Raw genomic sequence first — 250,839 nt, forward strand, 5'->3', positions numbered from 1 at the left:
TCCCCTGGCTTTCAAATGGAGCTGAGGGCTCTCAGCACTTCACAGGATTAGGCCCTTTGAAGACAGAAGTGACATTGCCTAGTTGGGCATGTGTTCCAATCCCAGCTGTCTCGAAGGAGAACACTACTGTCAGTTAGTAAATGCTGTTCACCACTGAAGCTGTTGGGTTACATTTTGCTCCTTATCTGAGACAGTGGCTCTAGACAGGTCAATCTCGCTTTCTTGTTCCCATGCACTAGCCCAGTGCTGTAGGATTTGGGATGAATTCACAACTCAGCAGAGGAACGTTTAAATTTGATTAAAAAATCTAATGAAACCATTTCTGTGCATGACATTTTCTGTGCAGAGTGTGTGTGTGTCCGCACCGTTCTCCACACAGTCCTCAATGTTAGACCTAAACTGCTCAGCCTTGTGTCCCTTTGATGCATGGGATGTTGGCATAGGCCATCGCAGTGGCTAAGGCCCAGGAGGCACAAAACTCAGTCTGGAATTTATCTGTGAGATCTCATAGGCTGAAAGCTTTAGTTATTTAGATTTTTCGCACATAAAGTGACAGAGCAGGTGTGACACGGATGCAAGTTTCCTTTTTTAAATGTGTTTCACAAAGGACAGTGGTGAGTGGACATCAGCATGGCTTTCTGTGTATCCCATTCCCCACCCTCACCCCTTACTCCCAATGAACGTTAGAAACACAACTTGGTGATGGTTAGGGATCTTTGAATCTTTCTTTAAAATTGGGCGTACCAAAATTAAAAGGGACACCAGTTTAGGCACCATGTTTAGATTTTGTTAAATAAAAAAGGTGTTTACTGACTATATATTGTTTGTACATAGCCCCATAGCTGTTCAGAGCTTTTACAGACAAACATACGGATTGATGGCCCTTTACGGTCCCCGTGCTAAGACATTTTCAACCGTCCTGATCATAAAAAGTATTTTTGCAGGGCCTGGCCCCGCTGAGGTTATAACTTTAACAATGGTTCTTGCAAGCCCCTAGTACACCCCTCCAGCACCTCACTGGGAGAAAAGCTGTTGATACATAACTCAAAGGGGAGAGAGAGAGAGAGAGAGAGAGAGAGAGACTAATACATTGTTAATATCAAGTAGATCTAGTCGGGATATGACCAGGGATTGGTTGCTGTAAACAGGAAAGAGCAGAAGTCTCATAAACTATAAACACCATGAAGACAATTTTAAATGCAACCCTTACACTATTGTTAGGCAAATGCAGGTGAACAAATACAGTAACTGAATATTATGACACTTGGAAGGAAGCTTTGAATTCCACTGATGCAGCACTCTGCAGTAATGGAGACTGTTCTGCCCTTGATCAGGGTCTTTGGGATTTTTGCGAGAAGTTTTTTTTTCCCACTCTACTGCACCAGGAAACCCCCCAGAATCTCTAAAGCCCAGCTCTCTGTAGCTTTCTCCATATTTTCACTACTTTAACTTGGTTTGTGTTTTGGTACCAGGTGTTACAGATTTTGTCTGTTTTCTTAATTATTATTCATGGTTTTTAATTCTGCATCTGTCACCCACAGATGGATCTAGATCCCAGCAAGCAAAAGGTTATGTGATTAATCTTATTATGAAGTCACAGCAGAAACTCTGTAGTTAAAGTTGACGGTTCCGTATGCAAGTCCTAGTTTTGGCCTCGTTTCAGCCTGGACCTTCTCCTGCTTTGTGCCAGCCCAGAGAAGGGATGTTTTTGAAAAGTTTGCAGTTAATTGTATAAGCTACTTTGAGCTACAGAATTTCAAAAAAATTGCTTTTACTTTTAGAAAAGTTAAACCAACCTTTTTGAAATGCACTCAACTACAGAGTCTGTATGCCAATCTTACAGTATGAATGAAGTCATGAATAGGATAAGTTTCAAAGCAAATTAGCTTCCAGATTTTAGGATTTTCAGGGTGAACTTCCTTATTGGAAGGAGCTCCATCAGACTGCCTGATGAAACTTTCAAGCTTTAACTGCTGTGTGGATGAGAACTCTAGTAAGTGCAAAACTGTAGCTATGCTCCCCAGAAGCTTATAACTTCTGTGAAGAGTAAAATGGGATTCTTGCAACTGTAAGAGCTGTGGTGGACTGGCAGTCTAGGACCCCAAGTGGGGAAGAAAGGAAGCTGAAAATTACAGTACAGATCATGTGATTACTTGGGTTGGTTGTGAGGATGTCTTGGTAGTTTAACCATTTATATTCACACAATTTAAAAAAAAATCCCTGTTCTATATCCATTTTAAAAAATCATCTGTCATGTTGGGACCACCATTGTTAGAGTGGGGTTTTTTATATACTGCTGCTCTTTCACCTCCAACTTTTCCCACTCCAGGTTCTATCTCATGTTTTCCTTCCATTTCTCAACCATTCACTCACTGCTTCAGCCCTTGCTAAATGCAAACCATTAGCTATCGCCTTCTCCCACAACAGCTCTCAGGTCCAAAAGTGCAGTCCTTCTCCTGTATAAAGGAATTGATCACAAAGTTCTGAGTGTAGGGACTAAGCTAATCCCCTCCCTTGCTGCTCCTGGCAGTTGCAACTACTGAGGTCTCTCCTCTGAGAAGAAATAAGGGCTGTTTTACAGAGTCCCTCTCCTGGGAGCTGCTACTGTGCGGCTCCTGGGTGGGAGGGAGGCAGTTGTTCTCCCCAAATCCTAAATCTGCAGGGGACTCAGCTAGTTAATCCCCTACTACTTCTGGTTGCTGCTGGCCTGTTCTTGATTTGAACTAGCATCTTAGAATTTCTAATTCAGGACTGCCCTGGAGTCTCCGGGAATTAAAGATTAATCTTTAATTAAGATCATGTCATGTGATGACATCTTCAGGAATTCGTCCAACCAAAGTTGGCAACGATACTCAGAAGTGAAAGGCTCTATAGCCCAGTCCCCTGAGCTGTCCAATCTCTTTATCTCTTTGTTCGTTTCTGTTATTCATGTACACATGACACTACCAGCCAAACAATCAGAAAAGATTCATGTCAAGAAATAGCATGAAAACTACAGCTTTCAAAGGGGGAACTGAAAAGATAATTCACCAAGAGACGAGAAAAGAAATTCAGAAAAGATTGACAATGGATATGTAACAATGTTATCTTAGTTAACACTGCATCCATTTCAAGCTCAGTACAATGGAGTAATGTTGGATTGAGTGTACAGCTCACAGAGATTAATGGTACTGCCTTATGGAGGGAATTATTCTGAATCACTGCTAATTATTTCTGGTAACCTTCTTCTGGCTCCTACAGACTGTTAAAGGAGGATCATCTTTCCACTTTTAGCTTTGAGATCAGAAGCATAGTGTGGAACTGTTAATTATTGTTTATTTGGGCAATGTTCTTTCCTTTTGAATAATTCCAGAGAAAAATGTTCGTGAAGATAATTTTAGGGCTAAAAATATAAATTAATAGAACACTATAGTTTAATGAAAAAAGTAATCTTAATCTTGAAAAGCCAGGAATTCCACAGTTAAGGATCCAACACTCACCTTAACTCTCTCCTCTGTCCTAAGTCACCGTCCACAAACAGGCTAGAGACCTAAACTAGTTGCCACACAAAGCTTATGGTATGTCCAGCCTGTTGAGTACATACACACCACACTACTATAGCTTATCTTCCATTGCATATGGATATAACCAGCATCCTCCCTCCTAACTGATATCCGTTACAGAGTGACTCCATCATTCATCTGGAGGGTGTCCAGCTGGATTACATGCAGACACTAAGGGTCCAGTGTGGGGAGGCCCCTGAATTTTTCTGTCTATTGGCATTTTTAAAATGTCCATGACTAGTATCTGAGCTCTGGCAGTAGGTGGGTCTCAGCAGATTGCTGCCAGTACAGCATGCAGATCCAGACTAAAATAGCAGGAGGAGCAAGATAGGCACTAGGGGTGGGATTCACAAGGGGAAACTTAGAGTGCATGTTGCAGCACCCAACTTTTAGGAGCTGTGCTGCCAACTGGAATTCACAACCAAGTTAGGCACCAAGGCTCCCTATACAAAGAAGAGAGAGGCACCTAAAAAGGGAGTTGCAGAAGCCCGCACATTGAAATTCACAGATTCCAAGGCCAGAAGGGACCATTGTGATCATCTAGTCCAGGGGTGGGCATACTTTTTGGCCCAAGGGCCACATCGGGGTGGGGAGATTGCTTGCAGGGCCATGAATGTAGGGCTAGGGCAGGGGGTTGGGGTACAGGAGGGGGTGTGGAAGGGGGTGCAATGTACAGGAAGGGCTCAGGGCAAGAGGTTGGGGCACAGGACGGATGCGGGATGTACGAGGGGGCTCAGGGAAGGGGGTTGGGATGCAGGAGGAGGTGCACCGTGCAGGAGGGGGCTCAGGACAGTGGTTCAGGAAGGGGTGCAGAGTGCGGGAGGGAGCTGAGGGCAGGGGGTTGGGGTGCAGGAGGGGTGCAGGGTGCAGCAGGGGGCTTAGGGCTGGGGGGTGGGGTGCAGTAGGGGTGCGGGGTGCAGCAGGGGCTCAGGGCAGAGGGTTGTGGTGCAGCAGGGGGCAGTAGGGGTTCAGGGTGTGGGTTCTGGCCTGGCGGCACTTACCTGGAGCAGCTCCGGGGTGGCAGCAGTGCGCACCAAGGCCAGGGCAGTCTCCCTGCCTGCCCTGCCATGGCCCTAGCCCCGGGCCTGGCCCCACACCGCTCTGGGAAGCAGCTAGCACCCACGTCCTCCCTGGAGGAGGGGGAGCAGAGGGCTCCGCGCGCCTGTGGGTCCCACCCCCAAAGCACCCATTGGCTGCAGTTTTCTGTTCCCGGCCAATGGGAGCTTCGGGGGAGGTACCCACAGGCAAGAGCAGCATACAGAGCTCTCGGCTCCCCCTCCCCCAGGGGCCGCAGAAGGTGGCAAAATCCGCGGGCCGGATCCAAAGTGAGTGAGGGGTGCAGACTCTGGGATAGAGTTTGGGTGCGGGCTCTGGGCTGGGGCAGTGGGTTGGGGTACCGGAGGGGGTGAGGGCTCTGGCCGGGTGACACTTACCTCGGGCGGCTCCCGAAAGTGACTGGCACATTGTTCTGGCAGCGATTCCTAGGCAGTGGGGGGCAGGAGGTCTCTGCGCACTGCCCCTGTCCGCAGGCACCACCCCCACACTTCCCATTGGCTGCAGTTCCTGGCCAATGGGAGCAGCGGAGTCAGTGCTTGGGGCGGGGGCAGTGTCCGGAGACCCCCTGCACCTCCACCCCGTGGGCCTCGGGGACGAGAAACGCTGCCCTAGAGCATAGCTTTTAGAGAAACATCCAATCTTGATTTAAAAATTGCGAGGCACGGAGAATCCACCTGACCAATGGTGAATTACTCTGACTGTTAAAAATGTACATTTTATTTCCAGTCTGAATTTGTCTAGCTTCAACTTCCAGTCGTGTTATACCTTTCTCTACTAGATTGAAGAGCCCATTATTAAATATTTGTTCCCCACGTAGATACTTATGGAATGTAATGAAGTCATCCTGTAACCTTTTCTTTGTTAGACTCAAAGAACTCACTCTGATTAGTTTATCACTATAAGGCAGGTTTTCTAATCCTTTTATCATTTTAGTGGCTTTTCTCTGAACCCTCTCCAATTTATCAACATCCTTCTTGAATTGTAGGCACCAGAACTGGACATAGTATGCCAGGGGCCATTGCACCAGTGAGTGCCTAAGCTAACCAATAGGAAGTGCTGAGGAGAAGGTTGTGTCCTGAACTGCCCCTCAAAGGGAGTTAGGTCCCTAAATCCATGCCAGAGGAGGGTTCTGCCCTCCACTTGGGATTCACAGCTGTGAACGCTCTCAAAGGACCTAAGCCAGGTCAACCCTGTTTCAAGAAAAGCAGAGGAGGGGTGCCCCTGTTACCCATTGGTTGGAGCACTCACCCAGGAGGTGGGAGACACAAGTGTGTGGGCATGCAGCTGCTCCTTTAACATGCCATTTTGTAGGAGTCTCTGCAAACACCTTTATGGAAGTTATACTAACCAACCCCAGAGCTTGGTGTGTTTTTTAAATTCCATCTTGTAATTCCATCTTGTGTACATTCAAATCCCTGCCCCACCTCAGGCAGAGTGGGGATTTAAACCCCAGTTTCTCAGCTCCCAAGTGAGTGCCCCTAACCACTGGGCCATGGACTAGTCTTTCTCATGGGGTTCTGTTGAAGCTGTATGAAATACTTAAATCATCATTAGAGCAGGGAACCTGACTCGCCCGCCTACCTCCTAGGTGAGTGCCTAACCGCTCTCATATTCTCTCGCTCTCTCTCACACACACACACACACTCACTCACACACATAGTCTGTCTATTATAAAGAGACAGGACACTTGAGACTAGATTATGCCCTGGGCTGAATTAGAGCACCCATCCACTTGGCTGAAGACGTTTGGTGTCACTTCATGCAGTGAATGAAGTAAAGATGAATTTTTGATTAAATCTGTGATAAATCAGAAGAGAGTGTGAACTCCTTAGACAGGAATATTGACTTTGAGTTAGGTCAAAACAAGGTGCTTTTGAAAATCTCATCCATGAAGATTAATCTGGCCTCTCAATCTTACAGTTGGGTTCCTCCGGGTTAGGGTTGAGGCACATCAATCAGAAGCGGACTATTGTTTTGTGATGCCCTTGGCCAGAGCAAGTGGAGGCTCCTCCCCACCCCTTCTGCCAGGGAGTAGGGTCAGGGCACGGGGGCTCGCCCTGCTCCACCCACCCGGTGCTTCTGCCATGGAGCGGGGTTGGAGTGCAGGGTATGGGGGCTTCACATGCTCCCCAAAAGGAGCACTGGACAAGCAGAATGGGTCAGGGCTTGGGGGTGCCCATTTTTCCAGGGCCTGCCTCACTGGCCACGGCTCCTGGGCATGGGCCCTGTTGGCCAGTGGCGAATCCGCCACTGCATTGAGTGTAGCACCTGTTCTGTGAATAAATAAAGGACTTCATGGCTGTGGATCTCCAACTGACATTTTCACCAGCAGGGAGCTTACACAAGCAATTTACAAGATGGAATTTAAAAAAGACACCAAACCCTGGTGTTGGTTGGAGTAACTTCCATACAGATGCTTGCACAGGCTCATACACAATGGCATATGAAAAGAACACATGTATGCACACACACACTAGAACAGCATGAGAGTGTGCTTTTAGCTAATGAAGGTATTGAAAATAGTGTAGAATCTGCATGATTTTTTTAAAAAATCCCCTATTTTTCCTTACGAAGCAACTAAGACACACTCAGGGGGAAATTATATATATCTTGCCAAACCAATATTATAATGCAGTAACCAATGTTTAGGAACATTTCCACATGTGTAATTTAGAACTGATTAAAGAAGGAAGGCAAGGAAGGAAGGCAAGCTCTTTTGGTCACTGCCACCAGAGCAGATGCTGTTCATGATAGCTGACTCTTCTCTCTGTTTCCAGCACATCCTTCAGGACACTGATAGTGTATGTTGTGGGGTGCAGAGTCTCTAAGGTGCCACAAGTACTCCTTTTCTTTTTGCGAATACAGACTAACACGGCTGCTACTCTGAAACAGGTCAAGGACTGACTGTTTGAGGGGGAGAGAGAGGGAAATGCAGTTGATGTTAGTGTCAAGAAAGCAGAGGACTCCCATTAGTCTTGTTACTCACTGGAATGAATTCGGGGGGCTGACCCCTTTTACGCTAGTGTACCTCAGTGATTTCACTGGAGTCTCACTGGTACGAGATCAGAATCATGCACAGAATCTTCTCCCTGTGACCGTTGTAATTCTCCCTCAGCAGCACCTTGATCGTCTCCTTAATCTTATAAGCACGCCTGGAAACAAGCCACAGTTCAGGGAGCGATCAAGAATTTCACTTATCAGAAGCAGCATGTCAATTACTGAGCATAAGTGGAGGAGAAGGAAGAAACCACATGGTGGCAGCATCCTCAGAGAAAAGCATCACATCATTACCAACCAAGATCTCTATTTATCCCTGTAGTACAGTTCACACTGCAGTGGCACTGTGTGTGATTCCAGCATCATGGGGGGCAGTGTAGACCTTTTTTTGAGATTTTGCCTTAACTAGGAAAAGGGGTTGAGTTTAGGCTGGGCTTAGCTAACATGTATTAAATAAATCTGATCGAAACTTGTCAAGGTTCCTTCCCCACTCTGAACTCTAGGGTACAGATGTGGGGACCTGCATGAAAACCTCCTAAGCTTACTTTTACCAGCTTAGGTTAAAACTTCCCCAAGGTACAAACTATTTTACCTTTTGCCCTTGGACTTCCACTGTCACCACCAAACGTCTCACTGGGTTTATTTTTGAGAAAGTGTTGTTTGGAAACATCTTTCCCCCCAAAATCCTCACCAAAACCTTGCATCCCCCTGCCTGGGGAAGGCTTGATAAAAATCCTCACCAATTTGCATAGGTGACCATAGACCCAAACCCTTGGATCTTAAGAACAAAGAAAAAAACATTCAATTTCTTACAAGAAGAATTTTAATATAAGAAAAGGTAAAAAGAATCACCTCTGTAAAATCAGGATGGTAAATACCTTACAGGGTAATTAGATTCAAAACATAAAGAATCTCTCTAGGCAAAACCTTAAGTTACAAAAAGACACAAAGACAGGAATATCCATTCTATTCAGCACAGCTTAATTTTCTCAGCCATTTAAAGAAATCATAATCTAATGCATATCTAGCTAGATTACTTACTAAATTCTAAAAAAGAAAAGAAGTACTTGTGGCACCTTAGAGACTAACAAATTTATTTGAGCATAAGCTTTCGTGAGCTACAGCTCACTTCATCGGTGGAAAATACAGTGGGGAGATTTATATACACACAGAGAGAACATGAAACAACAGGTTTTATCATATACACTGTAAGGAGAGTGATCACTTAGATGAGCTATTACCAGCAGGAGGGGGGGAGGAGGAGGAAAACCTTTTATGGTGATAATCAAGGGGGGCCATTTCCAGCAGTTAACAAGAACGTCTGAGGAACAGTGGGGGGTGGGGTGGGGGGGAGAAATAACATGGGGAAATAGTTTTACTTTGTGTAATGACCCATCCACTCCCAGTCTCTATTCAAGCCTAAGTTAATTGTATCCAGTTTGCAAATTAATTCCAATTCAGCAGTCTCTTGCTGGAGTCTGTTTTTGAAGCTTTTTTGTTGAAGGACAGCCACTCTCAGGTCTGTAATCGAGTGACCAGAGAGATTGAAGTGTTCTCCGACTGGTTTTTGAATGTTATAATTCTTGACGTCTGATTTGTGTCCATTTATTCTTTTACATAGAGACTGTCCAGTTTGACCAATGTACATGGCAGAGGGGCATTGCTGGCACATGATGGCATATATCATATTGGTAGATGTGCAGGTGAACGAGCCTCTGATAGTGTGGCTGATGTGATTAGGCCCTATGATGGTGTCCCCTGAATAGATATGTGGACAGAGTTGGCAACAGGCTTTGTTGCAAGGATAGGTTCCTGGGTTAGTGGTTCTGTTGTGTAGTGTGTGGTTGCTGGCGAGTATTTGCTTCAGATTGGGGGGCTGTCTGTAAGCAAGGACTGGCCTGTCTCCCAAGATCTGTGAGAGTGATTGGTCATCATTCAGGATAGGTTGTAGATCCTTGATGATGCGTTGGAGAGGTTTTAGTTGGGGGCTGAAGGTGATGGCTAGTGGCGTTGTGTTATTTTCTTTGTTGGGCCTGTCCTGTAGTAGGTGAGTTCTGGGTACTCTTCTGGCTCTGTCAATCTGTTTCTTCACTTCAGCAGGTGGGTATTGTAGTTGTAAGAATGCATGATAGAGATCTTGTAGGTGTTTGTCTCTGTCTGAGGGGTTGGAGCAAATGCGGTTATATCGTAGAGGTTGGCTGTAGACAATGGATCGTATGGTGTGATCTGGATGAAAGCCCGGAAACAAGCACAGACTAGTGGGACTGCACAGTGTTGCAGGTATGGGATGATTCCCAGTGGCTGCAAAACTTTCGCATGCATAAGGCCACTTTCCTTGAACTTTGTGAGTTGCTTTCCCCTTCCCTGAAGCGCAGGAATACCAAGATGCGAGCTGCCCTGACAGTTTAGAAGTGAGTGGCGAAAGCCCTGTGGAAGCTTGCAAAGCCTGACTGCTACTGGTCAGTCGGGAATCAATTTGGAGTGGGCAAATCAACTGTGGGGGGTGCTGTGATCTAAGTAGCCAATGCAATCACTGACATTCTGTTATCAAGGGTAGTGACTCTGGGAAATGTGCAGGTCATAGTTGATGGCTTTGCTGCAACGGGGTTCCCTAACTGTGGTGGGGCAATAGATGGAATGTATATCCCTATCTTGGCACCGGACCACCTTGCCAACCAGTACATAAACCACAAGGGGTACTTCTCAATGGTGCTGCAAGCACTGATGGATCACAAGGGACATTTCACCGACGTCAAAGTGGGATGGCTGGGAAAGGTGCATGATGCTCGCATCTTTAGGAACTCAGGGCTGTTCGAACAGCTGCAAGAAGAGACTTACTTCCCAGACCAGAAAATTACTACTGAGGATGTTGAAATGCCAATAGTTATCCTTGGGGATCCAACCTATCTCTTGCTGCCATGGCTCTGAAGCCGTACACAGGCAGCCTGGACAGTACTAAGGAGCAGTTCGACTATAGGCTGAGCAAGTGCAGAATGGTGGTAGAATGTGCCTTTGGACGTTTAAAAGCTCACTGGTGCTGTTTGCTGACTAGGTTAGAGCTCACTGAAACCAATATTGCCATTGTTATTGCTGCTTGCTGTGTGCTCCACAATATCTGTCAGAGTAAGGGGGAGACGTTTATGTCGGGGTGGGAGGTTGAGGCAAATCACCTGGCAGCTGATTTTGAGCAGCCAGACACCAGGGTGATTAGAAGAGCACAGCTAGGCACGCTGCACATCAGAGAGGCTTTGAAAACCAGTTTCATGACTGGCCAGGCTACGGTGTGACAGTTGTGTGTATTTCTGCTTGATGCAAACCTGCCCCCTTTGTTGATTTTAATTCCCTGTAAGCCAGCCACCATCCCAACTTTGATCACAGCTGGCAAAAGAAATAAAGTCACTATTGTTTTGAAACCATGCGTTCTTTCTTTATTAATTAAAAAAAAAAAGTGAGCTAACTGACAAGGTAGCCTGGGTGGGGTGGGAGAGGGAAGGACAAGGCCACATTGCTTATTGTAGCCACACTACAAATCAAAGCTGTTTGAATGACAGCCTTCTGTTGCTTGGGCCATCCTCTGGAGTGGAGTGGCTGGGTGCCTGGAGCCTCCTCCCAACCCCTGCATTCTTGGGCGTCTAAGGGAGGGGGATATGGAACTTGGGGAGGAGGGCAGGCAGTTATACAGAGGATGCAGTGGCGGTCTGTGCTCTTGTTGCCTTTCCTGCAGCTCCACCAGATGCTTGAGCATGTCCGTTTGCTCCCCCGTTAGCCTCAGCATTGCATCCTGGCTCTGCTCTTCGCACTCACTTAATGCTTTCCTGGCCATGAATGCCTCCATGCATTCAGCTGTGCCCTATCACTGCAGGAGGACTGCATGAGCTCAGAAAACATGTCGTTGCGAGTGCAGTTTTTTTCGCCTTCTAATCTGCAATAACCTCCGGGATGGAGATAATAGGGGGAGCATAGAAACATTTGCACCTGTGGAGGGATAAAAAAGGAGAGTAAAATTTAAGATGATACATTTCTGAGAACAAAAGGGAGACTCTTTCACAGTGAATCAAGCAATTCACAGCAGACAGCATACGTGCTTTAGGTACAAGGTCGCATTTTGCCTTTTATATTCAGTGCCTGCCGGTATGGTGACACATCACACATAGCTGGGCAATAGAATTCAGTTTCCAGGCAAGTCAAAGGGTACGCAGGTTTGGCTTTTAACGCCTTCGTAACATGTGGACATGTTTTCAAACTGCAGCGCCCTCCTTTCCCATAGCAAGCAATGCTGGTTGGGTTTGCCATTTAAAAGGAGGGGCTGTGGTTTTCAGGTGGATGTGTAGCACAGCCCTCCCCCATCCCACCACGTGGCTATTCTCAGGGATGATCCCGTTTAGCCAAGCACAAACAGCCCAGCATGAAGGGGGTCCTTTCACTGTTCCCTGACAAAAATTCGCCTATTTCAACCAGGTGACCATGAATTATACCACTCTCCTGAGGCTAACACAGAAAGATAAAGACTGAATGTTGCTTGAATGTGTCCAAAACCCAGGACCATTTGCTGCCATGCTTTGTGCTGCAGTGATTCCAGACTACTTGCTACTGGCTTGGCGTGGTAAAGTGTCCTACCATGGAGGACGAAACAAGGCAGCCCTCCCCAGAAACCTTCTGCAAAGGCTTTCAGAGTATCTCCAGGAGAGCTTCCCTGAGATGTCCCTGGAGGATTCCCGCTCCATCCCCAGATATGTTAACAGATTTTTCCAGTAACTGTACTGGCTGCGAATGCATCCCAGTTCTTCAGGGCAAATCAAACATTAAACACAATTGCTTTTAAACCCTGTATTATAATTATAAATGTGCACTCACCAAGGTGCCTTCTCCGGCTTCAGGGTCGGGGATCCCGTTTTGGGAGGGTATTGGCTCCAGGGTGATGAAAAGGTCCTGGCTGCCGGGGAGAACAGATTCTCCACCTGCCTGCTGCGCATTCTCCTCCTCCTCTTCCTCATCCACAAAATCCTCCTCTCTGTTGCGTGAGACTCCCCGCTTGCAGGTGTCCACGGACAGTGGTGGAGTAGTGGTCAGGTCCCTCCCTAGAATGCCATGCAGCTGATCATAGAAGCCGCATGAATGGGGCTCTGACCCAGAGCAATCGTTTGTCTTTTGGTAGGCTTGCCTGAGCTCCTTGACTTTCATGCGGCACTGCTTTGTGTCCCTCGTGTAGCCTCTCTCCACCAGCACCATTGATTTTAGAGCTACTCCCCTTGCTGGGGAGAAGTACAGCAGTCAATTTTAAGAGCCCTTTAGGTTGACAGAATGGGGTTGGTTGTGTAGACGCATTACTTATAAAATCTACCTAACACGGCTAAATTCGACCTAACCTCATACTGTAGACCAGGACTTAGGCTCCTACTTCATCCTAAAGAAACAGCCATCAGAGTTTATGGACAATTATTATTTGAATGCTTAGTGATGTGCTAGGTGCTTCACAAAGCAGGAAGACACATGGTCCCTCTTCTGAAGTGTTTACAAATTAAACTCACCATGACAGACCAGTGCTCACCATAACTGCACCAAAAAGGAAATAGGAAAAGGGCAAAAGTGACAATAAGATCAAATGATTATGCAGCAAGGTTTATATACTTCTTGATCTGATTTTTCGTTTTATTATATTCCCTTCCTCTACTTGTTTTTTGCAGGCAGAAGGGAGTTTATAGGAGGGATTTGAATAATAGGAGCCAGTTTGGGATTGTGGGATTAGCTGATGTTTCTAAAATGATTAGTTATCATTGTCAACAATTGAAATGGCTATTTAGGTTTCCATTAACCTTTAGAGATTAATGGGGCAGCTCACACCTCTCAGAGCTGTTTTTCAGGTTGTCTGCAGATTCAGGACGACACTACTGTCTCAGTTACACTCCCAAAGATTCTCTTTGCAACCATGAGGCTGGAAACATATGATCTTTAAATGAGAGGTGAGATTCTAGAGCACAGTTCTGCAGCAAGGAGCGAATTGATTGCAAATTCTGTGACCACAGAATCTCAGAATACAAAGAGTCTTGGCTGTAACTCCCATTCAGTGGGAATTATTCAGCCGGTGGTGAGAGCATTATGCCCATGAAGATTAATCACAACTGAGGATATGGTTTCCCAGCTCTATTGTACACAATGAAGCCTGAGACTCTCAACTCGCAATACTGCTATATCCTTCACTGGAGCAGAACTTCATTAAAATACAAGCTCATGGACCCATATCCTCAAAGGTATTCAGAGTCTAATTCCAATTGATTTCCCTTTGGGCCAGCAAGAGAGATTGAAAATGACTCTCTAGTCTAGTGATTAGGGCACTCAGGCTCTAGGGTCCAATCCCCCTGCTCCATGACTCTAATTATTTGTATAGAGTGGAACAGCTTCAAGAGGAGAAACTGAGGACACCCCACAGCAGACTGTCCTATTGCTCTCCTCATCAAGCAGGGGGAAATTGAACCTGGGTTTCCCACAACCTAGGTGAATGCTTTAACTATTGGGCTATAAGTTTATAAAAGGAGGGCACCTCCTCTGGCCAGGGTGGGACCTGATCTGGTAGGCAGCTTCTGAGCACACCTGCTGGATCAGGTCCCAGATGAGAGACAGGTGGCTGAATGCCTGTCTCCCCGTGGTTTGTGACTTGCTCTGAGGTTAGGCAGGAGGTAGGTGTCTAGATGTCTAGAGGGAAGCAGCAGTGTGCATGCAGTGCAGAGGACCTCTTGCCCTGAAAACTTATGTGCTGAGTGAGTTTAGACACCTATAGGCTTCAGTGGGAGTTTTATGGATCACAGTGGAGCCTAAAGCTGGAAATGAGGGTCCTAAACTCAGATGTGGGTACCTGAGTGCCTTTGTGAATCCTGAATTTGTTGACTGATAATATCACTCACTGAGTCCTTCGGCGGTTATCACATCGCATCTGCTGCAGGCCCTGTGCGACAGATATTACAACCCCATGCAGTATCTTTGGAGAGCACTCTAATAAATCCATGAATGGATTCTGCACAATTGTGTTCTACTCCATGGGGGACGGTTATTACAGCTCCTCCAGGAACAAAGTGTGTGTGGTGGTTACCTGTTGGGATTGTAAAAGACTCCAGAGAAGCACGACCCCCTTGGGGTGCTTGCATTTGCTGGCTCAGCCTGGGTTTTCCAGAGGCTCAGACAAAGAAAGCATAGGCGGCGAGCTATGTGGGCCCGCGGTGTCCGTGCTCCACCAATATTAAGGAAGGTGGGCCTGGCTCCTCCAATGTTTGGGCTTGTATTTTCAGAGCCGTCCCATCCATAGGATGGACTGGGGCAACTGCCCCAGGCCCCGTGCTTTGGAGGGCCCTGTGCTTCAGGGGGACATGGGGTCCAGGGTGGCCTGGTGCCAGCAGCAGCGAGCAACCTGGCCCCAGCCCAGCCCACCCTTCCCCCAAGCCCCTGCCCTGCCCTGCCTCTTCTCACCCCTGCTCTGCCCTCTCTCTGCCCCCATTCTACCCCTTCCCCCAAGCCCTGGCCCTGCTTCTTTCTGGCTTCTGCCCCCTCCCCCAAGCCAGCAGAGCAGGGCAGGACGGGCTGGGTCTGGGTCACTCACTGCTGCTGCTGGGGCCAGGTTGCTCACTGCTGCCGGGGTCAGGTGCCCCGCTACTCCCCCAGGCTGCCCTAGAGCATTCCCCAAAGCACAGGGCCCGGGGCGGTTGCCCCAGTCTGTCCTATGTATAGACGGCTCTGCTTGGACCTGTTCTCAGCACCACCAAAAATTATACAAACCTGGCACCCATGAAAGAAAGAGCTTTTGGTATTAAAAGACTGAATTTGAACGGACTCAGGGCCTTCCTTCTTATTCAGCAAACAGACAGAGCCTTCTGTCCGGACCCGGGGGAGGGGCAGGTTCTTGTAGAAGGTTTGGAAAGACTTTGGCCTACTAGGGGCCCATAAAACTAGTGAGTGACTATTAGTATGTTTAGTGCATGTTTAATTCTGTTTTATTTTGGGGGTTTTTCTAGGTTTTTTTCTGTAATGCTTTTACCTTATGAATAAATGTGCTTATTTAGAAAGAGCTAAGTGGTCACTTGTAACTGCTGGCAATGCACTGACCATAGTGCAAGGAGAGAAAACAACATACAGGCACTGGCCATTAGGCAGACTGACTTGCTGGGGATATCACAGTGTGAGATAGGGGGCTGTACAGCCTTTAATTCCCTGGTCAGAAGGGGTTGGCACAAGGGTCCCTGCCCAGAGACAGGTGATGGCTGGAGACCTGAGACCTGACTGGGGACTATTGCAGTGGACCACTGAGGGGCAATACACATGTAATTACCCTGAAATGGTGACAGTCCTGATGGAATCTTCATCTTCTTCATGTCATTCACTGAAATAATCTATGCTGGAGACTGTCTGGTGAATCTCATGATGTGATCAAGGAAGAGTAATAAATGGGACCTGGGTGTGTTCATTTCAGGTTTTTTATTGCTGCTGCTCTCCTGCCTACAACTGGAGAGAGTCCCTTTAATAAAAGGAACTCATTAGTAACCAATAATGTGTGTTGGCAACACAATCAGATTTCCAGACTTTGTGCAAAGTGCAGTTGTTTCCAAAGATAACTCTATAGTGATCTCAAACCAGCTGCAGCTTTAGCTGGATGGCCTGAACCCTGCTGTCGGTAATACCATCTCTGGAATGTACAACTCAGTACATTATTGTGCAGTTGTTAATTCTCAATAAAAGCAGGTCTAGTTGTCCACTGTCTTTTTCCTGTCTGTAATCACTCACAGCTGTATAAAACAACCAAATTAGAATGCTCTACTCACTTATACAGCTGGTAGCATTTTACATTCACTTAGCACAGGTATAGATGGCTATATAAGGCAGTGGAGAGTCAGGCCCAACTTGTGGGATTTAAAAAAAAAACTAATTGGTATTTTAATAACAAACAAGGTACTAGATTTTATTGGCAGATGGCAAATTGACAGATGGCAAACTGCTAGGGCATACTAGCAAAATATGAGTGGTGATACTGCAACTGCATATGGCCTTTGTAGATCTTCTCTTGCATATGGAATACAGTGCAGGGTATCTTTCCCAGGAGGAGATTATTGCCATGGAAAGGGTATTAGTGTTATTAAGATGATACTGTCAATTCAGGAAGTTGGGTTTATTCTGGGAGGAAAATAGGAGACATGGGGATGACCTAATGGAAGGTTCTGCGATTATGAAAGAGATGGATAAGGCAGAGAGGTCACCTTATGGAGAGGATCAGAATCAGGAGATGTGAAAGTGATGGATGAGGAGTGTAGAGGTACTCTGATGGAGTCATTCAATTTAAGTGATAATAGGCATAAGAAACCAATTACTGGGGATGCTGACTGAAGAATCTAAATTATTTATTTCTGGGGAGAAGATAAGCAGTATGCTGGGAAAAAGCAGGAAAGTTCAATCAACCTAAATTAAACCAGGGCAGGTGTATTGGGTTGGATGGCATTCTCTAGTTCCAAACATTCCTCCCTGTCAGTATTGGGGTGGCAGGCATTTCTCTAGAGATGCTCAAATTCATTAATCCCTCTGAGGAATAAACATTCCTGTCTCATCTGTGTCTGGAAGAGTTCACCTTACAATCCATAAAGGTTACTCCAGAAGGGCTCCGAGAGTGGGGGTTATTAGTCTTCTTTGGCAGCCAATTATCTAGTACCTTCCACGGAGGCTTAAGAATGTTCTTCCATATTATAAAAACAGTGTGAATAGCACAATCCCTGGTAAGATCCCTAAACTCATTTCTGATCATCAGTCTGCTACCTGAAACTGCAATTGCTGGACCTAGCAATAAGAAAATCTGTCAAAGATGGTCCAGCAATTGATATTCAACAGGGCACAGCAACACCACCCAAGGCTTTAGTACACCGACTGAAGAAGAATATTGGATCCAGCTGAAACTGAAAGAGGAATGTAGGAAGGCAGAGTGTAATTGCCCACAGTGGAATCTGACCAGCAGGGGGAGACTGAATCCCTCCTCTGGCGAAAGGGACAATGGAACTCATAAGACCACAAGTTCTCAAGACCTTGGCTTCACGTCTCGCCAGAAAGCCAGCACGTCCAGCCGCGTAGCACCCATCCCCTATCGTCATGCTGGCCATGTGCTCAGGCAGCGCTGACTCAGAGAGAGAGGAGTGTGAGTCACTGACAGCACAATTGCTTGCCAAAGGCACGTAGGGCAGAGGCATTCCGCCTGTAACCACTGGTCAGCTGCAGGTCGCTGTAGAAGCCTATTTGACGTTAGGTTAGTTCTCGTCTCTTCTTTTCAGCTGGACCCACAGGCCAGGGGAGACAGAGTCCTCTGCTCCACAGACCCTTCGTTTGTGATGGTTCCAGGTAAATGTCTTGACGTATGTTTGAAATGGATCCCAGGCACCTTCTCTCCAGCCGATTGTTACCTGATGTTGTGCAAATCATAGGGTACGCCCTTGTACCCATAAATGCAAAACTACCCCCCCACTCCCACTCCTGCGGTTGATAATTAACCCTTAGCTCTCGTGTCCCCTAAAACACCAGCACTAAAATAAACCCTTATACAGTCCTCCCACTCCAGGAGCTCCAGAGGGGCCGCTGGGGAGGAGATCATCTGAACTCGGGGTGGAAACGCCCCATGAGCGCGTTCGGTCCATTCCCGCCACATGAGTCCAGTGCTGGCCTGGCACCGTGCGGGGTCGCTCCCGGCGTGCGTCTGATCACAGCTGTGCGCTGGAGAGCGAAGGGCATTAGGACCCTGAGGAGCTCGCTCTCTTTTTCTGCTCTGCAGGACTGAGCCGCGAGAGCAGAGCTAAAACAAACAGCTGTGGCTGTAAGAGCCGGCGGAACGGAGAGAGGGCGAATCCTGTCACCAGCACCCTCCTCCCTCACACAGAGCCCTGACTCGTCCCTCGTCTGATCCCTGGGAAACCTCTTCTCCACTTTATCTGGCTCCCAGGCTCCACGGGGGCTTTCGGGATGAGGCGGATCAGGGCTAATGCCATTGCAATCCTGACTGTAGCCTGGATCCTGGGCACTTTCTATTACTTATGGCAGGACAACAAGCCTCATTCAGCAGCCTCCAGCAGATCCCCTAGCAGCAGCGGCAGGAATGGGCAGAGATCAGCTGCGAGGCTGGAGAGCCACAGGGAAGATGGGACCATCCCCCTCATTGTAAGTGAGACACGCTCGCCGAGCCGATTACATTTTAATTCTTCAGCAGCGATTGTTGCGGGGAAATTGCATTGCGTGTTGGCGCTGCTGCCGGGTGAGGTGTTGGCAGGACCATTAATCTAGTTTGTCAGAGATTGGTGGGGGCTGGTGAATGAATGGGGGGGGCGGGGATACATTAGAGGAGGTGTTAGCTGTGCAGGGGTTTCTTTATATTTATTTTAGCATTCTGGCTTGTAACCATGACAGCACTTGCAACTGGGGAGCACTACCCAAAGGCTTGGAGAAATAGACTAGCCCTGAACGTAAAGTCGTGACCACGGGATGGCCAGGGTCTGTTTCTCTGGCTGGGAGCTGGATTTCCTTTTTGGCTAAGAAAGGCGTGAATGAAACAGCTGTGAAGGCTTGTTGGGTGGCGTTCAAGCTGCGTGTTTTAAATGAGGCCAGAAAGATTTGCATTTGAAGAAAACAGTTTCTTAGGTCCTGGGCTCCATGATCCTTGCTCTGGAAGGATTGTGAGGGTCAGGGCCTGGGGGAATAATGTTGCAACACCCACGCTGCCATGTGGCGCGTTTGGTGGTCTCGGCTGCATCATCCATTAATTGTTGTACGTCCTAATGTGAGAGCACAGCACAGCGTGCGAGCTTGGAAGTTAAAACTGAATTAAGCCAGAGGAAGCTCTCTACTGCTAGACTCATATTTCGGTTGAGCTCAGAGCGAGACAGGAGGGGTAGGGAGCCCTGGTTTATCCCTGCTTACATCCAGACTGGCTCCCTCCCCTCATTTGATTTCTAATTTGAGGCACTGTATCAAAAAGATACTGCCCTCCACTTTTCCTGGGGATGTCCAGGGGTTTGGCAGGGGGGTCAAATAGAGCTGCTTCTCTCCCTATATTAGCAGAGATGATAAGAACCATTCAGCTCTATCAGATGGAGAAGGTTTTTCCTCTTTCAGGCTATAAGGTAATAATAAAAAGCCACTATTTACTGTAAGAAAAATACAAGTAACCAAATAAAAAACTCATTGAGCCCATTCTCACTGGAAACCTGGGCAAGACCACTCAGAAATTGGAAGATGTGTCATTGTTTATGTTTGTCTATGAATCATCTGGTTACACAGACATGGAAAGGAACAGAAACATCATGGTCTAATAGTTAGAGCAGGAGCCTGAACACCAGGATTCTTGTCTTTTTTCTTAGTGACTTACTTTGTAACTTTGGCCAATATCTCAGTTTTTCTATCTGCAAAATAGGGCTGTGTGACCATCACATGGGGGTCATGATATTTAATTTATTAATGTTTATAAAACACTATGAGATCCTACAATGAGAGATGCTTTAACAAGTGGTGGGTGTGTGGGAGAGAGGGAGAGGGAGAGAGAAAAAAGCAGGAGGGGGGGCACACTACAAACACATAAGAATAGCCATACTGGGTCAGACCAAAGATCCATCTAGCCCAGGATCCTGCCTTCTGACAGTTGCCAATGCCAGGTGCCTCTGAGGGAATGAACAGAACAGACAATCATCAAGTGATCCATCCCCTGTCACTCTCTTCCAGCTTCTGGCAAACAGAGGCTAGGGACACCATCCCTGCCCATCCTGGCTAATAGTCATTGATGGACCTATCCTCCATGAACTTATCTAGTTCTTTTTTGATCCCTGTTATAGTCCTGGCCTTCACAACATCCTCTGGCAAAGAGTTTCCCAGGTTGACTTCCATATATTGCCTTACAACCCAGGAACTCTACAGGAAAGGTCATGTGGTGAAGGCATAGAGCTAGGAGTCAGGAGACTTGGGGTCTGTTCCTAGGTGGGCCACAGAAATCGCAATTTCTGGTGTGCTCTTGGACAAGTCACTTTGCCTGTTTCATAGTTTCTCCATCTGTAAAATGAGGGAAATCATATGAACTTAGCTACCTCTCTGAAGGGTTGTGTGACTTCATGCCTTCATGTTTGCAAAGCCCCTTGAAATCCTCAGATGGAAGATGCTGTAGAAGTACCAAGTCTTATTATATTACTAATGTGTGGTATGTAAGTGCACGTGCTCATACACGTACACAAATGGTGTGATGATAAGCTTTAGTCATTTTTGAGTCATTATTATTAAAATATGGCATTATTGGTGGAGTACCATAGACATTATCATTAAAAAAAAATAGGGATGGGTCAGCCTGACCTGGGCTTCTGTCCTAAGCAATTAATAGAGAGGGATAATGCCGCTCTCTGCCTCCGCATTCCTCTCTGTAATTGCGGGTCACAGGATTTGCTACCATACTGGTCTACCTACTCCAGATTCCTGTCTCCAGTAATGGCCAATAGGTAAGGGGAGAAAGGAAGGTGAAACCCCCCTGTAATGCACCTGACTGACTGTGCAGTGCTGTACATGGAATACTCCTTCCTGACCCCTGCAATGATCAGTTTATACAAGGAAGCAGGAGAATGGAAGCAGTTGGATCTTCTGAGTGACCACGTTTCTCAAATATATTATATACACAATGTACTTTCCAAAATGTTCTGTCTGCTGCTGTGAGAGTCAAGCCAATCAAATGCCGTATTCTTGCTGATGTGACCCCTTGCAGTGGCATTACAGTTGATTTGGCACCACAGTGAGAGAGTAACAGGACTTTACTGTGATGGAATGTGAATAACAAGCAGTCAGCCCCATTTGTAGCAGTCTCATTGGATTGCTAGAGACAGTTCTGGGAGGAGGTGAGGCAGAGAAATAAGCAGGGAGCCAGTCTGGGGTGGGAAGGGGAAAATTTGTGGGCAGAGAAGCTGGAGAGCAGGATGGTTGACATGCATTCCTGCAGGCTCTGTCCTAGGCTCACTTGGCATAGGTTCTGATTTTTCAAGGTATATAAAATGTGCCTTTGTAGTTGGTTTTATGTGGGAACAGAAGCTATTAATATATAGAGAAAGGGGTGCTCTTGGGTCTGTAGTGCCATCAGGTCTGGTCTCCTTAGGAGTTAATTACTTTGCATAATAAATGTCAACACTATTTGTTTACTAGGTATCTATTGGCTGTTAACTTTTCCAAAGTTCCAGGGTGTTTGGATCTGCAGTTTTGGTTTGGCCCATAATAGAATTGTTAAGATAAGCCACACAGTTTGGCTCCAGATCCAGATGTATCTGTGGTTTTTGTGGTTGGCATCTGGAGATTTGTTTGGGGCTTGTACTAAGATTGTTTTGCAGTTTTAAAACCCTCTTTTTACTGCCTTTGTCTGCAAATCTCTTCTTTGACCCAGTGAGTCTAGAAGTTCTGCTCTGTGCCATTGCAAATCCCAGGTGAATGACATGTTTAAAAAATGGAAATGCCTTTGGGGGTTTTACAGGACTCTTTTTATCCCCTCTTGAGATGGAAAATAAAAATCTCTCCAGGTAAAACCTACAGTGAACTAAATGGAGAATGAGCAGGTAGTAAGACCACTAAATAACTGCCTGACTTCTGATGGCCAATGTGAGCCTGAATTTCAAACTTGGGTGTCTACAATTTTGAGTCTGCTATGGAAATCTGTATATCAACCCTAATCATAAAAAAGAAAAGGAGTACTTGTGGCACGTTAGACTAACAAATTGTCATTGTTAAATTTGTTAATCTCTAAGGTGCCACAAGTACTCCTTTTCTTTTTTGTGAATACAGACTAACACGGCTGCTACTCTGAAATCTTAATCATGAGTGAGAGGTTAGGTGTAACAGTGATGGGTCTCCAAGAAGTGCCTTAGATTCAATAACATTGGACACTCAAATCCCTGTTCTAGGCACAGAAGTTTTAAAAATTTGGCCACTCTGGGACAAAGGTCATCCTCGGTTTCATCCCACTGAAATCAACAGATTTAAAAAAATAAAATGAAAATACTGACTAGGTCAGCTTTGGAAATCATCTGCAAAGCTGTGTCCCCTTTGAAATAAACATGTAGATGAACTAGTAATCTGCTATAGGCTATGTCTACACTACGCAGCTTTTAGCGACATAGCTGTGCCGCTACAGCTGTGAGTGCCGCTAAAAGGTGCGCAGTGTAGCGGCTGTTTGTCGGTTGTCCTGCCGACAAAAAACTTCCACCCACAAGAAGCGACCAACAGAGCACTGTTCACACAGACGCTTATCATGGACAAAACTTTTCGGGGGGGGGGGGCGTTTTAACACCTCTGAATAACAAAAGTTTTCTTTCACTTGCCATTGTAGACATAGCCATAGTTGTAGGCAAAGCTCAACTCCTGTGTGTTTGGCTCTCCAAATTCCCTCTCCAAAGACCACAAATGATCTGCAAATTGCTGGTGGTTGTTCCTCTAGGATGGGGGAACCAAAATACAGCCCAAGAGCCAAAGGCAAATACTCGGGGCTGAATTGCTGTTATTTAGTATTAAATACAGCCCACAGAATCCAATGGGGCAAGCTCACTCCCATGCAGTTATCACAAAGTTATCGGCACCACTGTGTAGTGATGAGGTGTGTGTAAATGAAACAGCTGCATGAAGAGGATCATGGCATTCATAGAGAGGCTGTAGAGGGGCCCCTGCACCAATCCCAAACAGGCTAGCACAGAGTGGTTATTGGGGTAACTGTGGGAATCCATCCTTACCTGATGTCAGTGGACCAGAAGAACAGTGGATGATACTGACTCGTAGGCTGAAAGAGCAGCAGTGAAAGGAGTGAGGTGCAGCCCTGCTGCCTGGGTATAGGTTGGGGGTAAATTCCAATCCTCCTTGGAGTAACCCACCCACAGCTTGATTAACCCAGACTAGTATGGGGAGGATTAAAAGTTCACCCAAAATATAGTCTCATTTTTTAATAAACTGCAGGCTGAGAACAAATCAGAATATGATCAGCTGAGCCGCAGGACATGGTTGCTGGTGAATTGAGCCAACAAGCACTCCCTGCTCATCTCTCAAGGAAGGCGCAAATACCAGTCCTGGGTATTTATTTTTGATGTTTAACAACGTGGTACTTTTTTTTTTTTTTTTTTTTTTTAGGAGTAGCCCTGGGGCTCCTGCACGTTGCTCACATGGCTCTCTCTGTTGCAGTGTTTGGGCTTTTCTGAAAAACAGCATTCCAATAAATGTGCCCTCCTTTCTCTTTCTCCCCAGTGGGATGTTGCCTTCAGCTCCACATAGGTTTCCTTTACACAGCTTTAAAATGGGTGATCAAAGGGTTCTTGGCAATACTTACACACTGAATTTCGATGGGTTAATCATTCGCCTCTTTTCTTCCAACTCTGTTAGCACAGATGTGATGGATACTTGCTTCCCTTCTCAAAAGACTGAGAAAGCTGCCCAGTACATTTATTCCATGTAAAATCTGTGGTCCTAAATGTGAGCCCATTGAGGAGAGTAAAGACACTGTTGTCACGCAGCGAATGATGCCTGCATGTCAGGTACATGGCTGAGGCACAGTTTTGAAAATGGAGTCCCACTGCTGTCTCTCCATGTGGTGGTGATCATGCAAAAGGCATAGTAATAATTTGCATTTCCCCAATAATCAAAGGTTGTAATTTTTAATTCCACCTTTAATTCCCCAGCTTGTATAAAGTTTCTGGAGTATTACAAGAACAGCTGAACTAGACTGACTAGAGAATTACTAAAAAGAAAAGGAGTACTTATGGCACCTTAGAGACTAAATTTGTTAGTCTCTAAGGTGCCACAAGTCCTCCTCTTCTTTTTGCGGATACAGACTAACACGGCTGCTACTCTGAAACCTAGAGAATTACTGAAGATTGAGATAGGAAAGACTTGTTGGGTGATCTTGTCCAGTGATGCTGGAATGACTTATATAGGTGCTGAGAGCCTTTGAACCAAACAGTGAACCCTCTATATTATGGAAACCACTTCAAGCCATCGGTGCGGCAGTACCCCTGGTTCCAGCATCTATGATCTTGTCTGTTCTGCAGGGCTGGTACAGGATTGTTCCCTATGGTTTACTCTCCCATATTCTTGTCCTGTCCAGTTTTATACATCCCAAGTAATGTCCCTCACATCCCTTAGGAGACTATTCTACAACTGATAGATCTCACTGTCTAATATTCTGCCTACATTTCCTTCTATAAAATCCCATTACTCTTTGGTGTGGTAGAAAGAGAGCCTAAGACATAAGGCCTTGTATCCATTTCCATTTTGTATCAATTTTGATCAGCCTAAATAATACATCTCCCCTGTTGGTGTTTGTTAACAAATCCTTTACCCATCTCTTCTTCCATCTGAAGATTTCAAAATACTTTGCAAAGATTAGTGGATTAAGCTTCACCACCCACTGTGAGATAGGGAACAGTATTATCCCCATTTTACAGATGAGGAAAGTGAGGCATAGCTTAAGTGACTTGACTGAGGTCACATGGTGAGTCGGTGGAAAAGTTGTGTAAAGGACACAGATCTTCTTATTCCCAGTCCTGCGTTTTAGCTGCAAGATCATTCTCTCCCTTCAGATCCTGATAGATTTAACTGTAATTTAGCCACGCTACCAATAATCAGTTCTATTTATTTTTTAACACATTATTGGGGAAATAGAGTGTGTGTGCATTTCAAAAAGCTCCCTACTAGATCTGATACCCTCAAACTCATTACACTTCACATCTGAATCAGCTGTTTCCAGCTCCTGAGCTCCCTGACGGTCCTGTGAAATGGTTATGTCCCCCTCTTCCCATTTGCTGCTGTCAAAACCAGATATGATATTTCACTCACAACAGAGATAAACTGCATCTTTCATGGTTCAATAGGCGATCTCTTTTATTCTGCAGAGGTTTCTATCCCACTGGGCTCCCTAGGGTTGTGTGCCTGCCAGGAGGCAGTTCTTGTCAGTTTCAGTGCTGTAGCTATGGGAATACAAGTGGCTTCCAAATAAATAAATAAAATAACTGCAAGAGAAAGAACTCCCTGTAGTAGCACTTTGCCATGCTCATGATATACAGGTTTTATTTTACATCCTGCTGTGCTCCTAAGGAGGTAGAACCTAATAATTAAAGATATATCACAGCTCATAAAAGCGTCCTCTTGAGCTGGGGGAAATCTAGTTTCTGTAGAATTTTACTCTTCCTAGCTAGTTTGTGACTGACCATCCCACAGTTAATAATTTGCCTTGTTGTTCCAGTTTAAGAATTTAACCAAGTTTCTTCTTCTACCACTCTGGGTAGATACAAATTGATTTGCATCTGTACATGATCATAAAGTGGCAGTCCCCGCTAGCCTGTTTGAAAAGGCTGCTTATTGAATTTGCATTTTTGTATAAGATGTGCTGTACAAAGTAAGTGATCAGACTCTGGATTCGGAGAGAGTCCAAAGCAGTTCAGGCTTTTGGGCAAACCTTTGAACGCCTCATAATATTCAGTGTATTGTGAACTATTAATGTTTTTCTTAAAATGACTTTTTCCCCCACAGGAAATTTCTCCTCCTGGATCACTAAAGGAAGGAGGAATGTTGCAGAGTTCTTGGGCTCTTCCTCATGCTAGAATGCAGGACTGTCTTGCAGGAGGAGTTGTTTGGTTAGTACCTGCATGTCTTCACAGATTCTGCATTCTAGAACCTGGCCTGCTTTGATGGAGACCTATGGTTCAGATCTCAAATTCTTCCCTTCTTATAGCTGGTTCACCAGAAGTCATAGGACTTTATGAGAACCATCCCTAGAGTCCAAATCCTGGGTGAACGTAAACTGATCTGTCCATACTGTTGCTAACGCTGCTGCCCACAATTCTGCTAGCGTCCTTCACAGAATTCCTATATCATAGAATCATAGAATCATAGAATATCAGGGTTGGAAGGGACCCCAGAAGGTCATCTAGTCCAACCCCCTGCTCAAAGCAGGACCAAGTCCCAGTTAAATCATCCCAGCTAGGGCTTTGTCAAGCCTGACCTTAAAAACCTCTAAGGAAGGAGATTCTACCACCTCCCTAGGTAACGCATTCCAGTGTTTCACCACCCTCTTAGTGAAAAAGTTTTTCCTAATATCCAATCTAAACCTCCCCCATTGCAACTTGAGACCATTACTCCTCGTTCTGTCATCTGCTACCATTGAGAACAGTCTAGAGCCATCCTCTTTGAAACCCCCTTTCAGGTAGTTGAAAGCAGCTATCAAATCCCCCCTCATTCTTCTCTTCTGCAGACTAAACAATCCCAGCTCCCTCAGCCTCTCCTCATAAGTCATGTGCTCTAGACCCCTAATCATTTTCGTTGCCCTTCGTTGTACTCTTTCCAATTTATCCACATCCTTCCTGTAGTGTGGGGCCCAAAACTGGACACAGTACTCCAGATGAGGCCTCACCAGTGTCGAATAGAGGGGAACGATCACGTCCCTCGATCTGCTCGCTATGCCCCTACTTATACATCCCAAAATGCCATTGGCCTTCTTGGCAACAAGGGCACACTGCTGACTCATATCCAGCTTCTCGTCCACTGTCACCCCTAAGTCCTTTTCCGCAGAACTGCTGCCGAGCCATTCGGTCCCTAGTCTGTAGCGGTGCATTGGATTCTTCCATCCTAAGTGCAGGACCCTGCATTTATCCTTATTGAACCTCATTAGATTTCTTTTGGCCCAATCCTCCAATTTGTCTAGGTCCTTCTGTATCCTATCCCTCCCCTCCAGCGTATCTACCACTCCTCCCAGTTTAGTATCATCCGCAAATTTGCTGAGAGTGCAATCCACACCATCCTCCAGATCATTTGTGAAGATATTGAACAAAACGGGCCCCAGGACCGACCCCTGGGGCACTCCACTTGACACCGGCTGCCAACTAGACATGGAGCCATTGATCACTACCCGTTGAGCCCGACAATCTAGCCAGCTTTCTACCCACCTTATAGTGCATTCATCCAGCCCATACTTCCTTAACTTGCTGACAAGAATGCTGTGGGAGACCGTGTCAAAAGCTTTGCTAAAGTCAAGAAACAATACATCCACTGCTTTCCCTTCATCATCTGGATATGAGGAAGGGGGTTCTTCCCTGGATACCAGTAGGATCAAAAGAGCATTTTCCCCTTCTTTGGGTTTGCTCCAGTGGTATAGTTGAGGATAAGCATGTGTAAACAGAGTTTACCGACTTCTTGTTTGGGGAATATGGCATTTATCACAGCCACGTCTGGAGTACCAAAAAATTTAGTTCATCTTCACCCACTTTTTTTTTTTTAACCTCTACACCGCTTGTCTATCCTGTTTAATACTTGGTTGGGAGACCCCTCTGGAAAAGCAAAATGCTAATGGGAAACACTCATGGAAAATCCAGATGCCACATGAAGTTGCGTTGGTGATTAAGTAGGTTTTGCTCTTCCCTTGCATACTGGATGGGACCAATGGCCAGCGCGGGAAGAGGTATTGTGCTGCTGATGGAGGTATTGTCACATTCTGGGGTGCAATCCAGACTCATGAGAGGTTGTGTCACCCTCTGCCCTATAGCCCTGAGTGTCTCCAAATGCTATGCTGCCAAAGCTCTCTTGTCTGGACGCTTCCAGCTAGCATACAAGCCTGCACTGAGTGTCGGTGAATTAAGCAGCCCTGGTTCAGTGCTCTGACTCCAGCAGCCTGCCTACAATACCACAGTCCCACCTGGCAAAATGGATCCCACTGCCCCCCATGACAAAGTTCCTCCTCTACCTTGGTGGGTCTTGTGCTTATTGGCAGATTTGCTTGCTTTGGAGCTTCACAGCAGCCCTCAGTTTGGCCATTTTCATGAACCCACAGTCCAGTTCAACTCCTCCTGTGTCTTACCAGGAGTTGGGAGGATTTGGGGGGAACCCAGGCCCACCCTCTACTCCAGGTTCCAGCCCAGGGCCCTGTGGAATGCAGCTGTCTAGAGTGCCTCCTGGAACAGCTGTGTGACAGCTACAACTCACCGGACTACTTCCCCATGGCCTCCTTCCAACACCTTCTTTATTCTCACCATAGGACCTTCCTCCTGGTGTCTGATACTGCTTGTACTCCTCTGTCCTCCAACAGTATGCGTTCTCGCTCTCAGCTCCTTCCATGCACATCACAAACTGAAGTGAGCTTCTTTTTAAACCCAGGTGCCCTGATTTGCCTGCCTTAATTGCTTCTAGCAGCTTCTTGATTGGCTTCAGGTGTTCTAATCAGCCTGTCTGTCTTAATTGTCTCCGGAAGGTTCCTGATTGTTCTGGAACCTTCCCTGTTACCTTACCCAGGGAAAAGAGACCTACTTAACCGGGGGCCTTTTATTACTCTCTTGTAGCTATCTGGCCTGACTCTGTCACATATTCCCCCCCAACCCCCCGCTCAACACTACGGGGTTGGGCAACTTGGGATGTCAGGCAGTGTACTCGTGACAAGAAATCTGCATTGCCATGGTGGCTTCCAGCCCGGTGTTGTATGGTGAATTGGAAAAGTTGTAGGGACAGGAACCATCTGGTCACCCTTGCATTCTTCTCTTTATTTCGCTGCATCCACTGGAGGTGCGCATGGTCGGTCACAAGGGTAAACCATCGCCCCAGAAGATAATAACGTAGTGTTTCCATGGCCCATTTCACAGCGAGGCACTCTTTCAACCACGGCATACTTCTGCTCTCTCGGGAGGAGTTTCCTGCTGAGGTAGAGGATTGGGTGTTCTTCATCTCTGACCATCTGTGATAGGACAGCTCCTAATCCTACTTCAGATGCATCTGTCTGTAAAATGAATTGTTGAAGTCTGGGGCTATAAGTATGGGGTTACTGCAGAGGGCTGTCTGTAGATCCATGAATGCTTTCTCTGCGGCATCTGTCCACTTCACCATGTCTGGATCCCGGGCTTTTATCAGGTCTGTCAGGGGACTCGCTCTGGTAGCAAAATGGGGAATAAATTGTCGGTAGTACCCCACCACATGCAGGAATGCCCAGACTTGCTTTTTCCAATTCGGCCGGGGCCAATTTTGGATAGCCTCTAGTTTGTTTAGTTGGGACTTGACCATGCCCTTTCCTACAATGTAGCCAAGGTATTTAGCCTTGGCTAGCCCTATAGCTCACTTGGCTGGGTTGGCTGTGATGCCAGCCCGTCTTAGCGTGTCCAGAACCGCTTCCACCTTTCCTAAGTGGGTTTCCCAGTCAGGGGTGTGAATAATCACATCATCCAGGTATGCCGCTGCATAACTGGTATGGGGCCATAGGAGCTTGTCTGTAAGACGCTGGAAGGTGGCAGGTGCCCCATGCAGTCCAAAAGGAAGAACAGTACATTGAAACAGACCCTCTGGTGCAACCCGGTATAAGAGATTCTTCTTCATTATGAATTAGGGCCCTGGTCCCTGGGTTTTCCCTTCCACGGGGACCCCATCTATTTTGGTCACCTCTTTCCTAATGTTGTTGTACCTTGGGTCTTCAGCCTGATCCCGTCCAAAATTTCCTCTCCCCGAGGAATCTGCCCGAGATCTAGGGGGCCAGTCTCTGTTGCCTCTACTGGTTTAGAGGCGTTGGGGTGTGGGTCAGACTCGGGTGCTTCTCCCTTCTGGGTGGCCTCCTTTTCAGCTGCTCGGGTCCGCCTACCTACGAGAGCGACCCTCTGACTTTGGGCCAGTATTCGGGTTCCCAAGACCTTAGCTGCTCTTTCCCTTTTCATCTTTCTACCTTGTCTGGGAGTGGAGAACAAATCTGGGAATATTTCAGAGAACATTGGGGGTTGACAGTTTTCTGTGGATGCCTCACTAACTTCAGAGCTTCCCCCTTTCTCCAATTCCCCTACCGGGAGTAAGTCTCCAAACCCTGGGAAGTCCCTCTCTATGAGCACTGGGTATGGGAGTTTAGGGACTACCCCTGCTGCTACCTCAGAAGTGTTCCCCTGAATCTCGATTTTTACTGGGATGGTGGGGTAATAACCAACTGTCCCATGGACACATGTTATCCCTGTACGCTTAGCCCACAGCAGCTGACTATGCTTCACGAGCTTCCCTGAGACAAGCGTGATAGCACTCCCCAAATCAACCAGTGCCGTGGTCTCTACCCCATTTAGCTTTACTGGTCTGGTGTACATATGTGGGGTTAGTGAGACCCCCACAAGGTGGATTAGGGAGCATGGGTCTGCCCAGTTCCCCAGGTTACACTGCAAAGGCTCCTTGGCATTGGGACACACTGCAGCTATGTGTCCCCACTCCCCGCAGGCGTAACATTTGTATGGAGCCCTAGGCATTCCCTGGTCTCTTGGTTTGGGCAGTCTAACATCACGATCCTCTTCCCCCTCAGTGCTCTGAGTCTTTGTGGCTTCTGGTGGGCCGTCAGCCCCTCTCTTTTTCCACCTGGGCTCTCCTGGCGGCCCAGTCACCCGAGCTCTAGGGCTTGGTGCTGCTAATTTAACCCGGGATGCTTCTTACTTAACTGGTTGGGTCAGCTCCTTCGCCTTTCTACCAGTGCGACAACCTCGTTGTAGGTGGAGGGTTCATTCTGGCTTACCCAGGCATGAAGGTCTGGTGGTAATCCTCTCATGTACCGGTCGATGACCAGAACCTCTAGTATTTCCTCCGGACTCTGGGACTCAGTTCGTAATCACTTTCGTGTGAGATGGATGAGGTCATATAATTGGGACCGTGGAATTTTGTTTGGAGTGGTACCACCACTCATGATATCGCTGGGCCTGCACTGTGGTCGTTACCCCAGATCTGGCCAGGATCTCTGTTTTCAGCTGGGGGTAATCTGCCACAGCCTCTTTTTGCCTACTAAGGCAAATCATAGTAGGTCTTCTGGGCCTCCCCACACAGGAATGGAGCGAGGATGCCAGACCACTGTTCTCGGGGCCAAGCTGCCTGCAGGGCTGTCCTCTCAAAGGCCAGAAGGTATGGCTCTACATCATCCTCCTGCATCATTTTCTGCAGCCAATTGCTAGCCCACATGATCGGCGTCCCATCATGGCCACAATTCAGCTCTGTAAGGACCTTTACCTGGTTTACCAGTTCCCACAACATAGCCCAGTCTTAAGCAGCCTGGTCCATCAGCAGGTGATTAGTGTCTTGCTGCAGCTGCACTGCCTCCTGTTGGGCAGCTGCCTGGACACGGGTAGCCTCCTGCTGGGCAGCCGTGGCTTGTATCAGTGCCTGCATTACATCCTCCATTGTGGTAAAAAAAAAACCCAACCTTCTCCCATTTTTTTTGTTTTTTTTGTTTTTTTTTCCAAACATCCTCCTTCTTCCGCTGTGCTGTGCACACCAAATCCCACTTCTGACACCAGTTGTGACAAAGTTCCTCCTCTACCTTGGTGGGTCTTGTGCTTATTGGCGGATTTGCTCACCTTGGAGCTTCACGGCAGCCCTCAGTTTGAGGGATTGGCCCTGCTTTAAGCAGGGGGTTGGACTAGGTGACCTCCTGAGGTCCCTTCCAACTCTGATATTCTATGATTCTAAAAGAACATCACAGCTTATTAAATTAACTGGGGTAAATACACCCTTCCCTTCAAGTACAGCACTGACTTGGTTTATTGTAAAAAACAAAACAAAACAAAAAAAACCCAAAGAAACAAGTTTATTAACAAAAAGACATGGGTTAAGTGATACCAAGTAGAAGAACTAAAGTTAGAAAGGATTAAAAACAGATAAAATCAAATACACTTTTTAATGGCTAAGACCTGACTTAAACAAGCTATAGTCTGTGTTCAAGGTAGTTTCCTTACCAGTCTTCTATTCCCAGAACTTTGACTCCCTTGGCTGAAGGACCCATTTTTCTAAGCTTGCAAAGCTTAGTCCAGTGATGTTGGTGAGATGTGAAAATGTGTCCCTGAGCAGGGCTAGTCAATAATGTTTCCATGGCATCTTTTGCAAGAGTAGAGGTACTAGACATTTCTGCAGAATGCTAAATCTATCTGTGTAATTAAATTCTCCTTGTGGTTTCAACTGGATAAAGTATACTACATTTTCTGTCCTTCAGATCTATAAATGTTGCATTTCATCCCAAAGATAGCTGGCTGCTGTTCAGAGGTGGTTGAAAATTGTTACCTCATGGGAAGGCCCATGAAGTCTGTGGTTTATTGTAAGCAGATATTCACTCCAGGGGACAAGGCCTCTAACACTTAAGGTTTGTTGTATGTATTCCTGTTGTGGCAAGGCCCACGATGCTTGTGGTTTCTGCAGTCCTTTGGATGTTTCTCACAAACCACAGATGAGTGGGCTATGCCAGCTCCTTAGAATAAGAATGGTTGATAAATGCGTCTCTGGGAGTGTTACTGCACAAGAAAGATTCTGTAAGAGTTTGACAACTTTATATTTTATTTACATTGCTTACATTTTGGAACTGTGGGAATGCTATTTGCCTAAATGGCAGCAAATGATTTCTTATTTAATTTGTTCCAGTGGTACACATGGGACTTAAAAAAATTAAAGTAAAATAAACAAAACAAACCCATCACAATAATTTTAAAAATCCTGTCAGCTGTGTCTGAGGGCTTCCCTCAGTACCTTAATTCTGAATTCAAGTGGCTAGGTGGTTCTACAAATATTCTGTTCTTGGAGAGCACGCTGCTCTGCCTGTGGCATGATTTTTTGGTGAGGCCAAAGGTGAGGTGCTCCTTAAATTAATCCCACATTCTACTTATTATTTATATTTTGGCAGTGCCTAGGAGCATGAGCCAAGGACCAGGACCCCTTCATGCTAAGTGCTGTATGAATACAGAACAGAAAGATAATCCCTGCTCTGACCCTTTCCACCAAAGTGGGTGGGAGCATATGGGGTAGGGAACACATCCATCACTTGCTCCAAAGTTTAGGTACTTGTGCTTCAGTAATACACAGCCACTTCCCAAGTGAGGCTCTCCCGATGGCATTTGCCTCAGTCTGCAAAATGGCCCCTATCAGAGATCATAGTACTAAAACCTGGTAATAAACCTGCAAACATGGAGTCGGGGAGCTTTCCAGTTTGCCCTACAATCCTGATTGGATGGATCATAGGCGAAGGGGAGGATTCTCAAATCCTTGGCTCTTTTAAAGGAGCCTGCAATAGCGTAGTCATTACATGTAATCTTGTAATACCAGAACTGCTTGCAGGCACTGTAAAGTGAAGCCTGGATCCTGTCTCTTGATGCTCTCCTGAGGAGAATACGAACTGCCATATGCCTGAAGATGAAGTCAGGACAGAAAAAAAAATCACTCTTTCCATTTTAACTGAGCTGCATTGTGGTTGTCAGTGTTGAGGAGCTTTCCAGCTCTGAAATATGACTTAATTATCCTTGCTGGAAAAACACAGCCCAGCAGAAAGGGAGTAAAAGAAACAGAGTCAATTGTGCTGAGGATGAAAAAATATTCTGGCCATTTGTTTACTGTTCTTATTTGTGTCTTTGTCTTTCTCTATGGAACTGAGCTGCCGTACCAGATAGGAAGTAATTCAGTGGTTGGAACTAGCATCTACCCTCTTAATTGATAAAATAACTTTCTAAAGGAGAGGCTGAATCGGCCTGTTTCTGTTTGTCCTGGGAACTGCTGCAAAATACCTTCACACCATAGGAGCCTCTCTAGATCTCATCTTCTAAGAAGTTCTACATGTCCCAGGGTCTAGTTGGTTCTAATTTGGTAATCCTTTCCCTCTTCTCTGACTGGCTTTATTCTCTTGCACTTTCCTTCCTTTCACTGCTTCAAATATATCTTCCATTTTTTTTCCTCCTTCCTCCTCGTTGGCTTTCATGCCATGAAGTATGATAAGGTGTGAGTTGATCATTCTTAACCTGTACCTCAGTTAGGTAGAAATGCAGGATGGTTTTGTGGTTAAGGCCCAGGACTGGGAATCAGGAGACCTTTCTTCTGTTCCTGGTTGAACCGCAGACTTGGTCTGTGACAATGGGTAATGCCTCAATTTCCCCATCTGTAAAATGGAGCTGTTGTGAGGCTTAGTTCATGAATGTTTTTTAAGTGCTTTGAGATCTTCAGGTGAAAGGAGCTTTACAGGGCTGGCTAATAGGTGAACCTGTGTTGGATGGCATGAGAGCGACTCCAGCTATATGTGCTGTCATCTTAGATGCTGTTTATCTGAACATTTCCAGTGCATGCTCCAGCAGGGTTAGAGCTGGTGAGCATTTTTCCATCAGGATGTTTTTGCATTGGAAAATGCTGTTTCATTGAAATCAAAACTTTCCTTGGTAACATGTTTATTTTGACTAAATTTCCTTTTGAAAAACAAGAGCTGGAAAAGTATTTTGAAAACATTTCAACCTTCTCAGAATGGAACACTTTGATTTTTTTGTTTAGAAATGACTTTTTGTTTCAATATTTATTTTATATTATAAATTGTAATTTAAAAAGAGACAAAGTCGGAAAGCAATGTTTCAGTTTTCTCAAAATGGAACATTGCGATTGACCTGAAATGAATTGTTTTAAAAAAAAATTCATTTCATGAGAATTTTTTTTTTGTTCTGATTTGAATGAAAACAAATTTTGAAATGCCAGAATTTCCTCTTGAACAGAAATTCCAAATTTCAAGCAGCTCTTATCAGGTTATTGGTGTGTTCACATCCCAAACTACTACATCATCTACTATGATTGTTGTAAGCCTGAGCGACCATAATATTGGAAGTGCTGCAAATCAGAATGGAGGTGCACTAGCAAAGCTGGGGGTGGGGGCAGCAGATGGTGTCTCAGCAGCAGAATAGCAGAGGCTGCTGCAGGTCAGGAATGAAGTGCTTTGACAGAGCTGTGTGAAAAGCCAAGGACTGCATTCAAGAGGGCTGACAGTAGAGGATTGACTGGTAAAGCTTACACACTGCCTGCTGGTCTCTACCATTCAATACTATAGATCACACTTTCACTTTTGTGAGCACCTTTTTTGTTTTTTGGTGTTTTTTTTTTGTTTTTTTTAATCCAAAAAAGGAAAAGAGGGATTAGAGCCTGGCCATTCCCCACTGATGCTCACGAGGCCAGATTGTGCTTGTACTTGTATGCTGTTATTTAGACTGTGAGATGTGTGTGCGCGCGCATGTATGTGTATACATAAAAATGAGAGAGAGAGAGAGAGAGAGAGAGAGAGAGAGGTCTTCAGGGCCCCATTTATGCAGAGAAATTGCCTATGGTGTGAAATATGGTTTCAGAGCATGGGGAATTTTCCAGTGCTGATTGAACCTAGCCGTTCGATAGGCAGCTGTGTGTTCCCTTTGGAATTGCCTTCTCTTGACTGCTTATAGAGGGGTCCTTTCTGCTCTGACTTCTGCCGTGTTCTTTTGAATTGGGTAATGCAAATCTGGCAGATGTGTCTGTTTCTTAGCTACGTTCTACTTTCTGACTTGAAAGAAAAGAGGATAGGGCTCGCTGTCTGCAGGGAAATGCTTCTAGTCAACCTGAAGAGGCAATGTTAGACTTTCCTGGTGTGTTGTGGAAGGGCTCTTGGTTATAAGATTTGACTCTCTGGATACTTGGCCTCCAAAAAGTCTCTGAGCTGTTTGGGTTAAAGCCGTACTTTCTCATTTAATTATATGAGGGCCAATAGTGACCGCTCTGTTAGGGCTGCCTGAAATTTTCCATTACCAGCCTCTTGTTTTCAATCTCTTATAAATTCCCAAATTTGTCACCTTTTGAGCTGAACATTTCCAGTCTTGTCTCTCTGTGCAGGTGACTATATTTTTAAATAATAATAAATAATTAATAAGTTAATAATAAAAATATTATTTTGGGGCACTGGAAAAATGGGTGAATATATTTTCCTTACTGTTAAAGCAATACAAATTAAACCTTTTTTTTTGAACAGGCCTTGTGTCGAAACAGCTGTGGGTTGAAGCTTGGCCGGGGAAAGAGCTCTTATTGAGAAGAGGTGGTTTTGAGTGTTCCCATAAAAGTTCTTTTGGATAGACTAAGTTATGAATCATTGAAAATTGCACTTTGTCCATGTGCAGAATGTTCTGAATGGAGTTTTCTCACTCACCTCAAAGTGCCTGGCTAACTTAAGTGCATGGTGAAAAATCTAGTGAATGGCACAATGAATGCGGTAAAGCTTGCGCATTTTGTAAAGAGACGGGTGCATGGCTCCTAAGGCTTAGCTTACAGGAGAGGGGCTCTCTGCAAAGTGAATGGGATGGGGTGTTCCAGCCAACTAATTCCGTATAATAGAGTTTCTTTTTTACATCTGTTTTTCTTAAGAAATTACCATCTTTACAATTCTCTAATGAAAAGCACTCCAATTAGGAACATTGAAGTTATACGTGTAACCTTGTCTAACTCATGGCATACCTATATAGCACAACAACATGGTAATTAATTACATGATCACATACTATTTCTCAAACAATATAATACAGGCTTTTATATTGTCTTAGACTATGTCTTTGCTGCAGAGTTAATTCAAGTGATCTGCATTTGAGTTACGTCTCTTACATTAGCCTAGCTTGCATCAGAGTGGTCACATTGAAATAACACTTGAGTTGCCAGGGCTGCCCTGGTGCTGCACTCACTTGTGTGGCAGGCAGTAATACTTTGAGGGCCATATCCCATGGTTCTTTGCGCTGCAGTAAATTGATTTGCTCGAGGAATTCTTTCCAAGTGCATTATGGGAGAAGCTGCTTGTCTCTTCTGGGAACATGGCGGGGAATTGTACTCCAGGGGCGCTAGTCTGTGTTCACTCTGCAGTGCAGTTGTTTTAGCATCTGCTGAGTTGTGTTAACTGAAGCTTTAGGCTATACCCCCCCTGTACAAGCCACCACACTTGAGTTAAGGGTTTTTGTGTGTGGATGGGACTCAAGTTAGGGGCATCAATGAAATTATAACTTGAGTTAACTTTGCAAAAAACAATCCCCTGGATGCACGTGTGTTGCATCTGACAGTACTGTGTATACTAGAGATAGTCCATTTAAAGTAATTGTAAATGAAAATAACCAATAAACCATATTTACACTACATACTACAGATTAAACACAACCACATAGAGTAGTAGTGAAAACTTGCTGGTCTACTTAGGTCACCTAAGCTTGTCATTAAACTAGTTTTGTAGCTAACTTCCTCATGCTACAAACTGCATCCAAAGAGAGCTGTGCAGTTAGCTGAAAAGGAAACCTGTAGGCTGGAATGAGTGGCTGTGCTTGGGGGCGTGCCTGCTGGGAGATAGCTCTGCTGAAACGGCTTCCTCCTTTTCCCCTCTGGTAAAGTCATCAAGGCAGCAGATATTAAGAGCTCTCCACCATAGAACTTGCTGGGACAACATGCTGATTGGACATCTTTTGAGACATAGGATATCCCTGGATTCCTTTCGATGAATCCTCTTACCATTTTGAATCTTTGTGTCTTAGTTAATGGGGATTTAGTCCTCTCAATTTATCCCAACTCATCTCAGTTTCCTCCTTTTCTTCTGAAAGAATTATATTGTCATATTAAGCTTTAAAGGGGATTGGATTGTTGTATATCTTTCCTCTCTTCTAAATGTATGCTAGGAGACCTTATGAATTAGGGGCAGGAATGGATAAAAAGATCATATAACTGTCTCCTGAAGGAGAAGAGGGCAATTAGATTCTCTAACCTTTGCATTCTCCTTGCAGCTACTGCATTGGATACTCTTTGAGCTGCTAACCAGTGACAACACCATGTCAAATTTCCTATAAGTCATCCTCCACAATTGCATTACACAGGGAGGGATTCCTTGCAGTCAACTGGGGGAGAATTCTTCAGCACAGGCACTGAATGGGGCTACTGTAGGCAGCCCAGTGCAACCACCTCACCAGCCTGAGGATAAAAATGTGCTAGGGACATGATTGTGTGTTGGAATGGCTTTCCCAAACTGCATGCTCTTACAGAGATTCTGGGATGCAGATCTTCTCATAAGAGTCTGACATAATGTAGAGTAGCCACCCCATGTGTGTCAATCTGACCCCTCACCAGCCCAGACTCCAGAGGGCACAAAGGTAACCTAAACCACCCTTGTGCCTTCCATCTCCCGGGCTTCTCTCATGCGTGCTACAACTCCTAGAGACACAGCACACAATCTTACTTAGTGTTTATAGCTCAGTTTCTTCCGTTTGGTTCAGTGGAATTTTAACATTGAATCATTTCATTTAAAATGTAGAGATTTTAATTAAAAAGAAAACCTGTGGCAGAATCTTCACCCGTATTGGAAAACAGAATTCCAGGACTGCAGAATGACAGTTTAAAAACTCCCTAACTAGTGTAACAGCAAAATTGAGCTCTTGGAACATAATGCTACCATGTGTAATATTCATTTATTAGGTGCACCAGCATATCCTGAAATTGAGTCTTGTGACAGATTAAGTGTTTGGAATCCACATTACATCATCAATTTTCTTATCTTGCTCTCCTGTAATACTTCAGAATTCCACTAAATTATGTCTCTCTCTGCTATGCCTAACTCTCCAAAGTGGTATAGAGCTTTCGTTGTGGCTTTTATAATTCTCTGTAACAAGGACAGAATTCGCAAAAAGAAAAGCAGTACTTGTGGCACCTTAGAGACTAACAAATTTATTAGAGCATAAGCTTTCGTGAGCTACAGCTCACTCACGAAAGCTTATGCTCTAATAAATTTGTTAGTCTCTAAGGTGCCACAAGTACTGCTTTTCTTTTTGCGAATACAGACTAACATGGCTGCTACTCTGAAAGGACAGAATTATGAAGCGTGGAAGCAGAAGGGTATTTTGAAATATCCGAGCAAAAGATTCACATCTTTCCAGACCTGACTAAGGCAGCTGAGTCTCCGAGGAAAAGATTTTTAAAACTTGGATCAGAATTTTCTTTTATCTAAAGGTATCAATTGTTTAATATTTTTCTTCCAGGTAAACTCCAGGTCATCATCACTGGAAACGTTAGTATCATATAAAAAAAAAGTTTGGATTGATGGTGTGAAAAATAAATCTTAGAAACAAAAATTACAAAATAGATGATCTGTAAGCAAATATATATATATATATATATATATATATAATATATATATATAATATATATATATATATATATATACATATTTCCCACATACTTGTGTGGCTTATTTGTGTATAGTCTTCATGTTCAGTTGTATTTTTTGTGTATCTGGGAATCTCACTTGGATTCCTTTTTAATAGAGATTATTTTAAGCATCGAGACTGGGGACCCCCTTGTACTAGGCGCTGTATGTGCAAAAGAGAGCCTCCGTGCCCCCCCCGCCCACCAATTTACAATCTACATGGATAAAGCAGAGAAAGAGTAGGGGAAAGAAAGTATTCATCTCCTCACCTTACAGATGAGGAGTTGAGGTTAAGTGGCTTGCCTGAGTTCGCACTGGAATTCAGTGCTGTTGCAGAACCAGATGAGCAATAGGACTCAACTTGCCTGAGGCTCAGTCCAGTGCCTGGATTGCAAAGCTATCCTTCCTTTCTAAGGCCATGGCTAGGCTAGGAAAATAGGTCATGCTTAAAAACATGTTATCTAATACGTTTTAATTAACATTTTAAAATATTTCCTGTTCAAGAGGAATCTCCGTTGGCCTGCTACCACTGGAATCTGTTCCATTGGAGCTGGAATAGACCAGAAAATCTTGCCTCATGTATGCCATTGGCCTACAAGTATTATCTCAGGCATCCGTGGTTGTGTCATGGCTTACTGAAGGAGAATGTGAATGTCAGCTTCTCTACAATGCCAAAGGGAATGTTTTATCCACATTGCTGCATGGACAAATTTCTATCTGAAAGGGTCACGTGGCCACTAATCAGAAAGCAATAGTTTGTGTCAAAAATTTGAAAATAGGGGGCTGTCGCTTCTGATTTCTTTATCACGTTAACTGGAACTAATTGGCATTTAACAGAGTATTACAGAGTAGACACCTGTGGCTGGCCCATGCCAGCTGACTTGAGCTGGGGCTGTGGGATTGTTTCACTGCAGTGTAGATACCCGGCCTTGGGCTGGAGCCTGAGCTCTAGGACCCTCCCACACATCGCAGAGTCCTAGAGCCTGGAGCCCAGCCTGAGCCCAGATGACATATAGCAATGGAACAGCCCCGCAGCCCAAGCCCTGCAAACCTGAGTCAGCTGGCACGGGCCAGCCGCGGGTGTCTACTTGCTGTGTAGACATACTCTTACTGTCACAGGATGTATCAGTTGAAGTTCAATCTGTAATTTTATTGTTATCTGATCATGGTAGATTATTATTAGCACTGTGCAGTGTTTAATGGAGGAATAATTCCAGAAGGCAATAAGTTTTAGGTGCTTCAGTATTTGCTTATTGCTAACATAATGATGCTTTGCACTTACATATTTGCATGAAGATTTCAGAAAATGCTTTACAAAGATGGTAAATATCATTCTATTTTACAGTTGAGAAACCAGGGGCACAGAAAGGTTAAGGAACTGATTTACAAAGGTGACGAGCACTTGCAGATGCCATTGATTTCATTTTCACATCTGTCATGCAAATCATTTGATTGACATCTCTCAGCTGGAATTTAGGCATACTTTTGGTTATCCATAGTTCTATGAAAAACTTCTTTAACTTGCTGGCAAGAATACTATGGGAAACTGTATCAAAAGCTTTGCTAAAGTCAAGGAATAACATGTCCACTGCTTTCCCCTCATCCACAGAGCCAGTTATCTTGTCATAGAAGGCAATTAGATTAGTCAGGCATGACTTGCCCTTGGTGAATCCATGCTGACTGTTCCTGATCACTTTTCTCTCCTCTAAGTGCTTCAGAATTGATTCTTTGAGGACCTGCTCCATGATTTTTCCAGGGACTGAGGTGAGGCTGACTGGCCTGTAGTTGCCCAGATCCTCCTCCTTCCCTTTTTTAAAGATGGGCACTACATTATCCTTTTTCCAGTCATCCGGGATAGCCCCAATAGCCATGAGTTGGCAGCCAGTATCAAGCGGAGTGTCCCAAGGGTCGGTCCTGGGGCCAGTTTTGTTCAATATCTCCATTAATGATCTGGAGGATGGTGTGTATTGCACCCGCAGCAAGTTTGCAGATGACACTAAACTGGGAGGAGTGGTAGATATGCTGGAGGGTAGGGATATGACACAGAAGGACCTAGACAAATTAGAGGACTGGGCCAAAAGAAATCTGATGAGGTTGAACAAGGACAAGTGCAGAGTCCTGCACTTAAGACAGAAGAATCCCATGCATGGCTACGGACTAGGGACCGAATGGCTAGGCAGCAGTTCTGCAGAAAAGGACCTGGGGTTACAGTGGATGAGAAACTGGATATAAGTCAACAGTGTGCCCTTGTTGCCAAGAAGGCTAACAGCATTTTGGGCTTTATAAGTAGGGGCATTGTCAGCAAATAGAGGGACGTGATCGCTCCCCTCTATTCGACACTGGTGAGGCCTCATCTGGAATACTGTGTCCAGTTTTGGGCCCTACACTATAAGAAGGATGTGGAAAAATTGGAAAGTGTCCAGCAGAGGGCAACAAAAATTATTAGGGGACTGGAATACATGACTTATGAGGAGAGGCTGAGGGAACTGGAATTGTTTTGTCTGCAGAAGAGAAGAATGAGGGGGGATTTGATAGCTGCTTTCAACTACCTGAAGGGGAGTTCCAAAGAGGATGGATCTAGACTATTCTCAGTGGTAGCAGATGACAGAACAAGGAGTAAGGGTCTCAAGTTGCAGTGGAGGAGGTTTAGGTTGGATATTAGGAAAAACTTTTTCACTAGGAGGGTGGTGAAACACTGGAATGCGTTACCTAGGGAGGTGGTGGAATCTCCTTCCTTAGAGGTTTTCAAGGTCAGGCTTGACAAAGCCCTGGCTGGGATGATTTACTTGGGGATTGGTCCTGCTTTGAGCAAGGGGTTGGACTAGATGACCTCCTGAGGTCCCTTCCAACGCTGATATTCTATGAAATAATATATCCCACATGTGGCATGAAGGATTTCAGTGTTTCATATAAAAGGATGCCATTTCTCCAGATTTGATGGCTTTTGGATCTGGCATTCCAAATCCATTGCCTCTACTGTATGTGTTACAAGGTGAAAGCTCTTCACTCTTGACTGGAACAAGATGAGCAATAGTAAGTCATTACTATGTTTCACTGACATCTACATAAAAAGACAAAGGTGTCAATGAGAGGCCTATTTACATAAATGTACGACTGTATTTATCTTTGAACTAGTTTCCAGATTAGAGTAAAATTCCTCACGTGAGACATATACCATTTGCACTGAGTTTTTAATTAGAAAAAATGCAGCACATACACAGTTCTTTCTCTCTCTTTCTTTAATACGGTGTGGGATAGGGATTTTGTATATCAGCAGAAGTGTGTATTTCACCCTGTTGTTGTTGACTACTTAGCTGTATTGTGGCAGAGCCTAGGGGCCCCAGTGAGGGATAGGGGCTCCAAGTGATCTCTCTGTGCTGACACCATTCATTTTTCATTATTTAATGAATGTACTCAATAGCTGTCTTTGAAATGGGACAGTTCCACGAGACTGTTCTTTGTTGAGAAGATTTTTAAAATTTGCACATTGAAAAACTTCTTGATCCCAAAAGTTAAAAATGTAAACTGTGGGGAGCAGAGGGATCTTAACAATAACTCTTTAATAAAACAGATTTGCCACTTCCCCAAGCCTTGCCCAAGGGGGGAAAAATACACTACCAAAGGAAAATCTTCCTCAAATTTAGTAGTTTAGATTTGGTGCTAAGGTACCTATCAAATTTAATTGTATTGGACAATGGCTTTCAGTATTATGACACCCTAAACATAGAGCTGTTCACCAGAGTTTAAAAAGTCCAATTTTTTTTACCACTTTATAGCAAAAGAAGAAGAAGGAAAGAGATTAAATGTAGCTTACTAGACTCATCTAGTTGAAACTTAGTGCACAGCACTGAGCAGTAATTGATTAGACTTCTAATTTGAAAAGTTATTACCATTTTAAAGAGTAGTGTAATAATGGCTCACTGACGCCAGGGAACTTAAAACAGGACTCCACATGGCTACCGGAGCTGTCGGGTCAGATTGTCAGAAGCACTCAGCATTGGCCTAACTCTGCTTCCATTGAAGTCGGTGGGAGTGCTATCCACTGCACTCACCAGCGGCGGGAAGTGCAGCAACCTGGCCCCAGCCGCGCTGCCGGTGAGTGCTGGGGGGTGGTTCCCCTTTGTCCCCCAAACCAGCTCCCTGCCCTGCGGAGACCTGGGGCCAGCCCCCTCACCCCAGTGGAAGCCTGGGGCTCCCTCCGACACCCCATGGGGGGCTGCATAGGGCCCCAGAATAGCTAGGGATGGCCCTGCACATAGGTTAGGAGAGCAGCAGAAAAGGGGAACATGATTGGTGTCAGCAGAACAAAGGGCAATGGAAAAGAGAGGAAGCGGCGTGCACCAGAGCGAGGGGAAATGGAGAAGGGTAGCCTGGGGGACAGCAGAATGGGAGGCATTTCTCCCCTCCTACGGTCCTTAAGAGGCTCATTCGCACCCCAAACAGCTACCGCCTGCAAGCTTTGGAATGCTTGTTGGAGTCTTACAACTATTCTGCAAGCCTTTGTTGGCTTGTCAGGGGCCTTAACCCCCCCTGGAGCCTCGTGGACAAACTCAAGATAGGGCTGCTGGATGCTGAAGGGGTGGTATATAAGAAGTACAGAGATCATTTGTCCACTACTCCCACAACGGTGTTTCAGTACTGGCTTTGTTGTTGGCATGAATATGGGGACAAATCCCTTTGGCCTTGAGTCCTCCGAGCTGGACTGGGGCCATCACCAGAGTTGATTATTATCAGCCTGAGCTTGTGTGCTAGGGAATGGATATGTGATACATATTACTAATGGAGAGGGAGAGACCACCTCGCCCTTACAGTGACAGAATGTTTCACCATATGCTTTAATTCAAGTTGAAGTAGTAATTGAAAAGTGTATCCTAAGAGGAGTTTTTCCTCTCCTGTGTTGGGATTAAAGGTTTGAGAGCAATTTTCTCTTACCTAAGAAAAAAGTTAAGAGATGGTAAGAGTCAAAGTCCCTTCTCCACCAGTCTTGATATTCAGTAGGTCTTGGCTTTCAGCTCTTGGGAAGATAACTTGAGCATAAGTTATTCAACTCCAGTGGATATGTAATTGTTACCTGTTTGAGTTGGGAATATTTCTTCAGCTCTTTATTCCCCAGGAGAATGGCTCTATTACAATTTATACCACTTGGAGAAATGAAATGGGAATTCCCAATAACTCTTGTTCTCAATAATGTGTAGTTATACCAACGCTGCATTCAGCCACCTGCCTTCCCAAGAGAGGAGTGGATTGTCGTGTGGTTTTTACATCGCTTGAAAAGGAACTGCCATTTGGGTTCTGGTGCATTCTCTCTCTGCTCTGGAGTGGCCTAAGTGTGGCTTTGGCTGCGGGTTCTAATTTTGTAGCTTGCAAGTCAAGGGGCATGGACATAGGATTGTGGTGGATCTAGACATACCTTGTGAGGACAGGAGATACAGGTCAGTAATTAGAAGTAAATAGGAACTTATTTATACTGAATAGTCATTTGTTATGAGGCAGGGGAGCACCACAATTTCTTTTTAATTATAGGACATTAAAGGACAAGGCTGTCCTTAGAAAACTGGACAAGCCAAACCTCTCCTATCTTAAAGGTAGAGTGTATCAATTAATTAAAACAAATCTGCATGGGTTTTATATTTGCAGGGTCTCTTGTGCTGAAGGACCCAGGTGAATTTGAAGAGGGATGTTGCACAAAGCTGTATCCTGGCCCTTCCCACAACTGAGAGTGGAATGAGAGTTCTGATTGTTAATCAGCATTGCCTCTCCAGTTAAGAGGAGAGAGCTGCAGCTCTGATGTCAGCCTTGTTCAACATCCCCGATAATGTTCTCCAAAGTTCTGGTCAAGGTCCTCCAGCTAAGAGAAGAGTTTTAAAAAGAATTAAGGCGACTGTGTGGTGAAAAAGGAGCAAAAAACCAGCACTGTTTTTGCTTCACTCTGAGAATTAGCCAGTTCTACAAGGTTGTCTGTGGTTACTGGTTGGGGTGGTCATGCTTCTGGAAGATGTGACCTGTCAGGACTTACGGGAGAAGCTGGTTTTGACAAGCACCCGCTTTGGACACCCCTGCCTGCCTGGTCTATATGTGATGTGCCCTGCTTTCCCTGCCACTGGGTACTCCCAGATGGAGATATCTAATTGGGGACCTATTGCCCCGGATTAATTCCTCTCATGCCAGTCAAATCCAGCCACTGTGCTGGCTCCGAGCATTGCGTTGGCTTGTGGAGGGGAAGAGTCTATAGCTTGCCCAGCCCCATGAGAGTGCCCAGCAAAGGATGAACTTAAATTGCTAAGAAGTAAAGGGACGAGAAGGGCTCTCTTGCCTCTTGGTTTAAAATTCTTTCCTTGGTCTAGGTGAATGCTTTGTTCTGGGAAGAGGTGGAATTGGGGTGTGTAATGTGCACAGATGGACGGTGGGATGATGTTTCACTGCTTCCCGTGACAGAACATATCAGTCATTTGGGGATTGGTTCTGGTACATTGTTTTTTACGTTATTGCTGAGGAAAGCTCTTAAAGCCACAGCTCTGGTGGGTGATGAAAGACCCTCATAAGCTCGTTTTTTTTAAAAGACATTATCAATTTTAAGATTTGGAACTGCTCTGGAATGGTAACTGTCCTGAGATGGGTTTTCACTCAGTGTCAAGTGGAGGATTTGGAGCCAAGAGGCTGCTTTTCAGCTTCAAGATCTCAGTTCAGTTCCAAATGCTGAATGGATAGCCTTGGATGAAATGACCTTGTTGTTTGAATAACTACTATGAAGACTCACAGTCCCATACCACAGCCTTCAATATGCAATGGGCAGGGTGCAAATAGAGGAGTGCCATTTATGACAAACAGGGCAATCTCCTGGATGAACCTTATTGAATTAAGTTTACTATCTTTGGAGTCTATTGTATTAAATGAATGGTTTACATAACCTTGTGGGCCAGGGAAGTTATATATTTCCATGGGATTGGTAAATACAGCTCCTCAAGGAACTGACAACAGTGTGAGGTGATTAGTCAAAGTCACCCAGGTTGTAACATCTCCAGGGAAGCACCACCTCATGGAGAAATTCACATAAACTAGTTCAAACTGGATTCTATAGTGACCAACAGACCCAGAAAGCATTTTTGAATCAATAGCCTGGCAGTAAACTAACTGACTGGCCTCCTTTCTGATGCAGCAAATAGACAGGACCATTAGTCCAGGAGGGCCCCAATTTTTAGGGATGGGTTGGAAGGACTTTGGCCTGCTGAGGCCCCATAGGACTATGTGCTTGTTCTTGTTCTGAGCAAAAAGTGTTACAAATTTGAAAGCACAAGAAAATCTCTTTGTGGGGTTTGAAGGCCTGCTGACCTGCCAGAGCCCATGGTGGAGTTGGGATGATCTCTGGTAAGCTCATTAGCATGCATATTCTTTTATAGTTTTTAATATGTTTTCTCTGTATTGCTTTTACTTTAAGATTAAAATGTGCTTGCTTAGAAAGAGCTGTGTGGTAGATTAACTATGGTGTTTACATTGTTAACCATCTCTGAAGAGAAGGCAAAAGAAGCCTGCTTAGGCAGCCTGTCTTGGCTAGTATATCACAATGAAGGCAGAGATCTGTTCAGCCTGGAAATACCCTGCTCAGAAGGGAGAGAGATGCAGGTCTCCATCCTTGAGAGGCAATGGCTGGGGAGCCGGAAGCCTGAAGTGGGTGCCCTTGCTGGACCATCAAAAGGGAAATACCCATATAGTTGCCCTGTAGTGCGACACCAGTCATGAGCATCAGAGATGGAGAAGACTGAATGGCCACAGGTTCTTCTACCCTGACCTCAGTTGCAGCTCTATTGTGTATGTCTCTGCTGCTCGCCAGGGAACACAGCCAGGCAGAACTCTGAGTTTAGCTGGTGCTGCAATGCTTAGGAAGGTTGTAGGCAGGGCCTGTCCAGCACTTTTCTACCCTATCTTCACTGTCACCATTGCATGTGGCACAGTTCTATCTGGGTGGTGCATGGAGGCTTCAGCTGCAGGGGAAGGGGTGAAGCTCAGAGTACAAAGCAGAGAAACATTATAGCATCACCATCATAGCAGGAGGCTTAATTAGTGGTGTTTCCCTCAGGACAACATTTATACCTCTTTTAACTTAGGTCTGAGTTGGTAGTAGGGTTGCTAGGCTTCTGGTTTTTGGCCAGAATGCCCAGTCTGAAAGGGACCCTGGTGGCTCCAGTCAGCACTGTCATTAAAAGGGAGTGCCGTGGGGCTAAGGCAGACTCCCTGCCTTCCCTGGCTCTGCGAGGCTCCTGGAAGCAGCCAGCATGTCCCTGCGGCCCTTAGGCACAGGGGCGATCGGGGAAGCTCCGCATGCTGTCCCTGCCCCGAGCATCGGTTCTGCAGCTCCCATTGGCCGGGAACCTCAGCCAATGGGATCTGTGGGGGCGGTTCTTGCAGGCACGGAGCTGCCTGGCTGCCCCTGCGCCTAGGAGCTGGGCTGCACATGCCGGTTGCTTCCAGAAGCCTTAGCCCTGCTGTACTGCTGACTGGGAGTGCATGAGATAAGCACCACTTGGCTGGAGCCTGCACCCCAACCTCCTACCCCAGCCCTGAGCTCCCTCCTGCACCCAAAACCGCTCATCCCCTGCCCCATCCCAGAGCCCACACCCCTAACAGGAGTCCACATCCCCTCCTGCACCCCAACCCTCAGCCCAGAGCCACCTCCTGAACCCTGAACTCCTCATTTCTGGCCCCACCCAGGAGCCCACACTCCCAGCCGGAGCCCTCAACCCCCTGCCCCAGCCCAGTGAAAGTGAACGAGGGTGGGGGAGAGTGAACAATGGAGGAAGGGGGGATGGAGTGAGTGGGGCCTCGGGGAAGGGGCAGGATAGGGGTTGGAGTAAAGGTGTTTGGTTTTGTGCAATTAGAATAAAAGTTTTGTAAATGCGGCCACCAGGGGCTTTTCTTGCAGACACAGCCTCCTTGTTGGTGATTGTGGAGAGGAGGGCAAAGCAGCGTTCCCTCCCCCTGGGGCCACCAGCAGGTTAGGCCCTGCCCCCTCTGGAGCTAGCTTGTATGAGTTCCCCATCTTCCTGGGGGTGATGGGTCTCAGGCTTCCCACTTCAGCCCTGGGGTGGCGGGTGGCATGCTCCGACTGTGCAGTGGCAGGCTCTGAGCTTTGGGCTCCAGTACTGGCCCTGGGCTTACCACCTCCCTTGTCACCGCTGGCCCCTGCTGCCTCCCTAGCCACTTCCCCATCCATGGCTTAATTTGTCCCCTGGCTTGCTAGGAATGAGTAAGTCTGCTGAGAAAAGTGACATTTGTATGTTTTGTTAATATCACTTTTCACAGCAAACGTACAAATGTCACTTTTCATAGAAGCATATTTACTAGCTAGCAAGTCTGAAAAGAAAACGCAACCAAAAAAGCAAAAGAAACAATGACAAAAAAAGACGAACATGCAAAGCACCTGAATTGTGTTTCTATTCTGCTTAGGTCCAGTAAAGAAATAGAGACAGCTGTATGTTATTTTTATTATTGAGTCTGCAAAAAAACCCTACATAAATAAATTACTTTGATGTGGATATATATATGTGCATGTTTATTTGTCTTTCCCAAAGTTAATTAAGTATTTTAGGAAAAATTGTCATACCGGCCACCAGCAAGAGTTCCTGGCTGTACACTGAGGCTACCAACGGTTTGTTTTTGGTGAGAACCCTGACTAGCCTAACCTCTAAAGAGCAAAGGACTTGCCTACATAAAAGACTTCACCCACTTCATCTCTTGTGTCTTTTTCTTACCTATCTTGAGATGGAATCATGCGATATTTTAATATCCAAAAAATTTTGAAGGAGAAATTAGTTAAGGACATTGAAGTCAATGGTAAATGGGACAAAATACAACATGGTTTTACAAAAGGTAGATCGTGCCAAACCAACCTAATCTCCTTTTTTGAAAAAGTAACAGATTTTTTAGATAAAGGAAATGCAGTGGATCTAATTTACCTAGATTTCAGTAAGGCATTTGATACCGTGCCACATGGGGAATTATTAGTTAAATTGGAGAAGATGGGGATCAATATGAACATCAGAAGGTGGATAAGGAATTGGTTAAAGGGGAGACTGCAACGGGTCCTACTGAAAGGCGAACTGTCAGGTTGGAGGGAGGTTACCAGTGGAGTTCCTCAGGGATCGGTTTTGGGACCAATCTTATTTAATCTTTTTGTTACTGACCTTGGCACAAAAAGTGGGAGTGTGCTAATAAAGTTTGCAGATGATACAAAGCTGGGAGGTATTGCCAATTCGGAGAAGGATCGGGATATTATACAGGAGGATCTGGATGACCTTGTAAACTGGAGTAATAGTAATAGGATGAAATTTAATAGTGAGAAGTGTAAGGTTATGCATTTAGGGATTAATAACAAGAATTTTAGTTATAAGTTGGGGACGCATCAATTAGAAGTAACGGAAGAGGAGAAGGACCTTGGAGTATTGGTTGATCATAGGATGACTATGAGCTGCCAATGTGATATGGCTGTGAAAAAAGCTAATGCGGTTTTGGGATGCATCAGGAGAGGCATTTCCAGTAGGGATAAGGAGGTTTTAGTACCGTTATACAAGGCACTGGTGAGACCTCACCTAGAATACTGTGTGCAGTTCTGGTCTCCCATGTTTAAAAAGGATGAATTCAAACTGGAGCAGGTACAGAGAAGGGCTACTAGGATGATCCGAGGAATGGAAAACTTGTCTTATGAAAGGAGACTTAAGGAGCTTGGCTTGTTTAGCCTAACTAAAAGAAGGTTGAGGGGAGATATGATTGCTCTCTATAAATATATCAGAGGGATAAATATAGGAGAGAGAGAGGAATTATTTAAGCTCAGCACCAATGTGGACACAAGAACAAATGGGTATAAACTGGCCACCAGGAAGTTTTGACTTGAAATCAGACGAAGGTTTTTAACCATCAGAGGAGTGAAGTTTTGGAATAACCTTCCAAGGGAAGCAGTGGGGGCAAAAGATCTATCTGGTTTTAAGATTCTACTCGATAAGTTTATGGAGGAGATGGTATGATGGGATAATGGGATTTTGGTAAGTAATTGATCTTTAAATATTCAGGGTAAATAGGCCAAATCCCCTGAGATGGGATATTAGATGGATGGGATCTGATTTACTATAGAAAACTCTTTCCTGGGTATCTGGCTGGTGAATCTTGCCCATGTGCTCAGGGTTTGGCTGATTGCCATGTTTGGGGTCGGGAGGGAGTTTTCCTCCAGGGCAGATTGGAGAGGCCCTGGAGGTTTTTTTTGCCTTCCTCTGTAGCATGGGGCATGGTTGACTGGAGGGAGGCTTCTCTGCTCCTTGAAGTTTTGAACCATGATTTGAGGACTTCAATAGCTCAGACATGGGTGAGGTTTTTCATAGGAGTGGTGGGTGACATTCTGTGGCCTGCGCTGTGCAGGAGGTCGGACTAGATGATCAGAGTGGTCCCTTCTGACCTTAGTATCTATGAATCTATGATATTTCTACTCCTAGACTGGGACATAGCTATAGCACCAGGTGTATACCAGTCTCTTATCACCCTGCAGGTCTAACTGGGTTTCACACATCTGCATTTTCTTCCCTTCAGTGGCCTGTGACCAGTGATATACTGACCAACAGCCTTATTCAAACAAAGAATGTTTTCATTTAGCAGTTGGAACAAAGCATTAGAGAAAAAAGGATTTTAAAACAATAAACACCCTTCCCCCCATATTTAGTCGCATCTAAACTTATACTTCACTACAAACAAAGCTAGATGGGCTGTCCTGTTAGGTTACAAGAAGTGCAGAACAGAACCAACTTTTATTTGCAGTGCTCTAGCCATGTTGATCCCAGGATGGTAGAAAGACAAGGTGGGGGAGGTAATATCTTTTATTGGACCAACTTCTGTTGGTGGAAGACACAAACTTTTGAGCCATGGAAAAAGTGAGTGACTCTAGAGCCAGGTGGTTGGGTCTCTCCCCTCAGACATACGAGATTGAAGTCCATGCTCCAGTGACTAGTTATTTATAAAAAGTGGAATGGCTTCAACAAGAGGGACTGAGAGCCTCTTTCCAGGGAATCTCATAGTCTGGTTCTTAGGGCACTCACCTGCACTGTGGAAGACCCAAGTTCAGAGCCCTTCTTGACCTGATAGGGGAGGGGGCCAAGGGAGAGTGAAACCCTGCTTTCTACATACCAGGTGCATGCTCTAACCACTGGGCTCAAAGATCTAAGCATGGCTGCTTCTCCTCTGCCTGTCCTGTGAAGGGCATGTAAATTCCTCTCCAAAAATTTTGCCCAAAACTATTCGACAAATTTGTGTCAAATCTGCAGATAGTTCTGGGTTGACCAAAACTACATTTTTTAGGGGAACAAATAAACTCTTTTTCAGAAGGCCAGGAGAACGGTAAGTAGGCCTCACCTACCTCCCCAAGCCTCATGTTGAATGCAGCACCATGGCATGCAGAGAGGCTGCTCTCAGAGACCTCTGTGTTTGGGGAATCGGGACCAGGATTTGGCCTAGGATGTGCCAAACGGGAACATAGATTTAAAGAAGGGAAGGGTGCTGGGGAAGGAAGAGTGATTGTGCCTGGGGGGGATGGAGTTCCTGTTGAATATACTTTCTACCTTCAGCTTTGGCTCACCCCCTTCTTGTTTTGGGTCACCTAGTGCATCACGCAGGGGCCAATGCAGGGTTGTTCTCTAGTGCTATTTCCAATCTAGAATCCTATGTCTCAGGCAATGGAGCTTCCTTGAAGAGATTATCTCACAGTCCAGTGAATTTCACTGTCAGGAACATTTTCCTGAGCTTTAGCCAAAATCATCCTTTGCTCCATTTAATCTCATTAATTTGAGGATGCTCTTCTGTGTTGACGAGCAGGAGACTCAATAGGAGCAAACTGAACTGTTTGTTGGTTTGCTAACCTACCCCAGTGCTGCTGCTTGGATAAATGAGGTGTCTTTGGTTTCCCTCGCTCACATGAGCACACAGCTGTTGACCAGAACTGGGCTGGGTGTGAGATGTGAGAAGGAAGAGAATTGAATGAAAAGTTGGTATACCAGTGTATTTAGAGAGAGAGAGAAAGAGAGAAGTTGGTTAAAATAAAGAGACTAGCAGGAGGATTTGCTATTGAATAAGTTTATATTTTATTAGTGCTTTCCATCTGAAGATCTCAAAGGGCGCAATTTAAGGAAACATCTCCTTTCAGGGCGGCATGTGCTGAGGTGTTTTCCTGAATGGGGCCAAAGTGCTGAGCAAACATTAACGATTTAAGCCCTCGCACCCCAGCCTCAGGGGCAGGTCAATATTCCTGCTCCTAGAGGTGGAGAAAATTATCCAAGGTGAAACCAGGAATGCTGTAGCAGAACTGGGAATGCAGCTCAGATCTGCCTTCTAGTTCTGTACCTATGCCACAAGACCATCCTTCCTGTAACAAAGGGCTCCTTTCTGACTGGAATTTGAATGCCTTCTTGACTTCTTTGGGTGAACCAGGTGGCATCTTCAAGCCTTTTAATCCTCAGCTATGAGGAAAAAGGTTTAAAAAGCCCTGTTGGCACCATGCCAGCAGAACATGTATCTTCTAGGAATCCCGTGGCTATGTTGGTAAAGTTATAAACTTTAGTGAGACCCGAAATGTGAAGCTCGTAGTAGAAACAAACTCAGTGGGTTACGCTGGTGAAGCATGTATCTTCCATAAGGCCCCAAATATGGTTTTGTTTATGCTGAATGTGCCCTCAGAACCACAGCTGAAGCTTTAGGGAAGTTATAAATTTTGGTATTTTAACCTGCCCAGCTTGTAATCCACATGACTGCTAGTAATAAAATAAAGACCTCACTGTAATTTATAAGTAAAATTAATTTGGCTAACTTTATGTGATCACAACAAATGATTTTTCTTCACTTTAATAAAATCTAAGGAAATTCCCAGACAAAAAACTTGAAGGTAGTTATGTTTAAGAATATATTGTCATTTATAGCAACAACATATTATGTTTAACACCCTCCACCGCAAAAAGCGTTAGAAACGCAGGAAATTCGTATATAAACTCACACCAACCATACACGATAAAAAACTTAGAGGAAACTTAGATTACAGTATATATTGTTATATTACACTGATGTTTTAACGGCAATCACTTCCTGGATCCTTTCATCTGCTTCCCCATATGTATTTAAATAAAACAAGAAATTTATTTATAAATCTTGTTCCCCAAGTGATGATTCACAGAGACCTGGTTTCACTGCTGGAGTGTTGCTACTGTATTGAGTGATGCATATAACAGATTAAAAACACTGCAGGTCAAAGGGCTGCTTCCTCCTTAGCTACAGAGAGGACATAGCTACTGACATAACTAATGAAATGGGATTGGTTTGGGTGGTGTGGGCTATGTGCCATACAACTTGTTGTCCATTAAAAGCTGCTGTCATTCTGTTCTCATCAGCTGTTTAAAATAGTTCTTTGGCCAGAATGTTCTGCTGGGATCTGACAGACAGGGTAAAAGGTGTGCTGGTGTGTGCTTTTGTGATAAAGATAATTGTCTACTAGGAACCTGACTGAGCCCAACAACCCCTCCACACTGGCCACTGGATGATGACAGCTTTGGCTCACTATCACCTTGGAGATAGTTTTGAACTTGCTGCCTAGTGTGTAAGGCATTATAGCCATTGTCAGTCCCCTTTTCCCACTTCTCCCCCAACCTATCTTTTAAATCTATCTGTTTCAGAATCTGTGGAGTGCTGACAGTGTAGAGCGGACTCAGTCCTGAAAAGGTGACATAGCTGGCAGACCTGCCCTGCAATACTGACCCACAGAATGTTGCTGCACCTGGCAGAGAAGCCTCCTGTAATGCTGGGAGGGGGAGTCCCTAGAATGTTGATGAACCTTGGAGGGGTAACCTCCCACATCTTCCAAAACATGGGCAGTAGAATAAAGGGCTGTCTGTTCAGTGTTTTGGTCTTTTAAAAAAAAAATTGATAAGGCTTCCCAATGGCTTGACAGGGAACTTGGTGCCCAGGTATGCAGCAATAACACTGTATGGGGTCCTATGATCTTTACTTTAGTTTCCAAATATACCTTCCCAAAGATTCATAGACTTTAAGGCCAGAAGAGACCATAATGATCATCTAGTCTGACCTCCTGCACATCCAGGCCACAGAACCTTACCCACCCACTCCTGTAATAGGCCCATAATCTCTGGCTGAGTTACTGAAGTCCTCGCATCCTGATTTAAAGACTTTAAGTTACAGAGAATCCATTATTTACTCTAGTTTAAACCAGTAAGTAACCTGTGCCCCATGCTGCAGAGGAAGGTGAAAACCCCAGGGTCTCTCCCAATCTGACCTGGGGGAGAAATTCCTTCCCAACCCCCAAAATAGTGATCAGTTGGACTCTGAGCATGTCAGCAAGACCTACCAGCCAGACACCTGGGAAAGAATTCTCTGTAGTAACTCAGAGCCCTCCCCATCTAGTGTCCTGTCTCTGGCCATTGGGGATATTTACTACTAGGAGTCACAGATTGCCTACAATGGCACGTGGCCCATCTCATCATACCATCTCTGTGATGGGTTGCCCCCCCTTCTGGGGTGCCATCTGCTGTACTGGGGTACCACTGAGCCCGCCTGTTCCTCCAGCCTGGGCTCCCTCACTCTGTCATGCTAAACCAGGCTCTCAAGCCTCCTCTAGCATACATACAAGTAGCGACACACCCAGCTGCAGAAAGACACAGACACCGAAATCAGTACTGCATGGGAAGGCTTTCCGCTAAGGAATTGCCCAGCATTCAAGTGCACTCCCCCTCTGGAGAGTAAACCCAAAATTGTATTGTCTTGCGCTGCACAGAGAACTGTACAGCATAAGCTAATTGAAATTTGCCCTCTCCCTCAATGTGGAGAGAGATACGCACAACTTTTTTTGCCACCCCCAGTTATGAATGACACAAACTGGGTTTAAAACAAAACAAGTTTATTAAGTACAAGAAGTAGCTTTTAAGTGATTATAAGGGATAGCCAACAGATCAAAGCAGATTACCTTAGTAAATTAACAAAAACTGCAAACTGAGCTTAACACACTAGATAGGTAGGATATACATTAACAAATTCTCACCCTGAGTGATAAATAAGCTGGCAGATTCTTAAGGCACAGGTTGCCTTGGCTTTCCCAGGTTTTCATACACAGGCTAAAGACCCTTTTAGCCTGGGACCATCACTTCCCACAGTTCAATCCTTGCCCATGGTGTTTTCAGATGTGTTGTTGCAGGGAGAGTGAGGTCCCATCATGATGTCATAGTCCCCCTTTTATATCTTCTTCCCACTTGCTGGAAAGTTCTTTTGCTGTGACCTTGGTCAAACAGTTCCCACTGTATAGTGCTATCTCTGAGAGGTTTCTATTGTACACAGTTCCTGGGGTAATCCTGTGTTTCTGTGAATTTCCTCAATAAGCCATTAACATTGTTTGGCCTTTTTACTATTGTACCTGAAAGGCTGCTTGTGGGTGTTTTCAGCCTCACAACATGTTTCAGTCACACATACATAGCCAAACTTCATAACGTCACACACAACAATAACGCATACTATCCAACGAGATATTAATGTGTAGAAGATCAAGACTTTTAGAATGATACTTCACAAGACATACTTTGTACAAAACATATCCTAGTTACATGACAGTGTGAATATTGGGGTGTCAGGGTGTCATAATCCCCTTTATAAATTTATCAAGCTCAGTCTTAAAACAAGTCAGGTTTTTTGCCCCCACTGCTCCCCTTGGAAGGCTGTTCCAGAACTTCACTTCTCTGATGGTCAGAAACCTACATTTAATTTCAAGCCTAAACTTGCTGCTGGTCAGTTTATATCCATTTGTTCTTGTGTCAACATTGGCACTTAACTATAAATAATTCCTCTTTCTCCCTGGCATTTATCCCTCTGATGTATTTATAGAGAGCAATCAGAGCTCCCCTCAGCCTTTGTTTGGTTAGGCTAAACAAGCCAACCTCCTTGAGCTGGGTCTGGTAAGGTAGATTTTCCATTCCTCTGATCAGCCAGTAGCCTGTTCTCTCCGCCTGTTCCAGTTTGAATTCATCTTTCTTAAACGTGGGAGAACAGAACTGTACACAGTACTCCAGATGAAGTGTGACCAGTACTTTTGTATAAGGGTAATAACACTTCCTTATCTCCACTGGAAATACTTCTCCTGATGCATCCTAGGATTGCATTAGCCTTTTTCACAGCCGTATCACCTTGGCAGATCATAGGCTGTATCTATACTAGAGAGTTTACAGCAGCACAGCTGTATTCATGCAGGTGCAGCACTGTAAGATATCTAGTGTAGCCAGAGAGCTCTCCCATCGACATATTTAAGCCACCCCCAACAAGCTTTGCCCGCCGACACAGCGCTGTCCACACTGGCACTTTTGTCGATGTACTTATGTTGCTAAGTGACATATAGTATACCAACATAAGTGGTAGTGTAGACATATCCTTATTCATCCTGTGATTGACCAATACACCCAGGTTTTTTTCCTCCTCTGTCACTTCTAACTGATAAGTCCCCAGTTTATGGCAAAAATTCTTGTTGTAAGTCCCTTAATGCATGACCTCGTACTTTACACTTTTAAATTTCATCGCATTTATATTACTCCAGTTTTCAAGGTCCTCCAGATCTTCTTTTATGATATTATGGTCCTCCTCCTCTGGAAATACCTCCCAGCTTTGTGTCATCTGCAAATTTTATTAGCACACTCCCATGTTTTGTGCCAAGGTCATGAATCAAAATATTAAATAAGATTGGTCCCAAGACTGATCACCCTGAGGAACTCCACTAGTATCCTCCCTCCAGCCTCACAGTTCACCTTTCAGTATGACCACTGCAGTCTCCCCTTTGACCAGTTCCTTATCCATCTTTCAGTTCTCGTATTAACCCCCATCTACTCCAATGTAACTAATAATTTCCCACATGGAACTATATCAAATGCTTACTCATCCAGCTTGGTCTGCAACCCTTCCCTATGAATTTTTTCCCCTTGCTTGGGATGCAGACTTCAGACAGCTTCTGCAACTTTGACTTAAAGTAATTCAAAGCCTCCTCCACATTCAGATCCTCAAGTTCTTCAGTCCAGTCCATTTCCCTAACTAAGTCCCTTAGTTTTTGAAAGTTTGCCTTTTTGAAATCAAGAACCCTTGTTGTAGACCTATTTTTGTTTATCCTTCCATTTAGTTTAAACTGCATTTGTTCATGATTACTCAAACCAAGGCTGTCCTGCACAACCAGTTCTTCTGAGAGGTCCTTGCTACTTCCAATACTAAATATAAAATGGCATCACCTCTTGTTGGTTCAGTGACTATTTGGTGAAGAAATATGTCAGCTGACATATCCAGGAATATCTGGGCCCTACCATTATTAGTAGCACTTGTTCTCCAATCTATATCAGGAAATTAAAGTCTCCTATAATCACAGAATTCCAAATAGTATTCATTTCATTAAAATGTTAAAAAGGTCTCTATCCATATCCAAATTGGATCCTTGGGGTCTGTAGCAGATCCCAAGAACTATCCCAGTGGAGCCCCTGTTACCTTTCTTCCACAAAATGATTTTGACCCAAATAATTCTGTTTTACCCATTCCATCACTTTTAATTTCTTTGCAGTCTACTTCATCATTAACATGCAATGCTACTCCACCACCTTTACCTTTTATTTCTGTCTTTTCTGAACAGCACATATCGTTCAGTATCTGTACTCCAGTCATGACTACTATTTCACTATGTTTCTGCTATCCCTATAATATCTTGTTTCACTTTCTGAACCAATTCCTCCTTTTTGTTACCCAGGTTTCTTGTATTGGTATATAGACATCTTAGTTGTTTCTGTTTGGCTTTGCCCAGATTTCTCACTCAATTAGGTACAATCATTCTACTTCTGATATCGTCTACCTGACTGTTAATGACAGGTTTCAGAGTAGCAACCATGTTAGTCTGTATTCGCAAAAAGAAAAGGAGTACTTGTGGCACCTTAGAGACTAACAAATTTATTAGAGCATCAGCTTTCGTGAGCTACAGCTCATTTCATCGGATGCATTCCACCAAATGCATCCGATGAAGTGAGCTGTAGCTCACGAAAGCTGATGCTCTAATAAATTTGTTAGTCTCTAAGGTGCCACAAGTACTCCTTTTCTTTTTTCTGACTGTTAATGTCACTGGTATTAGCCTTGTCTTTCCTCTTGGTGCCAATTCTCCTACCCTCTGTTGTTCCTTTCTCTATTGCTGTTTCCTCTTATTTGATTTTCCTCCTGCTCATTGTTAGAATCAGGCATGGAGATTACATAAGCATCTCCCAACCATCTCCCCTGAATTCCTAGTTTAAAGCTTTTTAATCAGTTGTGGCCATCTGCATCCCAGAAGTCTATTTCCCTTCCTACTCAAGTGGAGTCCATCTCATGAGAACAGTCCTCTGTCTGTGAATGCCTCCCAGTTGTCAAACATCCCAAAGCTCTCCTTTACCTGAGCCATCTGTTGATCATCATAATCTTGTCTCCCCTTCATTCTTCTCCTCTAGGGACAGGTAGAATCCCACTGAAGATCACTTGAGCCTCCATTTCTTTATCCGTCTTTCCCAGCCTGGCATAGTCTCCCTTGATGCATTCCAGTGGGAATCTAGCTGTATTATTTGTTCCCACATGAAGGACACTCAATGGATTCTTTCCAGCTTCCATTAGGATCCTGTTCAGCCTTGAGTCCACATCCCATATCTTAGTTCCCAGCAGACAGCACAGAACCCTTTTATTCTCTGAATCTACTCTCGTGACAGGCCTGTCTGTTGTTGTTACAGGGAGTCCCCAATCGTGCAGACCTGCCTCTTCCTGGTGTTGGTGTAATTCTCCAGCTTTGCCCCTTCTGTTCTTTCTGGTTGCAATTCCTCTTGTCTTCTGTTCTCACTTGCAATCTTCTGCAATTCATCCTCTATCCTCCTGGGGCTCTGGTGATCTCCATTGACACTTTCGCTCTTCTTGTAAGACTGCTGCTCTTCTCTTCTTCCTTGCCTTCCCACCTCCATCACTCCTGCCTCTCCCTTTCTTTTTCCAACTCAGCAAAACTGTTCCTCAGTTTTTTCTCCTTCGCTAGTCAGTCTTTTCCTCTGCCTGGTTCTTGTAGTCACATGCTTCCACTGGCCACTTTCCTCACCCACCAGTCTACCCTCACAATTCTCCAGCCAAGCTTGCATCTGCGAGTCTTGAGTTTTCCCTTCCACCTTCTCTCGCCTTCTCTCCATCATATGCTCGACTCCCCTTTGAAACTCAACCATAGTTTCTAGCTGCTTCTCCAAATCTCGGATCTTCTCTTCCGTCAGCTCTATCAAGCCTCACGTCATACACATGAACGACTTTTCAGGACCCACGCCAGGATAATGTATGTGCCACAGCATCCACAATCAGTCATCTTCATTGTCTCTTCCATTCCTTGGGTCACTACTGTGGCTGCCTCTGTAGGTGTCCTCACCTTCCCGCCTAAGTTCCTGTCAAGGAGAGAGAAAAAACACACACAGAAAACAGAAACACAGAACCCCACATAGCCCCTCCTCTAAACTCCCCTTACAAACGCCCACTCAAACTCCCCTGTTCCCATCTCTGTTTACTGGTTCCTAGGGTTGCCAATTCTGGTCGGATGTATTCCTGGAGGTTTCACCACATGACATAATATTTAATTGAATATTAATCTTTGGAGACCCCAGGACAATCTTGGAGGGTTGGCAACCCTACCTGTGCCACTGCTCCCATGGACCTTCTTGTCTTGCCCCGAAGGAAGTCCCCAATTTCTCACTCATGCTCTCTCAGTGCCTGTCTGTCTGGTGGTGCAGCAGGTACGCATACAGCAGCTTGACTCTCAGCTACTATTGTTCAGGTGTTTTTTCCTTTTGAATAAAGCTCTGTAGACCGTCACAAGAGGCCTGTCTTTTCCCCATGCCCCTGCCTGTGAATGCTATTTCATCTATTGACAAAAAGTAGCTGATGTGGAGGAGGATGGGATTGACTCATTTCTAACCCTTGGCTGGCAGGCAACACCATCCTGGAAATATTTACCTTACCAGCTGTAGGAACTCCCCTGGCTATTCTGAAGAAATAGCTCTCTGCATAAAGCTACTGGAAGGAGTGTTTTCTGCTTCCCCAGTTCACTTGCTGGTGCTGAGAGCATATGTGGTCCACCACTCTGGGTGAAAGAAGCTGCAGTGCTTTTTTTTTTTTTAGGACCCCCAAAGTGGGGAGAATTTCCCTTGGGTCTGGGGGGTTTGAGGGTGTGGTGTCTGCTGGGGATGGACAAGGTTACAGCCACATACTCTACACATGTATTTGTCCATGAGGGCCTTGTTGAGTTGTTTACGTTTCTAATACAGCCATTGGAGTAACAATACTGGGTTATATATGCAGGTCCCAAACTATTCTGAGGCAGTGCTCTGTGCTGACTGTACTGGCAGGAGTTCACAATGACTAACCAGGGTCTCCCAACTCATGCAGCTGTTAAATAGCATAAGTGCGCTTTCACTACTAGGTCCCTTGGGAGACTGCACTGGTGGGGACCAAACTTTCATGGCTTCTTTCTTTCTTTCTTTCTTCTGTTAAACTGACCACATGTTACAATCACCTCACTTTCCAGAACTTGCAAGCCAGACACCATTTTTCAGACTTCAGTCTAGCATCCTTCCAGTCCATCTTGCCCAGCAATTATGCATTTTGATGGGTATAAAACATGTTTATCCTGTAGGTTTGTACAAAACTCAATTAACAATACAGCAAATCTAAAATTGGGCCAATGTCAGTTAGAGGGCTCCTAACTAATTTTGGACATTGCCATATGGTGATGCGACATCCTAGTGCTGTCTTCCTGATACAAGAGAGACACTGAGTAAGAGAAGATGTTTTCTAGGGAACGAGGAGTCGTACTCCTGGGTTCTATTCCTAACTTGGCTGTGAATTAACCTTTTGGCCTTCGCAAGTCACTTAGGACCTGATTTATAAGGGTGCAGAGCACCTACAGCTCCCATTGACTTCACCTGGAATTGTGGGTGCTCAGCACTTCTGAAAATCAAGCCCTTAACCAATCTGTTTCTCAGTGACCAACTCTGCAAAGTGGGGATAACAACCATGACCTACCTCAGAGAAGGCACTACTGATTAAAACTTGTAAAGCACTTTAAAATGTGTGGATTAAAGGTGGCTATAGATGGGCATATTTTTGGTTATTATTATTCCTGGACTATGATAGAGGAACAGATGCAGCACCTCAGCATGTGAGATTTTGTTTGTTGTTTCAGCTCTCCAGGATAATGAGTCTGCTTGTGCTAGCCAGCAATTTGCTCAACACCTGCCATCAAGTTTCAAGGCTTCTTGGGTGGGAACTGTATAAACGAGGTTAATGCTTGTGATTATAAAATTGCTATTACATTGCTTTCTCCACAGTGCATGGGCTGTGTCCATTCAGGTCACCACACTTTGGGAGTTTCAAATGCAGCTGTTTTTATGAGCAGTCCATTGTGCTGTGCAAATATAGTTTTGCTGAGGAAGATCTCTTGTTGCTTCTGAAGAGAAAAATGTGGTCTGAGCAGAGCACTGGGAACCAGGAAATTAGGGCAGGGGTTTTAAAAATGTAACTTCCTAGTTTTCTTTTAAAGAAAATACAAATGCTATCATGTGTCAGCTGGGTCATCAGCAAGGTTTGAGCCCTAGGCCTTCAGCACTGCGATACAAACCTCTACCACTTGCACTTAAAGACTGACTATGTTAGGGAGCAGCAGAAGTAGCTATTATTCTCTGTGAGTGAGGCATGACGGTAGTGGGGGAGAGGTAATGGATGCAGGAGTAGCCTCATTTTACAGAGAGTATATGTAACATTGGCCCATACGAGACAGTTAATTTTCTGTTCTATCCTTTGAGTTAGTTATTAGCTTGTGACTTTGAGAGCATCTTGCTGGCATCTTCTTCTGGCACATTGAATTGAGGGGTGTTTTGGGAAAGTGATGGGTTTTGGAGTGCACTGAATATGGCAATGGTTTGGCTCTATCTGAACTGTTTTTCAGGGAGACTTCTAGGACCTTGATTCAGTTGTTGGGGCAGTTCTACTGACGGGTCCCTCAAGTGTGAACCTGATCTCTCTTAGCTGAAATGTGCTAGATGCCCATAGCTTACATAGCAGTTCCAGAAGAGCTCTGCCTTGATATAGTGTGGACATTCACTATTAGATGCACTTCAAGGTTCTGTAACTGAAGAGCCAGTGAAGGTTGTGGAGACGCATGTGACATGCCTTTTCTGGCTGGTCCTGCTTGGGAGAGAGGCTGCTAATAGATGTACTAGCAGCAACCTTGTGATCTTCCCCTGTAGTCCTCGGATGAGTGACTTGCAATAGCACAGTGGGGAGGTGATGGACACATGAACCACGGTAGTCAGATACTCGTCCGAGAGCAGAGAGTAAGAGGTGGAGTGCTTTTGCTAACTGTAGATGGGAGAAGTGCTTCTGATGAGGGTGAGATAGTGAAGTTTGCCACCTCCTCAAAGCATTCCTCTCTTCCATCTAATATCACTTCATGCTTTCCCTGATTTAGCATGAGCCAGGAGTTCTTTATCCAGGTGTCAGTTTCCTTCATGCACTGGCATAGCTCTGGCTGCACCATAAGAGAATCTAGATAACCCCCACCCCAGGTGCTTATTGCTATGGTAACTAAGCACCTAAAAAAGAATGCCAAGCTCTGCGTCATCTGCAGACTGCTGGCTTTGCAGCCTAGGCCCTAGCAATTGCACATTGACATTAAATAATATCAGCAACAGGACTGGGTGTGAGGGGAGGAGCCGCTAGCCATCATGACTCTTTGGGATCTCTCTGAAGGAATGAGCGTCACCAGTTTAACCGTTATCATTGACTCCTAGAAAGTCTTTTAGGTGGATCAGCAGTTTCTCCTGCTTGATGGTGTCAAAAACAGCTGAAAAATATCAAGCAATGTGAGAAGTGTTTTCCTTCTGTCAGTCACCGTGGAGAGACCCTATGTTACAGCTACCTTTTAGTGCTCTACTCTGGCCTGAAGCCAGGCCAGGAAGGGTTTTAAGATATTAATAAAAGTTTGCTACCACCTTGTCAGTAATCATGCCCAGGATTGTGAGATATGAGACTGAATTCTACTTAACAAGATTGCTTGGCCTGAGCAGTTGTGAATGTGGGTGTGGGTGGAGGAGACTGTGGGTTATTGTGTTAATGTTTTAATAGAATGGGGATCACATTTTTAAAGACAGTTGGTAGAATGCCTACTTAAGGGAGGCACAGTTGATCTTTGTCAGCATTTGTCAAGGCATCTCTGGTTTTGATTAGCCAGGGAAGGCATGTTTCAGAGTAGCAGCCGTGTTAGTCTGTATTTGCAAAAAGAAAAGGAGTACTTGTGGCACCTTAGAGACTAACAAATTTATTTGAGCATAAGCTTTCGTGAGCTACAGCTCACTTCATTGGAAGACATGAGTACTGTTTGCATGTGGTGTTTCTTCTTCAGCTTCCAGCACCTCCATCAGTGGGACTGTGCCACGTTCCAACAAGGTGGGCAGTGAGAGTCATCTAGTGTGGTTTCTGAAGGGACTGTCACTGAGTGTGGTTGGTGGGGTGTTTTTGTTTGTTGATGAAGTGGGAGAAGAGCTCCTAGCAGCTAGAGGTGATGCGGTCTGTGGGTGATATTTCAAAGTACTTCAGACTGTCCAAAGGATCACTGCATTCATCACTGAAATGCAGGCATCTCTGGAGTAGAGTAGGGCAGTTGAGTTCAAGAGCCCACGGCAACAGTGCATAACACTGTTGGAGAGGACGTGAAGAATTCCACATCCAATGAAACTGCAGTGGTGTCTGGGAGGCAAAATGTAATTACTGAGGTAGGAATTGAGTTGGGAACCAGTCTCATGGCGGAGGGAACATGTTGGCATGTAATTGCATGTGATCATAACGTATGGACATAAGGGGGCTGAATTAAGGTTGCATGGAGGGTCTGAATTCTGGCCTTTCCTTACTTCTGAGTGCTCAACTCTGCAGCCTAAATAACATTATTGCGGGGATTATATGTAATTATACATTGATTGACAAGACCCTCGGCATCCCTACGCTCTGACTGGGAGAGCTCCAAGACTCCTGATTGGGCTGCAGCCCCTGTTTAATCCAGAGGCAGAAACAAGAAGTTCTTTGTACAACTCGATTTCACCTTGCCATAGACTGTTGATCTGGTGTTTACCTGATCCTGCCTTCTGATCCTGACCTCTTGGTATGCTGACTTAGCCTGACTCTTGGTAACTGCCTCCTGGTTTCTGTCCTCTGATTCCTTTGCCTGAACCTGACTTCCTGGTGTCCTGGCTTGGCCTTACTCTGGGTAACTGACTCTTGATCCCTGTCCTCTGGTTTGTCTCTTGTTTTTGATTTCCTGGCATTCTAACCCGGCCTGTTTCCAGGTAATTGGATCCTGGATTCTGGACCCTGGTGTTGTGCCTGATGCAAACTCTTAGGCCAGGTAGCCCATGGTCTGGCCCTGACAGCATTACATGAAATTCACCCCACCACATTGAAAATATAATCCTGAATGGGGCATTCCAACAGGAACTTAGTATGCCCCTCCTTATTAGCTTGTGACATTGGGTGAAACCCATTGCATTGCTTGGGCCTCTGGTTGTTGTTTTTCCCGAAGGATCCTAGAACACTTTACTTTCGGACAGAAACATCCCTTAGGGGAGGATCTACTGATGGAGAGTCTCTATGTCCCAGTAAAGAGGAGAGGATGGAAGATGATAAAATATAGGTAGGATTTGATGAGAAACAGTCAAATGAAAAAAAGTCTCATTCAATTACATCATGTAATGGGAGACAGCTAAAAAGTGACATGTTTTTAACATGCTTATATACCAATGCAAGAAGTCTAAATAACAAAATGGGTGAACTAGAGTACCTCGTATTAAATGAGGATATTGATATAATAGGCATCTGTAGAGAGGTTTGGCCGTGGCTCGTCCCTCTCCAGGGTGGTGGGGAACCACACTGTCTCACTACTTCCTTCCAGTTGTTGATGGGGAATTAGCCTGGCCGCGGGAGTTTCTTGCTGCAGCAGTAGTAGAGGCAAACACAGACAGTTATTCATGCCTGGCCCGTGGTCGGCGAGCAATAGTGAGTCAAGGGCTCAGGTCCTCGGGCAGGGGCTGAGCAAACAGTTATGTAATTAGCAGGCCCAGGCCTGGGCCCAGGCTCCAGGCAGGGCAGCAGAGGGTCAGTGGTTCAGGTCCTCAGGCAGGGGCTGACCAAAGGCAGGTAAACAACAAGCCCAGGCCCTCAGCTCAGAGGGGTCTGGGAGAGCGGGAGACTGCCCCCCACAAGCTGGGTGGCAGGAGGGACGCAGGCCCTCCCACTCCACTGCATCCCAGCCCGGGGCCCTAGCAACGGCAGAAGGCCCGCTGCTGAGTCAGTGGGGATAGTGGTCGCAACACACTGACATAGGTTCTGGCAGAGCTGCAGCCAGACTAGAGTCGGCTGCCCCGGGCTACTTCTGAACTCCCTCTCTGGAAGTATCTGGGTCTAGACGGTGTCCTCTGGGGGGGTCAAACACTATGGGGTCCTCTGGGTAACTGGTGAGGGTCAGGCTGGGCAGCTCCTCCAAGCTTTGGTCAGTGTCAATTGTCAGCAGGTCAGGCCAGACCTCGGGTCCGCCGTAGGTTGCCAGGGTCTCCCAGCCGGGAGTTAGGCCAGAGGCATCTGGCCTCTCCGGCAGCTGCCTCCTGAGTGAACTCTGGGATCGGGCTTTTATATTTCCTGTCCTGTGCCTTGACCTCTGGGGGGTGCGTGAGGGACTCGCTGGCTCCACCCACTTTGGTGTCAGGAGGGGCTTGTCCCTCTCCGGGGCGGTGAGGAACCACACTGCCTCGCTACAGCATCACAGAAACTTTGTGGAATGAGGATAATCAATGGGACACAGTAATACCAAGGTACAAAATATATCAAAAGGACAGAACAGGTTGTATTGGTGGGGCAGTGGCACTATATGTGAAAAAAAGCGTAGAATCAAATGAAGTAAAAATCTTAAATGAACCAAACTGTACCATAGAATCTCTATGGATAGTAATTCCATACTTGAATAATAAGAATATAGCTTTCAGAGTAGCAGCCGTGTTAGTCTGTATTCTTAAAAAGAAAAGGAGTACTTGTGGCACCTTAGAGACTAACAAATTTATTAGAGCATAAGCTTTCGTGAACTACAGCTCACTTCATCGGATGCATTCCGATGAAGTGAGCTGTAGCTCACGAAAGCTTATGCTCTAATAAATTTGTTAGTCTCTAAGGTGCCACAAGTACTCCTTTTCTTTTTAAGAATATAGCAGCAGGGATATATTACAAACCACCTAACCAGGATGGTGATAGTCACTGTGAAATGCTCAGGGAGATTAGAGAGGCTATTAAAATAAAAAAATCAATAATAATGGGAAATTTCAACTATCCCCATATTGACTGGGTACATGTCACCTCAGGATGGGATGCAAAGATAAAGTTTCTTGACACCTTAAATGACCACTTCTTGGAACAGCTAGTCCTGGAACCCCCAAGAGGAGAGGCAATTCTCGATTTAGTCCTCAGTGGAGCACAGGATCAGATCCAAGAGGGAAATATAGCTGGACCACTTGGTAATAGTGACCATAATATAATTAAGTTTATCATCCCTGTGGCAGCACAGCGGCCCAACACTGTAGCATTTAATTTCAGCAAGGGGAACTACACAAAAATGAGGAGGCTAGTTAAATTAAAAGGTACAGCACCAAAAGTAAAATCCCTGCAAGCTGCATGGAAACTTTTTAAAGACACCATAGTAGAGGCTCAACTTAAAAGTATACCCCAAATTAAAAAAACATGGTAAGAGAACCAAAAAAACATGGCTAAACAACAAAGTAAGGAAGTCGTGAGAGGCAAAAAGTCATCCTTTCAAAAGTGAAAGTTAAATCCTAGTGAGGAAAATAGAAAGGAGCATACACTCTGGCAAACCAAGTGTAAAAGTATAATTAGGAAGGCCAAAAAAGAATTTGAAGAACAGCTAGCCAAAGACTCAAAAAATAATAGCAAAATTTTTTTTAAGTACAGCAGAAGCAGGAAGCCTGCTAACAACCAGTGGGCCCTGGCTCATCGAGATGCTAAAAGAGCACTCAAGGATGATAAGGCCATTGCCGAGAAACTAAATTAATTCTTTGCATCGGTCTTCACGGTTGAGGATGTGAGGGAGATTCCTAAATCTGAGCCATTCTTTTAGATGACAAATCTGAAGAACTGTCCCAGATAAGGTGTCATTAGAGGAGGTTTTGGAACAAATTGATAAACTAAACAGTAATAAGTCACCAGGGCCAGATGGTATTCATCCAAGAGTTCTGAAGCAACTCAAATGTGAAATTGCAGGACTGCTAACTGTAGTCTGTAACCTATCATTTAAATCAGCTTCTGTACCAAATGACTGGAGGATAGCTAATGTTACTCCAATTTTTAAAAATGGCTCCAGAGGTGATCCCAGCAATTACAGCTTGTAAGCTTGACTTCAGTACCGGGCAAACTGGTTGAAACTATAGTAAAGAACAAAATTGTCAGATACCTAGATGAACATAATTGTTTAAGTCAACATGGTTTTTGTAAAGGGAAATCATGCTTCACCAATCTACTAGAATTCTTTGAGGGGGTCAACAAGCATGTGGACAAGGGGGATCCAGTGGATATAGTGTACTTAGATTTTCAGAAAGCCTTTGACAAGGTCCTTCACCAAAGGCTCTTAAGCAAACTAAGCAGTCATGGGATAAGAGGGAAGGTCCACTCATGGATCGGTAACTGGTTAAAGGGTAGGAAACAAAGGGTAGGAATAAATGATCAATTTTCAGAATGGAGAGAGGTAAATCGTGGTGTCCCCCAGGGGTCTGTATGGGGCACAGTCCTATTCAACATATTCATAAATGATTTGGAAAAAGGGGTAAACAGTGAGGTGGCAACATTTGCAGATGATACAAAACTACTCAAGATAGTTAAGTCCAAAGCAGACTGTGATGAGTTACAAAGGGACGTCATGAAACTGTGTGACTGGGCAACAAAAAGGCAGATTAAATTCAATGTTGATAAATGCAAAGTAATGCACATTGGAAAACCATAGTCCCAACTATACATATAAAATGATGGGGTCTAAATGTTACTACTCAAGAAAGAAATCTTGCAGTCATTGTGGATAGTTCTCTGAAAACATCCACTCAATGTGCAGCAGCAGTCAAAAAAGTGAACAGAATGTTGGGAATCATTAGGAAAGGGATAGATAATAAGACCGAAAATATCATACTGCCTCTGCATAAATCCATGGTATGCCCACATCTTGAATACTGTGTGCAGATGTGGTCACTCCATCTCAAAAAAGATATATTAGAATTGGAAAAGGTTCAGAAAAGGGCAACAAAAATGATTAGGGGTATGGAATGGCTGCCATAATCAGGAGAGATTAATAAGACTGGGAATTTTCAGCCTGGAAAAGAGACAACTAAGGGGGAATATGATTGAGGTCTATAAATTCATAATGGGTGTGGAGAAAGTAAATAAGGAAGTGTTATTTACTCCATCTCATAACACAAGAATTAGGGGTCACCAAATGAAATTAATAGGCAGCAGGTTTAAAACAAACAAAAGGAAGTATTTTTTCACACAATGCATAGTCAACCTATGGAACTCCTTGCCAGAGGATGTTGTGAAGGCCAAGACTATAACAGGGTTCAAAAAAGAACTAGATAAGTTCATGGAGGATAGGTCCATCAATGGCTATTAGCCAGGGTGGGCAGCGATGATGTCCCTAGCCTCTGTTTGCCAGAAGCTGTGAATGGGCGACAAGGATGATGACCTGTTCTGTTCATTCCCTCTGGGGCACCTGTCACTGGCCATTGTTGGAAGACAGGATACTGGGCTAGATGGACCTTTGGTCTGACCCAGTATGGCCATTCTTATGTTCTTACAGCCTATTGACTGGATCCTATAGGCATTGGAGGTGTGCCACATTTTCAGGATCAGGCCCAAAATGTACAAGAATCATTGTGGCAGTTATTTTAATGTTATGTTAATGTGGTACAATAACTCTTTGTTTTGTTTTAGTTTCTTAAGAAAATCCCTTTGGATGCAGTCTTGTCCCATTGACCTCAGTGGGAGTTTTGCCTTTAAGCCAAGATTTCACCCTTAATCTGCAACATAATTCAATTTTACATTGTATTCATGTGAGTAAAAACAAGGTCTGTGTTTTTTGCCCCATTCAACTCCATCTAAGGAGATGGAACAAAAGAATGCGATGAGCCAAATTCATCCTGGAGAGGACCCCACTGAATTCTGTGGAGTTCTAGACGGGATGAATTTTTCATTTCCTTCTTGGGATTTTGGAGGAGTCATGAAGGCCCCCTAGGTAGGATTCAGGCTTCAAACCCCTGCTTTGACCCTTCCAACACCAGTCACTTTCGAGGGCTGGTCAGTCTCCTCAGTGAAATAAGAGTGGTTTTTAAAAATATCCTGACAAACTCACCAAAGAAGGAAAAACCCTGATCATCAGCAGCAGAATTTGCTGGATAATGCAGCCTTCACCCCCACCCCCCCTTCCCTCTTGGGAGATCAGAATTTGGAGTTGCAGCCTCAAATAACTGGACTAAGTTATCCATCTTGAAACAAGCATTCATGTTGTTTGATTTTAATAAATGAATAATCTTTTATTTGAGGAAGCCACTGCAGAGAACAATGAATGGAAACGGTTGTTTCTTAGTGGTGATGTCTGCTGTTTTAGATTGTGGGTCCTTCATTAAATAGTATGGTGACAGGCATGTTAGAAATGCTTCTAGACTACAGTGTTTGTATTGTACTGAAGGCGGCTGCAGTAAAACAGTAAAATTACTGTCCTCCTGGGACCCTTATGAAAATGTGATTTGTACACGAATTCATTAGCTACACTAGTGAGCAACATTTTAAGTCCATTTCCTTTGATGCCCAAAACTAAGGGCTCCCAAACTTAGGATGACCAAAAGCCTCACTGACAGCTAGCCAGGAGCCCAAGGGCTGCCTGCATCTACAGTACTGAGGTCCCCAAGCTTTCAAACTTCATGATGGGTTAGGCCCTGTCGGGGTGTGGGAGGATGGGGGGGGGAAAGGGCTGGTTGAGTGCTCTGGGCTGACAGTGCCACCTAATGGTGATACTCCAGGATATAATGCCTAACGGTGAGAGTCCAAGGGCTGCTTTGTCTAGCAGCATATCACAGGGGTAGTGTGTCGCCCACTGCTGAGAGAGGGGAGGGGAACCCAGATCCACCCTACTCCACTGGGTTCTGACCCAGGACCATTCAAAACAGTGGACCCTGACAGAGGGTTCAAGTCCTGATCCCACCAACCATGTTCCATGGGTCACCTCCTACCCTCGTTCCAGTCCCTTTGGTGTCATGCCGGGTTGGATGTGGGGTCCCTTTTGTGTTCCCTCTGAGTTGTCTCCGGAGTCTTCTCTGTTGGCAATAGCAAGTCGTTCCTGTGGTCAACTGGCTTCCCACAACGCAGCTAGGAGGCTCAACCCCAGCAGCTTGGAGTCATGGTGACTTCCCAGCAGGAGGCTGCTGCACACAACTGTTCTCTTCCTCAGTCCACCCAGACTGAGCTGAGCTGCTCCCTTTTGAATGCTCCCTCCACCAGGAGCATGCCCAGCAGGGGTGAGGCTGTGTGGCTTCTTGGGCCCAGAGCAGTCCATTAATCCTCGCCTCTCCAATGTGGGATTGGTACACCCTGTCACAGGCCCCCAAAACCATTGGCTTCAAAATAATGAGATTTTAAAAATAGGGCTAGAACCTTACTTTTTTAAAAAGAAAGCTGAGATTCTCACATAAGCTTAAAAAGAAAAGGAGTACTTGTGGCACCTTAGAGATGCATCCGATGAAGTGAGCAGTAGCTCACGAAAGCTTATGCTCAAATAAATTTGTTAGTCTCTAAGGTGCCACAAGTCCTCCTTTTCTTTTTGCGAATACAGACTAACATGGCTGCTACTCTGAAACCTGTCACATAATCTTGTGACTCCAGGAGCTGAGGTTTTAAGAAAGACACCAAATATTGCAAGACTCGCAGTTAAAATTGCAAGAGATGACAACACTGTGACTTGTGTATACTCAAGTAGATTACTCAAGTAAAACTCCTCGTGTTGAATAGGGGTTAATAAATTAATAGATTTTTTTAAGACTGAAAGAGGCCTTCTGATCATCTAGGACAGTGGTTCTCAACCTGCAGCCCGTGGGCCGCCTGCGGCCCAATCAGCACACAGCTGCGGCCCATGTGACATCCTCAGGGACAAATGGGTAGTATATATAATGTGTGGATGTCACCCACATAACACACAGAGAACTTCATATGTGCCCACAATGGTAAATAGGTTGAGAACCGTTGATCTAGTCTGATCTTCTACATACCACAGAATTCCTCCAATGATAGCTTGTGGCTCTACAGTTCTTAATATGCAGTGTTCCCTCTTGAGCTGAGATAATCGTAGAATTCAATTACCCATACTTTGGCCACACCAAAATATCTCAGAACTCTGCCAAATTCTTGAGTTTGCTGTTAACACCAACTCAGTAGTTCTACCCAGACAATGGGTTTAGGAAAGTACCAAACTCTTTCTTGGTTGACAGTGATTAAAATGCAGAGCAGGAATACAGTTATGGGCCTTTGTTAACAGTGCAACTGAAATCTGGTGTGGCAAAGGCCTGAAGAGCGTCACAGGTTTGGATTTTTTTTTTTAATCTTTGACAGACATATATGAGCCTATTGCTCTGCTTCTTATTGGTATGCACCATCCTTGATTAAATTTGCAATGGGGTTGGGTGGATTTAATGCCATTGCAAATGGAGACCCAGGCAAGCACAGAGCTCAGCACTGAGGGTCCTGTCAGTTCAAATTGATTGCCTGGAATTGAAGCAGCACAGTAAGTGAAAAATTCAATCAATTCCATGGAATTTCATTTGGCTTCTAAACAAAATGTCAACGGCCTGATATTCTCAAATCTCTGCTGACAAATGGGCAATGAGCTTTTCACCGGTGGGAAAATATGCTGCATGTTACAAACCTAAGCGCATGTGAGATAATGCGTGTCAGCGTACATATGGAAAGCCTTGCACCAGAGTGTTCATTGTGTAATAAATCCATGGCTGCATATGCATAGTCACTATGGTCATCAGGATAAATAGCATCTACGCAGCACTGAGGATGAAACCCAGGGCTTTTGGCTCCCAGAATGCAGGCATTTACCACTTGTGTTAAAGGATAGCCAAGGGCTTGTCTTCACTAAAAAATCAGAACACAACTTTGAGGAGTTACAAGGGTTTTTTTTCATTATAGACCAGGACAAGTTGTGTTTACCATTGTCAGCTTCTTGTGCGTAAGCCTGTGGTCCAAGCAGGGTTGACCCATAGCCGGCTGACATGATGTTAAAAAATCCCCTGGCTCTATCTACACTTACTGCCAAAGTTGTGTTTAACATCATGTTAGTTAACATGACTTCTCCAGGTCATGTTCTAACATGACCTAATTTTCTAGTGAAGACAATCCGATTGCTGGCAGTAGTGGCAGATTGGTCTGTGTGCCAGCCTCTAGAGCAGGGGTGGCCAACCTGAGCCTGAGAAGGAGCCAGAATTTACCAATGTATATTTTTGCCAAAGAGTCACAGTAATTAATCAGCAGACCCCAATCAGCTCCCCACCCCCCTGCTCCCAGCGCCTCCTGCCCACCGGCAGCCCTGTCAATCAGCTCCTCCCCTTCCCTCCCCATGTCTCCTGATCAGCTGTTTTGTGGCTGCAAGAGGCTGGGGAGGGGGAGGCGGGACAGGGGAGTGAGGGCATAGCAGGCTTGGGAAGGGGGCAGGAAGGGGTGGAGTGGGGGCATGGCCTGTGGCAGACCCAGGGGTTGAGCAGTGAGCACCCCCCGGCACATTGGAAAGTTAGCACCTGTAGCTCCAGCCCCGGAGTCGGTGCCTATACAAGGAGCCGCATATTAACTTCTGAAGAGCCGCACGTGACTCCGGGGCCACAGGTTGGCCACCCCTGTGCTAGAGAAACAACTGTGATCTCTCTCACTGAGTCAGGACATAACAGTGGCTCCTGGAAGTTGGTGGCCCCCGTTCCCCATGCTCAGGGCATGTCATATTGCATGCTGCATAGAGGGGTCAGAGGGATTATCTGTGGTGGGCCAGTATTTCTCTGGTGGCCCCAGCAATTAATTAAAAGGGGTGGGGGAGTAATTTCTAGCCCTTATGATTTTGAATGTAACCTGATGCTGCTCTCTCTGACTGAATTTATAAGACCCTCAGACAGAAACAAAGCAATAAGAGTCAAATTGTGGTCCCACTGAAATTAGGATTGCCAGGCATCTGGTTTTTGACCAGAACGCCCAATCAAAAAGGGACCCTGGTGGCTCCAATCAGCACTGCTGACCAGGACACTAAAACTCTGGTTGGTGACGCAGCAGGGTTAAGGCAGGCTCCCTGCCTGCCCTGGCTCCATGTGGCTCCCAGAAGCAGCAGCAAGTCCCCCCTCCAGCTCCTAGGCACAGGGTCATCTAGGGGGCTCTGTGCGCTGCCCCTGCCCCGAGTACCGGCTCCGCAGCTCCCATTGGCCGAACTGTGGCCAATAGAGCTACAGGGGCAGTGCCTATGGATGGGGCAGGGTGTGGAGCCAGAGGGACATGCTGGCCACTTCTGGGAACTGCTTGAGGTAAATGCCTCCAGAGCTCACATCCCGCACCTCCTCCCACACCCCAACCCCTTGCCTCAGCCCAGAGCCCCCTCCAACACCCAGAGCCTGTACCCTGCACCCCCTGCTGCACCTCAATCCCCTGCCTCAGCCCTGCGCCTCCTCCTGCACTCTGCACCCCTCGGCCCCAGCCTAGAGCCCCCTCCTGTACCCCAAACACCTCATTCCCGGCCCCACACCAGAGCCTGCATCCCCAGCCGGAGTCCTCATTCCCCGCACACGCACCCTGCCCCAGCCTGAAGCCCCCTCCCACACTCTGAACCCCTCGGCCCCACCCTCCAGACCATAGCCCCCTCCTATGCCCCAAACCCCACATCCCCAGCCTCACCCCAGAGCCCAGACCCCCACCCCTTACCCCCTCCTGCATCCCTGCTCCAACCTGGTGAAAATGAGCGAGTAAGTAAGGGTGGGGAAGAGCGAGCGACGGAGGGAGGGGGATGAAATGAGCAGGGCATGGCTTTGGAGAAGGGGTGAGGCTTCAGGGCAGGGCAGAGGGCGGGGCAAGGGTGTTCGATTTTCTGCAATCAGAAAGTTCACAACCCTAACTGAAATCCATGGCAAAAACCCGATTTCAGTGGGAGCAATCCTGTCCCTAAGGGTATGTCCACACTGCAGTCAGGGGTGTGTAACTACAGCATGTACCTGAGATAAACGTAATCTAGCTAGCTGGTGTGCCAGTAGCTGTGAAACAACGTCACAGGCTTCATTGTGGGCTGTACAAGCCCTCCTGGAACCCTCTGTAGTTCTTCGGGCAGCTTGCCTGAAACAGATGAGGATTGGGTATGCCTACCTGTAATGCAATTGCATGCCCCTTCCCAACTGCAGTGCAGACATATCTGAAGAGAGACATGAGTTGGCCTGCCCTCTCCCCTTGCCAACCACATGCACACATATCTGAGAGGTGTGATCCATGTTGTGAACTCTTGCTGTGTTACTAAAAAGAACAGGAGTACTTGTGGCACCTTAGAGACTAACAAATTTATTTGAGCATAAGCTTTCGTGAGCTACAGCTCACTTCATCGTCTTTCAATATTGAGTGCTTTTCTTAAGGCCTAGCTGCTGAAGACAAGTAATCAAGGGAATATCTCAGTTTACTTTTCTAACATCACAGTTTCTAGCCCTCACAGTTGCAGAGAAAAGCTTCAAAATGTGACCTCAGAGCACCCTAAAGGACCAGAAAGAAAGCTCCAAACTTATTCATTTTAAATCTCATTTTTGAACAGTTGGGATTGACCTGGCCCATTCACCTCAACTGGTGTTAACTTAACCCTAATGCGGATAATTTTAAATACCTATATGGTTAACTCTTTTACTGCTGATTATGTTAGCATGAAGTATCCAGCTACTCTGGGACTAGAGACAGATAGTTAGCAGAAAAGCAACACAATATTTTTTTTCAATTACTCCCTGGGATTCACAGTCTAGGAGACCTCACCAGAGAGCTTTCGTGGACCCGTAGTATGAAGAATGCTTTGGGACTTTTTTTTTTTTCTGAATTAAAATAAAATCATAAAATATCTTTAAAATATGAACATATGTTTGTTTTTTTACTGCACTTCCACTGCAGTCCTGGGACAACATGATGTGGCTATTAAATTCTAGCTAGTGCATTTGCAATGCAATAGATATGTTACATTCCCTAACTTGGCCTATTTTATCCATTTGAATTTCAGTGCAAAAAGAAACGTGAGGCTATTAAGCTTTGTCTCTCTTCTTGACTCAAGGATGCATGCAAAACCTACTCTGATTCAGTGACTGCGGCCAGGTCTACCCTACAAACTTACATCAGTATAACAATGTTGCTCAGAAGTGTGAAAAATCCACACCCCTGAGTGACACAGCTATACTGACATAACCCCCAGTGTAGACAGTGCTAAAGTTGATGGGATGGCTTCTCTGGTCAACATAGCTACTGTGTCTCACAGAGGTGGCACAACTGTGTCTGTGCAGCATTTAAATGTAGACCTGCTCAGAAGTGTGCTTATTTCCCTCTAGGAGGCTGTCCCCTGCTACACCCATCTCTAGTCAGTCAGTCATTCAGACTGACTTTTACCCTGGGCTGCCAGAAGAGTACAAGTTACCCTGAATGATCCTGCAGCCTGGCAGGTCTGAAGTAGCTTCCACCTTGTCTGTGAACCAATGCCTCTGGGGACAGCTGTCGCTCTCGACAGTCATGATTCAAGCCATTTGAGTTCAAAGGGACTAGATTAGTAAAATAGCAAGGGAGATGCATACATACACTGTGTCTGTGCAGGCAGTGTGGGTGGGGATGTGAATATACATCTTACATGACTGATACTTTTAACTGTTGTCTGCAGTGTTGTTGTAGCTGGGTTGGTCCCAGGATATTAGAGTAACAAGGTGGGTGAGGTGATATCTTTTATTGGACCAACTTCTGTAGGTGAGAGAGACAAGCTTTTGAGCTTACGCCGAGCTGCCAGAACTTGTGACGTAGTTGGTCCAATAAAAGATATTACCTCACCCACCTTGTCTTTCTGTCCTAGCCCTTATTCATGTGAGTTGCCTTATTGACTTCAGTGGGACTACTGACATGATCATGCCGTCCTCATTCAGGTGGCAATAGTGGACCAAATCTTACCGCCCTTATTTAGCTCCTTACCCAGGCAAAACTCTGGCTTGGATGGGGCTGCAGGATTTTGTCCATGATGTACATTTTGAAATGGGAGCACCCAAATCTGGGTAGAGGAGCTCAGGTCCAGCATATGGGCACTTAATGGCCATTTGAGTGTCAAACATTTGGAAAACCTCTCCCCTGCTTACAAATACGTTTTGAAAGAACCCACCCTGTCTGGAAAAACCATGTGGATGTTTCATATTTAAAAATGAGATGCACATTCTGTGTGTGTATGTAAAACATACAAGATTGATAGCTTATCCCAGAAATAACTTCCCTTTCTATGTGGCCTTTTGTTCCAAGGGACCCAACACCACTTTATAGATTTTATATATAAAATACAGATAAACATTAAATAAAACATCTCTATACCATAAAACACATTAGTACGTCACAAGTTCTGGCAGTGTAGTTAGACTCTGATAAAAAGTTCACCATGTGATGCTTAACAGATGTCTGAACTCAGACAGTTCTCTGGCTAAAACCTTTGTCTTTGAAGCTTGTACTCAGCTTGTTCCCACTGGGATCTCATTTTGATGGTGCTGGCAGGGGTCTTGCTGAAAGTTTTGTTCTGTGTCCAATGTGGATGGTCTAATCCCTTAGTTATTCCATATGTGCACTTTCACTGCAGTCTTGCCTCACTGTGGCTAGCTGTCATCAAGGAAATATACAGTCTAGAGAGGTGTCCTCAGAAACAGGAGCGAATTCACACAAAAACAAAAGAAAAACCATGACACATGCTTCCTTTTCATGTTGTTACTCAGCATTTTTGAAGAATCATCCCCGCTCTGTTATTCAGTGTCTTTCCATGTTTCTATTTTTTTCCCACTAGATAGTTTTAAAAAAAACCATTTAAACTATAAGAAATGAATAGGAATGGCAACCTTTGTATAGGAGCAAGAATTTACCCAAACCAAAAGCACTTATCCCCATCAGTAGGATCAAAATCAAATATGTATAAACTATATTTGTATGTATATATGAAATACACATGCATTTTTTACATAATTAAATTAAAAACTCAAACATTGGAGTATATACAACAACATGTCAATGTGTGCATTGGAGATAGGTGCAAAGACTGAAACAGATCTTAGGCAGTCACTTAACCCCTCACCTGGCCCCTGAACCTGTGAGGTTCTGAGCACTCTCATTTCCCACAGAAGACATTTGTAGGTAAAGGCACTAAACTATCTTGCAAGTTCTAGCCCTTGCTCACCACCCAGGCCGAGGTGGTGATTAAGCAGCTAATGACATAAGATAGCAATGGGTAATAATGTTGTCTTTAAATAGGCGAGGAACAGAGAGATGCACTTCCATTGTAATTTTCTTCTCCTAAATTGTTTTGAGGTTAAAGAATCCGTATCATTGAGCAGTAAAGCATGGCATAGACAGTACAATGTGTCTACTGCATGTAAGATTCCCTTCTGATCTTATACAACTTCAGTTGGTGTAACTTACAAACTGAGGAGCTAGAAGAGCAAGGTTGTAACAGGAAAATCAGATAACGGGAGGATGGAAGAGAGCCAGCCCCGCTTTATTTTCTTCTGACTCTTCGGAACCTCCACTCTTGAAGTGCAAGCCAAACAATTCTTAAAAGGTGACTTGATCATGGGTGACCTATAGGGTGACCAGACAGCAAGTGTGAAAAATCGGGGGAGGGGGTGGGGAAGCCTATATCAGAAAAAGACCCAAAAGTCGGGACTGTCCCTATAAAATTGGAACATCTGGCCATCCTAATGGTCTATAAGTATCTAGATGGGGAGAAGTTTTCTGATAGTAGAGACCACTTTAATCAAGCAAAGATATAACAAAATCCAGTGGCTGGGAGCTGAAGCTAGACAAATTCAAACTGGAGATTTTTAAGAGTGAGGGTAATTAACCATTGGAACAATTTACTTAGGGATGTGGTGGATTATCAATCATGTAGAATCATAGAATATCAGGGTTGGAAGGGACCTCAGGAGGTCATCTAGTCCAACCCCCTGCTCAAAGCTGGACCAATCCCCAATTTTGGGCCCCAGATTCTTAAATGGCCCCCTTAAGGATTGAACTCGCAATCCTGGGTTTAAGCAGGCTAATGCTCAAACCACTGAGCTATCCTCTACTCTTGAAGTCTTTAAATCAAGACTGGATGTTTTTCTAAAAGATAACTTCCAGTTGAACTAGGACATATGGGCTGCATGCAGGAATCATTGACTGGTGAAAGTCTATGGTCTGTGAGAAATCAGAATGGATCATCATGAGAGTCCCTTCTGTCCTTAAAAATCTGTGAAACTTGTGACTTCCTTGCACCCACCTGTGAGCATAGACTGCCTCACATATCACCTCTCAATCTGGTCCTTTAGTTATAGTCCTGTGCATGAGGCCTTGGAATTAAGGCTGAATATTAACTGCATTTCCTGGTTTTGAGTGCATGCTTTCTCTCTACCTGAATGCTGTATTGACCTTAGGGGTGAAATCCTGGCTCCACTGAAGTCAAGGGGAGTTTTGTCACTGACTGTAGTGAGGCCAGGATTTTACTCTAGGTTTGTGCGTGTGCAATTTTCTTGACTTGTTTTTCTTTTCTATATAAAAAACCCATGTAACATTACTGTCACACTGTCTGGATGGCTCACAACCATGAGTGCCAGCCTCAGGGCAGACTGTCAAAAAAGCAGAGCTGAGACCGCAAACTGATTGTGTTCTGTAATTAGATTTAACCAATCTAGTAGCAAGTGTGAACTCCTAAAGCACTATAACAGTCTTACCATGGAGTCACAGACAGTCCCCTTGGGCTCTCCAATCTATCTTGCCACCCAGGCAAGCTGGACTTAGTGATAGATGAAAAAAGAAAAGGAGTACTTGTGGCACCTTAGAGACTAACAAATTTATTTGAGCATAAGCTTTCGTGAGCTACAGCTTACTTCATCGGATACAGCTCATGAAAGCTTATGCTTAAATAAATTTGTTAGTCTCTAAGGTGCCAATAATATTCAGGGCACTCCCAATCCCAAAGGACTAGTCGTTTACCCCAGGTCAATTTGCACCTTAGATTTTACTGCAAAGACAAAGCTTGTAGCCAATCCTATAGTAAACTACCTAAAGATTTATTAACTAAGAAAAGAAATGAAAGAGTTAAAGCAGGCAAGCATATATATACACAAATGAGTTACAGTCTGTGGTTTCAAAAGTTGACAGAGTTGTAGTAATCTGTCAGCTGTGAATGTCTTTTAGAGCTAAAAGACAGGTTGACCCTAGGGATCTCTGCTTCTGTTTCATAGTTCCGGCCCTGGGAGAGTCCAAACAGCAAAAGAGGTGAAATATTTTCTTATCAGCTATTTTTATTTCCTTCTTCCAGAATTCAAGCCGATGGCATGAGCCCCTTTACATGCATCCTCTTCATGGGTGTGAGGGGGGCAATTTAAAAAGTCTTTGTATTGTGATGTCCCACAATGGCCCATTTAGTTTTGATGGGCCTTCTTGATGGCAGGAGATATTCTTCCTGACTGGATTTGCAGCTTCAGAGCAAACATTTTTTACAGTTACAAAGCAAAACTTAAATATGACCTTATAGCATGTGAGAAAGATATAAATGAGATTAATGCATGCAGCAGCTTACACGCATTTCATAACGTCTAAACACATTGTTATAAGTCTAATATTCATCTTAACCATACTAAGACACAGGTGAAACAGACTGGTTTCCAGTAATGAATTTGTCAGTGCTCAGCAGAGGCCTAAAGCCTTGGCAAGAGCTGGCATCTGGTTTGCTGGCCTCACACCTCTGGCACCAGTTTAAGCGACCTGAAGGATGGCCAAAGGGCAATTGCATCCAGAAGGGACTAGACTCCGGGGTGCCTATGTCACGTCCTGCATTTTCTTTGCCACATCCTCTACAAAGTGGGATGGGAGAGGGAATGGTGCAGGTGCCAGTCTGACATTCTGCGCTCCAGCAGAATCCGCCAGGGCCTAGCTGTGCCTGTTCTAGCCCTGCTTTGCTGTATTCTCTGTGTAAGGGTGCAAACAGACGTGCGCACATGCACCAAACAGAGAAATGAAAAAGCATAACCCTTCCCCACAATGTGGTGTGCAGTGCTGGCAGTTTGCAAAAATCAAATGCAAGTTTAAACAGCTAGCACTCTTCACAACCATTTTCTGCTCCCATTCCTGCTGCACCATGCAGATAATCATTTACAAGAAACTGCTAGCAGGGAGCCTGTAGCGTTAGCTGAACAGCTGGCTGTCCTCTTGGTCACCATAGCAACATCTGTCTAAGTGAGGTTGGCAGGTTCTCTAGTCTGAGGTAATTTATTAAATCAAGTAGTTTGTTGGGGTTGCAAAGCCGGGGGATGTTTGGAAGGATTATTATTTCTGGTTTTGTTTGTGTGTATATGTTCATTTGTAGGGGAAGGATGTAAGGTAGGCCTGTCCCTTTCTTCCGGGCAAAGCGTGTTTATTGGGGCAGACGCACAGCAAATCCATTTCATGTTCTCTGGTCCAGCAGACCTGCTGCAAGCATGACAATGAGCTTGGGAAGAAAAACGAGCTTTCATTTGTTAGCTTGGACAAATATAGGGTTGGCAACTTTCTATTTGCAGAAAGCTGAACACCCTTGTGCTCCCCCTGCCCCGCCCCTTCTCCAAGGCCCTGCCCCCACTCACTCACTCTCCCATCCCTTCGTTCCTCGCTGTCCCCCATCCTCGCTCACTTGCTTATTTTCACTGGGCTGAGGCATGGGGCTGGAGTGCGAGGGGGGGTGAGGGCTCCAACTGGGGGTGCGGGCTCTGGGATGGCACCAAAGATGAGAGGTTGGGGAGTGTGAGAGGGGGCTCTGGGCTGGGAGTGTGTGGGAGGCGGTACGGGCTCTGGGCTGGGGTGTGGGCTCCTGAGTGGGTCCAGAAATGAGGGGTTCAGAGTGCAGGAAGAGGCTCTGAGCTGGGGCAGGGGGTTGGGGTGTGGGAGGGGGTGTGGGGTGCCCGCTCCAGGAGGGAGTTTGGGTGCAGGAGGGATCTTAGGGCAGGGTCTTGGGATTGGGCTCAGGATTCGGTATCTGGGTGGCACTTACCTTAGGCAGCTCCTGGAAAGCTGTCAGCATTTCCCTCTGTCTCCTAGGCTCAGGGGTGGCCAGGCAGCTCTGCGCTCTGCCCGTTTGCAGGCTGCCCCTGCAGCTCCCATTGGCCAGGAACCGCGGCCAATGGGAGCTGCAGAGCTGGCGCTGGGGTGGGGAGCAGCGCTCAGAGCCTCCATCACCACCCCTAAGCCTAGGAGCAGAGTGAGATGCCGGCAGCTTTCTGGGAGCTGCGCGGAGCCGGGCAGGCTCCCTGTCTGCCATGCTGCAGGCGGCCAACCAAACTTTTTACGGCCCCATCAGTGGTGCTGACTGGAGCCGCCAGGGTCCCTTTTCAACTGGGCATTCTGGTCCAAAACTGGACACCTGGCAACCCTAGACAAATGCCTACCAGTAGGACAGCTAAGAATTCCAAAGGATGTATTCTGTCAGAAGTGCCCACTAGAATCAGGTTGGAACTGAAGTGTTCGGGGTAGAGGGGAACAGGGCGTTGGTGGTGGGGAGACAAAGCAGCAAGGTGATTAGAATGTTGTACACTTAGTCTGAAATCTTACCAATTACCAGGACTAGAATATCTATACTCCGTTAAAAAAAAACGGGGTTCCCAGATTTCTGGTTGTGCTTGGCACTATTCGTTTCTAACTCTCTATCTGCGATGGTTCAGATAATTGTACCTTACAATGGCCAATGGTCTCTTGGATCAAGCAAAAATATGGTCTGTTTTCCATAGAAGTTAGGATGCTTTCAGCAACCTTAACAGCTAGCGCCATTCACCCACTGCTCTTCCAGTACTGGCTGGAACCAGGAAGGGGAAAGTCCATGCAAAAATAAGAAATGATGAAGGGGGAAGGGAATATTATACACATTTTTCTAATCTCAAAGTTCAGTATTTGAATTCATTTGGAAGTTTGGGTCAGATCTGACTTTATCCAAATTACTTTGCTAATCCCTAGTTTAGACACTCAGATTTCAAGCATGTGGTGATCTGTACTGCTATTCTCTAGCACGTTTTCTTTGTCACAGAGAATGTTCTACCCATCAGTCAGAAGGAGCTGCTCCCCTTCTATTGCCAGGTATCCCATTAATAGTTCCAGACTTGTGGCCATGGATACAGGTCTTTGGATAGAGACAGACCTTTAGGGTATTTCACAAGTGTTGGCTGCACTGTCAGTTTGCTAACAAACTTAATTTGTACATAAGTGCACATATTGTGCCCTTTAAACATCAATATAAATGCACCCAACGCCAATATGTGCTCATACTGATTTCTTCCTTGATCAACAAATAGAAATTTCTGCTTGCTTGAATTCACAGCTCTCATCAACCAGCTTTAGAGGAAGTAATTAGACTGTCATGCAGAGAAGAATGGGGCCTCCAAAAATTATAAACAGAAAGTCCCCAAGGCATGCCCACAGCCTCCCAGGAACAACAAAATAGCAGGGTCTGGCCTATTGTCCTTAATCTTTGTGGATCCATGACTAAAACAGACCAAAATTTGAAGGCAGTTGCAGGCCACATTTTTGGGCCTCAGTGAGCTCTAGCAAACTATCTAATTAATCCTCACATTGTGGTATGCTAGAAGTGGACGTGTCATTACACAAAGTAAAAATTCCACCATGTTTATTCCCCCCCCCCCCACACACACACATACTGTTCCTCACACGTTCTGATCAACTGCAGGAAATGGCCCACCTTGATTATCACTACAAAAGGCTTTTTCCCCCCAACTCTCCTGCTTAGTATAGCTTACCTTACCTGATCACTCTTGTTACAGTGTGTATGGTAACACCCATTGTTTCATGTTCTCTGTTTATATAAATTTCCCCACTGTATTTTCCACTGCATGCATCCGATGAAGTGAGCTGTAGCTCATGAAAGCTTATGCTCAAATAAATTTGTTAGTCTCTAAGGTGCCACAAGTACTCCTTTTCTTTTTGCAGATACAGACTAACACGGCTACTACTCTGAAATGCTTGGATTGGGTTATCCCTAAACCATCCCTAACTGGGTATGTCTACACTGGAGCTGAGGGTGTAAATTCCAGCTAGAGGTGACATACCCGTGCTTATTGAATGAACATGCTACAAATAGAAGTGGGAAGAACTAGCTGCCATGAGTACAGTCCCCTCCGAGACCATAGGTACGTACTCACGGTGGCTAGCCCCTCCCATGGCTTGCACCACAACAGCTACAATCCTGTTTTTAGCACATTAACTCGATCATAGCTAGTGTGTGTATGTCTCCTCAAGCTGGAATTTACATCTTCCAGCTCTAGTGTCTTTCTGGCATATCTAGGAAGTCTTGTTTCAGAGTAGCAGCCGTGTTAGCTGTATTTGCAAAAAGAAAAGGAGGACTTGTGGCACCTTAGAGACTAACAAATTTATTTAAGCATAAGCTTTCGTGAGCTACAGCTCACTTCATTGGAAATCTTGTCACTTGAATCAATGCAGGTACTGCCTCCGAGCTTGTGTGTCTTTTGAATTCACAACGATACCTGTGGTGATATGTGCTGTAGTAAAACATCTACATTCCAGGGACGCTGTTTGACAAATCAGTTTCTCTTCATTTTGGATCGTGTTTTATTCGTTTTGCTGTGCCTGTCTACTGCACTTTGTCACAGGGTATTCAGGTTTATGAAGATCCTGCGGTCTTGGAGAGTCTCATCCATCATTTTGTAAGCCAGTGCTCTGGGTGTGTTTTGGTAGGGTTTCCTAAGAGAAACATTTCAGGATATATATTAACACCGCCTCAGTTCTGAGGAAGCTTCAGTTTTCAGAGATCAGGAGAACTGGGTAAAATAAGAACCAACCGGAACCTTCACCCAGTGCTGAAATCCAACCCAAACCCTTAATGAGGGTCTGAAAAGATTAGAGAACTTTTTATTGACAAAAATGATATGTTATAGTTTCACCTGCCTCTACACTTCATGGACAGGATCAGAAGTGATGACTCATAGCAAGGGGTGACTGGTCAGGACTCAGATATGTTGGCAAAGCTGTAATGGATGGTTTGGGACTGGAATAGCACGAGGTGCTGATAGCAGAACTATTGGTAAAGAGGTTGTGGTAAGTATGTAAAGCATATGCCTGCTTTATTCCTGTCTCCAGCACTGTAACAGGGACAACAGTTTAAAAAAAAAAAGTTTACTCCTTCCCGACACCTTGTTTGCAGTCTTATCAAATGCCAACAACTGCGTAAGCAATGGGTACTGAGTTTTCTTCCCTACTGTGGAAGTGACTCTCTTAGGAGAGGATGTTGGTGTAGGAAGTGGGATGGAATGGGGAGTCTTGCAATGTTGCCCATGTTTTAACTGTAGTAAATGAGATTTCAAGGTCCAATCCTGCTTCCAATGGAAGCTTTGCCATTGACTTCAGCAGCTGGAGGCTCAGGCTTTTTTGGGTATGTCTACACAGCACACTAAGCCCGGGATCAGGCTCAGGTTCAAGCCCAAGCCTCCCTTCTAACCACACAGAAATTAGTCCGACTCAGGCCCGTGGACCCTGGTAGGGGGCTGGGTCAGATCCCATATCTGTGACATGGGTCAGAGTCCAGGCCCTCTGCAGTGTGAAAGCAGCTCAAGTCCTGGTTGTTGGACTTGGGCCTGGAGAGTCCGCCAACACTATCCTACAATCCCCTGGGACTGGGATACCCATTCAATTCCAAAGCTTGTCATTTGCTTCCCACAAACCGGAAGCAATCTCCTGATAAAAAAACAGCTGCTCTGCGATTAACCCTTTATTGCCACACAGACTGCTCAATAGAAACAACAAATATAGTGAATGCTAACATTTATTACCTATGGCCAGCAACAAGGCGAAGTCCTGCCTCAGGTGCACTGCTAGCTGACCAGGTAACCCAGCTGGATTCTGGTTAACCTCTGGCATGAGGCAAGCAAGGCATTGGACTGCAGCAAGAGCATGAGAAATGAGCATGTGTATAAAAATGATATCCAAGTGACTGGCAGCATTGAGGATCGACCAGATAGCCAAACAATGCCAACAGCAGATCACACAGTAGAAGACAGACTACTGGAAAATCAAGGATGCTAATGGCATCTCTGGAAACTCCCCATCTTCCAGCCTCTTCTGAGGAATTTGATTGGGCAATGGGAATGGTACCAAACACTGTGCCCCACATGATGCATGACCCTCTGCTGAGTGACGATGGTGACCGTATATCCCTCCTATCACTGGCACTACCAGAGGAGAGCTAAGCGCTGGATGAGGCCAGTAACAGAAGAGGCTGTGTTGCTGGAATAGGTACTGCACAGCCCGGGTACGTACTGTGAGGACCTTTTTGGGCACGGTCCTGGGGAGCAGCCCACTGCAAAACTAACATCAGAATCAGTGCTGGAGCTGGAGTCGAAGGCTGGTAAGTTTCAACCACTATGCTTGTTTTTATTAATGGATGGATGAGAGAGATTTTCAGTTTATGGGCCTATTTAATTTTTAATACAAACCAGGATTTTGGTGCACTTCTGCTCAGGGAAGGACCCGTGTCATTCTCCTATCTCCCTTCACCCCCCTATTGCCACATGGGATTCAAAACGGACACCACAGAAAGATGAAATTATACAGGCAGTTATCATGACATTTTTACTAGTTAGTTGCAGATTGGTTTATGTATGGATTGGTGTGCCACAACTCATTGCCTCACATACCTCTCCCATTTAATACAGTGCACCTTACCATTCTGCCACACACTCACTGTTCCCAACTCCCTGTTGAGACAGGCAGCGACAGAGGCTGCACCGCGTGAGGGGAGATTGGCAGACAGATTCACAGAGTGTGACTGCCAGTTGAGGGCGAAAGACAGAGCTCAGCAGCAGGAGCTGTTCAAGCACTTACTGCGGGAGATGGCTACCAGACTGCAGGCTCCAGTGCAACCAGTATCTCCTTCTCCAGATCCACGGCTCAAGTCCCCTTAGCACTATTGCACCCTCCAGAGCATCCATCTTTTGGACAATTCAGGGGGTGGGTGGGTGGGTCATGTCACAGGCAAACAGTGGGTCATGGAACGGACAAGTGCACCCTGTGCACTCATCCATTCCCATCCAAGTGTGCCTATATGCACAAAATGTGCCAGAAAGGGCAAAGAAATCACGGTCCTTTGACTGTTTTTAAATAAATGTTGTTACACTATTGCACTGCATGTCATAATGGCAGCTGGTTTGGTTGTAGCAGCCTATACATACCCATGAGAAATAAAATCTTGGATTTGCACAGAAGGCAACCATAAAAAGGCTTATTGTGTATGTAACCCTTCTGTCCATCAGAGTTGGCAGCAACAAGGGCCGGGTTCGGTATCGAGGGATTCCATTCCAATAACACAATGCAAAACCAACTCGAGTCCCCACCCAGTGACCTGGGACAAATATATACCACTCCTGCTGGGTGCCTCCAAGAGGCAATACTTCCCCTCTCGCAAGCGCATAGTCTGAGTGTAGCAAAAAGCCTTTTGATAACAGAGAGAAACAATGTGGCATTATGTTGGGGAAACACCACCAACAGGATTCATAACACAACCCATGAGCAAAAAACCCACCCCAAGCGAATTGGGGCGTGTCCTTTTCCTTTGGTTCTTGAGTCCAGCAACCCAAAATCACCCAAAGTCCCAAAAGTCCAACGACCCAAAAGTCTCTGTCCCTGGTTAGGGCAGCCCCAGAGTTCGAAAGCTTATCTGCAGAGTTTTACCTCCCAACCTGGGTGGAGATGGGGGAGGGAGGTGTTAAGGGGCACCTTACATGGTCCAAAGCTGATTGCCTCACCTCTCCATGGGGCTCCGCTCTGCCAGCCACCCCCATGAGCTGCTCCAGGCATCCGACAAACTGCTCTGCTCCACCAACCACTCTGCTCTGCTCACCGTTCTGCAAACTGCAACGCTCTGCTCTGCCAGCCGTCCCGCAAACTGCTCTGCTCCACCAGCTACTCTGCTCTGCTTGCCATCCCACAAACTGCTCCGCCATATATCTTCAGGCTCCCCACCCCCCCACTTAACACAACACTCTGTGATTTCAGCTCTTAGTAAGTTTAGCTCTTTTCAGCTTGTAGTAAGGGAGCCTCACTACTGGTACACTATTAGCCCAAAGTGAATTCAGCACAGCAACCTGTAACTAGACTCCTAATGAAATCAAAATGAGCTCTGATATTCCACAGTGGAGAGAGGAGGCAGTGCAATTAGCATGTAAGGCCCTCAGCAGGGGACGCATACCACCAAATATTAATACCTGTCCCCAGCCTCTCTCCATTCACTGAGTTTTGGAACCCATGACCCTTGCCTAGCGAGTACTTCTTAGTTGATGGTGAGACCCTCCATCATAACAAAAGCCCGAGTACTGTTCCACTGTCCTTGATTCATATAATCAGGATAATAACAGTTTATTCCTGCCCCAATAACAGGGAAACTGGGGCTCCTCCAGCAGCCAAAGTGACCATCTAGGCAGGGTGGGTGTGCCTATGCAAATGAGATCAGCCCCTGAAGTTCTTTTCCACATCCCACCATGACTCGCCACCAGACGTCAGGGAAGAGTTCATCCTGACTCTGCTTACATGTGTAATGATAAAAGTGGCACAAATGTTAATGAAGGTCATCGGATACCTAATGTCAAGTTTCATAATAAAAATTTACAATCTGTGGTCACAGTAATTCACAAACTGTGAATGGCAGTACATTGCCAGTATGGACAGAATGCATAACATGGAAGTGTTTATGGAATTCATCATGCCACACAATACCTACACATGTATAAGAGATACCACACACACACACACACACACACACACACACACACCTCAGATACCATTTCATTCCCCCTCATGGATAGGACCATGCATACCCATTATGTAGGCACACAAAACATCCCTGATTTCCATTGCATGCCAGGAAATCAGGACTGGCACCAGTCTTGACAGGCACAATGTCTGGCTGTGTGTACCAATTCAGAAATCCAGCAGTGTCCTGAATCCACTCCTGGCGAAAAGAGTCCCCCTTCTCCTCACAAGCAGTGTGTAGGGTGCAGCAAGCCACAATAATGCAGACTGTGTGACACTGGCATCCAAATGGTTTGTAAGGCAGTGCCAACAGGATTTAATCTGCCAAATGCACATTCCACCGCCATCCTACAGCTACTGAGTGTGTAGCTGAACCTTCTTTTGCCTGATCTTCTGAACTCAGGGTGTGGTTTCATAACAGTGGGGATAGTGACTCCATTTATAACCAAGTCATTTGGTGGGAATAATGTCCCAGCTTCTCCATGAACGTAAAGTACCCATTTCTGAAACACACTGGCATCATGCACCCTGCCAGTGCATCCAACGTGAAGGTCCAAGAATCTGTCCCTGTGGTCAACCAGGGCCTGCATAATGATGGAGTAGCACCCTTTGTGGTTTATGTGCTCCTTGTAGTGGGCAGACTATGGGCACATGAGTCCCATCAGTGGCCCCAGTGCAGTTTGGAAAGCCCAGTCTCAAAAAGCCAGCAATTATTTCAGGAATGTTTGTAATACCTGGTAAATCTCAGTCCTGATCACCTCACAAACTTCTGCCAACAACAATCCCACAGCTGATTTGCTAGCTCCAAACTTGTTAGCCACAGACCTGTAGCTGTCTGGGACAACCAGCTTCCAGGCTCTCATCGACCTGCTTCTGGGTGGGCATTGCCTGCCTCATGTGGGTATTCTGACATGGGAGGGTAGTGACAAGCTGATCACAAAACTCCAGGAACATCCGCTTCTTCATGCGAAAGTTCTGACCATGCTATTGGTCATCCCAGGGCCGCATGATGCTGTGATCCCTCCAGTCTGTGCTGGTGGCCCTGTTCTAGAAGTGCTGGTTGACAGAGAGGGAAATCTGCAGCTTAGGCTACAACAGGCATGAGCAGCACCACCAGGTTCACAGCCGGTATGTCAGTATCCCCCTCCAGAGGTGCCTTTGGCAATTCAAAAACTGCTGCCAAAATGTTCACCAGCATGTTGCAGATGCTCTGCCTGTGTCCTGAAGTAGGACTGAGAGCATGAGGTGGAGCTGTTCTTCCAGCAGGATGGGATCCATGTTGTCTCTGGCTGCAGGGAGTGTGTGACACAAAATGGCTCAGCTGGATGTGATTGTGGTCAAATATCACCCAAAATTCTTCCAACCAGCTCCCGTGGGCAAGTTTTCTGATGACTCACTGTGGATGGCTTGCAGCAGAGGGCCCCAGGAATCTTGGGATAAGATAGTAAACGCCCACAGAAGCCAGAGTTCTGATTCAGGTCTGCGGAGTGCAGCATGGACACGCCAGCGCAGGTGTGAGGCCTGAGTTTCCACTGCAATGCGGATGCTCGAAAACACAAGGTCACAAACCTGGGCACCGCAGACTCGGACTGTGTGTGCAGTGCAGACATACTCTGTCTCCAGAGCTGACAATTATCAGCACTAAATTGACTTAAAAATGTTTATAATGAAAATGGAGTCCATGTCCATTTCCAAGCCAAGATAAGATCTGGGAAGGGGACACCTGAACCTTCCACTTTGCACACCCTCTCTACGTGATAATGAGTGGGTGAACCTCGATAGGTATGATATGAAGGGCATCTGAAACAATGTAAAATATTATGCAAACAATATTGGAACCTCAGGGTTTTGGTTCAGTGTTCAGTTTAAGTTCTGGGCGAAGGATGAAGTCAGATTTCATTATATTTCAATTGGTTTTCCTGGCCTTACTAATTTAGGATCTGCTTCTGCTCCTACTGAAATTAATGGGAGATGAGAATTCCTATTTATTTTCCTAGAAGTTTTGGTTGTGCAAAGAAAATGTAATCAGGCTCTTAATGTTACATAGGGGATAAAAAGATACTGACTGAGGATGAAAACTAGAAACAATTTTGGCTAAAAAACATTCCAAATGTTTTTATTTATACAACAGATTAAAAAAGTAATAATATGAGACTCAAACTCTAGATGACTTACTTGTAGCCATTTATCCTTAAATTAAATGGCTCTGAAAGGGTTGTTACCACTGGCAGAACCATGTACAATGTTCATGCATCTATAATGCTAGAAAATGAAAGCAGCTGTTACTTTCCCAGGGCTTGGAAGTGCAAAACTAACTATTGGAGGGACATTGAGTGATTGCAGAACATTTAAAGAGACGTGCTCAAATGGCTTGTTCCTGGAATTTAAGCTGTGTTTTTGGGGAGTATGTCAGTTTTACCAAATCTAATAGGAATGGAAATTTAAAAAGAAAAAGGTTTCTAAGTTTTTTATGACTAGTGAAAATTTCCCTTCCAGTGTTTGAAATTCAAGAGCACAAGGTTAGTGTTTGAGAACCAGGAAGTGAAACTGACTGTATACATCTCTAATATTTTTTTGAATCACACTACGCTCTTGGAATCAATTATATCTTTTGGCAGTGAGTTCCACCAGTTAACTATGCTTTGTATTGAAAAAAGTATTTCCTTTTATTGATAAGTGTGTTGCCTTTCAGTTTTATCAAACATCCCCTTGCTCTTATAGTATGAGAGAGGGTAATCTGAGCACCTGACTGACCTTCACTATAGCATTCATTGTTTTCTGGACCTTTATTATGTCCCCTCTTCTATTCATCTCCTTTCCAAACTAAACAATCTTAATCTTTTTAAACTTCTCAACCCTGTAATAATTTTTGTCATCCACTGCTGAAAGTTTTCTGTTGCTGCTATATCCTTTTGGAGATTGGTTTGACAAAATTTACACTCTCACTATGAAAAATATTTATATAATGGCATTGCTGTAGTTTCCGTACTTCTGTCTCTCTCTCTTCATATATCATAGAATATCAGGTTTGGAAGGGACCTCAGGAGGTCCAACCCCCTGCTCAAAGCAGGGCCAATCTCCAAATAAATCATCCCAGCCAGGGCTTTGTCAAGCCTGACCTAGAAAACCTCTAAGGAAGGAGGTTCCACCACCTCCCTAGGTAACCCATTCCAGTGCTTCACCACCCTCTTAGTGAAAAAGTTTTTCTTAACATCCAACTGTAATAGAGCCAGACTCACCCGGCGGCACCTCCTGCTGGTTGTCCTTAGGAATTAGCTTATCAGCCTCTGGAGCGCCCTCTGCCATCTGGTGATCTGCCTTACTGCCAGCCCCAGTCCCTCCCAGGACCCAGTGCGTCCTCCCACTTGGGTGCTGCTCCCTGGCTGTAAACCCCAACACTCCCTGAGGGTCTCCCCTCCCCAGGGAACCCCCACCCACTACCCCCACCTCGCCTCAGTCTTGGCTACTGCCAGTCATCGCTTAGCCCCGCTCCCCAGGGCAGACTGCAGTATATCAGCCACTCATCACAGGTAAGGGGGTTTGGACTTGCTGCCTCTGTCTGCCCCCTTGCAACCCCAGTACCTAATAGGCCCTAATCTAGGCCTTGCAGCCTGGGGGTTTCCAGAGCAGAGCTCCCCTGGCCTTTCCCCCTCAGCCCTGCTCCAATCTAGGTACTCCCTCAGGTCTCTGCAGCCAGGCCCTTCCCTCTCTAAACGCAGAGAGAGACTGGCTAAGCTTCAGCCTAGCAGCCCCTTTTTGGCCCAGCTGCAGCCATTTCCCCAATCAGCCTAGCTTTTCTTGCCCTCAACCCTGGCTCTCTCCCAGGGCTGGCTTTTAAGCCCCACAGGGCAGGAGTGGGTAACCACCCCACTACACAATCTAAACCTCCCGCACTGCAACTTGAGACTGTTACTCCTTGTTCTGTCATCTGGTGCCACTGAGAACAGTCTAGTTTCATCCTCTTTGGAACCCCCCTTCAGGTAGTTGAAAGCAGCTGTCAGATCCTCCCTCATTTTTCTCTTCTGCAGACTAAACAATTCCAGTTCCCTCAGCCTCTCCTCATAAGTCATGTGTTCAGGGTCCTAATAATTTTTGTTGCCCTCCGCTGGACTCTTTCCAATTTTCCCACATCCTTCTTGTAGTCTGTGGCCCAAAACTGGACATAGTACTCCAGATGAGGCCTCACCAATGTCGAATAGAGGGGAATGATCACGCCCCTCAATCTTCTGGTAATGCCCCTACTTATACAGCCCAAATTGCCATTAGCCTTCTTGGCAACAAGGGCACACTGTTGACTCATATCCAGCTTCTCAGCCACTGTAACCCTTAGGTCCTTTTCTGCAGAACTGCTGCCTAGCCATTCATCCCTAGTCTGTAGCAGTGCATGGGATTCTTCCGTCCTAAGTGCAGGACTCTGCACTTGTCCTTGTTCAACCTCATCAGATTTTTTTTCGCCCAATCCTCTAATTTGTCTAGGTCCCTCTGTGTCCTTTCCCTACCCTCCAGCATATCTACCACTCCTCCCAGTTTAGTGTCATCTGCAAACTTGCTGAGGGTGCAATCCACACCATCCTCCAGATCATTAATGAAGATATTGAACAAAACCGGCCCCAGGACCGACCCTTGGAGCACTCCGCTTGATACCAGCTGCCAACTAGACATGGAGCTATTGATCACTGGCTGTTGAGCCCGACGATTAGCCAGCTTTCTATCCACCTTATAGTCCATTCATCCAGCCCATACTTCTTTAATTTGCTGGCAAGAATAGTGTGGGAGACCGTGTCAAAAGCTTTGCTAAAGTCAAGGAACAACACGTCCTCTGCTTTCCCCTCATCCACAGAGCCAGTTATCTTGTCGTAGAAGGCAATTTGATTAGTCAGGCATGACTTGCCCTTGATGAATCCATGCTGACTGTTCCTGATCACTTTCCTCTCCTCTAAGTGCTTCAGAATTGATTACTTGAGGACCTGCTCCATATATCCCAATATGTTGCTTGCTGTTTTCCCACCTCTGCACAACAAGTGCAGGGTTTCCTTGATCTGTCCATGGGGATGTTCCGGTACTTACTCTGAGTGGTTATAGTCAATTTGGAATCCATCAGTGTGCATGAGTAACTCAGTTCCTTCCAGGGTGTATTACCTTGTACTTGTCCACACTGAATTTCATTTGTCTTCATGTTGCCCAATTATCTAGCTCTTTTAGGTCTCTCTGAAGTCTTGGGGTTGCCTCCTTTTGGAAATGGCAGGAAATTTGGTACCCTAAATCTTCAGAATTCTCCAGGATCTGCAGAGGCTTTAGGTCTCTGCATTGCTTCCCATTCCACCTGTATGACAGCACAACTCCTGCAATAGCTGTGCTACTAGGGACTACTCCATAGGCTATTGCCCTCAGGCACCCTCTAAAGAGGAGTCCCATTGCAGAAGCAGAAACCTGATCAAGACTAACACTGAGGAAATCAGAATTAATGTAGACAGGGGATCCCAGTATCCCTGGATCGCCCACCTCTGTGGGGTTAGGAGAAGGTGGGAATGATGCCATAGAATCCACCCATGTTTTCCCACAGAGCTGGGATCCTACAGATTTCAATCGCTTCTTCACACAGAAGTAGAGAAAACTATTTGGCCATTATATCCAGCTGTGCATGGCTTGGCTTGTGCCATCAGACTCTGCTGCTGTATATAATTTTAAACCCCTAATGTTGCACAGACACCAATAGTCCCTTTGCGTTTTTAAGCAAATAGTTTACCACTGTGTTTTCTCTTCAGCCAAAACCTCTGTCTGCTCCAGTGTATTTCAGTGGGGGTTGAAGCTGTGTCCTTTATCTTGTTCCACTCCCAGTGTCTGTATTACTAGTTGTCAAATGTCGGCATTACGCCGTGTTGGATGTGTAATTGTGTAATCTACATTCTGGGGAAAGCAAGCTAATACCTAAGATTGCTACCTAAGGTAGACAGAGGAGGTGAAATCTGTACCCATTCCATTAACAGAGAATGGAATTCAGGTGCAGGGCTGCCATGCTGGCACCTGAAGCCCAGCATTAAATTCACTCCCTGTGAATGTGGGAGCCATTATTGACAACTGGCTCATCAATGGCTTTTCTCAACCACTTTAAGAAATATTTTTCTTCGACCCTATTGGCTGGAACCTGCTGGCAAAACCACGTGCCCTCTGAGTTGGGAGAGCGTTCAGGCAAATGGAGTCTAGCCCTCTCTGTGTTATAGGTGTTAACCATGATTTGGCCCTGTCTACACTGGTAGCCAAACTATTTTCAACCCAAGTGGGAAGTGGGATGTGTTGTTGACATGTCAACTCTGAGTCATAGTGTTGACAGGACTTCTGTTTGGGTTCTTACATGGCCCTCATCACCATTGTATCTGAGCATCTGCCAGAGTGCAGTGGGGGTTTGTGCACTTGGAGATGAGTCCCAGCTCGAGGAGACATACTTGTGTGAGCTCTGATCAAGCCAGCATACTAAAAATAAAATGTAGCTGCAGCAATGCGACTGGTGGGAGGGGCTAGCTGCCCTGAGTATGTACACATCTGAAATGCTAGACACGTACTCAGGGTGGTTAGCCTCTCCAGCTGGTTGTGCTGCATTTTGCTTTTTTGGGTGCTAGCTGGATGAGAGCTAGCACAGGTCTGTCTCCTCATGCTGGAAATCACACCCCCAGCTCCAAGTATAGGAAAGCCCTCCGTGATGTGGCTGTGTGTGCGATTGTGCGTCACACTGAATTTACTTTTGACAAGTTAGTACGCCTCTCTCCCATGTGCTCTGACACTTGTGTCTGTTCTAGGTGACCAGAGTCCCACAAGCAGAGAAGAGCAGCCTGAGGGGTTTGGATGAAAAGGCTTACCTGTCCTCCAAGCTGCTGAAGGCCGGAGAAGACCCATACCGACAACATGCTTTTAACCAGATGGAGAGTGACAAACTCAGCAGTGACCGGCCCATTCGGGACACCAGGCATTACAGGTACCACGCTACCCTTGTTCAAAGCCAGGGCCACCTTCTTGTGCTGAGGTCCCTCGGTTCCCGTTACCCCTGCCATCCCTGTGTTGTTATGCCCCTTGTTAGTGAAGAACAGATTGTGTGCATTGACAGGGTCACCTTTTCTATTTCTCCAACAGGATCTTGGGGGTCTTGAATGAAACACACAGACTCCTGCTATTCCAGCCCTGCACCACCCCCCATTGCCATCCTGTGCCAATAGCCTTAATCCAGACCTACAGCTCCATCTTGTTATTTCAGCCCTGCATAGCCCTGCCATTGTGACTCAAACCGCCCAATCTGCACCTGTCCTTCTTGACTCCTCCCACAGATTTCCCAGTGAACATCCATCCCGACTTGCAACACATTCTATTAGTGCAGACCTGCCCTTCTTCCCGAATATGCGTCGCCTCTCAGGCCCTCACCGTCTTTGGCCTGCAGTGTTCTGGAGCAGTGAAAGCCAGTCTTTCCACACTGTGTGGTGGGTTTGGGATGTGTGCAGATGGGGTTCAGATGAGACCAACACATTTATTTACTATTCACACCAGACATTTTTCATACATTTTGCAAAACACCCACACTCCTGGCTTTATTTCACAGAGGGGAAATTCATTCTGCTGACTAACACCCTCCTTAAGCCATTAATAGCTTCACTGTCTTAAACTGTTACAATGATCTTCTATTTCTGTAGTACCTTCCACCCAAACGTGTAACACAGGGCTTTGATGATGTATGTTTGATGATGGCAGGTGTGGTGTAAGGGCCTGAACAGAAACAGACCTGCTCTACTCACTTCTGAAATGAACCTTTGGGTGGAACGCAGACGCTGCCTGACACTGCACAGCAATACTCAACAGATGAGGGGCAAGAAGGGAAACTGCACAGGGAATGTGTGGAGCCAGGGAGTAATTACCTAAACTGGAATCAGCACTCCAGGGTTAACAGCCACAGTCTTACAGTTGGCACGGTTAGACCTTTAGTGACTGCAGGTGGTCAGGATCTTGGCTACATACCTCCTCTGAACGATGGCTCCTCCAGCAGCACAGACCTCTGCTCCAAGCACCATGCTAGGTACTGGTTCATTAATGACACAAAGGCAACAGTGCCACATATGGAATTAACAACACACCACTTCCTGCTGGGTAGAACTGCTGTTCTCTGATAATCAGCTTTTGTGCTCAGTCAGAGAAATGGGTGCAGTTCACTGGTGAATTACTATTTATCTATTTTGATTGCTGTAGCACCCAACATGTAGTAAGTGCCTCTAAAACAGAGGAAGACAGTCTTTGGGCTTAACAGCAAACAGTCTAATGGCTTGGCTACACTTGCGAGTTACAGCACAATAAAGGAGCCCCAGGCGCACTAGCTCACTCCCCGTCCATACCGGCAAGGCACATAGAGCGCTCTGACTTCGTGGCTACAGCGCTGCTGGTACTCCACCTCGGAGAGTGGAATAACGTTTGCTGCCCCCACTGGAGCGCTGCAGCGCCACTGTGAATGATGTGTTGCTTTACTGCGCTCTGATCAACCTCCGGAAACATCCCATAATCCCCTTAATACAGTGGCCACTCTTGTCGTTGTGAAATCGGCTACAGGAATGCAGAAATGCCCTTTCAAAGCTCCATTTCGGAGAAGCCGGCTGCTTATCAGCTCCAAGAAAAAAGCAAACATTTACTGTTTGCTTTGAGTGAGTGAGAGAGAGGCGGGGGGAGGAAGCGGGTCTGAACTTACAAGACAGCACGCTGACACATTTTCAGCACCCTAAAAATCCACTCTCTCTCTCCCCACATACACATAACACACACTCTGTCACACTCCACCCCACCCCCCCCATTTGAAAAGCACGTTGCAGTCACTTGCATGCTGGGATAGCTGCCCAGAATGCACCGCTCCCAATGCCGCTGCAAATGTGGCCATGCCAGTGTGCTGTAAGCTATCAGTGTGGACAGATTGCAGCGCTTTCCCTACTGCACTCTATGAAGGCTGGTTTAACTCACAGCTTTCTACATCTGCAAATGTAGCCATGCCCTAAGGAAGAGAATACACAATGATTCCTGTAAATCTAAGGCCAGATCCAAGGCCCCTTCTTCTTCCACTTTGTGCTGCTCACACAGAGAGCTGCAGGACAGCTGGGGATTCCTCTTGCAGAGGGGAATCCCTGGGGCTAGGTCCACACTGCAGATGGGAACTGCAGCTCAGCTCAAGCTAGCACCTAAATATAGCAGGGTGGATATTGCAGCACAGGTGGCAGCTTGGGCTAGCCACCTGACCAGCCCCCTGGGTCTAAGCTTGGGCAGCTAGCCCAAGCTACCACCTGTGTCATCAATTCCACATTGCTATTTTTAGGCACTATCTTGTGTTGAGCTAGTGCAAGTCTGTCTACCTAAGCTGGGAACTGCAACTCCCAGCTGCAGTATAGACACATCCCGAGTGGCATCAAGTCAGCGTAGGTGGCTGGCCTTCCCCTCCAGTGCAGTGATTATTCTGGTGGCATATTGGGGCAGAATGGGGCATGTCAGGTTACACTGTGCTGTGGCAATCCTAGGCTAATGGAACACCCCCTGAAGGTCATTCCAGATTATACAAGTGAAAAAATCCCTGAGGCTGCTCTTGCTTGTGCCAGGAGATGAACTGGCCCCTGGCTGCCTTAAAGGTCACAGGTCAAAAGGCCACCTATGACTCTCCTCTTTCCTCAGGCACACAAGTAGAGCTGAGACACACCTGAACTTGTGGCCCATAGTTAGTTCATACAGTTTTTCAATCACTTAGGGATCTTTTGGATAAAAGAGACTAATATTATTCTACCCAGCACAAAGAGAGGCCAAACCTTTTTATATTAGCTTCTTCCTCCCCTGATGTGACTCTGAAATTTGCTGAGAATCTGGGAACCCCTTTTCAAATAAGCATAGACAAATCTCTATACTTGCCCACATCTTGCCACCTTAATAGCCCTTAAAAAAAAATCCACTCAGTTATTTTAAAGCAATAATAAATACAGTATGTCTCCTGCCTGGTCACAAGTCTTCCACTTTGTCTTGATCAGGGCTTCTTTATATGCCTGAAAATTGCAGTAATAAGCCATTGTCACAGTAGTAAAATTCTGTAAGGAACAAAATAGTCAGCACTTAGAATAGTTGTAAATAATAGTAATAAATGTGAGGGGAAAGAATGGCAACAGTTTAAGTAATAGTTATAAAACAAAGGTAATAAATGCTGTAATAAAAATAGAGCTAATAAGTCATGGGAAGAAGTCAGTTATTTCCCCTAGGTCCTGGGGTGGATTCAGTCTAAATGTGGCCTTGATTAGCCAAAAATGTCAGGTCCCAATCCTGAGGATGGAAATTTGATCTGAAATGTGAGAGTCTGAATTGGCTGATGTTTGTCATTGCCACAAATTTGGGTGGCGGGGCTATGGAGGAGCAGATCAGCCCAAATCCGTCATTCCCAGAACATGGCAGAGGCTGGAGCTAGAATTCATGGGCTCATGCTGGATGGGTGGGGTGGATCTCACAGTCTTTGCTGGTGTAGCAAAGAAAATTCAAAGTCTTGGATGGGGGAGATAGTGCCCTGACCTAATGGTTTTTGAAATCTTGATACATTACCTCATAAGAGGAAGGTCTGGGAGAGTAGCCTATTGCTACTAAATTAGCAGTGGCCGGGAATACTGTGGCTGCAGCATTCTCAGACCCGGAAGGAAGGGGGAGCACCCCATTTCACTTAACAGAGACTCCTCTGGCTTGATGAGCTTTGAAAAAATGTTTGTTGCAAGGGCCTTCATGAAGAGGGAAGTTGCATGGGGGGGATCCATAAGGCCCATAAGGCCCCACCCCCTCCACAAGGGAAGAGCTCATGTAGAGTACATTATTATTGCTTTGCATTAGTAGTGCTATTGGTATATAATTCAGATTTTCAGGTTCCCTTCTTTTCTCATCTCAACGTTTTATTTTTAACTACTATAAATAGCCACACTTTCCACATCAGAACACCAAACTGGAATTCTGGCACAAACCGAGCTGAGTTCAAAGGTTACAAGCAAAACATACATGGTGAGCTACAGGAGTAAACAGATACTTGGAGTCATGGGAATGAATCCTTGTTCTTCTGGAGTGTAAGAAACCCTGGCACAAGTTCATCCTAGGCTAAATGTTGGCTCTTAATGAGTGAATAGATTTGTGTGTTTGTCATGTAAGTAAGTCAGACAAGAGAGTGTTTTTCATTCAAAGAAATGTAAACCTCCTCATCCCCTAGCATTTTTATGTGGTTTCAGATTTTATGCTGGCTTCTAGTGACACAAATCCAAATTTTGATACAACCTTCCATTTGGCAACACTGTAATATCTTGATCCTGATATTTTCCTGGTAGTGTAGGGGAATCATTTTCCATTGCCAAGCAGAGATGTTAGTGGTTAAAAGAGAAGCCATTGCCCATGGGCAGATCTTTAACAAATAATGACAGTGCTTTCCCTTCTCTAGGGCCTGGCATCCAAGGATCTCAAAGTGCTTTACAAACCCCAACCATTGAAACCTCCCAACTATGCTGTGTAGATACCATGACATACCAGGGTACAATCCAGACTAATGAGTAGCTGTGTCACCCCTACCCTCTAACCTGGGGTGCCCTTTACAATGTTTTGCTGCTGTAGCCTCCAGCCTGGACTGCTTTCAAACAGCCTCCAGCCTGCAAGTCACTCCAAGCGATGTCTGTGTGTATGCTGCAGCCAGCCAGCCACATCTTGGCATTTACCAGCCTGGGTTATACTGCAAGGTGACCCCAACACACTCCAGGTCCTAGATTTTCCCCCAGAAGTGTATGTCCTGTACTACCCAGCCCAGCCCTCTCCTGGACAATACATATTTATCTAAAGTCTGTTATTTCTTTAACAGAAATAATATGCACATAACTTGAAACCCCAAATGGAGTTTCCCAATCACTTCAGTTTAAACACACTGCATTAGATAAAACAATAAAACAAGTTTATTAACTACAAAGAGATACATTTTAAGTGAGTACAAGTAACAAGGTATAAAAATCAGAAATGTTTACAAGAAAATAAAGTTAAAACACTCCTGGTGCCTAGCTTAAAAGCTATTTCAGATTCAAGCAGTTTCTCAGCATATGCTTTCAGCAGTCTTACTGATCAAACTTCATAGGTCAGGACCCCTTCTCCCATAGTTCAACGAATGCTTCCTTTATTGCTTCTGGTGCTGTGAATATGATGGGCAGAGAAAGAGAGGGAGAGTGCCTTGGGATGTTTGTCCTTTTAGTGTCAGTCCTCCTTTTGAAAAATATTTCCAGCTGGGTACCAGGAGAAAAAAGGTCTATATGGCAGGATGTTCCCTGCTGCTTTTTTCTCACCTGTTTTGAGCTTCCTTTATCTCCCCTTCCTGCTTGATGACTGTTTACTGCTTAAATCAAATTACACAGAGCACACATTCCTTTGTGTGAGACAGACCAATTTGCCAACCAGAGGCTTGGTCTACACTATAGAGTTAGGTCGACGTAAGGCAGCTTACATTGACCTAACTCTGTAAGTGTCTACAGTAAAATGCAGCTCCCACTGGAGTAACTCACCTACTAAACCGCCTTAATAACTCCACCTCCGTGAGAGCATAGCACTTAGGTCGATGTAATTAGGTCAAGGCAGTATCAGTGTAGACGCTGGATTGCTTCCATCGACCATTGCGGCCTTTCAGATGCCATTCCACAATGCCCAACCAGACAGTTAAATTGGTGCAAGCATTCCTGGTGAGAACCTGCACTGCTGACACAAGGAGCCTAGTATGGACGTGCAAAATGAATTTAACGACTGCAATAGCTGTACGTTGACATAACTTAGGTCCACTTAATTTTGTAGTGTAGACTTGTCCTCAGTTTGGAACATGTGTTAATAACACCATACAGTGGAATCTTATAATTTCAAAAAAAGTGTTGCCACACATATTTTATCAGGACAATAATGAACAGCGAATTATGAGTTTTCAAATATACCTTACATGACCTATTTTATACAAAGATGATTACAATAGCGTGTAGCATGTGGAGCAGGGGTACATTCTGTCACAGATACTTATTATCCCTGTTCTACACAGGGGTAAGCAGACTTTATTCAACACACTCAAGATCACACAGCAAGTCAGTGGCAAATCCAGTAGACCTGAGAACCAGTCCCTTGCTTGAACCACTAGACCTCACTCACTCCTAGTATTGTCGGTCAGACTGCAGTACTGTCAGTGTCTTTTTCTTTTTAGTAGTGGCTGAACTTTTATCCTATTGTCCTTCTTAACCCCACTGAGCTCAGCAGAGGTTCCCATGGTAGGCAGGCAGTGTGGTGGTTGCAACCCGTATGCCACACTCGGCTGTTTTTCTTTGGGAAATTCCAGGCATCTCTTGCAAAGGGCTGCTGTGTATTGTATCTGGTTTGAATGTTTGCCCTCCCATGTTTCAGATGTGCCTCTGTGCACTATGATGCAGACCTGCCAGCAACCAGCATCATCATCACCTTTCACAATGAGGCTCGCTCTACCCTGCTCCGCACAGTGAAGAGGTAGGTACCAGTGGGAGAAACGGCTCTTAACCTGCAGGAAATTGTTTGGTTGCTGGTCCAGGGATCTGAGGTGGCTCTTGGCAGTAAAGAGCAGGGCAGAAAAGTCCCCAAATGCAGTGCCCCCCCCCCAGGTGGTTTTTGATCTGACCATGAGCTCAGCAACCAGCACCAAGGCCAGGAGGTTGGCTAGGTGCATGTGTCTGCAAGAGTCATGCAGGGAACTGTGTGTGTCAGGGAGGCAGTTAGACAGGGAGTTTGAGGGAATTGTTAGCAGCAGGGAGGAGGCTGTTTGGGTTAGGCCCACAAACACTTTCAAGGGGCAGCCAGGCAGGGAGTGTGAGGGAAGCTGAAGAGAAAACAGACTGTTGGAGGTGCTTTCAGGAGGGAGATAAAGAAGTTGTGGCGGGGGGGGAAGGGGCAGTCTCAGAGAAGAATCAGCAGCTAGGTCCTAGCTGGGTCATATATTGTAGTAATGGTTCACACTGGGATGCAGCAGGAGTCTATTTCATGGGAGGAGGGAGGCGCACAGACGGCATGTCTGAGTGTTTGGAGTGAAAGGTGATGGCACTGAAGTCTGATGGAGGCTAGGCCCCGTCACCAGATACAACACTTGGAATCACTCACTAATGGAACAGCACTCGAGTCCATGGCAAATCCCTGGCTAGGCTTGTGTGCACAGCCCCTGCCAACCAGATGCACCCCAGTCCAACAATATATGTGGCTCTCTCCCCTCAGCTACAATGGTAGCCAAAAGCAAACATGTGCATCAGGTGGAGCGGCTCTGAGTGTGGGAGTAGCCCCAAGCAGATGGGAGCGTGAAAATATCTGCTGCTATTCATACAGAAAAGAAATATTTCCACCAGCTCCTTTCCTTCCCCAAATCCCTTTCCCTGCTGCAGAGCCCAGACAGGTTCACTGCCTTTATTTTTCCAGAGCCTGTGCCCTCTGCCCTCTTTGAGATACCAAATACTCACTCAAAAGCTCCCTGAAGCAGGCAACCAGCCCAGGGAAAAGCCTCCCTCTCCTGTGGAGACTGGCCGAAGAGAAAGAACAGCTCAGCTTGAAGGTCAGCTAAGGGTACCTGTAGCAGGAATGCAGTATTCATTGGCATTTGTTCTCTCACTGAGTCCCAAGGACTTGCAAAAGTTTGCTTTGTGAATAAATAACGGACTCTTTCAAGTGTGCCAGAGCTGGACTCATGGATAGAAGGCTGGCTTTCTAAGTCTCTTCCCAGTTTGGGGCCACCTGCTTTCCAGAGGTCTGAATGTGCCAGGCTGGGCCTGAGTTGTGTGTATAATTGCTGCTGAGTTCGCCTACCCAGGCAGTGCACCCACCACTGTGTCATTATGGTAAAGCACTTTGGGATATATTAAGTATGAAAGGGACTCTTCTAGTCTATTTATCACTTGTTGTGAATCTGCAGAGGACCACAGTGATATTAAGCAAGGGGAAGCATAAAATTGCATCAGCTACTTTTTTTTATGGCATCTGGTCAGGCTTCCAGAACAGCTTTAGGTTTAAAATTGCAGCAGGTGTGTGGGGCGCAGGATGATAATTAGAGCTTGATTGGTTAGATGACTAATCAAAATTAACCATTCAAGGAGCACCTGTTGAAAGTTCTATGTAATTACATGGTTATAACAGAGTACTTATTTTTTCCTAAACAGAACTTAAGTGATTTTAGTTGCACTTTGGGGATGATGAATGAGAAATTGGGAATGAAGGAGAATAATTGCTGAAAATAAATGACAATAAGGACATTTTTAAAAGCAGCCATTGGGTTGGGTACCAAACTTGCCATTTTGGGCCTGATTTTCAGAGGTGCTGAGAACTTGCACTTACAGTTGACATTCATGGGAGCTGTCGATGCTCAAAACCTCTGAAAATAGGGCCCAGATATCTCAAGTTGGGCATCCAAAATGGTGGCTGCTTTTTAAAATTTCAGCTTTGCACTAGGTAGTTTTAAGAAGAACTACACAAGGGTGGTACCACTAATTCGGCTGAGACTGGTGGGAGCCTTCCTGTAGACAATGCTTCCACAGCCAGATGCATTTTTACCACGTGTTTAAATTGTCTACACAGGGGATCCCATCAGGGCTAACACAGATTCAAGTGAATCGGTGGCACTGTTGGAAGGAATTTTTTCCTAAAGTTCCCTAGCATAGAGAAGACTGTTGTGTGCATGGCCTTGTGATTTGTTTAGCAGGCAAATGCTGCCGGTTCAAGGCGTACAACATGTTTAGGCCACAAGGATTTGTTTTCAGCTTAGAGGTAGCTGAGGAGAAAGATGCAAAGTCTGATGCTTGGATAAAGAGACCAAACAAGAGACTAAATGAGAGAGGGAATGCAGAAAAGAATTAGAAATAACCTGTATGCCAGGAGCTATTAAAGTGGCATCTTAAACAGCTTGCCTACTGGCATCCTTTGAAGTGCAGGAGATATCTGTGCTGGTCTGCTTGATATCTGTTGCTTTGCAGGAGACAGTTGTCACTCATGAACTGTTTTCTCACTTGACATGTCCTGCTCTGCAGGAGATGGCTATCGTTCATGGACTGCTTGCCTGCTTGGTATCTCTGCCTTGCTAGTCATTAAGTGAAATTACCAGTTTCTGCCATGCTGGCCACTCTCACTGACACAATGAGGCCTTATATGGAGGGAAAACAACAGCTGTGTTGTCTATATTTTATTTACTGATTTTTAGGGTGTGTGGATACCATTTGTCTGTGAATACAAATGTATGGGTGTACATTTGCTGTGTAAGATAACAGGGCTGTCAGTAGTTCAGTGCCCATGCTAAGTGATTGTGTAAATTCTGATGGAAACAATGCTGTAGAATACAAATGTATTTTGTGCAGCACCTTTCATACAAGCTGCATCCCAATATGCTTTGGCAAATTCAATAAATAAGGGCAGTTAAAGAGAGAAATTCAGGGTAAAAGAAGAAAGGGGTGTATTTTCTGGTGAGATTTGAAATGAAATGGAGAGTCTGTGAGCCAGAGAGAGAGAGAAGAAGGAGGATTATATAGATGGTCAGATCTGCAGAGAAGACTCTCACATCAGCATTGCTGATACATCCATGATGAGGCAGCGAGAGGAAGCTGATGCTGAATAAACAGAGGGAGCAATGAGAGGAGTAGAGAGACAAGAAATGCATAGGGGGGAGGGAGGAGAACAGACTGAAGTTGGTCCATGTTTCAGACACAAGGAAATTTAGAACTGGATTTTGGAATAGTAGTAATGTTTAGCTCTTTTATAGCACCTTAAGAACATAAGAATGGTCATACTGTGTCAGACCAAAGGTCTGTCAAGCCCAGCATCCTGTCCCCCAAAGTGGCCAGCGGCAGGTGCCCCAAAGGGAATGAACGTGGATCAAGTGATCCATACCCTGTCACCCAATCCCAGCTTCTGGCAAACAGAAGCTAGGGACACCATTCCTGCCAATGCTGGCTAATAGCCATTGATGGACCTATCTTCCATGAATCTATCTAGCCCCCTTTTGAACCTTACATGTGAATTAACATTAACTAATTTTCATAGCACTCTTGTGAGGAAGAGAAATATTATTCCCTGTTATCTACACTGGGGAAATATTGGAAGTATTATAATCCCCATTTTGGAGATGGAGAAAATTAGACACAGAGAAGTTAAATGTCTTGCTGGAGGCCACACAATAGGTTAGTCGCAGAACTAAAATTAGAACTCAGGAATTCCTGACTCCCAGCCCTATTTGCAGTCCACTAGACCATAGTAGCTCTAATGAGGAAATCAGTGGAAGTGTTGATGAAAAGGGTGTGATGTGTTTGTTTCCTTTTGCACATGTTGGAGTCTGGAGATCTGGAACTTGTGGACAAAAGCGTTGTGGAAGTTGTAGTCATAAAGGTGAGAGGAGGAGAACGCAAAGACAAGGATTTCAGCAGAGGTGGGATCAGGGAATACGCAGGCAACACTGTAGAGGAGGCAGGAAAATTTAGATGATAGGTGGGGCTAGACCAGTCTTGTTAAATATTTTCTCTAACAAAGTGGTAAACTGCCTGGAGCTGGTTCTCCACTGCCTTTCGGCTTGGGGTCACTGACACCTATGAAGAGAAGATACAAAATGGTACCATTTTGATTTGGGTGCATTTTACACTCACTTTACACAGCTGTGAATTACTACACAAAGCACAAGGTAGTCCTGTACATGAAACTGCAAATGACAGTGATTTGGGAGAAGTTGCAATCATCAGAGAAAACAGAAAAGTAATGCTATGGGATCCAGAGAGGGTTGAGATGTGAACCAGATGTAGCAAATGAGATCTGACTTGGAAAAAATGCAGGCTGAGACATCTAGGGAAATATAAGCTGAAACACAAATATTCATGGGCAGGCATGTGGAAACATAACTGTGAAATAGAGTGGGATGAGATAGTGAACAGCAAAGCGGTTATGTGTTTGCAGGGTGAGATAGCAGTAAAAGAACCACTGTAACATTAGGCTCTGTTAGCCTAGATGTGGTGGTTTTTAAATAATAATCTCACACTCCTCTCCTCTTTATGGCCCTGATCCAGCAAGGGACTTGAGTAGGTGCTTAACTTTAAGCATGTGATTAGTCCCCTTGAAGACTGGGAGTTTGTTCCCTGCTTAGGGGGCATTATAGAAGAAGGCCTGAGTGGGCAGAGGAAGCAAAGCGGTTGGTGAGGCCCGCATTGTTGACAGAGAAAAGCAGGTAAAGGGAGACATAAGGAACGATGTAGATCCAATTGGAGCTGCGCAGGGGCTTGAAGGTAAGGATGAGAAGTTTGAACTGGCTGAGGGGAGTAACAAAGTGCTAGGGGAGGGATTTGAAGAGGCGGGGGAGATGGTGGGATTGACAGGTGAGGAAGATAATTTTAGCAGTTGCATTTTAGACAGATGGGAGGGACTTGGGAAAGCCAGAGAGTTCTCTACACCTCCCTACCAGAAAGATATTGACAAGTTAGAAAGTGAGGGGTTAGTGTCAGTGACATAGCTACAGTGGTGCAAGTGGTGCAGTTGCACCAGGGCCCATAAGGTTATGGAGGCCCAACCAGACAGACTGTTGCTCCAGCACTGCATCTGGCACATGGAGTTGCAATGCCACTTGCTTAAATTTGGCCCCACCTCCCCTCCAGTACTGCTCAAGTTTAGTCAGGACAGGGGTTGGCCGGGCCAAATTCGCGTGAGTGATTTTGCCACTCGACAATGGGGTCACAGAGCCACTCAGGTGTGATCCGGCTGCGTCTCTATCATGATAATCCAAACCTGAGTAATGTTATGACCCTGTGTGCCTGGTCACATCATTACTCATCACTCAACTTTGACCCGTACAGTGTGAATGCTGGGTAGGTGATGGGAGCCAGCATTGCTGCTGAATGGCCAGGTTTGGGAGGAGCTGCCGTTGCCCAGGATGGGAACAGAGTGCTGAGTCAGCAGGGGTGCCAGTGAGTGGCCAGGAAGATCCTGGGGGTGGTGGGTGAGGGGGGGGGGAAAGTGGTTGAGAGAGAGTTCGGGGTGGGGGTGAAATTAAGAATGGGAACGTTTTGGCTGAATATCAGGAAAAGCTGAGTGACAGTTAAACTTATAGGGCTGTGGAACTGTCTCACCCAAGTGATGTGACGGAAGTCCCGTCGTGTGGGAATTTGGATATACAGTACATTGGACAAAGCACTAGAAAATGTACTGCCAGCAGCAATCCTGCCCAGGTCACTGTATGACCGAATAACTAACCCTCAGCAGGGCTCTTTACCTCTTATAGGTATGGAAGGAGAGAGGCAGTGCAGTATGTAGCGGGATGTGCAGTACCACAGGTACTGGGCTGACTGCACCTCCGACCCCTCCTAACCTTGTTGAGTGCATCCCTCCCGGTCCCAGACCTCTAGCCATCACCTACGTCTGAGTGGAATCGTGATTCTCACATTCTCAGACCAAGCCCTGGGTTGCGGCCCCCTGATATTAACTGTGATTACTTCAGCAGGTTTGACTTTTGTGTCCAGACCCAGCAATTCTCCTCCCTTCTCTGGAGCAATGGCAATGGCAATCAATGACCAAACAGATTCCTTAAAGCAAAGTATTAGCTATTTAGAACTAAAGCATTTCAGAGGAAAAGAGATTTTAAAGCAATAAAACTAAGCTTATTTTCCCTAAGGCTTACTGGTCCCTGGATGTGGGGAGCCCTGTGTCAGCCTGTCTCCCTAGACAACTGTTGAGAAGTGACTCCCTCTTCTCTCCCTGAGAAGCTCTGCTTAACTCTTGCCCTGTAGTTTTTCAAGTATATGTTGGGTTGTCTTTATCTAGATCTATTGTGTTTCTTTGTGGTTTGCTGTTCCCACAGCCCCCTGTTAAGTTAGATCAGTAAAGTCATACAAGAAATTCTAATAACCCACCATCTTCTACAGTGAGTTTACCTCACTGAACAGGTCATGGACAGTATTCATACCATTATCACATATCAGTATTCACAAAATATATAAAAATCAGCTTCTTGTCCATCATACCCAGGTTTAGGGTGACGAGACAGCAAGGGTGAAAAATCAGGATGGAGGTGTTGGGTAAAAGGTGCCTATATAAGACAAAGCCCTGAATACTGGGACTGTCTCTGTAAAATTGGGACATCTGGTCCCCCTACTCAGGTTACAAACAGTACAAGCAAAAGCCTTTGTTTAATAATGATGAGGTCCTTCTTGGATTCCTGCAGTGTTATGAACCGCACCCCGGCCAATCTCATTCAGGAGATCATTTTAGTGGATGACTTCAGCTCAGATCGTAAGTATCAATCCTCCCTCTCTTTCTTTTGCTTTTCTCTCTCTCTGATTTTCTCCTTCACTCACTCTGTTCTCTTTCCCTCCCTCTCAAAGGTTCTCTCTCTTGCTCTCTTGCCAGTTGGCAAAAGAAGAAAGAACAGGGAAAGGACAGAGGCTTTTCTGCACCTAGTTTAGCTTTCACCCATGGCAAAGAGGCCGTGTTTTCCTCTTTCCTGTTCTCCTTGTGTGAGGTTGGTAGTTCTGGCCAGGTTGCCAGAGTACCCAGTCTGGTCCCATTAACCACCATTTTATGTGGTGTTTAGCCCAAATATGGTGAGTGGTGTAGGCCAGTAGTGTCTGATTACATGGGTTAGAGCAGTGGTTCTCAACCTGTTTATTATTGTGGGCCGCGTATGGCCAGCGCCCCAGCCCACACCCAGAGACCCCTCCACAGAGTGGGGCCAGGAGCGTACTCCGCTGCAGGGCTGAGTGGAAGGGCAGTACCAGACTCCGCCGTCATACAGGGCAGCCTGGCAGCCCTGACCCAGCCATGCGGGCCTTGAAGCTTTTAGCACACAGCTAGGCCGCAGCTATGTGCTAATTGGGCCACATGCGACCCGCGAGCAGCAGGTTGAGAACCACTGTGTTAGAGAGAGAGAGAGAGAGACCACAGAGAACTGTTGCAAACTCTCATATTCAACAGACAGACTGGCTTTTGCCCTAGGCCCAGGCTGGGATTGTCATGTAGTACCTGGGGGTAGTGAGATTTTGCTTCAAGAGGCACCCGACCTCCTCCAGCAATCTGGTGCCAAGCAGGAGCGTATGCTGCATGATCCTGGCTCGTTCCACAGACTAATGGCTGTGCCCTAACTCCGCCATGCCACTTTTTGGGTAATTCATTCCCCTAAAGGCACTAGGAGATAGTAATATATGCACTCCCCTGAGCACAGGGCTTGCATTTGTTCCTGGCTGTTGTATGACGGGGTTGGGGTACAAGGGGCTTCCACAACGGCCCAGGAAAATCTAGCACCATGTTTATTATAATAATTAATTACATCTTCAGACTATTATTAGTTTTTTATAGCATTTTGTAGTGAATGTCTGCAGTGCCCCTGTGAGTTAAGGAAGTGATACTGGCTGCATTTTACATAGAAATAGCTTTGCCCAAAATTTTCAAAAAGTGGCCACTGAGTTTGGATGCCTGAGTTCCTGGGTGCCAGCTTGAGACTCCAAGAGCCTGATTTTGAGAAGTGCTGAGCACCCACAACTCCAATGGGAGGCAATGGGAGCTGTGGGGCTCAGCACCTCTGAAAAGCAGGTCCTAAGTGTCTCAAGTTGAGCACCTGACAATTCAAACCCAGACTCCGTTGCCACTTTTCCAAATGTTGGCCTTGAGCAGCTTGAGGCCAGATTTTCAAAAGAGCTCAGCCAGAAACTCCGATTTAGGCCTCTAAATAAATGGCAAGATTATCAAAAGTGTCCATCTCCCAGATGTTCCCATTATTCTCAACGGTAGCTCTAGAGTGCTGAACACTTCTGCAAATCTGGCCCTTGGTGCCTCGGTTTCCCCAAGAGGTTAGGGTCAGAACTAGGACATGGATTTCCGGGCCCACTCTTGTTACATTCCTGGCAGGTGAATAACCTGAAAAGAGATTCTTGCATTCACCTGAAATGGACCTGTCCAGTGCTGGGACACAGTCTTCCCTTGTGATGTCCAGCAATATCTCAATAGTTTTTTACTCAAGAGCTCCTGCCACTACATTTGAATGATACAGCAGCTGCCAAGCTGCCCACAGAGGAGCAATATTTCAGACTGTGTGTCCTTGAAAATGGAAAAAGAGATGCTAAGAGAAGCACTTTGGCTTGTGGTCTTAGCGTCTCTCTCCAGAGCACTGAGGCTGGGGGAGGATGATGACAAGCAAAGGGCTCTGCAAGATGTAGAAAAGTGCATGGGATAAAAGAGCTGCTTGTGGGGGGAGAGAGGTGGAGAGGGCTCAGGGGAAATGGGCTTGTGATGGAAACTTTTGCCCCAGTGATATCTGTTAGAGCAGGACTTGCCAAAGTGTGGCCTGTGGTCCAAATGTATCCCACAGAGTTCTAGAGCAGTGGTTCCCTAACTTTAACAACCTGTGAACCCCCTTCAATAAAATGTCAAGTCTCATGTACCCCCTCCTAAAAAGGAATATTTCCAGGGATTTTCTCCTTTACCTGAGTATAAATTATAAAAGCAGTGATCTTGGAAATATAAAATTGTTTTTTTTGACATGCTTATTACACACTAGTTATTATTAATTATTATTTTTCATTACATTATGAAAATGGCAACACTCTTCCAAGATCTCACTTTCATAGCTTGTTTCATTTTGAATGAACCTTTTATAAGCCAAGGCTCCTGTGTTTCATCAAGGAGTATCAGATGTGAAACAGCATGAAGGTATTTAAGAAGCCAACTCAAAGAGTTCCTCCTACACAAGCATTCAGGTCTTGAGCAGTCCAGGGAAACAATGCACGTTACAACAAAGCTTAAACTTGTTTTTCGTAATAATTTTAAAAACCATACGAGCTGCCTATTTAATTTTAAAAACTGCAAAAAATATCCACCTCCATTTCCATTCCTTATAAGGAGTCTTGAAGTTTAAATCTCCTGAGTGTGATAGATATGCTTGCTTTGATCTGTTTAGCTCTTGGAAGTCCAGGGGCTCCGGGCTGCTGGCCCCATGCTGCCCGGGGTCCCTATGGACAGCTCTGTTCACCATTAGGGAATTTTTTCCCAAGAACCCCCTGTAACATTTTGCAACCCCCCAGAGGTCCATGAACCCCAGTTTGGGAACCACTGTTCTAGAGGGAGCCCTGTGCCTTATCTCCTCTTTCATATGGAGATGTGGCCTACATGGCCCAGCATGCATTGCTCCACCGTGAGCTGAGCAGAAGGTCCCTCTTACCAGATGCAGTCTGGGATGTGCAATCTTGGTGTTCTGTAATGTACTTCATTTAATGCAAATTAGGTGTGATGTGGGTTCCCAGCGAGTTACCAGTCAGACATCCCTGTATTAGACAGTGGAAAAGTGTCCCCAAGAAAGATGGTTGAATCACCATGGCTTGGATTAATTAAAACTAAGCTGAAAACTATCCCAGAGAACAGATTGTAGGGAACAACCTTGCATGATCTCGTGGGTGGAGGAAATGGACTTGATCACCTAATAGAATAGGTCTCTTTCCTCCCTAGCTTCTTGGATTCTCTGCACTTGCTTCCTGATGTCCCTCAGTTTCTCCTGCTCTCAATTCTACACCTACAGCGTATGCCCCTTTGTTCTTCTGCAGTGCTGATCTCGAACTGGCTGCAGCCTCAGCCTTTCAGCGCATCTGGGGAGCTTTGGCTCAGCAGCCAGGGTGGAGGACTGTCAAGCGAGCAGAGATCTCTTGGGTACACTTTAGACAATGGGATTAAGGAATCAGGTTGATATTAGTGATATTAAATGAAAGCAGCGCTTTCCCTGCATGGAGATACATGAGAGCAGTTAATTGGAGCTCTCCACTGAAGCCAAATAATTCATGCATTTGTGCCAAATGTTTTCTCCTTTACTAAGCTGAGGACTGCCAGCTCCTTACCAAGATCCCAAAGATCAAGTGTCTACGCAACAGCCGGCGAGAAGGTGAGTGTGGAAAACTTTGCAGGTACCATCTGCTTGCAAAGTCATCTGCCCTCCACTCCCCTAGATGGTATTTCTCATGGTTACAATTCATACTCACAATACAGGTGAAGCTTTTATTTCCCAATCTGGAGGCTTTGGCAGAGAGAACCTGGGTTATCAATCTTCATGCTTCAGGGCATTTGTTGTTGTTTTAAATATTTAAGTTATGGTAGTGCCCACAGTCCCCAGTCAGGATCAGGACCCCATTGTGCTAGAAACACATAGGTAGACATGGTTCCTGACCTGAGAGAAGAAGACAATCAAATATACATTATATATACACACAGAGTTGGGGAAAGCTAATATTTCATATATATAATACACATACAAAACGAAATGTTGACTTTCCCTAGCTGTCCTAACAGTCCTTCCGCCCAGCCATTTTGTGCTGTCTGATTTCTTATAGCCATCACAGCACAAGTGGGTCTTGAGAAGGGATTTGAAGGAGGTGAGGGTAGTGGCCTTACATGGCATCCCAAGCATCAGGGGGTAGTGTGGAAGATGGGGAAGCATTTGTGGGAGAGACTGGCATCATAAAAGAGAAGAGTGAAAAGCAGTGAAGGGCCCTGAAAGTCAGGACAAGAAGCTGGAGCTCAGTACACTGGAAAGGGTGAGGGAGCTAGGTGAGAGATTGAGAGATGGGGGTGATTGAGCAGAGTGATAGGCAAGGAAGGTGATTGTAGCAGCTGTGTTTTGCATGGACTTGAGGGCAGTGATGTGAGTGTCAGGGAGGCTGAAGAGGAGGAGGTTCCAGTAATCAAGACTGGAGGTTTAGTAGTGTGGACAGAAAAAAAAAAAAAAAAGCCCATGCTCCCTAGCCTGTCTCCTACTCCTGTGGTGGCATGGACCTGGCTAAGGCAGCTCTATGCCATCTGGGGAGGCCCCACTGGTAGGGGTACGTTTATGACCCATTTACACTGTTAGAGCACCAGTATAAATGGCTACACAAGGTGCAAGGCAGTGGAGAATTTTTATTTTCTCTAAGTTGTAGAAGTTCAGGGCTTTCCCTCCCTTATCTCCCCTTTCTTTTACTCTCTGGCCTTTCCACTGCCTGTTCCTCCTCTTAGGGCTGATTCGCTCTCGAGTGCGAGGGGCCGAGGTGGCGACGGCTGAGATTCTCACCTTCCTGGATAGTCACTGTGAGGTGAACAGCGAGTGGCTACAGCCAATGCTTCAGAGAGTGAAAGAGGTGAGACCCCTTCCCCACGTCATCTTTCTCTCCCCACACAACTCCTGCCAGGATTTAGCTGCTTTTTTCCTGGCCCTGCCAGGCAGCTGATAGACAGCACCTTGCACATTGTGAGCTTCAGCATTGAGGGCAAGCACCCAAATGCCTCCTTGTCCAACTCAGATGTTTTTAAGAGGAGTATGGAGCCTAAAATATTCCATGCAACTGGCACCTGCTGTGTATTACCTGGACTCTTACTGCAGGGCCCCAGCACTTTCCTGTTGTGGGGGCGGGGATATTCATAGATGGTAGGGGAGATGTGTGAAAATCCTCGTGCTGCTGACTGCTACTTTAGCCTTCCGGGATACCTCTTCCACGTCCCCTCACATGTAGACAACAAACACAACCTCTGCACCGACTACCGCTCCCTTTCCACAGCCCCCTTCCAACTGCTGAACCTCTCCCCTTCCCCCCCCACCCCGCCGCCCAAACCCTCCTGCTATTAACACCCTCTGCAACAAGCACCGGGCCCACAGAACCACTTCCCCATGCAAAGTGCCCCCAGGGACTTTCTTTCTGAGGTTCATTGGAGAAAGGATTAACCCCAGGGCAGACAGAGTGGAATCTCAGACAGCAGCGTTGGCAGCTCTCGCCCTGAGTTCACCGTGGGGTCGAAGGGAGGGTGTGACAATGCTACAGTGAACCTGCAGTGAAAGGGCAGGCGGGTGCAGAGGGGGACTGATCTCTCTGCCACCTGCAAGTGCTGCATTCTCCATCTCTGAAGAAAGGAGCCCATGAAGTAATGGGGCCCAGGAGAGGAGTGGGAGGCACTTGCGCTGCTGCACATTTCATGTCTGCTCAGTTTAGTATCAAGGGAAGGAAGAAGGTGAAACCTTAGAATTTCTTTTTAAGCCTGCTCAATAAATCCTCCATCTCAGTAGCCCATAAATGTTGACGTGACTTCTGCTCGTAAAGTCAAGTTCCTGGCAGGAGCAGCAGCAGTGCAGTGATGGTGTCTCTGCAGATGGGTCTGAGTGCTTGTTAGCAGGGATGGATCTGAGCTGCAAAGTTTTTGGACCCTGATCCAACCTTTTTTGAGTTCTGGGCTGGCCCGAGCTCAGATTTTGGTTCAGCCCATTATAGATATAGGACTCAGTTGCCATGTTCAGATCTAGGTCCAGGTTCAGATTCCAAACTTGCCCCAAATTTTGTAGCTGCTTCGGTCCGGGAGTTTGGTTCACACCTATCTCTAGCTGTGAGGAGGCTGGAATGTCAGGCCACCTGGATAGATGGTAACAGAGCACACACCATAGAAGGGATGTACTCTGACACTGCTGTTGACAGCGCTCATGCACGGGCAGAATTAACTCATGCCCGCCCAGTCGCTGTCAATGAAAAACCAAACAGCACACCCAGGCTCCAGGCCTGAATACAGGCCACAGCAGAAGGAACTTCTGAGAATAAGTGGCTGTGTGATCAGAAGGCAAGAGATAGTAGTGACAGATGGATGGCTAGGTACCTCCAGCATTACTGACTCTCTCAATTTTATCGTGAGTGTGGAGATAGCCGGTGTTTTTCTTAAAGCCTCAGCTCCTGGAGTCAAGAATCTCAGCTTTCTTTTAATACAAGGTAAATTTCTAGCACCCATTGTTGCAGAGAATAGCTTGAAAATGTGACTGAAGTGCTCCCTAACGGTTCAAACACCAGAAGGCAAATAAAAAGCACCCAATATTCCTTTCTTTATTTTAAAAATCTCATGATTTCCAAGCCTGTCTCATTATTCTCAGGGACTAGTCAATCATCATGACTAAATACTGTCTCCACCTTTGTGGTTTATTAGTTGGCTATGTGGTTATTTTGGGTTGGTAATGAGCATTTGTTAATTTTATTGGCCTTTTTGTTTTAAAAACATCTAAGGAATGCTGGATACTGATTCCTGCCTGTGACAGAGATATTAACCTTTGAAACTGGGACCCATGTCATGTGATTGGGGCCAGAAAATAAAGAGCTATCACTTACCAGTGCTCCTGAGTGCTAAACCCATATTACAAGAGGACCCTTAGTTCCATTCCCCTATGTCATAGATATGAAGTTGAGCTGACAGTTTCCCTATCTGTAGACATGTGCAGCAGCCATGGATTCGTTACCCAGCTGCCACACGGGAGGTAATGAGAGTTGCAATGTAATATGCTGATTTATTTTTCCCTGTTGCTGTGTGTATAGCCTCATGTCTCTGATATCCTATTCTTTTGCCAGCCCCCCAAGAGAGGCCTGATTGTTCTCCCACTCTTCTGTTCTGACAGGATTATACCCGAGTGGTGAGTCCAATCATCGATGTGATCAGCCTGGATAATTTTGCCTACCTGGCAGCCTCAGCCGATCTGAGGGGAGGTGGGTAAGGCTAATGGCTGGGATAAGTTAGACCTGAGGGGAAGGTAGGCCAGGACCAGATAGTGAGTGGCAGCAGTAACAGTGCTCTGCTTTTTCTGTCCTATGTGTTTTGCTCCTTGGAAGGACCAGTTCCAGTGGAGAAGAGGCCATGGAGCAACTTGGGGGTATGCAGAGAGGCTCTCCCCTCACTCTATGTAACTGGCCCTGCATGTGGATGCTTCAGACACAAGACAGTAGTTTTTTAGGACTGAAGATGGCTCTCTAGGAAAGATCTGCAGGCAGATTGCAGGCCAGGCAGTTATTCAGGAGATGTGCTAGAGTCTGACCCTTACAATGCTCCAGACCAGAATTTCCAGCTCCCAATGACACCCACAGGCATCCAACCCAGCCCCTCCTGCTATTGCTGAGCCCTCCAGTAACCCTGCAGATGAGCGATCAGAATGCACCCTGCTTGTTCTCCAAAACTCACCACACACACACCTGCCCATCCCAAAGTATGCAGGCCAACCCCTCTCGCAACCACTAACATCACCCATCACCTGATGGATAAATGATGCAAACAATCCCTCACCAGCTCATTAGCTCTCCTTCTACTCAGCGGTGCCTAAATCCACCAATAGGTCCCTCAGGTTAGGCCCCTAACCCAACCCTCTCCCCTGGCTGCACCCTCTGCCTGCCTGCACCCTCTCCATGATTCCCCCAGACAAATGCCACTATCAGCTGTTGAAACGCACTGGTATCACAGATAGACTCCTGACAGCTGCAGAGCCCTCCAGCCAGCGCACTGTGCTAAGCAGACATCAGAGCTTCCTTCTATCCCTTGAAGAGCATCCCAAGGTCACCTCCCAGCCACCAAACCCTCCCACAGTAGCCCCTGAAAAACATTCTCAACTCTCTTCCTAGCTGCAAAACCCTTCCACTACCATCCCTCCAACGTCATCTGGCTCAACTCTCTCTCCCTTTCAATGGTGAATCCCACCTGCCAACACCTCCTCTCACCACCTCCCTGCCTTTAGAACCCACCCAATTTGTGGGTGTCCGTTACCTGGCAGCATTTTAAGGATTACCTTGAGCTCAATTCAGAAACATGGGGCAACTCAACAAGTGATAGACTTGGGAAAACTAATGACAATGCACTGGAGCCTTTGTTCCCAGAAATACACCGTCATCCCACCAAGAGTGCTGATTAAAATCTCATAACTTTGTCAGCCAAAGAGGCGTAAGACACACTGACCAGACTGCACCAGCCTTGATTATCACCTCTGACCCTGACAACACACTCGAGAAGCTCTGGAAAGTAGTTGAGCACAGACAAGTATTGCTAAGGGAGGGGAGAGCCTGGAGGGGCTCCAAATGGTACAGCAACATGTTTACATTTTGATGCAATGTAAAAGGCTCTTGCTACTTTGGGGCACGTGTGGGATCACCTTGGGACTTCTGCTCACTTGGGTCACTGGTGGCCTCATTCATTTGCAGGTCCAGTGTGCCCGGCTGCCTTCTGCTGGTTGATGTGCAGGATAGTACTTGCAAATCTGGTGTGGCACCTGCCACAGGCAAATGGGGCTGAGGGGGCAAAACAGGCACCCTCTCAACACCACCATGCAACAAAGGTGTGGGTCTGTTTCCAAGGCTAGTAGAAACCTGTGTGAGCAAAACAGTCACCAGGACCATGGAAAAAAAAAAAAAGGTAGTTTGCAGCATCCTGATAGTTTAGTTTGTTGTTCCCCTGATGCCCTTGCTGCAGATTTCCTGTGTATTCTAGTGGCTGGCATTGTACTCTATTGGCATCCCTAGTGTTTCTTTTCTTTTCAGGGTTTGACTGGAGCCTTCACTTTAAGTGGGAGCAGATCCCTATAGAGCAGAAGATGTCCAGAACGGACCCAACCCAGTCCATAAGGTACCAGTCTTTGTTGGGCTTGTGCAGCCCTCTCTTTGAATGCCATTGTTAAGACTTCATCTTTGCATCAGGAGTGTACAAGAACTTTCCTTGTGAGGACAAGATACCATCACCATTCCTGCAGATGCTGTGTGAGGCATTTGTCCTGTGAGATGTTTGAAGCAGTCATGTGACACGGGTGAAAGCTGTAATTTATCAATTCGCTACTCCCTGAATAATGTAAGAAGTAGTGATTTTAAGTTAAACACATTTACAGACTGTTGCAGCCAGTTCAATCTGTCTACTTAAGTGGCCCCTATCACTCTAGTATCTGAGTGCCTCACAAACTCATGAATTTATCCCCTTGACAGCTTGTGAGGTCTGGTTGTGTTCTTATGGATACAGAACTATGGCACAGAGGCTGAATGACTTGCCCAAGGTCACACAGGAAGTCAATGGCAGAGTCGGGAACCAAACCCAGTCCAAGAGTTTAACTACAGGATCATCCTTCTTTCCCAGCTTTGAATGTTAAAGTTTTTGACTGAGATAGGGGTGAGGCACATAATGGCTTCTCTGTTGACCGGTGTAGTCACTAGGTGGTTCATTACTGTATACAGAGCATTGAGAAAACTAAAGTGTGAAAAATGCCGACAAAACCCCCAAATTCTTGTCTATTTAGACAGCAAGATTCTTTAACTATAGCACATAGGAATTGGAAAGCATCCAATAAATAGTTTGTGAGCCCTGTAGTGGTCCTCACTGTCTCTCATGTTTCTGAAACCACCAGAATCCTGACAGAACAGCAGTGGATATATGTAGCTGAGCCTTAGTAACAGTCCAGCAGTTGTTTGGACCCCACTGTGCCCATGTGGTTCCTTCATATTGAGTATGTTGTGCAAAGAGCAAAAGACACAACATTAACCTTCTAGTGATAGAATCTAACATGGGGAGGAAGGCGGGTCTGTGGGTGAAAGCATAATACTTGGAGCCAGGAGATTTGTGCTGTATTCCCACCTCTGCTGCAATCTCATCATGTGATTGAGGTGCGGAACTATGTCTAGCCAAATTTTCCCCATCTGTAAAATGGAGATAAGGATAATGGAGGTGGCGCATGTTTACGAGGCTTAATTAATAAATGTTTCTAAAGTGCCTTGTGATCTTCAGATGACAGACCCTGTGCAAGGACAAATTATTATTATTGTTTTGTTATGTATTTGCCCTTTCTTCCTTCTCTTCAGAACACCTGTCATAGCGGGAGGCATCTTTGTGATCGATAAGTCCTGGTTTAACCATCTGGGAAAATATGACACTCAGATGGACATCTGGGGAGGAGAGAATTTTGGTGAGTGGTGAAATTAGTCATTGCCCCCTCTTTCCCACAACCATCTTATTCCTCACACAGAAAGTGATGCCAGGATATCTTTGTCAGACAAAATATGCTTTCCCGTGGGGCATGTATTAATATAATACTTGCATATAAATGGGATGCATTCCCAATCTACAAAAACACCCCACTCCAAAGATCTGTGTATCAATGTAACGTTCTAGACATCAGACAACCACAGTGTCAGTCAGATCTATATTACTGGCTCATGTGTATATCAAAGATATAAGCTCTTTGAGGTAGGGACCATCTTTTTGTTGTACATTTGCACAGCACCTAACAGGACAGGCCATGATCTTTGAGTGGGGCCTTCTAGGTGCTACAGAAATACACATAAATAACAATAACATCTGTGGTACTTAACATCTGATCTTCGGGAGAGATTCTCTTTTCTGTCCCACTCCACAAGTCTTCAAGTGGAACATCACCACTATTTAACCTTTCTATATACATCCCTTCTTCCCCTAATAAAGGTGAGTTCTTATCCCATGACAATGGCTTTGAAATGTAGTGTTCCTAGTATGTCTGGCCTCTTTGGGAGTGAAAGCTGGGTACAGATATTCATAATGAAGACTCTTAAACTGAGACCGAGCTCTAAAACCCTCTGAGGAATATCTCCCCAGGTACTGTTATTTCACATAGCAAAGCACTGAAAACTGTTTCCCCAATACTACCAAAGGTGACAATTGGAGGCATCTCTTTCTCCCAAACAAGATGATGCCATGTGCTGTAGAATCATCACATGTAAATGAGGGTTAGAGACAGCAAGAGAACTGAAAAGAGGAGCACAGAGAAATCAAGAATTTGGGACTCGATTAAAATGAATTGCTGGTGAGGGAGAGTGGAATTAAAATAACTAATTTATTTGTCTTTCCTGTTAACTGAAATGAATCTGTACATATCTCTTCCTGTATTTCAATACCTCATGTCGTAATAAAACCACTCCCTCTGGTCTGACTCTCTGGAATTATAAAGTGATTTTGCTCACTATTTGAGCAGTTCCAAACATGGCTTGCCTGCAGTACATATTACTTGGGATTACCTAAGGAGCTCAGAAGAGTACTTTCCATTAGGTGGAGGGAACCCTTTCTAAGACGCATAGGAAATGATGATCTGTCAGAATTCAGACATGTGGCAGTAGGAGGATCATTAAGAATGTCATAAAGCTGCCACAAATTTATTCTGTTTGCATTATTAATTAAGTTGCAGATAAATTCTATTCAAAAGAATAATGCATCCAGTGCTTTCGGCTTCTGAAAGGATAAACCAGGAACGGGGAAAACCAAGTTGCGAGGTGGAGTCTTTGTTGTAAAGATCTAATGTCGGGTTACTCAATATGATATTTCTTCAGATTTCTGTAAACCTCTGTTGGTGCCCATCTCATCAATTAAAATACAATATAAAGCTCATTCCACCTTGACACATAAATTATATATCTATTAGATAATAGGAGGATAATAAAATAGAAAATGGTAATGGATATTTTTCATTTTTGTTTTGTTTATTGAAAACCAGGTTTTTGATATATGACAAATCTTGATGTTTTTTATAAAATTTGTATTAAAAATGCCACATTTTTTCATGAAAAACAAAATATTTTACGATCAACCATTTTTTGTAGATTTTTTTTAAAGGCCATTTTTTGACAAATTTCTCGTTTGAAAATTTCTCCCAGCTCTACTTGCAAGTGAGGAGGGTTAAAAAGGAGGCAGTGTGTGGAAGGCAAATGTATATCCAAAGGGATAGGGTAAAAGGATGCTTTACTACACACTCCCCGACAAAATCTTGCTCCAGCTAGGAGACAGGAGTAACTAGGTCACTAGATGCAAGCACTCCAAGCAAGTTTTCATGGCAGCGAGATGTATTAGGTACGTGGGGTGTGTGATTCCCAGCTTGAGGACACATACCTACGCTAGCTCTGATCAAGCTAACAATAAGGTATAGCCATGGCAACACGAGCAGTGGGAGGGATTAGCCATGCTCCGTACATACACATCCAAGACTATAGGCATATACTTGGGGCTGCTAGACACTCACACAGTTGCAGCAACATTATTTTTAGCACACTACATCAAAGCCAGCGTGGGTATGTCTCCTGAAGCTAGGCATCACACTCTCCTCTCTAAGTGTAATTGTACCCTTAGTTGGTAAAAGTCTCTTAGGGGAAGTGGAGAAACTCACAGTGTTTGAGTCATCTAAAACTGCAAAGCACTTGGAAACATACAGTACATAACAATCCAACATATGCCCTAGGAGATGGGCTAAATCACATAGTAGATCTTCTCCATCTCCAATTTCTATTCCATATTTGAAGGAAAGAAGTCAGAATAAAATGATATATTGTTGTGTGAACTGCATCATCTTTTTATCCTTTTTGCCTGCCTTCAAGGATCCTGCTGCTTTATGGATATGGAATAGATACACTCTCTATCTCTCTCTCTCTGTATGTGCATGTGTGTGCGTGTGCATGTCCGTTTGCATCCTTCCATATCCACCTAAAATCAAGAACAGTCTTGAAACCCATACATCAGATTAACTGAACAAACTGGCTTCAGGATATCAAAGGATACGTTTGATATAGTTATTAGGATGCAACCTGGCCCAGAATGAGTCAGAACCTAGTTCCAGGAGTGAAAAAGCCAGTTGGACACAATGCCAAAAGAAACGTATAGCTTGGCTTTTTTCAAAGACCTTCCCTACCTATGAGGCTGGGGAGCTTTCTTCTGCTGTTGTCTCTCAACTGATCCCTGTTGGGTGCAGACTGACTTGGATGTGAGAGAGGAATCAAAAGATAGAAGTGAAAATGTGACTTATTAACATTTTCTCCTTTATTCAGAGGCAGAAGTAGAAGCCATTTTAAAAACAAATAACCCACTCCTGTTAAACAATCCTGCCCACTCCTTCCAAAGGAGCTGGACCAGCAGCCTGCGGGTGGGAGGCCTGAAGTATGGTAGCCATGGGGCCTGCATGACAGATTTCAGGCTGAAAGGATTTTTTTTTAACTTAATGTTGTATCTCCTGCCCCATGGCCTGACGAAGACCCCAGGCGAGTAAAATTTTTGAAGGAGAATCTATATGACCTGAAGTCTGTGGAGGGCCCCATTGTTGTAGGGAATCTTATGCAAATCTTTCCAACTCCCCAGTTGATTTTTTTTGCCTACTACCCTTCCTCTTTTGTTGCTTTCACCTTCACATCAAGTGCAAGTGGGGAACCCATCCAGTCTGGCACAGTGATTCAACCTTTGGGGGAGACAGACAGACCCATAATCCTTAACAAGGGCCTGTCTCTTCTGTGATGCAATAAGCTTCTGCACATCAAAGTCCCTGTGTTCCTACAATTCTTTAACAAAATGTTGAATTTGACTTCAGGATCAGCTGGGTTTGTCAGCAGTGTGTGTGTGTGTTTCAAATAAACCGGACAGAATTCTGCTCTTGGGAGAGGTAACTGTGAGCTGTGGCACAGTGTTTTAACTCCTCTACCATTTTTGGCAGAGCCAGGTGGGTTGGGAGCATTATAATGAGACCATGTGAGACAACTGAAGCATTAATGTGAGATGTACTGCAGCTGCTGGGATTCCAGGGGCCAGAAGAGAGAAGGGAAGGGGAGATACAGTGTTTAGACGGGCAGTGGTGGCCAAACTTTGCCATGGCAAGGGGCCACAAGCACCTTGTGAGCTAAGCAGACATATTTAATTGGATATACATAAACCTGATCAGCTGGGTCATTGCCCTGAAATTAAAGGGAGAGAGCAACCCTGGCCCACACTTGGCAGCTGTGTACGATATGCTCTGTTTCAAAACTGTACTTGAGTGATGTCAGTGGGGGTGTGGCAAAGGGAACAGGACTCCAGACATGGACCGCTTAAGTAAACCAAAGGACCTCCCTGACTCCTCTTCTCTCTGTCATTTCCTATTCTCTCACACATGTCCACCTTTTTCCTCAATCTGTTCCTTTTCTCCCATGCACCTACTCTTCCCTATAGACTTGGCACCCATTCTGACTTCTTCAGGGGTTTCTATTTTCCTGGGGCAGCCCCATCTCTTGTAGACAGGGCTTGTGGGCTACTGAAGTCCAGTGTAATGTCAGCAATATTTGTTGCCAGAAGCCATTCTAAGTGTCTGGCAGCCACAAGACCCAGGATAAATGAGTAGGTCTCTTGCTAAAGGGATGATCTCAGAGAGAGGAGAGGGACATGAGGAAGGTTGGGAAGTCTAAGAAGGATCAACTCAATTTTAACAAAGAGAGACAGGTTCTCTCTCCATCAATTCATCTTTTCTGGTTTTGCCGGGGACTGTGTCTATGGGCATCTATGCAGAGAAAGGAGGCAAAGCCATTCAGGTGCCATGTATGAGGTGGCTTTTTTTTGTCGGTGTTCTTGGAAGTTTTACTTGTATTACTTGTCTGGCTGTGCCTTCTGATGCTTGGGATCTCTTCCAGAGCTCTCCTTCCGAGTGTGGATGTGTGGTGGCAGCTTGGAGATTGTTCCCTGCAGTCGAGTCGGCCATGTGTTCAGGAAACGCCACCCCTATGACTTTCCAGAGGGCAATGCACTGACCTATATCAAGTAGGTGTTGGAATATTGCAATGGCAGATGGATCATCTTGATATTTAGCATGTCTAAATAATCCTATATCTTTCTTTCCCCTTTTCCCCCTTTTTTTTTTTTTTTGCCTGGGGATTCAGGGAGGATGGCATGTGATTGAATATTTAACAAGATTCAACCTGAAGCTCCTGCCTAGGCAAAGAAATGGTGCAGGTGCCCACTGCATAAAGCATATACCCTTCCTCTGGAATGCTAACCCAGAAGGACATATCCTTAGTGTCCCTAGGAATTCCAGTCCTGGGTATTCCTTGCCCCATCCATCTCCTTCCTTCCGTCTGAACCTGCCACAGGACTCAGGAGTTCTTTGTCACATTTTTTGTTACTGATTAGGAGATAGCACATGAGAGTTGCAGGTCCAGATGTACTACAGAGATGTATCTGCTGTGAAAAGAGCCAAATGGGCAGCTTCCATTGTAGCAGAGAAGGGAAGAGAATAAAAATGAGAGAAATTGGTAGATCTGTTGGGAGGGAGAAAGAGATTGTTACAAAAAAACAAAGGGTGATATTGGTCTGTGACTAGTCACAAAGGGCACATCTAGACAGGAACAAAAGTGAATTAAGCTAAAGTGTACAACGGTCACTTCACTTCTGAATGAGAGTGTCCACGTAGGCTTAATGCACTTTAACACTCTTTAACTTCACAACACCTTTAGACTTGGTCTGTGCTTAAAATTTAGGTTAATATAGGTACATCAGTCAGAGGTGTGAAAAATCCACACCCATGGCAATATAGCTATGCTGACCTAACCTCCAGGGTAGGCATAACTAGAGAGACAGAAGGATGCTTCCATCAACTTAGCTTCCGTCATTGCTCGGGGAGGTGGATTACCTATAGTGATGGAAAAACCCCTTCCGTCACTGTAGGTTGCGTCTACACTGTGAGGTTATGCTGGCATAGCTGTGGTGATGAGTTAACTTTCCCAAGACCTGGTCTACACTTAAAAGTTAGGTTAATATAGCCATGTTGGTCAGGGGTATGAAAAATCCACACCACTGACCAATGCAGCTATACCAACCTAACCCCCAGTGTAGATGCAGCTGTGTGGACAGAAAGATTTTTCCATTGACAAAGCTACTGTCGTTTGGGAAGGTAGTGTTCCTACACAGCCAGAAAAACCCTTTCCATCATCTTGGGCTGCTTCTAGGCTGCATTGGCTGAGCTACGGTGCCATAGCTATGTCAGTATAATCTCCACAGTGTAGACAAACCCTGAGTGTCTCCATGAGCACATTCCTAAGTTGCCAATGTTCCTTTATCTCCAGCTCTTGGGGGAGCTGCCGCAAGCTACTAGCACTCAGCATAGTTTCTCCTTGCCCACCTGCAGGAACACCAAACGCACAGCAGAGGTGTGGATGGATGAGTACAAACAGTACTACTATGAGGCCCGGCCATCTGCCATCGGGAAGTCATTTGGAAGGTAAGCAGTCCCTGAGCCTGGCTAGCAGCCTTCCTGCTAATCGGCTTGCTCACTGGAAATGGCTTTCGCACTTTCACTTGGAGAGGGTAGGGAAAGGCTAAGGGCAAAGATGCCCTGCCCAGCGCTATCTCAGAACCACAGCTCAAATGGCTGGTTAACGAGATTTACTTTTAATTTACTTTATTTTAAATGGCAACATATGTCCTTCCTCCCCTGCAGTGCCCTACTTAACTTGTTGTAGAATACAAGGCCAGAGGGACCCTTAATGAAATTAAAAGGCAACACATTAAATGGATAGAAGAAAATATGTTTTTTTACACAGCAGGTAACCATTCTATGGAGGTCTGAGCTGAGCAGGTAACTGATCAGACATTCCTGTGCTTATCCTGCATCCAGAGCCAATGGGACTGGCTTTTACTGGTATGAATGGCCATTAGGCATTAGAGTTAGACAGGCTGTCTGCCCCCACAAAAAGGTTCACATAGGTATGGGGCAGAGGGGAAGTTGCATCAAGAACAGTGAACTTCCCAAAGAAATTTAAAAACCTAAAGCATATTTATTAACTAGGAGAGTACCCTGAAGCCAAACATGTGCTGTCCATAAACTGTATGTATGAGTTTATGGACAGCACATGGATATTACTGCATTGGCTTAAGAGATCCATGTTTCTGATTGTCTCTCAGACACATGTACGTTCAATACTGATGTATCTCCTATATGCACTGAGCTTTGTAGATGCAATATGATGTAAGTGCCATTCTGTGTTTTACATCATGTTTTATTTCTCATGAATTAATAAATTATCTTTTTGAAATGTCTTTGCCTTCCTAACGTTTATCCATCTCTGGTCTGGCCTGAGTGCAGCCCTTGGGCCAGAGCCCAAACACAATTCCAATCCCAGTCCCTCTGCTCCCTGTCTGTTTGTGATGGAGAGCTCTCTGTTACACGGAGTACTTGAGCCTCCCTGAGCCCAAAGCTTACAGCGCCATTCATGCAGATCTCCTAGTGGCTTCAGTAGCAGCTTTGTGTGAATAAAAGCTGAGTCAGGGCTGCAGGATTTGGCCCTCGGTAATGTATAGTAATGGCTCTGTAAAGCTAACATGAAATGTACTTTTAGAAGGCTTATGTCACTGGTTAAAGGGACACCATCAAGGTTAATTGGGCCCCAAATGTGACCTGCTTCCCCACCAGTTACATCAGTTTAAATTATCTATGTAGTTCTTTATAAGGTATGGGCTGTATTATGGCTGCTCCCAGTTGGGTCCCTGAGGATGGCAGGAAAAAGAGGATGCATAAAAACACTCTTTCCCCTCTACTCACCACACCCACAGAGGGTGAGTATATTGATGAGGGGGAACCACTAGCTCTGCCAGCAGCATTGCACGCCCCACGGAAGGAATGTTTGACTGGGCTGGATGTGGGGCCACAGCCCCGTTCCCCCCGATTCCTGCACACCAGCTAGAGCCAAGAGAATCATCTGTGGAGGGGAGTGCACTGTACAGATTTAATACAGGGCTATGGAGCGCAGCAGCAGAGCACAGTCCCTTGCCTCCCCCGCAGCCGTATGGAGACATTATGCCCCCAGTGCTTTGTGCCTTCTCCACTACTCATGCACTATGGCTGCTCATCTACCCCATGCCAATAGCGCACCCTGATCTGTAAGAGCCATAATTTAACCCTTGATGTATTCTTTCCTTTAGAACAAAAGCTTCACTACTCCTCTTCCAGGGAAAACAAAATCAGTGCCAAATGCCAGCTCCCGAGCTACTGGACGCTGATGATGTGCTGCAGTGCTGATGTGCTGCAGTGCATGCAGCACAGCCATAAGGAGCCCTAGAGTGACAATGCAGTTGTTTTTTTAAGTGACCATTAACATTTAAAGTTTCCAAGGAGTCATTGTAAACACAGGAAAAAATCAATTACAAAAATGATTAAACACACCCTTGATCATTGGGAGTGACCTGTTTAGCTTCCCAAGCCAGTCTGGGAACCAGCAGTTGTCTGAGTCTCTCTCTTACAATAGAGCCCCACAGGGACATACAACAGTGAAGACACCTTCTCAGATCTCCAGTGGTGCCACTGTACTGTGCTGTTTTTCCCTGAGCTAGAGGAAGTGCAAGAAATTCTCAGAGTATGTGTTTGTTTCTTCAGTCCCCTCCCACATCAGGAGGCCTCTGCATTCGCCCCTCCTTGTCTCCCACTACTTCAATGTCCCTGCTCTGCCCTCATCACATTGGCCAGCAGGCCCAAGGGCAAGGGGGCAACATTATACAGCTTCACACATCCCTAAAACTAGCCCTGCCCTCCCTGCTACCCCTCATCATCTCCGTTCACTGTATCATTCTGAACAACATGCTTTTGTTTCCAGTATTGCAGACCGCATGGAGCAACGCAGGAAACTAAACTGTAAATCCTTCCAGTGGTACCTGGAGAATGTCTACCCAGAGCTCAAGTGAGTTAATCCTCAACTCTTAGAAAGCTGGAAACCAACTCTCTAAAAGGATGCAGGAGCTAGGCCAGGGAGGAAAGCACTAGCCTCAGAATTGGGGAAGATCTGTGGCAGCTGGGAAGTAGGAAATCAGGACTCTCATGTTCAGAGTAAATCCTGCTCACCCCTCTCCTTTTGGCGAGAAACCCTCCTTGATTTCCTGGCCTGCACTTCCACTTGACCCACCACCAGTTCCTGCTTGGACATTTGATCTGGGACCTGGGAACAGGGAGGTGGAAAAGGATCTCTACAAGGGAAGTGGGAAGAGGTGGCAGCCAGGAGGCGGGCAGGTGGAAAGAGCACATTTTTGGGAGAGGGAAGGAATGGCAAGGGCAGGTGTTTTCGTGGGATAGAGAGTTCTATTAGGAGACCTTCAGGAAGCCAGGTGGGGCAGCACCCATTGTTCATAGGGAGAGAGGACATGCAGTCAAGGGAAATCAGGATGTGTGTTGATGGGAGAAGAGCTGCAGACTAACATACCTCTGGAGATGAGTCTGTTAAGATCTTAACGCTCTGTTGTGTGAATTCCTGTTTCTGAATTTCCGGTGCCTCAGGGATCTGAAATAAAGTGGCTTGTTAAGGTATGGTTTGTATACGAGCTTATGGCATTGCTGGAAGTATGGAGTACAGCTCCCTCTCATTTAAGGCTCCACCATTTTTGCTGCCCACTGTACTGAAGTCCAGGGCCAGATTAACCATTAGACCTAAGACTAGGGCCTCTGACTCTGGAGTCACAGTGACATAATCATATAGACCCTAGAGTTCCCAAGGAACAAACTACATGGAATTGGGGCTGCCTCAGTACTTAGATGGGAGATTTTCAAGGAAAACCCCAGATTCTGTAGCAACTGATCTTTGTGAACTGGTAGCTGGCACTCTTCCTTCTGAGTCAGTACTGAACCAATGCCCTAGCCCCGTGTTAGTGAGCAGCCATGTCTACACTAGGGCCATGTTATTAGAACATGTTAGCTAACACAATCTAACAACACCCCTTTAAATCCTAGTCTAGACAAAGCCTAGGACTCAGTAGGGTTAGATGATGGTGGTTAAAAAGTTGATACCCGTCTGGAGCCCTGTCAACACTAGCGGAGTGCTAGTTGCTACCACAATGGAGATGAACTGGTGGTAGCAATGGGGAAATTTGGGGCAGGGGAGGCTAGCATAGACACAGCTTTTTGCGGGAGGTGCTGTCTTTCAGAGGAGATGCAACACTGAAGTCCTAACTCCTTGGGGATATTAAGGATCCCCCAGCACTTTTTGAAAGTAAGGGATACTAACACAGAGTTCTGGCCAAATCCTAACTCACATTCTGCCTCCTCAAATTCCTACAGACATTTCTATTGGATATAATATTCTTCATTTGCTGGCCTCAACTATTGTGCGGTGTAACTGCATGCTGTGTTCCACTCTAGAGGCGGATGTATTTCAGAGGTGGTTGGAGTAATCTCAGTATAAATGCGTACAGTGTATTGAGACACTTCTGGCTATAAGGTGCCATGCAACTGTTGTTGTTTTTCTCCCAGGGTTCCTGAAAAGGAGCTGGTTCCTGGGATTATCAGACAAGGAGGACATTGCCTGGAGTCTTGGGGCCAGGACACAGCAGGAAATTCTGTGGCTGGTGTGGGAGGCTGCAAAGGGACAGTGAGCAATCCCCCTGTCAGCCAGGTGAGGCAGGCTTGAATTTGGCTCTTTACTCCTGCTTGCTGCTTTTTAGCAGCTTTGACACAGTGGTACTGGGAGGATAAATGTTTAGGAAAGGTGTGTGTGTGTGTGATTTTCAGGATATCTGAGACCCTCAGCAGTGTGTCCTGACAGACAACAGTAGCCACTTCTGCACAGCCTTATAATAAGTTACAGTCTCTCTGCTGTAGGGTGTGGACAACATGCGAGTCAGAGTTTGACAATATGGCCCACAATCAAACCGCTAAAATTAAGCTGAAGCATTGCATGCTGGGACTTGTGTTCTCCACTGGCCACATTTCTGTTTCCAAGCTGGGATGGCCTCAGGCATCTCCTTTTTATGCAAACTTGATGTGGGCCTTGGGCTTCGTGGCAAATTGTTACCATGGCCCACAGTTTGACAAAGTTTGGGTGCTCCTGATCTACTGTACTAGATATAGATTCAGTGAGATGGACATATACAGATTCACAGGCAATACTCCATTAACCCTTGAGTGCTACAGTGAGCACTCAGGAGTTGAGCTACTTCTCATTCTCTCTGCCTATCTCATCCCTATAGTGTGAATTACCATAGTATCCAGGCACTGAAATACAGTAAAGAAGGGGCACATTATTCCTGCTAAAGGTGAGCTGCACTAGGGTTCATGCATTACACTGGAGCATTTGGCCTGAGTCCATGGGAGCTTACAGACACAACTTTCTGAGCACAATACAAACATTCACAGGATTTTAAAGTGGTTAATATACTCTTAACTGGCACAGACGCTGGTGGAAATTGAAATCTTTGCTATAATTACTGGAAGAATATATTTAAATACTTATTCAGGAATGTAAGTCTGCACTTAAATAAAAATGTTGAAAGTACTTTTTAAAACAGTGTTTGTAAGAGGCAGTGTCTGGTTAAAAAGCAGTTTTTAAAGAAACCTCATTTCTTTATGTTACTAATAAGACTGAAGATAAATAAAGCGTAAATAATTTTCCAATGCTAGCAATTGCAGCCCTGCTACCCAGTCGCATGCTACCAGAGCCATCATAGATTCTCTCCCAGCTACCCCAGAATCTGTGTGGATCTGCAGAGTGTGCGTTTGCAGGCCCCACAGCTTATTCCATGGAAGGGGACAAACCAAAAAAAGGACTTTTCCAAAAGCTACATTCTGGATCAAATTTGACCCAACACTGTCCTCTTTAAATAAAATCATACCAAAGTGCAATTCTAATCTGAGAAATGATTTAGTAAAACAGCATTCTGGGTTATGAGAAAAAGATGTGTGGGTTTTTTCCTAGCTGCCAGCCCTGCAAACTCCATCTGGGGTCTGAAAGTCATGCACGTCACCACATGTAACGGAGATTCTCTACGCCAGAATCTGCCCTTGATGGATTTGCTCAGGTGTAAATTGAGGGGAGAATTTGGCTCTGCAGTTGGAGTTTAGCTAATAACTCTGTTGATGATGGGCAAGCCAGAATAGAACTCAGGTCCTGCTCCTGAAGTTGTTTTGGCTCCACAGGGCGAACAAAATGTAAGACATAGGGGGAGAGAATACTTGTCACTAAAAGTCAGCAAATAATACTTAGAGGGAAAAGATCTGTTAAGTAAGACGACACCATTTTTACAGTGGCTTTTTCCACTTTATGGTAAGCAGCCAGGACCCCAGCTGCTGTAAATTGGCATAGTCCCCGTAACTTCAATGGGGGACTACATTACACCAGTCCAAGATTTTCTCATTTGACAGCCTTGCTACAGCAGGGAAGCAGCCCTAAGTAAACAAAGGGTCCCAGTAAGCTATTTCATGCCAGCAAATGCTCATTCACATCTGTTATCTGTTGGGAACAAGTTTGCAGCCAGCATCCAACATGCCATTTAATCAGACTCACTGTGCCATTTCACTATAGTTTAAAGTCACTGAAATGTATTGCATTTGGTCCCTCTGCTGGGCCACCGTCCCAGTGAATAATAACCTTAATGCTTGATGGGATGGGTGTCTGTCAAGTGGCATGAGGGATCAATGCAATGGCTTATTTTCTATGGATGTGTGTGTGCTGTATGGAAGCGTGTGGGTTTAAATGTATGTGTTTTGCCTAATTTGATAAACTGTCTGTTATCCACACTGGACAATTGCTGTTGACTCCTGGGAAAAGTAGGCAGTGAATTTGCCTATTATGTAAAATAATCAGAAATGTTGCCCATTACCTCAATTAGGAGACAGGGTCTTAGCTGCTTTGCAGGCCAGTAGAACCCTGGTTACGTAAGGGTGCTGTGCAGGGAGACACTAGGAACCCAAGGATAATCTGACTATTGGAAGCCAGCTGGACAGGTTTTGAAGTTCAAATGTCAGGGTTCCCCAAACCTGAACACAGACTTCAAAGCCTGGTGCCAGACCTGCCCAGGACCTGCCAGCTCAGTCCATGGGAGTCTGTTCTCTGGTAAGGACTGAGTGAGGACTCCAGGATTTGGCTCATTTTTCTGTTATATCATCGCTACCATAATGATGGAATCTGAATCTTTTTGTTTTCTCCTCCAAAGGAGTGGGTCTTCAGTGACCCTTTAATTAGACAGCAAGACAAGTGTCTCTCCATCACCTCCTTCTCCACCGGATCTCAGATCACACTGGAAGCGTGCAATCAGAAAGACGGCAGACAGGTACCGTACCGCCTTCATAATGCTGTCACTGTCCCATGTTGGTATTAGTGTTGCCTAAAGACAAGAATTGGCACTGGTAAGGTGACCATATAAACTAAAAGGTCTCTTCCATCTCTAGATTCTAGGATTCATCCCCCACATGTACATCTCTTGTCTTTCATAAACTCTAATGTGACCCTTCCCGTTACTATGGATGGGATACAGATCACATTGCTCTAAGATACCAAAGGGAAGTGGTGAATGCGTTGTCATTAACTTATTTAGAGATATGTAAAATGTGCTTATTGCTCAAAGCTGACCTCGCCTCTTGGGGTGGGGAGACAGGTGCCTCACACAGCCAGGACCAAATTGGGTTTGAGGCCTGAGTTGTTAACTGGACTGGACAAAGCACAAGAGGGGAACGATCCTGCACTGCTAGAAAATGAATGGGCTCGATGACTTACTAGGGCTCTTCTATTCCTGACTTCTGTGCTTCCCTCAGCAGCAAGGGAGAACAAGCATTACATTGTCCAGGGCTGTGCTGGCATCTTTGCTAAGGTATCTATTGCCTTGGTAGCCCAGAGGCATGAAGCTGCATAGCCTATGACCAGTCCGCAGCACCATCTGCTCTAAAGTAGTACATATGTCTGAATTTAGCCCTTGCAAAAAGGAAAGTGATTTTAAAAGCATCTGAAATTCAGCCAGGCCCATCTATGGGAACCAGGTGCATAGATGTCTCCAGAGCGTTGGTTAATGCAGGAGTCTCTCGAAGAGCGGTCACTGTGAATATGCTGGGACAACTCTCACTGTTGAAATTAACCCTGCAAGAATAACCCAAGAAGGCTGTACTTTCCTGGGTCTTTCCCCCTCTGGGTGACCACATGTACCCCAGCTGTGTAATTAGGTCACTTAGCTCTCCGTAAGTGCCTTCCTGAGTCCTCCTCCCAGTCGCAGAGAGGATCCTGGCAGCTGCCAAGATCATCAACTGCCCCCTCCTCCAAGTAGTGAAGAAATGGGGGAGAAGTGGGGCCTAACACCCTAACAATGGCAATATTATGGGGGCTGATCTATGTTTCCCTCCCCACAGTATTTCCTCTGTACCTAGGGAGAGTGCAAGAGAGGGCAGCCCAGGCCTTGCCCCTCCTCTGGCTCACCCCCCCCCCCTTGGCTCCAGGAAGAGGGGACTGGAGCTGGGCTGGGTGAAGAACAGCAGCAGGGTGGAGCTACATCATTTCAGGGGTGGTGGGGTATGGGGGAAGGCTGTTTCCCCACCAGGGTTAAAGGTGGGGCAAGGAGCAGGATGTCGGGTGTTCTTGGTGCCCGGGATGAGGGAGCTGGGACACTGTTCTGCCACAGCCACCCTAACCACCTGCTTCCTCTGCCACGCATCTCCGAGGCCAAGATGAGTGCCTGCCCTGCCACCCTCCCCCACTCCTGCAGCTGCCTTTGAACCACTCATCTGCAGTTTGCGAAGTCCAGATCCTGAAAAGTCCAAATCTCTTCCTCCCCATTCACCACAGCCCTGTGCTGAGGGCACTAACAGACAACATGTTCCTTGAGGCTCACCCTCAGACACCTTCAGTGGTGTACATCTCCCTGTTCCTACCATCTTCTCCCAAGACATTATTTGTGTTGTCTAGGACCATCCCCATCAACTCTAGAGAGCAACTGAGTTCTCTTGCTTTGCTCCTTCTCCTTCCCCTCTCACAAAGTACCTCAATTCTCTTTCCTCTACTCTGCCCCCCTCACCTCTCCCCACTTACAGCGGGTCAGAGTGCCGCTGCTGAGCCTGGGGCCACACAGCCCACCCCCAGCTCTCCTCCTTGTTTGGATGTCAGGACACTTGACACCCAAGTTGCACCCTTCTTGTCCTGGACTTCTGGGCATCAGGATTTTTCCCAGCCTTCTGGGAACTATATTTGAACCTAGCGATGGCCAATATAATGCATACCTTTCAACACAGCCCCCAGCCTTGAGTATGTTAGAGGACATGGGACTGCACTAGGGTGACTTTGCTCAGTGCATCTTTCCCATCTCATTCTGCTCTTTGGAGCTTACAGCCCTGAAAAGTTATCGGGTAGCTGACAGCTGGAAACTGGGTTAGGAACAGGGTGACCAGAGTCCCGATTTTATAGGGACAATCCCGACTTTTGGGTCTTTCTCTTATATAGCCTCCTGTTACCCCCATCCCCTGTCCCAATTTTTCATACTTGCTGTCTGGTCACTCTAGTTTGGAAGGCGTGGAGAGAAGCCCACTCTGCCATATCTCTGTTCCCAGACACTCTTCTTGTTAGCCCAGACTTGCACTCACACATGAATTACCTGGTAGCTGCCAGCTTCAGTTTCCACTTGATCTGGGAGCTGGCAGAGAAAGTTCCAATCCCCAAAATGAAGCTGAGCCATTGTCTCAAATGGAAAAGGGGGAGCGTGCGGGTGGGCAGAGAGGGTGTGGGGAAGGGAGAAGGGAGAATCCTGCTAGTTAAAGATCAACATCAATATTAATAGCAGTGGTTGCCAAACCTATGGGTGTGGTTACACAATACTCTTTGTCAACCCAGGATATGCAGCCAGCTTGGACACTGCTAGTAGAGAGAACTCCAGCTGCAAGAATCCTGATCTGGAATTTGAATCCCCAAAAATTCAGAACTGTTTGGATCTAGGGTTTACCATTAGCCCAGTTTATAGAGATGGGCCCAGATTCAAAATCCAGATCCAGGGTTGGATTCAGGCCCACATATTCCATCCCCTCCCCACAAAATTCAGGAGTGTTTGGAACTCGAGCTTTGGTTCATCCCCATATCTAATTATATGAAGCATTTAAATAAAAGCCTTGTTAACAGACTGTCAGCAAAATCATCTGCTAGGTCAAGTCCTTGATTTGAGTCCAGCTTATCCACATAAGGTAATGGAAAACAATGACTCACATCCTTAGTAGGCTGGCTCCAAAGTTTTATGTTCGCATCTTTGTAATGAGACCACTATAAAACTGTCACATCAATGCTCTGTAAATCACTCCAACGGCACAATGAATCCACGTGTGTTGGTGTGCATTCATTTTTCACTTCTGGTGAGAGGAGCCCATGTGCCTCTCTGGCGCAGAGAGGACGCTTGCCCGGCAGGGCTAGGGAAGCAGGCAGAGGTGGCAGAAGCTCGCTTTGAATGGGGGGGGGGTAGCCTGAAGTTTGGGACAGAGAGTATGCACTGAGGAGCCTGTGGTCAAGGTGCAGATGGAGCTTGGGCAGTGCCAAGTGCTCTGGCAGCTGCAGAAAGTCAGAACAGAAAGATCATAGAATATCAGGGTTGGAAGGGACCTCAGGAGGTCATCTAGTCCAACCCCTTGCTCAAAGCAGGACCAATCCCCAACTAAATCATCCCAGCCAGGGCTTTGTCAAGCCTGACCTTAAAAACTTCGAAGGAAGGAGATTCCACCACCTCCCCAGGTAACGCATTCCAGTGTTTCACCACCCTTCTTGTGAAAAAGTTTTTCCTAATATCCAACCTAAACCTCCCCCACTACAACTTGAGACCATTACTCCTTGTTCTGTCATCTGCTACCACTGAAAACATTCTAGATCCATCCTCTTTGGAACTCCCTTTCAGGTAGTTGAAAGCAGCTATCAAATCCCCCCTCATTCTTCCCTTCTGCAGACTAAACAATCCCAGTTCCCTCAGCCTCTCCTCATAAGTCATGCGTTCCAGTCCCCTAATCATTTTTGTTGCCCACCGCTGGACTCTTTCAAATTTTCCCAAGGCCTTCTTGTAGTGTGGATCCCAAAACTGGACACAGTACTCCAGATGAGGCCTCACCAATGTCGAATAGAGGGGAACGATCACGTCCCTCGATCTGCTGGCAATGCCCCTACTTATACATCCCAAAATGCCGTTGGCCTTCTTGGCAACAAGGGCACACTGTTGACTCATATCCAGCTTCTCGTCCACTGTAACCCCTAGGTTCTTTTCTGCAGAACTGCTGCCGAGCCATTTAGTCCCTAGTCTGTAGCAGTGCATGGGATTCTTCCGTCCTAAGTGCAGGACTCTGCACTTGTCCTTGTTCAACCTCATCAGATTTCTTTTGGCCCAATCCTCTAATTTGTCTAGGTCCCTCTGTATCCTATCTCTACCCTCCAGCGTATCTATCTCTCCTCCCAGTTTAGTGTCATCTGCAAACTTGCTGAGGGTGCAATCCACACCATCCTCCAGATCATTTTTGAGGATATTGAACAAAACCGGCCCGAGGACTGACCCTTGGGGCACTCCACTTGATACCGGCTGCCAACTAGACATGGAGCCATTGATCACTACGTTGAACCTGACGATCTAGCCAGCTTTCTATCCACCTTATAGTCCATTCATCCAGCCCATACTTCTTTAACTTGTTGGCAAGAACACTGTGGGAGACTGTGTCAAAAGCTTTGCTAAAGTCAAGGAACAACACATCCACTGCTTTCCCCTCATCCACAGAGCCAGTTATCTCATCGTAGAAGGCAATTAGATTAGTCAGGCATGACTTGCCCTTGGTGGATCTATGCTGACTGTTCCTGATCACTTTCCTCTCCTCTAAGTGCTTCAGAATTGATTCCTTGAGGACCTGCTCCATGATTTTTCCAGGGACTGAAGTGAGGCTGACTGGCCTGTAGTTCCCAGGATCCTCCTTCTTCCCTTTTTTAAAGATGGACACTACATAAGCCTTTTTCCAGTCGTCCGGGACGTCCCCCGATCGCCATGAGTTTTCAAAGATAATGGCCAATGGCTCTGCAATCACATCCGCCAATTCCTTTAGCACTCTCAGATGCAGCACATCCGGCCCCATGGACTTGTGCTCGTTCAGCTTTTCTAAATAGTCCCGAACCACTTCTTTCTCCACAGAGGGCTGGTCACCTCCTCCCCATGCTGTGCTGCCCAGTGCAGTAGTCTGGGAGCTGACCTTGTTCGTGAAGAGAGGCAAAAAAAGCATTGAGTACATTAGCTTTTTCCACATCATCTGTCACTATGTTGCCTCCCTCATTCAGTAGGGGGCCCACACTTTCCTTGACTTTCTTCTTGTTGCTAACATACCTGAAGAAACTCTTCTTGTTACTCTCAACATCTCTTGCTAGCTGCAACTCCAGGTGTGATTTGGCCTTCCTGATTTCACTCCTGCATGCCCGAGCAATATTTTTATACTCTTCCCTGGTCATTTGTCCAATCTTCCACTTCTTGTAAGCTTCTTTTTTGTGTTTTAAGATCAGCAAAGATTTCACTGTTAAGCCAAGCTGGTCGCCTGCTATATTTGCTATTCTTTCTACACTTCGGGATGGTGAGCAACTGTTTCATTCTGTAGCCAAGCCAGAGTAGACTGTGTCACAACACTGGGAGCCTTGCTCTGTTACTGAAAGACAGTTTGATTTGACAGGTTTCAGAGTAGCAGCCATGTTAGTCTGTATCCGCAAAAAGAACAGGAGTACTTGTGGCACCTTAGAGACTAACAAATGTATGTGAGCATAAGCTTTCGTGGGCTAAAACCCACTTAATCGGATGCATGCAGTGGATTTGATTTGATGCTCAGAAAAAGAATAAAGGCTTGCAAGCTGTGGGTCAGTCGGATCATTAAAAGACTGTTGTTTTTGCCAGAAAGGCAAGCAACAGTTTAACTTGTGAGCCACATCAAAGTAGGCTTTGTAACAACAAATTACTGAGTCAGAATAAGTCAATGTACGTATATGCAGGAAAGCACTTGATGGAGAGATCAGAGAATAAGCCAAGTCTAAAAGCATTCCAGCCCCATCAGGCTATTCTGTACTGGGCTAAAGGGGACTAGGAGCAACATATATTTGGCAAAACCATGATCACTGAACAGGAACACCTGGTAGCTGGCAGCACTAATGGAGAGCTAGCCAAGTGCTATTCTGTATGATCAGAACTAGATTTCAAACCAGATGGACATTATCCATAATAATATTTAAATGTTAGCATTTCTACTTGAATGTCAGATAAATTATTATATAATCTCAGACTGGTGGTGGGTGTGGCATTTTAATTTATAATAAAGTGAGGACAAATATAAGACCAAGTGAGAGTCAGACACTAAAAACAAGAGAACTGAATTGAGAAACCCTGGCATAATATTCCAAGACAGAACAAAGTGAATGCAGAGATATCCCATTAGACAAAGGTATTCGATTGTAGTTTACCTGAGAGAATGAGACCCCAGCCTGAAAATTAGGACAGTCGGGTTTTTTGAGGGACAACCAAATCTGAAGTCATAGCTGTCTGCCTTTTTCCCCAGCTTGCTGCTCAGTGATGCGTATTCTCTGAGATAAAGACAAATGGAACTATGTGCAGACAATCAAAAAACAGAGTGAAAACCTTACAGTTTTGTAAGGGCATGAATCAGCATCTTGACAGTAATAGTCAGGTAAAATATTCCTTTCAATATACCACAGCTTGAAAGCAATTTTCAAGAGACATGAGATTTTCTCAGCTCTGATTTCCTTTTTGTTTCAGTTTTGTGAATTTCAGAGCTCACAGGGAGAGTGACAGCACTTGTTAGATTCTGGCCTAGTGCACCAACTGCCATACAAGCTTTCCTATCAAACACCTCTGTTTACGCACAATCTTCTGTGAAAGATCTCCTCTGATTCCAATCCTAGGCTCCCTGCAGCTCTGCAAATGCACCTCAATCATGACCTGCAGTACCCTCTGTGTCAGAGCTGGGTCATGGGTAGCCATGCCTAGAAGTCAGAGCCAGAGCCCACAGTCATAAGATAGGAGTCAAGAGTCAGCCAAGTCAGGACGCTGGGAGGTCAGAAGCAGGAGATAAACTGGAGGTCAGGAGTCACAAGTCAGATGCCAGGAAATCCAAGCTAGGGAAGCAGAAGCAGGTGGTAGGTAGCAGGAGTGGGTAGTACAAGACTCACAGACCAGAGAGGAGCCCAGTTGTTCAGACAGCTTTCTGTTCTTGCTGCGGGCTTAAGTAGGGCCAGCAGGCCAATCAGTCACTCTGGGACTCTGCCATTCGGGCATCAGGGGTAGACCTTCACACTGGGACTGGGCTTCTGGGGTCTCAGGTAAGCTGCTGCCAGGTAGATGGTTGGAGCATGGCTGCTCCCATGAACCTTGCAGGCCCAGGTTTGAGACCTGTGGGTCATAACATCCTGCTATTCCAATTATCAGCTTCATCTAGTGTACCTCAGTCCTGTGTCTGGTCTACACCTAAACCTTAAGTTAACCTAGCTATGCCACTCAGGGATGTGAACAATTCAGTCCCCCAAGAGCTGAAGTCAAGCTGACCTAAGCCCCAGTGTAGACACTACTAGGTCAATACCTGTGCTGCTGTAGTGTTTCTAGTGTAAACATATCCCTAATATATAACACCCTGCTCTTCTACTCTTACTTCTTACCTGACCTTGGCTGCCGCCAGTAGCTTCTAGGTTTACTGAGCTATTTTTAGTCACTTGCAAAAATTCCAGACCCGCTAAGACCCATGATTTCCTGTAAAATTATTTGGACTGACAGAAGTTAAAAACCAACTTGTACTCACACTGAAAAATTATAGTACTGTTCTACATTGGGCTATATTTTCCACTATCAGAGTGCAAGGACTGAATGACTTTTCCTTCAATATTATAGTAATAATATTTGCAAGACAAGGTGGGTGAGGTAATATCTTTTATTAGACCCACTTCTGTTTGTGAAAGAGACAAGCTTTTGAGCTCTGTGTGGCTCAAAAGCTTGTCTCTCTCAACAACAGAAGTGGGTCTAATAAAAGATATTCTCTCACCCACCTTGTGTCTCTAATATCCTTGGGGGATCGATTTAGCTACAACAGTGCAAAGAGTAATGATATTTGGCACTTACAGCGCTTTCATTCATATATTGCAAATCACTTTAGTGCACAGTAGGCCTAGTGGGACAGTTTCAAAATTTTGATGACATTTTGATGGGTAAAAAAGAGACAAAATATTTGTGAAAATCAAGACATGTTGTCCAACCAGTTCTAGGGGGTAATCTGTATTATCTCCTTTTGACAGAAAGGGAGGCAGAGGTACAGAGAGATTCAGACCGAAACTTTTGAAAGCTTGGCAAGCCCAAAGAGTCATTTCAGAACTGAGAACCCAAAACCTTGAGCTGGCACAAAGTATCCAGCCAGTGGTTTGTTTCACTGCATTTTCACCCAGCATAGAGAGGGCCTAGGGAAGAGTGCCTTCTACTGAGTCATCAGCATCACTTCCCACCATACACAGGTGTTCCTGTGTATACATAGGAGGCTCCCATCCAAGTGCTAACCAGGCCAAATGGTGCTTAGTAGATGAGAGTTGGGAAGACCACAGCCTGAGGCTGCATGGCTGCAGGTAGTTTCCTGTGAAGGTTTTTGAGATTCTCCCCAAACACTCAGTTTCTACCCTCTCCCTGTACCTTTACTCATCTATCTATCTGAGATATCACGCCCAACTGTGCTGCCCCAACACAAGGTTGTTCTCAGGGGCTGTAGAGCACCACTTAAAGTGTGCTGGGGGGAGGGGCATAGGTTTATCCCTGTGCCTGACCCTCCTCTTCCCCTCTCAGGCTCCCTCTTTCCCTACCAGCAGCCTAAACCCTGAGGATCATGAGACCCTAAAAATACATCCTCCAAATTTGAATAAGTGGCATTGCACCACTCAGGTTTGGCCCAGCTGCTCGTCCATCAGATGGAGGGGTGGTCAAGCCAAATTTGAGTGAGTGGCATTGTGACCTGTTACATGGGGCGGCAGTGCCATTCAGGTTTGGCTCAGCCAAAAAGCAATCAGGCCACAGCTGGGCAGCTCACTCAAACTCCACAGCCTGTGATTGTTCTTATAATTCTTGTGGGGCCTCGAGTGATCAGATGAGAGATTTTAAGTGAAGCCTAGTGAGTCTCTAGCCACTTTACTGCTTCCTCCTGAATACTGAGGGGAGAAGGGGGCATAACAACTCCAGGCCTGGATGGGGGAAAATTAATGAGATCAAAATCACTGTTTTCACATCATCTAAGGAAAAGAACCAACAACTTCCGCTTGTGCTGTCAACACACAAAATGCTACCTGCATAAAATTCCTATTGCCAAATCCCAGGCCTATACTTCCTCCCCCACAACTGACCTACCACTTTCTACTGCACGGAGAGATTCAGGATGACTCTGAAACAGCTGTTGGGCTTTCAGGTTGTGCAATTAACTGAGAAGTACATTTGTTTGGTGTAGTTCATTAGCAGGAGGAAATGTGTGGTGCTGAACGCTCACTGTGTGTCCTCCTGCTGCTACTGTTGCTGCAGGCCATTGCTGAAGACAGAGTGGCTGGCATCTGCTCAGCGCACAGAGGCTCACAGATCAGTGGATCTCTAATCTGAAGAAATCACATGACACAGAATCCCCCATTGGGACCAGGTTTCTCCTGGGTGGAAGACGAAGGAAAATGTCCCTTGCTAATTGCCATGGTCACAGATCTCTAATATTCAAGGCATGGTAAACTGCAGCCTTCTCCTTCACAGCAGCGATTGCTAATACCAGAAGTCATAGCACATACGAGGAAAGGCGTCCATAGGGGAGATGCAAGGTGGAGAGAAGGCCTTCACATGCAGAGGTATTACCGAAATGAGGGCAGGCACAGTATGTGCTCTTGGGGATTCCCAGGAGTGGGTGTGCCCTTCTCCCAGTCCTTCATGATGGTGTCTGCTTTCTGTGGTTTACTTCCTCCCTGGCTCTCTACACAGTGGGCCTCTGCCAGGTGATAGCCAGCCTAACCTGGAACGTGGATTTTGGGTTCTAGGAGGTAGCAAGTGTGGATGGCACTGTAAGCTCTGTTTTGTGCTTCAGGAAGGGTTATAATTCCACCCCCACCATATTTCTGGTCCTAGCACCCTCCCTGATCATGTTGACTTATTCCTGCTGAAGCAAAGGCCAGTCCCGCAGCAGGAGCCCCCTCAGTCAGAGCTGGTAACAGTGGCAAGCTGAGGGTTAATATTTGTAAAATCACCTCCAGGCCATTTCAGGTCTAACTGGACTGAGTGGAGAAGACCCTACATTGCACAATTGCTCTGTCATGCAAGAATAATAACCAGTGTATAGATAAGCAAGAAGACAATGAGGAGTCACCCAGACACTGTTGTGGTAGAAATTATAAATAGTGCCATAATGAAATGCTGTGTTAGCAAGTTGATATAAACTTTAACCACTGGATTTTCACTGAATGTGGCTGGGAGCCTAATACCTGCAATATGTAGCAACCTAAACTGTTCACTGGGTCAGTTACCCATGAATGACCCAAGGCCTATAGACTTCTAACATTAATCTAAAAGGGGAGGACAGATCCTCTAGGGATATTTGCTCCCTGAATATGGTGTGTCTGCAATTGCTCCAGACCTTTGAAGCCAGCCTGACAGGCTGTCCCCCTTTTCTTGTATCCATCAGGCAATCAGGCCAAACATCCTCTTCAGATCCCCAGGCTGTCAGCCTACTGAGCATTCAAACCTTGTGTCCTAACTGGGCCATCTGCTTGACTGAGAAGAGGGAGACGGGAAAATCCCAACAGTCTGGAATGTTCCATCCAGTGGAGCTGCTGAAATCAGTCATCTCTGAGTAAATGAATGGCAGAGAATCCCCCTGGTGGAGCTCTCAAACCCATTACTATTATTTATTTATGGTAGTAACCATTTCGTACTAGGCACTTTCCAGCCAGGCAGGAAGGTGCAGCCCATCCCAAAGAACTCACTGTTGAAGCAAAGAGGCAAGTAATGAGAGATTGGGGCTAAGGGGAAACAATACATACTTTCAAGTATCAAGAGGTAGCCGTGTTAGTCTGTATCCACAAAAACAACAAGGAGTCCGGTGGCACCTTAAAGACTAACAGATTTATTTGGGCATAAGCTTTCGTGGGTAAAAAACCCACTTCTTCAGATGCATGGAGTGAAAATTACAGATGCAGGCATTATTATACTGACACGTAAAGAGAAGGGAGTTACCTCACAAGTGGAGAACCAGTGCTGACAGGGCCAATACAATCAGGATGGATGTAGTTTACTCCCAATAATTGATGAGGAGGTGTCCATTCCAGGAGAGGCAAAGTTGCATTTGTAGTGAGCCAGCCACTCCCAGTCTCTATTCGAGCCCAAATTAATGGTGTTACATTTGCAAATGAATTTTAGTTCTGCAGTTTCTCTTTAAAGTCTGTTCCTGAAGTTATTTTGTTCAAGTATGTATGGCAACTTTTAAATCTGTTATAGAATGTCCAGGAAGATTGAAGTGTTCTCCTACTGGCTTCTGTATGTTACCATTCCTGATGTCCAATTTATGTCCATTTATTCTTTTACGTAGAGACTGTCCGGTTTGGCCAATGTACATGGCAGAGGGGCATTGCTGGCACATGATGGCGTATATCACATTAGTAGATGTGCAGGTGAATGAGTCCCTGATGGTGTGGCTGATGTGGTTGAGTCCTCTGATGGTGTCGCTAGAGAATATGGGGACAGAGTAGGCAATGAGGTTTGTAACAGGAATTGGTTCCTGGGTTAGTGTTTCTGTGGTGTGGTGTGTAGTTGCTGGTGAGTATTTGCTTCAGGTTGCGAGGCTGTCTGTAAGCGAGGACTGGCCTGCCTCCCAAGGTCTGTGAGAGTGAGGGATCGTTTTCCAGGATAGGTTGATGATCGTTGATGATGTGCTATAACAGATTTAAAAGTAGCCATACTTGAACAAAAAAAACTTCAGAAACAGACTTCAAAGAGAAACTGCAGAACTAAAATTCATTTGCAAATTGATAAGGAATCTGACTTCTCCCATGTTAAATTCAAGCTGACAAAATCTTCCAGAGGCGATGTGAGATGGGATGGAAGGGGCCTGGCTAGGACTGGAGAGAGAGATTTGTGAATTGTCGTCAGAAATTAGACAGAGGAAAGAAAGGTTCTTACTTTGAAGTGGCAATTTGACTTTAAGGCAGCTCCATTGGCTTTTAAAGCCCTTAATGGAGAAGGAACTTGGCTATATCTGAGACTTCTTCCTTGAGCTGCTGCTTCATGGCAATCTGCGTTGTTTGGACCCGACTCACCTTTCAGCTTTCCCCATCCTGCATTGGCTCAGCAAGGTGAAAGGCCGTTTGCAGAGGTGGCTCTGAGGGTGTGGAATTCCTGCCCTTGCTGCCTCTGCTTGGGCCTGTCCTTCCCTATGCAACTTAACAGTGATAGAACAAACACTCCCCTGCAAAACAAAGTATTCAAATGTAGGGCCAGGTTGCAGCCAGCCCCCTTTTAATGCCACTTTGGCTTTCTAATATCAGAGTAGGTTTTATATGGTATGTTTTATGCCATTGTAATTATTATTTGTGCCAGATTCTGCTGTGTTACAGCAATGTAATCTCAGAGCAGCCCTGGTTTACACTAAACTAAGCGTGAGCACGATTTGGCCTGCACCCTGCAGCAGAGGGATTCTCCGTGGGCCAGCAGGTGCCTAGAGATGCAGATAAGAAAGTTGGGAACATAACCCGCTTAAGTTCTCTTGAAAATCCCACTAGGTGCCTATGTGCATCATTAAGCTCCTAAATACCCTTGAAAACCTGGCCCTATAAGTACAGGTGAACTCCTATCAGCCAAACCCTGATTATGGAAAATACAGAGGATCCCAGATTTTGGAAATGTCACCACAAACCAGAATTCCAATTTCCTGAAGTTCCACTATGTCCCCCCGCCAATTGGGTTTCACCTGTTCCAAACCCTGCCTCCTGTTTCAAGCTGGGAGGAGTTGCCTCCATAGTGAAAGTACGGGGAGCCTTTCATCTCACTATATTGTTTCTTCTCTCTCCTCCCTTCTTCCCACCCCTTCTCCCAGAAATGGAAGATGAAAGGCAGTTTCATTCAGCACTTCGTCAGCGGCCTTTGCCTGGAAAACCAGTCCAGCAGGGTGGTGACCAACCCATGCCAATCGGATATACCCGGCCAACAGTGGGAGCTGCTACAAGCCACATGATGGTAGCCTGGAAACCTCTCTCTTTCTTTTTGCATGAGACTTTGGGAATGGAAGGGGTTAGGGTGGGGAGTAAAGGTTTATTATTTCTAACCCTAATGTTTCGATTGTGATCATCAGCAAGACACCATTTCAGCTGAACATTCACTGCTTTTGAACTTTTAAGGAAGAAGTTAGGGGAGGGCTGATAAGAAGTGGCACTGAAATTGATCCATCTGTTTCTTCTTCACGGTGACTGACATCCTCATACACCAGCAATCAAAGGTAGGAGAGGGCACAACCCAATAGCTGAATAGAGCTCGGAGCAACAAGTACTGAGTAACAGCTCTCTCCTTTCTTTGCATTGAAATTTATGATCTTCAGTCCTGTGGATTCCACGTAACCAGTGGTCTTGACAACACTTCTACAAACTCTTGGTGGCTCCACTGACTTTCCTCTGTAACATCTTGTGTTATTTGTGTTTGTGGTCTCAAACTGCTGCAATGAGGTTGCTTTGTGGGAAATGCAACATAACTAATGCATGGATTGGGAGATGGGCAGTGGATCTGAGGGGCAGGGACTGTGTTGGGACAGGGCCTAGCACACTGGGGCATTGTTCTTGGTTGGTCGACACTGCCATTGTACACATAATTTGTAGTATGGATGGAGAATGGGCAGAGGAGGGGTAATGGATGCTGGGGGGGAGGGGGAAGGTTTGTATTTGTGCAGTGTTCCACTGGATCATGTCAATGTCATTCCTTCCAGAGTTTCTTTGTACAGTTTCCCATTTCCTATGGGAAATAGCCATGATGGTCAGGAAGGCTTCTGTAGTGAGATCTTAGAGAGGCCAAATACCATTGCCGTAGGTGGTAATCCAAACCCAACTCTCATTAACCGGTCAGATTGGTGGGCTTCATATGACTGAATCCTAGGATAGGATGCAAGCTTATTATGAAATGCTAGTATCTGTATAACAGCCCCTGCTCTTGTACCCTACACCCAGGGAACTGAAGAAATAGCCAGGCTTTAGTTTGTGCATTTCCTTCCTCCCCTAGTTACTCTGCTATGAGTTGACCTGACATTCAGAAAATGACTGGCTAAATTCTGGGATATAGGAGGTTGCTGGAGGTTACTCTGAGACTGTTAGACATCCTCAGCTGGGATGCACTAACACAGAGAGAGTGCAATCCCCTTGGTAATTACCGTGTTCTAACTGGGGGTTATGCCAAAGGAGCGCAGTGAAATAGCTCTGTGTGTGTGTGTGTGTGTGTGTGTGTGTGTGTGTGTGTGTGTGTGTGTGTGTGTGTGTGTGTGTGTGTGTGTGTGTGTGTGTGTGTGTGTGTGTGTGTGTGTGTGTGCATGCGCTGCCCATGTGAATACAGCCTGGGGTAGCAGCTCTCCTTTTACTAACCTTCACCCTCTCTCAAAGACAGGCAGCTAAAAGGTTTGAGGATTTTGCTGCTCTTCTTTCATTAGCTCTTCCCAGCCGAGAAGACCAGCTTTCTCTCCAAAGGGTTAGTACTCACCTACCCACCTTCCCTTTTCTGAACCCACTCCCTATTCCATTAGTGCTCACACTAAGGCATTTCCTTGTGCTCTCTCTCACTTCTAAACGGGGATGCATACAGTCCAAGTGTTTGGGCACTCGCATCCCAACCCTTTCTGTTTTCATCCATGCATAGGTGGAGAGGGAGGGCAAGAATTCACCCCGCTGCTATTGGCACAAAGAGGCTCTGATCACCAGAATCTGCCATTCCTAACCCTTCACTGCCAGACAGACAAGGTGTGCCCATAAAGGCCTCCAGTTCTTCTTTTACTTAAATGAATATGGTGCAGAAAGGCCTGGTACTGATTATACTTGTGTATCCCAAGTTGTGAAGGCATTAGCAGAGCTGAGCCTTTCTCTTCTTCATTCAGGAGACCAAATGTCTCCTAAAGAAATAGCATCAGGATACAGATCCATACATTAAGAACAATCTGTCTGTGCTCCATACCTGAAGATATAAAAATAGGGGAAACATTAAAAATCTAGTAGATTTTCCTTACTTACACTGTTTGCTTTCTGTAAATAGAACCACCAGTTTCACTTTCTGTTTCTTTTTTCCACCAAATGCATCCGATGAAGTGAGCTGTAGCTCACGAAAGCTTATGCTCTAATAAATTTGTTAGTCTCTAAGGTGCCACAAGTACTCCTTTTCTTTTTGTTTCTAGCTAGTATCCCTTTTTGTTTTCTGGGAGCCCCCCAGTTGTGCATCAGGTTTGAGCTTCCAGAGTTGCAGGAGGTGGTTTACATCTGGAAAAAAAACAAAATTGTTTTAATTCACAAGCCTATTAAACCCTTTGTATTGCTGTTGGATTTTGTAATCCCCACAACCATCACTAGAACTGGGCAAATATGGCAAAACAATGAGCGTATTTCTTTAAATTCTAAACAGCTGTTTGCTTTGACCATATCTGTGTCTTCTTTTTAATTCTCTATTCACAAATGATTTAGCTGCCCACTGTTTGGAGAACAGTAGCTCTTTGTACCTGTATCTGCATGTGAATAAGAGTGCTGATGTGAAAACAAGAGGATTCATCATTTGCTGTTATTCTTCTGTTTAAAAAAAGAAGTTTGTCATCCAGACAGGTGGCAGAATCCATACCTGAGCAGTAGACAAAGCAGCAGGAGTCTGAACATTTGGGTTCTTTTCTGGCTCTGCCAAAGTGTGTGACTTTGAGCAAGTCACTTAACCTCTCTACACTTCAGTTTCCCTATTTTAAAAATGGGGAAGAAATACAGAACCTATTTCATATGGGTGCCATGTGAATTAATTAATTAGTGTTCATAAAGTGCTTTAAGATTTTCAGATGACAGGTGCTCTAGAGGTGCAAAGTATTTATCCTTTATTAGCTATTGTTTTGTTTTTCCAGCATATTGAAAAGTGGAAGTCCTTGCTGGTTCGGGATAACATTCACTGGCTGATATTTCATTTCAGTGTAGCTAGTCATCTTAGTAATGTCCTTAGATGAATCTGATGAGTGATCTGTGTGGCGAATGAAAACTCAGGCGGCCGTTCCCCACTCCCACCTGGGGCAAGTTCCATTTGGTGCAGCACTACCTTACGGGAGGAGGGAGCGCGGGGCAGGGTCCAGGTGTACTGCTGCCTTCTCCTCCTGTGTCTGGCAGAGATGCTTCAGTGCCACGCAAGTGCACATCAGAAGGATGAAGAAGAGCAAGGGCAAGGTCTTAGGGACAGAGAAAGAGAGAATGAATACAGGGGAAAAGAGGAAGAGCCAGGGCTGTCCTTAGGATGGATGGGGCCCTACGCAGTATTATTAAACGAGTGCCCCTATGCTCCACTGAAGGAGGTCCCCAGCTGGTGCCACTGCCCCCAGTGTGTTGAGGGGGCACAGCCACCATCCCCGCCTATGGACCCCTAGAATCCCCCACAGCCCCTAGCCCCTCCTGGCTCACCGTGAGCATTTTGTCAGGAAGTACCAAGCAGTAACCGCAACAACAATACAAGTGTGTGTGTGTGTGTGTGTGTGTGTGTGTGTGAGAGAGAGCGAGAGCCAGCGCATGTGAGAGAGACAGAGACCCTGTGTGTGTGTGTGAGCGTGACTGTGTGTTGGGGAGTGTGAGACTGTGGGTGTGACAATCTGCAGGGGGGGGACTGTGCCTGGTGAGAGGCAGAGTGTATGTGGGTGTGAGAGCCGGTGGCTGTGTCAGGGAAGCGTGAGCGGCAGCGAGCGCACTGTCACTTGAAGTCCTCCCGCTCGGCGACCCCCCCCCGCTGATTCCCGTGGAAGTTTCGCCCCGCGGCCCGGCCCCCAGCGGAGACCGAGCAGCGCAGGCAGGCAGGGTCCAGGGAGGGACTCCGCTCTGGGCTCGCTAGGGCCGGGTCGGCAGAGCCCTCAGCCAGCCGGCTGAGAAGCAAGCGAGGGAGGGGGAAGCCCGCCGGCTCAGCGCGGGGGCGGGGCCGGAGAAGAGAGGATTCCCGCCGCGGCCCACGAGGGGAATGGCGCTCCACGCAGCCGCGTACGCCTAAGGACAGCCCCTGGGAAGAGGCGGTGGAGAGAACAGAGGGAGAGGGAATGATGGCAAAGGAGGGAGGAAAACTGAAAGAGCGAGCGAGTGAGCGTGGGAAAAAAGGTAAAGTCCTTCGCCTCCCAGTCACAGGCAGGAGACGCTACTTCGGGCAGTGGGGAGCAGGGAAATCTAACTTGCCTGGCCGACAAAACTAAAAGGAAGAAAGTTTGAGAGGAAGAAGAGCAGGAGGTGGCTGGTAGTTTCTTTGTGTTCAAATGCTTCCACACTGCAGCTTTTTGTCAAAACATTTCCTAAGGAGACCCCCTGAGCTTCCCTCTTTTCCCACCCTGCAGGTTAATATTCCTTGCTAGCCGCTTATTCGCACCCCTGAGCAACGTAAGTTATGCCAACGTAAGTGTTGGTGTGTCCATGGCCTTCCCTGTGAGAACGAGAGCGCAGCGCCGTCTTCCCTGCAGTTCCCTTTTAAGAATGTGTCTGGTAACTCCACTGGGGGCTAAAGCCAGCTCTAACGCCACCTCCCCAAACAAAACAATTGTGGAGGGCTCCTCTTGGGGACGATACCCTCCGAAGAAATGTTGCTGCTGGCTCTGGCTCCTGAGCCCTGTATGTAAGGAGTCTCCACATTCTGAATCTTCCAAGGTTGCTGTTTGACTGAAGGTCAGTCCTGGTTCAAGAGCTCCATTCACCAACACATATTCCGTGCAAAATCAACCCCCGGTAATTTCTGCGTTCCCTGCTCTGGGTGTCAGGCCCAGAAGTACCTGCAGCACTGCATGCTCACAGAAGGCTGAATTCCAAAACATAACTCCCTCACACATCTTTGGCGGTTTACATTAGAACTAATCAATAGTTTGCAGATCTCCTGCTTGATTGTCATGATCCTTGATAAGGAACCAGCACAGAGTGCTACTTCTTTCCATTTCAAACAAACCAACCACCTTCCCAAAGCAGTTGAGGACTCCTCTGAATCTGTTATAAATGTATTCTCTGCTAGATCTTGATGTGAGGGATGTGATCCTCACCCTTTCCACACAGGTGCTGCTTCTGCTAGTCCAATTCCATTAGTGCCATATCTTGAAGCCCTTTCTCAGTTAAAGCTCCCACTGACTTCAGTGGGAGCTTTGGCTGGTAAAAACTGAGTAAAGACCTCACAATTTGCCCCTCACTTCGTAAAAACAAACAATCAGAACAAGTAGTGACTGGTTGTTGTTTTGCCTATTAACTTTGGACATACATCTAGACTACGAGAAAGAGCTTTCAGATTAATAGAAGAGAATGTCCTTAAGAAAGCTCTTATTAAATCAGATCATCCAGTGTAATTTCATGTGCAGTGTGCCGGGTGATTTAGAGTGTATTTAACAGGAGCTGAAACCACAGCTGTACAGAAATCAATTTCAAAGGGTTTATTTTCTTTCACTTGGTTAAAAAGTTTTCTTTGCCAAATGTAGTTTATGTGAAACACAGGTTTGTTTTTCCTTTTTTTCAACAAAGCATGTGCCAGAACTTGTCTATTTAAATGCCTGGAATAAAATCCACTTTGAAAAAAGCATTCAGCCTCTTTATTTTCTTTGCTTTCCATAAAGCAGGGGTTCCTTCTCCGCTCCCCTTGCCGTTTAGCTACGTCCTAGCACTTGTAACTGCTCCTCTGCAGATGCATCCCAGAATCCTTTGCCCAGAGTCCCAGGGTACTTCAAAATAAACACTGCGGGAGTTGACTTTGCAATTTATAGGGTGCTCCTAGCAACTAAAAGAGAACTAGTCACAAATAGCATAGCAAGTCCCTTTTAACAGGTTAGGAAGAAGAGCATCCTGCAGCACAGAAGTAGTTGTGGAGAGCAGTTAACATTAATATACTACATCAACAAAAAATCTTCCATGAACAGTATTTTCACAGAGCCTATCCTCCTTAGATTGTCTCCCCTTGCCACCCAGATCCTCTCACCTAAAGCTGTGAGCCTGCCCCTTACCAGGCCATCCTTCTGCCCCTGGTTTGGGGGAGAGGAGACATCACTTACCCCTGTGGAGCTGCTTAGAGACATACATTAGATGCTCAGGCCTTTCAATGCAGTTTGATTCCCCAGTTTCTTCCAGAAGTAATTTTATAGGATTCCTCTTGCCACCAGCAACTTCCCTGAATGGTTCAGCCAGAGCTTCCATTTTGAAAGTTTGGGTTTAGAATCAGGCCCTATGCCAATGGTGGCCACTCCAGGAAGTGACTGCCTGAAAGGGGGAACTGGTTTCAAGCTTCCTTGGAACTTAGCAGAGGTGAGAAGACCCTGCAGTCCCTCCTCAGGCTGGTAGGTATCATATCTTGTATTTGATATTACACGGGTGTGCTGATGAAGGTGTTTTGAAATGCAGTGGGAACTCCAGGTCTTGGCGGTGCTGCAGGATATTAGCCCAATTTCTCTACATGTGTACTGAGTTTTGCAAGCTCCTTAGAACCTAGGAAGCTAAGCAAACATTCACTGAGCCTGAAGGCTTTTAACAGGCCCTATCCAAGGAAACAGGCATGGCTTTCCCAAGGGCCAAACTGGCTGCATCTGACCTGGGGAATGAGGGAGGATGGTTCCCTCCTCCTTGTAGAGAAGGGTTACGCACATAGAACACTGTAGCACAGGCACTGCTGGCAACGGAGTATTGCTCCTGTACCAGCTTCCCCGCCCCGGGGGGGGGGAGGGGAAGGCTCTGCTCCGCTTCACTTTTGTAAGGTCCCTTAGGGATGTTATACCTGTGACCCCAGTTAGAACAAAGTCATGCTGGGGCTGGGCAGGCAGAGAATCAAGGGGCTGTACTTGGTTCCCTGGCAGCCTCCACCCTACTGCTGCACTGAGTGGAGACTAGGCACAGGAGAGACTCAAGCTCATTGTCACTTTTCTGACAAATTAATCCATAGGCATCTGTATCTCACAACCAATTCAGCAGTGTGGCCAAAACAACTGAGAAACTTAAGAGTGAGGTAACCTCTTTCATACATTGGAAATCACTCTGGGAAATGTTCAAAGTAGCACTTGGTAATCTGCAAATCTCTGGGTCAGAACTGTCCTTTCTTTGAATGGCATCTGTGATTTCTGGTTGGGATATATGCTTGGTACTGTATAATGCAAAAAGGCAGAATAAACCCAACTCCATCAATATCCTTCTGTGCAGTCACCATGGGAGAAAAGACAACAAAATAATCCACTCGGGGGGAAAAACTGTTTTTTAATACCAATTTCAATGGATACCAGCTGCTATGGTTAACATTTCTATGGAAACCAGCGCAAAACATTTACTGCCATCTGACACCGAGCTAAGCCAGTATAAATACAGACTGTATCCACTTGCACATGAGCTGACCTGGGCAGAAAGGGATCCTCTCATAAAATTAACAAAAATGAGTGATGAGGGCATAATTTTTCCTCCAGTCTAAAACACATACACACAAACCCCTCTTACCTTTTTGCTGCCTCCAGTCCCTATGACTTTGTCTCCACTTGCTCTTCCCCAGGCCTCTTTTCGCCACCACCACTCATAGACTGGTTTCTCCAGCCACCAGGATTCCCTCAGATCCCCACACCTTTCTCACCAGGTTCCCGAGTCTTTTCCAACCTCAGTTTGGTAGCAGGATCTCAGTGAGGGCTCTCTTTCTAAATGCCCAAGGCTTTCTTTCACCTCACTTCGACTGCTGGCCAGCCCATGACTTCTCTTGTTCTTAGCATTGTTTTGTGCTCTCATAGCCTTTGTTCCAACCTCCTGATATCCTCACTCTTCAGATCAGCTGCTGGCACATTGGTTCATTTGTCCTCGGTGCTGCCTTAGGCTATCACAGGTGTCTCTCCAGCCTCCTGAGTCTCTCCTGACTTTTACACAGTATTTCCCTAGTCCTACTTCTCTCTTCTATCTGTCCCACTCATCTGTTCCTTCAATAGCTGGGGTTACCATAATTGATCATCTTATAAACCAACCCTGCTTGCAATGAATGATTTACACTGATAGATTTATGAACACATTTTAATATTGAGGAACCCTCTTAAGTTTCAAGGACATAGGACAATTGTGTAAGAAACACAGAGGATCAGATAACTTGTATCACAGTGCTTGATCTTTTGCAAGATTATTGCTCAAATACAAGATAAAGTGTTTCCTATCTAGTCTAGGTGCACGACAGGCAGTTAGGCACCCTGCTGTATACACAAGCATTTACTGTAATCCTCAATTATGTTTTCCCTGTTTTGAAGGGGGGTTTAAAATTTTCCCCTAGCTAAAAGAATGTTGCAAGTGAGCAATCTAGTGTGATGGGCTCCCACTTTGTGGGCTAGTGAAGAAACATGTACCAGAGTCCCAAGTGATATGGATGAAGGAGGATGCTGACCACAGAGAAACTGACTCTTGAGGGTAGTCGCTTGTTGGCTTCATTTGATTAAAGGGGAATCCCCTAAGAGGAAGTCATTGAATGAACTGATTTATGGATAATACAGAGATCTGCACATAGCCCTTTAACAGAGCAATATGCACTCTGCGCAATATAGAGAGGGCCTTGATTTTTATTGTATTTCTGCTCCTGGGGTAACTTTAAAACGTGAATGGTTTTTCTGTGGCAGCCTAGGGGACTTGCAGCACAGTAAATCACATAGCTAATGATTGTCCTGTTCTCTGCTGTTGCAGAAAAATTACATGGCCCACAGGCTTTTGTCTGTGTCTATAGTGCTGACCACAGTGCTTCCAGCACCTGCTATAAAGCCTGCTTGCTGTAGAAGGCAAATACTAGTGGTTGTATCAAACAAGGCTGCAAGAGAAAGTGCCACAGTGCTGACCTCTGTCATTACAAAATGCGTGAAGTGCAAGGTTGGGAAGGTAATACCTTTTATTGGACCAACTTCTGTTGGAGAAAGAGACAAGCAAGCTTACACAGAGCTCTACTTCAACGAAAAGTGACAGATTTTGTATTCTCTTCATGTGGGCATCTGGGACAAAACTATTTTTCTTCCTGCTCTGGGTGATGCTTTGGGGAGAGTGCAGGTCTGCCCCCAGTGGTCATTAGCCAATCTCCTGTGGATTAAAACCACAGCACTAATAAATATACCTTGGGGAACAACCAAGCTTTTGCATGGCAACAGACTGGATGGATGCTCTAATAGGTCTTTTCCATCTCTAATGATTAAGAGTCTTTACTTCAAAAACCCAGATGCTGTTACCATGGAGAACAAAGTTAGTTCAGTGTTAGCTTGTTTTCTTTCCGTTTGGCTAGAACAGGAGACTGGGAGGTGGGAGATGTGTGTTCTAGTCTTGGTTTTGACACCGTGTGACCTTAGGAAAATCACTTTGTCTCTCTGTGCCAATGTCCCATCTATAAAATGAAGATTATACGATTGACCTACCACACCAGCTGTCATTTAATTTAGTAATTTTTGTAAAGTACCTGGGTGGAAGGCACTATACTGTAGAAAGGTGAAGTATTTTTGTTATGGTTCTCTAATAAATCTTCTCTTAGAAGCTCTGTAAGTGTGCATTGAGTTTCTGGCTCTTTTAAAATCTAAATTCCCTCTCTTAACCCACTTCTTCCATAACTCTGGGTTATATCAACAGGAGTTTTGCCATTGATTTCAATAGGGCCAGGTTTTCATGCTCTGTTTTTAAAATAACCGTTACAAATAAGGAGTTGTGAAATTAATGCAATTCACATAACTAATCTGGGAAGCAATTTTTGGTCATACTGCTGCTAAAAACTGAAAGTTAGACACACTGAGAAAAAATACAGGGATGCAAAAGAATTTATTTATCAGTGCCCAGCACTCCGATTTGGGAAGCTGCACAGGCCTAAGCTGGTCCTGGCTGCTGATCTGAGTAAGGTTGAAATGTGCATTTTATAATATGAAATAGTGTTGAAGCCATGTCAGTCCCAGGATATTAGAGAGACAAGATGGGCGAGGTAATATCCAGTCAAAGATATTACCTCACCCACCTTGTCCCCCCATTTTAAAATAGCAGCTGGCCAGGAGTAATGCTGTAGTTTGGTTTTCCCAGATATTGTGGTGGATGTGGCTGTAGGCAGACTTGGGTAGGAGTAATAAGACATTGGCATGACATAGAGGAAAGGAAGGATTGAACTTATGGATGCTTCAGTCGCTCTTGTTCCTCTTTATTAGTAAACCTGTAAAACAGATTCATGTTTCTCAGCTGTTCTAACATTAAAACTTTGAAAGGGTCACAGTTAGAGAACCGTAAAACCAGTGCTTGCATCCTGAATGGCTACTGTACTGGCACTCTGAAGGGTGCCTTGTTGACCCTTTCCACATAAATCTTGGTGCACACGCATCTCCAAGCCCATAGTCACCCTGTCCATGGTTTTCCTTCTCTGCCTTTGGAATGCATTAGTGCTCTCTGCTGAAAATCAGGTAGAACTAAACAATACTCTGAGAAGCAGATGCTATTCCCTGCCGAAATCAGACAGGTGGGAGTGGGAAGCTTACACCGTGGTGGCTTTATCTTTCAATCCAGCTTACAATGCTACTGAATATGGTAGATCTCTTAGGGAGGCAGAAAGCATATTTATCATTTGTGTATCAACAACTCTGATGTGGGCCGTTTTCCTCAAAGTGGAAACATCTCTGGAATCTTTGAGAAAAGGTCCCAAATTCCAGCAGATGGACTTTTTACTACAGAGTGCTGGATTTGCTCAGCTTGACAGTTGGCTACTTGGCTTTGCCTCTTCATCTGACCCTGAACAGTTTTAAGATGGTCTCCTGGAGCAGATCCCAGCATGCAGCTTCATCATAGCCCTCTCTGAGATGCAAGACACGCTGCTCCCAGTTGTTCATCAGAGTTATCTGCCTGGCACACCTAAGAATCTTTTCAAATCAGGTTTGGAACCATATTACTAAGCAATCTAGTAGGGGTGTGTTTTAGACCTGGGGTGAAATATTTTGGTTGAAAAATGTAGATTTGGGTTGACTGAACGAGTTCTTGAATTCTTGTCAATTTTTAGTGAATTGTTTTGGTTGAAATGAAAAAAGGTGGGAAATGTCAACATGAATAGCTCTGACATTATCCAAATGAAACGTTTTGATTTTTCAGGCTAGATTCATAAGGGGATTAAGGTGCCCTTCACAAAACAGAGGAGGCAGTGATGGTAGTGCACCTCCCTCCCCCCCCTTAAAAGAACAGACCAGTGGTTAGACCTCTCACCTGGGGTGTGGAGACTCAAATTCCAATTCGGGAGCAGATACTGGAACCCGGGTTTCCTCCCCTCTCACCTGAGTGCCCGAACCACTTGGCTACTCTGGAGAAGGGGGTCGCCACCATCTCCTCCTCTCTGGCTAGTCATTCTAGCTCGTCTTTTCCTTTGCTTTTGTCAAGAAGGTTTAAAATGCCAAAAATAAAACGTCTCATTTTGCGATGGGGAAAAAAATATTTTGGTTTGACCTGAAACAAAAACTTTCTGACTTTTTTGATTAGCCAAAAATTTTAAAAAATCAGTTTTGGCTCCACCTGAACTCTAGGCTAACAGAAAAATCAGTTATTCACCCAGCTGTGGTGTGTATGTACACACACTCATCCATACAAACTCCCATCTACACAGCCTTGAAAAATTCTACTCACTTGCTTTTGATTATTATAGATTATCATGGAAAAGGGCAGGCATGTAAATCTTGTTCCTGGGCTGGTAAATGTTCTTGGCAATTTTGTACAGCTATATAGGTGCACACAGAATCCACACGGAAAGATCACTGTGCTACAGCGGAATCTGTCATAGAAATGAAACAGCACCTAGCATATGGCTGGCATTGTACAAATAGTAAATAGAGAACCAGCTTAAGGAACCATCACAATGGTGTCTGAGTGCCTTAGAACCAGCAATTAACAGAAGAGGTACCAACCAGTAGAGAGAGATTTACATTTATTATTTGTATTGCTGTAGTGGCTGGGACCCTATTGTGCTAGGTGCTGTGCAAACCAAACAAAAAGACAGTCTCTGCCCCAAAAGCTCACAATCTAAGTGTAAGACAAGAGACAACAGATCAAAAATACATTTATTTCTATGGTATGAATCACTTTGTGAGGCTCTGAAACAAAGCAATGGTCAAGTCAGTGCGTCCAAGTCATTTTTATATAGTGCTCAAGACCTTTGTCTTCTCTCACATTGGAAAGACTGCACCTTGATTAGCACGGCATCCCCTAACACCAGGCTGGGACATAAGAGCTTCCCCTACTGAATAGCCAGTACCACTTCTTGGAGCACCTGGGGTTTGCCTTGGAAGTTTCCCATCCGAGTACTGGTTTGTGCAATCTGAGAGTATCAGTCCAGAAATATTAATGGCTGAAAAGGATGCAAAAAATTTGTAGCTGTGTACAAAACCATACTGAACTGTTTACCTTTTGCATAGAATTACAAAGCGTGAGCATTCAAGTTGGTTCTTTCAGAGCCCCTCTCAAATGACTTAAAGTGTTTAATGCAGGAATTTTTGCTTAAACACACTATTCCATGGTTTTGTTTGTTTATTTTAAATGTAATGGCTGTATGTTGTAATGCCATTGACAAAGATAACCCAACTATGTCCTTCTAATTATCCCAAGTTAAAGTGTCTTCTCTATTTTCTGTCTAGGGAGACAAAAGCAATGTTCAAGGAGATCCATTTATTACCAGAGCATTTTTCAAGGCAAGCAGTTGCTGGAAGCTTTTTCCCTCTTAAGCAATCTAAATGCTAAATAAATCTTTAAAATAATTACTTTACATAAGACCAGGAGTCATTTTCCCCTGCAAAACACCTGATGCTCATTAGCAACATTTAATGTGTCACACATCATCTCTGTGTAAACGAAACGTTCTCGGCTTGGGTTTGCCAGGCATCTGTGAAATTCTGAACCTTTCTTGAAATGCTAGGAAAGCCACTTGGGCACCAACCGTTACTTGTCAAACTAAGGCTGGTTGAAAATGTTCATTTCCTCCAAATTGTCTTGCATTTTGTTTCCCAGCCCTGTTCTTATTCATCAAAGTTAATTATTTTTAGTAAAAGGTGCCAGATTGACTTAGAGCCCAATTCATCATGGTGCCAGAGATGAACTCAATTCAAGGGGGTGGATCTCCCCTTTCATAGGCCGGTATAGACATAGGATTGGGCACTTGGGGCTGCCTGTGGCCCTCCTGGGCCATTGTGGTTGCCAGGAATAGCCAGAGGGAAGCAATACTTTGATCATGTCTCCTTTCCTCAGGAATGCCTCAACACACTCCCTGTAGGTGGAACTACTGTGGAGTTGAGTAGAGCTGTTATTCTAGCTCGATCCCATTTATATGGGATCCCCCTATATCAGGGAACATCCCCAGGAGATGGCTTTGCTGGCTGTGCCATGAGATCACAGGGCAATCATGATTCAGGCCCCCTGTTGTAATAATGGAATACATTAATATGGAAAAGGGCGCTCTGAGGAATTCACAAATCTTGTCCTGTAAAACAGGCATGGCACAAGTAGCACCAATGCAAACTTCCTCATGCTGCCCTGCAAGTTACCCCAGCCCTGATCCAACAGTGGGAGGGTAATTTGATGTCTGTGCTAAGATAACCAAGAATTATGTCAGTTAGCCCTGGTGGCACCTGTTCATTAGGAACAGGGACTAAAACTACCACCAAACAGGTATCAGCCTAGATCAGATTTGAACTGGATACCTAAAAGAATCTCTGTTCTGTTATCAACCCCTCCAGCTCTGCAGTGCCACTTCCAAATAGGAGGAGAATTCTTTCCACTGTAGGCTCCCTATAAAACAAAATCTTACTGTCAAACCCCACATCCACACCACCTTTCTGTTTACATGTCAGCAACTCAAAATGCTTCTCTAAACAGAAAGAACGGGTGTGGTGTGAAGAAAAGTCTGTGACTGACATTGCAACACTTCATCAAAAATTAGAGCTGCAGTTGCCCTAGCTCTTCTCCTTGTGCATATTTGTACAGTAGGTGACTAGTCTCATCCTTTTGCAGATTGTAACATTCATCAGCGCTTGTAATCAGTCCTCCTCAAGTGCACTCAGAATCCCTTAAACATGTTCTCTGAGTGTTTTCAGGGACACCACAGAGAATAAATTTGTTGGCTCAAGGAGCACTTCTCAGGAAGACCAGGTTGTAAGTGGCTGAGGCAGTTGCTCCAGCAGAAGACCAGAGACAAGCAATGTGATTGAGAGTGAACTTCCTACCATGGCTACTACTGATGACTTACATGGCTGGGGAGTATGATCCCAGGTTCAGGACCACAGCTGTACATAAATTACAGTAAGGACCCCTTAGGGACACACTATGTTGCAATAAATAAATACCCACACCCTTTTCAATAATTGGACATAAAACTTAGTGGAAAACATTTACACTGACCTGTGCATTACCCGAATAACCCATATTGGGGTGAATTCACAACTTGTGTGAGATTTTGATAGAGCTTTGCCACCACTCATAACATAGAGGACCAATTTTTTTCAAAGGGATCACACAATTCTGCCTCCAGTTGTACGAATGCAGCTTCGCACACACAAAGTTTCATGCACACATTTTTAAAGCATAAGTACTTACACACTCAAGTGACAGAATTTACATGTGCAAAACCCATCACATGCATGTACCATCATGCTCAAAGTGCACAGGCAGGTGTTTATGTACAAAATTGTCTAATATACAAGCAAAGGGCAGACAATAATGGTTTCCAGAAGTTCAATCCCAATATTTGTATCTTAAAGCCCCTGCATGCAGCACACTGAAGTTCAGTTGTGGTAGCCTGGAAGTAGAAATCACCAAAACGTCACTAAACTGAAGAGGCTTTTCATTTCTGTTTACACCCGGGACTAAAACTGCCCTGGGTGGATCAAAAATAAGAGTCTTGACTGCTCCTGCTAAAAGGTAATGCTTTGCACTTCTAGACCATCTTGTTCCTAACTATCATTTCCCCCCCGTGACATAAAACGTTATTTTTATTCCCTCCCATGGATAGGAAAACTGAAAAAACAGAGTTTGTGACTTGCTTGAGGTCACATAGCATGTCTGTGGCAGAACTGGGAATAGAATCTAGATCATTTGGCTTCAAGTCATATCACTAGCCATGCTCCCTCCATATATCTTCATATACAACTCTCCAAAGGTTTGTTTAATTGAGTAAAGTGTGCTTGATTACCTGGGCTGGGGGTGTAAGGCATTGAAGGCAAAGTAGTTGTGGTTTCATCCCAGTCTAGATACTCTGTGAGATGCCTGAAGCTTTTATCTGAATCGAGTTCATTGTTACCTTGCATTCACATAACTGTGTTTGTAATGCTATCATGTGTAACCTTCAAACGAGTTCAGAATCTCCACATAATACTGTCTCAATAATAAAAGTGAGTATAAAACCCGAAAGACCAACACTGCTCACAGGGGGGTAGGGTGGGGCTGCTGGAGAAAGATGTAGCAGGGTGGAGTTGGTACTGACAAAAACAATGCAAAATGTGGGGGAGGGGGCAGAGGGAGTATATTCAGGGCTTCTTTCATAGGCCAGGGCCCACGTCAGCTGATCTGTTAAATCATGTCTTAATCTACCCCTAGTTCTAGCAGTATAAAGAAAGGGAAACAGCAGTAGAGGTACAATTTGTTTCCTAGCAATGAGCAAATGATCAGAAAGACTCAGAAAGTCTGAGAAAGTCTGGAAATCTTTAAAAGGTTTTAAGATGCAGATCAATTTTCTCTGTGTTTTCACTTCTAAGTAGGCAAGATGCATAACTCTGAGTCTCACCATTCACTACATGGACCCAGATGATGTTTCCATTACAGAGTTTAAATTCCCTAGTCATAGGAGTCAAAATATTAGCAACAAGCAACTGCCAAAGCTTAGCCAAGGCCAGCTGGAGAGTACTTGAGAGAGTGCAAGTATTACACTTCAAAGAGCCATGAATTCCTTTTAATTAATTGCCTTTAGTTTTCTGTCCAGCAAACTAAGAGCTGCCACATTAATAGCCCAGACACTTTAAAAACCACTTAATGCCACTTATCTGCGGTACCACTTACAGTACTATTGAAGACTCTTGAGGGAGGGAGGGATTATTTTTTGTCTTTCTCCGGCCTATTAGCAAATGCTACTTTGATCTCTAACGATACCCACTCAATAAGTGATCACATTGACCCCAATGCTCCCTTCCACCACCTGATGCAGAAAGAAATCAAACCAGTGGAAAAACTATGAGGAAAATGTGCAGAGAAAAGGCAGCTACATCATGTGCAATAATTCTGATCACATTGACCCCAATGCTCCCTTCCACCACCTGATGCAGAAAGAAATCAAACCAGTGGAAAAACTATGAGGAAAATGTGCAGAGAAAAGGCAGCTACATCATGTGCAATAATTCTACTTTACTCCCACCAAATCTATCTATGCACTTTATTGCCTCTGTGAAACATCTGTGGAAGCCATCAGTCTAGTGAAAAATGGAGGCAGGTCCAGGGAGTGTTGGGCAGGAAAAGTCACTTTGAGGGCTATGTCCCCACCTCAGTGGCTCATGTGAAGTAACAAGGATTAGTTAATGCTACTCAGGCCCCGTGGTGGCCTGCTAATCAACAGCAACGATGCCATTGTGTGTGTGATAGGAATTGAACTGAACCCAAAGAACAGTCCTGGGTGCTTAGAGTTTGGGGCAAGGTTTCTTGGCCATCCCTATTTCCTTCCTGCTTGCACTGCAGAGCTCAGTGCACACAGCAGCCACACACACACACACGGGAAGTGCTGTTTGTTCATTCTCTAGGTGTTTTTGCTTTGGACAGAAACATAAGAACCATGGCATAGAATAGCAGGTTTACTTTAGATTATGTGGATAGTGCAGGAGGTGGTATGACAGGACTGACTAGCATATGTACAAACTTCATATTACTAGGTAAACCCCTGCTGACGCTCTAGCAATGAGCTGGGCTATGAAGCAAAGCTTGTTGTATTTGTATGTGTCAAACTCAATCTGAGCACGATTAAAAAGAAGAAAGAGAGCTATAAAGTTAAGCAGTGCCCAAAACTCAGCCAGCTAACCTGCTCAAACAAGCATAATTCAGATTATAGTAATAAGAGCACTAATTCCTGATGCCCCATGTTTCCTTGTAATATCTCCAGATGGGCCTTTAACTTCAGTGATTTTCAAATATAGTGCAGATGAAATGATTAACAGGTCATAATAAAAGCTGTCACTCATAATATGCAAAACCAAACATTTCCACTCAGGACAAGTGATAAATCCACTTCTTTGGTGTTCGATCAAACATCAGCTATTGCTATTCATCCAATGCTAAATAAAATTACAGCAGACAAGACAGTGTGTGAAAAAAACTTTATAGGACTAGGAGCAATGCTTTAAAATCAATTTTTATTTCAAGTGATCATTCTTAGGCTAGCTATAGGAAGTAAAAATATGTATTTTACAAAGATGCACTGAGGTCAACATTTTCATATCTTGCTTAAAGTTAGGCATCTGAATAAGTGGATTTTCCAAGGGGCTAAGCACCCACAGTTCCCACTGTTACTAGTCTCAGCAGAAATGAACATGCTCTTGCATTAGTTAGTGACACCACAGGAAAAGATCCTGCGAAAACAGGAAGATTGAGAAACCAGATATCTTTGTTTCCACCATTCTACTGAGTGAGCAGACCCCATGGGCTCCAACCGATACAAGGGTGGCTCCATAATGGTTGAGGAAACTGGAACCTGAAATTACATTACATTTGTATCCCAGCAACCACTGCCTTTCATTATCTATCAGAGTTTTCTTGATGGGCTGTTGGATTGCATTTATTTGTCCAGCCAGGCTCCGAATATGATTGCATTGCAGAGATTTTTGCTGGACCAGAAAGATTATAATTTAATGTGGATTATAAGAAAGGCCCTTCATTTTCATTTTCTTTAAAATGTCTAGGGAATTTCAGTGAAAAATGAAATGGTTGAAAATTGGTGCAAAAAATTAATCAGCATTTTGGGGTAAATATTGGGGGGGAGGATAAAAACGGGGGGGTTTAGTACTGTGATTTATTTATTTAACTGTATTTAGTTGCCTAATACATAACGCCACTAGATGGTACCCAAACATATGAGATACTGTAACAAATAATTTAATGTAGTTTGTTGTTGAATTTAAATTGAACACACACTGCATGCCCCCTATGAGTTTATAAAACATTATTTCTAAGCCCTCTTACAAATAAAACTTTTCTTTTTTAATATACCAACAGTAATCTGTTGACTTGATATAAGGCGCTTCACTGTTAATTCCGGAAGTCCTAAGTAGCATAGGCCCCAAACTTTGGGTGAAAAGCAGTAACAGCCAATAGCTTGCACAAAACCAGGGAAATTTTTGGTAAAAATCAGTAATAACTGAAAACAAAGGGCCTTGATTATAAATAACTAAAATACTTTATTCTAATTCAAAATGGCTGAAGACAGAAGTATTTTTTTTTCTGGTTTCACTGTAATTTTGCTTGTCAGAAGTTTCCATGTTTAAATGCATGTTCAGTGCCCACGCTGCTAGTAGCGTCACAGAAATGGTCTCTGTGTAGCTCTAATTACTGAGGTGATGCAAGTGCTGTTTATAAAACTGGGTTGTGCTTTTTTTGCTTCCTTGTGATGTGTAAAGAAGGTTGAAAAATTATTTAATTTTTCTGCCTTTTTTTTTTTAAAAAAAAACAAACAAAACATTAGAACTGTCAGGCATGGTCCACCATGGTGTTGCTGGAGTTTTCCTTGAGATGCATGTATTACAAGCTCTCTCCTTTGAGGATGTAATGTTGAATCTTTAACAAAGGCTTCTTTTCTCCAAATGTTAGGCATTGGAGTTAAAAGTAAAGCAGACTGGCAACAACTCCCTTCTCCTCAGTTGCTCTGCTTTCAGTCTCTTGATACTTGTGATGGCAATTTCACAACTTCTTCACTTACTATATTCTTCCACGATATTCCAGATTTAAATTTTTTATTTCCATCTTTCTTTATCCCTCATAAAACACTAAAAAGGGGACAAACCCAATTTTGTTTCCTTTGCAGGTCACTTTTACCTCTTCAAAAGACTTGGTATGCTGCCTACACTCTGCACTACTGCAATGTGAAGGGGGAAGCTAGGTAGCGTTTAACTCTTTAGAATAAGACACTCAAAGCCTGTTTATTACTAAGAAGTTTTAGCGTATGGTAACTTGAGTTCTATGTTGAATGACCTGGTTTATGGGCAGGCTTAGGGTTCAGGCTTATTGCTTTCTGCAGGTGGCAAAATTTGGAACGATGGCAAAGATGTAGCTGAAGTGGCTGACAATATTCTGTCCCCCTCTCAATGGATTGCTGATTAACTAAAGCATCATTAATATAGCACTGAAAGGTGTGCATAATCTATCACTTCTTGGGCACTCTGTAAAGCATCTGAAGCAGCCATACCAGTACGCGCTTACTCTTTAGAAGTAGGAATACTCAGTCTATTAAACTTGCCGTCAGTGAAATAAATGGTCATGCTAAAGAATGACTGAGTTTTACTGCTGAGTCTACATTTCAGCCATGAAGACTATAAGTATTGCATTTCATGTAATTACACAAACACAATTTCAAGGACCATAGTCTGCGTAACATACAGGTTTGTGGGAAGTTGATAAAACTGTTCTCAAATGTGTGAACCTTTGTCCTCTACTACAGACTATTAGGAGATGCAACATGGTAAATGGATCTGAGCCATCTTGTCCCTGCCACAGATTTCTGTCTGATCTTAATAACTAACTTTTCAACCATGGATAAAGTGCTTTACAAAAGGACATATCATTATCCCCATTTTACAGATGGGAAAACTGAGGCACAGAGGTGAAGTGACTTGTCCAAGGTCAGCCAGCAAGCCAGTGACAGAGCTGGGAATAGAACCCAGGTCTCAAGTCCCACTCCTGTGCCCTAGCCATTAGTCAACACTACCCTCCTTGGACAAAACTTCCCCACTCCGCGCCTCAGGTTCTCTCATCTATTTAGAAAAAAAAAAGTTAGCGCTTACCTTATAAGACTGAGGAAAGGCTTGTTTACTTAGTACTTCCTTGTTTAAATCAGGGAGAGCATTATGTTAGCATGTCATTCTTTTTATTGCAGATCTTGTAGGCCTCCAGACTATCCATTCTCCAGACTCCTTTAGGACAGCATACCAATCTCAATTAAATGGATTTAAACAGGATTAAATTTCCTGTTACCGTAATCAACAATATACTGTAGAAAATGTGATTAACATTGATTTGTATTGAAATCAAGTAATTTTAAAAGTAGTTTTGTCAAATAAGCAGAAAAATCAATTGCAAGATAGTTGAACTGAGTACAAATCAAATTTGTCCCATCTTGATAAAATTTCTGAGATATGCAACAGTAATCTTTAAGGTTATGGTTGCTACAGTCAAACATTAAAGATATTAAACACCTATTCAAAATTGCCCACTGAAAGGTAATTAATGAAGCAAAATCCAGGACTACGGTACTTATTCCTTTTTGAAGCTTGAGACAGTGACAGAAACCTTGAGGCAGCACACTTGAATGAGGACATAACATTAGAGGTAACAAGTTGTGCTTTTTCCAGATCTCAGACTAGCAATTCAGGCAAGGCAAAATTTCATGTGCTTTGAAATGGCATTTGGGAATACAGAAGTTCCTCTATAACAGTGGCTCTCAAACTTTTTTTTTACCAGTGACCCCTTTTACATAGCAACCCTCTGAGTGTGCCCCCCCATAAATTCAAAACACTTTTTTATATATTTATCACCATTATAAATGCTGGAGGCAAAGCGGGATTTGGGGTGGAGGTTGACACCTCACGACCCCCTATGTAATAACCTTGCGACCCTGAGGGATCCTGACCCCCAGCTCTACAACTTTAGTTAAGCATGCAGTACTATACAATGACAAAATGAGTTTTTGGAATAATGCAGCTGTAAAATGCAGACAAGACTAGAGAGCCCATGTGACGAAGACACTGACGAGAAACAAGTATGATTTCTGGAGATCAATCAGGAGGACATGTTAAATTTAGACAAACATGCAAGAGCAACGTTTACTAATTATGGTGACCAATCCTCTCAGTGCACTTTCTTAGTCAGATGATGCTGTAACCTCTGCAGCAGGACTGATGACAATACTTGCAACAGTTCCTGATCTACAAAATGTCTACTTTGTTTGATGCAAAAACCTGAGCTGAATTTTCCACAAAAACATGATGTAAACTACATGAATCACGGGGGTATTACATGGTGGCAGGAGATGGGAGACTGCATCACTAGTTTACGTTCTACACTTAAACAGAGTATGGTAAGAATATTGATATCAGAAGTTAAGGCATTACCTGCTTGAAAGCATTAATGAATTTGATGCATCTCCCCAGAGGATCTTCCCACTGTTAGTACAGATAGGGTGTTAGCTGGCAGTTTAGTCTGCTCTGGGCATTGATACCTCAACCCATGCAGAGTAGCAGTGGAGTTCTTCCACCCCCATCAAGTACACAACTATAGTGGTACGGTCTGAACTGATACAAAACATTGTTGCTATGGGGAAAAGAACTACAAGCTGCAGAACAACTTCCCAATGATGACAGGTGTATGGGAGAAAAAACAAAGTGGCTTTTTTGCAAATTGTACTTCGAATACATGAATTTCCTAGAGCTGAAAACTGTCAGAATAAATAAATGAAAGGAGGCTTGGACTGGAGAGTTCAGAGACCCACTGGAGAGGAGTGGCAGAATACATAGCACCTGAGCTTCCTGCATCTCCCAGAACCTAGAGACCTTATTTCTCCCATCATAGCCTTGAAGCAGCAATCGGTGTTATGTAGTTGGAAGAAGGCTTTCTCGATAATCCTTTTAGCCATTCATAGCGGAAGATGTAGCAGTAGTTTTTCAACTCCAAAGGTGTTCTGCAGTCAGCTGTACAGTTAAGCAGTTAGTCTTAATAGACCAACAACTTAAAATGCTTTGTTTTGTGAACATCTGATTGGAGGAGGCAGCTCTGAGATTACATGGAGAATACTATTTCTATATCATAATAGCATAAAACTTGCTATTTGGCTTCCCAAGCCAGCAGCCAAAAGTTTGTTTCAAGAGCAAGGGACTCACAAGAGAATCTTAGATCAGTCAGAGAAAGCTGGGACTTGGGGGAGAATCACACCTGTTGTGCAGCCACTTTGCTACCTATAGTGGTTCAATGCCCCCAGGGAATACTCCTGGCACAAGGGGTCTCTAGCTCTGCATCCCCCTGTTCCCACAGGAGTCCCTGGCTCAGAGGATGTTCTAGAGTAGAAATGGTCATGGACTTGTTACAGCAGCCCTAGCCAGCATCTGAGCCCAAACCAGCCCTAGCAAACCCAGGATCTGGGAGGCACAAACCACCTCCCATTGTCTGGCTCTGCACCAGCACAGGGATGAATCTAGACCCAAGAGAGCAAGAATGTAGAGAAGAGCAGAGAAGGAATTATTTTATTTATTATTTATTTTTATCTCTGTATCTGACTCCTCATGCTGAAGAAGCCATAGTCTTTGAAAACGATAGGGAAAAAAAAGTTGTGTGTGAATTAACTTTATTTTGTTCCTCTGGTGAGCAATCACTCTTTAGCTACCATAGTTAAGTCCCAATGTGTCTTCTCAAAGTGACCTGCAAAAGGAAAAAGGGCTTTTTTTTTTTTTGGGGCACTTATTTATTATGTATAAAGACCTAAAAGGTTTTCCTTCCAACTTTTTCACATTAGAAATTCAAGTCCTGTCTATGCTGAAAGAAATTACTTCAAAACTAGTGCAATGTTGCCCTCATAAGACCAAAGACTGAAAGCTAAACAAATGAGGGGAAGGGATTTTGTCACTATTTAGCAAAAATGCCTTTTCTCTAAAATGTTAGAGACCCAACACCTTCACCCCTTCAGTTGAAGTGTTAGAGCTCCCAATGGTCCAACAAGATGAAGGAAGACCAGACTTGACATTCCTGATTATTCTAAGTTTAAAGAAAACTGTAGGAAAAAAAAAGCCACCTTAAAAAAAAAAAAAAAAGATTTCAGGTCCTTTACCCATAAAGTAGCAAGAAAGGACAAGCCCAATTTAAAAAAAATCCTCTGCAATCACTTTAAAGAAAGCTACATTCTATGCAGCATCCCTGAAGGATAGTTTTCCAAAACACAATGTGTCGCAGAACTTTTAAAATACATTTTTGGGGCCTCAAAAGGACACTTATCCCTCTAACTACATTAGTATACTGAGCAGAATGTTCAAGCACTGTTTGTTTCCTCGATAGTTTACTTTGTTTATAAACACATTAAATGTGCACCTTTCAAAAGATAAAGGTGAGCCCACTCATGGCAATCAGAGCCCCACAATATTAAAGAACTACCAGTTCTAATATAAATGTAAGAGTGGTTCTGGCAACACCACTATAAACATGATGTTCTTTGTCACCACATGACCCATTAAGTAAAGTATTTAAGAATTTTAGTTGTCCTTTTAAATTGTGCATTACTTTAATCAGCATACACTCCTTCCAGACTGTTCAGTCCTAGGTGTTTCAAAGATGTTCTCTTGCATACCACATAGCTTCATATTAACAAATCTTTTCCTTTTATACTCCAAGTGGAAAGATTTTCACCAGCAATAAGTATAAATCCTGGGCTCTCTCTCAAAGCCGTAAGCACTCAGTCAAAGAGACACATCAACTTCGTTTACAGACCTTGTTGTTTTGCAGCACTTAGGAAAAAGTTTGCTCATATGAAGCTATACACTATACAACAGAAAATCTTTCATAGTTCAGTCCACGTACTCCTTCCAATCCCTGTTATACAGCACACTGACCAGTAGGATTTAAATTACTCTAAAGTGCTTTACAAGTCAGATAAAAAGTCCAGCACACATAAGATTTAACTAAAGAGTATTCGTTTTATTTTCCACTAAGTCTTTTGTCTCAATGACATAACTAATAGTTGGACATCCTGCAGAAGGGCACATACAGTGAATCTGGCGAAGCATATGAACAGCCCTAGGGGGTTGAACAAAAGTAGGATTATTAGCTAACCAGAGAGAAAAAGTTAAATCCCTGCCAAAGATGTTACATTTTCTTTTTCATTTACACTAAAAAGAGGGTTTCAAACTGAACAAAGTCCTTGCATCTCTAACAATACATTCAGTCCTGACTAGTTTAACAAGATGACAACAGGATGACTATAATACAAAACTTCTACTACTGTACACACCTGTTGTCCAAGCCCTCCCCAAGCCCCATAATGAGGCTGCCCCATTATTTGCTTGCTTGCTGAGCCTGCCTGCGGAGGAGGACATAGATCTTCTCCTTTATCCAGTCTTTATTGTAGGGTTGGTATGTCTGAGTGTCAGCACGGTAACTAGGGAAAGAAAAAAACGGTTAATGTAACATTGCTTTGTACTTCGGTTTTACATTTCAGAAGAGGCTTAAAAACTGTTTGTAAAGCTCACAAAGTGTGTGAGATAGCAAAGTATTATCCATGTTTTACAGACAGATAGTTGAAGCATGATCAAGCTTCCATTTGACTGATGGGAATTTTAGTTGAAGTGACCTTGATCAAGTTACACAGCAAATCAGTTGAAAAGCATGGAACAGAACCCAGATGTTTCAAGCACCAGTAACTACTAGATCACATTCTCTCTCTCTCTCTTTTACATTAAAATTCAGGAAAATGATTTTCCTCCATCTACAGAAAATGGAAAGTGAACAGAGAAAGCCTTTAAAAAGTGTTTTAAACACCTCAGAATTTGAAAATTGTACACAAGTCATGAAACATTTTTAAAAAATTGAAATGCTGGTTCTCCTTGAATTTAAGAAACAGCAGGCAAGGTATTAATTTTTAAATATTTAAATAAGTGAGAAATTTGGAATTTAAGACCACAGATTTTCTACTTGTGCTTAGAATCGTTAAAGAAGTTTTTTTTAAACCAAAGATCTTCAAAGTCATGTGAGGCTTTATAGAGCTCTTAAGTGTTTTCTTCATTCTCCCTAACAAAAGATCAAAGCCAAGAGAATAAGGACAGATTTCAGAGTAGCAGCCGTGTTAGTCTGTATTCGCAAAAAGAAAAGGAGTACTTGTGGCACCTTAGAGACTAACAAATTTATTTGAGCATAAGCTTTCGTGAGCTACAGCCAGCAACCCATTCACATATCAACTGGCAGTGAGAGTCTAGATCTCAGAACAAGCACACTCCCCAAAAAAGAAGGCTACGAACTAAGCTCTCACACATTCATTCTCTTTTTACAAGTCAGGGATTACAAATTTATTTGAGCTCATTTACTGTATAAAGTAACAAGAGTTCATCACCAAGCTCTTGACAGACCCAGAAAACATTATATTAAAACACTGCCTCCACTGCTGCCAGTCCTATCTACTTATAGCAAAAGCAACTCAACAAGCTGATGCATGAAGGTAGCTATCTGTGTAGATGTAGTACTAAGATTTGACCCCTCATGCCCAGTTTTAATACTTAAATCTGGGATGTGCCTTTTAAAATATACAATGCCTGACCTGGATACTCCAAGAAAGTGTGGTGTAACAGGATTAACAGAATATCTCTGAACACAATCCTTTTTACCCATGTGACAAGGACAAGAAAGGGATCATTAGCATTAAGCCTTGGATGAGCCAAAAATTAAGATCTGTAATGCCATTTGATTCAGTCCAAGATACTTTAGAGATTTTACAGAACAAACAGGAAAAAAAACCCCTCTCCCCTAGGATCTTTAAAATCCCAGCAAGACTGTGACAAGTGTTTCAGCATCTCTATGCAATTGTGATAGATACCTTCAGGATAAGTTACTGGGTTTTTACTAATTCTCAGAGCACTAAATGTATCTTTAAGAATCATTAACTAAAGCAGCATTGAAAGATTAGATATCAAGCAGCACAGGGATATGTGCAGCCACAAACTGTGCATAGTACATTACACGCCAAGTATGCTATCTGGTGGGAAACTATAAGCTAAAACAGAATTTGGCTCAAACACACTTTGACTTTACTAGGTTTGACTAGACTCCTGATTAAAAAACATAATATTGTATTAGAAAACAGAGACTCCTTTTTAAAAACAAGGATCATATCATTAATCTGTCAGAGGGGAAAACAAAACATAGCATGATTGGTCAACCCTGCACCACCCCAATATTGCTGTAGCTGGGGATCAAGCACGGTAGGAGGAGAACTCAAGGACAAGATAAAACTTCTGAAACTAGTATTAAGTGATCTTTTCATCCTTCTCATCAATGACTTTGGCTGATGAATCCAAAAGCCTGCAGGCTCTTTTCTGACTTCTCAAAATAATATGTCATAAAAACAAGTAATTGTACGAGAGAGGTAGGCACCTATTAAAAATAGCTTCACTGCAGCTGGATCAAGTATTATAGAAGACTTAGAGATCTGCACACATACTACGCTCCTTAACTTCTTACAGTAGTCATCCAATGCTTTGACAATCCTTTTACAGTTAACTTCTACTCCGATTATGAAGAGCAGTTGCGCCCATGACAGTTGAATAAACAGAAAAAGGTAGTTTAACTGCATGTTAGACTTCTTGTCTTATTTCTACAAAATTTAAGGATGCAAGTCAAAAAGTAGCTGAATATTTATGGTATGAAAACCAGTTGTGAATTGTCAGAAGTGCTGAGATTTAAATTGTATTTTCCAGAGCAGAACAGTAGGGAAAATGGGTCTAGTCACCCACAGGTGTAGGAAAGCATGCAGAACTTACAATGCCATCTTGAGCTGCCCTCATCTTTTATATACAGAGGAGAACCCTGGAGACTATAGGTGAGATTCTCTAGGTGACTTAAGACCACAACTGTTACTGAGAGTCAATGGGACTTGTGTTCTTAAGTCCCTAAAGTAATTTTTTTTTTAAATCCTACCCCGCATTTCTAACGTGAAATGCTGTCTTGATCCAGGTAAACTGACTACAGCATACTCCACTTTAGGAAAGTTAGATGCAGCCTGTAGGCTCCCTAGCACATTGCCAATATGGTCCTCAGTGGAGTAAGATTTACCATCATTGTGGCCTCTTCAGAATCAAACCATGCTAGACAAGCTTTAGTAGCATTTGGAACTCCAGTACAAAGTTTTCTTATGAAATTTTTGTTAAATGAGGGATCAAGCACTAGTTCTGGGCAGTTTATAATGCAATTTGTAATCTTACTGAAATGTGTTTGGGTACAAATACCTAAACTGTTATAAACATTATTGTGGATAAAATCTGAAATGGAACTGTCAATTTCAAAGTTATGTGTACTTACTCTCAGACAAATGTTATGTCCCAGAGCAACTCTTGCTAATGGTGATATGGAATGCCAGTCTGTTTTATGGAACACTGCTGCCTCACCAACACAGCTAGTTACACCTCACAGAATATAAAGAGCATTTTAAACGGAAATGACACACATTTCTGGTCAGCAACTGATAGGTACAGGTGAGAATGGAAAATATTATAATATTGTCAAGTATTACATCACTGATTTTGTACACAAGCTTATAAGTGATTCCTTGTTACTTTTAAAACAGCTGTTTTCCCAAAATGGAAGGGACACCATCCCTTCATCTGCAAAATAGGATGGGTGTTTGAAGTACTACCTTCCATACAGCAGAATAGTACTTACACAAGACAACTGAGGTCTGCCAGGTCATCAATAAAATCAAACAACTGGCTGATGTCATACGTAATGGATGGGCTGTTGGGATTCATTCTCTTCAGATGTTCTTCATACATTTTACAAACTCCTGCAGAGAGATAAGAACTTTCAGTACCATCAATAATGGCATTAAAAGGCTGGTGGTTTCAGATTGCCATAAGTTCCTTCTGGTATTAAAGTTACAGGCAACAATAAAGTTTATAGAAGAACATTTGGAATGGGAACATGAAGACACTATAGAATTGTTTTAAGAGACAATACCACTCAGCTTTAATATTTCAATTTTACAGTGTTGATTAGTTCTCATAATTGTTTGTACAGCACCCAGAACACACTGATGTGGGAAATGGGTCGCTATTATTTACACCTTTTTAAGGTATCACACTTAAGGAATAGTTCAAGACCATAACTTATGAAGTAGTGAGAAGAGTCTTCTGGATTTTAATTCTACACTTAGTTCAAGGCATAATTTTACAAAAATGTACAGTATACTTGTTTTTTTACTGAGTACACAGGCCAAATTTTTAGAATTATCTCATTGCTGGTTCTAAAGCAGCAGTTAAGTTGACAAATCCTAGCAACAGAGCTGTACACTTGCCTGCTGTGCAACAGGATCGGACATCAAACAAGGAAGTAAATATTCTCAAATGGAGCAATGGACTTTCATACATAACAGGCAGAAAGTCACTTTTCCAAATGTAAAGAGATCAGATTATAGCAGGGGTGAAAATATGATTATTGCACTTTCTAAAAAACCCACAAGAGTTCAATATTTTTTACATTAAGATTCCTCTAAGCAGCAAATCAACATTTCCCATCTTGGAAGAAAACGTCTTTTAGAATTTTTTTTGGTGAGTAAAGAATTGTCTAGCTGAGGAAAACTTTAATGCAGTTGGTACAATAACATATGCTTGATGTTAGAGAGTATAAGAACTAACATGATATATCAATTTTTTAAAATGTTAACCCACAGTCAGCTCTTCTTTATATCGTGCTAAAGTGTAACGCTAAATTAAACACCCAAATTGCTTCATGTGTGGTTATGCAGTCTGAACAGTGAGGTTCTATGTCTCACAGAGCCTGGTCCTGAAGTGCTGAACACTCATTCTATTGTCTTGAACAAGAGATGAGTGTGCTTAGCACCTCAGATGATGAGGCCACCAGTGAATCCATATAAAATCAGCCCAATTTACAAATGAAAACATTTTCTTCCATCTAGCCTGCAAACTAGTGTGTGTCTGAAAGTCAAACTGGTTTCTTTCTGGCTCATACATTCCTAGTAGCAGAGTTTGCAATTAGTATTTATTCAGCTGATTATGTGCAGAACAATGGGATCTAGATTACCGCTCATTACAGTGCATATCTCATTGCAGTTTCAGGGCCTTAGTCAGTAAAGTCAGAATAGAACTCTGAATAAATACAGGAAGAAGATTTGTGAAGCAACGAGGAGTCTTTTTGAAATAACTCTTTCACCCCTTGCAGCAAATTGTTACACCAATAGGGCACTTTTTGCTGAGTTATTTTTATACCTTTTTAATTTAAGGAAATGTGTTCAGAATGGATTCTCTCAGCAGGTGAAAGTTTGGAAAAAATAATCTAACTAAACTGGCCTTAACAAGAAGAGATTGTCTAAAGCATCTTCATCCCAGAGGCAGCAATGCTTACCTTCCATGCACTCATTCACTGATTCATAGTCAGCATATGTTCTCCCTTCTGGCCTCTTGGTAGGCTGAACAAGCAAAATTGTGTGAGACTGCACAAAAACAAGACAGTGACTCAGACTTAAAAAATACACATTAAATACACAAAGACTAAACTGAAGTTTAGAAGACCAACCCATAAGACACAAATTCAGCTGTATTTCTAGTAATCAGATCTTCTATACTTGTAACATATAAATCTTACTGTCTAAAGGAGAATCAGAGTAAGAGTCTTAAAATCGCTTTGCATTTCTTTCTAAAAAAATCCTATGAGGCCTGTAGTACAGAAAACAAATGTCACATTATACCATGAATTAGAAACTGAAAAGAGGACTGCCTCGTGGCACTGTTTTGGCCATCAATTTTTTCTTCCAATCACAGCTGAGACTTGTCAATGTACACACGTACTTCTCTCTTGGATAACAATCTTGTATTATTTCACACTCAAATACACTGACTGTATTCAAGAAATAGTATGCAAGGCCCAGGCTGTTCCATTGTAAATACAACACCAGCATAACAAAAGAAATGAGAATTAAAAAAAAAACCTACTATATTGGAGATTATATTGATTTGCTTATTCCATTGTAAATGCTGGCAGTTACTGGTTTTGTTTTAATACCCTAAATGATGGAAAACCAGGGTAGAATCAAACTTTCATTTCACCAACATTAAAAATCTCACCTCAAGGTGAAAAGCCAGCACATGAAACATGTGATTGAGTATTCACCATCAGTTACAAGTGAACACAAAGTTCCACAATTACAGTCTGCAGTTAGCTATTCAAGGATGAATGTATTTTAATTTCTAGGACTTTCTAGCTCCTTGCACCTTTCTCCAAAGCACCTGATACTGTCCACTTTCAGACACGGTACTGGACAAGATGGAACTTTCATCTGATCTGTTACAGCAAGTCCTACTATGTTCCTGTCAGGTCTTTTAAAAATGGCTTTAATTACCACCCACTGACATTACCAAGCAAAACACGTTTAACATAGTGCAGAAAGCCAAAGTACTAAGGCTCAGACATCAGCATCTACTCAGTACCCATGCAGAAAGGCTTCTACCAACTATAGACTAGCTCTCAGCAACATGACTAAGATGCTGCACCCATAGTGAACAGTGGACATCGGGGAAGCAGGGGATGGAAAGAGGGCAGGGCCAGGGCACTGATATAAGTACAATCAAGTGAATGCAGATGGTATGTAGCAGATGGAGCAGGGTTTTAAGTTACTACTACTGCCAGCCAGAAGTAGTAATTTGCTTGAATTGGCTCAAGAACTTCACTTAAATGAATGTCATAGTAGCATTAGCCCTTACAGAAGTGCTTCAAATATATCCTCCTCATGGGCAGCTGTTAGCCAGCTACCAAAGCACTGATCAGTAGGCTTCCTTCAGTGTAGTTCACTTTTACATGAACGTAACAAAGCACTAGGATTATCAGCTCTTTTTGCATTTCACTCAGTTTAACCAATGAAGCAGTACAGATCAATTTCACTTTCTTTTCTTAAGATATAAAGAGGGCTCTGGGTTTCAAGTGCTACAAGAAAACATTTGAATAAAAAAACAGGCTGCTTAATGGCATTATGTTCCACAAATTCAAGGAAGCAGCTCGTTGAATAAGAGTTTATATTGATTAAAAAGTGACCCGCAAAGGATTTTTTTAAAAATTGGACTTGACTCTCCCCACGTGTGATGTATACAGGCCTTTCACTCCCTTTGGGGATTTCAATTTACACTAGTTCTCCTGTCATCACAGACTTTTCCAGCCTAAACAGACCTAGAATTTCTGGCGTATAAAGAAGCGGAAAACGCATCGTGAGAAAACCCGCCCGAGCCCCACGTGTGCAGCAGAGAGAACCAGCCAAAGCCACAAGCACAGTCACGAAGCGTGCAGCTCGGTCACCCTAAGGCTAAAACCCCTGTCCCAGGGGCCAGCCGCCTGGGCAGACACGTGCTGTGGGTGAGGAATCGACCCGCGTGGATAAGCACGGGCCGCGCACGGGCCTTCGCCCCTCCCTGCGCAAGGAGCAGCCCAGGGCTGGAGATGCCCGTTGGGGAATCAGGGCCCCTCCTCCACCGCGGATGGGAAAAAAACGCCGTCCCCGGGGGCCGCGCGAGGGTCCCCGTGATCTTGCCCCGCGCGAGCCAGACTCGCCCCCGCCCCTCTCCCCGCGGCGCTCGTGCGGTCGGGAAGGGGCGGGGTCTGTATCCCGCTCGGTCCCCAGCCCTGGAGCGGGAGGGGAGACACGCGGCTGGGGACTCCGCCAGGCCGCAGCGCTACGTCGCCCTCAGCAGACCCATCCCCGCCGCCACTACGTCGCGGCCAGCCCGACCCGGTTCCTCCCCGCACCCCGGGATCCCCCCCCCCTCACCATGGCGACTCGTTCTCCACAGCCCCGCTGACTGTGACCGTCCCGAACTAACAGTTCCCAACGGTCACCCGCAATCCCCTGCGCTAACCGGAAACACTCCGCCAAACAGCCCTTAGTTCCCTACCATAGACATCACGGGACCAGACCAGAGCGCCTCCCGGGCGATAGAGAAACTCTCGCGAGAATACCACACGGCAAAGCGTTCACCGGCGTTGCGTATGCCGGAAGGGGCACAATGGCGCCGTTCTTTGAGACTTTCGTATTCATCTTTGATAGGGGCATCGTGTCCTATCAGAGGCCTTGTGCCTCTCGCCCCTTCCAAGATGGTCCCTGAGCGATTATCTGTCCGCCATCTTGGAATCGGGCGGGAAGTGGCGGGAGAAAGTGAGTCACGTGAGAAAGCCGCTCCGTTCCACCCCCCCCCCCCGCTGAGGGGCGGCTCAAGCGGCTAACCCGGAAGCTGCTCGCGGGAAGGGGAAGTGTCTGACTGCGGAGCTGCCACTTGGCCTCCATGGCAGCCGCGGGGGACGCCGGGCGCAAAGGGGAGCCGGAAGCCTAAGGGACTGAGCTCCCCGCTGAACCGCTCCCCGCCCCCCTCCGCCAGTCCGCTGAGACCAGGGGCCCGTGGGGGAAGGCGAAGGCGTTGCCGGCGTCTCCCCGCGGCCGGTAGGAAGGGCCAGGCTCGCTCCCTCCGTCCCCGTTGTGTCTCGGGGCGAGCGGCCTTTCTGTTGCCCCTGGGGCTGGTATCGTCTGTGAGCGGGGTGGGCCCTTCTCTCACCCGGGCGAAAAAGTGCCCCCCTGCCCCCAGGCTGTGGGAGAGAAAGGGCCTTTCCGCTCCCCCGGGGGTGGCCTAATCCCCTGTGGCCCTTGACAGGGGAGGCGGCGAGAGGGAGAGAATCGTGGGATCCCAGCTGCTGTTGACAGATCCAGGGATCAGGGCCGGGAAGCGGGGTGTCTCTCTCACACACTTAGCTCTTGGGGGAGGGAGGGAGTTTGTGGCACCACCGGGGAAGAGGCGCCTCTGACCTTCATGACTCTGCTGGAGCCGCAACACCTGAACAAGTTGAAAAACTACATGCACTAAAAGCTGGAGAAGTTGAATTTCACTTTAAGCGAGTGGACAAAAAGCAACAACATGGATGATTTCATCTCCATCAGTTTGCTGTCTCTGGCTATGCTGGTGGGCTGTTACGTGGCAGGGATTATCCCCTTGGCAGTTAATTTTTCAGAGGTAAGCAGGTTCCGCCAGACTGTCCATCCCTTGTCATGCAAGAATCTTGGGAATGAGAGAGACAGACATCTATCAACTCGTCTAGCTCGTTCCCTTGGGGCTACTGCTGGCTTCTTACCAGTGACAGTTTAAATTAGGGAGATTTCAAAAGAAACATTAAGTGAAATATTAAATCTCATTCAACAGTGCAGAATCTGTGATGAATGTAAAATGTATTTTAAAATTGCTTTAAAATGAATCCTACAATTAATTTGGAACTGCAGATCTGAACCTTTCATTGCCAAAGTAAAACAAAGACTCTGCATGAGTAGGAAGGAGGTGGCAGAAGCTTGATGTTTCTTTTTCAAAATGGTTTTAGATTATAAACTCTTGAAGTTAGTGACTGGTTTTTTTACTATATGTCTGCATAGTGTGTGGGTAAGGCTTCTAAAAACACTAGTACAAATAATAAGAAAAATTCTCTACAAAACTCAATGTTTCCCTCTTTAATTTTCCACAATAATATTCCAAAACCTTCATCATGGTTGCTTTCCCTGTACCAAAAGAAAATTGGGTTTGATTATTTCTAGATTTCAGAGTAGCAGCCGTGTTAGTCTGTATTCGCAAAAAGAAAAGGAGTACTTGTGGCACCTTAGAGACTAACAAATTTATTAGAGCATAAGCTTTCGTGAGCTACAGCTCACTTCATCGGATGCTGTAGCTCACGAAAGCTTATGCTCTAATAAATTTGTTAGTCTCTAAGGTGCCACAAGTACTCCTTTTCTTTTTGCGAATACAGACTAACACGGCTGCTACTCTGAAACCTGTCATTGTTCAACAGTGACCCCACCTCTCCCAGTCCCCCAAATAGTTTGTTTTTATATTGGGGTAGCACCCAGAACCCCCAGTTAGGACTAGGGCCCCATTGTCTTAAGTGTTTTACAAACAATAAAAGTTTCTGCCATAAAGAGTTTGTTATAAGTATAATATAGTGTTAGGAGTCTTAGCCTTGATAAGGCACATTAAGTACACAACATTGATTTGGGGGTTTACATGAATGAAGACTGTCATAGAGACATTAAGATGAAGGAATATCTTCTGGAGGAGGGAGAGAAACTTCTTTTATTAAATAAAACGCACGTTAGGCACCAACGGATTTCTTCCCATAATTAAATGTTTAATGCTTGGCTCTGAGTTCCCTTTTTGCTTTAGATATGATGTATATCAGTGACATTACGCTTTTTTTATTTGTGATTGTAATAATGGAATGAGTAAATGAAAAGGAGAGTTTAGAAGTGAATGTGATATTGAAAGTTTATAGAGAAAATGTCTCAATGGGAATTATGACCAGCTCATAGTCTCATTAGCAAGGTAGCACCTTATGCATTAGCAGTAATGGTTTAACTAGTAAATCCTTTCCTCAATTTTCTTCCTTTGCTTGTTACAAGAATTTGGCCTTTCTGGAATATGCACTAACCTGGTGTGCAAAAATATTGAGTTTATTTACCTTTGTTCAAGGTTTAATTCCAAGATGTAATCCTGGGGTTCTAAACTAGATTAGTTTAGGGGTGAAATTACCTTTGTTTAGAATGTTTTGAGATGTGGGTGCAGACAGTTTCAAAAGAAGGTATAGTTATACAGTAGTTATACAGATTTTGAGTGAAGCAGTTTGTTTAAGGGATAATTTAGTAAATTGTTAACTGAAGATCTGTTTACCTAATTAATTTTCAAATAAGGACAAGTCAACTTAGACCCAAATTCTTTTTAACTTGACTGACATGAAGACATTCTTGTGACTGTGCAAGAAAACAGTGTGGATTTTATGGTTCTCTTGTTCTGTGCATATTTTACAGTAACTCCTCACTAAAAGTCATCCTGGTTAAGGTTGTTAGGTTGCTGATCAGTTAGGGAACATGCTCGTTTAAAGTTGCACAATGCTTCCTTATAACATTGCTTGGCAGCCACCTGCTTTGTCCACTGCTTTCAGGAACAGCAGCCTGTTGCAGCTAGCTGGTGGGGGCTTGGAACCAGGGTGGACCGGCAGCCCCCCCATCCGCTCCCCTAAGTTCCCTGTGCAGCAGCCACCCAGAAGGCTACCAATTGCCCTCAGTTCAGCCCTCCCTCCACTGTCATGTGCAGCTCCTACCCTCTGCCTTGGAGCTGCTCCTAGGAGCCCCCTGCTTGCTGCGCAGGGGAGGAGGGAAGAGGGTGGCTAATGTCAGGGTGTCCCCCTCTCCCCTACTCCTGCCCCCTGCTTACCCTTTCTCCATATAGAGCAGGATGGGGATAGGACAGAGCTCAGGACAGGGAGAGGGAGAGACCAAGACTGCAGTTGCTGTCTCATCTTCCTGATCTTTTTAAAGGCAATATACTTAGAGTTTGGTCAGCATACTTAAAGGGGCAATGCACATCTCTCTCTCTCTCACTCTCCCCCCTACACACAGGGTGTGTGTCTCTCTCTGTCTCTGTCTGCCATGCTGTCTCCCCTCCCTCCATTCGTGCTGCCTTGTGGAGTGTGAGGCTACATTAATGTGTTAACCCTTGAGGGCTCAGCTGAATGCTAGTTCATCATTTAGCAGTAAGGCATTCCCTGGGAAATATCCCACCCTCTTCCACCCTCTAACTTCACCACCTCAGCCAAGCTTCACAATCATCATTGCTGGGGTACGATATTAAATTGTTTGTTTAAAATTTATACTGTGTGTATGTATAGGCCAGGTCTCCGCTACTGGTGCTATAGTTCTCCTACTGTAGCACCATAGTGTAGACCCTTCCTACAGCAATGGAAAGGTTTTTTCTGTTGTAGGTAATCCACTGCCCTCGGTGGTAGTAGGGTAGGTCCACAGAAGCAGTGTGCTGTCAAACTAGCCATGCATCCACACTAGGGTTTGGGTTGGCATAGCTATGCCATTACCCCCTGAGGGAGCAACGTAGCTATGCCTGTCAGAATTTCAAGTGTAGGCTAGGCCTCAGAAACATGTTTAAGCTAAATTATATAAGTCACTCTTAAAATGAAATGTGTGTCCACACAGTGGTTTCCATTAGTTTATCTAAACCAGTGTACATTTGTGTGTGTAGATAAGACCCTAATATGGCTAATCTAATGATTCTGATTGCAACATGTTTGTGTTGTGAGGTGTCACTATAATTACATTATTAATTTTCATGAAATTACTTGTTCTCTGGTATTTTTTTTCACTTTGACCTCTGACTAGCTGATGATTATATTTTAAACAAATAAGTTGTTAGTTTCATCATGAACTAGCACTTGGCCTTGTTATGTATCAAATTAGGATGATGGTGACTGCTTTTTCACTGCAGTTTGCTAATTGTTTAAGAAAAACTAAACTTTTGCAGTGACAGCTTTGTAGTTGTGTAGAGAGTAGAATACCTTTTTATAGTCCATTGAAATTTTTATTTAATCCTTCTAGTCAGACTTTCAGATCAGTATAAATGCCATTGTAAATTTTTTGAAGAAGTAGCTTTTTTTTTTTTTTAATCAAGTTGACATAAACTGTGTACTGGTGCTTTTGAGAGCTCCGTTGTTATTTTTGACTATTACAGTGCCATAATTCAAGCTTTCCTTTAAATAAACCCTTTTAATGATTTTCATGACTTCTGTTTAAATCTACCTTGGGGATTGAATCCCTTCTGTAATGTGAAATTTTAGATGCTTGCAAAACAGGAATTTCACTACTTACTTCAGTTTTAATCCTTTACTAGAGTTCATATTCATTTTTTTTTTTAATGTGAAAAGTTTAAGCCTGGCAAGATTTTAGGTTTTTTTATGTGGGTCCATCTATAGTAATTTTCATTTGTGCCATTTTTTTAAAATTAAGTCCATTTGTCTGATGGTATGTTGCTGGAGAGGGGTCTTTAAAGCAGAGTTGTAGTCAGGAAAGTGTAGTTAGGACAACTTCTTTCTCAACACATAAGAACAGCCATATTGGGGTGGACCAATGGTCCATCTAGTCCTCTAGCCTGTCTTCTGACAGTGGCCAATGCCAGGTGCTTCAGAGGGAATAAACAGAACAGGTAATCATCGAGTGATCCATCCCATTGTCACTCCCAGCTTCTGACAAACAGAGGTTAGGGGTATGTCTACACTACAAAATTAGGCCGATTATTATAGAAGACGATTTTTAGAAATTGATTTTATACAGTCGATTGTGTATGTCCACACTAAGCGCATTAAGTTGGCAGAGTGCGTCCTCGCTACCGTGGCAAGCATCGACTTACGGAGCAGTGCACTGTGAATAGCTATCCCACAGTTCCCACAGTCTCCGTTGCCCCTTGGAATTCTGGGTTAAGCTCCCAATGCCTGATGGGGCAAAAACATTGTCACAGGTGATTTTGGGTACATGTCGTCAGTCGCCCCTCCCTCTGTGAAAGCAACGGCAGACAATTGTTTCGTGCCTTTTTTCCATGTGGATGCCATACTGCTTTCAGGAGATCGTGCAGTAGGACTGCTAATCATCGTCATCCACCGCTTCCGCTGCAACTCTGCTCTGCTGCAATTGTCTCAATAGCGAATTTCTCCATGTTGTCTGTCATGGGCTCTCAGGTATGTGTGTTCTTCCTCGGGAAATATGCGCTGTGCTAATGGTTGTCCTCCACCACTTCCGCTGTAACTCCACCTCGCAGATCCTCTCGTCGTTCTCTATAAATATCTATTCTCATGTCATCCATTGTCAGCCACCGCTTCCACTGCAACTCTGCTCTCCTGCAGACGCCATACCACGGCAAGCATGGAACCCGCTCAGATCACCGCGGCAGTTATGAGCAGTGTAAACACCTCGCGCATGATCCTGCAGTATGTGCAGAACCAGAACCTGCGAAAGCAAGCAAGGAGGTGACGGCAGCGCGTGACGAAAGTGATGAGGACATGGACACAGACTTCTCTCAAAGTACAGGCCCCAGCAATTTGGACATTCTGGTGGCAATGGGGCAGGCTCATGCAGTGGAATGCTGATTCTGGGCCTGGGAAACAAGCACAGACTGGTGGGAGCACATAGTGTTGCAGGTCTGGTACGATTCCCGGTGGCTGCGAAACTTTCACATGCATAAGGGCACTTTCATGGAACTTTGTGACTTGCTTTCCCCTGCCCTGAAGCGCAAGAATACCAAGATGAGAGCAGTGCTAACAGTGCACAAGCGAGTGGCAATAGCCTTCTGGAAGCTTGCAATGCCAGACAACTACTAGTCAGTCAGGAATCAATTTGTAGTGAGCAAATCTACTATGGGGGCTGCTGTGATCCAAATAGGCAACGCAATTACTGAGCTGCTGCTTATCAAGGGTAGTGACTCTTGAAAATGTGCAGGTCATAGTGGATGGCTTTGTTGCAATAGGATTCCCTAACTGTTGGGGGTGATAGACGGAACACATATCCCTATCTTGGGACTGGAGTACCTTGGCAGCCAGTACGTAAACCACAAGGGGTACTTTTCAATGGTGCTGCAGGCACTGGTGGATCACAAAGGACATTTCACCGACATCAAAGTGGGATGGCCAGGAAAGGTACATGATGCTTGCATCTTCAGGAACTCTGTTTGAACAGCTGCAGGAAGGGACTTACTTCCCAGACCAGAAAATAACTGTTGGGGATGTTGAAATGCCTATAGTTATCCTTGGGGACCCAGCATACCCCTTAATGCCATGGCTCATGAAGCCATACACAGGCAGCCTGGACAGTAGTAAGGAGCTGTTCAACTATAGGCTGAGCAAGTGCAGAATGGTGGTAGAATGTGCATTGGACATTTAAAAGTGCACTGGCGCAGTTTACTGACTCGGTTAGACCTCGCGAAACCAATATTCCCATAGTTACTACTGCTTGCTTTGCGCTCCACAATATCTGTGAGAGTAACGGGGAGACGTTTATGGCAGGGTGGGAGGTTGAGGCAAATTGCCTGGCCTCTGATTATGCGCAGTCAGACATCAGGGTGATTAGAAGAGCACAGGAGGGTGCAGTGCGCATCAGAGAAGCTTTGAAAAACAGTTTCATGACTGGCCAGGCTACGTGTGACAGTTCTATTTGTTTCTTCTTGATAACTTGCCCCCTTGGTTCACTCTACTTCCCTGTAAGCTAACCACCCTCCCCCCTTCCATCACCACTTGCAGAGGCAATTAAGTCATTGTTGTTTCAAAATCATGCATTCTTTATTAATTCATCACACAAATAGGGGGATAACTGCCAAAGTAGCCTGGGAGGGGAGAGGGAGGAGGGAAGCACTGGATGGGGTGGTGGATGAGGGAAGGACAAGGCCAGGGCCACACTGCACTTCAAAACTTATTGAATGCCAGCCTTCTGTTGCTTGGGCAATCCTCTGGGGTGGAGTGGTTGGGTGCCCGGAGGGGGCCCCCCCCCGCGTTCTTGAGTGTCTGGGTGAGGAGACTATGGAACTTGGGGGGGAGGACTGGTGGTTACACAGGGGCTACAGCAGTGGTCTGTGGCGTCTGGTGGAGCTGCAGGATAGGCAGCCAGAGCAAAGCATATCAGTTTGATCCCCCAGTAGCCTCAGCATTGCATCCTGCCTCCTCTCATCACGCTGCCACCACCTCTCCTCTTTGCTCCCGCAGCCTCTCATCTTGCTTGTCCCTCCTGTCCTCGCATTCATTTTCTGTTTCCTGGACTCTGCCGTTGTTTGCCTCTACGCATTCTTTCAGTGCGGGAGGACTACATGAGCTTAGAGAACATTTCATCATGAGTGTTTTTTTTTTTCGCCTTCTTATCTGCACTAGCCTCTGGGACAGAGCATTGAAACATTTGCAGCTGCTGGAGGAAAAAAGGGGAGAGTAGTATTTAAAAAGACACATTTTAGAGAACAATGAGTAGACTCTTTCACGGTGAACCAAGCTGTTAATATTACATAGCACATGTGCTTTTGGTACAGGGTCGCATTTTGCCTCTTACATTGAGGGCCTGCTGGTTTGGTGTGAGAGATCACACACGCAGGGCGGGGCAACAGAATTTGGCTTGCCGGCAGCCATGGTAAGCCACGGCCTTTCAGCTTCTTCAACCTTCATAACATGTGGGAATGGTTTCAAACAGCAGCACCGTCCTTTCTCATACCAAGCACCTCTCCCTACCGCGTGACTAGTATCAGGGAAGATCCTTGCCAGCCAAACGCGAACAGCTCAGTATGAACGGGCCCCTCCCTCCACCGTGTGGCTAAAAGCAGGGATGATTTCTTTTCAGCCACAGGTAAACAGCCCAGCAGGAACGGCCACCTCTGAATGTCCCCTTAATAATGTCCCTGGAGGATTTCTGCTCCATCCCTAGACATGTTAACAGACTTTTCCAGTCGCTATACTGGCCGCGAATGCATCCCAAGTCTTCAGACCAAATTAATCATTAAACACGCTTGCTTTTAAACCATGTATTATATTTACAAAGGTACACTCACCAGAGGTGCCTTCTCTGGCTTCATGGTCCGGGAGCCCGCGTTGGGAGGATATTGGCTCCTGGCTGTCGGGAAGAACAGTTTCTCCACTTGCCTGCTGTGCGCTGTCGTCCTCCTCCTCCTCCTCCTCCTCAGAGTCTTCCTCATCCCCAAAATCCTCATCCCTGTTGCGTGAGACTCTCACCTTGGAGATTTTTTCAAATATATTGGCATTTCATCTTTTGGAATGGAGTTCTGAGGGCACGGATTCGTCTCCCCATACAGTGATCAGATCCAGTACCTCCCATTTGGTCCATGCTGGAGCTCTTTTGCGATTCTGGGACTGCATGGTCACTTGTGCTGATGAGCTCACCACGCTGGCCAAACAGGAAATTAAATTCAAAAGTTCCGGTGCTTCTCCTGTGTATCTAGCCAGTGCATCTGAGTTGAAAGTGCTGTCCAGAGCAGTCACAAGGGAGCACTCTGGGATAGCTCCCGGAGGCCAATACCGTTGAATTGTGTCCACAGTACCCCAAATTTGACCCAGCGATGTCAACTTCAGCGCTAATCCCCTTGTTGGGGAGGAGTACAAAAATCGATTTTAAGAGCCCTTTAAGTCAACAAAAATGGCTTCGTCGTGTGGATGGGTGCAGGATTAAATCGATCTAATGCTGCTAAATTTCGACCTAAACTTGTAGTGTAGACCAGGGCTAGGGCACGCTCAGAACATACTGTTGCTTCCCCGACCATCCTGGTTAATAGCTATTGATGGATCTATGTTCCATGAACTTACCTAGTTCTTTTTTTGAACCCGACTATCTTTTTGGCCTTCACAATATCCTGTGGCAGTGAGTTCCACAGGTTGACTTTGTGCACTATGTGAAGAAGTACTTCCTTTTGTTTGTTTTTAAACCTGTTGCCTATTAATTTCATTGGATGACCCCTGGTTCTCGTGTTACATGAAGGAGTAAATAATGTTTCCTTATTCACTTTATCCATACCAGTTAAGATTTTATAGACCTCTATATTCCCTCTGTCATCTTTTCCAAGATGAAAAGTTTATTAATTCCAAGCTTATTAATCTCTCTTCATACAGAAGTTGTTCCATACCCCTAATCATTTTTGTTGTCCTTCTCTGTACCTTTTCCATTTCTAAGGTATCTTTTTTTGAGATGGGGCAATCAGATTTGCACACAGTATTCAAGATATGGGCTTACCATGGATGTATGTAGAGGCATTATGATATTTACTGTCTTCTTATCTATCCCTTTCCTAAAATGGTTTCTAACGTTGTTAGCTTTTTTGGCTGCCACTGCATTCCCTACATATCTGAGTTGTATACATTTGTTTTTGTTACTGTTACCACTGCTATTCAGCACCAGTATCATCTATAGGTGAACAAGCTATATTGCATATTGGTTCATTCAGCAGCAGCAGTCCTACAATCTCGGTGTCATTTTCATCTCCATCCTCTCTAAATCTGCACATGTAGGCAGCATTCAAATCCTGCCTTATCTCCCTCTATAAAATCTCTAAAATCCTACCCTTTTCTCTCTGCCCATGGTGCTAAAACTTCCATCCAAGCCCTTTTCATCTGCTGCCTTGGCTATAGAACTCACCTTCTCTCTGGCTTTCCTGATACCCATTTTGCTCCCCTCAGCTCCATTTAAAATGCAGCTGCTAATCTTCCTGGGTCGTCATTTTGTTCATGTGGCTCCCCTCTCTGATATCACCCACTAATTTTCCTCTTCGCTGCCACATCAAATATTGACTTCTGATTCTTAGTCTTACCCTTCACAATTTAACACCGCCGAATTGATCCTCTCTTGATTTGTATGGTGTCCATTTTACTGTCAGGGTCAGCCTTGGTTATCCATTTGTCCACTCCTCCCATGAAGACTTCTGGGCTTTTTTTTTTTTTTTTTTAAAAAATGTGCTGTCACTCATTCATTGAGTACATTCTGAATTAGTTCATAAAGACGCTACTCTGTCCTCATTCAAATATGTCCTCAGGACTTCTCTTTAGCACAGTGTCTGGGGAAGCTGCTAGCTATGTTGCTCATAAGCTAGGTAGATGGTCAGTAGCTACCTGTGAGATGTCTTTCCCCTTCCCCTCCCTTTTTTTTTTTAAATATAACTGTCAGCCGTTTAGCTGTGTCTGGGTTATGTAATAATTATTTCCCTTGTCTACCTTCCCTATTCCTTCTGGTTGCCTCACTTGTTGCATCTCTTGTCATTTAGATTGGAAGTTTTTTGGTATTAGGACCATTTTTTTACTCTTTTGTACTGTGGTTAGCACAAGGTGTGAAACACATTTGGAGATGAGGAGGGCAAATCCCCTTATACAGCTATGATCAATGGGCAGAGAGAAATTCAGGGCTATATATTCCTAATAATTCAGAGCAGAATGCCCACCCTTGTCAATGGAGGTTTGCACAGGGATCAAAGGGAGCATGTGGCCTTCATGTAGTAATTCAACATATTATTTATTAGCTGTTTAGTGCCTTGTTACATTCATCACACAATGAGGCAATATGCTGCCTTTTAGGCCCGCTGCTATTCCTGATTTTGTTTCTTTTCCTTTCTTATCCTTCATCCTCTCTTTCTCTCCCTCTTCCTTGTTTTTGTGAGTCTTCTCTGTTTTTTCCTCTACATTTCCTTGCCGATAGCAACCTTCAGTTGCCTTCACCATGGAGCTTTCAATCCCAGCTCCTTCCCTAATCCATCTATTAAAATGATCAGCAATTAATAGTTAATGTTGACATTGAAATGTCATTATTGGGGTGTAGAGTTGACATTCCAGTTTAATAGAGAACAGAAGATTTTCCCCTACATTGTTGTTTCAAGCTGGATTCGGGCAGATATCACTTTATCAGTTAACTTTCTAAACATAAACAGTGTATCTCTGCAGCCATGAAGTCTAGAAATGTCCTTTGTTTCTTAAATGAAAGCTGAGTTTCTGCACAGTCTGGATATATTCTGCAGGCTTTATAAATACACCTTGCTGGCCAGGTGTATATTAGACACCTTGGTCTACTACAGTTGGGCCCCTGATTCTGATCAGGGTTTTTAGGTGCTACCATAATTCAAAAAAAAGTTACAAAGGGAATTTTTTACTCTGTTTCTATAATCTAGCCTCATTAAAGAGCAATAGTCAACAAGTTGTACACTGTATTAATAGTACATTATTATTTATTGGTTTTAACATTGCAGAGTAGGTTTTGGCTTCATAGGACAAAAATTTGGATTTTTATAATGGACAAAAATAAGGATGATCATTTGTAGGGGGACACCTCAAAAATGGCCTTGCTTGAATGGCTCTGAAAGTATAAACCTGAATCTGTCAAAATTGGGCTGCTGATCCTTCAAATTTGATCCTTCGAAACTCATACATGCTTAAACAGTATTCACCTCAGTGGATCTGGCAGCTGAGGTTTAGAGTAATCGTCATTGTCAAGTAAAATAGTCCTTTCTACTGCAGGTATTTCCCATTTCATTGCTTCTCAGCTGCCCTTATTTATCAAAGAAGAGGACATCTTTCATTTTCATTTCCTGCTCAAAATTTTCTGAGTTAGAGATGCTGACAATACACATTGCTATTCCAACTGTTTATTAACCTTTAAAATGTAAAGTTATGAAATTCAGTTTCTGGAATGAAAATATATATCAAAGTTTTGTGGATCATTTCTTCTCTACTCGTTTATAATCTTTTTTTTTTTTGTACTGCTTTGGAATCTATCAGGCATACATGAAAAACAGCTAACTTTTTCTAAATCCATATAAATTAGAAGGAATAGCAATCTATTCATCTGTTACCACTCTCTTGGGGAACTGTACTGTAGTCTAATAGACTTCACTTTTGAGGGAGGAAGGGATGGAATCCTAAATGATTGGCAAATTTTAACCCATCATGTATTTCTGACAGGGTACATTGATATCAATCACTGATTTTAATCTTGATTTGCATGTGTACTTTTTATGATTTTTCTAAAAAAGGTTGATTCTCATTGGTTGGTAACCATTAAAACACATAGGTTATATTTAGTTGCAAACCAATTTGGTCCTCTCTTTTGCTAACCAGGAGGATACAGTATATCTCTGCACACTTATTTAACCAATTATATATCTTAACATCCATTTATTCAGATTTTTAATTTTTATATTTTTATTGCATTAGAAAATGGTGAAGGTTACATTTCTTCTTTACTAGATGATTAAATTTTTACTTGTGATTTGTGTCAATCTGCATTTGGATGGAAATTGGAATTCAGTTAAAATTCACAAAAATGGCATTTTAATTATGTTTTTATTAAATAAAACTATTATAAATATGATGAATACATAAAAAAAGTTTATCAAAATGTTTTGTATTTAAAACTAACTGATTTGTTAAACTATATTATCTGTAGTTTAGTGAATTGAACTGAGTATTTCTGGTCATCACATCCTTCAAGATTTTAAAACTAGTAGATCTCACCCTCTTGCACCTCATTTGTATTCACAAGCTTTCTTGCTTTTCAACTTCCAGTTATGTTCTTAACATTTAATTAATTAGCCATTGAACTGAGCTAGTTGAATAAACTGAAATGAAGAAAATACTCTCTGCACCTGCAGAAGAGGATAGTTCTGTCAAAAGTTGGTTTAACACTTCAACAGACTGGTTCCAGGTGCTTAGCCAATGACTTCAACCAGTTCAGTGGTTTGACTTTCTTTAATACTTCAGCAGCAAACATACTTCTTGAATATTAGTTTTTTATTTAATCTAAATTATTTTAATAGATTATGGTAAAATTAGGCCTTTATATCAGCTATCGTAATTTCAAATTTAATTTTAAATAGGTTTAGTTTTAAAGAGAAAAATGTATTTAAATAAAATAATCCAATTATATATTTTTTAAAAAAGCATTGTCTTCTATCCACCCTACTTTGTAATTCAAAGTAACAAATCTTATGAAGCACTGAGTTGTTGAGCAGAACTGCATGAAGTAAGTTTACTCCAGCGTAAAGTAAGTAGTGTGTGTTAAATAGTGTTTGGCAGTGTATGCAGAAAAAGCTCAGAAGTGAGTCTATGGATGATCAATCTCACTCAACACTAGATTAAAGTAATCTCTAAAACATCGCAAGGGAAACATGCATTGCATCCATCCTACCTTGATCTGTGGATCAGGAGCTATAATTTCTCATGCTACTGGTCTTTTCAACACTCTTGAGCAAAAATATTGATCCCAAATGTTAAAGTTCTTGTTTTTTGTTGGGGGATAGGAGAGTGTTGTTTTTTTTTTCATTACTAAAGAGTATTACTTGTTTTATGCTTCCTTGCAGGAAAGGTTAAAGCTGGTGACAGTTCTGGGTGCTGGGCTCCTCTGCGGAACTGCCTTGGCGGTAATTGTACCTGAAGGAGTACATGCACTTTATGAAGACATTTTGGACGGTGAGAAAAAAACCAGCCTGATATATGTCCTTGTGCAAGACAGTTGATAAGCCAGAAAGGCACAAGTAGAGTTTCTCTGAGAATAATTAAAGTTGATCTCTTGCTTAAACCTCAAATAATGGACAAAAGAAATTGCCTTTGAAAAAGATTTAATTTGTGTTTAAGGTGCTGCTTTCTGTGGTTTAGTACCCTTTTTTGTTATTGCAATCACTATCAGTGGTGTTTTATAGATCTCTGTATATTTTTCTCTTGCAAAAGTGTCTCACTCCCTTGTAGCTGAAGAACTTTCTAAGCTCAGTTGGCCTCAAACAATTTTGCTAATTAGTTTAACAGGCCAAAATTGCCTGTTAAACTAATTAGCAAAATTGTTTGAGGCCTACTGATTTTTTTTTAAGTGAAAGTACATGTCTTTTAGAGAGACATAGGCTTAGGGTATCCTTGAATTCCAAAAGTCTTGGATAACTGTACCAGTTATACCATCCCTTAGTTATATCGGGTAATGCCCATCATCTCTCATTCGAGTACATTCTAATTCTCATTGGAGCTTGAGGTGCTTTTACAGTTGTATGACACAGGTTTTGAGTAGATTTTAAGATCAGATATTCAGTCAAAGGTGGGTGGCAGCAACACACTGGATCCTAATAGAAAGAAATGTCAAGATGGGGAAGACGGGACTCTAGAGGACTTTTCAAATATGTTTGAAGTACCAGTACTGCTACTGCATATCAGTGGGTGGGAACCATATGATACCATAGTAAGGTGTGTTTTTTGTTTTTTGTTTTTCTTGATATCTCTCTGCTTTCCTTTTACATGTTTTGGAGAAGAATATATTTTTCATTTTTACCATTTGCACTTATTTAACCTACTTTATAGTCTGTCTGTGTATTTTAGGCTAGTCTAGTGCCTTTCATGTAACTTAAAATTATTCGTATTTAATGAACATAGAATCTTGCAATAACATAACTATTTATTCATGTGTTCATACACTTTCCAATCTGTGTGTTTGTTGTAACATCTCACTATACTGCACTTTAGTTGAGGGTTTGTGATCCATTCCATTTTAATCTTAAGTGGGCAACACTTTATTTCTCTTTGTTATGATTAGCAGCAAACAACATTATTGGGAGCACTTATATTTTTCTCATTAAATTTTTTGGTTGGTTTATTGCCCAGGCTTGACACCTTCAATGAGCTGAGCTGACTCATTAAACTATCAAGTAAATCAGAGACATTTGAAAAATTCTGTCTCTTCCTATTTACACAGGACTTCCTGCATATTGTCCATCCATATTGAAGTAAAATACATAACTGGGAAACTTACAGTAAGCATTAATGCTATCTTAAACTAAATTTCTAATATGAAATACCCTGCACAAAGCCAATCTAGCCGTAAAGAAATTATTTAAGTAACATTAAGAGTTTTTTTTTTTTCAGATACAGTGATTTCAGCCCAGAATTTAGGTCCCTTCAGTAAAGCTCAGGTTACAAATCAAACCGTAATCCTTTGTCTCCCTTGTAGGGCAAATAGAAGAGAACTAGAACTAATAAATGAAGGAAAAATGAGTAATCCTAATATTACTGCAGAAACTGTGTGTATTATATGTGAAGATAAGTTGTAGAGAGCTGCACTCACTTACATAGACTCAGCCATGAAGGTCGTTATAAAAGATAGAGTCCACTTACAAAAGTAAGGCATTCAGAATTGAGCATAAGAATCTGATCTGACTTGTTTTCCTTCACTCATTAAGTCTGAAAGGTCAGCTAAGAAGATTTTTAGTTTTGCTTCCTAAATTTATTTGATTCTACTTTCACATACGCAACCATGTTTAACTAAGTTTGAATCTGATTTTTGCATGACAGAGACTGAAAGGATATTTGTATCTGTCATTGAGACACAGAAATTATTCACTGATGCCTCTGTCTCACTATGCTAACGTAACAAATTGATTAATACAGCAATGTGTCACTCCAGGCTGTGCAGTAATTGGCTATTAGTACAACGTTGGGTATGTTGTGAGGCACAAGATCAGTGGCCTTGTATCATCAACTGCTGGAGAAGTGCAATCAGTAAACTATTAATGCACGCCCTGGAGTGGTCTATGATCGTCTGGCTTATTAGCTTGACCCACCCCCAAAACTGCTTTTATGTAATGTATACCACCGCTATTTTTTTTAAAAGTTCCTATTAGAAGAAAAGAGTAAAGAAAAGATGTGCTGCTCCAGGTCCCAATGCATCAGATGTTCTTTCTCCCCTGTGTTTAAAAGCAGAATTGTTTTTAGACACAATGGTTTATAGGGATTCCCTTTTTAGTGGGGTTGTCCAAACTGTGAGTTGGTACATCACTGGAAAGGCCTGACTGGTGCAATCATAACATAACTGTAGACCAGGGGTGAGCAAACTTTTTGGCCCAAGAGCCACATTGGATTTGCGAAACTGTATGGAGGGCCGGGTAGGGAAGGCTGTGCCTCCCCAAACAACCTGGCCCCTGCCCCCTATCCACCGCCTCCCACTTCCCGCCCCCTGAGTGCCCTCCCGCAGAACTCCCCACCCATCCAACCCCCCCCCCCGCTCCTTGTCCTCTGACTACCCCCTCCTGGGACCCCCGTGCTAATTGCCCCCCGCGGATCCCAGCCTCTATCCAACCCTCCCTGTCCCCTGACTGCCTTGACCCCTGTCCACACCCCTGCTCCCAGACAGGCCCCCCGGGACTCGCATGCCTATCCAACCCCCCCCAGCTCCCTGTCCCCTAACTTGCCCCCCCGGAACCACACCCCCGTCCAACCTCCCCTGCTCCCTGTCCCCTCACTGCCCCGACCCCTATCCACAGCCCCGCCTCCTGACAGGCACCCCCCTGGGACTCGCATGCCTATCCAATGCCCCCTGTTTCCCATCTCCTGACTGCCCCTCCCCCGAACCTCCACCCCATCCACCACCCTCAGCCCCCTTACCGTGCTGCTCAGAGCAGCAGGAGCTCGCAGCCCTGCTAGAGCCAGCCACGCCACCCGGGAGGAGCAGTGGGCCAGAGCGCTCGCAGCGCGCTGAGGCTGCGGAGGATGGGGGACAGCGTGGGAGCAGGAGCTCAGGGGCTGGACAGGACGGTCCCACAGGCCAGTTGTGGCCCATGGACCATAGTTCGCCCACCTCTGCTATAGACAGTCAGTATTCCCAGGTGTACTCTGCTGTAGTGTGTCTGCAGAGTGATTAGGTATTGTGAGCATTCCCCACCAACCCACAGAACTATTACTCACAAATCTTACATATTTTATTAAGTAAAGATGAATTATAAAGCTTTTTTCTTCATAAAGTCTGTGATCCCAAGCAAAAAACAGAATATATATTTAAACTTCAAAACTTTTCAAATACATCTTAAAACAAAATTGGTTTTCTCTCTAAGAGGTCTGTTTCTGTGGCAATGGAATTGATTTACTAATCTAAACAGAACAGGGAATGTTTTCTTGAATTGAACATTGTAGCTCACCTTTTTTTGAGAAAGTTCATGTACACAAACTGATCTGGGCTAGATATAAAAAAACACATGCTGATTGGCAGTGTATTTTCCAAATTTTTATTTTTGACTTTAAATAGCAAAGTAACGTACAAGGAAAAGAGCCTATAAAAATCATTCCTGTTTAAACAGCTAAAAGGAAAAAAAATGCAGAAAATAAACCTTGATGAAATGAAACATTGGCTCATATTGTTCTCTTGGAATTGTGTGTGATTATATTTAAAAAAAAATTAAATGTAGGGCTATCAATTAATCACAGTTAACTCAAGCGATTAATGCAAAACAAATTAACTACATTTTAAAAAGTTACAATTAATCAGCTTTAGTCGAACTGTAAAACAATAATAGAATACCAATTTACATTTATTATAAATATTTTTGGATGTTTTTCTACATTTTCAACTATATTGATTTCATTTACTACACAAAATATAATATGTACAGTGCTTACTTGTTTTTTATTACAAATATTTGCTCTGTAAAAAGACAAACAAAAGAAATAGTATTTTTCAGTTCACCTCATACAAGTATTATAGTGCAATCTCTTTATCATGAAAGTGCAATTAAAAATGTAGAATTATTTTTTTCTCATAACTGCACTCAAAAACAAAACAATGTGGCCTACAAGTCCTTGTTTGTCTTAGCAATTGACTGAACAAGTTTTACATTCATGAGGGATAATGCTGCCCTCTTCTTCTTTACAATGTCACCTGAAAGTGAGAACAGGAGTTCTCATGGCACTATTGTAGCCAGCGTTGCAAGGAATTTACATGCCAGATATGCAAAACATTTGTATGCCCCTTTTTGCTTTGACTTTTTTAAAAAATGTTTACAGTGCAAATATTTGTAATCAAAAATAATATCAAGTGAGCACTGTACTCTTTGTATTCTGTGTTGTACTTAAAATCAGCATATTTGAAAATGTATAAAAACATCCAAAATATTTTATAATAAAATTAAATTAGTATTCTATTATTGTTTAACAGTGAGATTAAAGCTGCGATTAATTGTGATTATTTTTTTAAAACTTGAGATTAATTGCAATTATTTTTTTAAAACAGCCCTAATTAAATGGAATATACTCTTTCAGGGAACCTTTTCTAAAATACCACACAAAGAATTAAAGGCAGAGGAGAGGAAGAGTGAGAGGAAAAGAAGGGGAAGAAAAGACTGAAGAGGAGGAGAGGATAGGTGAAAATCAAGTGCATTGTTACAGATGTTGGCATTTGTCTTTGAAAGAAGTCCAAGGAAAATAAGTGATACAAGTCCATTTCTGTAAATTGATCCATTCTAAGTTCTGTAGAAGAAGCAAAAAGAAGGTTCAAGGCTTTTTCAATGACATTCTTTCAGCCAGTGTGGAGTCTTTTAAAGAAAGATCTGTCAGCACTGTATTCTTAGAGAGGGGGAGAGAGAGTATGAACACAGGTGACTCATTATTTAAACCAAGTACATACAGCATGAATGCAGGTGCTATACAGAGGAGGTAAGAGAGCCTAGTTCTCTCCAAAATGGAGAAACAGTGGTTCAAATATCATCTGGTGTAAATCAGCATAGTTGAGTGTCTATTGGTCAATTATGTCAGTATCAGAATATTCATGATATTGCTGTGAAGAGCTGGGATCTCCAATTTTTATTTAAAGTGGCTAGAATGGAGCAGGCAATTGGACTGACCTGGATTTAAAAGCTGCATAATTAGACAATATGCATACAAATAAAACAATCTAAATAATATCATCAGTGAATAGTATGGGACAGCATGGGGCACGGGTCACTTGCTGGAGGATTCTCTGCACCTTGACTCTTTAAACCATGATTTGAGGACTTCAGTAGCTCAGACATAGGTGAGAGATTTATTGCAGGAGTGGTGGGTGAGATTCTGTGGCCTGTATTGTGCAGGAGGTCAGACTAGATCATAATGGTCCCTTCTGACATTAAAGTCTTTGAGGTCGGTGCACGGTTAAAACAGTATGTAACTAACTTTTCGTGTTTGATCTCAAGGGCTGAAAAATGAGCATACAACACATCATGATGTGTTTAGTTTTTACTAATGAATCAATACACCTGTTTGAACAGCTAGTTTCACTGTATGCTACCCAGAAGTAACCACATTCTGCTTGACTCTTATCTACTCATCCTCGTCTTTGCACTGAAAAATTAGTGAAACACTTGATAAAGACTTGACTTGTGTCTTGAAGTGTCCTAAAGGGATACTAATTCTTGGCCATGCTGATGGCAGTAATATCATTTGGCCTAAAATTGGTAAATCTAATGAGTTAATCTTTGTGCAACAAATGTATCACATCTGTGTTTATCTAAGCCCCCAAAGCTCCTCCAAATGCAGCATTTTCTTTTCATAACAGTCCTTGGGCCGCAATTTCAGTATAGAACATTGTGCACTTGGATGCCAAATCGAAGATGACCTTCACAAAATGAGACTTTGTTTGAGTGAGACAGGATTTTGCAGTTAATTTCCTAGAATTTTGGACAATTTTAAAGGAAAACTCTCAACTTCAATTAACTTAAAGTTTATTAAAAAATAAACCAGAAAACTAAAGGATACTACATCTGTCCCTGAGGCCCCCGGTAAGTGTTGTGGTTTACAGATGCTTTTTTGCTATATATTTTTCTCTCCTCTGTTGCTGTATGTAAAGCTCAGTAAATAGGAAATTGACAAACTGAACATATAGAGGAAACAAACAAATATATTGCTTTCTCAGCTTTTCAGTTAAGTAATCTGTGCTTATGTTGACTCATGGTGGTAGCAGACCCATTCAGCATCTGGAGCCAAAATTTCTTCAACGCTTATTGATTGTGTCAAAGCCAGGTCCGTTTTGCTCTTGAGAAAGAAATTCCAATGCTCTGATCAAATAATCCAATCTGATTAATATCCTTATTGCTGTCTGTGATAGATTAAAAAATGGACTGTGTTCTCTTCTCTTTATTTCAGTTATCTGTTCATACCTAAGACTATTTTTAAAGAGACACAGTCAGGTTATATTTGGCCCTAATGAAGCTTTTGTAAAAGCCTGAGAGTCTTACAAAACCAAAGCAAATAAAATGTTTTCCATTACATCTTTTAAAATGCCAGTGGAAAGTTTGCTTAATCAATATACTTTCCACTGCAGTGTTGCAACACAAATTTTGCTGCCTTGTGCTAGTGTATAAGTACCAGAAAATTAAACATAGTTTGTTTTCCTTAAAGCTGGTTTAAATTTTGTTTTTGGGTTATTGTTTGAAGGTCTTTCAGAAGCAGTGCTTTTAAGGAAGATTGAAAGAAGAAAGGGTGTTTTAGTGGTATGAAAAATCAAGGAGACAGTTCCAAGCTTAGGGAACAGCAAAGACAAGACTGAGAGATTCATACAAGGGTAATGCCTGAGCAGTGCAAAGGGACCAGATGGAGATATAGGAAGAGATGAAAAAACAGCAATAAACTGGACAGTGTCCCTTTAATTGCAAATTAAAGGATCTGTGCACAGGGTATAACTGAACATTTGCACATTGTGTCCCACTCCCTCCCCCTGAAGTGATCTGTTGAAAGGTCCATTTAATTCATAGAAAGAGTAGCAGTGAGACATCATTATGTTTTTCTCGGGTTGTCCCAGATGTCTCTAACAGGGGCTACTGTCCTCAAGAGGCCATTAGTATTTAATTAAGCTAGAAGACCTCATAATAGAAAACAATATTCAGTATTACTCAAGCGTTTGAACCAAAAAAAAAACCACCCAGATTTACCCAACGATTTCATCATCCACAGCTAACTGTTTCTTCAGGAGGCTGTAGAACATCTTGTATGCCACAGACACCTCTTTGTTCAAAGTCACCATGCATACATTTTGCAGGGCATTGAAGCATTGCAAAATGCTTCATTTAAATTCATTTTAAAACAAATTCCCCCTAAGAGTTTTTTCATGAAAATATGGATTCGCCCTTCTGAATATATATTAATTATGTGTTCTGGGGATAAAAACCTTACAAAATAATTATAATAATGTTAAAAGAGACAAAGGTTGGATTCAGCACAATATCCTACTTAGCGCATCTGTTGCACCTTTTCCTATGAGGATCTTGAAGTGCTTTACAAATTCTAAGTAAACCTAGCAAACACACTCAGAAGTAGTATCCCTGTTTTGTGATGGAGGCAGCAAGTTCTATCTAGAGGCTATAATGGGGTCTGGGAGTCAGGAATATATCTCAGAGCTTTTGACTCAGTCACTGATTTGGCAAGATAGCTGCACCTGTTTTGCTATCCGTAAAGTACTTTTTAGAGATTCAGGTGACCTGTGCTATGGAAGTGTACAGTATTTTTATAGATGAGTTAGCTGAGGTGCAGAGAGATTAAATGACATGCCCGAGGTCACGTTGTAGTCAGGAACAAAACCCAAAACTTCTGACCCCCCAGAACTTTGCTCAAACTAATCACCATGCTTCCATTATTAATTTTTTTTCCACCTAAACAACAAAAGGGCAGCTGAGATGACTGGGGTCATATTATCAAGAAACTGAAACAGCTTCATTTTTGTGAATATACTTGGGGCTTTTAAATATGGTTAAATGCATGTTTTAGTAAAGTCTGACTTCCATACTTTGGGCTATATTATAACTTCAAATGTTGTGATGGGGTCCCCGGGGTGCAACCTGGATTTTGGGACCACTGTGCCCTTCAAACCCACCAACCTGGGCTGCTTCTCACACTCATGTTGGTCATGCTCTGGTAAGCACTGCACTTACACAGACATCCACAGGCAGGGATACATGCAACTTATTACACAAATGATCTCCCAGCCACTCATGAACTATCAATAGGGAGGCTCCAGCCAATTCCCCTGAGCTTCCCAGCTTTGCACCCCAGAACTAAATTGTCTTGCACTGGGGAACAGAGGGAAAATTACTTTTGTAGTGCGAATGAGGCCAATTCAATCATCATTTCCCCTCTGTTGATATTTACCCTTTCTTGTCAACTGTTGGGAATGGACCACATCCACCCTGATTGAATTGGCCTCGTTAGCACTGACCCCCCACCTGGTAAGGCAACTCCTATCTTTTCATGTGCTATATATTTATACCTGCCTACTGTATTTTTCACTCCATGCATCTGATGAAATGGGTTATAGCTCACAAAAGCTTATGCCCAAATAAATGTGTTAGTCTCGCAGGTGCCCAAAGGACTCCTCGTTGTTTTTGCAGTGAGAGATGTTTCTCACCATCAATAAGCTATGAAATATTTAAAAATAATGGGTTTTTAACTTAGCTCCTGTATTTCTGCTATTGCACCTGGAGAGCCCAGTGTAAACCCCATTATTTGAAAATATTTCAGAATGAAATGAGACTGGTTAGGTTCTGTTTTAGTTTCCCTTTCTGGTTCTCATGTACCAGCTCAATGTTCTTCTATATCTCTGTCCTTTTCCTGCTCCTCAAGAAACTGTCTTCATTGAAATTTGCACAAAATAAAGAGAGCTTTTCTATTCATACTAGGCTTTTCTAAAACATTCGTAATTGCAAAAGCAAAAACTTATGACCTAACAGGACAGTGCCATCAATTTTATCCCGTCTTGGTGTACTCTGTTGTTTGTGCACAAGTATCACTGATGTCAACTCAGCTCTGGGAGTAATTGAGTTAACTCCTGCCTCAGTGGGGACTGATGCTTGGAGTTTGGTTTGGTTAGTCTCATTAAAAGCTTTCTCTTTTTCAAATTTCATTAAAACTGTTAGTGAACAAATAACATAAATGTGTTTTATGGGATGTTACAAGGACATTTCCTTCACCGTGTGTTGTTCTATTTAAAAGTAGGTCAAATTTATGGCCTAAAAGTACTTGAGTGTCCCTTTAAACCTTAATAGAATTGGCAACCTATGATTTTAAAAAATAATACAGCAATTCTTATAAATATGATTGTATTCAAATGTTGCATTTAGGTAACATGGAGCCTCCTTGCTTATTGAGGATTCACTCCTCCCCTCCTTGCACTAAGATATTACGGAAGGGGATGAGCAAGTATACAAATTTTGCCAGTGTTGGTCCCCAAAGTGGGATAACCTAGGGCATTAAAAACAAAACAAAAAATTCTAAATCTATTTTTCTTTCCCGCTTTATATTGTTAAGTTCAGGTATGAAGAAAGCTTTCAGTGAAGGAGTAGAAAATATTAGAACATCACCTTTGGGATCCTCACTTCTAATCAACCCGTTTATCTGCTTTAGGAAAGCACCATCAGGCCAGTGAGACTCAAAATGTGATTGAATCTGAGAAAGCAGCAGAAATAACAGCTGAGCATGAGCATGGCCATGACCATTCAAAATTACACGCGTACATTGGTGTTTCCCTTGTCCTTGGTTTTGTCTTCATGCTTTTGGTGGACCAGATAGGCAGCTCCCACGTGCACTCTACAGATGGTAAGTAAAGCCTCTCCTGCCAGACTGGCACTTGCCTTGGAGCCATTGCGGCAACCAGAATGAATTAACAAAGTGTATTTTCAGAATATGATTATTTATTATGTATTTTTAATACAATAATGCCCAGTCAGGATGAGGGTTCTATTTAGCTAGGTGTATTCTACAGACATAAAGGTAAGCATAGTCTGTTACGTGAAATAATAAAGCAGTGTTACTGTCAATGCTGGAAGCCAGCATAACGTGAATATTTGCCTCATAATGCTCAAGTGTGTGGACTGTGCCATGCTGACAGAGAAAGTCTACTTAAAAATAATAGATGATCAACAGCTTTGTGTGTTAAGGCGTTAAGCAGTGTAGGTTTTAATATATGACAAATAGATTAGTCGACCAACATAGCAAAAAAACAAAACTGAAGAGCCAGAGCCTTAACTTCATTAGCTACTTTATTGTCTTGCTTTGAAATAAACATTTCAAAGAACAAAATATTGGCTTAGTTCAGGCTATCAATTTTCATGGTAGAAAGGCCTCCCCTGTGATCTGCACAGACTGACTATTGGAACCACATGGAGCCCTGTTGATCTCAGTGGACTTCAAATGGGCCACAAAGCATAAGAGCTATGGTGACTTTCACTGGTAATTTTCCTCAGTAGTTTCCCTGTAAGTGCATGCTGGTTTTCTGTGTACAGCAGAACAAAATATATTTTCCTGAAAACTAAGTCATTAAATATTTGTTTTTTATTCCCCTATAAAAACCTTTTGAATAAAATGTGGTTCAAAATACTGTTGAAATGACCATTCTATCACACTTAACTTACATCCTTATTTCTTGTCAGTGTTCAGCAATGTGCTTATGTTTAGATTTTGTTTATGTAAATATTTTATACTTTTTATCACACTCTCACTTTTCTAGCTTTCCCCTCCTCTACACATAGGCTTCTCACCTTGATTGAAAGTCTTCCCTACAGATGCTCATGTCTGTGTACTGACTCTGTTAGCTTATTCGCTTAGCTTCTCAAATGCAGGCTTGGCAAATAGGTTAGCAAGAAACTTAGTTGACCAACTTGTATTGAAATCCTTGTTTTCTACATTTTACAACACTTTTTTCTCTCTTTCCTGGTTAGGAGAAAATGGGATTCTTTGCGTCTTTGACCTATTAAGATGCACAGACTCAAAAACTGAACAATATAGGGAACAATTTTTCTGAGCCTTTGCTTTATCTCCCACATGAAATATAACAGAGTAACTGCAAGTGTTGCCAGAATAGTTAGGGATTTATAAAATGCCTTTTCCTGACTTGAACCAGTGTTATTAATTACCCATTAATGTTATCTCAGTTGACTAGATTTTCTGTTCCCTTAAAATAGCATAGCTATAGAGGTTAGAATGGAGTATAACCTTTAAATGTGATCGTCTGTTTGGGTTTGGTGGATAGTCCAGAACTAAGGACATAGATTTAAATTAAGAGGAATTAAATGATAGAAGAACTTGAAGGGATGTTGTAGCTGTGTTGGTCCCAGAGCTTTAGAGAGACAAGATGGGTTAGATAATATCTTCTGGTGAAAGACAAGCTTTAGAAAAGTCTACTTTCACAACAGAAGTTGGACCAATAAAAGATATTACCTCATCCACTTTGTCTCTTGAACTTGAGTGTGAATAGATGGAATGGGCTTCCAGTTCAGGTAGCAGAGTCAAGTAGCAATATAGTTAAAGTTGTCTGGCCACTTGAAATTTAAAGGATCAGATATTTTTGTTTTTTTCCCAGTGGCCTGTCAACTACTGTTACAATTTTCACTGATTGATTCCCCTTCTGTTGGATTTATAGGAGTGTTGGGTTTTTTTTTATTTCTCCAGAAAATGTTAGTTTACAAATAGATGGTGAGGTAAAAGTAGATATCAAACAATTACGGACATGAATGGCCCATCATCTGCCTTCAATCCTAAGAAGTTATGCATGATGATCGCTTTCTACATTAAAGAGTACGGGAGGATTCTGCCATCTGCTTCAGGCTGTGTGACAGCATATAGGGTTCATAAACAGCCCACAAGGAGCCAGCAGGGAGCTGTCCATAGTCCAGTCACTGCCATAGGTGGCCCTTCCTATAATCCCCAGCTCAGGGGGCATAGTGGTAGGGAGCAGGCCTGGGTAGCACGTGATAGTGTGGGCATTCTGTGCTGCATCAGACTGTGGAATACCCCAGAGGCAGTATTTGGGAGGCTGATGTAAATTAGAGCAACTCTTGGCTGCTCTTATTTAGGCTGGGAGATGCACTAGCCCTTGGAGTAGCCCAGAATCCTGAATACAAAGGTGGCTTAAAGCTACCTTTCTGTGCTGAGCTGGGGAAGGTAAAGAATCTCAAATGATAGTTTAGTTTCAAACGGCTAAGGGAAAATGACTGTTCCATCCCCCTGTCAATGTTCCCGTAAATTCTGAAGGATAGTATACGATGTCTTGACTAGTTTGTCTGGGAAACCTATGATAATTGCTTAACTGTTTAAACATGGGTCACAGCTGAGAAATTATGCCTTGGTGTTTGTAATATGTTTTCTTCCAGCATGATTCATACGCTTGTTGATATTTTATATTGTCTAATGCTTAATTTCCTGATGATTATTTCAGACCCAGAAGCGGCAAGGTCAGGCAATTCCAAAATCACTACTACACTGGGACTAGTGGTCCATGCTGCAGGTAGGCTGAATAACTATAAGATCTGTAAGTGGCAATCTTCTGCCACTGTCTTTTTTCCTGTCTAGTTTTAAATAAACCTTTTGAATTTTAAATTGAAATAATTATTGTATATTTACCAAAATAGCTAGCTCTGTGGGGATTTTTTTATGTATTTAGAAGCACATTTTCTATCTTTTCCTAAGTAAGCTAACTGAACATTGTTTAAAAATGGTTTGAAAAAAATCCACACAAGGACTGGGATATATGTTTAGATATGAGCCAGATAAGAAGGATTTAGGGAGGTTTTTAGAAATCTTAATCTGATTTTTTTAAAAAAACCTGATTTTTAACTTGTAGGAGAAAAACTACTCTAGATGATAAGAAACATCGTAGAGAATTTTTTAAATGTATAAATAGTTGGAGGTTAAGTGTTAGCAATGCAAAATAACACTTGATCCAAAAATTTTAAGGGGCAGGGGATGCCAATTTGTCTATTATAACTGCAGCTGTAACAGTATTATAGTATGTTTGATCAGTCATTTAGGATCTGGTGAGTCCCCATTTGATGTATTTAGTAAATTACTTTTACTGTAAAATGAAGGCTATTTTGAGAGCTTTGAATTTTTTGCATCTTTTGTTTCATTTTAAAACAAAAGCAGAGTGATTGGCTTGATTTAAATCCTAATATGAAAATAGTATTCTGCCTTCCAAAAATGTTCCTGGGAGTCTTAATTAGATACAATATTTTTCTTCATTTCTTTTCCTGAAAACTTGCGGTGCATTGTTAACCATCTGCTGCTCCAACTCCAGTGGTGGCTGCTGATTAGTGATGGATGAAGCAATACATACAAATATTTGTTATGTCATACATGTGGGGTTGAAATCTTTTGTAATAAATTATTTATTGATTTATTTGGATTTTAATAGTGCACAATGGGTTAGGCATCGTAAACACATTTAATAAAAAAAAATACTTCTTGTTACAGGGATTTTACCACTTAAATGCAAGTTAGATTTAGCTATTTGTTTATATTGAACCTTTGGCTGCCTCATCTTCAGTCTGCCCACTAATCTGTCTCTGGTGGGACCACTTCTAAAATTCCAAACTTCTGAGAAACTTTCAAAGAGCAGCCACTTGGCAAGGAGTGGGAAGAAAGGTGTAATTTTACGGGGGAAAAAAATCCATATTTGGTGGAGAGGAATTACTTGCATGCAGGATGGGCAATATTCAGTGCTGGACCAGTGACTGATTCTAGGTCCAATATTTTGCAGACCACGGGGGTTAGAAAATGGTGCATTTAACCACTGGAAATGTAGGTATGTTCTCCTACAACAAACAATGAAATGGCAACACTTAATTCTACTCCTGGTAGGTTGGAAGATATTGGTCATCATTAGTTTTTCTATATATAAATGTATATCTTAAGTAACTTTTAGAAGTTTCTAAAATGTATTGGTTAATACTTTCCCCCTGTCTTTCCAAGACCTTTACAGTTTGGATTCATGGTCTTAAGATAAGCCACTTTTACAGATGGGAGCAGGGGATGTTGTGAAAAATAGTCTCAATTTTAAAGTTCTCTAAAACTTCTTTAAAGCAGTTTTGCCTCTAAAAATCTGTTCTATAAACAAAATATTTGTCTGTTTCATACAGTGTTAAGGTTTTGATTCACACTCATTTGGGATGATCTTTTTAACTCCTTCATTACTTTATTGTTTATATATAATTTGTTTAGCTCAAACGCTCATGAAGTAATCCTCTACACTTCACTGTGTGTGTGTGTGAGAGAGAGAGAAATGCATACATATACACAGTTTTCAGATCTACCATGATAAAAGGCACTGTATAAATGTGTCATGAAACCGACTTTAACCAAAAAGTGTTGTTTCGTTAACGCATGTGTTTTATATAAAGAGAGAGAAGTTTTTTTATGAACATCCAGTTCACTGATTTGTATCTTTTTCTTTTGATTTTTATTCAGTAAAACAATGTTTACACAGTAAAACATTTCAAAATTCCAAAAGTAATTACAAGTTTACAAAGAATTCTAGTTAAGATTAAAACTGATTTTCAGCTTTAAGTTTAGATAGGAAACACATTCCATAACTTTGGAAATTAGTTACTAAAACTCTGTTCCCTGAATTATTCCATTTTTATATTAGGACATACCAAAGACTGAGCAGACTCAGTGTGAAATCCTTCTGGTATTGAAGTCAGTGGCAAAACTCCCATTGACTTCCCTAGGACTAGGATTTTGCCCTCAAACCTCAGAGTGGCTCAGGAAAAGAAGGGGGAAGCAAGTCAGAGAGCTGCTGGGTCAATATTAAGGGCTTTGTAAGTAAGGGGAATTATTTTTAAAGCAATATACAATTTTATATTGGTAGCCAATGGAAAAATGAGTAAACCCTGTGATGTGTATGAATAATCAGTGAACTCTTATGCATTCTTTTGGCTTTCTACCCATTAAGCTGATGGTGTTGCATTGGGGGCAGCAGCTTCTACTTCCCAGACCAGTGTCCAGTTAATAGTGTTTGTTGCAATTATGTTACACAAGGTAAGTCCTGATCATAAAATCATACTCTTTTTTTTTTTTTTTTAAATAAAGAAAAGTCAGTTTCTACTGCATATAGGAGGAGTTAATTATTTGGGTCTTTTGCTTGAGTTAACCTCAGTATGTGGAAATGCGGTGAAGTGATCAGGTGGTAATATAAAATAAGGGATTGGAGAACACAAGTATAATATTGGGGTGGCTATGGGTATCAAAGGAAGCTACACCTCTACCCCGATATAACGCTGTCCTCTGGAGCCAAAAAATCTTACTGTGTTATAGATGAAACCACATTATATCGAACTTGCTTTGATCTACTGGAGCGCGCAGCCCCCCCCCCCCCCCCCCCGGAGTACTGCTTTACCGCGTTATATCCGAATTTGTGTTGTATCGGGTCACGTTATATCGGGGTAGAGGTGTATATCCAGTCAGTCTGGGTTGGGGAGGATGAATTTCAGTTGTTCATTGACAAACCCAACCCCCTGCTGCCCAAACAACTGACTGTGACCTACAAAAATGGGGCAGAGAGAGAAAGGAGAACAATATATTTACTGGAAGAAATGTAGCAGCCACACGGCTGTTGAAGGTAGAGAGGGCGAATAAAGGTTTTAGCCTTGGGACTCTAAGGCTAGTCTACCCTACCACGCACATAGGCCCAGCTGCACTGATGCAGCTGTGCCGCTGCAGCATGTCTGGTGAAGAGGCTCTTTGCTGTCGGTAGAGTGCTCTCCTGTTGGCATTATTACTCCACCTCAACAAGAGGCAGAAGCTATGTCAGCAGGAGAGCGTTCCCTGCCAACATAGCGCAGTGTGGACACCGCTTTAATTTGATGCAACTTGCATGGCTTTTTTAAACCCCTGAGCAACTTAAATTACATTGACTTAAGCGGTAGTGTAGACCAGCCCCTAGGGATACTTGAAGAAGCTCTGGGGATATGGCAAGGGGTACTTATGTATGTTATGTTAAAGTACGGAAAACTGTTTCCTCCTGCTAGAATTGATTTCTGTCTGTATGTGTGGTTATCAGCACTGTGGGAACAATATATACATATTACTCCTGGGGAAATTCTGTGCACAATATTTTAAAAATCTGCATATTTTATTTGTCAAAATAACACATCATGTTATTTTCAATTATATTGGAAATTTATTTCAAAATACCTGTCAGCAAGTGTGTCTGTAACAATACAGACAATAAAAAAGATCCACGAAATGTTTTTTGACAAATAGGCGTATTTGACTTACTAGGCGTATTAGCACATCTATATGGCTTCACAGAAGAGACGACCATAATATTCCCATGTATGTCAAGCACAGAAGACTTTAATTATATGTCTACACAGCAAACAAAAACCCATGGCTGGCCCATGCCGGCCAACTCGGTCTCATGGAGCTCAGATTGTGGGGCTGTTTAATTGCTGTGCAGACTTCTGGGCTCGGACTAGAGCCGGAGCTCTCGGACCCTTTCATTGGGTTGCCAGGTGTCCAGTTTTCAACCACAACACCCAAAAAAGGCACCCTGGGGACTCCAGTCAGCACCACTGACCAGCCCGTTAAAAGTCTGGTTGGTGGTGCAGCAGGGTAGGCAGGCTCCCTGCCTGGCTTCCAGGAAGAGGCTGGAATGTCCTTCCAGCTCCAAGACAAAGGGGCGGCCACGGGGGCTCCGCATGCAGCCCCCACCATGAGCGCCAGCTCTGCAGCTCCCGTTGGCCAGGAACTGCGGCCAATGGGAGCTGTGGGGGCAGCGCCTGAGGGCAGGGGCGCTGCCTACAGGCAGGTGCAGCGCACCTAGGAGCCAGAGGGACATGCTGGCCACTTTCCGGGAGCCACCTGAGGTCAGTGCCACCCAGAGCCTGCATGCCAAAACCCCTCCCACACTCCGAACCCCTCGGCCCCAGCCTAGAGCCCTGTCCCACACCCAAACTCCCTCTTGGAGCCCGGGGCCCCACCTGCACCCACACTCTCTCCCGGAGCCCACACCCCACTTTCCTGCCCCAGCCCGGAGCCCCCTCCCTCGCACAGAACCCCTCATTTCTGGCCCCACCCCAGAGTCCCCTCCCACACTCCAAACCCCTGGGCCCCAGCCTCAAGCCCACTCCTGCACCCCAAATACCTCATCCCTGGCCCCACCCCAGAGCCTGCACCCCCAGTTGGGACCCTCACCACCACCTCCCAGCCCCCTGTCCCAGCCCAATGAAAATGAGTGAGTGAGCGAGGGTGGGGGAGAGCAAGCAACGGAGGGAGGGGGGAATAGAGTGAGGAGGTGTGGCCTTAGAGAAGGGGCGGGGCCTTGGGGCAGGGAGCAGGGCAAGGAGTTGGGTTTTCTGCGATTAGAAAGTTGACAGCTCTACCCTCCCACCCTGCAGGGTCCTAGCGCCCGGGCTCTAGGCCCAGCCCAGAAGTCTACACAGCAATGAAACAGCCCTACCACGCCCAATACCTGTGAGCCCAAGTTGGTTGTCATGGACCAGCTGCAGGTTTTTCTTTGCTCTGTGAACATACCCTAAAGGGCAGTACATCCTTAGGAGTGAGGTTAGGCCATGATTTGGCACAGCACTTAAATATGTCCATAAAGTTCAGCGCCTGAGTATCCCCGGTGAAACTAATGCTTTGCCAGATAGGGGCCTTAGTGAGTGGCATATTTAAGTAGTACTCAGCATGTCACTATATAGTCACTGGACTAGAATTGAAATTGTTGTAGACACTGTGTTAGACGGGCAATGGATGTGAAGGCTCCAGCATGACAGTGGCGAATGCAGGCCACTGGCTACATGGAGGTGGGGGATCCTGCTGCCCTTGCCCCCTCTTTGGGACACGGATGCAGTGGTGAGGCTCCACCTCACCCTGACACAGCACAAGGGCCAGGCCTGCCACAGAAACACCATGCAGCCCTCTCCCTCCATGTCGGCACACCATGATAGTGAGCGAGAGGAACAGTCTCTCTCACGCACGCTGAGCCCTGGTGTGGGGCAAGCAGGCTCCGTCCAGCAAGATCCAAGTGTGGGGGGATCCAGGTGTGAGGTTTCTGTATGGGACAGCCTGGGTGCAGGCGGCTCAGTGGGGGGGTCCAGGTGCGAGGGAGATCTCGATTCACAGAGACTCCTTCGGGGGGTTCCAGGTGCAGGAGGAATTGGACTCTGCTGGGGGGGTTGGGAGAGGGGCTCCAGATGAAGGTGGTTGGAATTCAGTGTTGGGAGTCTGGGTGTCACGGGGATAGGGCTCGGCTGGGAGGTCTGGGTGTAGGGGGCATGGGGCTTGGTAAGTTGGGGTCCAGGTGCAGCTGGTTGGGGCTTAGTGGGGTGGGGGTCTGGGTGCTGGGGATTTGGCGGAATGGTTCAGGTGCAGGGGGAGTGGGGCTTGGCAGGATAGGGGGTTGAGTGCAGGGAGCTCAGGGGTGATGTAGATGCAGGTGTGGGGGTCAGGATGCAGAGGGGTGGGGCATCTGTGCTTGTGGGAGGTCCAAATACATGGGGCTTGAGTGGATGGGGGCAACTACCTGTACAGTGACCCCTCCCCCCCATGGCTAGGGAGCCATGGGGGCAGGAAGTGTGCGTGTGCGCAGAGCTTTCTGCAGCTTGGGGAGGTTCCCGGGTGTGGGTCTGACCCATCCCCAGCACTCCATGCAGGGGAAGAGGAAATCCTGTCATGTTGCCCCATAGCCTAGCCGGGACTAGCAATTGGAACCGGCGCAGGGTAGGAGCCACCCCTGTTCGGATCTGGGCACATCATGATAGCGAGCAAGAGGGACAGAGTCTTGCATGCACGCCCAGCCTCGCCCCCCAAGGTGGCTATTTATGTCTCCCCTGGCTGTTCCTAATGCCCAAATCAGACACACCTGCTCAGGACTGCTGCCTGGAAGGGGCAAATGAATGAATTATTCTGCAGGGGACATTACTTCTGTGCAGAATTCTCCCAGGAGTAACTTATTAAGAGGTCTGCAGTCATTTTGCATCATTAAAGGGTAACTGAGGTTAATAGGGTTACAGCATCACAGACATCTGAAGCAAAATTGAATTCAGTTCCTTTGTACTGTAATAAGTGTTTTGATACGTCTTCTGCCAATAAAGAAGAAACACCAAACTCCAAAGTTGGGGCAATAGCCTTTCAACTTCCCATTAATACTAAAGTAAACATGTATTTGTTCAGACCTTATTTGTACATAGTATGGAAAAGATTTATTGGATCTAGTTTTCAAATACCTCAAACACACAGTTGCACACCTAATTTGTATGTGCAATTATTGCAACCTACTGCCATTCACAGTAATTAGTTATGCATTTTGTTCAGACCTTTTGCCTGTGTAGATGCATGCCTAAAGTGTTTGGAAAATTGGGTCTGCTGTGTTTGCACTTTTCACTTGTATAATAACTGATGTACATGGTAACCATGTTCTGGGATGACAGCATTGAGGCAAAAGGCCACGGTGTTTTGTAGGTCAGGATCTGGTTATTGCCAAGTAAAGAGGAAGTGCACACTTATTATTCTGACATTTTAAAAGATTATTAACAATATTTTAAAAGCGTACAGTAAATATTTTTAAATGAAAGAAGAAAACTTTTTTAAAAGTGGGTTGTCAATGAGATGCTGAAAGAATTTTTAAAAAATTGAATTTTTTTCTCTTTCTTATCCCTTCCACAATTACTGCTACTTTTCCCCCACCTATCTCCTTTCCCCACGTATATTTCACTTCCTACAGATCAGCAAGCTTCTCCTGCAGGCAGCCGCAAGATATTTTAGTTTACATTGTGTTTCAAAACTAAATTGGGAAGGAAAGATTGGGATCGTCCCGATGTAACCACAAATCTGATAGTTCTTGTGGCTTATACGGAAGGGACTGGATTGATGGGAGAAGGGAAGAAGTGTCTGGTCTTTGCTTCCACTGAAGTCAGTAGCAAAGCTCTCATTGATTTTAGTTGGATCAGAATTGGGCCTGAAGGAGGGAAATAAATCAAAAAAATTGTTAATCTTTTACTGACCGTTTGACAGACTCTTTTTCTTTGCTTTGATGGCATTTCTTCACTCATGTAAATGCTGGAATTTTTCCTGCCTTAGTTGAAGAAAAGTCACTCAGGAGGCAAATCTGTTTCTTGCAGGTAATCTAAAAATTCTGATTACAAAAGTTGATCAGAACAAATTTTGATCACCAAAGCTTTTAGTCAGAACAAAAGGGTTATAGTTACCCATCAAATCTGTACAGTACAGTACAGTACAGTAATGAAAATCCTGGCATTCAATAATAGTACGTGGATTCATATGCTGTATTGTTATTATGAAATAACCGTCCAGTGATTTTGCAAATAAGATAGCCAGAACCAAAAAGAATGCAGAGAGTGGCATAACTGTTCTAGGTCAGTAACTGGAGAGCATCCCTGCACTCTGACTGGGAATATTCCACTTTAGTATAGTTAGTAGAATAATACATATTTATCACACTTTTTTTTTTTTTGGTCTTTGGACATCTTAAATTACAGGGAATCCTAGCCAAGAAAATATTGCACTGACTATTGTTCTTTTGCAGGCACCAGCTGCTTTTGGCCTGGTTTCCTTTCTAATGCATGCTGGGCTGGAACGGAATCGAATCAGAAAGCACTTGCTGGTCTTTGCATTGGCAGCACCTGTTTTGTCAATGGTGACATACTTAGGGCTAAGCAAGGTAAATGTTTGGGATTTAATTTTGCCGGGAGCTTAGCAATTGGATTTGGGGGGCATGGAACTCCTTACTGGGCTTGTAGAACACATAGCTCCAAACTGCTTCACCCGCTGCCAATACATTTTTCCATACTATCCGCTGTAGCTGGGACATTCACAACTTATAGTTGCAAGTTTATGAACAAAATTCTCAAAAAAAGATGCTTCGGTTTGTTTTAACTAAACAAAAAATACTTTTCCACAATTCGGTGGCAGTTGAATCTGTCATACAGTTGTGCTGGGGAATCTAAACTTTCATTTTAAGAAGATAAATTGCTTCGTAAGTTTCACTTTAAGAAACTAATCTGACAAATACAAATGGATGCTTTGTTGACCTCCTGAGTCTGCAAGCAGATAATGCTGAAACAGTAGCTCTGACGTGTGGAAATGTGTCTCCATTCATCTTGAAGGGATTTTGCCACTGAAACATGATGAGAATTTAAATCTTAACATTAATGGTTACAGTGCTGATAATTTTAGTGGAAACATTTAGTTGTTGCGCATATCCATCCATACTGGATTCAGTGGAAGATATTGGGGCAGTGGTGTGGCTGTCACTGTCAAGGGATCGGGAGTTCAAGCTCCAGCTCCTTGACGGACAAACTGTTACCTCTAGGAAGAGGAAAAGAAGAGATGCATCCCCTCCTTGCTGCCCAAAGCCTGAAACAGCACCTGGGAGCTCAAACTCAAATCATCTCCCTTTCTGTCTTTGATGACCAAAAGCCCCAAATGCTGCCCAAAGCTTCCAGCTTTCCCCTTTGACAACTTCTTACATTGTCAATACAAAAATCTGCAGCACATCAAAACTGTAGTTGAAGCATACAATATACAGTATTTAATATTAAAATATAATGCCACAAGGGACACTGTACTTCTAATAAGGTAAAAAAAAAAATCTCAGGTTTTGAACATACACTGTAAATTTTGCAGCATTATCAAGTATCACTTAATTCAGTATTGACGTGCCATTCAAAGTTGAGGCCTTGCTGCAGAACTTGGGTCCAGATCATGACAGAATCCCTGGGACTTTGCTAATGCTTCACATTTACATGGTGTTTTTAATCCAAGACAATCCAGGTCCTTTTAAAACATACGTCATTAAGTCTCACAACTGTCCTGTAAATCAAGCATGGGAAGACAGAAGCTCAGGCTGAGTTGCTGGTAAAGCCAGGAACAGGAAAACTAGGAATCGCAACTCCCAAGTGTGCTGATACGACCATTAGACAACTTGCCCATCCTTAAGGTTTGGATTCTTGACTATAGCAGTCCAAACATTCAAAGTGATCTGTATCTAAACATTTCTAAAAACATTTAATATTTATTTACATAATAAAGTCCTGATGGTAGAGTTGTGTATATGCAGGATGTATTGTGAACTCTGATTGAGACAGACCAGGTGTTCCCTTGAAAAATCAAGTTTTTTCCAAGACAGACAGACTTGCAACAATAAATGATGCACTGTTAGTGACCATACATCCTCTCCAAGGAAAACCTCAACATCTGCCTAGAATGAACACCCAATAAGATACTCATTAGGCTAAGCCTCATTTGTTCATCTTAACTAGTTCATAGTAAATATATTTAAATGTGCTAGTGCAGTGGCTCTCAACCTTTCCAGACTACTGTACCCCTTTCAGGAGTCTGATTTGTCTTGTGTACCCCCAAGTTTCATCTCGCTTGCTTACAAAATCAGACATAAAAATACAAAACTGTCACAGCACACTATTACTGAAAAAATATCTTACTTTCTTATTTTTACCATATAATTATAAAATAAATCAATTGAAATATAAACTGAAGCTTCTAGTGTATATTATATAGAGCAGCATAAACAAATCATATGAAATTTTAGTTTGTACTGACTTTGCTCGTGTTTTTTATGTAGCCTGTTTAAACTTGACAAATACCTAGATGAGTTGATGTACCTCCCTGGAAGACCTCTGTGTACCCCCAGGGGTATGCCTACCCCTGGTTGAGAACCACTGCACTAGTGTACACATGTGTAACGCAGTCTTTATATAAGTGCCTGTTAACTTATCTGTAGAAGGTAGGATGTGGGAGGCTGATTTGGTTAGTGTATTGTATTGTCTTCAGAGATCTGTCACCGAGCCCAGTCTAAAATATAGCTCAATATGCAGGGCCTAAATGGAGACTCAAAATGCACCAAGTGTAGAAACTTCAGCAAAGTTCTTAGAGCTATAGATATTTCAGAACTTCCATCCTCCAGTTGTTCAGTATAGTTCATATAATGACCTAAGAAACTGGCCTAATACAGAGCCTGACACTTGCAGTGAGTAAAAAGGTAAAGACTATGCAATTTGGAATTGAAGTCTCTGTTGAATAGATGTGAAGGAAACACTTGGTGATCCAATCTCTGGCTAAAATTGAAGGGTTAGGATGCATAAATCTGTTCCCTAATCCAGTGTTAAAATTGTAATGAGAACTAATCAGAAATCAAGGGATAAAAATGGTAGTGCTGTCTATATGTGAGATGTGAAAAGAGACTGTCCTATTCTGTGCATGCCACAAAGTGACACATCTGTTTAGGATTGTATGCTGTTTCTCACCAAGATTTTTTTTCTAAGCATTTGGTATATTTTTCTGTCATGTCATGCCTAGGTGACTTCCTATTCAGGTCCGTTCAGAACACTGTGACATGCCTTCTTGCCTGTATGTGTACCATCGCATCATCTCCAATTCTTAAAGGTCTCCTCTTGTTCCCCTTCCACTACAGTTTGCTCTCCTCATGTTCAAGAGCTCCTTCTCTTTTCAATCTTTGCTCTTTCAGTTTTGATCATCCCTCCTATGTCAGGTGCTGAATTTTAGACTCTCTCTCTAAAATAGCCTTTTTGCCTTATTGATTTCTCATCTCTTTGTAAAAAGCACAGCTCAAAACCCACCTCATCTAGGCTATCTACAACCAGTGAGCTGTCAATTAGGTCACTGCACATGTGCTTATCACACCTGTCCCAATCGGAATGTTCCTGTCTACTGTCACCTTTCTGTAACAAATCCACTGCTGTAAATTGCATAGATGATGTGCTATGAAATTGTATAAAAGGATTCTAGAATAACGGACAGGGAGAGACTTGAGTAAATACCCTGGGGGAGACACTAGAAAGGAACTATGCTAGCTACAATTCCATTTACACAGTAGATGGTGAGAGGTTTGATGGGTTTGTTAATAAAAAACACAGATGAGGGATCTTTGTTGATGGGTCATTGGTTTTAGGCAGGCTAAGAGCTGAGTTTTGAGCAGCATTTTAGAAGAATGGGGGAATTGGGAAGGCAGAAATAATTATGGAGCTACTGCAGTTGCAGATGCAAAGAATCAATCTCTGCTTGCCAGTGTTGGCTTCCTCTCCTGTGTCAGAGGGATAGGTTGAGAATATACCAGGAAATAAGATCACAGAGATAAATGGGAGCTTGACCAAAGAAGGACCTTAAAAATGAATGGATAAATTTTGCATTTTATTATCTATGGTGTAGTGTGATCCTAATTCCGGTGTGGCAGAACCTCTTCTATAAATGGAGAGACATACTAAAATAAAATGAATAGAAGGATTCTTGATCCTTCTTAACATGTTAGATACAGCCTATGTATGTAATAATTTTGTATAGAACCCCTGGAAAGTGCACAGTGCTCTCTGTGCTTAAAATTTAAATACAGCTGGGTGGGCATCTATGCCCTAAAATCTGATCTCATTGAAATGAGTAGCAAAACTCCCATTGACACAGTGGGAAAAGAACTAGGCCTTTAAAGACTTGAGGTCATCTTGAAATCTAGTCATTTTAAAAAAAAAAAAAAAAAGAACTTCAGTGTGGGAGTGCCAAATTTTGTGGTTTTACAATTTAATTTTCCCATTTTAAAAAGTATATTTTGCTCCCCCATTGCTGTGTGAAAGACTCACACAAACAGGGGTAACTGACTATACAAGAGAGACAGTTCAGTTTACTATATACACAGTACTGCCAAATGCACAAAGTAAACAAACTGGGGAAAAATGTATTTAATTCCTCTAACTTTGTCAATGACTATAATGTCAGATGCTACTTGAAAGTATAAGTCGTTAAAACATTTTCAGACACAAGTGTGGTATCTTTTTTTAAAAAAAGATTGTCACTTTGAAAGTCATTTGTCATTTGATTCATTTTCACTCTCCCCTCCCCCCCACACTTTTTTTCTCTTTCGCAGAGCAGCAAAGAAGCCCTTTCAGAAGTCAACGCCACTGGAGTTGCCATGCTTTTCTCTGCTGGGACTTTTCTTTATGTTGCCACAGTGCACGTCCTCCCAGAGGTGGGAGGAATGGGGCATAGCCACAAACCTGAATCAACAGGTGGGAAAGGACTCAGCCGCCTGGAGGTGGCAGCCCTGGTCCTGGGCTGTCTTATTCCTCTAGTTTTGTCCATTGGGCACCAGCACTAAAGGTTCAAAGTCACTTGTCTTCTCCTTGATCTGGTGTGAGCAGTAAATGTCAGCTGCTCTTTGCATCGTTGTCTCTCTTACCCTATCATCCACCCCATCTGCGGTATGGAGTTCAGAGGGAAGCTTGATTCCAACATGAGGAATTCTGGAAAAGCTTTTAGTGTAGCAAAATATACTTTGGCAGCCGGACATAAATTCTGTGTAATTTTCTTTTCTGAAGACATTTGATATTTTAATTTTGATTTCTGGCCCCTATTCTCAGGGAAGATGGACTTTGAATTTTAAGAAAGGTGAGTGGGGAAGAATAAATGGCTCATCATGAAATTGCAATCACCAAAGTAACTCAGCATTCACAGCTGAGAATAAAACAATGGATGGATGCATTTTAATATGTGGAAATCTTCTTACCAGTAGAATAGGAGAATCTCCCCTACAATTTTTTTATATTGTCCTGACATATGTGACTGATCCTTGTAATATCAGTGCCACAAGCCTTGCTGTAAAGATGCAGTACTCAAAATTCTGGGTAATGCACTTGTTGCAAAAGACAATAACTGTGGATTGGAAAAAACGTTATTGGACAAAGATTAGAGGAAGTCTAGGATGTGAGAATTCAGCTAGTTTAGTAAGTGGAGATGACTTTTGCATTGCATTTCCTGGATTAACACAAAGGAACCAAGGAAGTCTTAGAAACAAGGAAATACTCTGTTTTTACTTGGTTTATGCAATGGCTTGTTACATTATTTAACAAAAAAAACAAAGGCAGCACACTTTGGAAGCAGATCTCCCATCATGTCCGTAAAGAGTAGCAACCAAAATTGTAGAGACAGGAATATGGCACCCCGGCTGCACTGCTACTATCCTTAAGAGACAAATACACAGTCTTTTTCAATCAAACAGTTTAGGGCTCTGAGTGGAGATCTGATGGAAATGGATTTTGAGGGACCAGAAAACTATACTAGCTCATTTACAAAGGGCTCAAACTAGTGGTCTGGTTTTCCTTTCTTTCATTAAATAAAAAATATTAATGTTAACAAAACAAGATCTCTGGTTAAATACTCATACTCTGTGCATGTTGGCAAGTCCATGGTGTGTCTAAACTAGTTAACTGCTCTGCTAAATCTTCATACCAACAAGTAAGAAGCATTTTGTTTTTTCTTGAGAACCTATTAAAATCATACCTTTCTCCTTTGGGAATCTTGCAATCCACAACCTCTTGATTATGGTTGGTTGTACTGATGCTACTCTGGAATTCAGTGCCATTGCAGCTGGGTGATAAAAGATTCTCTCCTTATCAAGACATGCCTTCTCTTGTCAGGCAATGTTTTTGTTTAATTATGCAAGAAATGGTACATTTTAATAACTGTAATGCATACAAATTCAGAACAATTGACATGCACAAATTGAAAACACAGCTCTTGTTTTACAAAAATTTCTTTTATGCTACGTCCATTTTAAGCCCTAGTCTGAATCTATCTGCACTTCTTAAATATAATAATGCCAAAATGTTGTTTTTGTTTTTAGTCATTTTCATTGTTTGAAACAAATCTTCAAAGCTTGAAAACACTGCTTTCTCAAGGAACTTATTAACTGCTTGTGAAAGAGAGAGCCCCTTTCTTCCCTCACCATCTGTTTCTTATGGTACACAGGCCATCATGGCTCTAACTTCGTTACATCCTCATCTTCTAGCACAGCAGTGGGTATCAGTATGGCTCTTGGAACAGGATTTGTTAGTTTAATTAGCGATCACTCTGTTCAGTGGCTTTGTAGCAGCACAAAAACAGTAATCCACGATCAGATTTTAACGGTGACTGCTTTTTTGTTTTTTACCATTAGAAAGGTGGATATGAAAATCAGTGGAGAATTATTAGGATGTAGAAGACCTTCCCACAAGACTAATTATTTTAAGCTAGATAAAATATTGACCTAAACCATGGTACAGGACACTAGACTTTTAAAAAGCTATTGTGTTCTGAAAAGCAACAGCAAAAATAGCACCACCTAACTGACTAGATCTGTTCCCTCTATGTATTTAGTCATGCCTAGTTTCTCAAGAGACAAATACAAATCTATACTTTTTTACTCCCATTATCTCTGAAAAGCCAACACAGCTCAGCTAGAGAGCTGGATTCTGTTCTCTGTGTACCACCACATTGTGTAACTGTTTGCAATTGACAAACCTGTGTAAATCCACTGAAGGCAGTGATGGTGCACAAGTGTCACTGAGGGCATAATTGGGTCTGTAGAACCTTTTTGACATGTGGTAGTGACTGGCAACATATAAAGAATCCTACGCTTAGACCTCTTGGTAAATTTGCAGGGCTGGCAGTTATGAAAAAATACCAATTCTGTTTGTAAACTGAGCAAATCTGAGCTGTAGTCATTGGCAGAAAATGAAACTAGACCCTCCCTGGTGACACTTCTGCAGTTACATTTTGGGGTAGAACCACACTTTACGTTTACTTCCATTTTTCCCCAGCACATTCTTATGGTTATCTTTCAACATCTGTGTTCAGCTTCAGCCATCATTTCATGTCACGTCACTGTAATGGTCAGAAACCTATGTATCCACTGTAGGTAGGAGTCTCATTTACCATCTTTTTCTGCCAGTGTGCAATATCCAGCCAGAACCTTTCTCTATGGACCATTGCTTATTGAGGAGGAGACATTTGACCAAATTTTTCTCCCTGCTGACGTAGCTTCTGGCAGGTTTACCATAGTGATAATCATCTTCCTATTGGCATTGCTAAGAGGGTTTTATCAGACTACGGACACATCATAAGATCAAGTCTCCAACTTCTGGGGCAATTGCCAGTGATGATGATGCTCAATTTAGTATTGTGTAAACTAAGCTTGAGAGGCCAGAGCATTAAGCATTACTGGCCAAGACATAACAGTGCAAGAGTCTGAAAAGGGTTCACAGATTAAAATGTCTACAAACAAAAGGGGACAGAAAGCCCAGTAATGTGCAGTTTTCACTTTGCAGTTTGACTAAGTGGCATAAGATTTATGTTTTTTCCTGTCCACTTTGAACTAGCTTCTTTGTTTGGGCTGCCTTAATGGTATATATCTGTTGAACTGTTTAAACTTTACATGGCTGAGACTGCCGCAGTTACCAAGGGAATTGGGGGTTATCAGAGGGAGGCATATTGTAGCAGAAGGTAAAGTTTCATTCTTCGAGTGCTTGTTCATGTCCATTCCAATCAGGAGTACAGTGGCCACGGGAGTTGTAGTGAGCTGTGGGCACCGCTGGCAACGGCACCACTGACAGAAGCGCCAGCACTGCTGTTGCCCCCTACAGCTCCGGCACCGTCCCTCCTGTCAGCGGCACCGCCGACAGTGACAACTTCGATTCCACTGGCATCGACAATATCGGCACCCCTGGAACCAGCAACTTCAGTACCACCAGCCTCAGCACCAATATTTCCTCCTCCAGCGGTTCCGGCATCGCAGGCGGTGGAATACTGCGTGCTGCAAGACCCACGGGGTGCTGAAGGGAGTGAGTAGGGTCCGCTGCCAGGCTGCTCCTCCTTATCCTCCCTGGATAAAGTGGTTGCGGGACGTCAACGTCCCCAGCTCTGGAAGATAACGGCACTCCAGCAGCTCTTACACCGTGCTGCCCAGACCTTGGGCATACAGGCAGAAGAGGTGGAGAAATCAGACTCAGTCGTTGAAGCAGGGGTCTGCCACAGCGTGTTGGTCATCTCTAGGATAGCCTTTATTAAAGGCAAGGTGACACGAGAGGCACCAGAGGGTGCCAAGGCAGGCGCTGAAGTTGCTGGTTCCGGCAGGGCCAATATCATCAATGCCAGTGGAATCGAAGTTGTAGCTGTCAGCAGTGCTGCTGATAGGAGGGTCAGTGCTGGAGCTGTAGGGGGCAACAGCGGTGCCGGTGCTTCTGTCAGCGGTGCTACTGCCAGTGGTGCCAGTGTTGCCTGCAGCTCATTACAACCCCGTGGCCATTGTACGCCTGATTGGAATGGACATGGATAACACATCTCAAAGAACAACAGTTACGAGAAGGTAACTGTTTTTGCCTCAAGTGACCAAATCTATCCTGATTGTAGTTCCTCAGCAAATTATTTTCTTTCAACATAGGATTTCAGTTAAATATGAGCTGGGGTGAAAACTTCTCTGATCATACCTCCATCCTCCCTCTTTATCTGCCACAATAAAATCAATCATCACATGTAGTCAGGGCCATCTCTTGTCAGTTTCCCTTCCTCAGGAAACTTAGTTGCAAATCAATTCTTCATTACTCTTCCATTTTTGTCTGTAATGTCCATCTTGTATAGGCTTTCAGTTGTGATGGGGTGGAAAATAGGTACACCCAGGCAACACTGTAACTGATTGGCTTGCATTTTTCCCTTCTTTTTCCAAATCCCACCCCCAAACCAGAAATCTCCACATCAGCTAATTTATCAGTTCCTGATGGTTGAGTAGATACTAAGAATCAATTAAGATTACATCTGTGTTAGTCCCAGTGGGTTCAGCTATTTCACTGACTCTTCTGATATCATTTTTGTTCCTTTAATAGAGGTAAAATATTTTTTCAGTACCTGATGACAACTGAGATACAGGAGCCTCATTTATATTTACAGATGTGAGAATGGCAGGGCAGTCACACCAGGATAAGGATGTTTTGATGACTGCTCCATATATTAGAAGTTGGCCAGGAATTAAGCACGAGAATGTAGTGACTACATCTGAGCTTCAAAGAGCACTCCTGTATGGAATATCTTAAAACCTTAACATTATCCAAGAGACCCAGAAGAACAACAGTATTTGTTCAGGAACTACTGTAGAGGCTGGTGATTGTTTTATAGGATTCCTTGGCAGTGGCTGACTTGTGCCCTTATCGTCAACTATACTCAGAAGAACATGGAGAGGCTATGGAATAACTATGTTGCTGTTGGTCTCGTCTACGTTGTCTCCTTAATCATCCTCAGGAAATCTGGAAGGAGGAGTTTGGTTGCTTTTGTCTGCGGTGTTGTGGGGAACCCGTCCAATGAATTTCAGATTCAAACTTTTAAAAATATCAGCTTTTCTCATTTTCCTTTGGTTACATCTTCCAGCAACTCAGGCTTTTTAAGGAATAAAATTGCCTGGTTACTGTAGTTGAAGTGACTCGGCATACTGAGCTGTAATTTTAATATCTTTTCAAAACCATTTGTACACATGAAATCATTCCATGAATGGCTGCCTTACAATTTTTTGTTTTTTTCCACTTTAATTGTGAATGGTTTAAAAAAAATGTTGTTGGTTTTTTGATTTGTTTTATTATATTAAATTTTTATTAGGTGCAGTGCTTAAGAGTTGGCTTCTCATTTTATCACATGAGGTTTTGTTAGCGACCATGTGAAGAGCAGTGGCACGTTAAGGTAGTGCTGCTGAAGACTAGTGCATTTTATTTTTATGTACAGTAGAACCTCGGAGTTACGAATACCTGCGTTACGAACTGACCAGTCAACCCCACACCTCATTTGGAACTTGAAATACACAATTAGGCAGCAGCAGAGACCAAAAAAAAAACAAAAAGCAAATACGGTACAGTGCTGTGTTTAAACATAAACTACTAAAAAAATAAAGGGCAAGTTTTTAAAAAAAATTTGACAAGGTAAGAAAACTGTTTCAGTGTTTGTTTCATTTAAATTAAGATGGTTAAAAACAGCATTTTTCCTCTGCATAGAAAAGTTTCAAAGCTGTATTGAGACAATGTTCAGTTGTAAACTTTTGAAAGAACCATAACGTTTTGTTCAGAGTTACAAACATTTCAGAAAAAAGAAAAGGAGTACTTGTGGCACCTTAGAGACTAACAAATTTATTAGAGCATAAGCTTTCGTGAGCTACAGCTCACTTCATCGGATGCTGCATCCGATGAAGTGAGCTGTAGCTCACGAAAGCTTATGCTCTAATAAATGTGTTATCTCTAAGGTGCCACAAGTACTCCTTTTCTTTTTGCGAATACAGACTAACATGGCTGCTACTCTGAAACCAAACATTTCAGAGTTACACACAACCTCCATTCCCAATGTGTTCATAATTCTGAGGTTCTATTGTATAGGCATTTCTGTGGGGCTTATAGCCATAATGTCAGAGTACCCCACAAAAATTAAAGCTACAGGGGAAAGCTGGTGAGAGAGGAACTGTCATGTTATGTTGGTATGAATGATTTTATATAAAGATGTAAGCAAGGGCAGAATTTGACTGACTTAACGGGAGTTTGTTGCCAGTGCCCCCCTCCCCTCCCCTCTCCCTATAACTTTAGGAGCTGGGACATGGGGAAGGGGTGAGTTCTATTACTGGGGCAGCCCCAGAGAGTGTCTTCACCCAAGATTGCCACTAGCCAGAAGGAAGTTGGGATTACAGTGGGGGGAATGAGAGCGGGTGTCGGGAGCAGTATTGCCAACCACAAGTATTCAATAGTCATGAATTAGACACCTTTGAAATCATGACTGGCTTAAATATTCATAGTCACATTGGCTTTTGCCTGTTTCTGATTTTTTGAGTCTTGAGGGGGAAATAGTCAGCCCACAATTTGTGTGTGAGCATTTCAGATTTAAAAACTCAACAATAAATGTGCAAACAAAATGTGAGCCTCTGCTGGCTTTTGGACGGGACTGTACTTAGCCTCTCCTCACCTTTGGGCTGTGGAGAAGCTGCCGTTCTAATCTTCTCCATCTCTCTGTGTACACCACACTCGGCTGCAGCCTAGTTTTCCATCTATCTTCCACATGCTCTTTCCCCCAGCACACATGCCTTCACAGCACCTCTGTTTCCCTCTCTGGCTCCTGACAGCAAAGAAAGCTGCCATCTTCCCTGGCGTCATTCCCACTAGCAACAGTGGAAGGCAGTGGCCATCTCTGCTAAGAGCAGCCTAAACTTCCTCTTTCTAATACTGTAGGGAAACGGGGGTCCTCTTAAATGAGGGCAGACTGTGACCATTTTGAAAAAGAGTCCTTCCTGGGTTTCTCTTGAAAAAAATGTATTTGCTGACGCACATTTTCAGTTATAAAGGCTAATGGAAAATAACCTGTGGGCCCACATCCAAGAGGTTGTCAGAAATTTGAGGATGTGTGAGAGAAGTTTTGTCATATGTTTTTTGAGCAAAAAGGTACAAAAAAGAGGATTTACCAGGACATACTTCTTACAGACTTGCAGATTTAATGGGAGATCCTCAGAAAATTCAGTCCTTTCTCAGATTGTATGCCATGAACTTGGGGGAGGAGACACACTATATTCGTCATACAAAACAGGTTGAATCCTTGCTTTAAGTGAAAAACTTAGTGCCACCTTAACTGTGTAGTCACAACCAATACCTCCTGGCGAACAACTTGTTTTTACCAGACTTCAGTTTGGGGCCAGATTTGACCTGAGTGACCCTTTGAAAAGGTAACAAAATTAAGATGAAATGTTTGTATGCTGTGTACAACTAATCTGTATAATGTTAATATTTGTTTTACAGTACCCTGAGTGGGTTAGCCTCGAGAGATTTTCCCTGTGCTGAAGAGTTTACAATCTGCAGCCTGCAATTTTCAGTACAGGATCCATACATGAGGACCCTTACACATCTGTGCAACATCCCATAGAAGTCTAAGGGACTTTGAGCATAAGGTCAGAAGGTCCACATGCCAGGATCCAAATAAAGACATGACTTTCTATTACAGGATGTTACTGAGGCAACGTTTCAGTTTTCTCCGGAGTTGTATATGGATGGAGATATATATATATATATATATATATATATATATATATATATATATATATAATAAAATTTTTATATTGCATTCATTGCCAGCCAGAGAGATCCTTCAGTCCTTTTGGCTCTTCCCCACCAGTGGGATGATACTATATTATTCCTGCTGCCAACAATGTACAGTCCCCCCTTCACAATCTTTGTTCTGCTGCTATTCTCCTCTTGTTGCTCAAGCTGGGACTTGAGATGTGTGTGTTACACAGTAGCTGCTCCAGCACCCATAGCAAAGAATCTGTCAGCGTTTCTTTTTGAAACGTGAAACCTATCCTTGAAGAGATTTTATGATGTATGTTCTGCATGTTGTTTGTTTATTGGTTTTTAGTACATCACCCATTGCAGCAGCTCTGTAACAATTAAAATCCACAAGCATAAGTCTCCATCTTAACAGTCTGCTGTTGTGCTTAAAAGTCCCATGTAAACAAATATGCTTTGGATTGTTCCTTAAAGCTCACCACACTCGGTTCTGATAGGTGGAGAGATAATGGAGTGAGTTCCACCAGCGAGGGATCCGCAACCAAAAATATGCCATTGCTGGCCTCAGACAATAAAACTCACCATGAAGAACAACCCAGTAGATCTTAACTGCTGTAATGCAACCAAGTTAGGTGGCCTCTTAGGTAGCTGACTCCTAGACTATTAAGGACTAAAAGAGCCTAGTCAGTACCTTGAATTGAACCTAGAAACATCAGAGTCCATGTTTAAGGTAACTGCACTTAACATGCATTGTGGTGATAGAGATTAGGAGTATTGTACGGAGATCAGTGTTAAGAGAGGACAGGGCTGCATTTGCTTGGCCTGATGATAGGAGTCACTGCCAACTTGAATCACATCCTATAGAGTCAAACTTGCTAAGCTTTTTTAAAAAAGTGCTCAAGGGGTGAGTTTTTGGCTTACTTCACTAGTTTTATAAGCCCCTTTTGTATTTCATGCACCTAGCTGCCGTTGGGATAGGTGTGTTGAGGGAAAAGCTAATATGTGCAGAGCTGGCACCTTTTGGCGCCAGCCACTGTCTGTGCAGCACAGACGGCAGCACATTTGGGGAATCGTTTCAGGCCCTGAAACTGTTCAGCACAGACCGCAGCACATTTGGGGAATCGTTTCGGGCCTTGAAACTGTTGTCCTTCCTGTGTTTGTGGTATGCGAGGCACGTTGTGTAACTGCATGTTCCGTTTTAATGATAAAGTTGTTGACATTCTCAGAACACGAGAAAGCACTCACCAGAGAGTGGCTGAGGATGGGGTGAGGATGGAATTCATTGGTTAAGGGTGCCGATGCACGAGGGCAGCACGCGATGTCAGATGGTATATAAGCTTTGCATAAACTGTATACGGGGTCCCCTCCTGACTAGCGGGGGGGCACCACGCTCGAGCGTAATACATTAAACACAGACTGGAAACTCTGCAGATCTGGACCTGGTTTTTGGTGCCTCAGCCTAAAAACTTGAACCGTGCGTGACCGATCAGGTATAATTCGCAACAGGTGTAATATAAATACATATATTTCCAGAAGAATTGGGGGGAAATTAAGCTCTTGTAGGAGGTTCAGGCGTAGCCTCCATTGTGAAAATGCCTTGAAAGCACCTCCCATTATATGCATTCCCAAGGCAAAGCATCTGCTCTTCAAAATTATTTTCATGGATCGGGTTAAAAAAAAATTCCTGGGCAGAGACAGTTTAGCAGTAACTAGACAAAAGCAGGATTTCTTTCCTCCCATCTCCCCTTCGGTTCAATCGCTGCACACAGCCTTCTCTGAGATCCTGTAACTTCAAAACTTACTGTACTTTAAAACCATTTTCCGGTCCCCGCTCTCCCGCAAGCAATAAACCCATGATGCTCTGAACTAATTGTTTGAGGTGGTTGACTTTTCTGTAGTTCAGCTTAAAATTTAAAGCTGACTTATTCAGTTAATAAAATAGTATTTCTCCATGCACACTTAAGTGCAATAATGTATACTAATAATTTATCGCTGGTGTACACTCACCAGAGGGAGATCCAAGGTGCATTACTGATTTTTCCAAATTAGCTAGTGAACAAATAGAAAGGGGACTCCAGGCTAAATGCTTGACAAAATGTACTTTGTTCTTTTAATTAACAATTGTAGCTTAGGTTTAATTATTTATGATGCTTCATCATATAGTAGTAAATGTACTTTAGTGTTTTTTGTAAAAATGATATCTGAGGAATGCAAGACTTAACCACTTCTTGAAATCCTACAGAGAGATGAGCAAGAAGAGACCACCTTTTGGTTACAATAGTTACCACTCACAAGTTAACATTCAAAGGGGGAGCGCTTTTCTTGACCTGCTGCTCACAAACCGGGTAGAATTAGTGGGGGAAGCAAAAGTGGATGGGAATCTGGGAGGCAGTGACCATGAGTTGGTTGAGTTCAGGATCCTGACGCAGGGAAGAAAGGTAAGCAGCAGGATACGGACCCTGGACTTCAGGAAAGCAGACTTTGACTCCCTCAGGGAACAGATGGCCAGGATCCCCTGGGGGACTAACATGAAAGGGAAGGGAGTCCAGGAGAGCTGGCTGTATTTCAAGGAATCCCTGTTGAGGTTACAGGGACAAACCATCCCGATGAGTCGAAAGAATAGTAAATATGGCAGGCGACCAGCTTGGCTTAATGGTGAAATCCTAGCGGATCTTAAACATAAAAAAGAAGCTTACAAGAAGTGGAAGGTTGGACATATGACCAGGGAAGAGTATAAAAATATTGCTCGGGCATGTAGGAAAGATATCAGGAGGGCCAAATCGCACCTGGAGCTGCAGCTAGCAAGAGATGTCAAGAGTAACAAGAAGGGTTTCTTCAGGTATGTTGGCAACAAGAAGAAAGCCAAGGAAAGTGTGGGCCCCTTACTGAATGAGGGAGGCAAGCTAGTGACAGAGGATGTGGAAAAAGCTAATGTACTCAATGCTTTTTTTGCCTCTGTTTTCACTAACAAGGTCAGCTCCCAGACTGCTGTGCTGGGCATCACAAAATGGGGAAGAGATGGCCAGCCCTCTGTAGAGATAGAGGTGGTTAGGGACTATTTAGAAAAGCTGGACGTGCACAAGTCCATGGGGCCGGACGAATTGCATCCGAGAGTGCTGAGGGAATTGGCGGCTGTGATTGCAGAGCCCTTGGCCATTATCTTTGAAAACTCGTGGCGAACGGGGGAAGTCCCGGATGACTGGAAAAAGGCTAATGTAGTGCCCATCTTTAAAAAAAGGAAGAAGGAGGATCCTGGGAACTACAGGCCGGTCAGCCTCACCTCAGTCCCTGGAAAAATCATGGAGCAGGTCCTCAAAGAATCAATCCTGAAGCACTTAGAGGAGAGGAAAGTGATCAGGAACAGTCAGCATGGATTCACCAAGGGAAGGTCATGCCTGACTAATCTAATCGCCTTTTATGATGAGATTACTGGTTCTGTGGATGAAGGGAAAGCAGTGGATGTATTGTTTCTTGACTTTAGCAAAGCTTTTGACACGGTCTCCCACAGCATTCTTGTCAGCAAGTTAAGGAAGTATGGGCTGGATGAATGCACTATAAGGTGGGTAGAAAGCTGGCTAGATTGTCGGGCTCAACGGGTAGTGATCACTGGCTCCATGTCTAGTTGGCAGCCGGTGTCAAGTGGAGTGCCCCAGGGGTCGGTCCTGGGGCCCGTTTTGTTCAATATCTTCATAAATGATCTGGAGGATGGTGTGGATTGCACTCTCAGCAAATTTGCGGATGATACTAAACTGGGAGGAGTGGTAGATACGCTGGAGGGGAGGGATAGGATACAGAAGGACCTAGACAAATTGGAAGATTGGGCCAAAAGAAATCTAATGAGGTTCAATAAGGATAAGTGCAGGGTCCTGCACTTAGGATGGAAGAATCCAATGCACCGCTACAGACTAGGGACCGAATGGCTCGGCAGCAGTTCTGCGGAAAAGGACCTAGGGGTGACAGTGGACGAGAAGCTGGATATGAGTCAGCAGTGTGCCCTTGTTGCCAAGAAGGCCAATGGCATTTTGGGATGTATAAGTAGGGGCATAGCGAGCAGATCGAGGGACGTGATCGTTCCCCTCTATTCGACACTGGTGAGGCCTCATCTGGAGTACTGTGTCCAGTTTTGGGCCCCACACTACAAGAAGGATGTGGATAAATTGGAAAGAGTACAGCGAAGGGCAACAAAAATGATTAGGGGTCTAGAGCACATGACTTATGAGGAGAGGCTGAGGGAGCTGGGATTGTTTAGTCTGCAGAAGAGAAGAATGAGGGGGGATTTGATAGCTGCTTTCAACTACCTGAAAGGGGGTTTCAAAGAGGATGGCTCTAGACTGTTCTCAATGGTAGCAGATGACAGAACGAGGAGTAATGGTCTCAAGTTGCAATGGGGGAGGTTTAGATTGGATATTAGGAAAAACTTTTTCACTAAGAGGATGGTGAAACACTGGAATGCGTTACCTAGGGAGGTGGTAGAATCTCCTTCCTTAGAGGTTTTTAAGGTCAGGCTTGACAAAGCCCTGGCTAGGATGATTTAACTGGGACTTGGTCCTGCTTTGAGCAGGGGGTTGGACTAGATGACCTTCTGGGGTCCCTTCCAACCCTGATATTCTATGATTCTATGATTCACTACCCCATCATAGTTTAACTTACTGCAGTATTTTCTATAAATACAACAGTAAATGTTGCATTTGTTTTAGGGGCAATCACTGTACAAGGTGTGTGTGTTCATGTGACAGCTGTATTTTTATCAACGTTTTTTCAGATGCTGTTAGGGCATGTGCACAGCAGGAAGAATGAGCTGAGCTGTTAGTTTGTGTCAATGTGCAAATTAAAATGTATTACTGATGTGTGCAAGTCTTAACAAAATATCCCTCCAGCCAGAAGTACAGCACGTTCTGCCTTCTTTTCAGAGCGTTTTCTCTGTTGCTTAAGGTGTCTAGACATTAACTATCAGCTATATTAGAAGGCATAATAAAAAAAATGCCTTTTGCCTAAGGCTTGCAGGGGCTACATAAACAATGAAAAGTGAGCTAACAATGGCTAAAATCTAAAATATACAGAATTTAAATGTAAAAAGCCAAACAATGTGAAATAAGGGTGAAGTATTAAGATATACAATATGTGTTTTGCACAGTATGTTAATCCAGTGACTAAAGTGATTATTTCAGTGTGAACACAGTCTAAATTGGAGTCCAGGGAGCTCCTGTGATTTGCCTACTGGAATTTGGGGACAGTAAAAGGACATACTGTCGCAATTAATGTGCTAGCCTACACCATTGCCACTAGTCTGGTTTGGAATTGACTTGAGAGCACCATTCCAAGCTGGTGGAAGTGACTGGAGAATAGCTAAAGTTGTGTCTGTGTTTAAGAAAGGGGAAGACAGTGATCTGGGCAATTGCAGGCCTGTTAGTCTGACCTCAGGAGTATGTAAGGATTTAAAACAAATTGTGAAGGAAAGAATAATTTAAATTCATGGAGGCAAATGGTAGAGGAATGTAATGCAACATGGGTTTACCAAAGGTACATCATGCCAGGGTAACCTGATTTCCTTCTTTAAGAAAATAGCTGATTTTTTTTTAATCTTAGATAAAGGAAATGCAGTAGATCTAATATGCTTGGACTTCAGGAAAACAGTTTACACGGTACCCCACATGGTACGTGGGAAATTATTCATTACCTTAGGGAAGATGCGGATCAGTACAAGAATTGTAAGGCGATTAAGGAACTGGCTAAAGGGGAGAAGGCAATGGGTTGTGCTGAAAGGTGAATTATCGGACTGGAAAGGGGGTTACTAATTGAGTTCCTCAAGGATCAGTCTTGGGACCAATCTCATTCAATATTTTTATTAATTATATTGGCACACAACGTAGGAATGTGCTAATGAAATGTGCTGATAGTACAAAGTTGGGTGGCATCGTCAATACAGAGGAGGATCAGAATATTACACAGAAAAATCTGGATGCCCTTGAAGACGGGAGTGAGAAATGGGATGAAATTCAGTAGTACACAGTGCAAGGTCATGCGCTTAGGCACTAATAAGAATTTCTGTTACAAGCTGGGATCTCATCAGTGGAAACAACAGAGAAGGAGAGAGACCTGGGTGTGCAGATTCATCACAGGATGACTATAAGCACCAATGTGAGGAGGCTGTGAAAAAGGCAAATACATCCTAGGATTACATCAGGTGAGGCATTTCCAGTAGAGAGAGAGAAGTATTAATGCCATTGGGCAAGGCACTGGTAAGACCTCATTTGGAATATTCTGTACAGTTCCAGTCACCCTCGTTCAAAAAAGATGGATTTAAATTGTAACAGATGCAGGGAAGAGCTACTAGGATGATCGGGGGACTGGAAGGCCTATCTTTTGAGAGGAGACTAAAGGAGCTTGGCTTGTTTAGACAAAAGAAGGCTGAGAAGGGATATGATTGCTCTTTATAAATACATTGGGGGGGGGGGAAGATAAATATCAGGGAGGGTGAAGAGCTTTTAAACTAAAGGACAACGTTGGCATAAGAACAAATGGATAACAATTTGCCATGAACAAATTCAGGCTAGAAATTACAAAATGGCTTCTAATCATCAGAGGAGTGAGGTTCTGGAACAGCCTCCTAATAGGAGATGGTTTCAGAGTAGCAGCCGTGTTAGTCTGTATTCGCAAAAAGAAAAGGAGTACGTGTGGCACCTTAGAGACTAACAAATTTATTAGAGCATAAGCTTTCGTGAGCTACAGCTCACTTCATCGGATGCATTTGGTGGAAAAAGCAGAGGAGAGATTTATATACACACACACACAGAGAACATGAAACAATGGGTTTATCATACACACTGTAAGGAGAGTGATCACTTAAGATGAGCCATCACCAGCAGCAGGGGGGGGAAGGAGGAAAACCTTTCATGGTGACAAGCAGGTAGGCTAATTCCAGCAGTTAACAAGAATATCAGAGGAACAGTGGGGGGTGGGGTGGGAGGGAGAAATACCATGGGGAAATAGTTTTACTTTGTGTAATGACTCATCCATTCCCAGTCTCTATTCAAGCCTAAGTTAATTGTATCCAGTTTGCAAATTAATTCCAATTCAGCAGTCTCTCGTTGGAGTCTGTTTTTGAAGCTTTTTTGTTGAAGTATAGCCACTCTTAGGTCTGTGATCGAGTGACCAGAGAGATTGAAGTGTTCTCCAACTGGTTTTTGAATGTTATAATTCTTGACGTCTGATTTGTGTCCATTCATTCTTTTACGTAGAGACTGTCCAGTTTGGCCAATGTACATGGCAGAGGGGCATTGCTGGCACATGATGGCATATATCACATTGGTAGATGCGCAGGTGAACGAGCCTCTGATGGTGTGGCTGATGTGATTAGGCCCTATGATGGTATCCCCTGAATAGATATGTGGACAGAGTTGGCAACGGGCTTTCCAACACTACAAAAAGAAGGATTCTAGGTGGACTCCTCCTGAAGGTCGAAACAGCAGCCTGGATTTCTACATAGACTGCTTCCGCCGACGTGCACGAGCTGAAATTGTGGAAAAGCAGCATCGCTTACCCCATAACCTCAGCCATGCAGAACACAGTGCCATCCACAGCCTCAGAAACAACTCTGACATCATAATCAAAAAGGCTGACAAAGGAGGTGCTGTCGTCATCATGAATAGGTCAGAGTATGAACAAGAGGCTACTAGGCAGCTCTCCAACACCACTTTCTACAAGCCATTACCCTCTGATCCCACTGAGAGTTACCAAAAGAAACTACAGCATTTGCTCAAGAAACTCCCTGAAAAAGCACAAGAACAAATCCGCACAGACACACCCCTGGAGCCAGGACCTGGGGTATTCTATCTGCTACCCAAGATCCATAAACCTGGAAATCCTGGACGCCCCATCATCTCAGGCATTGGCACCCTGACAGCAGGATTGTCTGGCTATGTAGACTCCCTCCTCAGGCCCTTCGTTACCAGCACTCCCAGCTATCTTCGAGACACCACCGATTTCCTGAGGAAACTACAGTCCATTGGTGATCTTCCTAAAAACACCATCCTAGCCACTATGGATGTAGAAGCCCTCTACACCAACATTCCACACAAAGATGGACTACAAGCCGTCAGGAACAGTATCCCCGATACTGTCACGGCTAACCTGGTGGCAGAACTTTGTGACTTTGTCCTGACCCATAACTATTTCACATTTGGTGACAATGTATACCTTCAAATCAGCGGCACTGCGATGGGTACCCGCATGGCCCCACAGTATGCCAACATTTTTATGGCTGACTTAGAACAACGCTTCCTCAGCTCTCGTTCCCTAATGCCCCTACTCTACTTGCGCTACATTGATGACATCTTCATCATCTGGACCCATGGAAAAGAAGCTCTTGAGGCATTCCACCATGATTTCAACAATTTCCATCCCACCATCAACCTCAGCCTGGACCAGTCCACACAAGAGATCCACTTCCTGGACACTACGGTGCTAATAAGCGATGGTCACATAAACACCACCCTATATCGGAAACCTACTGACCGCTATTCCTACCTACATGCCTCTAGCTTTCATCCAGATCATACCACTCGATCCATTGTCTACAGCCAAGCGCTACGATATAACCGCATTTGCTCCAACCCCTCAGACAGAGACAAACACCTACAAGATCTCTATCATGCATTCCTACAACTACAGTACCCACCTGCTGAAGTGAAGAAACAGATTGACAGAGCCAGAAGAGTACCCAGAAGTCACCTACTACAGGACAGGCCCAACAAAGAAAACAACAGAACGCCACTAGCCATCACCTTCAGCCCCCAACTAAAACCCCTCCAACGCATCATCAAGGATCTACAACCTATCCTGAAGGACGAGCCATCGCTCTCTCAGATCTTGGGAGACAGACCAGTCCTTGCTTACAGACAGCCCCCCAATCTGAAGCAAATACTCACCAGCAACCACACACCACACAACAGAACCACTAACCCAGGAACCTATCCTTGCAACAAAGCCCGTTGCCAACTCTGTCCACATATCTATTCAGGGGATACCATCATAGGGCCTAATCACATCAGCCACACCATCAGAGGCTCGTTCACCTGCGCATCTACCAATGTGATATATGCCATCATGTGCCAGCAATGCCCCTCTGCCATGTACATTGGCCAAACTGGACAGTCTCTACGTAAAAGAATGAATGGACACAAATCAGACGTCAAGAATTATAACATTCAAAAACCAGTTGGAGAACACTTCAATCTCTCTGGTCACTCGATCACAGACCTAAGAGTGGCTATACTTCAACAAAAAAGCTTCAAAAACAGACTCCAACGAGAGACTGCTGAATTGGAATTAATTTGCAAACTGGATACAATTAACTTAGGCTTGAATAGAGACTGGGAATGGATGAGTCATTACACAAAGTAAAACTATTTCCCCATGGTATTTCTCCCTCCCACCCCACCCCCCACTGTTCCTCTGATATTCTTGTTAACTGCTGGAATTAGCCTACCTGCTTGTCACCATGAAAGGTTTTCCTCCTTCCCCCCCCTGCTGCTGGTGATGGCTCATCTTAAGTGATCACTCTCCTTACAGTGTGTATGATAAACCCATTGTTTCATGTTCTCTGTGTGTGTGTGTATATAAATCTCTCCTCTGCTTTTTCCACCAAATGCATCCGATGAAGTGAGCTGTAGCTCACGAAAGCTTATGCTCTAATAAATTTGTTAGTCTCTAAGGTGCCACACGTACTCCTTTTCTTTTTGCTAATAGGAGATGTGGGACCAAACAACTTAATTAGTTTCAAGAGAGAGCTGGACACATTTGAATGCAAGTATATGACAGGATTGCTTGTGATGATAGGGGGCAGGGCTTCCAAGCTTGCCCCGGGTTCATGTCTTATGTTTGTAAAGCTTATGTGTCACGGTTTCAGCCAGCCAGGGATTTTTCCTCAACCAGTGCGTTGTTGTTTTTTTCTTTAAATCTCCTTCCTTTGAAGCATCAGGGATGGCCACGGCTGGAGATGGGACAGTGGGTGGGGAGGGCCAGTGCTCCAAGGTGGCACCGAGCATTCTCTGTCTCTCAGGTACTTGGCTGACTGGTTCTTGCTCACAAGCTCATAGTCTAACTAACTTATATGTGGAGTTAGGAAGGAATACCCCCCCAGGTCAGATCAGCAGAGACCTTAGGGAATTTTTGCCTTTCTCTGTAGTGTGCAGGAGCAGGTCACTTGTTGGGATTATCTGGGTATATTACTATCATTTTCTTGCCATTACGGGGGCCGCAACTGCTGGTGCACCTCAAGCTTTCCTATTCTGTGCCTCTGGTACAGAATAAATGAGTCTCCTGTGAGCTATATAACTTTAGTCTAATTTTGGTTGCTGGGTTTAGTATGCGGATGGTGCTGGTGTCCTGTGATACACAGGAGGTCAGACCAGATACAGTGCAGCAGTTCTCAAGTTGTGGGTAGGGACCTCAAAGTGGGTCGCTACCTGTTTTAATGTGTTAGACTTGCTGGGTCCTGGGGCTGAAGTCAAAAGTCCAAGCCCCTGCCAGGGCAGAGGTCAAAGCCTGAGGACTTCAGCCCTGGCGGCAGGGCTCAGATTATAGCCCCACCTGCCCACAGCTGAAGCTCTCAAGCTTCAGCTTCACACACCCTGCCCCCAGAGGGGTGGGGCTTGGTCTTGGGCTTTCTCCCCCCTGCCTGGGATGGAGGGGCTCGGGCTTTGGTCCCCCTTTCCTGGGTCATGTAGTAATTTTTGTTGTCAGAAGGGGGTTGCGGTGCAATGAAGTTTGAGAAACCCTGATCTAGTGGTCTCTTTTGGCCTTCAGCTCAATGACTGACTGTTTCAGTCTCTTCCCATAATGTTCATTCTGTTTTTAATCAATTTCCCTAACAAAATGCTAACCTTCAGTTGGTGCCTTATGATTCTGCAACACATAGGAAAATGGGAAGGGGCTGGCAATTACTCTGTTTTGTTTTTAACTAGAAGTATTTCAGATGTTTTGGGTATTTTGTGTTTCTAAGCGAGGAAGAGTGAGCTGAGGTAGATGTCAGAGGGAAGATATCCTCACCCTAGGGGCCACTGTCATAGAAAAGACACTAGTGCTGGCTGACCTGAAATGCAGGAATGAAACCCCTAAGAGATGGGTGGAACCACAGAATGCAGGTGGAGGTCAGCATGGTGTTCAGGGAAGAAGCCTTCAATATAGTCAAGTTCCTAATTATTAAAGGCGACCAGGTAGCCATATGCTCCCTTTTTTTTCTTCTTTATGATGTTTAAGGAAGGCTTGAAGTTTTTTTTTTCTCTTGATTTAGGAATCTCATTAGGTATATTCCACTCTTGTCCTTCCTCTTTCTAGAGGTCTACTTGGAGGCTCCAGAGATGTGGACTTGGGAGGGTTTTCAGCCCTAACTGAAGGGAACGGAGTATTGAAACTTTAACAAGGAAATCTTTTCTTCCAAGTGCTTGACAGATGCTTGGTCTAAATCTGCATTAATAGAGACAAAATATTTGAAACAGTCTGACTGAAAGTGTCTCTCCTCGCAATCAGATTTCACTTTGTAGTTGTGAAGTTATTAACCGTCTAGTTCTCTAGTCTTCCAGGAAAAACAGGGTAGATGAGAATCAAATTTATGACTATAAAATGTAACCACTTAAAATATAGGCCTTTATATTCAATAAAATAGTTTTTGCTTTTTAAAAATAGCCCAAACTCTCAAATTTGTTTCTTTGCAGGTCACCCTGAGGAGCTAACATGTCACTCTGGCACTTCACCAAGTTAGATGGAAATAATACAATCCCCATCAGCCACTCAGCTGAGTAAGTGAATTGCTGCATCCTGCTGCAAGGGTTCTAGGAGCCCTGTGAAGAGGGGGTTAGGTTAATCCAAATGACCTTTGTTCTAACACCTCTTTATAAGCTTTCCCTTGCTTGCCTCCCCAAGGTCAGGCTGGGACAAGGGTGCAGCCAACTTCACGACTGTGGCAGGTCTATTTCCCTCTCTCCTTCCCAGCACTTTATAGTTTGCTCATCTATAGGAGCTGAGGGACTAATGGTCTTGGATAAAACATCATACTCTGTTACCTCGCCTCCTGTAAGCATTTAATATGGCAAAGCTCTGGCAAGACATGGCCGCTAAGGAGTGAGGATTCCACTGAGAATTGCTGCTGTGCACAACAGCAAACCATATTTTTAAACCAGTGGGTTCTGTCAGTGATGGGCCGGTGCCAGGCTACAGTGATGATGAATAAGCCCCATCCCCAGTTACCGCCTGCAAAGGAGGTTTGCAGCTGTGTGAATAGAGCAGCCAGAAGAGAGGAAATGGATCGGTCGTAGTGGGGTGCATGTGACCAGGTGCCTGTGCTGTGAACCATGTCATCTATTTTCTGCACAGTCAGACACAGTCTTAGCCTTTCACTTGGCAGAATATTCTTCCTAGGGGGCATGAGCAGTGGTGGATTTCACTATTGGCCATTGGTAGATAGGGTTTGGTATTGGTGAGGCCTTTGATCCTACTTAGGCATCTGAGAACTGAAAAAAGACAAACAGACTTTGGATGGGAAGTAGCTCTTTCCAGTGAGTGAAAAGGAGTTTGGTTTTGTCCTTGCCCAATGTATCTATAGCACAAAACCAGCCTATGGTCAGCAGGGAGGTACATGCTGATCTGGATAGCGTGGGAGAGGGGAACCAGGACTCAAATAGTAGGGGCTGTTGCAGATCAAGATTGAGGGGTGAGTGAGGAGGGTTGGGTGGGTGGAGTGGAGAGTAGGGGGTGTCCAGGACTTGGAACAGAAGGAGTCAAAACACCTCAGTCCTGTTTTTCAAGCCCTTACTTTCAACTAGTCTAAAAGTAAACCTTTTAAATGGATACTGTCAACTCAATAATGTTATCACATTTCTTTACAGATGTTATTACTAATAAAACCTTAGATAACTAATGATGCTTTTTAAAATTACTTTTCACTACTTTATGCTTTAACTCTGCCTCCTTAATGAAAATCCATGAAGTCACTTCCAATGTTGTTTATAGTCCATTTATTATTTATAGCGTGTCAGATTCTATGATGCAAGGTTTGGGTTGCAAACACTGTAGGGAAATGTTTAGTAAAAGCCATTATTTATGTTTAAATTGTTCTGGGGGAAAAAAGGAAAGATTTCTATGGGGTTTGGATTTTGAAAAACCATGTTTTAACAAACCCTACTTTCCTGATCTCCATCTAGTGTATTAAAACTCCAAGCATACACCTATATTCTGTCCATACAATGGAAGACTTTATTGCTCTCGATGTTAGCACAGGAAAGAGAAAATAGAAGGGAATCGGGGATCATGGTCAGCATCTAAACTAATCAAAGCACTTCTGTTGTATAACTGACCTCCAGATTTGAAATCAGTGATTGACCAAGATTTAGTAATTTAGAAACAGAACTCAGTTCTACTGACTCCACCATAACTACTAAATAAAGTGTTTCCCATCGCAGTTTCACAGGATAGTTGTCATCTGTCCTGTCACGGGTCTATCACTAGCCCTGTCTACACTGGTGAGTTTCTGCACAGTAAAGCAGCTTTCTGCACTGTAATTCCTGAGGTGTACACACTGCCAAGCCACTTAGTGTGCAGAAACTGTGCAGTTGCAGTGCTGTAAAAAAAAAAAACCACCCCAAAGAGACACGTACAGCTTTCTGCACGGGGGCTACAGCGCTGCGGTGCCAGTGTAGACACTGTGGTCAATTACAGCGCTGCGATTGGCCTCCGGGAGGTGTCCCACAATGCCTGTTCTCGCCTCTCTGGTCATCGGTTTGAACTCTATTGCCCAACCGTCATCTGCACCACTTAAATTCCTTTGGAATTTTGAAAGTCCCCTTCCTGTTTGCTCCATGATGTGTGCAGTGGTCTCAGCACATCTTTCCAGGTGACTATGCTTGCTCCATGCACCAGGCGATCCCCAACTTGGAGCAATGCCGAGCTGCTGGACCTCATCGGCATTTGGCGAGAGGAGGCTGTCCAGTCCCAGCTGTGCTCCAGAAGTAGGAACTATGATACCTACGGACAGATTTCACGATGCATGACAGAAAGGAGCTATGACCGGGACACGCTGCTGTGCAGGGTCAAAGTGAAGGAGCTGCGGAATGCCTACCACAAGGCTCAGGAGGCAAACCGGCACTCCAGTGCTGCGCCCACGAGCTGCCGGCTCTACAAAGAGCTGGATGCAATACTTGGCAGCGACCCAACCTCCACTACAAAGAACACTGTGGATACTTTGTTGGCTCGTGTGCCAGTCAAGAGTGGACCAAGCCAGGAGGAGGAAATCTTGGATGAGGATGTGGAGGGGGACCAGGAGGCAGAGGATGACTCAGAGATGCATGCAGTCAGGAGCTCTTTTCTACCCCGGAGGAGCCTAGCCAGTCACAGCTGTCAGATGTTGGTGAAGCGCAAACAGGAGAGGAGGCCCCTGGTGAGTGGATTTGATTTTGGGAATCATTGAAGCAAGTTGTTGGGGGCAGGAGGGTTGCAGAAAGCAGGCTTGTCTCCCACCCCATGCCTAGTCAGAACAGCAGAACAGGCTGTTGATTGACTCCCTCACTTCACAGGAATCTCACTCAGAAGTCTCCAGGAAACTCTTGTGGAGATACTGGGCAATCCGCTGCTGCAGGTTCTTGGGCAGAGCTGCTTTGTTTCTTGCCCCATTAACGGTAACTTTTCTGTGCCACTGTGCTGTCACGGGTTGGGGTGTGGGGACCATTGCTACACACAGGCGAGCCACAGAGGGGCCAGGACAGAAGCTGCAAGTTTGGAGAAGGTCCTCATTTGATTCCCCACTCACCCTCAGCAGCGAAGTGTCTTCCATAATGATCACATCCTCTAGAAAGTATGGGGACAGGCATGATTATCAAAGAGAGGCCAAAAGGAGAACATGGCACACCAGAATGAAGCCACACAGAGGCTCTTAATAGTTATGGAGCATCAAGCAGACATGGCTCCAGGTGATACTAGCTCTGCAAACTGAGCAGCTCTGTGCCTGCCCTCCCTCCCCTACAGCTGCTATCACAAAGCTCATTCCCATTCTCCCCCAAGATGGTGTTATCGACCTCCTGGCTTCAGTCTATACCCATGGCATTCCACTTCTCCCTCCTCACAGTCCAGCACTGTGGACTCCCACTGCACTTAACACCCATCCCTCTGCAGTTTGACCCTGCTGAAGTACAGCACCTGCTGCATTGTATTCCAAAGCAGAAGGTTGGATATGATCCCTGAATATCCACAAATCTTTAGCCATCCTGGGACTCCACCTCTTCCTGGGACCTTCTCTTCCTCCATCACCCTCACTGCTGATGTTGTTTTTTTGTTTGACTCTTCTCTGGTGGTTGTTTTTTAATAAAAGAATTGTGTGGGTTTGAAGGCAAACAGAGCCCTGCAAAGCAACAGACAGTTATGTTAAACCTTCATACTGCATTGTCTGCACCAATCACAATCACCTCCTAGCATTATGAGCATTGCTCTCTTGAGTATAGCAACAAATATTAATAGCTTTCAGCTTCAAATTGCAGATTAAAGGCATCCTTGATCCTTATGACCCTGTGCTGCACCCCTCTAATAGCCCTGGTCTCTGGCTGTTCAAACTCAGCCTCCAGGTGCTGAGCCTCTGCAGTCCAGCCCTGAGTGAAGCTTTCACTCTTCCCTTCGCAAATATTATGGAGCGTACAACATGTGGCTATAATCATAGGAATATTGTCATCGGCCAGGTCCAGTTTCCCATAGAGGCAGTGCCAGCGGGCCTTTAAATGGCCAAAAGCACACTCAACAGTCATTTTGCACTTGCTCAGCCTGTTGTTGAACCACTCCCTGCTGCTGTCAAGTTGCCCCATGTATGGCTTCATAAGCTACAGCATTAAGGGGTAGGCAGGGTCTCCCAGGATCACAATGGGTATTTTGACTTCCCCGATGGTGGTGATCTGGTCCAGGAAGAATGTCCCTGCTCGCGGCTTCCTGAACAGGCCAATGTTCCAAAAGATGCATGCATCATGCACCTTTCCGGATCAGCCTGCGTTAGTGTCTGTGAAACACCCACGGTGATCCACAAGTGCCTGGAGAACTGTTGAGAAATACCCCTTGCGATTAATGTACTTGGTGGCTAGGTGGTCTGGTGCCAAAATTGGAATGTTCATGCCATCTATGGCCCCTCCGCTGTTAGGGAAGCCCATTTGTGCAAAGCCATCCACAATGTCACATATGTTGCCCAGAGTCATGGTCTTCCAAAGCAGGATGTGATTGATTGGCCCTGCACACTTCCATCAACACGAGTCCAACGGTCAACTTTCCCACTCCGAACTGGTTAGCGACCGATCGGTAGCAGTCTGAGTAGCGAGCTTCCACAGTGCAATCACCACGTGCTTCTCCAATGGCAGGGCAGCTCTCATTCTCGAGTCTTTATGCAACAGGGCTGGGGCAAGCTCATCACACAGTCCCATGAATGTGGCTTTTTTCATCCGGAAGTTCTGCAGCCACAGCTCATCATCCCAGACATACATCACGATGTGATCCCACCACTCAGTGCTTGTTTCCCAAGCCCAAAAGCAGCTTTCCACTGAGGTCAGCACCTCCGTGAATGCCACAAGCAATCCCGTGTCCTAGCTAGTACGTGTGACGAGATCAATGTTGCCTTTGTAGTTTAAGGAATAACTCCACTGCCACTTGTGATGTGTTGGTCAGAGCAAGCAGCATACTAGTCAACAGTTCAGGATCCATTCCTGCAGCCCGAAGAAGCAGGGTGTGCAGTACACAAACCATTGAAAGATGGTGCCAAATGCGGACGGAAGCACAGGGATTGCTGGGATGCGAAGCAACACATCATGGGCATTGGGACGGGACCCAGGATGCCCCTGACCCCCATCAACCTTCCCACAAGTCTTAGTGGCAGAAGAGGAAGAGATGATTTGTGTGATAGCTGCCCAGAGTGCACTGCTCTGAACGCTGCTACAAGTGCCGCAAATGTGAACACATAACAGCGGTTTCCCTTTAGTACTCTCTGAGCTGCACTGTAACACCCAGTGCTGTAACTCTGCCAGTGTAGACATGCCCTCAGATGCTGCAAGACTAACTTGTCAGATGTTTAAAAAAATCCCAAATGGAATCTGATGACATACTTGTCGCACTGTGATGTCATGTAATTATGTAATGACATTCACTATCAAAAACCTCATGATCTAGCAGTTGTCCTGCAAGGAAACCCTGGAAGGTAGAAGCCCTGACATTTGCAAAACCTATCTTTTGCAAAACAGTGTCTGAGGTAATCCAACACGCTGATGAATTTATTCGCACAGAATTCCTGGGAACTAGGGAAGTATTTTAATTCCCATTGTATAGATGGGAAACTGAGGCACAGAGATTAAGTGACTTGCTGTAGGTCACACATACAAGTCTCTTTGGTAAAGCTGGGAACTGAACCCAGATTTACTGAGCCCTGAATTAGTGCCTTCACTGCAAGGCCATCTATCTTCTTAAAGGAAAGCTGGACTGGAAATGAACAACAGACTTGAATCAGCAGTAGATGCCCCTAATACTCACGCTCTTCCAAATAAATGACTGCTATGAATAGCAAGCTTGCCTTTATGATTTATTCATTTAGATCCTGGAGCGTTCTGATCTCCAAGACAGCATGGGATATGAAAACCTCTGGAAGTTCATTGCTGGGCTCCAGGTAGCTTTTGGAACATTATGACTTGTGTATTCTTTCTACAGAAAGCTTCCACTGGTGTTAACTTAAGTTATTACCCCTGTTCCGTTTATCCTGTTCAGTCAGTTTCCTTTTGTACCTGCCACCATTCCTGATGCTACTGTAATTCCTGGAGGAGGGAGGAATAGCATTAACATCAAGCATAGGAAGTTTGGGTAAAATTATATTTTTCTTTCCTACAGCATTTAATGTGCATGGTGTGCTTGCTAGGTAGAAAATGTTACAGTCATGATTATCGTTTTAAAGGTTTGTCCTTTTTTTTGGGCTTTTTTTTTTTTTTGCCTGCTGTTGTTCACCATTCATCCCCAAGGTGGAGTGCTCTGATTACTGGAACACATCTCTCACAAACTGAAAAAATCTGCTGACCAGATCATGCCCTCCTGGCCTTGAATTGTGCATGATGGAGCAGACCCTTTTGCACAGAGATCTCCTCACTTTCCACAGCACCATCCTCCCCTGTGGCCACTGGAGAAGGCTCTCCACTAGTCCAGTGTCCATGCTGAGGGGGAGAGATGAGAAGGGAGAGCCTGGAGGTGGAAATGGGGCTCCAGGCTGTGTTGTCAGTGTTCCTCTGCCTCCCTCCCAGCCTGAGGAAGTTGCAGGCAGTGTTGTTTCCAGGGAGTGGGGGGGAAGGCCTTCCTGCAGATGGCCCTAGCCTCCCACAGATCCCAGGGGATCCACCAGGTTTATGGACGTGGACAGAGCCCACAGCCTTTTCTTTGGGGGTGGGAGAGAAGGAAGCTTTTTGCTAATCAGCAGGGCAAGATTGGAATTCTCAGAGGGGATTTTCACTGAGATTTCCTATCAGAGTCCCCAGCTGAGGATTTTACTGTAGGAGGAGATGACCCAGGCCTATCTGTTTACATGGTTCCTCAATGGTTTTTTTGTAGGGTAGGATGTCCTTTGGCATCAGGGCCAAGGGACTGTAAGACAAAGCCGAACAGATGCTATCATGAATGAGCTGTGAATAAGAGCCCCTGTCATGAGCAAGGGGACTAGTCTCTGGCTATTTGATATGTGTACTCTAAAGAAGTGATTGTCAAGCATTAGTCCTCCAGGCTTCTCTCACTGGTACTCTGGACTCCACTACCGTAAAGGTGACATGAAGAGGGAACAGTGAGTCGACCAGCTAACATTTTAGTACATATCCACGTTAAGGGAAAAACTGTGTTTAACAGTAAGCTTGTTAGAAAGCCTGGTAGTCTAGTTACAGTTCATTTTGTGCCATTTGAAATGTGATGGGGAAAAGCCTCTTATGAGAATTTGGGGGTATCTTCCACAGAGCAATTTTTTTCAATCCTTGACTCTGGGAGCCAGCCCTCCTCTGCTTTGAGAACCCCCACTTCTGGACTGTTCATGCACAGCCTTGGCATGTAAGCTGCTCCTTGGATTGTGCAACCGATTGACACTAGCCAATATCTCTGGTCCCAGACACAACCCTAGGAATCTCTGTCTTGCAGTGTCCAGTTATGCCTACTGTGTACGGGAAGATTTTGGCAAACCAGTAAAGGGCCTGAAATCACTATTGCTTATTCCTAAAAGCAGCCAAGTCAACAGACCGTAAATTGGTCATGCAGCAGCCTTAGCTTAGGCAGGAGGGGAGGGGATTTTAGGTGCCACGGAAAGGGCAGCTTGACCCCAAATCCATCCTGATAAGAATTGTGTTGAAGTTGCTGATGCATGCATTTTAGAGGTCGTAAGGTGTGCAAACTCTGGAAAAAAAAACGCACCTGGTTAATAGATAATCAGCAGGAAATCTTTCTTGACCTTGAAACTGCTTGCTTAACAAGTTTTCTTTAAGTGACATGTCATTGTATTACTAATGGATAAATAAGGGGGAAAAGTTTGAGGTAGGGGGACTCTCCCTCTGGATACATCTTGTGTTCCCCACCAGCAGATGGAAGATTTGGCCACCAGAAGGCTGCCGTTGTGCCACTTGAGAACCACGCTCAGCTTCAGTAATTATTGGGAGTTGGGAGTGTTTTACTAACCTGTTGCAGACTTGTCTAAGTGCTTGAGACTAAGTAAAGTTTAGCTTTAAGTGAAAGCAGTCTTGTGTTGCCCAGTTTGTGCCAGCCATCTATCGATCAGAGGGCTGTGTCTCCCTTGATTTATTTCCTGACACCACGTCGCACAGAGTAAAAGTTACCAAGAGCTTTGGTTGAAAGAACCCCAGTTGGACACTGCAAGCTTATACGAGTTCATCAATTCAACAAAGAAACTGATATGTACCAGGCTTGTTATCCCAAGGGGAGTCTCTGACACACATCAAACCAAATGCACTGCTGCAGGTAGAATAAACAAACAAAGTTATTAACTACAAAGATAGATTTTAAGTGATTATAAGTCAAAGCATAACAAGTCAGATTTGGTCAAATGAAACAAAAGCAAAACGCATTCATTCTAAGCTGATCTTAACACTTCCAGTGCCCTTACAAACTTAGATGCTTCTCACCACAGGCTGGCTTGTTGCCCTTCAGCCAGGCTCTCCCCTTTGGTCAGCACTTCAGTTGCTTGGTGTGGTGTCTGTAGATGTAGGGGGAAGAGAGAGAAAGAGAATGGCAAATATCTCTCCCTTTTATCATGTCCTTTCTTCCCTCTTGGCTTTGCCCCCACCCTTCAGAGTCAGGTGAGCATTACCTCATCACAATCCCAAACTGACCAAAGAGAGGGAGGTGACTCACTTGAGAGTTCAACAGATCCTTTGTTGTTGCCTAGGCCAGTGTCCTTTGTTCCTGTGAGGCTGGGCTGGGTTTGTCCCATACCTGCCCTGATGTGGTGAGAACTGCCCCTCTGCTCTTGGAGAGTTTTTGTCTGGGTTGTTAAGCCATGAGGACACATTTTCAGCCTCATACTTGTATATATGAAATTACAACCTATAACATTACTATAACAACAATGCTCAGTGCATCATGAGCCTTCCAAAGACACCCAACATGACAAACTTTGCATTGGATACTACATAATCATTTTGTAAGAATGAACATGGGGTGCAGGGTGTTCACACAAGGTACAGAACGTCACAGACCATATGTTCTCACCAGAGAAAGATGTCAGATGGGGCTGTAAATTTACCAATCTCTGGTTTTGGGTGCAGAATGCATTGCCAAAGCCTTTTTATTTTTATGACTATTTGCTGAATAACCTTCCTCTCTGAGCTCTGCAGGGCAGCTGTTTTTTTCTTCCCATCTGAGGTATTAAAAATTAATAATGGTGTGCAGAACAAACTCCATCTATCCACATGGGAGTGGATCGATTGGCAGCATGCTGCCTTCCCCCATTTTAAAACATCCTCTGCACAGAGCTAAGCACTTGGAAGGCTGGAAAGTAACTTTCAGAAATAAACATCCAACTTTCACATCAAATGGGGAATGGGCTGCTGCTGCTTCTGTTTTTTTAAAACTATATTTGTAGCACCAAATATATGGTAAGTGTCTCCATTTATTTCATTAAGCTGGTTCAATTGCTAACGGCTCCCTAGTGTGGAAACGGCCACAATGTCCAGTTGAAACTAGGAAGATTAATCCAAACTGAAACACCAGCTCTGAACACTTTTAGATTTTGTGGTAGCCTAGATCCAGATCCAAAGTTTGTGGCACAAGCCCAAAGATCAGCAGAATACAATTTCCTGTATAGGCAATGCACCTTTGCAACACTAGGCAGAACAAAGGAGGTAACACTCTGTCTCCTACAGAGAGTGCCATGGAATCTTTATTGACTACAGTTAGTGAAAGATTTTAGCTTTATCTTTCATCTGAAAGACAGCTCCTCCAGCAGAGGAGTGGCCCCACCATGACAGGATATTAGACCTGAATCAGTGCAGAATTAATCTGCTCTTAAAAGTTTTGCCAGCATAGCTTTGCCAGTTAGAAGTGTGGGGAAAAAATCATCCTCTAAGCAGCTTAACTATGCCAGCAAAAGCCATAGTGTAGACACAGTTATATTGGCAAAAGTGGTGTAAGCTGTGTCCCCAGTAGGAGGGTTTGCCAGTATAGCTATACTAGCAAATCCTTTCTAGTGTAGACAAGGCCTCAGATAGACGAGTACCACCTACTAAATCTTGAAATAAGTGTTGTTTCTGAGATTTAAAGTTTGGTTAATGTTTTCTATTTGTCAATTTCACTGGGCTGTCTCCTCTGCTAGATGCAGGGAGCAGAAATGTGGAAGTGTCAGGTGACATGCAGCTCTCATTTTACTACTTGCTCACAAGGGGAATTATTTGTTTCAAACCCAAACATTCATGGGGTCTTATCTGAATCCAACTCCCAACCTTTCACAGTTCAGTTTTCATTAGCTGGTCATGCCAGTGAAAATACACAACACACCATGTCAAATGGTCTCTGATTTGCCAAAATGATTTGTTGTTTGAATCCATGCCTAGTTCACAGGTTTGCAGTTTCCAGTTGCCATAGATTTCACTCTGATCACCGAGGCAGTGACTTCATCCTATCACAGATATACTCAATGCCCACAGTTGACTTGAAAAAATACGTATCTGTGACAGCATACAGCCTGCTAGCTTCTCTCAGTATTGGTAGAAGTTAAGAAAGGAAGCAAGGAAGTAGACCTCTCTTCCAGAGAGTTCGCACAGTAAGTTGAAAATGCTGAAGTTCTCAGACCTCAGCTAGTAATACAAGAGAAGAGAGTAATTATGAAGAATAATGTTGTGCTTGGGAGCCTGAACCAGTCCTACCACGTAGAGCCTCATCAATACTAATCACTGCATGTAGGGAGATCTTAAGTATCCAAAATCATAGTCACAGTGATTTGGGCCAACGAAGAATCTAGACAGATAGATTGGACAGACTACATTTCCCCCATGTCTGCCTGGGGTTTACTTTGCACTTTCAGACACTTGGAGTCTGTGGAATGCATGTGTGGATCATGTTTTGTTTTGTTGTTTTTACACTATCTGATTGGTTAGTAATAATCACTGATACACTTTATAGCAGAGGAAAGTGTGTGTTTATTTTCAAGTGCATTTCACCAGCAAGAATACAATATTCTAATTAATGTAACAGACATGACACAATGTATTGCACCAGTCAAAATGTTGAATAGTTGACGGGTTTGGTAGCTATTACTACTACAGACTGTCAAGTATCATAACATCGTACAAGCAGGATTGGGGTTGGGCAAAATTTGGATGGGAGAGCTCTAAGGGAAATGCCAGTACTGATGATTTGGTAGGTGATAATCTTCCCTGTGACACAATAGTGAAGTGATGCCCTAGCGTGGTGCTTGGGTAACCTACATGCTTGCATTGCAGCATTTAGTGGTGTAAATAAGGAAAGAAACAGTGGGGAGGATACATAGTTCCTGTGTTTGCCTATAGATTTGCCAGAGCCAGATGGGGCAGAATCATACAGAAAGCGGGTGTGGTGGGCAGTAGGTGGGCTCATCAGCTTTTTAAAGCTACTTCTGTGATTCCCATTGAGGGAAAGCACCTGGCAGGACACACACTGAGTCACTCTGAATGTGGAACCAGTGGAAACTCAAGGGGAGGGGTTTATATATAGGAGGACTTGGAGGCAGTGTTGGAGACTCAGTGGTGGAGCAGCATAAGGCCCGGAAAGATCTGCTGTAGGGGTTGTATTCTAGGGATTTTGCCAATTTGTTGGATTTAAATTGTAGGCTCCCTTCACCCCACTGGAGAAGAAGAGGACTGGAACTGCTGCAGACTGCAAATTAAGACTGTCACTGCAGAGCCACATAGGGAGTTTGAAGAGAGACAATAGCTTGTTTCCTGGACTTTAAGGAGGTTGCAGTCCATACAGAGGAACAGGACACCATCACACGGTGACTGAGAAGTGTAAATCCCCTCAGAGAAGAGCCCTAAGGGACTATATTTGTGTGTGTGCATAATTATATTTGGTATTTGCAATTGTGATAGTAACAAGTACAAAAACTTGGGGAAGCCCCCCTCGAAAGTGTTATATTTCAAGAGTTATTAGTGACCATGTTCATAGTGGTTTCAAGGGGTATAAGTAAACACATGTATTCACAATTGATCTTTAGTGAATATTTTCCTTTAGAAATATTGTGTCACTCTCCTATTGGAGATTTAACTCTGCATAACATATTAAGTCCTGATAAGGCTAAATTTTGGTGTGTACCACAGCAGAAAGGTACGCTGAGGTACTATACATGATGTTAGTGTATTGCTGTCTCCAAACCCATTACATATGCAGTCAGTGATGTTGGATGTGCTATCAGCTGATGCTGAAGTATAAAGCCAGGGTTTTGAGTGGTCATTAAATGACCTCAGGAAACTTTTTTTTTTTTTTAAAAAGAATATAGTTTTAACTCCCTTGTGCTGACCACATTCCTAGTTTGAGAAAATGGATTCTTCTTGTCAAAAATTGCCCATGTTGTTTGAGTTTCACACCATATCCCTTTTCACTTCCTGCCCTAACTCATTGTACAGTGTGATGCACTGACCAACAGATTTGACAATTTACCCCAGAGATGGGGAATTGGTTCCAATATTTTGTATTTCAATGTATCTGTGCTCTGAGATCTTTCTAGATGAAAGACCCTGCCACAATCACTGAGCTAACTGCAGCTCTGACTGCTCTTGGTCTCTTCAAGAGTCCACCGTCTCAGACTTCTAACCGTCACTTCTCTCTTGGGGTGGAATCTTATGATTCTCCCATTTTCAGGCTGAGCCCTGAGCTGCAGTCCCCTGTGATTATCTCAGGAGATCTGACTTATCTTCAGCACCTGCAGTCTGTCTCCTCTGGGAGCAATGACAGTAGTAACCTTAAAGCAACATTTCCTTGAAGCAAAGTATTTAGAACAAAATAATTTCAGATAAAATTCAAGATAAATTCAGATAAAACAGATCTTAAAAGAATAAATGGTCTACATACTTGCCTGTCTTTCCCAAAGGCCATCTCAGTCTGTTCTACCTTGGAACAGCGGCCAATGGGAGCTGTGGGGGTGGTGCCTGTGAGTCATGTGCAGAGTCTCCTGGCCGCGCCTCCGCCTACGGGCCAAACATACCAGACACTTCCAGGAGCCATGTAGAGCCAGGGCAGTCCTTAACTCTACTGCCACTGAGCAGGAGTTGCCTGAGGTAAGCACTGCTCAGCCAGCACCTGCATCCCAGACCCACTCCTGCACCCAAATCCTCTGCCCCAGGTCAGAACCCCCTCCTGCACCCTAACTTCCACCCAACCCCCCCACCTGCACCCCAACCCTCTGCACCAGCCCTGAGCCCCCTCCCACACCCCAACCCTGAGCCCTCTTCCACACTCCAAACCCCTCAGCCACAGCCTGGAGCCCCTTCCTCTATCCCAAACTCTTCATCCTAGGCCCCCCTCCAAAGCCCACACCCTGTCCCACACCCCAACCCCCTTCTCCAGCCCTGAGCCTGCTCCCACACTCCAAACCCCTGGGCCCCAGCCTGGAGCCCCTTCCTACACCACAAACTATTCCTCCCCACCCCAGAGCCCGCACCCCCAGCTGGAGCCCTTACCCCCTCCCACATCCCAACCCCCTTCCCCAGCTCAGAGCCCCTCCTGCACCCTGAACCCCTCATTTCTGGCCCCACCCCAGAGCCCGCACCCCCAGGTGGAGCCCTCACCCCCTCCCACAGTCCAACCCCCTGTCCCCGCCCAGTGAAAGTGGAGTGAGGGTGTGGGTGAGCAAGCGACTGAGGGAGGGGAGCTGGAGTGAGTGAGGGGCAGGGCCTTGGGGAAAGGACAGGGCAGGGGCAGGGCAAGGATGTTTGGTTTTGTGCAATTAGAGAGTTGCCAGCCCTCCTTTCCTTCACTGATACCAATCCTATTTTGAGGGCTGATCCTTCAAACCCTTACTCCTCCAAGTAGTCCTTACATGAGTTGAGTTCAGTGGGGCTCGGGTAAGTAATGATGGACGTATTAGACCCAGTATTTTTATTTACCCTGCATGCAGTAGGCTTCCAACGGAAGTCCTCCCTGTTTTCCTCCCAGATCCCCACCCCAACACAAGCAATCACTTCTTTTCAGAACAGCATCCTGAAGAGTTGCTCAGGTCTCAACATTTCAGGTGCAGTCAATGTAGCAGCCCACCTGAGTGATGTGCTTGCCTGCTCCACAGGGACCCAGAGGCACCCAGCACAGCACAGGGCCTGCTTTGGTTTTCAGTGGTCTTCACACACCTCATTGTGGGCCTTATCCTGAGGGGGCTGAGCACTCAGAGCTCCCATTGATTGCAGCTGGAGCTGCATGTTCTTGGCACTGTTCAGGGACAGGTCTAGAGAGAGATGTAAAGTAATGCAACAGAAGGGACTCAACGTAGAGAGAATAGTAACAGCATGCTGGGTTTGTCTACCCCTGTCTAGATCTCACTAGCTTTCACTCTGATTTTACCACTTCACAAAACTTATTAATATAATACTTCTTCTCTTTATCATTTGTTAGATGCTGCCGTCAATGTGCTCTCAGCACTGGGCAAGACAAAACCAAGGCAATCCCTCCTCAAAGATCTAACAATGTCAGAGACAGACAGAGAAGGCATGATGCGGAATGCAGGAACTTGGGGCAACATTATGCTGTGGTTTCTTATAAGCCTTGAGGAAGAAGTGTCTCTTGGAGGGACTTTGTGTGGGGTGGGCAATGGCTGGGGAGCTGTTCCTTGGCGATGGAGTCGGAGGAGATGAATGGAGTGGTGAAGCTCGCCTGGGAGCAGCAGAAGGGGTAATGTGTCCTAAGTCCTAGAACTGGGATTGATGAGTTGTATAAGAGATTATTTTATTGCTGGCAATGGTCCTTTAAGGAAGAATGAGACTGGTGTCACGGACAATACCCATTCAAACCAGAGCAAGCATGTGAACCCTACCCACTGGCTTCCAGGCTGGCACAGAAAGGAAACCTCTCCAAATAGATGAGGAAGTCTGATTGGAGCTCATTGATTCACACCCACTCTGCTCACCTTGCCCCACGAGCCAATCAGAAGAATTCATGAGCAGGCACAAGACTTTGGGGGCATGTATCACAGAAACAAGCCTGGCAATTTGCAGACTGTCCCCTCTGACTCCGATCTGGGTCTCCTGAGTGTTCAGTGCAATAACCATCCTTACACCCTGGCTCTCACACAGATAATTAGGCTTGCTGCATTATTTCTGAGTGTGCGCACTCTCTCTCTCTCTCTCTTTGTATTCCTGGTC

General features: G+C 44.3%; 3 protein-coding genes and 1 long non-coding RNA gene across 12 annotated transcripts; 2 read left to right on the top strand and 2 right to left on the bottom strand.

The window, feature by feature from the left end:
- Positions 1-17,810: 17,810 nt before the first annotated feature.
- GALNT16 (polypeptide N-acetylgalactosaminyltransferase 16) lies at positions 17,811-146,518 on the top strand. 3 transcript variants are annotated; one of them, XM_043517469.1, is made up of 17 exons: positions 17,811-17,954; positions 18,382-18,764; positions 95,565-95,740; positions 102,202-102,300; positions 108,992-109,059; positions 112,625-112,690; positions 113,797-113,918; positions 116,201-116,288; positions 118,101-118,185; positions 119,403-119,506; positions 123,987-124,113; positions 125,477-125,569; positions 127,938-128,021; positions 129,581-129,722; positions 132,259-132,375; positions 145,163-145,302; positions 145,464-146,518. In XM_043517469.1, the coding sequence occupies exons 2-16, from the start codon at positions 18,570-18,572 to the stop codon at positions 145,298-145,300; spliced, it is 1,704 nt and encodes a 567-aa protein (XP_043373404.1). In that variant the 5' UTR covers positions 17,811-17,954; positions 18,382-18,569; the 3' UTR covers positions 145,301-145,302; positions 145,464-146,518. The 3 variants fall into 3 exon arrangements, with proteins under 3 accessions (XP_043373404.1, XP_043373402.1, XP_043373403.1); XM_043517467.1 differs by having other exon boundaries at positions 17,812-17,954; positions 145,163-146,518; XM_043517468.1 differs by lacking the exon at positions 17,811-17,954 and having other exon boundaries at positions 18,369-18,764; positions 145,163-146,518.
- On the bottom strand, positions 124,108-151,441 carry LOC122460811. Its single transcript, XR_006282326.1, has 3 exons — positions 151,325-151,441; positions 138,525-138,644; positions 124,108-124,610 (listed from the first exon to the last, which is right to left on the bottom strand). It is a non-coding gene; the product is annotated as an uncharacterized LOC122460811 (long non-coding RNA).
- Positions 151,442-163,957: 12,516 nt separating this feature from the next.
- ERH (ERH mRNA splicing and mitosis factor) lies at positions 163,958-177,418 on the bottom strand. Of its 5 annotated transcripts, none has more exons than XM_038407340.2 (5): positions 177,134-177,418; positions 174,600-174,687; positions 172,902-173,022; positions 169,486-169,632; positions 163,958-167,906 (listed from the first exon to the last, which is right to left on the bottom strand). In XM_038407340.2, the coding sequence occupies exons 1-4, from the start codon at positions 177,140-177,142 to the stop codon at positions 169,530-169,532; spliced, it is 321 nt and encodes a 106-aa protein (XP_038263268.1). In that variant the 5' UTR covers positions 177,143-177,418; the 3' UTR covers positions 163,958-167,906; positions 169,486-169,529. The 5 variants fall into 5 exon arrangements, with proteins under 5 accessions (XP_038263268.1, XP_038263267.1, XP_038263270.1 ...); XM_038407339.2 differs by lacking the exon at positions 163,958-167,906 and adding an exon at positions 169,152-169,271; XM_038407342.2 differs by lacking the exons at positions 163,958-167,906; positions 177,134-177,418 and adding exons at positions 169,152-169,271; positions 177,010-177,126.
- Positions 177,274-223,943, top strand: SLC39A9 (solute carrier family 39 member 9). 3 transcript variants are annotated; one of them, XM_043517471.1, is made up of 8 exons: positions 177,274-178,240; positions 190,922-191,030; positions 200,733-200,924; positions 203,542-203,610; positions 206,056-206,141; positions 211,654-211,788; positions 216,019-216,189; positions 223,741-223,943. In XM_043517471.1, the coding sequence occupies exons 1-8, from the start codon at positions 178,145-178,147 to the stop codon at positions 223,804-223,806; spliced, it is 924 nt and encodes a 307-aa protein (XP_043373406.1). In that variant the 5' UTR covers positions 177,274-178,144; the 3' UTR covers positions 223,807-223,943. The 3 variants fall into 3 exon arrangements, with proteins under 3 accessions (XP_043373406.1, XP_038263264.1, XP_038263258.1); XM_038407336.2 differs by lacking the exon at positions 216,019-216,189 and having other exon boundaries at positions 223,715-223,920; XM_038407330.2 differs by lacking the exon at positions 223,741-223,943 and having other exon boundaries at positions 216,019-217,010.
- The last annotated feature ends 26,896 nt before the right edge of the window (positions 223,944-250,839 follow it).

The sequence above is a fragment of the Dermochelys coriacea genome, chromosome 6 (assembly GCF_009764565.3).
Source record: "Dermochelys coriacea isolate rDerCor1 chromosome 6, rDerCor1.pri.v4, whole genome shotgun sequence".
Classification (NCBI taxonomy): domain Eukaryota; kingdom Metazoa; phylum Chordata; order Testudines; family Dermochelyidae; genus Dermochelys; species Dermochelys coriacea.

Bases quoted from the DNA above. Each gene is read 5' to 3' on its own strand.
- GALNT16 (XM_043517469.1), top strand. From the start codon at position 18,570: ATGAGGCGGATCAGGGCTAATGCCATTGCAATCCTGACTGTAGCCTGG. The intron at 102,301-108,991 runs GTAGGTACCAGT...GGATTCCTGCAG, and splicing joins CTGCTCCGCACAGTGAAGAG to TGTTATGAACCGCACCCCGG. The intron at 124,114-125,476 runs GTAGGTGTTGGA...GCCCACCTGCAG, and splicing joins AATGCACTGACCTATATCAA to GAACACCAAACGCACAGCAG.
- ERH (XM_038407340.2), bottom strand. The intron at 173,023-174,599 runs GTAAGCATTGCT...ATCTCTCTGCAG, and splicing joins AGTGAATGAGTGCATGGAAG to GAGTTTGTAAAATGTATGAA. The intron at 169,633-172,901 runs GTAAGTACTATT...TTCTTTCCCTAG, and splicing joins GCAGACCTCAGTTGTCTTGT to TTACCGTGCTGACACTCAGA.
- SLC39A9 (XM_043517471.1), top strand. From the start codon at position 178,145: ATGGATGATTTCATCTCCATCAGTTTGCTGTCTCTGGCTATGCTGGTG. The intron at 206,142-211,653 runs GTAAGTCCTGAT...GTTCTTTTGCAG, and splicing joins TTGCAATTATGTTACACAAG to GCACCAGCTGCTTTTGGCCT. The intron at 216,190-223,740 runs GCAGCCCTGGTC...TAGCCTCGAGAG, and splicing joins GACTCAGCCGCCTGGAGGTG to ATTTTCCCTGTGCTGAAGAG.